Source organism: Myxine glutinosa, chromosome 3 (genome assembly GCF_964187855.1).
Source record: "Myxine glutinosa chromosome 3, kmMyxGlut1.1, whole genome shotgun sequence".
NCBI lineage: Eukaryota > Metazoa > Chordata > Myxini > Myxiniformes > Myxinidae > Myxine > Myxine glutinosa.
The window spans coordinates 140,981,807-141,270,164 of NC_136263.1; the positions used below are offsets into that span (position 1 = coordinate 140,981,807).

General features: G+C 44.9%; 2 protein-coding genes and 1 long non-coding RNA gene across 11 annotated transcripts in view; 1 reads left to right on the forward strand and 2 right to left on the reverse strand.

Annotated features, from left to right (window-relative positions):
• SMG9 (SMG9 nonsense mediated mRNA decay factor) overlaps positions 1-57,909 on the reverse strand; it is a 105,648-nt gene extending 47,739 nt beyond the window's left edge. The window contains exons 1-6 of one of the 2 annotated variants that reach the window (XM_068110009.2): positions 57,778-57,909; positions 57,419-57,553; positions 46,367-46,402; positions 36,658-36,720; positions 22,177-22,408; positions 3,854-3,951 (exon numbers count right to left, since the gene is read on the reverse strand). In XM_068110009.2, coding sequence (XP_067966110.1) covers positions 3,854-3,951; positions 22,177-22,408; positions 36,658-36,720; positions 46,367-46,402; positions 57,419-57,544 — 555 coding nt within the window. In that variant the 5' untranslated portion in view covers positions 57,545-57,553; positions 57,778-57,909. Of the gene's footprint in view, positions 1-3,853; positions 3,952-22,176; positions 22,409-36,657; positions 36,721-46,366; positions 46,403-57,418; positions 57,554-57,685 lie in introns of both variants that reach the window. The other variant, XM_068110010.2, reaches the window with a different exon arrangement.
• A 52,669-nt stretch (positions 57,910-110,578) lies between these two features.
• XRCC1 (X-ray repair cross complementing 1) lies at positions 110,579-225,452 on the reverse strand. Of its 8 annotated transcripts, none has more exons than XM_078774653.1 (16): positions 225,323-225,452; positions 221,449-221,502; positions 221,204-221,296; positions 202,898-203,002; positions 170,355-170,513; positions 160,348-160,431; positions 154,070-154,181; positions 153,693-153,942; positions 151,904-152,020; positions 150,841-150,907; positions 136,383-136,450; positions 133,040-133,161; positions 131,520-131,610; positions 118,810-118,869; positions 111,761-111,836; positions 110,579-111,165 (listed from the first exon to the last, which is right to left on the reverse strand). In XM_078774653.1, the coding sequence occupies exons 2-16, from the start codon at positions 221,497-221,499 to the stop codon at positions 111,052-111,054; spliced, it is 1,569 nt and encodes a 522-aa protein (XP_078630779.1). In that variant the 5' UTR covers positions 221,500-221,502; positions 225,323-225,452; the 3' UTR covers positions 110,579-111,051. The 8 variants fall into 8 exon arrangements, with proteins under 8 accessions (XP_078630779.1, XP_078630778.1, XP_078630777.1 ...); XM_078774652.1 differs by having other exon boundaries at positions 133,040-133,164; XM_078774651.1 differs by having other exon boundaries at positions 160,336-160,431.
• A 130-nt stretch (positions 225,453-225,582) lies between these two features.
• Positions 225,583-231,926, forward strand: LOC137412648 (uncharacterized). The gene is made up of 4 exons (XR_013622751.1): positions 225,583-225,743; positions 229,382-229,517; positions 229,626-229,729; positions 231,422-231,926. It is a non-coding gene; the product is annotated as an uncharacterized LOC137412648 (long non-coding RNA).
• The last annotated feature ends 56,432 nt before the right edge of the window (positions 231,927-288,358 follow it).

The following is a 288,358-nucleotide window of genomic DNA, read 5'->3' on the forward strand; positions in this document are numbered from 1 at the left end:
CAACAGACATATTTTTTGCCACACTGAATAATGTTTGGGTGGAAGGAGTACACACAAGAACGAGTGCACACAAAGTATACCAGCTTTTCGTTGAACATTCCCAACAACAGAACTCATTAAGAGTTATGAAATGGGAGTTAGAAGCACAAAGAGCAAACTATGTTGCCGAACAGCTATTAACGCTTCATCAAGTAGTCAGTCACGTAGGATGATCAAAAGTGATCAGGACAGAAACTAAAATGGCTATCAGTAAGAAAAGAAGAAAAAAACATAGAAGAAGAACGACTGTCACCTGCAATTATACATTCCATTACTTCGCTTAGAATGAAAAAGATGTTGATGAATCTACGGCTAAGTAGATCCGTATGGGTGCTTTGCTTATGAATAAAGTGGTTTTGCTGGCATTCACACACTGATGAAAAAGCTCAGAGGACCGATGAAATTAAAAGACAAAGGAAAGAAAAAATAACATCTGTCTCCTTGGTCGTAATCTCCTTGGAAGAATGCAGAAGGAGGTCATCTCAGCCCCCAGGGGCCAACGTTTCCATCTACATTTGCAGGTTGGTGTTTCGAGTGAAGTTTTCAAGTTTCAAGTCATACACCACTGATGAAGGGTTAACGCATGAAACACCAGATTCACCTTGCTTCCCACAGTGGGTAACATACCTCAATCAACACCCTGTTGATTTCATCCATTGGTCTACCCATCAGCCAACACAGATCGATACCAGCCTTCACCAGCAAGACTAGTTCTTTATTCCAAGGACTCTTTAAAGGATTGCTCCTAAACCCTGGACAGCTCCCTGTCGCAGCTCATTTGTTGTGATAATTAAATCCACCACCGAAAGTAAACGGAGGTTATGTTTTGTGCAGGATATTTCAAAAACTTATGGATGGATTCGAACGAAAGTTGGTGGACAGGTTGGGTGTGCGACAAGGACCAATTCATTCGATTTTGGTTCAGGTCCGGATCCAGATCCTGCCTGTTGGTGGGATACAAAACATAAACTATTCAGCCTGACAGAGATATGCGCTCTACCAAATGCAGTTCTCATTCATTCCTGATATGTGATCATAACCTGGTAATGACATCGGTTTTCTTCAGTTTCCAAAATCTGTTTATTTAATTATTGGCATCAAGTAGTTGACTGCTTCAGACCAACGTTGCCTGCTACTGATACTTCAAGTAGCAATGATAAACGTTATTTAAATCAGAGTGCCATATTTGATCGCCTCATTTACATTGTTCATGAGAGATATGGGTTGATCAGGTCTTGTCTGAGTGTTCTATATTTATCGATTTTCTTTCTCATATATGCATCCACAACTTTTCAGACTTGGGTATTTAATTTTTTGTAGATATGACCATGGATTACCTTGCACATGCTGTCATGCCATTGTGTGGACAGTTGTTCTGACATTGGTGTTTTTCATCTCGGGGGAATTTGATTGTTGCTCACTTTTTCGATTTGGTAGAACTTGCGCTTGTAGGTTTGACTTGGACCTGGCATTTTATTTTGTCTTGGGCATTTTTTATTTGTTCTTCATTCCAATTCAGCTACCTTCTTCTTTGACCTTCCAATCAGCCTTTTTCATACCTTTCTAGTCTGTATACTTTAAAAAAAAATCCATTTATTTTGACTTTCTCCCAGTTTGATGTGTATCTGTTGGCCTTTTTGTGATGTCGTTAACCTTCGTCTTTGAAATTGTTAGGGGGTGTTTTCTCTGCCATTTCTCTTTCAGGTGTTACATTTCCTAATTGCAGTCGTTTTGCAGTTTTATTATAAGGTGAGTTGGAGATGGTTTGCTTTGTGGCTGTTGTTGAGGAAAAGGGTGTTGCCTCAGCAGCGACTAATGTTATCTTTTAGAGACAATAGATACAACGAACTTAGACACAAGAGAAGGCCATTTGACACATCATGCCTGCACTTGATCAACACGGGAATTCAATTTCCTAATTTCATTGGGAGTGAGGTGAGAGGAAGAGGGAGAAGGAGGAAGATGTATTTAAACTTTTTAGGTCACCTGGAACGAGGTTCAAGGGAGCTTATGTATCCGTCTGTCCATCAGTTCGTAAACACTTGAATCTTCTTCTCCGAAACCGCTGATGGGATTGCGACCAAATTTGGCACAAATGATATTTGTTGTGTTGTGACTAAATGTTTGTTCACGGCATTAAAAAATATCGGGGTCTACGAGCGTTTACGGGGGGGTCAAAGTGGATCCAGGTTTGATCCCCCCAAAATAGGTATTTGATTTCTTCTCAGAAACAACACACACAATGTCGATGAAACTTGACCACAACCTTCACCACCCATGATGCACCAAAGTATGTTCACTGCATTAAAAAAAAAGAAAACTGCCCCTTTAGGGGTCCACAGGGTGGGTTGCCCCCCAAAATAGGTATTTGCTTTCTTCCCAGAAACTACACATGCAATTTCGATGAAACTTCACCACAACCGTAATCACCCATGATGTACCAATGATTGTTCAAGGCATTAGAAAAATGTGGTCTTAGGAGGTATATTGGGGTTGTGGGAGGGAGGGGGGTTGCCCCCCAAAATAAGTATTTTTTTTCTTTATTTGTTTAAAGCCTTATGATTATGTTAGTATGATTCTACATGCTGCCCTGTCTTCTAGCAACCATTGAAATTGGTTTAAAATACCTTTAGTCGGTGCAGTATACTGTTTATTCAACCAGGTGAGCGCCAGGGGTATTGCCCCATGTTTTTTATCCTCCATACATATTGAAAAATTATTGTAATTAACACCCTTTGACTTTACCTGCTGACATCCCTTTTTACAGGGGACAGCTTAAGGGTTAGGTGTTTGAGGGATTATTCAAGAGAAGATAAAACAAAAAGGACATCAGCAGGAGAAGGGAGGAAAAAGACAGACAAAAAGGAATGTAATATTTAAAACTTGTCATTTTTATGGGAGCACTTGTACCAGTAGTGAAAATATAAACTACAAACACGTATGATTACCTTTTGAAACAGTCAGTAATGCTGTTTAACAAAAAACTGAAAGAAATTTGAAGACATCCGCATATCAGTCGATGCTTATCATGTCGACGAATGCACCTGATGGAAGATCGACTGTAGTCGATATACCACACAAGGGTTAATAACATGACCCTTCATGCCGCTAACGTGCAGTTCTTCCAAGGAGTCTTTCATGGAGTTTTTCCAAAGCTGCTTCTCATTACAAAATTAATAACACTCATGATAATAGCATAATATTAATGATATTACAAAACAATACCCTCACTCCCCAAGAGATTTTGTGATTTGCGATATTGCCCCCTAACCCACCTTCTCCCCCCTCCCTCCCCATGCTCACCAAAGCAAATTTTATTATCGGGAATTTAGAATGGTGAGGCACAGTCTGATCTTTTCAATGACCTGATCAAACATAAGTGATAGTAATAATAATTGGCAATAATAATAAGGATAATAACATGACTCCCCCTGTCGCTACAATAGTGAGATCAGGTGTACTATTGTATTAGAAAAGTGAAATGTACAATGTCCAGTCAGTGCCACTTCTCTTCATCATGGAGGTCAAAACAACATATCTTGAACAGTTAAATAAACAATGCCTCAAAATTACAAATTACTATTTTTATTCTCTAAAAAGGCCGCACTGTAGTCATAAAATCAATTGTTGTTATTTAAAAATAATTAGATACAAAAATCGAGGTTCATGGAGGAGCAGACATTATTTAATTCGGAAAGTTCTGGATGGATTTTTTTAAAGTGCAAGATAAAATTAATTGCAGTAAACTGCTGCATTCTGGTAACAGAAATTTTTCCAGAAAACTTGGAAACACACGAATGCACACAAAACTTACTTCGATGGTACTGTCACACCAATTCATGTGATCGTCAATAAGCTTTGTGCTGAAACGCATCTTCTCTGGCGGAGCCAACCTGGCAGAACCACCAGCACCTGTGGGACGAGACCATGTTCTTGAAATCAGCACAGTGTTGTGGGCAGAAGAGAAAAAAATACACTCAAAACCCATTCACTCACTGAAAACAAATGTTGCCTTCAAAACTGAGACATTCGTCATTTTGCAAACTACTTGCCTGGATTAGCCATAGTGCTTTTAAATTCAAAATGTCTCGCACAATCTTTCTGGTCCCAATGCATTCACTTCACATCAAACTAAACAGCCAAAGTGCTTCTGACAGCGCCGATGTCTTTTGGCCATGCCTGCAGTGCTCCTTCATTCCATGCAATTTGTAATCGGCAAGTGGTATTTTAATGGAATTCTGTCATTACCTGAACCGAGTCCCGTCATGTCAGACATACTTAAAGAGGCAGATACTGCCACAATGTCTACTTGTCAACACAGTTTCTCGGATAAATATTCCTACATCTGAGCACGAGCATCATGTTGTTGTGACCCCAAGTAGAAATCCCATCTGCAATGTTAATTTGTCCATTGCCTTGTATTGTCTTTGTTCATTAAAAACAACATCGATGCCTTATATTGTCAAAGCTGTGCCACATACATGCATGCTTCTTTATTAACGTTAAGTCACTGAAGCCAACAACAATAACAGTGAATTTGCAGAACTATTATTATGATTAGATCCCGTTGGACTTAGTCCGAAACGGGTGCTTATTAGTTGTGGATTGGGTCTCATAGGTCCATCCGTCCGTATGTCTGCAACCACATCTCGGAAATGTATGGACCAATTTTGTTCATACTTGGCACAAAGACAATACTGATGGTACACATATGCACATCATTGTGTTACGATATCAAAGAAGGCCAATTGGTGGCCATTTCATTTGTAAAAAAACCCGATGTTGAAAGCGTTCTCAACCATTTCTCAGATATGCATTTACCAAAACTGTTCAAACTTGGCACACAGACAATGAATGATTTTTTTTACATATGCAAGTCATTTTCTTTTGAGATCACATCCAAGATGGCTGACTGGTGGCATATTGTGACTTAAACATGTCTCCAACCATTCCTTTAAAATGCATGGTCCCATTTTCTTCAAACTTGGTGCAAGCACAGTACATGATGGCACGCATGTGCACCTCACTTTTGTTTTGCTATCTGATCAAAGATGGCCGACGGATAGACTGGCACCCATTTTAGTTGTAAAAAAAAACAAAAACGATATTGACCACATTCTCAACCATTTTTGGACATGCATTTACCGATCTTATTCAAACTTGGAGAGCAGGTAATGAATGATGGGGTACGAATGCACGTCATTTTCTTTCGACATCAGATCCAAGATGGCCGACTGGCAGCCATTTTGTTATTGAAACGTGTCCCCAAATTTTCTCGGACATGCATGGACCGATTTTGTTCAAACTTCACACAAAGACAATACATGAGAGCATACATATGCAGAAGATTTTGTTTTGTAATCCAAACAAACATGGCTGACTGACAGCCTTTAACTCCGTACAGCAAAATTTCTAAAACTAGGACATTTCATGTCTTTTTCTTCTTCTTCTTCTTCGTAATATTATTATAATTACTAGCAGACTACTCACCCGATGGGTAAATCTTGTTACAAGCGTGCAACACATTATTCTGACACATCCTATTATTTGAGCAGTGTATAGACTGCATAGATAGATATAGAGTGTATAGATGCATACAGTGCATTCAGAGAGTATTCAGACCCCTTCACTTTTTTCACATTTTTTTATGTTGCTGCCTTATGCTGAAATCGTTCAAATTCATTTTTTTCCCTCATCAATCTACACTCAATACGCCATAATGACAAAGAGAAAACAGGATTTTAGAAAGTTTTGCAAATTTATTAAAAAGAAAAAACTGAAATATCACTTTGACATAAGTATTCATACCCTTTACTATGACACTTGAAATTTAGCTCAGGTGCCTCCCATTTCTCTTGATAATCTTTGAGATGTTTCTACACCTTGATTGGAGTCCACCTGTGGTAAATTCAATTGATTGGACATGATTTTGAAAGGCACACACCTGTCTATATAAGGTCTCACAGCTGACAATGCATTTCAGAGCAAAAACCAAGCCATGAGGTCGAAGGAACTGCCTGCAGAGCTCAGAGACAGGATTGTGTTGAGGCACAGATCTGGGGAAGCCTACAAAAAAATTTCTGCGGCATTGAAGGTTCCCAAGAGCACAGTGGCCTCCATAATTCTTAAATGAAAGAGGTTTGGAACAACCAGGACTCTTCCAAGAGCTGGCCGCCCGGCCAAACTGAGCAATTGGGGTTAGAAGGGCCTTGGTAAGAGAGGTGACCAAGAACCCGATGGTCACGCTGGCTGAGCTCCAGAGATCCTGTGTGGAGATGGGAGAAACTTCCAGAAGGACAACTATCACTGCAACACTCCACCGATCTGGGCTTTATGGCAGAGTGGCCAGACGGAAGCCTCTCCTCAGTGAAAGACAAATGAAAGCCCGGTTGGAGTTTCCAAAAAAGCACCTAAAGGACTCTCAGACTGTGAGAAACAAGATTCTGTGGTCTGATGAAGCCAAGAATGAACTGTTTGCCTTCTGGAAGTTTCTCCCATCTCCACACAGGATCTCTGGAGCTCAGCCAGCGTGACCATCGGGTTCTTGGTCACCTCTCTTACCAAGGCCCTTCTAACCCCAATTGCTCAGTTTGCCCGGGCGGCCAGCTCTTGGAAGAGTCCTGGTTGTTCCAAACTTCTTTCATTTAAGAATTATGGAGGCCACTGTGCTCTTGGGAACCTTCAATGCAGCAGAATTTTTTTTGTAGGCTTCCCCAGATCTGTGCTTCGACACAATCCTGTCTCTGAGCTCTGCAGGCAGTTCCTTCGACCTCATGGCTTGGTTTTTGCTCTGATATGCATTGTCAACTGTGAGACCTTATATAGACAGGTGTGGGCCTTTCCAACTCATGTCCAATCAATTGAATTTACCACAGGTGGACTCCAATCAAAGTGTAGAAACTTCTCAAAGATGATCAAGAGAAATGGGAGGGCACCTGAGCTAAATTTCAAGTGTCATCGCAAAGGGTATGAATACTTATGTCAAAGTGATATTTAAGTTTTTTCTTTTTCATAAATTTGCAATACTTCCTAAAATCCTGTTTTCTCTTTGTCATTATGGAGTATTGAGTGTAGATTGATAAGGAAAAAAATGAATTTAAACGATTTCAGCATAAGGCTGCAACATAACAAAATGTGAAAAAAGTGAAGGGGTCTGAATACTTTGTGAATGCACCGTATATACAGACTTGGCATTTAATATGGAATTTTTTTTTTTTCTTGACTTGGGTTTACTTTCTTAACTCAGTATATCAATCCAGTGAGTTTCTTTTACACTTTGGTGATGTATTTGTTAAAAGAACCATGTCACTGATTGTCTGTCGCAGCAAGAAGTCAACAACAGGATTATATCACAGGTGGCGTGGCAAAATGTACGGACAGGTGCATTTGATGATTGGCTTCACAGTCGGGTATACAAGGGTTGTTGCGTTCTGTATTAGTGGAAAACAACTGCTGCACGTCTCCAAAAGTTATTGCCGCTTCCTCTGGAGATGGTCCGTCAACTCGACAATGCTGTTTGTCATGGAGTCGTGGCTTTATGAAATTACGGCATGAAACAGCGTGCTATTGCTCAGCAGTATGGCATCACTCAAGGTCAGGTGTCAAAGATCCTGAAACGAAATGCTCAGAGGGGTGTCCCTACTCCAATACCGAGGCCAGGACGTCCCCGCAGAACCACAAGGAGGGATGATCGCCAGCTGCACTGGTTAGTCCGCAATGGCCGTACCAAGTCAGCTAATCGGCTTAGGGCTGAGTGTCAGCAACTGACAAATGTGCCTGTATCCAGAAGGCTGTTCAACCAACGACTGGTTCAAGCAGGCTATCGTGCCAGGCGTCCCCTGAGAAAGCCACGCCTGACCAGACAACACCGCCAGCGCCGATTGCAGTGGGCCAGAGAGCACTGTCAATGGCAGCCAGGACACTGGAATCACGTGATCTTCAGTGACGAGTCTAGATTTCTGGTATATCGTCAAGATGGCCGCGTCCGAATGCGCAGACAAGTGCATGAAGCCTACAACAAAGATTGTATAGTGCCAAGAGTCCAAGCTGGAGGTGGTGGGGTGACCGTTTGGGCTGCTTTTCATGCAGGGGGCAAAACTGACCTGGTTGTTCTGAATGGAATCCTGAACCAGTTCAAGTACAGGGCCATTCTGGAAGAAACATTGCTTCCATTTGCTCGTGCAGCCTTTCGAGGAAACTTTGTCTTCCAAGATGACAATGCACGGCCTCATCGTGCTCGCATGATCCAACACTTTCTTGCTGACCGTGGTCTAGAGCATATGGAGTGGCCTGCCATGTCCCCGAATATGAATCCGATAGAGAACTTGTGGGCAGAATTAACGCGTCAAATCGACCACTTGGACCAGCAGCCGACCTCTGTGCGTGAATTGCAGCAGGCTATTGTCACTGCATGGCAAGCGATTCCTGTCCAAACCTTGGCAAATCTCGTGAACAGCATGCCTCAATGTGTACATGCTCTCCTGAATGCTCGTGGGGGTTACACGAAGTACTGAACTGTAATTTTACTGTCCGTAATCCCAGTCGAAATTTAACTTTTGTTTTTGTTAAAAAAAAAATTGGTTAATGTGCAGAATAAAGAGATACTTCTGGAAAACATACAGAAGTTTAACACAGTACTGTCCATGAATTGAGTTCGATGACAGTTTACATCACTTTCAAGGATCAATTTATTTGTTTCGAAATGTCAAATGTGGTTTTTGTTTCTTTTAAAGGTCACATTAACAAAATCTAGAATAATTTCAACATAATTCCAATGAACTTTTGGTTCTAAGACATCTTGAAAAGTAAGTTCACCGCCACAAAAAAAAAATTCCATATTAAATGCCAAGTCTGTATATATATATATGTATGTATGTATGTATGTATGTATGTATGTATGTATGTATGTATGTATATATATATATCTATGTATATATTTATTTATATATATATATATATATATATATATATATATATATATATATATATATATATATATATATATATATACATATATATATATATATACATATATATATATATATATATATATATATATATATATATATATATATATATATATGTCACTATGCGACCTTCATATCATCAGTGGAGAACCGCCAGCAAGGTGTCCCATACAGCTGCTGCTGCACCTTGCTGGGAGCGATACGCACCGCCTGCCACGCGGTGACGTTATCTCTGGTATCCACTCATGGTGATGATATGAAGGTCGCATAGTGACTGATATAAAAACCGAAAGGGTCACAGAGTTACAAGTGTATGGAAAGCCTCACTGCGTTGCCCTGATGAAGCCCCAACAAGGGCGAAACCAGGTCGGTAACTGTGAGTTTTGCATGCACTTGTGACAGTATCTGTATTTATAATCCGTAATGACGCACTGCTAGATGGTTCCTCTGGAACTTTGCAGGCAAGGCGGACGTGCATGGCGATGACGTCATGTTGTCCGCTCATTAGGTTGGAGAACTAGATTACAGATACCATTATATATATATATATATATATACATATATATATTGTTACGGATTTATGTGAATTTATGTGAATTACTATTCAGGTCATCTATCTATAATTCCAGTAATCTCTGTTTGTACGTTTGTACGTTTGTCTGTGACCGCTGTTTCTCGACAACCACGGGTCCGATATACTTTTAACTTGCCAGGTATATTGCTGGGGACCCGAGGATGTGCCTTTTCAAGGTTTTAAATTAATCGGACAAGTACTTACCGAGCTATGTCCAAAAAACGCTTCAACCAATCAGAGAGCAGCGAGCTATCACGTGTGCCGAACGTGGCGATCAGACTCTACCTCGGACGGCACATTTGAGAGCGTATTCATTTATTTCACGTTGGAAAACTATGTTGCCGTTAAACTATGTTTTAAAACGAATTCAAACTGCGATTAAATTAAAACGATTCATCGTAACTGCGACGATTTGCGAACTTCCGGACAGTGAAGACTTCACTTCCGGCAGCCAATCACAGAACGCTTTGTTGCGTAGGCGTGGCCGATGTGAGAACGAGCGGAGCTGAGCGCGTTACGAGCTGACCGCCATTACGGTACGGTTCGTAATTCGATTTCTTCCGGAGAAAATAATAATTTCTCGATTTCATATGCGCATTATTTCTCCCAATTCAGTCAGAGCGAAGGGCGGAAGCGAAGAGCGTTGTTTTTTTTGTTTACGGGCGTACGGGCGGGGTAGAGCGTACGGGTAGCGTTTTTTTTTTTTTTTGGCAAGGAACGGGCACCCACGTACGGGCATGCCCTAGTTGCTTATTAATGTTTATTCTATTAAAGGTTGTTGTGGTTAAATGGTTAGAGGCGCTCTGGATAACAGGAGACCGGAAACGGGATGGTGAACCGGAAGAGAAGAAGAAGACAAGGTCCGGGAGAAGCGGCGATCTTCTTCTCATCGCCCAGCTCCGACGCGAGCGGTGTCGATATTGAGCAGCGTGGGGAACGCTGCGTTTGAAAGCCCGTCTGGCGAGAGGAGTTACCTGTGCGGGGTAATTACTGGTTACACGTCAAGTTGCCGTGGGTTCGTGCACGGAACCAAGCGTCCGGCACAGTTCGCCTCCACGTCTACAAGGACGCGTACGGGTCGCACCTTGGGCCTCGCGCGCTTTGCGAGCCGCGCTTTGCTTTGCAAGGAGGTGTGCGCTGCAGCAGCTGTTCCCGGTACGCGACGTGCACGTTTGGAGCACGTCAGCCAGGGGGTCGTTCAACCACCCGTGTGCGGAGAAGTCGACCTTCACCTTGGTCTGGAGGGGCCCAGAGACATTGTGAGGGACAGTGACCATTGAGGGGTCGTGAGTGGGGAAAGGGGGGAAATATATGAGATGGCCATCTTAGTAAAATTGGTGATTGATTGTTGATGGTTGTTGATTGATTGGGGAATATATTATTGAGTAATCCGGATCCTTGGTGTGAGGTTTCTTTTTGACTTGAATTATTGTGTCTTTCATCTTGATTGCGCTATGAAAGCGTATAAATCAGAGATCTTTCTGGCGGGGTCCTCCCACGGTCCGGGGGTCACCAAGACCAGGTAGTTACCGGGAGGACCACGTAACAATATATATATATATATATATATATATATATATATATATAATTAATCCATTGTGGTTGTGTAGCTCAGATAATTCCAATTGCACTGACCCAAAGGTGGACACCAGAGGCCTGAAGCCTATACATAATGTCACCTTCACATGGCCCATGATGCCTATCGGCCGGGTCCAACCTTTCGATATTTGACAATCCTTTTAACAGTATATTAGGTTGTTTTATGCTGAACAGAAAACTTTTAGACGGCATGGCAATTATGAATATAACACTTCTGAGAATGTCTTAGGCTTACCGCAGCATCAAAATGGCAGGTGTAAGATTTTTTTTTTTCAGGTTACAATTGTGGGTGGCATCAGGCCAGCTGTCCAACCAATGGGTATAAAGTGGACATAGAAACACTTGCTCCATTATATATAAATTAGTATAAAGCTGCACTCATTTGATGTAAAGGCAAAATCAAAACGTTACAAAACTAGCCATAATTAAAAGGAGCATGACTATAATATCATTTGAATTTGACAGAGACACTTCGTGGGCATTTGATTCGGAACAGGTATGATAAGAAGTATCCCCAAAAAATCTTTCACTATTACCAATCAATTTTACCAAGCTGTGAATTTCAAATTGAAGAATACCTTGCAAATGCAATTTTTGGCATTGCATCACATTTGGACGTATTTTAGCTCAACATGCAAATGCCCTTGCCATACAAAGCAGAAAATGATATAAATTTTTGTTTGTCATTTGTGTTATTTGGTTTCTTCTTCATTCTGCATCCAGCATGGTACCAAAGAAATCGTATCACTACTAGAAGGGATTGGGGTGAGGGAGAGAGGGAGGGTGGAGGTTGTAACCAGCTGAATAAATCAAGATTGCCCGTAGGGATATAATGGGGAGGTGTGAGTAACGGAGAAGAGCTCCAAACCATCAATCTTCTTTAGGACAACGACTCCAGACAGTAATGTGATATTCCACCAGGATAAATGGTCATAAATGGGTGAACATAGGGGAGGGAGCAGGGTGAGGGAATACAATATTTGCTTTCAATAATACCTAGAACAGTATAAATCTTACACAACGTGTCCATCCAAGACTGTTTTATTAACGACGGTGATGAAAATGGACCGGGCAGGATTCGGTCTATTTTTTTCTTTTTTTTAAGTGGGCAATTTTGTCTTGGATAGTGATTCGTAACATTATTGGTAAGGAAGTGGCTAATGTGTTTCTTTTTATCACCAGCACATTTGACATTGATATGGTGAATTTGACACTGACACTGATACAGAAATTAATCTTTAATTTCATTACTTGAACACACAATTTGTGAATTTTATAATCTTTTATTTTTACAACTTGTAAATAAGAGTTGTTTTCATCTAGTTTACGAAAGAATGGTTTATTATATTTTTTCCCAAACGCCTATGGTCAAGCTTGTGCTGTATCCACACTGCACTTAATCTATCAATTTACTGATCTTCCATGTACCAACTCCATTCACATCATCAATTCCATCCAACTTAGCATACATACCCCTTCATAGTAAATCTACATTTATATGCCATTAATCTCCAAGTTGGGAATATATAAAGGACACGGCACACCGATTCGGGAAGATGCTATTCAATATGCAAATGAATTATGGCATATTGCTTTGCAATTTTTTTTTCAGCTGTAAATTATCTGGCACCTCGTTATTGGACTAAATGGAGAATGCAAAAATATCACAACCACAAAAACTCTGACTATGAATGAAAAGTACAATAACTATGAGGAACACAATAATCATTTATTTTTAATTACATAGTGCATTCAGAAAGTATTCACACCCTTTGACTTTTTCACATTTTGTTGCATTACAGTCTGAATTTAAAATGGATTAAATTGAGATTGTTTTTGTCACTGATCTACACATAATAACCCCATAATGTCAAAGTGGAGATTTTTACAAAATAATTAAAAATGAAAGACAGAAATATCTAATAATTACTCCCGCCAGGGAGTAATGCATTCTATCATGTCCGGACGTGTGTGTGTTTGTGAACAAGATATCTGGAAAAGTTCTGAACGGATTTGTATGAAAGTTGGTGGGATGATTGCCCTTGGGTTAAGGAAGAATTGATTAGTTTTTGGTGAAGCTCAGGATATTATTCCGGATCCAGGAAAAAATTTTTACCATTGGAAGATAGGGCTCAGCAGCGGCCACCCACGGCGGAAGTATGCGCTCTACTGAGTGGCGTTCTAGTTTACATAAGTATTCAACCGAGTCAACACTTCGAAGAAGCATCTTTGGCAGCGATTACAGCTTTGAGTCTTCTTGGGTATGTCTGTGTCAGCTTTGCTCATCTGGATTTGGGAAGAGTCTCCCATTCTAGCTTGCAGATTTGCTCAAGCACTGTCAAGTTGACTGGGAGGCATCCATGAACAGCAATCTTCAAATATTTCCACAGACTCTCAATGGGATTCAAGTCTGCGTTTTAGCTGTACCACTCGAGGACTTTCACATTCTTGTTCTGAAGCCATTCCAGTGTTAATTTGGCTGTGTGCTTGGGGTCACTACTCACTATCCTGTTGGAATGTAAATCTTCGCCACACTCAGAAGCAGGTTCTCTTCATGGATTTGCCTGTATTTGGCTCCATTCATTGTGACCTTTATCATAACAAGTCTCCCAGTCCCTGCCATGAAAAAGCATCCCCATAGCATGATGCTACCACCACCATGCTTCACGGCAGGGATGGTGTTAGATGAGCGATGAACTGTGCTCAGTTTCCGCCAGACGTAGCGCTTTGATTTCAGGCCAAAGAGTTCAATTTTTGTCTCATTGAACCACAGAATATTGTGCCTCACGCTCTCAGTCTTTCACTTGTCTTTTTGCAATCTCCAGGCATGCTGTCATGTGCATTTTTCTCAGGATTGGCTTGCGTCAGACTCCACCCTATGCCGCTCCATCTCTCATCCCTCAGATTGGCAGGCAGCATCCTCTTCACTCTCTGCAGATCTGATTAAAATTACAAGCTGGTTAAACACGTGGAACATGTCTTTCAATCCTGACAAGTCTCACACTCTCACCTTGTCTCTATGAAAATACCATCTGGAAAACCCTCCCATCTACTTTCTGAACAATTCTCTTGAAGAAGTTTTGTCACTCAAGCTTTTGGGTCTCACTATCTTCCATGATCTTTCGTGGGAAAGCCACATTTCCAAGCTGGCCTTCAAAGCCAGTCACCGACTTTGCATCCTCCGTCGTGAGAAGTCCTTCATTGGCACGACTGAGCTACTCACCACTTACAAAGCTTTGATTTGCAGCTTGATAGAGTACTGCTCTCCCTCTGGGCTGGTGTTCCTGCCTCACACACCTATCTCGGCTTTCTGCTGCAGAAACCAAGGCTCTTAGGAAGATTGGCATTTCCCGCGATGAAGCTGATTCAGAGGGACTTTCATTCTCTCACCGCAGGCAGGTTGGCGATCTTCTACAGACTCCTTTCTGGCCGTGCACTCCCTGCTCTGTATGTGCTCTGTCCACCAAATATTCCTGCAGGGCGCACAAAATCTGCCAGCAACCCTCTTCTGGTGAAATGGCCAAAATCAAGAGATTCACTGCTTGCTTTCACTCTTTCATTCCTCTTTTTTCCTGCCATTGGAGCAAACTCCAACACTCTCTTCAATCCCACTCCTTCCTCGAGATCAGGGGTTCCCCAACTTTTTTGTGTTATGGCTCCCTTGGCTCCCAAAGCACATCCCCAGCTCCCCCCCTCCCTTTCGCAAGAGTCCAGCAGCGGGGACACGTGCAAGCAGGCTAGGGAGGTCTGGGAGCATGCCCCCCAGAAAAATTTGGATTTCTAGATGCTCTGTGGTGCATTCCGAGAGGTGTTTTTTCCTTTAATTGTCTATTTTGTTTGTATGAGAATTGGTAAATTATTACACAGAAAATGAGGAATTCCAAGTAGCCAACATGAACATTTAGTTCCATAGTTTTTTTTCTGTTCCTTACTGGATCCCAACTACATCGTTTTTGGAAGAAGCAAACAAAGCAACGTCGCTCGAATGATGCATGTTTGATGAGATTTTAATATTATCAGTAGCAACACTATGGACAGCATAAAATAGAACTGTCACACAAGAAAACAGTATGAAAAGGTTCCAAGTCAAGAATATGTGAAAACTAAAAACCTCTGTTGTGCTTGTATTTAACGCAGTGTGTTATAATCTCACAAAAAGAAACTCAATTCGACAACAACTCAGGTAATCAAAACTAGGGACGCGGTGTATGCACCGTAAAAGTGAATTAAAAACTCAGTGGGATGGCTGAAATTGCATTTTAGCTACCAATTGGGGTATCCGTGGTTGAGTCACAGTCAGGGCACAGCGGAGGTCATCTTCCACGTGGAGCCGATTACGCTGTTTCGATTTGATATTCAACAGCATGGAAAACCTCGCTTCGCAGAGATAGGTAGACGAGAATGGCAGAAGAACCCGGATAGCTATCTGGCTGATATTAGGGTAGCGACCCATTCCCACCCAAAACTCCGTCAAGCTCTTCTCTTTGAAAGTGTCTTTGGCAAATGAATCGTTTCAGAGATCCAGGAATTCATCTTGCATTGTTACCCCATGGTTCAAATTACCCCATGGCCCCCTGAGAAATACACCATTGCCCCCAGGTTGGGAACCACGGCTCTAGATCTTCAAAACAGCTGTTCTCCACCATCTCGTATGTTCACCACCATCCCCCATCCAAAACCTTGATCTTTCCTACCCCCGTTAATCCACCGCAAATCCACCTCTTCAAATTCCCTGGTTTCTTTCCTGAAAGTTCCTGTAGTGTCCATCTTGTTTATCCCATGTACCCCGCCCCAGCCTTCTCTCTTCCACGGATCTTCTGATGTCCCTGTTCCTTACTCTTGTTTGCTTCCCTCTCTCTCTCTCCTTCTTGTGTTCCACTCCCTCTATTATATGTTATTTGTGTTAGCTGTCATACGAGCCTAGACTAAGTATGCAAAAAAAATCAGTGGTAATCTTTTAAATCTGCACTCTGCATTATGCATGACCACGCCCACAGTATTTCAGAAAATCCAGAATGGAGAGTAAACAACACCTGCACTCTACATTGGGCATGACCACACCCGTTGGATTTCCAGTAAAAGCAACTGGCAAAGCCTCCGCAGATTTCCCGTAAGCTGCGTGATGTACAGCGCAAGCCTCTATATAAACGCGCTGTTTGTCAGAGGCAACAAGACAATGAGAGACACGTGGTTGAGGTAACGAGAGAGATACGGGGAGGAGACAGAGAGCAACCACAAGTATGATAAGCTCATGAAGATCCTTGAGGAGGTAACCTCAGTGCAGGAGGAAAGACGGGACGGAGCCAGGGAGAGCGGAGCTGAGCTGTGAGGCGAGGCTGGCACAACGGAGCTCTGAACAAGACGTAAATCCTGTCACCGTGTAGAGTGCATTGCAGAGAATGGGGGCCAAGCCGATTAACAGCTCCGTAATAAATACCCCCACAACCCCAAAGTAACTTCTTCCATCCACACCGTCCCCGAAGCGGCTGGAATATGGGAACACGATAGCTCTCGTTTGGCGAGGCCAGACGATGTGCAAACCTCAATCTGCTTCTATCTTCTTTCCGAGGATGTCTGGTGGGTAACCTGTATTGTGGTATGGTAGTTAAGGCATAGGATTAAGTCTGAATCTCATCCCATTTTCTTTTCTGCCTGCAAGTAACGCTGCACTCTCTTCATTGCTGCGATTCCTTGTACATTTTGGATCTGCATTTCACCATTGTTCCCTTTGCGTGCACCTACTTCCCCCCCCCCCCCCCCCGCCCCCCCCTGAACATTAAAGTCCTTGAGTTCACTCACCCCTTAGTTTTGCATAACTTCACCCCTTAGTCCTGTGGACAGGTGAGACCAAATTAGAGCTTTTTGATAAAGCACATCCATATAATATTCTCCGTAGGTGATTCTGTCTGTCTGTGATATATATGTCTGTCCGGAGGAGTGGCTACACCCGGTCTGGGGGCGTCTTCAAAAACAAATCACCACCATTTTGTTTACTCGCATAGCTTTGAGGCCTCTTTTGTTAGGCCCGCAGTGTCTTGCTCTCTCTCTCTCTCAGAGTTTTATTTCAACTATAATTGGATATCTCATTTCATTTTTCACAGTCGCTAACATGGTTTTACTCGGTTGCAAAAAACGGGAATAAAATTCAATGAAAGTTACCATTTATAGAACAAAATGCATTTTCAAAGGCCTGTAACATAAAGCTCATCGAGACTCCCTCCTTCATGGCTTTATCTCGACTGTAATTCACCATCTGATTTCATTTTTATCAATGGTTTTAGACTCGATTTCAGCAATAATTGAGAAAATTCACGCACACATGCTGAGACATTTTATAAATTTGTGGCACGATATGTCATACACCACAATAACACAGGCGGGAAAATGCCGAGATATATTTAAAATTCGCGGCGGACTATTCCATCGTCACAACGAAATGTTTAATTTAGACGTAGGCACAATAAAAAAGTCAACAATGTGGGGAGAGGGGCGGAGCTTCGTTTACGTATCGCCACAGACGGGAAATTGCCGATAGATATTTATTCGTTCTTATTTTATAAATTATCATCATCATTCATCATTATTATACGGAAGTAAAGGTAATCCTGTTTAAACTTCCATTCATTCCGTCGATGTATTTTTTTTTGTTTGACATGAATTTTCAAGGCTGAATAGTGTTCACATCCAGAATTAATAAAGAAACTCTATTTCACGTGTGCATGGACATGTAATTCACATATGTAAAACAAATAAATAAACACAGACTGGAAATTGTCGAGATATTTTTTCGTTCTTATTTTATAAGCGATGTGCACGTACACTTTAAAGAAGTTTATTTGAAATCGTTAATTTTAAAATGTCATTTTGTATGCTGTAACGAAAAGAGTAACTTTGGTTATTGCGGGACAGAAATGTGTAATGTAATGTTCTTATACACCACCCATAAGACTTTTTCCCCAGGGACTTTTCCATTTGAGCTGTATTCTTTATAGAGTCAGAATGTTTCATTCTTTAGACATAGTCACAATAAAAAGTTGCAATTAGGTACTCTGCACTTGGGGAGAGGGGCGGAGCATCGTTTACGTGTCGCCACTCGTGTTTGTAAATGCCATCTCCAAAATGAATAAAATAATGAGGGAACAGAACGAGACTGCCAATGAACGTTAACCCAGACTTGCACGGGATGCTGAGCAACAAAGAGATTGGAAGGTAATGTGTGCTAAGCAAACATATACAAGAGCAACTGCAATGAATCCGGATGGATATCGGATAATATTGTTGAAGATCATCATTATGGGACGAGTCTGATGACGTCACCATGCGTGTACTGTTCTGCGAAACATTTCACAAATGAATGAACAGGACAAGGGGGCCTATTTACTCTGTGTTGCTCTAAGAGAAAAGTTCAATTACCTCTAATATTTGCCGTACCTGCTCAATTGGAACAACTGCCGGGGTGAGGGGGGTGGGGGGAGGAGAGGAGACTGAGGGAGGGGGAGTGGAGACTGGGGGAGGGGGGAGAGGAGACAAAACTGTGGGTGGGGAGAGGAGACTGAGGGAGGGGGAGAGGAGTGAGGAGGAGTTGGAAAGGAATGAGAGGGGAGGAGTAAAACGACCCCAACTCTCCCCCGTGTGTGACCCACTCCCCTGTGTGTGTGTGTGACTCACTCCCCCGTGTGTGTGTGTGTGTGTGTGTGACCCACTCCCCCATGTATGTGTGTGTGTGTGTGACCCACTCCCCCGTGTATGTGTGTGTGTGTGACCAACTCCCCCGTGTATGTGTGTGTGTGACCCACTCCCCCGTGTATGTGTGTGTGACCCACTCCCCCGTGTGTGTGTGACCCACTCCCCCGTGTGTGTGTGACCCACTCCCCGTGTGTGTGTGACCCACTCCCCGTGTGTGTGTGTGACCCACTCCCCCGTGTGTGTGTGACCCACTCCCCCGTGTGTGTGTGTGTGACCCACTCCCCCGTGTGTGTGTGTGTGACCCACTCCCCCGTGTGTGTGTGTGTGACCCACTCCCCCGTGTGTATGTGACCCACTCCCCCGTGTGTATGAGACCCACTACCCCGTGTGTGTGACCCACTACCCCGTGTGTGTGACCCACTACCCCGTGTGTGTGACCCACTCCCCCGTGTGTGTGACCCACTCCCCCGTGTGTGTGACCCACTCCCCCATGTGTGTGACCCACTCCCCCGTGTGTGTGTGTGACCCACTCCCCCGTGTGTGTGTGTGACCCACTCCCCCGTGTGTGTGACCCACTCCCCCGTGTGTGTGTGTGACCCACTCCCCCGTGTGTGTGTGTGACCCACTCCCCCGTGTGTGTGTGTGACCCACTCCCCCGTGTGTGTGTGTGACCCACTCCCCCGTGTGTGTGTGTGACCCACTCCCCCGTGTGTGTGTGTGACCCACTCCCCCGTGTGTGTGTGTGACTCACTCCCCCGTGTGTGTGTGTGACCCACTCCCCCGTGTGTGTGTGTGACCCACTCCCCTGTGTGTGTGTGTGACCCACTCCCCCATGTGTGTGTGTGACCCACTACCCCGTGTGTGTGTGACCCACTACCCCGTGTGTGTGAACCACTACCCCGTGTGTGTGACCCACTACCCCGTGTGTGTGACCCACTACCGTGTGTGTGTGTGTGTGTGTGTGTGTGTGTGTGTGTGAGAGATCCACTCCAGATGGGGGTGGAGAGGGAGAGGATTTGAGCTCTTGAAGTCACATTTTACATGATATGTAGTTCCACATTTCAAACTGTATTTCCCATGTGCACGCACATGCATTCATGTTATCAAAAGTAAATATATTGTGTAGATTACATCATTTGTGGATCTGATAAATTGCCATTAACCATTTTGTAAAACTGAATGTGCAGGATAAAAATGAAGATGTTCAAATGTCACACACGTCCATGCACGTGGGATTCCCACGGGTGACCCCACTAGTCATCTCTATGTTTACAGAAAACAAAATAAAGCCTTCAAAGAAAGGAACACCTTCCCTACAGTCAAACATGGAGGAGATTCAGTGATGTTTTGGGGATGCTTTTCTGCCTCTGACACTGGGTGCCTTGAATGTGTGCATGGCATCATGAAATCGGGAGATTACCAAGGAATTTTGGAGCGCAATGTTCAACCAAGTGTCAGAAAGCTGGGTCTCCGTCGAAGGTCATGGGTCTTGCAGCAGGACAATAACCCCAACACACACTTCAAAAAGTACCCAGGAATGGTTCAAGCCAAAACGCTGGACTGTTCTAAAGTGGCCAGCAATTAGTCCAGATCTAAATCCCATTGAACACCTGTGGGGAGATCTGAAAACAGCCGTTGGGAGAAGACACCCTTCAAATCTGGGAGAACTGGAGCAGTTTGCACAAGAAGAGTGGGCCAAACTGCTAATAGAGAGGTGTAGGAAGCTCATTCATGGCTATACGAAGCGCTCGACTGCAGTTATTTTGTCCAAAGGCTATGCTACCAAATATTAAGTCGGGGGTGTCAATAATTTCGACAATTCCATTTCTTTTTATTTTCTGATTTAAAAGGATATTAAGTTCTGAATCAAAAACAAAGGTTCTGTAATATTAAGAGTGAAATAAAGAATTGTGGAGACCAAATACTTTTGTCAATTTCAACTTATTTTTAGAAAAAATTATGAGTTATTTGAAAAAAGTGCAAGGGCACCCATATTTTTGGCCACGACTGTATAACACCATATTAATAAGTAAAACAATACAATGTAAAAGTCATTAAGGAGAATTAAAAACCATAAAGAGTGTAGAAAAGTATTGTTATTATTAAGGCATATATAAAGCAAGAACAGCACAATAATATGCACATAAACAAGTACAAAGGCACTTAAATAAATCAAAATAGAAATCAATCAGACAGTCATGCAGAGGGGCATGATGTTCTCAAACCGAACATTCTCAAACCGAGAGTTTTGTATTCATAATCTACATCAATGATTTGGATAGTGGGGTTAAGAGTCAGCTTTCTAAATTTGTCCCACAACAACCAATGAAAAGAGATGTCAATATCCCAATGGAGGGATATGGGAATGTTGTCACAAAGCTGGAGGTACATAGCAGCGAGTGGTGTGATCGCTTTCAGGAAAGTTGAGGTACCTTTATAGATTAGCAGATGCAGTTTAACATAAATAAATGGTAAGGTGCTGGTAATGGTTAAGAATAACGAAAATGGAGATTACATGACACGAGGGGCAATCTTGTAGGAAGTTTGTCACAAAGAAGAAAGATCGGGGTTGATAATAGTTCTGTATCCATCTTGTATGTTCTCTACGTGACAGATGACAATAAAAAAAAAACACCTTTAGAGGCCATTTTTCCCCGCAAAGCGGGGGTTGGCCTTTTTCGGGCACCGTAGTTGTTGTTGTTTTTGTTGGTCCCCTTTTTGAAGCAAGGTTTTACGGCCGGATGCCCTTCCTGCTGCCAACCCTGTTTGTCGCCTTTTTACGACACACAGGGAATTACCAGTGAACTGGTACTCAATTAGCCGACCTCGGAAGGATGACAGGCTGAGTCAACCCCCCTGGCGTTAATTCAGCGATCGAATGATGACAATCCAGTAGCGATATTGTGAATGAACTAGCTGAAAGTACAGGTGTTAATGTTTCTTCACCAACAGCAAGAGCCACATTAGCACAAAGTGTTCTCAGGGGATGTCGAAATGTCAATAAACCTCTGTTGACTTTGCCTCGCCTAATTTGGCAAAATGTATTTTTCCACAAGTAAACTGCTGCCAAAAAAAGTAAAAATAAAAATATTCAGGTAACCCTGAAGCACATCTACAAAAACAAAAACACATTTTTTTGAAAACTTCCCAACAGCGCTTTCTGAAAATATTTAGCCAGTTTTTAATTGGGACCAGACTTTTATGGCAGGCAATACATTTCCACAACTAACAATGCAACTCACGTGGTATAAAGTGTGAAGCAAAATGCTGTTCATAGGATATAAACCAGTAATGATGTGTGAAAGCACTTACTCTCAGGAGCGGATGTGAGGTTTGGAAGACTGCGGTTCTGTATCTGGTAAATGGGCTGTGTGGGTCTTTGTCCTTCCTTTTCTGAACGGGCAGAGTATGGGGACAACTCCGCAGAATTTACAGCCTTGTTCTTCAAGAGCATCTCAGGAACACGAGGCTTAAGAAGCACCACTGGTTTTTCTCCGGCCAGGGGGACTGTGGGCCCAGGCATTGGGTTTGGAACATTTGTAGCCTGTAATGGAGCAGGATGCACACTGGACTGTTGTGTGACATAAGCACGGTTGCAAAATGTTTTACTTGTTTGATTCATGAAATCCAAGGATTGATGTGCCACAAAGTACTTTTACAATGGTATGGGCTTGTGGAAGAGCTGAAACACCTCAACCTCTTTTGCTGCAAATGAAAATCTAAACACCACAACTCAAGCCAAAGGAAAGATACGAGATCTGCTCGGCGAGTTCAGTTATAATCATACACTAGTTGCGAGTAACATCAACTGCATATCCAAGGATGGTTATCAAACAAGGAGGAACAAGAGCAGAGAGTAGAAGAAACATGAGAGAGGAGAGGGAGAGTGATAGAGAGCAGCAAGGAGGGGGTGGCTGGACAGCTAACAGATAATGAAACAGATGTTCACACACACAGGTAGTATGCTGGCAGAATAGTGAGGCTATCGGACTGGCATGCTCAAGTGAGCAGTAATAATGATTTTCATAACACATTTTTGAAAACCTAGCTTGTCTTGAGAGAATTGCTATGTCACGATCAGGATGTATGTAAAAACCCAGATCGAGAGGCTGATCCTTTGGTCAACCGAAATCTGCAGTTAAGCAAATTGCAAAGTGTTTACAAAACAAATTGACAGCATCTCGTAACAAAGAATGAAAAACGGATAATTGGAATCTTTTGGAATCTTTTGAATCACTTTGAATTGGAATCCAGAGCTGGAGATGCAACTGCCTTACAAGTCAATGCCTCGTACGTAAGTTGTCATGTGCATATAGTCATGTGCACTTTCAACATGACATCAACAGACTGCCATTTGGTAAGAGAACTGCTCCTTAACACTCTAAAGACTAAACAGGACCCCCACAAACCTTACAAACCGTATTTGGTACAAGCTTTAAATGGGAATGATCCCGAGCGACGGTTACAATTTTGGGAATTTTTCCGTGCAACGGCAGATCCTGAATTCATCTATCTATAATTCCAGCAATCTCTGTGTGTCTGTCTGTGTGTCTGTGACCGCTGTTTCTCGACAACCACGGGTCCGATATACTTTTAACTTGCCAGGTATATTGCTGGGGACCCGAGGATGTGCCTTTTCAAGGTTTCATATTAATCGGACAATTACTTACCGAGCTATGTACAAAAAACGATTCAACCAATCAGAGAGCAGCGAACGATCGCGTGTGCCGAACGTGGCGGGCACACTCTGCCTCGGATGGCACATTTGAGAGCGTATTCATTTATTTCACGTTTGCAAACTATGTTGGCGTTAAACTATGTTTTACAACTAATAAAAACGAATTTGCGATTCATTCGCTTTCCTGCGCGTTTGTGTACGCGATGGCGATTTCTTTACCAAACTCCGGAAGCCGTTCGCTTTGGACCGAACCATTGCATGTAAATAGAGGGGGGGGATTGTCACCACTCGCAAGCCGTTCGCTTTGGACCAAACCATTTCATGTAAATAGAGGGGGGGGATATAATTTTAGATATATATATAGTACGGGCATGCCCTAGTAAATCATAATTCGTGGAGTGATGAGATAAATTTCGAACCAAAGGGGAAAGTAAACAGGCATAATTATGCCCATTGGTCTGATTTCAATCCATGTTTTGTTATTGAGCACAAACTAAATGTTCCACGAGTTACATATAATTTTAGGTGGAATCCATGCAGATGTTGTAATTGAGCCGTACTTTTTTTGCAAGGACCCTGACAGCAGACACCTATTGAGCATGCGCTGTCTCGCCGCAACTGCCATTTTTTGGTGACTTGATTTGGCAGCAAGATAGGGTACCACCCCACTTTGGGCTACAAGTCTGGGAATTTCTAAAGGAAACATTTACAGAATGGATTGGTCGTAGTGGGACTACCCAGATATGGCTACCCAGATAAGCTGATCTGTCAACACGTGCTTTTTCTGTGTGGGGACTCATTAAAGAAAAAGTTAATGCAATAGACCAAACAAATGTAGTAGTTAGGCAGCTTAGCAATTTTTGGGGGAACGACTTTACAAAAGTACCACTTTTATTTTAGTGGTTCATTGGACCATATGCAATAGAATTAGGACCGGAGGCAAGACAGATACAGTGTTTGACTTTTGCGCAAATACGACTCGCACAGCATAATATCGAGCAATACATTTATGCAAATAAATCATCAACTATTGGAGTTAGACTAAAATCGTAAATACATAAATTGCTGGACAAATTACCTTGAACAACATGTTGTCTGTTCTAAAGCTACATTGTCATTACATCCTTGTAGTTGCGTACATGTTAGATATATGAGAGGTGTGCGAGTCACAAGTATAACACATTTGTATAAACAATCGGTATTATATTACTAATTATTATTACATGGAAGCGTAAGATTTATTATGCAGGCATGCATAAGTTTTACCAATAACACTGCATGTAATGAAATAAAAGTTACCCTCCTTGTTGAAAATATAAACATAATTGGTTTTTGTCCTTGGTTTTTGTCCAATAAAAAGGTGAAGAACACTGTATATTTCTTGCCTCCGGTCCTAAATCTATTGTATATGGTCGAATGGACCACCAAAAAAAAAATGGCGCTTTTGTCAAGCCGTTCCCCATTTTCGATAAATATGCTGCTAAAGCCCCTGTCACACCTTGACGATTTAGCCAGCGTATGCCGACGTATCAAAATTGAGTGCTGGTGTGAGTCATACGCTGGCATACGTCGACAAATTTTGTGCATGCACGAAATTTGTCGACGAGCTCGGCGTACTACGACGTATGCCAGCGTGCTTCAGCGTGCTCTTAACATAGCCAAATTTTTCATACGTCGGCATACGCTGGCTAAAACGTCAAGGTGTGACAGCGGCTTTAGCTGCCTGACTATAGAAGATTTGAAGTCATTCAGCTTGAATTTGATGTTTTTCGCAAGAAACCAGAACTTGTAGAGTTTCAGCTCTCATAATGTTATCAAAAGGTGTGAAAAATGTATTTTTTTTTAATACTCGGCTAAACCTCGTAATAGAGCTGACACACGCACACACACACACACACACACACACACACACACACACACACACACACACACACACACACACACACGGCTTGGGGGATGTGCCGTCACTACCCGGGATACTCTGGGTACCCTACTCAGTGGGGCATCTCCTCAAGAGGAGTTTCCTCCTCCCCATGGATGCCAACTGATGGGGATTGTCCATGCTCTATCCTTTTCAAGCAAGGAAGCAGAACATACCATTTTAAAAGTCTTTTGTATGACTTAAACCGGTCCAAACCAGATGGGTGTTTTTTAAGAGAGACCATCTCCTTACTGGATGTCTGTTGGCTCTCTAAGGGAGCTCATCCACCCTTTGCCAGGTGTTGTTTTTGATCCTGGCAGGGTGTCACAGTCACCCTTCCCACAGGCAAACCCAGTGAGGGGTATTGGCTTAGTCGTCGACAACCCGACCATGTGGCAGGTAGTACTGGATAGCACTGGATTAGCACAGCATTCATGATATAGAGAATGAAGGTGATCAGTTTGCGCACCTTCTGTGAAGTAGTGAAGTCCAGAGTGAAACAGTTTAGTAAAGATTAAATAAACACAAGTATACAATTTATGTTTGCACAAGGTAACTAGAATGGCACTCGGTAGAGCACATACTTCTGCCGGATCTCGATCCGGACCTGACCAAAAATCGAATCGGCTTGTTCTTACCAACTAACCACCACATCCACCTAGTTTTGTCACAAGTCGTCCACAACTTTTTAAAACATCATACTATATATTGTTTTGGCCCCATCTCTCAATGGTGAAGAATCACTTACAAAATTTAAAAATTCTCATTTCCAGATCCGGATCTTCACCAAAATTTTATCAATTCATCCTTGTCACACAAACAATTATTTTTTTTTTTTTTTTTTTGGATACAAGATCGAGGCTCATGAAAGAGCTAACATTAATTACAAAAAAGGGAGTGGCAGACAAGATGGTGAGAGAGAGGGAAGCACACAAGTACAACAGCAGAGAACAGGGACATCGGGAGATATGTGGGAGGGAAAGGGCTTGGGGGGGAGGCATGGGAAGGGGGAGGGGGGTGGGAGAGGTAGAAACACATGGACACTGCTAGGACTTCAAGGAAAGAAGTTGGTATTTAAAAAAAGTGGATCTGGGGTGAATTAACAGGGGTAGAAAATATCAAAATTTTGGATGGGGGAAGAAAGGAGATGGTGGTAAACAGCTGTTTTAAAGACCTGGAGGGAAGAGTGGGATTGAAAAGAGTGAGGGACTTTGTTCCAGAGGCAAGAGTAAAGAGGAATGAAAGAGTGAAGGTGAGCAGAGAGTCTTGATTTTGGCTATTTCACGAGAAGAGGGTTGCTGGCAGATCTTGTGCGACCTGTAGGAATATTTGGGGGACAGAGCACAGATAGAGCTGGGGGAGCTGGCCGGATAGGAGTCAATAGAAGACATAAAGACCACCCACCTTCCTGCGGTGAGCGAGTGAAAGGCCCTCACAATCAGCTTCATTGCGGAAGATTCCAATGATTCTGAAAGCTTTGGTTTCAACAGCTTGAAGCCGGGCTAGGTGTGACGCAGGAGCACCAGCCCAGAGGGGAGAGCAGTATTCCATTGAGCGGCAGATGAAAGCCTTGCATGTGGTGAAAAGCTCAGGTGTGCCAAGGAAGGACTTCGCGCGGCAGAGGATGCCGAGTGGGCAACTGGCTTTGGAGGCCAGCTTGGAAATGTGGTTTTCTCAGAAAAGATCATGTCAGATAGTGAGACCCAAAAGCTTGAGTGACAGAACTTCTCGGAGAGGATTGTTGAGAAAGTAGATGGGAGGGTTGGCCAGTCGGTCTTTTTCGAGAGACATAGGAAGAGTATGAGATTTGTCAGGATTGAAAGACATGTTCCACTTGTTTGACCAGTCTGTGATTTTGTCCAGGTCTGCAGAGAGTGAGGAGGCTGCAGACTGCCTATCTGAGGGATGAGGAATGGAGCGGCAGAAAGTGGAGTCATCAACAAAGAGACGGAGAGGATTTTCCAGAGTCGGAGAGATCATTGATGAAGACCAGAAAAAGCACAGGGCCCAGAACACTGCCTTGGGGAACACCAGCCTGAACAGGAAGGGGAGATGAGAGAAATCCATTCAGGACCACATGTTGACTATGACCAGAGAGGAGCAAGCCATGCGTGGAGATTTCCAAGGATACCATAGGAGGAGAGTTTGGTGAGCAGAGCGGGGTGCCAGACCATATCGAAGGCATGTGATACAGTCACGTGAAAAAGTAAGTACAGCCCATGTAAAGTTTTGACTTTTTGAACACATTTCAACATACAGCTATTTGATCTTCATCTATCTATAATTCCAGTAATCTCTGTTTGTACGTCTGTACGTTTGTACGTCTGTTTGTCTGTGACCGCTGTTTCTCGACAACCACGGGTCCGATATACTTTTAACTTGCCAGGTATATTGCTGGGGACCCGAGGATGTGCCTTTTCAAGGTTTCATATTAATCGGACAATTACTTACCGAGCTATGTCCAAAAAACGATTCAACCAATCAGAGAGCAGCGAACGATCGCGTGTGCCGAACGTGGAGGACACACTCTGCCTCGGATGGCACATTTGAGAGCGTATTCATTTATTTCACGTTTGCAAACTATGTTGGCGTTAAACTATGTTTTAAAACTAATAAAACCGAATTTGCGATTCATTCGCTTTCCTGCGCGTTTGTGCACGCGATGGCGATTTCTTTACCAAACTCCGGAAGCCGTTCGCTTTGGACCAAACCATTGCATGTAAATAGAGGGGGGGGGATTGTCACCGTACTCGCAAGCCGTTCGCTTTGGACCAAACCATTTCATGTAAATAGAGGGGGGGGATATAATTTTAGATATAGATATAGTACGGGCAATGCCCTAGTTTCAACAATATTGATAGATAAAGGTGATATAATATAACAAATATCATGAAACATTTACATTTTGTAGTCCATTGTATACAACACAAACAACAACATGCATTTTAAGGCCATTTTCCCTGCGAGAGTGAGAGTTAGCCTTGCGGTCAGCATGACAATCTTCTCCATCTTGCCCTATTTTCTGCATCTCTCCTTGTTAACCCCCTTGCCCGCATTTCTTCTTCCACCATCTTTAGCGCAAGTCTTTCTCGGTCTTCCCCGTCTCTACTTCCTTCTACATTCATTGACATCACTCTTCTCAACCAGTCACTTTCATCCTTCCTCAACACATGACCAAACCATCTCACCCTGTTCCTCTTCACATCATCAATCACAGGCTCTATTCCCATCATTTTTCGCAATTCATCATTTGTCTTCCTCTCTCTCAACGATACTCCGCACATCCATCGAACTATTCGCATTTCCACCCTTTCCAACCTTCGTTGCTGCTCTACGTTCATTCCCCATGTCTCTCTCCCATAAATCATAACACTTCTCACACATGCAGCATACACCTTTCCCTTCCGCTTCAACGACACTCCCCTCCTCATCAGCACGCCACTCAGTTCCCGAAACTTCTTCCATGCACATCTCACTCCAGCAACTGTTGCCGAGTCTGATCCACCTTCTCCATTCAGCATGTCTCCGAGGTAGCAAAATGTTTTCACACCTTCCAGCTTCACGCCGTCTCCAAGATCCAACTCAACATTTCTTCCATCTGCAGCTCGCTCTGTGCACACCTTACATTTGAATGTAGCTGCCACACTGGTTAATGACCCTCTCAGACCACTGCATTTTTGATGAACCCACTCAGCGCACATTGTACATTGAATGGAGTTCACTCTGACACCCTTCCTGCACACAGCACAGGGCCATTTCCCAGTTCTTTCCACCTCACCACATGCTTTACCACTTGCCATCACCTTTGTCTTTCCAATGTTCCCCTTCAGACCTTTTGTCTCCATACATTCCTTCCACTTGTTCATCTTTTCCTTCAGTCCATCCATACTTTCCGCAATCAACACCAGATCATCTGCATACAACAACTCCCACGGTAAACCCTCCTTTACGTTCTGAGCCAGCACCTCCATCACAGCTACAAATAGTAGTGGACTTAGTACCGACCCCTGATGCACTCCCACCTTCACCTCAAACTCACCACTGTTCCCGCCCTTCGTCCTTACAGCTGTGCGCGCTCTTTTGTACATTGCCATCACTACTCTGATCAACCATTCCTCCACTCCTAACTTCCTCATTGCCCATGTCAATACTTTGTGTGGAACCCTATCGAATGCTTTCTCCAGATCAACAAACCCAAGAAACAACTTCTTCCTCTTCTCCATGTACTTCTCCTGCGACTGCCTCACAATAAAAAGCACGTCTGTCGTTCCTCTTCCTGGCATAAATCCAAACTGCATTTCGTCGATCTTCACTTTCTTCCTTATCCTCCTCTCCAACCAATACCTTCATTCCATGCTCCAATAACTTTATCGCTCAGTACGAGCCACACTCTAGAGCAGGGGTCGGCAACCTTAGGCACGTGTGCCACCATTGGCACGCGGCAGCGTAATCATTGGCACACTGGCGAAAGCAGTGCCCTCTCCGCTGCATGCCAAATCACTTCTTGAACAGCCATTGGCTGTTGCGCGTGTTGCACTATAATAGTATTCCGGTGTGATTGTGCAGGGTGATGAGGTAGATGGATCAGAGCAGAGTCACCATTCCAATTCCAAATTCTTTCACTGGAATAATAATTATCAAAGATGCACAACATGAGATGCCGGCCTGGCGCATTCAAACACAATATTCGCGGCAACAGGATGTGCTGTAAGAACAGTGGTGTTGTTCACAGCAGATGGTCCGAGGCTGCATCTCCACTCATTATTATTATTCGGACTGGTTTCTGAGTTTTAATATTAATCTCATCATTATTCTGAATTGTATAATAATCGTAGATATAAAATAGGAGATGTAGGCTTGGTGCCTTCCGATACGCCGTTCATGGCAACCTGAGGTGCTGTAAGAGCAACTGTTGTTAACATCCGGTGGTCAGCGGTTGCATCTCCACTCTTTATCATTCAGGCTGCCTTCTGCGTTTTAATATTAATCTCGTCATTATTTTGAGTTTTTTTTATGGGGTGGGAGTAATGAAAATGGGGGTAGTAGTTTTACTCGTAACACGCGGCCTGCCTTATTTAGTTTGATTGACGGTACGGCCTCCCGCTCACATTTACCACAGGAATTGCAGTGAAGCGGTTCAGGTTCGGTAAAAAAAAACACCTTTAGAGGCCATTTTTCCCCGCAAGCGGGGGTTGGCCTTTTTCGGGGACCGTGGTTGTTGTTGTTTTTTGGTCCCCTTTTTGAAGCAATGTTTTACGGCCGGATGCCCTTCCTGCCGCCAACCCTGTTTGTCGCCTTTTTACGACACACAGGGAATTACCAGTGAACTGGTACTCAAGGTTCGGTAGATGTTCGGTAAATGTTTCTTTAAAATGTTGTTGCAATGCATATGGCCTATATGGATGGAATAAAATTCCATGTCTGTTGGAAATATTTTTTTGATGTGGTGTCATAATTAAACTTAATGTTGAACTTAATGTTGATATGGCACACGAATTAACAAGAACATTTCAAACTGGCACTTCATGTCAAAAAGGTTGCTGACCCCTGCTCTAGAGGGTCACCTTTCCCCTTGTATCGAGGGACGACGGTACTCAGTTCCCAATCCACTGGAATGCGGCCTTCTTTCACCGCCAGATTACAGATCTCTGTCATTCTCTTCACACCCCAACTTCCTGCTGCCTTCAACATATCTCCCACAACTCCCGTCGGCCCTCCCGCTTTTCTACTCTTCATTGCTTTTGTCGCTTCCTCAACTTCCTTCTCAGTCATCTTCTCTGCCGGTCCTAAAACTGGGTTACTCTCTATGTTGCCATCACATTCATTCTCTGTATTCAACAGCATTTCCATATATCTTTTCCATCTTCCTTTAATTCCATCTGGGTCCACAACGATTTGTCCCACTTCATCCTTCAAGCAACTCACCCCCATCACATCACACCTCTCTTTCGCTATCTGCTTTGCAATCCTGAATACTGCTCTCTGACCCTCTTCCGAATCCAAGCATTCTCCGAACATTTTCCTACATGCCTCCTGCGCCTTTGCTACCTCTTTCTTTGCAGCCTTCTTGGCTGCCTTATAACTTTCATGCTCTGCTGTTTCTGCTCCCGTACACTTCGCCTTCTGCCACACCTTGAACTTCTTCCTCTTCTCGTCAATCCTCTTTCCAACTTCATCATCCCACCACCATGTTTCCGAGTGCCTCGGTGGTCGTTTTGTCCATCCACAAACCTCACCAACGGCTCCCAACAGACTAGCTTTCATTGACATCCAACCACTTTCAAGCTCAACCACATCATCCTCTACCCTACTCAGCCTCTCTTTTAATGCCTCCCTTACTGTCACCTCTTTCAACCTCCACACCTTCATTCTTGGTTGGTACTTCACCCGCCGAGCTCTCCTCGCACCTTTCACCCTTATGTCGCAGACACCCAAGTGGTGCTGTGAAACAGACTCCTCCCCCGGGATCACCTTTGTGTCCCGGAGGTGCCCCCTATCTCGCCTACGCACCATCAGGTAGTCAACGGTTGTCGTCGACCCACCTGACGTGTATGTAACAAGCTTATTATCTTCTTTCTGGAACTGAGTATTACAAATCAACAAATCAGCTCCATCAGCAAACTCCAAAATCCTTTCACCTTCTCCATTTCTCACACCATATCCGCTTTCGCTCTTTCACGAGCCTCGACCTTGTATACAAAAAAAAAAAAAAAAAAAAAAAAAAAAAAAAAAAAAAAAAAAAAAAAAAAAAAAAAAACCCCCATGAACTCCCTCAAAACCATCCATACTCCTTCCCACATGCCCATTTAGGTCTCCTCCTACCACAACAACTTCCTCATATTTCACGTTTTCCATCAGCTTCTCTGTCGCACACCAGAACTTGTCCTTCTCTTCATCGCTCCGACCAACCTGCGGAGCATATCCCGAGATGACGTTCACCAAGAGCTTTCCAATCATCATTTTCACCATCATCAACCTATCACTCACTCTAGTCACACTCTCTACAAACTAGTCTCACACTGTCTACAAACTCCTCAGAAAACAGGACACTAACACCATTCACGCCCTCCAGGCGCCCTTGCCACACAAACTTGTATTTCTGTCCCTGCCTACCCTTCACCATTCTCACACCACTTCCCTTCCATCTCATGTCTTGCACACAACATATGTCCACTCTTCCTCTGACCAATACTTCCGCCACTTCTCCTGATCTCCCTGTCATTGTCCCTACATTCCATGTCCCAAACCTCAGAAACCGATCTCCACTTTGGGCTGTGCCCTGCCCATATGTAGTTGTAATTGGCATCGTTCTCTTTTTGAGGCAATGTTTTTATGGCCAGATGCCCTTCCTGACGCCAACCCTCTTAATCGTCTCTTACGACACGCAGGGATATGGTGTACCTATTCTAATCCAGGGTACACACTGGGAGATGTTTAAAACATGGAAATTTTTGGGGGGGGGGGGGGGGAGTAGAGGGGGATGGGAGGGGAATTCCGGCTGCGGGGGCGCCGTCAGCACCACACCACGTTTGCCCGGTCAGCACCACACCCTTGGAAAGGACTTCGATGCACGTCGGCCTGGTCGGCCCAGAGCCTGGCGCGAAGTCCAAGGACATCAGCATGTCATCCGAAAACAGCTCCGGTTGGTGCGAACCACTCGGTCAATGGCGCGAACCAGGTCCCGACGCGCCCTTGCTTGCTTGGCCCCGATGAAGGCCTCGCTGGGTGTTCTCCAAACAGGGGCAAAATCGCCCAAGCCACGCTGGATTTCGGCAGTGGAAGCCTTGCTCGCTCGGCCCCGATGAAGGCCTCGCTGGGTGTTCTCCAAACAGGGGCAGAATCGCCCAAGCCGCGCTGGATTTCGGCGGCGGAAAGCAGCCACGAAGCGACGATATTCGGTCGGGCTGTAATGCGAACACCACGGCGGCCCGGTCAGCACCACACCCTTGGAAAGGACTTCGATGCTGTGGAGAGATCGAAGCAAGCCTCCTTGCTCGAGCGGACCGGAAGCGAAAGTCCTCAATGCAGTATACTATTGGAGAGTCAAAATGTTTCTCTCCTGACCATGAAATGAAAGTGAGCACAGTCAGCACGGCTGCGGGGGCCCCGTCAGCACCACGCCACGTTTGCCCGGGCAGCACCACGGCGGACCTGTCAGCACCACACCCTTGGAAAGGACTTCGATGCTGTGGAGAGATCGAAGCAAGCCTCCTTGCTCGAGCGGACCGGAAGCGGAAGTCCATATATATAAGCACATATATATAATGTGCACATATATATATAAGGATATAATATATTGTGGGCTTTCACGAAAAAAAGAAATACTAGCAAATAATAATGGCGGGGTAGCAGAAAATGAGGTGGGGTTGAGAGGTTGGGGTATTAAATCAAGCCTCTCAAAATATCAGCACCACACACCACGTCGGCCCGGTGGGCCAAGAGCCTGGCGCGAAGTCCAAGGACATCAGCACATCATCCGAAAACAGCTCCGGTTGGTGCGAACCACTCGGTCAATGGCGCAAACCAGGTCCCGACACGCCCTTGCTCGCTTGGCCCCGATGAAGGCCTCGCTGGGTGTTCTCCAAACAGGGGCAAAATCGCCCAAGCCGCGCTGGATTTCGGCAGTGGAAGCCTTGCTCGCTCGGCCCCAATGCAGGCCTCGCTGGGTGTTCTCCAAACAGGGGCAGAATCACCCAAGCCGCGCTGGATTTCGGCGGCGGAAAGCAGCCACGAAGCGACGATATTCGGTCGGGCTGTAATGCGAACACCACGGCGGCCCGGTCAACACCACACCCTTGGAAAGGACTTCGATGCTGTGGAGAGATCGAAGCAAGCCTCCTTGCTCGAGCGGACCGGAAGCGGATCAGCCATTGTATAATTTAAACAAACATAAATGCAAATTTCGCATGTGGAAAAAGTAAGTACCACCCTACATTTATCACTTCTTCAAATACCTAAAATTAGAATCAGGTGCACCAGCTCAGGTGCAAATGATTAGAACATCGTTAGAGAGGATCTTGGAGGAACATGTCTTATTTAAACCTCAGACATTTAGTTTGGTTTGCTCTTTGTTGTTGAAGTATGTGGCGTCACCATGCCTAGATCAAAAGAGCTCTCTGAGGCCTTCAGAAAGATGGTTATAGATGCCTACGAGTTTGGGAAGGAATTAAAAATGATCTCCAAACAATTTGAAATCAATCATTCGACTGTCCAGAAGATCATCGACAAGTGGAGAAGATTCCAAACAACTGCCAACTTCTTCAGGCCAGGCCGCCCCAGCAAGTTCAGCCCGAGAGGAGACCGCAAGATGCTGAAATAAGTCTCTAAGAACCCCCAGAATGTCATCACGGGACCTACAGGTAGCTCTTGCCACTGTTGATGTCAAAGTGCACGAGTCTACCATTAGAAAGAGGCTGCACAAATTTGATCTACATGGGAGGTGTGCCAGGAGGAAACCTTTGCTGTCCAGAAAGAACATCAGGGCAAGACTAAAGTTTGCCAATGAACACCGAGGCAAAGATCAGCACTTCTGGAACAATGTGCTCTGGACAGATGAGTCAAAGGTAGAGCTATTTGGCCACAGTACCAGAAGACATTTTTGGCGAAAACCAAAGACAACATTTGACCACAAGAACTTGATACCAACTGTAAAGCATGGTGGTGGAAATATTATGGTTTGGGGCAGCTTTGCTGCATCAGGGCCTGGGCAGCTCACCATCATAGAATCCACTATCAATTCTTTATTGTACCAGAGGGTGCTTGAGGATAATGTGAGGCCATCTGTCGGAAAGTTGAAGCTCAACCGAAGGTGCACCTTGCAACATGACAATGACCCTAAACATACCAGTAAATCCACCAAGGAATGGCTGAAAAGAAAGAAATGGAGGGTTCTGGAATGTCCAAGTCAAAGCCCGGATCTAAATCCCATTGAGATGTTGTGGGGGGATTTGAAATGAGCTGTGCATGCAAGAAACCCCTCAAACATCACACAGCTGAAAGAATTCTGCACGGAGGAGTGGGCAAAAATTTCTCCCAGTCGATGTCAGAGACTGGTAGACAGTTATAAGAAACGCCTACGTGAGGTTGTTTCTGCCAAAGGGGGCAATACCACCTATTAGAGCCAAGGGTGTACTTACTTTTTCCACATGCGAAATTTGCATTTATGTTTATTTAAATTATACAATGGACTACAAATGTAAATGTTTCATGATATTTGTTATATAATATCACCTTTATCTATCAATATTGTTGAAATGAAGATCAAATAGCTGTATGTTGAAATATGTTGAAAAAGTCAAAACTTTACATGGGGTGTACTTACTTTTTCACATGACTGTATGTCAAGAGAGACAGCTCTGATTTCCTGTTTGGAATTGAGGACCTCCATCCATTGTTGAGACAGCAGAAGCAGCATGTCGAGAGTGGAGTGACCTGGTCTGAAACCAAATTGATGATCAGAGATCAAGCCATTGGAGAAGAGGAAGGATCTGATATCCGAAGCAATGATAGATTCCATGACTTTGCTGATTAATTTGCGTTGATTGGTTTGTTGTTGCAAGGATCTGTTTTTGCACAGTTTTTGTGTGAAGCGGTAATGTTGGCTGATTTCCAAACTGATGGCAGATGACATTGAGCAAAAGAGAGGTTGAAGAGAACAGAGAGAGGGTATGAAAGAGCGGAAGAATTTTGAAGAAAGAGGAATTTTGTCCGAATCCATCCACAACTTTTTGAGATATCCTGCTAAGACAGACAAACAAATAGGGGTGAAAACAAACACCTTTGGTGGTGGAGGTAAAAATAAAAAGTTCCTTAATCTGCTGGTTTTTATTTTATTTACTCCATACAAAACATAATTCTCAGTGAACTTGCTTTTGAAAGATCCTGTATGTAAACAATAATTCAGCATTCCAATTCAATTGCTGTATGTGACAAACAGAACCACCCACTGCATAATGCGGTGTCAGCTGTCAGCTGCTAACAGCGGCATGAGTCAGCATATATCGGCCTTAGAAGCAATTAATTGGCAAAAGTTTCAACCACAGCAATTTGGTCTGAGAAAGTGTGTGTGTGTATTGCATATGTGCAAATGAGGTAAGCAGAAATAAATTAGTTGGATGTCACTTTTTTCAGGGTGGTTGGTAGGCGGGAACCCGGGAAATAAAAACCCAAAGTGTGCGGACCCTTGTTCACGTACAGATGGTGGTTTGAGGATGATTGGTGTTTTGTGTATGTTTCCATCCTTCACCAAGCCATCATCCTGCAAAGACAAATAAAACATCAAGACATTTGTTGAAAATGCATCTAAAAAAAAACTATCATTTGTAAATTGTCACATATCAAAAATTAAATTTCTCTGCTGAAGATTTTTCTCCTACTGCTATGTCTAACTGCCTCAATTATTACTCATATATTCTTATTGTGGAATCAGCCATCAGGGAGCAGTTGATCCTCGTCGTCCGCAAACCAGCTGACCAGGCCCCAGTCGCTTTGGGTATGAATTTAGAACTTATGCAAAGTGCCGGCTATAACTCAGCTCCTCTTTGCGAAAGACACTGTGGCATGTTTAGCGTGAACCAGCAGCTGACGTTAGCAGGTGGCAGAACAACCGACTTAAGGTTCATCCAGGAATAGCACCGTGCCTCTGAAGCACCAATCCAACAGTTTAGAATCAAACACAGGTAAGACAACTCAAAGGTAAGTGAGGTAACATCTGCAACATCCTGTAAGATGAAATACTGAAGAGTACTAATATAATAATAAATGCATCATGAAATCCAAACCTATTTAAGGCTCGCTATTCGCAGAACCTTTTTGTACTGCCTTGATGGTAATAGATGAGGAAAATTCCAAACGAGGCAATGCGATCACTCCACACTCAAACTGGATGCAGGTAATTTAACTTTGATGAAAAATGTGTACGCTCATGATGTAGTACAGCCGGCATAAAATTACACAAAACGGCAGAATATAAGATTCCATTCGGTCAGGAATTGAGCAAGATCATCTCAATGGAGAAAGATCAGAGACAAATATTACTACCAAGTCAGCTCGCAATACTAACGAATACAAGATTAAAACTAGAGAGTTTATAGAAAACTTAGATTATACACTGTTCAATTATAATACTTCCATTTTAAAAAAATAATGATTTTAAAGATTGTTTTAAAAAATCTGGAGGTTTAGCGTGACTGAGAAGCAGTTCGATACAATACTCTTGTACACTGTAATAAGATAACGTGTAGTGGTGATGTTTAGATAACTCTGAAATAAAAACGATTTTTGACATCGATGTGAAAACTGCACAAATGGCGTTTTCACAACAAAAAAACAAAACAAAGGGCTGCGGCAATTAAGAAATCCGTTTTCATAATCAGCACAAAATTCTGATTCAGAATAATCATCAAATCTCTTGGCCTCAAATACATGATTAACAAGAAAGACCAGAGATTGCAGACCCTCGCCAAAACGTGTTTTTCGGGCGCTTGTGTGAAAACAAATATTGCGGTTGAACCACATGTCCGATGACGTCATCATTATTTTATTTTTTCCTCGACCCCTAGATGACGCTCAATACATTTCATATTGATCGGATGAGGTATTGTACTTGTCAAATTATGACGTCATAATGGAGGCACCTATGACATCATCATTAACAGATGTTATTCCACATGGAGATTGCTTTACAATGAGCCATGTCTCAATTTTTATTATGCAGTGCTTTCGGAGATAGAGGTGCAAAGTTTTTTGTTTTTCCCAAGATGGCGCCCACACCACGTGACCTATGACGTCATAATTATCACTACAAAATTCTACAGGAGGAGGTGCACCTCTGGTGAAAATTTCCTGTCAATTGGACCAACGGTTGCAGAGAAAATCATATTTATTTTGTACGGACAAACAGACGTACAAACAAGAAATATGTCGTGCACAACATGACAGTTGTGAAATCCCTAAAATATGTTGTTGGCCTATGTAGACCTCAAAAATACTTGGTGGTTGAATTCAGTGTCCAGAGATGCAAATCCTCTTAAAATTTCTAGTCAAGCAGATGAAAATTGAGAATTTTAGAAATCTGGCCTATGTTAACCTTTTCGCCGATGTTGACCTCAAAAATAGTTGGAGGTTCAATTCAGTAAACAGACATGCAAATCCCCTTCAAATTTCAAGTTAATTTGGATGAAAATTGAGGATTTAGAAAGTTGGTCTATGTTGGCCTCTTGGCCTATGTTGACCTCAAAAATAGTTGGTGGTTAGTTTCAGTAAGCTGATATGGAAATTGTTTTCAAAGCAAGTCAATCGAATGAAAATTGAGGACTTTAGGAATTTGAAAAAAGTAGTGGACCTTTGGCCTATGTTGACCTTGTGACTTTTGTTGACCTCAAAAATAGTTGTTGGTTGAATTCAGTTACTTGGTTCGTAAATCCCATTCAAATTTCAAGTCAATCGGATGAAAATTGAGGATTTTAGAGATTTGAAAAAAGTGGTTGACCTTTGGCCGATGTTGACCTTGTGACCTATGTTGACCTCAAAAATAGTTGCTGGCTGAATTCAGTTTACTGATTTGAAAATACCATTCAATTTTCAAGTCAATCAGATGAAAATAGAGGATAATAGAAATTCTAAACTGTTGTTGACCTTTGGCCTATGTTGAACTTTTGGCCGATGCTGATCTCAAAAATAGTTGGAGGTTCAATTCAGTGAACAGACATACAAATCCCCTTAAAATTTCAAGTTAATTGGATGAAAATTGAGGATTTAGAAAGTTGGTCTATGTTGGCCTTTTGGCCTATGCTGACCTCAAAAATAGTTGGTGGTTGGTTTCAGTTAGCTGATATGGAAATTGTTTTCAAATTGCAAGTCAATCGGATGAAAATTGAGGATTTTAGAAATTGGAAAAAAAGTGGTTGACCTTTGGCCTATGTTGACCTTTTGGCCTATCCTGATCTCAAAAATAGTTGGTGGTTGGTTTCAGTAAGCTGATATGGAAATTGTTTTCAAATTGCAAGTCAATCGGATGAAAATTGAGGATTTTAGAAATTGGAAAAAAAGTGGTTGACCTTTGGCCTATGTTGACCTTTTGGCCGAAGCTGATCTCAAAAATAGTTGGTGGTTGAATTCAGTTCGCCGATATGCAAATCCTCTTCATATTTCAAGTCAATCAGATGAAAATTGAGGATTTTAGAAATTTGGCCAATGTTGACCGATTGACCTTTTGAGCCCAAAACAATAGGATTCTTGCTTATGACCAACTCTACCATTTGGTGAAGTTTCGTGAAGATGGTTGAAAATTGTGACCTGCAGGCAACTAACATACACACAGACAGACAGACAAACAGACAGACAGACAGACAGACAGACAGACAGACAGACAGACAGATGAAAAATCACTCATAGAGCGACACTTGGCAAAACAGAACAAAGTAGAATGGCACTCAGTAGAGCATCCTTTTGACCTCAAAAATAATTTGTGGTGGAATTCAGTGACCTCATATGCAAATAGTCCTCAAAGTTTAAGTTAATCGGATGAAAATTGACAATTTTAAATATGGCCTATGTTGACCGTTTGGCCTATGTTGACCTCAAAAATAGTTGGTGGTTGGTTGCAGTAAGCTGATATGCAAATCCTATTCAGATTTCAAGTCAATCGAATGAAAATTGAGGACTTTAGGAATTTGAAAAAAGTAGTGGATCTTTGGCCTATGTTGACCTTGTGACTTTTGTTGACCTCAAAAATAGTTGTTGGTTGAATTCAGTTACCTGATTCGTAAATCCTATTCAAATTTCAAGTCAATCGGATGAAAATAGAGGATTTTAGAAATTTGAAAAAAGCGGTTGACCTTTGGCTGATGTTGACCTTGCGACCTATGTTGACCTCAAAAATAGTTGCTGGCTGAATTCAGTTTACCGATTTGAAAATACCATTCAATTTTCAAGTCAATCAGATGAAAATAGAGGATAATAGAAATTCTAAACTGTTGTTGACCTTTGGCCTATGTTGAACTTTTGGCCGATGCTGATCTCAAAAATAGTTGGAGGTTGAATTCAGTGAACAGACATAAGAACAGACAAAATCCCCTTAAAATTTCAAGTTAATTGGATGAAAATTGAGGATTTAGAAAGTTGGTCTATGTTGGCCTTTTGGCATATGCTGACCTCAAAAATAGTTGGTGGTTGGTTTCAGTTAGCTGATATGGAAATTGTTTTCAAATTGCAAGTCAATCGGATGAATATTGAGGATTTTAGAAATTGGAAAAAAGTGGTTGACCTTTGGCCTATGTTGACCTTTTGGCCTATCCTGATCTCAAAAATAGTTGGTGGTTGGTTTCAGTAAGCTTATATGGAAATTGTTTTCAAATTGGAAGTCAATCGGATGAAAATTGAGGATTTTAGAAATTGGAAAAAAAGTGGTTGACCTTTGGCCTATGTTGACCTTTTGGCCGAAGCTGATCTCAAAAATAGTTGGTGGTTGAATTCAGTTCGCCGATATGCAAATCCTCTTCATATTTCAAGTCAATCAGATGAAAATAGAGGATAATAGAAATTCTAAATTGTTGTTGACCGTTGGCCTATGTTGACCTCAAACATAGTTGTTAGTTGAATTCAGTTACCTGATTAGTAAATCCCATTCAATTTTCAAGTCAATCTGTTGAAAATTTAGATTTTCAGAAATTTGACATGGTTGTTGACCTTTTGGCCGAGATGCTGATCTCAAAAATAGTTGGTGGTTGAATTCAGTTGGCTGACATGATATGAAAATCCTATTACAATTTCAAATCAATTGGATGAAAATTGAGGATTTAAAATTCCATTCAATTTTCAAGTCATTCAGATGAAAATAGAGGATAATAGAAATTCTAAATTGTTGTTGACCTTTGGCCTATGTTGACCTCAAACAAAGTTGTTAGTTGAATTCAGTTACCTGATTAGTAAATCCCATTCAATTTTCAAGTCAATCTGTTGAAAATTTAGATTTTCAGAAATTTGACATGGTTGTTGACCTTTTGGCCGAGATGCTGATCTCAAAAATAGTTGGTGGTTGAATTCAGTTGGCTGACATGATATGAAAATCCTATTACAATTTCAAATCAATTGGATGAAAATTGAGGATTTAAATTTTTTGAAAGAAGTGGTTGACCTTTGACCTATGTTGACCTTATGACGTATGTTGGTATGAAAAATAGTTGTTGGTTGAATTCAGTTAACCAATATGAAAGTCCTATTCAAATTTCAAGTCGATCGGATTAAAATTTCGAATTTTTGGAATTTGTAAAACAGTGGTTGACCTTTGGCCTATGTTGACCTTTTGACCTTTTAACCTCAAAAATATATAGAATTTATTCAGACGACGAACTCTACCATGTAAAGAATGTTTTATGAAGATCGGTTTAAAATTGTGACCTGCAGGCAGGTTCTAGTGAGCGGACAGACAAACACACAAACACACACAACATACTTGGAAAGTATGCAAGTCAACATGCTTGTTGAGTGATCAACATACTGTACTTGCAAAAAAAAAAATTCCTGCAGGCGACTAAAATACAGACAGACAGACAAACGGACAGAATAACGCACAAGACCAACCAATATACTTGAAAAATCTTTGATTTTCACAAGTGATCCACCACACGGTAACCCAGGTTGTCCCGTGATTTTTAATCATTTTACATAATTAATTAATCTATTTTAGGGGGAGTGTAACCCGGGTTCGTGTGATAGGAAAATCCTTTGTGGGATCAAGCAACAAAAAAATAAGTCGTGCATAGCATGAGACTTGCGAAGTCCATAAAATAAGTTGTTGGCCTATGATGACCTCAAAAATAAATTGATGGTTGAATTCAGTGACCTGGTATGCAAATCCTCTTTAAATTTCAAGTCAATCAGATGAAAATTGAGGATTTTAGAAATTTGGCCAATGTTGACCTTTTGGCCTACACCACCGGTCAAAAGTTTTAGAACACCTCAATTTTTCCAGTTTTTATTGATATTTATGCAGTTTACTGTCCAGTGAATAACCTGAAATGGTACAAAGGTAAGCAGTGAACGGCTCAACAACAACAACAACAACAACAACAACAACATGCATTTTAAGGCCATTTTCCCTGCTGGAGCGGGGTTAGCCTTGTGATCCCCATGACAATCTTCTCCATTTTGCCCTATTTTCTGCATCTCTCCTTGTTAACCCCCTTGCCCGCATTTCTTCTTCCACCATCTTTAGCCAAGTCTTTCTCGGTCTTCCCCATCCTCTACTTCCTTCTACATTCATTTCCATCACTCTTCTCAACCAGTCACTTTCATCCTTCCTCAACACATGACCAAACCATCTCAACCTGTTCCTCTTCACAGCATCAATCACAGGCTCTATTCCCATCATCTTTCGCAATTCATCATTTGTCTTCCTCTCTCTCAACGATACTCCACACATCCACCGAACCATTCACATTTCCACACTTTCCAGCCTTCGTTGCTGCTCTACGTTCATTACCCATGTCTCGCTCCCATAAATCACAACACTTCTCACACATGCAGCATACACCTTTCCCTTCAGCTTCAATGACACTCCCCTCCTCATCAACACGCCACTCAGTTCCCGAAACTTCTTCCATGCACATCTCACTCCAGCAACCATTGCCGAGTCTGATCCACCTTCTCCATTCAGCATGTCTCCGAGGTAGCAAAATGTTTTCACACCTTCCAGCTTCACGCCGTCTCCAAGATCCAACTCAACATTTCCTCCATCTGCAGCTCCCTCTGGGCACACCTTACATTTGAATGTAGCTGTCACACTGGTTAATGACCCTCTCAGACCACTACATTTTTGATGAACCTACTCAGCGCACATTGTACATTGAATGGAGTTCACTCCGACACCCTTCCTGCACAGAACACTTGGCCACTTCCCAGTTCTTTCCACCACACCACATGGTTTACCACTTGCCATCACCTTCATCTTCGTCTTCGTCTTTCCGATATTCACCTTTAGACCTTTTGTCTCCAGACATTCCTTCCACTTGTTCATCTTTTCCTTCAGTCCATCCATACTTTCCGCAATCAACACCAGATCATCTGCATACAACAACTCCCACGGTAAACCCTCCTTTACGTTCTGAGCCAGCACCTCCATCACAGCTACAAATAGTAGTGGACTTAGTACCGACCCCTGATGCACTCCCACGTTCACCTCAAACTCACCACTGTTCCCGTCCTTCGTCCTTACAGCTGTGCGCGCTCTTTTGTACATAGTCATCACTACTCTGATCAACCATTCCTCCACTACTAACTTCCTCAATGCCCATGTCAATACTTCGCGTGGAACCCTATCGAATGCTTCCTCCAGATCAACAAACCCAAGAAACAACTTCTTCCTCTTCTCCATTTACTTCTCCTGCAACTGCCTCACAATAAAGAGCGCGTCTGTCGTTCCTCTTCCTGGCATAAATTCAAACTGCATTTCGTCGATCTTCACCTTCTTCCTTATCCTCCTCTCCAACACCCTTTCCAATACCTTCATTCCATGCTCCAATAACTTTATCGCTCGGTATGAGCCACACTCCAGAGGGTCACCTTTCCCCTTGTATAGAGGGACGAGGGTACTCAGTTCCCAATCCACTGGAATGCGGCCTTCTTTCACCACCAGATTACAGATCTCTGTCATTCTCTTCACACCCCAACTTCCTGCTGCCTTCAACATATCTCCCACAACTCCCGTCGGCCCTCCCGCTTTTCTCCTCTTTATTGCTTTTATCGCTTCCTCAACTTCCTGCTCAGTTATCTTCTCTGCCGGTCCTAAAACTGGGTTACTCTCTATGTTGCCATCCCATTCATTCTCTGTATTCAACAGCATTTCCATATATCTTTTCCATCTTCCTTTAATTCGATCTGGGTCCACAACGATTTGTCCCACTTCATCCTTCAAGCAACTCACCCCATCACATCACACCTCTCTTTCGCTATCTGCTTTGCAATCCTGAATCCTGCTCTCTGACCCTCTTCCAAATCCAAGCGTTCTCCGAACATTTTCCTCCATGCCTCCTGCGCCTTTGCTACCTCTTTCTTTGCAGCCTTCTTGGCTGCCTTATAACTTTAATGCTCTGCTTTTTCTGCTCCCGTACCCTTCGCCTTCTGCCACTCCTTGAACTTCTTCCTCTTCTCGTCAATCCTCTTTCCAAGTTCATCATCCCAACACCATGTTTCCGAGTGCCTCGGTGGTCCTTTTGTCCATCCACATACCTCACCAACGGCTCCCAACAGACTATCTTTCATTGACATCCAACCACTTTCAAGCTCAACCACATCATCCTCTACTCTACTCAGCCTCTCTTTTAATGCCTCCCTTAACAGTGAACAGCTCGAGGTTAAAAAAAAAGTTGTAAGTAAATTAAGCCTTGAAAGTTGATGCAAACAATTCCTGCAGGTGTCCCAACCTCTGCTGATTACTTGATTACAAACCCCCTGTCTGTATAAAAGCAGTATTGGAACAGACGGTTGTTACACCCTCCAAAGCATTATTTGAACAATATTGCACTGCAGGAAGTAGTATATTGGAAAGTGGAGGAAACTCTGACAGGAAGAGGCCTGGCAGACGCAAAGCCACAACAGAATCAGAAGACAAGTTTCTGAGAGTCAACAGCTTGCGTGATAGGCGGCTCAGAGGACAACAGCTTCAAGCACAGCTTGACACTGGTCGAAGTCAGCAAGTCTCAGTTTCAACTGTGAAGAGGAGACTTCGAGCTGCAGGTTTGACAGGTCGAGTGGCAGTAAGAAAGCCATTGTTAAGATGGCAAAATAGAAAAAGAGGCTTGGCTGGGTCATGAAGCACCGCCAGTGAACTACTGAAGACTGGAAGAAGGTCTTATGGACTGATGAATCAAAATTTGAAATCTTTGGTTCATCACGCAGGGTTTTTGTACGCCATCGAGTAGGCGAAAGGATTGTTCCTCAGTGTGTGACACCAACTGTCAAACATGGAGGAGGAAGCGTGATGGTCTGGGGTTCTTTTGCTGGATCCAGAGTCGGCGACTTGCACAGAGTGACTGTCACCCTGAACCAAAAGGGCTACCACAGCATTTTGCAGCGCCATGCAATACCCTCTGGTATACGCCTAGTTGGTCAGGGGTTCATCCTACAGCAAGATAATGACCCTAAACACACCTCCAGGCTATGTCAAAACTACCTTCGAGGAAAAGAACAAGACTTCTGCTTCAAATCATGGAATGGCCAGCACAGTCTCCAGACTTAAACCCCATCGAGCTGGTTTGGGATGAACTGGACAGAAGGGTGAAAGCAAAGCAACCTACAAGTGCAACACATTTGTGGGAACTTCTGCAACAGTGTTGGGAAGAACTTTCCGAACAATATTTGATTTCCATTGTAGAAAGAATGCCACGAGTGTGTTCGGCGGTTATATCTGCAAAAGTTGGCTACTTTGCCGAGTCAAAAAAATTAAATTAAATTTTGTTAAACAAAATGATTCTATGATTTCTTTTTTATCTCCAATTGTTTATTTGTTCTTTGCTTAATTTCAGAGTACATGGAGACATTAAACTGCGTAAATTTCAATAAAAACTGGAAAAATTGAGGTGTTCTAAAACTTTTGACCGGTAGTGTATGTTGACCTCAAAAATACGTGGTGGTTTAAATTCCAGATCTTTTGGATAAATGACATCATAAAGCCTATAAAATGCAAATCCACTATTAATTGCCATCAAATCAAAGAATCTACAGACATTTGCACACCTTCTCGCAGATATCAGTTTATCCCTGCTCATTTTCTGTACATGCACACACACAAACACGTATACACGAGGTGGTGGAAAAAAAACAAACAGATATAGATCGTTTAATGGAATGCAGAAAGGATGACCAGTGCTGAACCATAGTTACAAATGTACATTAGAGGATTTTACCTGGAGCATCTGTTCCTGAGGACTGGCATTCCACAACTGGATAAAAAAACATTTCAGCAAGCTATCACAAAATACTTCATCACGTGATCAAAATATTGCATTGCATCAATAAAAAAAAGACGTTTAAATCAATCAACCTTGGTGCACAACTGGAATAACAACACTCTGAGCATTAACAGAGCAATCCAAAATAAAATCACGATGGTTTAGTTTTAACAGTGGCATGATAAACTTGACTCACTTGGGAAGACTAGTATCATTCTTCATTGGCACACAGGATGAACAATGGATATAAAAAGTTTATCATTGTAGGGTAAGTTAGGCCTGGTGTTGGCTTAGCGGTTAGGGTGCCGGCTTGGGATCCGAGGACCCTGGGTTTGAATCCCGGTCGATCGCTGAATTAACACCAGGGGGGTTGACTCAGCCTGTCATCCTTCCGAGGTCGGCAAATTGAGTACCAGTTCACTGGTAATTCCCTGTGTGCCGCAAGAGGCGACTAACAGGGTTGGCGGCAGGAAGGGGATCCGCCCATAAAACATTGCTTCAAAAAGGGGACCAAGGTGCCCGAAAAAGGCCAACCCCTGCTCTGCAGAGAAAAAACGCTTCCAAAGGTGGTTCACTGTCGAGTAACTGACAGGGAAAGCAACGAGAAACTGAGGTGTCTGATATTAACCAAGCTTTTCTGATGTTTCAGGCGTTAACAGAGCATTAACCTTCCGGCTCCGCTCACCAACAGAATTTAAATACTGGTTTTTGTTTTGACTTTAAATATGTTCCACTAAACTGAGTGGGTTGACAGTCGCAGATATCGACGGGATCAGCCAAAAATATATCGTGAAAATAGTGTATTTTTGGGTGACACCATTGATAGGCCACACAATATTTATAATCCTTATTTAGTGTAGAAAAGAATATCTTAAATGAGAGTGTTACCTTTAATGATAAAATAATGAATCAATTCCAAATTTGAAAGCTCCCCCTAAGTATCTGCTTGTAAAAAAATGCATTTTTTAAAGGGAAGTTTTGATTTCAAATACATATCATCAAATTAATGGAAGCACATATATGGAAAATAAGAAGCGGTCTCTACCTCTTCAAGCGCCAAATTATCACACACAATCGCAGTTCAATTTTGGGTAGGAATCATGGCAGCGTTCAATTTTGGGTAGGAATAATGGCAGCGTGGTGCAAAATCACCGACTTCCTTCACAAGAAAAATGTGAGGATGATTCCGATATGTCTCACCCACGTCATGATGGGTCTTTCATTCCAAACATTTGCAAAATCTGGTGTGGAGTCCTGTCACCTCGGTGAGTGGATGTGGATGGTGCGAAGAGATTTCCGAATTCCGAACTATCCTTCGAATAACATTAACTCTCTTTACACTACCCGGGGTCTTGCCCTGCCAATTGGCATCTTTAAACTATGCGGTTCTAAAAACCAATTCCCATTGACCATACTGTGGTGCCTCTCAAATTTGGGGTCTCACTCCCCCAATTTTTCAATACTGTGCCCTCGCACAATTTTGGGGCTGGGTCGTGTGGCTCTACCAGCAGGTCTACCTACCTGCACAAGAGGTAATGAACGTAGAGCAGCAACGAAGGCTGGAAAGGGTGGAAATGCGAATGGTTCGGTGGATGTGTGGAGTATCGTTGAGAGAGAGGAAGACAAATGATGAATTGCTAAAGATGATGGGAATAGAGCCTGTGATGGATGCTGTGAAGAGAAACAGGTTGAGATGGTTTGGTCATGTGTTGAGGAAGGATGAAAGTGACTGGTTGATAAGAGTGATGGAAATGAATGTAGAAGGAAGTAGAGGACGGGGAAGACCAAGAAAGACTTGGCTAAAGATGGTCGAAGAAGAAATGCGGGCAAGGGGGTTAACAAGGGGAGATGCAGAAAATAGGGCAAAATGGAGCACATTGTCATGGGGACCGCAAGGCTAACCCCCGCTCTTGCAGGCAAAATGGCCTTAAAATGCCTGTTGTTGTTTTTGTATTCCGATATGGCTGATGTTACGGATTCGTCACTTCCGCTGTTGTGGTTTTCACCCACTTAACATGTTTCTGATATTATGTATTATTATTATTCTCAAAAGGTTTATTACTCAGGAACAGCTATCTAAAGTTAAAAAGGTTAACGTAAAATGATACAGGAAACCGAACCGGAAGAAAAAGGAGGTGAAGAGGAGGAAGCGGCGCGCGCAAAGTCAGAGCAGAGGCATGACGTCAGCGCTCCGTAACGAGCAAGGTCTACAGACAGTCGCGAGGGAATTTTGAGTTCCTTGAAAGGACATCCGGCGATAGGAAGTATCGCTGGAGGGGGAGAAATATGCGTGGTCAGATTTGGGCGCTGTGATTCCGACGAATCCTCGCCTCGTCGCATCGGCTCAAGCAGGAGCCATCGGCTATTTTGAACCCAACGCTTCGGATACCAACGAAGGTTTTGCCTCGCGTCATCTTCACACCAACATCCTACCATCTGTCGGGGATGTGTGTGTGCGACCGCTTCGTCTCCAATTACGTTGCGGGTTGCTGAGTGAGCGGTGAAGGTGCGCCTCTGGAGGGCGCTCTTGTACAGTTTGGCGTGGCGATCTCCAAGGCCAACTGTAAGCACTTCGGATATCGACTGGAGAGCGAGATTCGGGTTTCGACCGGATTTCGTTCTATCGACTGCTGGAGCGAATCACATTCGCCTTGGGAAAAGATATAGAGACATTCAGGAGTGTCCTTTCACTCGCTGGCAGCGCAGTGAGTTACCTGACTTTATATAAGATACAGTCATGTGAAAAGGTAAGTACACCCCATGTAAAGTTTTGACTTTTTCAACATATTTCAACATATAGCTATTTGATCTTCATTTCAACAATATTGATAGATAAAGGTGATATAATATAACAAATTTAACCAGATATAAATATCAAGGCAGATATAATATAACCAGATATAAATATCATGAACATTTACATTTTGTAGTCCATTGTATAATTTAAATAACCATAAATGCAAATTTCGCATGTGGAAAAAGTAAGTACACCCCTACATTTATCACTACTTCAAATACCTAAAATTAGAATCAGGTGCACCAGCTCAGGTGCAAATGATTAGAACATCGGTAGAGAGGATCTTGGAGGAACCTGTCTAATTTAAACCTCAGACATTTAGTTTGGTTTGCTCTTTGTTGTTGAAGTGTGTGGCGTCACCATGCCTAGATCAAAAGAGCTCTCTGAGGCCTTCAGAAAGAAGGTTGTAGATGCCTACGAGTCTGGGAAGGGATTTTAAAAGATCTCCAAACAATTTGAAATCAATCATTCGACTGTCCGGAAGATCATCTACAAGTGGAGAAGATTCCAAACAACTGCCAACTTGTTCAGGCCAGGCCGCCCCAGCAAGTTCAGCCCGATAGCAGACTGCAAGATGCTGAAAGAAGTCTCTAAGAACCCCAGAATGTCATCAGGGGCCCTACAGGTAGCCCTTGCCACTGTTGATGTCAAAGTGCACGAGTCTACCATTAGAAAGAGGCTGCACAAATTTGATCTACATGGGAGGTGTGCCAGGAGGAAACCTTTCCTGTCCAGAAAGAACATCACGGCAAGACTAAAGTTTGCCAATGAACAAGGCAAAGACCAGCACTTCTGGAACAAAGTGCTCTGAACAGATGAGTCAAAGGTAGAGCTATTTGGCCACAGTACCAGAAGACATGTTTGGCGAAAACCAAAGACAGCATTTGACCACAAGAACCTGATACCAACTGTAAAGCATGGTGGTGGAAATATTATGGTTTGGGGCAGCTTTGCTGCATCAGGGCCTGGGCAGCTCACCATCATAGAATCCACTATGAATTCCTGATTGTACCAGAGGGTGCTTGAAGATAATGTGAGGCCATCTGTCAGAAAGTTGAAGCTCAACCGAAGGTGTACCTTGCAACATGACAATGACCCTAAACATACCAGTAAATCCACCAAGGAATGGCTGAAAACAAAGAAATGGAGGGTTCTGGAATGGCCAAGTCAAAGCCCGGATCTAAATCCCATCGAGATGTTGTGGGGGGATTTGAAACGAGCTGTGCATGCAAGAAACCCCTTAAACATCGCACAGCTGAAAGAATTCTGCATGGAGGAGTGGGCAAAAATTTCTCCCAGTCGGTGTCAGAGACTCGTAGACAGTTATAAGAAGCCTACTTGAGGTTGTTTCTGCCAAAGGGGGCAATACCACCTATTAGAGCCAAGGGTGTACTTACTTTTTCCACATGCAAAATTTGCATTTAAGTTTATTTAAATTATACAATGGACTATAAAATGTAAATGTTTCATGATATTTGTTATATTATATCACCTTTATCTATCAATATTGTTGAAACTAGGGCATTGCCCGTACTATATCTATATCTAAAATTATATCCCCCCCCCTCTATTTACATGAAATGGTTTGGTCCAAAGCGAACGGCTTCCGGAGTTTGGTAAAGAAATCGCCATCGCGTGCACAAACGCGCAGGAAAGCGAATGAATCGCAAATTCGTTTTTATTAGTTTTAAAACATAGTTTAACGCCAACATAGTTTGCAAACGTGAAATAAATGAATACGCTCTCAAATGTGCCATCCGAGGCAGAGTGTGTCCGCCACGTTCGGCACACGCGATAGTTCGCTGCTCTCTGATTGGTTGAATCGTTTTTTGGACATAGCTCGGTAAGTAATTGTCCGATTAATATGAAACCTTGAAAAGGCACATCCTCGGGTCCCCAGCAATATACCTGGCAAGTTAAAAGTATATCGGACCCGTGGTTGTCGAGAAACAGCGGTCACAGACAAACGTACAAACGTACAAACGTACAGAGATTACTGGAATTATAGATAGATGAAGATCAAATAGCTGTATGTTGAAATATGTTGAAAAAGTCAAAACTTTACATTGGGTGTACTTACTTTTTCACGTGACTGTATGTATAGAGTGCACTGTTAATGGCCATCTGTTATACCGTTATTCCTGTGTGTGATTTCTAATACAATTTTGTTCATTTATAATCATTGGTGTGGTTTCACTATCGATTTTCAACACAGAGTAACATATTCTTTCTGCCGGGGCTCCTCTCGGGGTTCGGAGGTTACCGAGACCAGGAGATTGTAGAGGACTCCGTAACAGAAATTGGGGGCTCGTCCAATTGACTCCAATTGACAATTGGGTCTTCGTCCGGGATATAAAATTCCCTAAATTTAGTCAGGGATAGAATTCCCTAGCATTCCCAAATTTTCCAAATTTGGAATTTTTTCCAACATTCACGAATTTTTCCAAAAACCAAAAAAAAAAAAAAAATTTATTTTTTAAAAATTTATTGTGTGAAGGTTAACAGGTGCTAACGGATAGTCACCATGGAGTTTGACGCAGAGAAGTTTGCAGCGACCCCTAGTGAGGCACAGTTCCGAGCGTGACTAAAATTGGAACTCTTGATATTGGGCAAACATTTTAGCTTGGAGGTCCGAGCTAAAATGAAGAAAAGAGATGCAGACAGTGGTGATAGATTCTATGGTGGAACGAGGAACATGGAGAGAGGGAGCCTTGGATTGGTTACCAGAAGAACAAGAAAGTGTGGAGCTCCAAAAAACGGAGATGCAATTGAAGAGCCAGGAAAGGTTAGAAGAGACAAAGCAGAGGAAAGGAGAGTGGAAAGATAACTCCAGGAAAGGTTAAAAGTACAGGAAAGAGAACTCCAGGAAAGGTTAGAAGAGAAAAAAGCAGAGGAAAGGAGAGTTGAAAGAGAACTCCAAGAAAGGTTAGAAGACAAAAAAGCAGAGGAAAGGAGAGCTGCAAGAGAACTCGAAGCAGAGGAGAGAAAGGCCGGAAGGGAGTTAAAGGACCCTGAATTGGCGCGTCAGCAGGAAATTAAAGTCAAGGAGCTGGAGTTAATGAGAGAACGGGGAGAGGTACCATCCATGCTGACTGGTTCGACACCTAGTCAGAACACATGGGATGTTGGCAGACATGTTAGGATGGTTCCACTCTTCAATGAAAAGGAGGTAGCCAAGTTTTTTTTACACTTTGAGAAAGTGGTTCGAATGCTAAAATGGCCGGAGGAGTCCTGGACCATGTTAGTGCAAAGTGTTCTGGTGGGTAAAGCTCAAGATATTTATTCGGCTTCACCGATTGACCAATGTGCTGATTATGAGATAGTGAAGAAAACCATTCTCAAAGCCTATGAATTGGTCCCTGAAGCTTACCGGCAAAAAATCCGGAATGCCAGGAAGAGTGAGAGTGAGACCCATGTGGTTTGCCAGGATGCAAGAAACCATGTTTGATAGGTGGTGTGATTCAAAAAGAGTTGGGAAAGACTTCGAACTACTGCGACAATTGATCCTGGTGGAGGAATTCCAAGAGTGTGTCCACGAGGTACATCATGTGTCCTAGACCTAGCCAGGGGAGCTATGGTACATCAGGGGCGGAGAACAAAAATTCCTGGGGGCGGCCTCAAGATGAATATGAGGACCACTTTGATACCACGACTTCTCGGAATCCGAAGACAGCAGTTCCAAGGCAGACTTACCCTCCGGGGGGCTCGAGACAAACCACGAGGTTCTCCTCCAGGCCTACTTGCGCTTTTTGCCATAAACCTGGACATTTGATGTCCCACTGTTATGCTCTGGGAAAGGAAAATCAGGAGTGGAGTTCGACTAGTACCACTCCGAATGCAATGGCAAATGTGAGTAATCGCCCTCAAAAGGGTTACCAACCATTTATTTCAGAGGGGTTTGTGTCACTGGATGGAGCCTCGACTAACCGGAGACCTGTTAGGGTATTGAGGGACACCGGAGCACATCAATCTTTAATGCTTGAAGGCATCTTGCCATTGTCAGAAGAGACGGCAACTGGTGATAGTGTTCGTTTACAGGGGATTGGTGGCTGTGTTAGAGCTCCACTTCATGCCATCCATTTGGAGTCCGATGTGGTGTCAGGACCGGTCACCGTAGGTTTACAAGCCACTCTTCCTGTGGAGGGAGTATCTGTTGTTATCGGGAACGATTTGGCCGGTGGTCAAGTTTATGGTAACCCGATGGTTGTTAAAAAGCCCAGTAGGGAAAATAACACCACCCCAGTTAGGGATGGCGACAAATTTAGCAAGTTATTTGTGGGTGGACTGAACTTTAAAACAAAGGAAGATGTTCTGGAGTCTGCCTTCAGCAAATTTAGACTGCTTTTGGAAGTGCTGCTGATAAAAGACAGGGAGACACAAAAGTCAAGAGGGTTTGGCTTTGTCACGTTTGAAAACTCAAAGGATGCCAGAGATGCAGAAAAGGATCTGAATAGCAAGGAGCTGGAGGGTCGGACCATAACAGTAGGGAAGGCATTTCATTGGTGTCGTGGGGGCTACAGAAGAGGACAACGGAGTTGTAGTTTTGGTGGTGGCCGCATTCGATATTATTATGGAAGCTACAGGAGTTACGGCAGCTCCCGAAGGAAGGATTGTCAGAGTAGTGGCCGAGAAGGAGACCGCTATTCATGTGACTACAGTGACAAGCGGTCCCACCGTAATTATTATGAAAGTTCGGAAAAGTTGAAGCACTAAATGCTGCGGAGCCGCCGAGCCAAGATTCCTACATGGAATAACCGTGAACGCCACGTTCCTAAAGGCATCCATGTAGTGAACTTTCCTGCATGGACTAACCGTGAACTCCATGTTCCTAAAGGCGTCCATGTCGTGAATACTTCCAGGCCTCACCACCCAACCACCATGGAACCTGGCTGGCTTTCAGCTCGGCCTCCCGGGAAAAGTGTTGTAGTTTTGCTTGTCTTGGGATTTTGATGACTACCCCTTAGCCTTCATTCAAAAGAAACGAAAAGTTAAATCAGAGGGGGATGAGATGGAGTTTGGCTTTGCAGGAGTCCTACTGGGAAATTGAACATGTAAAGGGCAGGGACAATGTCGTTGCTGATGCTTTGTCCAGAGTGAATTAACTTTGGAAATCTCTGTGGGTTGTGCGAAATTTTGTTGCTTTTTTTTTTAGATGTGATAATTGTTGCTCACAGGAATTGGTGATTTGGGTTGTGAGTTTATTTTGTTTGTTCAAAGAGTTTGCATGCAAAGAAAGTTTTCGCTGTGTTCAAACATTCTTTCTTGAGGGGGGGAAGTGCTACGGATTCGTCACTTCCGCTGTTGTGGTTTTCACCCACTTGACATGTTTCTGATATTATGTATTATTATTATTCTCAAAAGGTTTATTACTCAGGAACAGCTATCTAAAGTTTAAAAGGTTAACGTAAAATGATACAGGAAACCGAACCGGAAGAAAAAGGAGGTGAAGAGGAGGAAGCGGCGCGAGCAAAGTCGGAGAAGACGCATGACGTCAGCGCTCCGTAACGAGCAAGGTCTACCGACAGTCACGAGGGAATTTTGAGTTCCTTGAAAGGACATCCGGCGATAGGAAGTATCGCTGGAGGGGGAGAAATTTGCGTAGTCAGATTTGGGCGCTGTGATTCCGACGAATCCTCGCCTCGTCGCATCGGCTCAACAGGAGCCGTCGGCCATTTTGAACCCCGCGCTTCGGATACCAACGAAGGTTTTGCCTCACGTCATCTTCACACCAACATCCTACCGTCTGTCGGGGATGTGTGTGTGCGACCGCTTCGTCTCCAATTACGTTGCGGGTTGCTGAGTGAGCAGTGAAGGTGCGCCTCTGGAGGGCGCCCTTGTACAGTTTGGCGGGGCGATCTCCAAGGCCAACTGTACGCGCTTCGGATATCGACTGGAGAGCGAGATTCGGGCTTCGACCGGATTTCGTTCTATCGACCGATGGAGCGAATCACATTCGCCTTGGGAAAAGATATAGAGACATTGAGGAGTGTTCTTTCACTCGCTGGCAGCGCAGTGAGTTACCTGACTTTATATAAGATATATATAGAGTGCACTCTTAATGGCCATCTGTTATACCGTTATTCCTGTGTGTGATTTCTCATACAATTTTGTTCATTTATAATCATTGGTGTGGTTTCACTATTGATTTTCAACACAGGGTAACATATTCTTTCTGCCGGGGCTCCTCTCGGGGTTCGGAGGTTACCGAGACCAGGAGATTGTATAGGACTCCGTAACACTGAGGAGGAATGCATGGACGACAGACAAACTCGATTAGATTTGGCAAATTCTAACAAGACTGGCCTGGCCGGTTTTACCTGAAACTTGTTGCAAGTCTACAAGAGCTCCACTTGGTTGTTGTTGCTGTTGTGCTCGTTCTTGTTGGGTGCTTTTTTTAATGTCAGATTGGACAGTCAAACATTTTTAATTGGTCGGACAGCTGCCGGACCCCAACAAGATTTGTTGCTGGACTCCACCCACCATGGCACCCAGACAAAATAATATAGCCGCCATCTTGGTTTTCTGGTGGGCCTTAGACATCAGGCCTGTAGGCCTCTGCTGCTCCATTGGCTTTGGCGTCAGATTTCCATTGGCTTTGTTTGGGTTGAGTATTTTTACCTCCACTACCGAAGGTGGATGGAGGTTATGTTTTCACCCTGTCTGTTTGTTTGTCTGTAAACAAGGTTGGGTATATGACATGGACAACATGGTTAGATTTTGGTGAAGATCTGGATCTGATAATTATTTAAATGACTCGTCACCATTGGGAGATAGGGCAAAATATGATATATAGCATGATATTTCTAAAAGTTGTGGATGGATTTAGATGAAACTTCGTGGATAGGTTGTGTGCAGCAAGAAAGAATTGATTCAATTGTGGTGAAGATTATTATCCGGATACGAATTTGTTTTTATTTTGAAAAGTGATTCTTCACCATTGGGATATAGAGGCAAAAACAATATATAGCATGATATTTTAAAAATTTGTGGATAATTTGTGAAAAAAACTTGGTGGATGGGTTGGGTAAGTGACAAGAACAAGACGCGCAGGGACAAAGCGGGTGCAGGCGCAGGGAGACAGCGGGTGCAGGCGCAGGGAGACAGCGGGCGCTGGCACAGGGAGACAGCGGGCGCTGGTGCAGGGAGGCTGCGGGCGCTGGCGCAGGGAGGCTGCGGGCGCTGGCGTGGGGAGAGAGGCTGCGGACACAGGGAGAGGGAGAGAGGCTGCGGACACAGGGAGAGGGAGAGAGGCTGCGGACACAGGGAGAGGGAGAGAGGCTGCGGACACAGGGAGAGGGAGAGAGGCTGCGGACACAGGGAGAGGGAGAGAGGCTGCGGACACAGGGAGAGGGAGAGAGGCTGCGGACACGGGGAGAGGGAGAGAGGCTGCAGACACGGGGAGAGGGAGAGAGTCTGCGGACACGGGGAGATGGAGAGAGTCTGCGGACACATGGAGAGGGAGAGAGGCTGCGGACACAGGGACAGGGAGAGAGGCTGCGGACACAGGGACAGGGAGAGAGGCTGTGGACACAGGGACAGGGAGAGAGGCTGCGGACACAGGGACAGGGAGAGAGAGAGAGGCTGCAGACACAGGGAGAGGGAGAGAGGCTGTGGACACAGGGAGAGGGAGAGAGGCTGCGGACACAGGGAGAGGGAGAGAGGTTGCGGACACAGGGAGAGGAAGAGAGGCTGCGGACACAGGGAGAGGGAGAGAGGCTGCGGACACAGGGAGAGGGAGAGAGGCTGCGGACACAGGGAGAGGGAGAGAGGCTGTGGACACAGGGAGAGGGAGAGAGGCTGCGGACACATGGAGAGGGAGAGAGGCTGCGGACACAGGGACAGGGAGAGAGGCTGCGGACACAGGGACAGGGAGAGAGGCTGCGGACACAGGGACAGGGAGAGAGGCTGCGGATACAGGGAGAGGGAGAGAGGCTGCGGACACAGGGAGAGGGGAGAGGCTGCGGACACAGGGAGAGGGGGAGAGGCTGCGGACACAGGGAGAGGGGGAGAGGCTGCGGACACAGGGAGAGGGGGAGAGGCTGCGGACACAGGGAGAGTGGGAGAGGATGCGGACACAGGGTGAGGAAGAAAGAGAGGCTGCGGGCACAGGGTGAGGGTGATGGAGAGAGGCTGCGGACACAAGGTGAGGGAGAGAGGCTGCGGACACAGGGAGAGAGGGAGCGGGCGCAGGCACACAATCAGAATGGTACCTTGCGCTCCCGCTCGCGACTCCCTCCTCCTCCTCCTCCACCACTCGCCGAACCCTCGTGCTCTCTGCGTCTTCTCCTCTTTCTCCCCGCGTACATGGTCGACTGGCTGTGTCCAGACTCCGACATATCTCGGACCTGCAACAACGTAATTACCCACCTTGAATTAATACATATATATATTGTTACACGCACAAACGTCATGTTATTTTTAAAACGAATTATTGGGTTTATCGTGCTATCCACTCAATTTAACCATGTAACACTAACCTGCCCTGTGAACTCCACTTAAATCTTAAATCAACCAAACACACTCTCTCCCCAAAACGATTTGCACAAGCTTCGCATTTTCCACAATGTACCTTGATGTTGTGTTATTTTGTTTCCCACAACCCACTGCAAGCCACACAATTCGTCTTCCCGCACAATCTCTTCCGAGTTCCCTAATGTCTCGTAGTCGTAGACTCGTACATCTACATTTTAAATCAAAAGGTAATAACAAATCAGATTTGTGTCCGCTATCAATGCGTTAGTTGTATTTTAATTAATGTATTGGCAAAACATATCAAGGGAACATTAGAAACTCTTCCCTCATAAGAGTAAGGAATCAACAGCGAACTATTCCGTCATGGTTCAACGAAGCTTCCAAAGTGGTATTAAGACGAGCGATCGCGATCCAAAATCTATGTATTTGCTTTTCATTTGCGAGCTTGATATATTTTTTACAATAACAAGAATGACCACACCGTATTCACAACCTGCGACACCTCTATATATATATATATATATATATATATATATATATATATATATATATATATATATATATATATATATATATATCTATCTATAATTCCAGTAATCTCTGTGTGTGTGTGTGTCTGTCTGTGTGTTTGTCTGTGACCGCTGTTTCCTCGACAACCACGGGTCCGATATACTTGAAACTTGCAGGTATATTGCTGGGGACCCGAGGATGTGCCTTTTCAAGGTTTTAAATTAATCGGACAAGTACTTACCGAGCTATGGCGATTTTGCCGTTCGCCGTTCGCTTTGGCGTTGCGAATGGACCAAACCATTCATGTAAATAGAGGGGGGGGGGTTCTGTGGTCGTTCGCTTTGGCTTGCGAATGGACCAAACCATTCATGTAAATAGAGGGGGGGGGTTCTGTGGTCGTTCGCTTTGGCTTTGCGAATGGACCAAACCATTCATGTAAATAGAGGGGGGGGTTCTGTGGTCGTTGCGAATGGACCAAACCATTCACATCGAATCATCGAATCACATCGAATGGACCAAACCGTTCGCTTTGGACCAAACCATTGCATGTAAATAGAGGGGGGGGTTCTGTGGTCGTTGCGAATGGACCAAACCATTCATGTAAATAGAGGGGGGGGGGGGTTCTGTGGTCGTTACTGCCACGTGGTTTCAAAGTTTTTTTTTGTTGTTGTTGTTTGCACGCATGTTTTTTTGCACCCACGTACGGGCACGCCCTAGGATGTTTACACACACACACCCCTACACAAATTTTTTTTTTTTTTTTTTTTTGGGCAAGGAACGGGCACCCACGTACGGGCACGTCCTAGCTTATATATAGTACGGGCATGCCCTAGTATCTATAATTCCACTAATCTCTGTGTGTATGTTTGTTTGTTTGTCTGTGACCGCTGTTTCTCGACAACCACGGGTCCGATATACTTGAAACTTGCCAGGTATATTGCTGGGGACCCGAGGATGTGCCTTTTCAAGGTTTCATATTAATCGGAGAAGTAGTTACCGAGCTATGGCGATTTCTTTACCAAACTCCGCAAGCCGTTCGCTTTGGACCAAACCATTTCATGTAAATAGAGGGGGGGGGGGGATTGTCACCGTACTCGCAAGCCGTTCGCTTTGGACCAAACCATTTCATGTAAATAGAGGGGGGGGATTGTCACCGTACTCGCAAGCCGTTCGCTTTGGACCAAACCATTTCATGTAAATAGAGGGGGCGGATTGTCACCGTACTCGCAAGCCGTTCGCTTTGGCTTTGCGAATGGACCAAACCATTTCATGTAAATAGAGGGGGGGGGATATAATTTTAGATATATATATAGTACGGGCATGCCCTAGTATATATAAAGCGCGGCGTTACGCGCGCTGCTTGTGAGCAAGGAGGAAGCGGACAAGCGGTAACATATAAACGTCTTTATTGTAAGACTACACTGTAACACTGAACTCCTCCGGGCTGGTCGCCCGGTGTATATCATGAGGCCACGCCTACCCCTCGGGCGTGGCCACCGCCCACTTGGTGCGTGGAATGATGTCACCACGCCAGTGGGCTTTTGTGTCCGCCACACGCGCCCCCCCAGAATTCCCGCGCACCTGGAGGGCCAGTTTGTGGGGCAGTCGAATGACCCGGCCGAAGCGCCCCCTGGCGATCGGCGGCGTCCGGGGTGCAGGGATACCAGGTGGGATGCCCCTGGCTGCCCCTGGGATGGGTGCAGGACCGGGGGGCGCCGTGGCGGCGGGGCTGGGCGGTGCCGGGGGTCTGCCCGCAGGAGGGCGGCCCCGACGTGGGGGTCGGGCCACTGGCGGTGGATGGTCCACATCGAGGTGGGCCGGCTTGAGGCGGTCTACCGAAACGCGGTCAGGAGTACCGCCGATGTCCAGGGTGAAGTGCTTCGCCCCGGTCTCCAGCACGCGGAAAGGCCCGTCGTACGGGGGCCGCAGTGGTGTCCGATGGGCATCGTGGCGGACGAAGACGTACTCCGCCGTGCGAAGCTCCGGGGCGACGTGCGTCGGTGGGTGCCCGTGGCATGCCGTTGGCACCGGGGCGAACCTCTGGGCGGTCTCTTGCAGAGCGGAGCGCTGCTGTGCCGCGGACCATGGTGCCGTGGAGTCGGGGAGGAACTCGCCCGGCACCCGCAGCGGTTGCCCGAAGACCAACTCCGCCGCGGATGCGCGCAGGTCCTCCTTGGGCGCCGTCCGGAGGCCCAGCAGGACCCAGGGGAGCCTGTCGACCCAGCCGCCGTCGCGGAGGGTGGCCCGGAGCGCGGCCTTCAATGAGCGGTGAAATCGCTCACACAGGCCGTTAGCCTGGGGGTGGTAGGCCGTGGTTCGGTGCAGCCGGACCCCGAGCCCCTGCGCAACCGCCCCCCAGAGCTCCGAGGTGAACTGGGGGCCGCGGTCGGATGAGATGTCTGAGGGGGCGCCGAACCGGGCGACCCAGGTGGCGATGAAAGCCTGCGCGACATCGGCCGCCGTTGTCGACGCCAAGGGCACGGCCTCCGGCCACCGGGTGGTGCGGTCCACCATGGTGAGGACGTGGGTGAAACCCCGCGAGGGGGGCAGAGGTCCCACCAGGTCCACGTGGACGTGGTCAAACCGGCGTTCCGGCACCGTGAACGGGGCCAACGGGGCCTGGGTGTGCCGGTGCACCTTGGCGCGCTGGCACGCGAGGCATGTCCTGGCCCAGCCGCGGACGGCCTTCCGGAGGCCATGCCAGACGAACTTGTCGGCGATCAGCCTTTGGGAGGCCCTCGCGCCCGGGTGGGACAGGCCGTGGATGGCGTCAAACACCTGGCGCTGCCAGCCCGCGGGCACAATGGGGCGAGGACGCCCGAGGGAGACGTCGCACAAGAGGGCCGCGCCCGCGCCGTCGAACGGCAACTCGGTGACGCGGAGGCCCGTGACGGCGGTCCGCAAGGCCTGGACGTCGGGGCCAGCGGCCTGGTCCGCTGCCATCCGGGCATAGTCGATGCCGAGGTGGACTGCGTGGGCGACGGCCCGGGAAAGGCAATCCGCAACCGGGTTGTCCTTCCCCGCGACGTGCTGGATGTCCGTCGTGTACTCGGACACGGCCGAGAGGTGACGCTGCTGCCGGGCCGACCACGGCTCGGTGACCTTGCCCATCGCGAAGATCAGCGGCTTGTGGTCGACGAAGGCAGTGAACGCCCGGCCCTCGAGCAGATGGCGGAAGTGCCTGACCGCCAAGTGAAGTCCGAGCAACTCGCGGTCGAAGGTACTGTAACGGCGTTCGGGCGGGCGAAGCTGCCGGCTAAAGAACGCCAGCGGTTGCCAAGCTCCACGCACCCATTGCTCGTGCACCGCGCCCACCGCGTAGTCCGAGGCATCGGTGGTGAGGGCGATCGGTGCATCGGGCGCCGGGTGCGCGAGCATGGTGGCGTTAGCCAAGGCGAGCTTCGCGCCCGTGAACGCCGTGTCCATCTGCTCGGTCCAGGTAACGTCGCCTTTGCCCGGCTTACCTCGGAGAGCTTCGTGCAGGGGGCGCAGGAGCTGGGCGATACGGGGCAGGAACCGATGGTAAAAGTTCACCATGCCCAGGAACTCCTGCAGCCCTCTGATCGTGCGGGGGCGCGGAAACCCCTTCACCGCCTCCACCTTGGCCGGCAGGGGGACGGCTCCGTGCCTGGTGACACGGTGCCCCAGAAAATCGATTGTGGCGGCGCCGAACCGGCACTTTGCGGGGTTCACAATCAGGCCATGCTGGCCCAGGCGTTCGAAGAGCGTGCGGAGGTGGCGTAGGTGCTCTTCGCGGGACGCGCTGGCGACGAGGATATCGTCCAGGTAGACGTAGACAAAATCCAAGTCGCGCAGGACGCTGTCCATCAGTCGCTGGAACGCCTGAGCCGCATTCTTCAGACCGAAGGGCATGCGCAGGAACTCGAAGAGTCCGAATGGCGTGATGACCGCCGTCTTCGGGACGTCCTCCGGCCTGACGGGGACCTGATGGTAGCCGCGTATGAGGTCCACCTTCGAGAAGAAGGACCTGCCCGCCAAACGGGCGGAAAAGTCCTGAATGTGGGGGACGGGGTAGCGGTCGGGAGTCGTGGCGTCATTGAGACGGTGATAGTCCCCGCACGGTCGCCATCCCCCGCCGGGCTTCGGCACGATGTGCAGCGGCGACGCCCAAGCGCTCTCTGAGCGCCGAACGATGCCGAGTCGCTCCAGGGTAGCGAACTCCGCTTTTGCCACCGCCAGCTTCATCGGCTCGAGGCGGCGTGCCCAGGCGTAGACCGGTGGCCCGACGGTGGGGATGTGATGGGCCACCCCGTGCTTGACGGCCCCCGCCGAGAAGGTGGGCCGCGTGAGGGCCGGGAAGCCGGCGAGGAGGCGGGTGAATGCGTCCGCTGCCGGAAGCGTACAGACCAACGTGGCCGGAACCGAATCGTTCGGCAAGCCGCTTGGCAAGCCGCTCGTTGAGCTGGGCAACGCATATGCGAGCGAGCTGAACGTCTCGGCCTGGACAAGCCGTCTGCGCTTGACGTCGACCAGGAGCCCATTAGCGCACAGGAAGTCCGCGCCAAGCAGTGCCATGGGCACGTCGGCGGTGACGAACGTCCATCGGAAAACCTGCCCTCCAAACCGCAGAGAGAGGCAGCGTTTTCCGTACGTACGGATGGGCGTCCCGTTCGCGGCAAGCAGCGCGGGGCCCCCACCCGCGGCGTGCTTGTCTGACGTGCCGGCGGGAATGACACTCACCTGTGCTCCCGTGTCGCACAGGTAACGGCGCCCGGAGAAGGTGTCCGTTATGAACAGCAGGCTGCTCGAACGGCCGGCGCTCATCGCCACAATTGAGCGCCGGCCCGGGCGTTTCCCGACCCGTTGAAGGAGCACGGCGGATGACACCGCCGAGCTTCGTGGCCGAACTTGGCGTGGAACCAGCACCAGGTGGTGGAGCTGGAGGAGCGCGGCTGGCTCCGCCAGGCCGGTGGAGTCGACGGGTTTCCCCGCGGTGGCGGTTTTCGCCGCGGCGGTGGGCGGGGCGTGGCGGCGTTCACGAGGTGCGTATCAGCATGCTGCTGAACCACAGCGTGCTGTAGAAGATGATGCTGTGGAACATCAGCGTGCTGTAGAAGATGATGCTGTGGAACATCAGCGTGCTGTAGAAGATGATGCTGTGGAACATCAGCGTGCTGTAGAAGATGATGCTGTGGAACATCAGCGTCGAAGGCCGTGACGGCCACGCCAACGCTCGCCCGCGTGTCCGAAGCGGCGAAGTACTTGTCCGCCTCGGCCGCCAATGCTCGGGGTTCCGTTAGCCCGGTCCCGGCCAACGCGAGGCGAACCTGCGCTGGAAGTTGGCGACGGAAAAGCGCCCGGAATAGCGAACCGGGGGCTTCGTCGCCCAACAGTGACAGCATATGGTCCATTCGGACCGACGGGCGCGTCTCACCGAGCTCGGGGAGATCCAGGAGGCGATCGGCCCGTGCGTCGTCCGTGAGGCCGAACGTGGCTAGGAGTAGCCGCTTGAGTGCCTCGTACTTGTGGCCGTCCGGTGGGTGGCGAAGGACGGACACAACTCGAGCGGCCGTGCCGGGCCCGAGGGAGGCGACGACATGGCAGTAGCGCAGGTCGTCGTTGGTGAGGCGCCGAAGCTGAAATTGGGCTTCGGCTTGAACGAACCAGACTTCGGCCTGGGCCTCCCAAAATTCGGGAAGTTTAATCGCCATTGCCTTGTCGTTGGCCATTGCAATGGCGTCGTGTTCGGAAGGATCGCTACGGCAGATCCAACGTCGAGGGTCACCAGTAAAGCGCGGCGTTACGCGCGCTGCTTGTGAGCAAGGAGGAAGCGGACAAGCGGTAACATATAAACGTCTTTATTGTAAGACTACACTGTAACACTGAACTCCTCCGGGCTGGTCGCCCGGTGTATATCATGAGGCCACGCCTACCCCTCGGGCGTGGCCACCGCCCACTTGGTGCGTGGAATGATGTCACCACGCCAGTGGGCTTTTGTGTCCGCCACATATATATATATATATATATACAGACTTGGCATTTAATATGGTGTGGCGGACACGAAAGCCCACTGGCGTGGTGACATCATTCCACGCACCAAGTGGGCGGCGGCCACGCCCGAGAGAGAGGCGTGGCCTCAAGATATACACGGGGCGCGCAGCCCGGAGCAGCTGAGACTGCTGAGTGCTGCAGTTTGAGTACTTTCAATAAAGACTCTTTTATGAACCGCGTTGTCCGCTTGCTCCTTGCATAAGCATTAGCGCGCGCAGCATCGCGCTTCATATGGTGACCTCGACGTTGGATCTGCCGTAGCGATCCTTCCGAACACGACGCCATTGCAATGGCAAACAACAACGCAATGTCGATTAAACTTCCCGAATTTTGGGAGGCCCAGGCCGAAGTCTGGTTCGTCCAAGCCGAAGCCCAATTTCAGCTTCGGCGCCTCACCGGCGACGACACGCGCTACTGCCACGTCGTCGCCTCCCTCGGGCCCGGCACGGCCGCTCGAGTTGTGTCCGTCCTTCGCCAACCACCGGACGGCCACAAGTACGAGGCACTCAAGCGGCTACTCCTAGCCACGTTCGGCCTCACGGACGACGCACGGGCCGACCGCCTCCTGGATCTCCCCGAGCTCGGCGACACGCTCCCGTCGGTCCGAATGGACCATATGCTGTCACTGTTGGGCAACGAAGCCCCCGGTGCTCTATTCCGGGCGCTTTTCCGTCGCCAACTTCCAGCGCAGGTTCGCCTCGCTTTGGCCGGGACCGTGCTAACGGAACCCCAAGCATTGGCAGCCGAAGCGGACAGGTACTTCGCGGCTTCGGATACGCGGGCGAGAGTCGGTGCGGCCGTCACGGACCTCGAGGCTGATGCTGCTGATGATGCTGATCCACAGCATCAGCTTACACAGCATACGCAGCATGCTGATACGCACCTCGTGACCGCCGCCACGCCCCGCCCACCGCCGCGGCGAAAACCGCCACCGTGGGGAAAACCGCCAACTCCACCGGCCTGGCGGAGCCAGCCGCACTCCTCCAGCTCCACCACCTGGTGCTGGTTCCACGCCAAGTTCGGCCACGAGGCTCGGCAGTGTCATCCGCCATGCTCCTTCAACAGGTCGGGAAACGCACGGGCCGGCGCTCAATCGTGGCGATGAGCGCCGGCCGTTCGAGCAGCCTGCTGTTCATAACGGACACCTTATCCGGGCGCCGTTACCTGTGCGGCACGGGAGTGTAGGTGAGTGTCGTTCCCGCCGGTACGTCAGACAAGCACGCCGCGGGCGGGGGCCCCGTGCTGCTTGCCGCAAACGGGACGCCCATCCGTACGTACGGAAAATGCTGCCTCTCTCTGCGGTTCGGAGGGCAGGTTTTCCGATGGACGTTCGTCACCGCCGACGTGCCCATGGCACTGCTTGGCGTGGACTTCCTGTGCGCTTATGGGCTCCTGGTCGACGTAAAGCGCAGACGTCTTGTCCAGGCCGAGACGTTCAGCTCGCTCGCTTGTGCGCTGCCCAGCTCGTCGAGCAGCTCAACGAGCGGCTCGGCAAGCGGCTTGCCGAACGGTTCGGTTCCGGCCACGTTGATCTGTACGCTTCCGGCAGCGGACGAATTCACCCGCCTCCTCGCTGGCTTCCCGGCCCTCACGCGGCCCACCTTCTCGGCGGGAGCCGTCAAGCACGGGGTGGCCCATCACATCCCCACCGTCGGGCCACCGGTCTACGCCCGGGCACGCCGCCTCGAGCCGACGAAGCTGGCGGTGGCAAAAGCGGCGTTCGCAACCCTGGAGCAACTCGGCATCATTCGGCGCTCGGACAGTGCTTGGGCATCGCCGCTGCACATCGTGCCGAAGCCCGGCGGGGGATGGCGACCATGCGGAGACTATCGCCGTCTCAATGACGCCACCACTCCCGACCGCTACCCCGTCCCCCACATTCAGGAATTTTCCACCCGTTTGGCGGGCATGTCCTTCTTCTCGAAGGTGGACCTCATACGCGGCTACCATCAGGTCCCCGTCAGGCCGGAGGACGTCCCGAAGACGGCGGTCATCACGCCATTCGGACTCTTCGAGTTCCTGCGGATGCCCTTCGGTCTGAAGAATGCAGCTCAGGCGTTCCAGCGACTGATGGACAGCGTCCTGCGTGACTTGGATTTTGTCTACGTCTACCTGGACGATATCCTCGTCGCCAGCGCGTCCCGCGAAGAGCACCTACGCCACCTCCGCACGCTCTTCGAACGCCTGGGCCAGCATGGCCTGATTGTGAACCCCGCAAAGTGCCGGTTCGGCGTCGCCGTAATCGATTTTCTGGGGCACCGTGTCACCAGGCATGGAGCCATCCCCCTGCCGGCCAAGGTGGAGGCGGTGAAGGGGTTTCCGCGCCCCCGCACGATCAGAGGGCTGCAGGAGTTCCTGGGCATGGTGAACTTTTACCATCGGTTCCTGCCCCTTATCGCCCAGCTCCTGCGCCCCCTGCACGAAGCTCTCCGAGGTAAGCCGGGCAAAGGCGACGTTACCTGGACCGAGCAGATGGACACGGCGTTCACGGGCGCGAAGCTCGCCTTGGCTAATGCCACCATGCTCGCGCACCCGGCGCCCGATGCACCGATCGCCCTCACCACCGACGCCTCGGACTACGCGGTGGGCGCGGTGCACGAGCAATTGGTGCGTGGAGCTTGGCAACCGCTGGCGTTCTTTAGCCGGCAGCTTCGCCCGCCCGAACGCCGTTACAGTACCTTCGACCGCGAGTTGCTCGGGCTTCACTTGGCGGTCAGGCACTTCCGCCATCTGCTCGAGGGCCGTGCATTCACGGCCTTTGTCGACCACAAGCCGCTGGTTTTCGCGATGGGCAAGGTCACCGAGCCGTGGTCAGCCCGGCAACAGCGTCACCTCGCGGCCGTGTCCGAGTACACGACGGACATCCGACACGTCGCGGGGAAGGACAACCCGGTGGCGGATTGCCTTTCCCGGGCCGTCGCCCACGCAGTCCACCTCGGCATCGACTATGCCCGGATAGCAGCGGACCAGGCCGCTGACCCCGACGTCCAGGCCTTGCGGACCGCTGTCGCGGGCCTCCGCGTCACCGAGGTGCCGTTCGACGGCGCGGGCGCGGCCCTCTTGTGCGACGTCTCCCTCGGGCGGCCTCGCCCCATCGTGCCCGCGGGCTGGCAGCGCCAGGTGTTTGACGCCATCCACGGCCTGTCCCACCCGGGCGCAAGGGCCTCCCAAAGGTTGATCGCCGACAAGTTCGTCTGGCATGGCCTCCGGAAGGCCGTCCGTGGCTGGGCCAGGACGTGCCTCGCGTGCCAGCGCACCAAGGTGCACCGGCACACCCAGGCCCCGTTGGCCCCGTTCACGGTGCCGGAACGCTGGTTTGACCACGTCCACGTGGACCTGGTGGGACCTCTGCCTCCCTCGCGGGGTTTCACCCACGTCCTCACCATGGTGGACCGCACCACCCGGTGGCCGGAGGCCGTGCCCTTGGCATCGACGACGGCGGCGGACGTCGCGCAGGCTTTCATCGCCACCTGGGTCACCCGGTTCGGCGCCCCCTCAGACATCTCGTCCAACCGCGGCCCCCAGTTCACCTCGGAGCTCTGGGGGGCGGTCGCACAGGGGCTCGGGGTCCGGCTGCACCGAACCACGGCCTACCACCCCCAGGCTAACGGCCTGTGTGAGCGATTTCACCACTCATTGAAGGCCGCGCTCCGGGCCACCCTCCGCGACGGCGGCTGGGTCGACAGGCTCCACTGCGTCCTGCTGGGCCTCCGGACGGCGCCCAAGGAGGACCTGCGCACATCCGCGGCGGAGTTGGTCTTCGGGCAACCGCTGCGGGTGCCGGGCGAGTTCCTCCCCGACTCCACGGCACCATGGTCACATAGGTGACATAGTCACAATTTCGGTCTTCGAGGCCGGCCGATAGGCACAGTGTGACCAGAAGGGACGAGGTTCTCCTGACCACGTGGCCCTCGACTTGGTGGGGTTTGTCCGCACAATGTGGGCGCTTCCAGGATGAACTTTAGCCGGGGAGCGTTTGGGCGCCCCGGTCTGATACTGCCGCCCACGCGCAGAACAACGTGTGAGTGCACGTGGGTCCCGGCGGTCCCACTGGCCTAGCGCTACCATGTTTAGACAGCGAACTCCGTCCCCGGGCACCGGCACCTACTCCCGGAAGTTTGAGAGAATAGTGGCGCCGGGCACGGTAGGACACCCGCGGAGCCCCAGCGGACCAGGGACGCGCGAGCCTACGCGTTAGCGTGCTACGGCGGAATCAACGGCTTCGGCCACGGCCGGGCCGATACTGGGCCCAGTCGCACCGGAAATGGACTGGTTCGACGCCCGCGCTGGAGAGGTCGCGGGCGACTGAGATGTATTAACAAATTAATTAATTAATTTGAGATGTCCGATTTCTAGTGTTTGGAAATTTGGAAGAGCTTGACCCTAGCCTTTCCCTTGCGAGGGCAAGGAGGAACTTAACGCTCGACACTTAAGCTTAGTTTGAAGTGCACCCTGACCAGCGCTCACGGTGGGACGGCAAGGCAACCAGAAGGGACGAGGTTCTCCTGACCACGTGGCCCTCGATCAGGGAAGCGAGGGGCATTCCATTAGTGGACGCGCCCCTCACGCCCGACTTTTGGGCGGCCCCGGCAGGCCGTTTGTTTTGACGTTCCGTGACAGGCCCCGCACCCCCACCTCCGGGCCGACCGGGCGACCGGAATGAATCCCGGTGTCCCGATCCGAACCTTCAGAGCGGGCCGGCTGGGGAGTGACTGGCACCCCGTACCTGCACTTTCCGTCCCTGCGGTCCCAAATACCGGAACCACCCGAATACCACTTTATTCGACAAAATGAGGTGCGGCCTACATCTAGGCAAGGCCGCGTGACGTCATCGCGCTTTCACCTTAAAATACTTATTTGATATAAGTTAATATTTTGATATAAGCCTTAGAAAACCAACCCTATAGAAGTCAATACCTCCAACGACACAGGCGCGCATTCGTGCCGCGTGACGTGGTGACGTCATCGCGCTTTCACCTTAAAAGACTTATTTGATATAAGTTAATATCTTGATATAAGCCTTAGAAAACCAACCCTATAGAAGTCAATACCTCCAACAACACAGGCGCGCATTCGTGCCGCGTGACGTGGTGACGTCATTGCGCTTTCACCTTAAAAGACTTATTTGATATAAGTTAATATTTTGATATAAGCCTTAGAAACAGCAGCGCTCCGCTCTGCAAGAGACCGCCCAGAGGTTCGCCCCAGTGCCAACGGCATGCCATGGGCACCCACCGACGCACGTCGCCCCGGAGCTTCGCACGGCGGAGTACGTCTTCGTCCGCCACGATGCCCACCGGACACCACTGCGGCCCCCGTACGACGGGCCTTTCCACGTGCTGGAGACCAGGGCGAAGCACTTCACCCTGGACATCGGTGGTACTCCTGCCTGCGTTTCTGTAGACCGCCTCAAGCCAGCCCACCTCCACGTGGACCATCCACCGCCAGTGGCCCGACCCTCGCGTCGGGGCCGCCCCTCTGCGGGCGGACCCCCGGCACCGCCCAGCCCCACCGCCACGCCGCCCCCCGGTCCTGCACCCATCCCAGGGGCAGCCAGAGGCATCCCACCTGGCATCCCTGCACCCCGGGCGCCGCCGATCGCCAGGGGGCGCTTCGGCCGGGTCATCCGTTTGCCCCGCAAACTGGCCCTCCAGGTGCGCGGGAATTCTGGGGGGGGGGGGGCGCGTGTGGCTGACACGAAAGCCCACTGGCGTGGTGACATCATTCCGCGCACCAAGTGGGCGGCGGCCACGCCCGAGAGAGACGCGTGGCCTCAAGATATACACGGGGCGCGCAGCCTGGAGCAGCTGAGTGCTGCAGTTTGAGTACTTTCAAAAAAGACTCTTTTATGAACCGCGTTGTCCGCTTGCTCCTTGCATAAGCATTAGCGTGCGCAGCAGCGCGCTTCAATGGAATATTTTTTTTGTGGGGTGAACTTACTTTTCAAGATGTATTAGAACCAAAAGTTCATTGGAATTATGTTGATATGTTGAAATTATTCTAGATTTTGTTAATGTGACCTTTAAAAGAAACAAAAACCACATTTGACATTTCGAAACAAATAAATTGATCCTTGAAAGTGATGTAAACTGATATCGAACTCAATTCATGGACAGTACTGTGTTAAACTTCTGTGCGTTTTCCAGAAGTATCTCTTTATTTTGCACATTAGACAAAAAATTTTTTTAACTAAAACAAAAGTTAAATTACGACTGGGATTACGGACAGTAAAATTACATTTAAGTACTTCGTGTAATCCCCACGAGCATTCAGGAGAGCACGTACACGTTGAGGCATGCTGTTCACGAGATTTGCCAAGGTTTGGACAGGAATCGCTTGCCATGCAGTGACAATAGCCTGCTGCAATTCACGCACAGAGGTCGGCTGCTGGTCCAAGTGGTCGATTTGACGCGTTAATTCTGCCCACAAGTTCTCTATCGGATTCATATCCGGGGACATGGCAGGCCACTCCATATGCTCGACACCACGGTCAGCAAGAAAGTGTTGGATCATGCGAGCACGATGAGGCCGTGCATTGTCATCTTGGAAGACAAAGTTTCCTCGAAAGGCTGCACGAGCAAATGGAAGCAATGTTTCTTCCAGAATGGCCCTGTACTTGAACTGCTTCAGGTTTTCATTCAGAACAACCAGGTCAGTTTTGCCCCCTGCATGAAAAGCAGCCCAAACGCTCACCCCACCACCTCCAGCTTGGACTCTTGGCACTATACAATCTTTGTTGTAGGCTTCATGCACTTGTCTGTGCACTCGGATGCGGCCATCTTGACGATAGACCAGAAATCTAGACTCGTCACTGAAGATGACGTGATTCCAGTGTCCTGGCTGCCATTGACGGTGCATGTGTTGACAGAATGGTGCTCTTCAATCAGGTACACATTCATTGGAATTACATGTGGTAGGAATTTAACAGAGATGATTTTTAACACAAACAATACAATACGTTAAACAGAATTTACGGATACAATACGGATACAATTACGGATACAATTTACGGAATACGGATACAATACGTTAAACAGAATTTAACAGAGATGAATTATGATGCATACACATTCCTTCAAGGTGAACAACACATCCGCAGATGGCGCAGACCCATCGGCCGATGGGTCTGCATTGTCATTTCTCGTGCATCCACAGATGGGTCAGACCCATCGGCCGATGGGACCGATCCACAGATGGGTTCCAACATATATATATTGTTGCGGATATGAGGACTGTATATATATTTTTTGATTGTGTGCTTTATTATTATTATTATTGTTATTCTGCGCCTCCTGCCTCCGGAGCTGTGTAAAGGTCAAAGGGGCATCCCATAATTAGTCCATAAAGCATCCACACCACAGCCAATCATAGAATACCCCTGTTCAATAGTTATATCTTATTCTGTGTTTTAGGGTAAGGCTGTGTCTCCCATTAATAGAAGTACTCCATTGCACCAAGTGAAAGAGATAGATTCCCTTCATTCCCATTCCCAAAACCTCCATTCCCCCTTTTCGTCGTTTGGCAATTACCTCCCCTCCAATAACCGCCATTGACCATGAGGCAGGGTCGGAGAAGAAAGGCATGTCTCCACCTCGTCATAGAGGGGAGGAGTGAGCCAGCCCCACTCGACCAACCATGAGCCAGGGGTTTGGCTAGAGAGGGCGGAGGAAGAGCGATCGGGGAGGTTCGCAAAGGTTGAGGGGCGGGGCCTATATAACCCACAGCGCGACGCTCCCCAAGCAGTCGAGCTTTGAAGAAGAAAGAGAGGCGCTGAGAGGAGGGAATGAGCAGGCGTGACCGCAGCTAAAATCCGCAGCGCGACGCTCCCAAAAGAGAAGCTGAGACAAGCTTTGAGAGATGAGCTTTTACCGGCAGACAAAAGGGAGCCCAAGCCGCTGAGAAGAGAGAGGGTCCAAGAAGCAGAGCTGAGTTGTGTGGTTTTGGTCGTCAGTGGTTGCGTTGTGGTGGTCAGTGGTTGCGTTGGTTGCGTTGAGTTGTCGGTGGTGAGGAGTGATTGGACCAAGAGAACATAGAGAACATCCAAGGAGAGGACATCCCAGAAAGCACAAAGCCTGTTGTAATCCTGGAAAAGCAGCGGCGGCCACAGCAGCAACAACACCCAACAGCCGCTTGGGGCCTGGATGGCGGTTTTGAGCAGGGCCGCGAAGGAATGGCGGCTGCTAAACGCGCCGATCGTGCTGCACAATACAGCTCCAAGCCATCCTCTCCTTCCAGCCAACTCCTGTCATCATTCCCCGTGTGAGTCTGTCTTTTGTTTGTTCTGTCCCGGGGTTAATTAAGACTGTAGGTAAGCTAGTATTTGCACTGTGTCACCTGCGTCTTATGTGTTGTAAATAAACGTGACTGCTTTCTTTTTGCTTATGTGTGTAAATAGTAAATAAATTTAGTAGTATTTCCAAACCTTTCTTTGCCTTCGTCTTCCTCTTTGCATTTGTCGTTTTAGTCTTTTCCAGATTGGGCAGCTGCGGTGCGATACGGCCAAAGTTTGGGGTGAATCGGGTGAGTTGGGGAAGAATCGGGGGAACTGTTAGGTCGCGGTAATACACCACCGCTCGGTCAATACAACATCTTGTCCGCGACCCGTAACAATTGGTGTCGAGGAGTGGGATACGAGGCCCGAAGCGCGCTTAACGCGCTCAAAATTACAAAGTGCTGGAAATTTGTGTTGTTGTAAAGGAAAACCCGAATTTTGGGAAATCGCGCCATGGCTGGTCAAGGCGATCAGATGCCGGTGGGTGAGCTCGAGGAGGGGTTAGGAGTAACCCAGGATCAAATGGAGGGGAGCAATGAGGAGGCGGTTGAGGGAGTATCAGACGCACAAAATGGCGCTCTCGCGCACGTGGTATCAGACGCACAAAGTGGCAGCTCGCACGAGCGCGGGGTAGCCGCGCCCGCTGCGCAAATAGCGGGAATTGATGTGCGGGACCTCATGGCGCAGATTAATGCAGCCATACTAATGGCAAATATGGGGCTAGAAGCAAAAATGGATGCTCAGGGTGAGCGAATGGGACAAATGGGGAACCGGATGGAGGCTCAGAGTGAGCAATTGGGGGTAATGAGGGACGAAGCGAGGGGTACCGGTGAGGGATTAGACAAGAAATTTGGGAAGTTAGACGATAAATTTGAGGGGTTAGACAACGGGATAAAAGAGGTGAAACATGGGTTAACGGGGATGGAAAATAGAATGGCTGCCCAGAAGAATCAGTTAGAGGGGGTGAAAAATGGGTTAATGGGGTTAGAAAATAGGATGGAGGACAAATTGCGGGAAATAGGGGAACAATCTGCCAGGGAAATCAAACGAATGGGGAACCAAATAGAGGAGGTGCAAATCGGGTTAGAAAGTAAACTGGATGCTCAGAGGGATGAATTGGGACAGATGAGGGTGGGATCTACAAAAGAGATGGAGGAGATGAAAGAGGGGATACGACGAGGTGTAGGTGAGGAGGTTTCGGGGCTACGCGAGGAGGTAAAGCGAGGTGAGAAGCGTATGGAGAAAGAGGTGAGAAATGGGACGGCAAAGTTACAAGGGGGAATAGAAGATCTGACGGAGGAGGTGGAACAGCTGACAGAGGGACAAACGGAGTTAGTGGAGCAGGTTCAAAAGAACACTGTGGTACTAGGAGGGTTAAAGGCGACACAAAAAGAAATTAAAAATGACTTAATAGCGACACAGAGGGAATGTCAGATGGTACATGAGGGGTTGACGAAGAAGTTGGAGGAGGTGACAGAAGTAATGGAGACGAAGGACCGAGAGGTGAGGACGCACATAGAAACGGTTAAGGTGGCGTTAGAGGAAGAGATAGAGGGGGCGCACCGGGAGATGAAGGAGGTAAAGGAAAAATTAGAGGAGGTGGAAGAGGGGGTGAGTGAAATTAAGAAGAGACGGAGGGAAACTAAGAGGGAGATAAAGGAGGAAGTCATGGAATATGTACAAGGGCTGTGTTCAAATCATGATGAGGTGCTCACTAACCAAATAAAAAGTTTGCTGGTGGCAGAGGAGGTGCGACGACGAGGTACGGAGGTGAGTGGCAATGTATATGATGTGAGGAAAGCTTCAGTCGGCTTGGGGGTTGCTATGGATCCGGGTGTTCGTGAGAGGCCGTTGGTGAAGTGTGTGACAGGTCAGGTGTGCGAAAAAAGAGGTGTGCGAGAATGTCCGACCATGGGGTGTGTGAGGAAAAAGTGCGCGCCGACCAGTGAGTGTGCTGTCGAGAGTGAGTCGGTCGTAGCGCATGTGCGAGGGAGCACATGGAAGCGCGGTGTGGTAAGTGTTACGGAGGAAGTAACGAAAGAGTGTGCGCAAGAGGATGCGCGAGAAAGGTGTGCAACGGACAGGTGCATGGGGAAAGAGTGCACTGTCAAGAGTGAAGGAGAATGCACGCCTGTGGTGAGTGTTACAGAGGATGTAACGGGAGAGTGTGCGCAAGAGTGTGCGCGAGAAAGGTGTGTAACGGACAGGGGCATGAGGAAAGAGTGCGCTGTCGAGAGTAAGGGTGAGTGCGCGACCGAGAGTGGAGGTGTAAGTAGTGAGAGTGACACGGAGCGTGAGTTGGTTGTTACAGGTGAGCGAGGATGTACACCTGGAATGGAAGGATGCACACCTGGAATGGTAGAGCGTGTGTGGGAATGCACACTTGAGTTGGTCGTGAGGCACGTGGTTGGGTGTGCGAGTGAAAGCACACCTGTGATTGTCACAGAGGAGGTGACCGAGGAAGGGGCGCGAAGAGGTGTGTTGGTGAGGTGTGCGAGCGACGAATGTGTGCCAAGGTGCTCGGTGGTCAGGTGTGTGACCAGGTCTGTGAGCGGAATGAGTGTACCGAGGTGTGTAAGGAAAGGTACGAGGAGCATGGGAACAGCTGGAGGTATGAGCAAGAAAGGGGTAGCGTATGCGTGTAAGCATGCAGGTGAGGCATCGACGGTAACCGGGTTAGTGGTTAGAGCGACTTTTAGCCGAATCGGGCCCTCGGTGCGCGCCGGGCAGCTTCGCGTGCCGCGAGAACCAGCGGGGATCCGAGCCACGGCGGGTTCGAAAGGACCGCCGTACGCGATCCACGCTGGGCCTCGCTTGGAACGGCCGCGTCCGTGCTCCACTAGGCGGAGCGGGCAGCTCGATAGGAAGGGTCGTCATGGCGACCACTTTTTGTTGAGACGTGCCGGCAGGTCGAGATCGGGACATTGGATGGCTCCACGCCAAGGTGGTGCGTGGGATCTCGGCCCGGGTAAGCCCCCGTCCCTGCCACGAATGCGGGACGTATCCAGCCGCTGGCACAAAAACAACCCGTATTCATTGCTCGGCTGTACGAAGCCGAGCTTTAGAAGGGAATTGGCGCACCGAGAGGATCTAATAAGTAGACGGGTGATGAGGATAGTGTTTTGGACCCAAAATTAGAAAAAGGCAAAATTTGATGATTGGTACGGTGATTAGCAGTCAATGGCAAATTTTTGATTTGTTGGATTTGGATGAGCGAAATTGATAGTAGGACCTCCCCGATGTGGTGGGATGGCAAATCCACCATCCCTCACAGACGGGGGGCAAAGGAGCACTAGCTTATGGGGTTGATGGCAGTGAAAACTAGCCCGGGTGGGTTAGGATATTGTGTGTAGGGATCTAGAAGAGATTGACATTAGGTAACGTTAAGGTTTAGTTCGTGACTGACACCTGTAGTGGGGACGCAGGTAGAGTAGAGTGGATGATAATGACGTGGGAGCGCAATAGTTTAAAGGGTCGACTGGGAAGCGCAAGTTTCAGAGGGGAGTAGTTAGATGAGATGATGCCGTGTGTTTGAGGATTGAACAGGTGTGATTGCACAGGTGTGCAACTGAACAGGTGTGTGGAGCAGTGTATGAGTGAGTGAAGGTGATTGTGTATTGTGCTGACCCAATGGTCCAGGAAGAGGAGGAGGGTGCAGGTGGCACCAGGTGTGAGTGCACAGGTGTGCAACAACAGGTATGGAGAATGGTAGTGTGGAATAAATGGAGCATTGGAATGGATGGTCGTGGAGTGAGTATGGTGGAAAACTGTGGAGTGGAGTGGATGGTGCGAAGGTGTGAATGGGGGAAGAGTGGACCCCCATCACGGATACCCGGGGCGGGTAGTGTAAGTGTTAGGTAGAGGGTATAGGTAAATTGTGGTTGGATATTGGCATCTGTGGTGCGGGTGGAAGAATGGTGATTGGATGGGTGCATTAGTGTTGTGGAAATGGCTGGGCGTGTAGCCTGTTAGTGTGTGTAGTTGGTTTGGGCACTCCACCACTGTGAGGATGTCGGCCAGGTGAGGCCGCAGGTGGGCTCTGGGAGCCGGTAGTAGTTGTTGTGGATGGGGCCCGAGGATCCGGAGGACGGACCCGGGTAGCCCAGTGCCAGAGGGCACCGAGTGGGGTGACAGAGCCAGGAGGGGTCTTCCCCAGTTAGTTAGGTTAGGGTGAGGAGCTAGGTAAGCTCGGGTGGCAACTACAGTGGTGGAGGTGTGCAGGTGGGTAGACCTGCTGGGAGAGCTACACGTCGCAGCCCAGAAATTGTGCGAGGGCACCGGGAGATGAATCGGGGGAGTGAGACCCCAAATTGAGAAGCACCACAGTTTGGTCAATGGGAATTTGGTTTTTAGAACCCATAGTGTAAGTTGGCCAATGGATTGGCAGGGAAAGACCCCGGGTAGTGTAAAGTGTGTTAAAATCATTTAGAGGATAGTTAGGATGAAGGATCTCCTCGCACCATCTGCATCCACTCACCTGAGATGAGGTAACTCCACACCATGCCATGTTTTATTATTTTTCATTAATGCAAATGTTTTGGATTGTGAGACGCATCATGACTTGGGTGTGACATTGTGCGTAATTCCATCTCTCCCTCCTTATGAGGATTGATGACGAATTGGGTGATGGCAAATTTTGGATAGTGGGGGAGTGAAGACGAATTTGGTATAAGGGAAATAAGGGGAAGACGTGACGGTAGCGACGGATTGGTAATGTGTAGATTTTTGTACATATGGGGTAAGGGCAAGGGTAGTGAAGGTGACAGGGGGGTGACGTACGGTAGGGACGAGCTTTCTCATTTCGCTCTCCGTACGCATTTTGCCTTGCATTGCCTTATTGACGTGTACCCTTGTGACCTTACCCCTCGCTCATTTCTCTTGTCCCCCTTTTGTCTCCCACATGACCTGTGCGCCATGGGGCGCCGAGGGGAGCGTGCGTGAGTCGGCCATTGTGCGCCCGGAACTCTCAGAACCAGCTGTCTGCATCGATGCACCACATTATGGACCACATGTCTGTGGCCGAGCACCACTTATGGACCCCATGGGTTGGGGCATGGCCCCTCTGCTGGAACCGGCCATGAGGGCCCGAAATCTTGCTGGCGGGCCTTGGCCACAGGGCACCGATGCCCCACAGGTGAACCACACGTAGTAGGCCCTGTGGGCCATAAATAAAGAAAATAAAATGGACACGTTGGGCACACTTTATTGCAAATAGGCCGCCAGTAAGAAAATGAAAGAAAGACAACAACTGGAAGACAATAATAATAACCAGCAGAGGGAGCCGAAGAGCAAGAGACACCTGCAGGGTTAGGGGTTGTTGTTTTTATTTTCATGAACCATGGTGACTGCACCGATTGGTGCTTGGGTGTGTATTGGTGCGTTTTTGGGTGCTTTCATGGTGCATTGATGCAGAGCAGACTGTCTCCCCCCCAGAAAGAACAATCACAGGTCCTGGGTTAGTTTTGTAAATAAAAATAGCGTCATTGTAAATAATGCTTCCCACCGTCAGTGTATAGTTTGAAGACAATTCCGCAATTCGGTTAACTGTGGGCGTAAGTCTGTTAGGCAGGGTGCAATGGAGCAGCGGGACACATTTATTTATGTTTTAAAACTGTCGCACTCAGGGTCAGGTTAAAAGTAGAGGGAACTACACCTACGTGTCACACTAAATAAAAGTTGTAGGCCCGGGCCGTTCCTAAGAGGAGGAGGGTGCAGTGTTGCGGATATGAGGACTGTATATATATATTTTGATTGTGTGCTTTATTATTATTATTATTGTTATTCTGCGCCTCCTGCCTCCGGAGCTGTGTAAAGGTCAAAGGGGCATCCCATAATTAGTCCATAAAGCATCCACACCACAGCCAATCATAGAATACCCCTGTTCAATAGTTATATCTTATTCTGTGTTTTAGGGTAAGGCTGTGTCTCCCATTAATAGAAGTACTCCATTGCACCAAGTGAAAGAGATAGATTCCCTTCATTCCCATTCCCAAAACCTCCATTCCCCCTTTTCGTCGTTTGGCATTTACCTCCCCTCCAATAACCGCCATTGACCATGAGGCAGGGTCGGAGAAGAAAGGCATGTATCCACCTCGTCATAGAGGGGAGGAGTGAGCCAGCCCCACTCGACCAACCATGAGCCAGGGGTTTGGCTAGAGAGGGCGGAGGAAGAGCGATCGGGGAGGTTCGCAAAGGTTGAGGGGCGGGGCCTATATAACCCACAGCGCGACGCTCCCCAAGCAGTCGAGCTTTGAAGAAGAAAGAGAGGCGCTGAGAGGAGGGAATGAGCAGGCGTGACCGCAGCTAAAATCCGCAGCGCGACGCTCCCAAAAGAGAAGGAGAGACAAGCTTTGAGAGATGAGCTTTTACCGGCAGACAAAAGGGAGCCCAAGCCGCTGAGAAGAGAGAGGGTCCAAGAAGCAGAGCTGAGTTGTGTGGTTTTGGTCGTCAGTGGTTGCGTTGTGGTGGTCAGTGGTTGCGTTGGTTGCGTTGAGTTGTCGGTGGTGAGGAGTGATTGGACCAAGAGAACATAGAGAACATCCAAGGAGAGGACATCCCAGAAAGCACAAAGCCTGTTGTAATCCTGGAAAAGCAGCGGCGGCCACAGCAGCAACAACACCCAACAGCCGCTTGGGGCCTGGACGGCGGTTTTGAGCAGGGCCGCGAAGGAACGGCGGCTGCTAAACGCGCCGATCGTGCTGCACAATACAGCTCCAAGCCATCCTCTCCTTCCAGCCAACTCCTGTCATCATTCCCCGTGTGAGTCTGTCTTTTGTTTGTTCTGTCCCGGGGTTAATTAAGACTGTAGGTAAGCTAGTATTTGCACTGTGTCACCTGCGTCTTATGTGTTGTAAATAAACGTGACTGCTTTCTTTTTGCTTATGTGTGTAAATAGTAAATAAATTTAGTAGTATTTCCAAACCTTTCTTTGCCTTCGTCTTCCTCTTTGCATTCGTCGTTTTAGTCTTTTCCAGAAGGGCAGCTGCGGTGCGATACGGCCAAAGTTTGGGGTGAATCGGGTGAGTTGGGGAAGAATCGGGGGAACTGTTAGGTCGCGGTAATACACCACCGCTCGGTCAATATAACATCTAACCGCGACAGTAACAATATATATATATATATATATATATATATATATATATATATATATATATATATATATATATATATAGAATATATATATATATAGAATATATATATATATATATATATAGAATATATATATATATAGAATATATATATATATAGAATATATATATATATATATATATATATATATATATATATTTATTTATTTATTTATTTATTTATATATATATATTTATATATATATATCTATATATACAGACTTGGCATTTAATATGGAATATTTTTTTTGTGGGGGTGAACTTACTTTTCAAGATGTCTTATAGTGGGGCGGCTTAGCCCAAATATTCAAAAGAATTGTGCATTTTGTGATACAAGCACCAAATTTGGCACAAATGTACATTAATATGTTGCGAACATTTTCAGATATTGGGCCACTTGAAATTCCGTAATTTCTTTTTTCAAATTTTTTCAAATTTCGTAATTTCAAATTTTTCGGGTGACACCGTCACAATTTCGGTCTTCGAGGCCGGCCGATAGGCAAAGTGTGACCGGAAGGGACGAGGTTCTCCTGACCACGTGGCCCTCGATCTGGGAAGCGAGAGGCGTTCCATTAGTGGACGCGCCCCTCACGCCCGACTTTTGGGCGGCCCCGGCAGGCCGTTTGTTTTGACGTTCCGTGACAGGCCCCGCACCCCCACCTCCGGGCCGACCGGAAGCTTGTGCTGAGTAAATCATACCTGAACAACTCAGTGAGGCAGAACACAGCAGTGCACACCAGGGTGACCCCTTCAGTGCATAAACCAATTAACCTGTCCACTGCAGGGCATATAGAAATGAAGTTATTTTCTGTATATAATAATAATATAAGTTCAGTTCTATATAACAATTTCTGTTATCACCACTACCACTACAACTACCACTACTACAAGCTTTGTCTGGAATTTTGTGGACTAACAGACAAACAGACATACAGACAAGCTGGGATCAAAACATTACCTCCTTCCACCATTGAGTGTAGAGGTAAACATCATGGAAATTATATCATGCCCTAGATTTAATTCATGCTTACCCGTGTATTTGCTTCACTGGTTCACAAGGTCTTTTGCATACATGTAATTCAGACTCTCGTCTTCATTGCTGACCACACAATGTTCGCAACATATTAATGTACATTTGTGCCAAATTTGGTGCTTGTATCACAAAATGCACAATTCTTTTGAATATTTGGGCTAAGCCGCCCCACTATATTGGCCGGCCTCGAAGACCGAAATTGTGACGGTGTCACCCGAAAAATTTGAAATTACGAAATTTGAAAAAAATTGAAAAAAAAAATTACGGAATTTCAAGTGGCCCAATATCTGAAAATGTTCGCAACATATTAATGTACATTTGTGCCAAATTTGGTGCTTGTATCACAAAATGCACAACAGGTTTGCTATGCTGCTACACTATTAGAACCAAAAGTTCATTTGAATTATGTTGAAATTATTCTAGATTTTGTTAATGTGGCCTTTAAAAGAAACAAAAACCACATTTGACATTTTGAAGCAAATAAATTGATCCTTGAAAGTGATGTCAACTGATATCGAACTCAATTCACGGACAGTACTGTGTTAAACTTCTGTGCGTTTTCCAGAAGTATATCTTTATTTTGCACATTAGCCAAAAAAATTTTTAACAAAAAGAAAAGTTAAATTACGACTGGGATTACGGACAGTAAAATTACAGTTCAGTACTTCGTGTAACCCCCACGAGCATTCAGGAGAGTACGTACACGTTGAGGCATGCTGTTCACGAGATTTGCCAAGCTTTGGACAGGAATCGCTTGCCATGCAGTTACAATAGTCTGCTGCAATTCACGCACAGAGGTCGGCTGCTGGTCCAAGTTGTCGATTTGACACGTTAATTCTGCCCACAAGTTCTCTATCGGATTCACATCCGGGGACATGGCAGGCCACTCCATATGCTCTACACCACGGTCAGCAAGAAAGTGTTGGATCATGCGAGCACGATGAGGCCGTGCATTTTCATCTTGGAAGACAAAGTTTCCTCGAAAGGCTGCACGAACAAATGGAAGCAATGTTTCTTCCAGAATGGCCCTGTACTTGAACTGGTTCAGGTTTCCATTCAGAACAACCAGGTCAGTTTTGCCCCCTGCATGAAAAGCAGCCTAAACGGTCACCCCACCACCTCCAGCTTGGACTCTTGGCACTATACAATCTTCGTTGTAGGCTTCATGCACTTGTCTGCGCACTCGGACGCGGCCATCTTGACGATAGACCAGAAATCTAGACTCGTCACTGAAGATCACGTAATTCCAGTGTCCTGGCTGCCATTGACGGTGCTCTCTGGCCCACTGCAATCGGCGCTGGCGGTGTTGTCTGGTCAGACGTGGCTTTCTCAGGGGACGCCTGGCAGGATAGCCTGCTTGAACCAGTCGTTGGTGGACTAGCCTTCTGGATACAGGCACATTTGTCAGTTGCTGCCACTCAGCCCTAAGCCGATTAGCTGACTTGGTACGGCCATTGCGGACTAATCGGTGCAGCTGGTGATCATCCCTCCTTGTGGTTCTGCGGGGACGTCCTGGCCTCGGTATTGGAGTAGGGACACCCCTCTCAGCATTTCGTTTCAGGATCTTTGACACCTGACCTTGAGTGATGCCATACTGCCAAGCAATAGCACGCTGTTTCATGCCGGAATTTCGAAAAGCCACCACTAAATGACAAACAGCATTGTCGAGTTGACAGACCATCTCCAGGGGAAGCGGCAATAACTTTTGTCGACGTGCAGCAGTTGTTTTCCACTAATACAGAATGCAACAACCCTTGTATACCCGACTGTGAAGCCAATCATCAAATGCACCTGTCCGTACATTTTGCCACGCCACCTCTGATATAATCCTGTTGTTGACTTCTTGCTGCAACAGACAATCAGTGACATCGTTCTTTTAACAAATAAATCACCAAAGTGTAAAAGAAACTCACCAGATTGATATACTGAGTTAAGAAAGTAAACCCGTCAAGAAAAAAAAATAATTCCATATTAAATGCCTCGTCTGTATATATATATATATATATATATATATATATATATACTGTATATGTATGTATATATATATACTGTATATATATATATATATATATATATATATATATATATATATATATATATATATATATATATATATATATATATTGTTACAGATCGCGGTTTAGATGTTATGATGACCGAGCGGTGGTGTATTACCGCGACCTAACAGGATCCCCGACTCACCCGATTCCACCCAAACGTTGGCCGGATCGCACCGCAGCTAGTCAATAGGGAAAAGACAAAGGCGACGAATGCAAAGAGGAAAACGAAGGCAAAGAAAGGTTTGGAAATACTACTGAATTTATTGACTATGTACACACAAGCAAAAAGAAAGCAGTCACGTTTATTTACAAGCACATAAGACGCAGGTGACACAGGGAAAATACTAGCTTATACAGACTTAATTAACCCAGGACAGAACAAACAGAAGACAGACTCACGCGGGGAATGACAGGAATGGCAGGAGGTGGATGGCTGGAGGTGAACGCTTGGTGGAGCCAACGCAGAGCTTGGTGGAGCTTTGGTGGAGGTGAACGCTTGGTGGAGCCAACGTGGAGCTTGGTGGAGCCTTGGTGGAGGTGAACGCTTGGTGGAGCCAATGCGGAGCTTGGGGGGTTGGTGTGACGGGTTCCCTCTCCTTCCCTCACAAGCTTCAGGACTCTTTCTCTCTCTTTCTTAGTCCCACCCAGTCCAACAACTTCCTCTCTTGCTTAGTCCAACTCAAGGCCTTCCTGTCTTCTGATCTCCTCCCTCCTCGACTCCTCACTGCAACCAACGCAACCACTGACCGCCACCACCGACTCCTCACCGCAACCAACTGACCACCGACTCCACTGACTGACTCTTCACGACTCTCTCTTGACGACCAACTCTTTGTGACCAACTCTTTGTGACCAACTCTTCACGGACCCTCTACTGGCAACCGACTCACTCTTCACTTCCTGCGTGCGCGCCTTTATAACGCCTCCGGCGATTAAGCCGCCGGCCTTCAGGACACGCCCATCGGGGTGCTCACCTCGGCCCTGGTTGGTCATGCGACCCTCTGGCTCCGCCCTTGATGACGACGGGCGGGCACGCCTTTCTTCCCCTCTATGACGAGGTGGAGACACGCCTTTCTTCTCCGACCCTGCCTCGTGGTCAATGGCGGTTATTGGAGGGGAGGTAATATGGGCAATCGAGGCTCGGCAATGACGAGAGGGGGATGTGAAGGAAATGGGGATTTTGGGGATGGGAATGAAAGGGGATCTATTCTCTTTCACTGGTGCAATGGAGTACTTCAATTAATGGGAGACACAGCCTTACCCTAAAACACAGAATAAGAGATAACTATCAACAGGGGTATTCTATAACTTGGCTGATGTGTATGCTTGTGGACTAATTATGGGATGCCCTTTCACCTTTACACAGCTCCGGAGGTAGGGGGGCACAGAATAAACAATAATAATAATAGTACAGCACACAATCAAAAAATATACAGTCCTCATCTCCGCAACACTGCACCCTCCTCCTCTTAGGCACGTTCCGGGCCTACAACTTTTACTTTTAGTGTGACACGTAGGTGTAGTTCCCTCTACTTTTAACCTGACCCTGAGTGCGACAGTTTTAAAACATAAATAAATGTGTCCCGCTGCTCCATTGCACCCTGCCTAACAGACTTACTCCCACAGTTAACCGAATTGCGGAATGGTCTTCAAACTATACACTGACGGTGGGAAGCATTATTTACAATGACGCTATTTTTATTTACAAAACTAACCCAGGACCTGTAATTGTTCTTTCTGGGGGGGGAGACAGTCTGCTCTGCATCGACGCACCATGAAAGCACCCAAAAACGCACCCAAGCACCAATCGGTGCACAGTCATCACTGTTCATGAATAAAAATAACCAAACAACCCCTAACCCTGCAGGTGATCTCTTGCTCTTCGGCTCCCTCTGCTGGTTATTATTATTTTCCTGGTGTTGTCATCTTCCCTTGCTGGCGGGCTATTTGCAATAAAAGAATGCACCTAACGTGTCCGTTTTTATTTTATTTATTTATGGCCCACAGGGCCGACTAGTGTGGTTTACCTGTGGGGCATCGGTGCCCTGTGGCCAAGGTCCGCCAGCAAGATTTCGGGCCCTCATGGCCGGTTCCAGCAGAGGGGCCATGCCCCAACCCATGGGGTCCATAAGTGGTGCTCGGCCACAGGCATGTGGTCCATAATGTGGTGCATCGATGCAGACAGCTGGTTCTGGGAATTTCGGGCGCACAATGGCCGACCCACGCACGCTCCCCTCGGCACCCAGTGGCGCACAGGTCATGTGGGAGACAAAAGGGGAAAGACAATTGAGCGAGGGGTAAGGTCACAAGGGTACACATCAATAAGGCAATGCAAGGCGAAATGCGTACGGAGGGCGAAGTGAGAAAGCTCGTCCCTACCGTACGTCACCCCCCTGTCACCTACCCTACCCTTGCACTTACCCCATATGTACAAAAATCTACACATTTACAAATTCGTCACTACTGTCACGTCTTCCCCATATTTCCCCTATACCAAATTCGTCTCCACAATCCCTCTACTTCAAAATTTGCCATCACCAAATTCATCATCAATCCTCATAAGGAGGCAGAGATGGAACATCAAAGCACAATGTCACACCCACGTCATGATGCGTCTCACAATCCAAACATTTGCACAGTAAAAATAATTAAACATGGCATGGTGCGGAGTACCTGTCACCTCAGGTGAGTGGATGCAGATGGTGCAAGGAGACTTCATCCTAACTACTTTCTAAATGACATTAACACACTTTACACCACCCAGGGTCTCTCCCTGCCAATCCATTGGCCAACTTACACTATGGGTTCTAAAAACCAATTCCCATTGACCAAACTGTGGTGCTTCTCAATTTGGGGTCTCACTCCCCCGATTCATCTCCCGGTGCTCTCGCACAATTTCTGGGCTGCGACGTGTAGCTCTCCCAGCAGGTCTACCCACCTGCACACCTCCACCACTGTAGTTGCCACCCGAGCTTACCTGCTCCTCACCCTAACCTATCTAACTGGGGAAGGCCCTCTCCTGGCTCTGTCACCCCTTGGTGCCCTCTGGCACTGGGCTACCTGGGTCCGTCCTCCGGATCCTCGGGCCCCATCCACAACTACCGGCTCCCAGAGCCCACCTGCGGCCTCACCTGGCCGACATCCTCACAGTGGTGGAGTGCCCAAACCAACTACACACACTAACAGGCTACACGCCCAGCCATTTTCACAACACTAATGCACCCATCCAAAGACCATTCTTTCACCCGCACCACAGATGCCAATATCCAACCACAATTTACCTGTACCCTCTACCTAACACTTACACTACCCGCCCCGGGTATCCGTGATGGGGGTCCACTCTTCCCCCATTCACACCGTCGCCCCATCCACTCCACTCCACAATTTCCACCATACTCACTCCACGACCATCCATTCCAATACTCCATTTATTCCACACAGCCACATACACCTGTTGTTGCACACCTGTGCAATCACCTGGTGCCACCTGCACCCTCCTCCTCTTCCTGGACCAGTTGGTCAACACAACACACATCACCATTACTCACTCATACACTGCTCCACACACCTGTTCAGTTGCACACCTGTGCAATCACACCTGTTCAATCCTCACACACACGGCATCATCTCATCTAACTACTCCCCTCTGAAACTTGCGCTTCCCAGTCGTCCCTTTAAACTATTGCGCTCCCTCGTCATTATAATCCACACTAATCTACCTGCGTCCCCACTACAGGTATCAGTCACAAACTAACCTTAACGTCACCTAATGTCATCTTCGCTACATCCCTACAATATAACCTAACCCACCCGGGCTAGTTTTCACTGCCATACACCCCATAAACTATAGCGCATTTGCCCCACGTCTGTGAGGGATGGTGGATTTGCCATCCCACCACATCGGGGGTCTCTCACTATAAATTTTGCACATCAAATTTCAACAAATCAAAAATTTGCCGATCATCTGCCAATCACCATACCATCATCAAATTTTGCTTTTTTCTAATTTTGGGTCCAAAACACTAACCTCATCACCCGTCTACTTATTACATCCTCTCGGTGCGCCAATTCACGTCTACAGCCCGGCTTCGTACAGCCGAGCAATGAATACGGGTTGTTTTGTGCCAGCGGCTGGATGCGTCCGGCACTCGGTGCAGGGACGGGGGCTTACCCGTGCCGAGATCCCACGCACCACCTCAGCGTGGAGCCATCCAATGTCCCGATCTCGACCTGCCGGCACGTCTCAATAGAAAGTGGTCGCCATGACGACCCTTCCTATCGGGCTGCCCGCTCCGCCTAGTGGAGCCCGGACGCGGCCGTTCCAAGCGAGGCACAGCGTGGATCGCGTACGGCGGTTCTTTCGAAACCGCCGTGGTTCGGATCCCCGCTGGTCCTCGCGGCACGCGAAGCTGCCCGACGCGCACCGAGGGCCCGATTCGGCTATAAGTCGTTCTAACCTCTAACCCGGTTACCGTCGATGCCTCACCTGCATGCTTATATGCATACGCTACCCCTTTCTTGCTCATACCTCCAGCCGTTCCCATGCTCCTCGTACCTTTCCTTACACACCTCGGTACACTCATTCCGCCCACAGACTTGGTCACACACCTGACCACCGAACACCTTGGCACACATTCGTCGCTCGCACACCTCACCAACACACCTCTTCGCGCCCCTTCCTCGGTCACCTCCTCTGTGACCATCACAGGTGTGCTCTCACCCGCACACCCAACCACGTGCCTCACGACCAACTCAAGTGTGCATTCCCACACACGCTCTACCATTCCAGGTGTGCATCCTTCCATTCCAGGTGTACATCCTCGCTCACCTGTCACAACTAACTCACGCTCCGTGCCACTCTCACTACTCTCACCTCCATTCTTGACCGCGCACTCACCCTTACTCTCGACAGCACACTCTTTCCTCATGCACCTGTCCGTTACACACCTTTCTCGCGCATCCTCTCGCGCACACTCTTTCGTTACCTCCTCCGTAACACTTACCACACCGCGCTTCCATGTACCCCCTCGCACACGCGCTTCGACCAACTCACTCTTGACGGCACACTCACTCCTCGGCGTGCACTTTTTCCTCACACACCCCATGGTCGGACATTCTCGCACACCTCTTTTTTCGCACACCAGACCTGTCGCACACTTCCCCAACGGCCTTTCACGAACACCCGGATCCAAACCAATCCCCAAGCCGACTGAAGCTTTCCTCACATCATATACATTGCCACTCACCTCCGTACCTCGTCTCCGCACCTCCTCTGCCACCTGCAAACTTTTTATTTGGTTAGTGAGAACCTCATCATGATTTGAACACAGACTTTGTACATATTCCATGACTTCCTCCTTTATCTCCCTCTTAGTTTCCCTCCGTCTCTTCTTAATTTCACTCACCCCCTCTTCCACCTCCTCTAATTTTTCCTTTACCTCCTTCATCTCCCTGTGCGCCCCCTCTATCTCTTCCTCTAACGCCACTTTAACCGTTTCTATGTGCGTCCTCACCTCTCGGTCCTTCGTCTCTATTACTTCTGTCACCTCTTCCAACTTCTTCGTCAACCCCTCATGTACCATCTGACATTCCTTCTGTGTCGCTATTAATTCATTTTTTATGTCCTTTTGTGTCGCTTTTAACCCCCCGATTATTGCAGTGTTCTTTTCCACTTGGTCCGCTAGTTCCCTTTGTCCGACTGTCAGCTGTTCTACTCCCTTCGTCAGATCCTCTATGCCCCCTTGTAACTTTGCCGTATTATTTCTCACCTCTTTCTCCATACGCTTCTCACCTCGCTTTACCTCCTCGCGTAGCCCCGAAACCTCCTCACCCACACCTCGTCGTATCTCCTCCTTCATCTCCTCCCTTTCTTTTGTAGATGCCACCCTCATCTGTCCCAATTCATCCCTCTGAGCATCCAATTTGGTTTCTACCCCGATTTTTACCTCCTCTATCTGCTCTCCCATCTGTTTAATTTCTCGGGCGGATTGCTCCCCTATCTCCCGCAATTTGTCCTCCATCCTATTTTCTAACCACATTAACCCATTCTTTACCTCCTCCAACTGATTCTCCTGGGCAGCCATTCTATTTTCCACCCCCGTTAACCCATTCTTTACCTCTTTTATCCCGTTGTCTAACCCCTCAAAATTATTGTCTAACTTCTCACCGGTACCCCTCGCTTCGTCCCTCATTGCCCCCATTTGGCCCTCTAATCGCTCACTATCAGCCCTCATTCCCACAATTTGGTTTCCCAACCGCTCACCCAATCGCTCAATTTGGCTCCCCATACTCATCTGTACAGCTGCCTGTAGCTGCGCAATGAGGGCCTGCATGTCAATCGGCTGCATGTTAAAGCCCGTTGATACAGCGGGCTCGGCTACCGCGCGCTCGTGCGAGGCGCCTTTTTGCGCGCCTGAAACCTCGTGCGCGAGAGCGCCATTTTGTGCACCTGATACCCCCTCAACCGCCTCCTCATTGCTCCCCTCCATTTGATCCTGGGTTACTCCTAACCCCTCCTCTAGCTCTCCCACCGGCATCCCGTCGCCTTGACCAGCCATGGCGCGATTTCAAAATTCGGGTTTTGCTTTAAAACAAAACAAATTTCGTCCGCTCCAAATTTTGACCAAATTTTTTTTTAGATGTTTGAAAAATTTGGTTCAGGCCCCGAATCCCACTCCTGACACCAATTGTTACAGATCGCGGTTTAGATGTTATGATGACCGAGCGGTGGTGTATTACCGCGACCTAACAGGATCCCCGACTCACCCGATTCCACCCAAACGTTGGCCGGATCGCACCGCAGCTAGTCAATAGGGAAAAGACAAAGGCGTCGAATGCAAAGAGGAAAACGAAGGCAAAGAAAGGTTTGGAAATACTACTGAATTTATTGACTATGTACACACAAGCAAAAAGAAAGCAGTCACGTTTATTTACAAGCACATAAGACGCAGGTGACACAGGGAAAATACTAGCTTATACAGACTTAATTAACCCAGGACAGAACAAACAGAAGACAGACTCACGCGGGGAATGACAGGAATGGCAGGAGGTGGATGGCTGGAGGTGAACGCTTGGTGGAGCCAACGCGGAGCTTGGTGGAGCTTTGGTGGAGGTGAACGCTTGGTGGAGCCAACGCGGAGCTTGGTGGAGCCTTGGTGGAGGTGAACGCTTGGTGGAGCCAACGCGGAGCTTGGGGGGTTGGTGTGACGGGTTCTCTCTCCTTCCCTCACAAGCTTCAGGACTCTTTCTCTCTCTTTCTTAGTCCCACCCAGTCCAACAACTTCCTCTCTTGCTTAGTCCAACTCAAGGCCTTCCTGTCTTCTGATCTCCTCCCTCCTCGACTCCTCACCGCAACCAACGCAACCACTGACCGCCACCACCGACTCCTCACCGCAACCAACTGACCACCGACTCCACTGACTGACTCTTCACGACTCTCTCTTGACGACCAACTCTTTGTGACCAACTCTTTGTGACCAACTCTTCACGGACCCTCTACTGGCAACCGACTCACTCTTCACTTCCTGCGTGCGCGCCTTTATAACGCCTCCGGCGATTAAGCCGCCGGCCTTCAGGACACGCCCATCGGGGTGCTCACCTCGGCCCTGGTTGGTCATGCGACCCTCTGGCTCCGCCCTTGATGACGACGGGCGGGCACGCCTTTCTTCCCCTCTATGACGAGGTGGAGACACGCCTTTCTTCTCCGACCCTGCCTCGTGGTCAATGGCGGTTATTGGAGGGGAGGTAATATGGGCAATCGAGGCTCGGCAATGATGAGAGGGGGATGTGAAGGAAATGGGGATTTTGGGGATGGGAATGAAAGGGGATCTATTCTCTTTCACTGGTGCAATGGAGTACTTCAATTAATGGGAGACACAGCCTTACCCTAAAACACAGAATAAGAGATAACTATCAACAGGGGTATTCTATTACTTGGCTGATGTGTATGCTTGTGGACTAATTATGGGATGCCCTTTCACCTTTACACAGCTCCGGAGGTAGAGGGCGCAGAATAAACAATAATAATAATAGTACAGCACACAATCAAAAAATATACAGTCCTCATCTCCGCAACACTATATATATATATATATATATATATGTTGGAACCCATCTGTGGATCGGTCCCATCGGCCGATGGGTCTGACCCATCTGTGGATGCACGAGAAATGACAATGCAGACCCATCGGCCGCCATTGCCACGCCACCTCTGATATAATCCTGTTGTTGACTTCTTGCTGCAACAGACAATCAGTGACATGGTTCTTTTAACAAAGAAATCACCGAAGCTTAAAAGAAACTCACGAGAATGATATACCAAGTTCAGAAATTAAACGCACGTCAAGAAAAAATATATATTCCATATTAAATGCCAAGTCTGTATATAAAGCAGTAAAGTATGTTTGTTTGTTTGTCCTCTTATAACTCGACTACTCATCGCAGAGCAAAACCAAAGGCATATTCTGAATCAGTACGTCTCAGAGCAACTATAGCACACCTTAAATTTTAAAAAACTTCGGGTTTTAAAATTAGCGTATTAGCGCAGAAGCGCTAGCAGAAGAGGGAGGGAATCGAAGGGAGGGAGCGCAGCGCTCCCTCTAGTGCTTCGCAGCGCCAGCGCTTCTGTTAGCGTAATTAGCGTATTTCGGAACGTTAATTTTTCAACTTCATCATTCGGAATCAGTACGTCCCAGAGAAACTTCGTAATGTTAATTTTTCAACTTCATCCGATTGACATGGGACCAACGGCATGTGACAGAGAGTGAAACATACATGCTACATTTATTTGACGACAATGAGTTCCGACTTCCGGGTTCGTGCCGCCAACCCTGTTAAGCGCAGGGAATTACCAGTGAACTGTACTCAATTTGCCGACCTCGGTAGGATGACAGGCTGAGTCAACCCCCTGGTGTTAAGGGGGAGGAGGAAGGGAGGGGGAAGAGGAGGGGAGGGGAACGGGGGGGGGGAAGGGGGGGGAGGGGGGGAGGGGGGAGGGGAAGGGGGGATCAGGGGGGAGGGGGAGGGGGAAGGGGGCAGGGGGAGAGGAAGGGGGGGGAAGGGGAGGGTGTGGGGTGCCCCGGGGGAAGAAGGGCCCCTCCCCCCTCCCCCTTCCCCTCCCCCCTCCCCTTCCCCTCCCCCTCCCCCCCCTCTTCCCCTCCCCCTCCCCCCCCTCCCCCCCTTCCCCTCCTCCCCTTCCCCCTCCCCCCCGTTCCCCTCCCCTCCTCTTCCCCCTCCCCTCCTCCTCCCCGCCCGGCAATGCCGGGTACTTCTGCTGGTATATATATATTACGAGTCTACGATAATTATATATGTGCTGTGGACTACATGTCTTCTACATTGATTGAGCACAGTATCTATAAATAAGAACAAATGTTATGGCCTAAAAAATCAATGTTAAATTATTCAAATACCAATGTAAAATTATTCAAATATCAATGTAAAATTATTCAAATATCAATGTAAAATTATTCAAATATCAATGTCAAATTATTCAAATATCAATGTAAAATTATTCAAATATCAATGTAAAATTATTTTAAAAATCAATGTAAAATTATTCAAAAATCAATGTAAAATTATTCAAATATCAATGTAAAATTATTCAAATATTAATGTAAAATTATTCAAAAAATAATGTAAAATTATTCAAATATCAATGTAAAGTTATTCAAAATCAATGTAAAATTATTCAAAAATTAATGTAAAATTATTCAAATATCAATGTAAAATTATTCAAAAATCAATGTAAAATTATTCAAAATCAATGTAAAATTATTCAAAAATTAATGTAAAATTATTCAAAAATCAATGTAAAATTATTCAAAAATCAATGGAAAATTATTCAAAAATCAATGGAAAATTATTCAAAAATCAATGTAAAATTATTCAAAAATCACTAAAATTATTCAAAAATCAATGTAAAATTATTCAAAAATCAATGTAAAATTATTCAAATATCAATGTAAAATTAATCAAATATTAATGTAAAATTATTCAAAAATTAATGTAAAATTATTCAAATATCAATGTAAAATTATTCAAAATCAATGTAAAATTATTCAAAAATTAATGTAAAATTATGCAAATATCAATGTAAAATTATTCAAAATCAATGTAAAATTATTCAAATATCAATGTAAAATTATTCAAAATCAATGTAAAATTATTCAAATATCAATGTACCTCTTTACATGTTGTGGCAATTTCACCAGTCCTTCAACTTTGCTAATGATGATGATGATGATGATGATGATGATGATGATGATGATGACGACGATGATGATGATGATGATGACGATGATGATGATGCGCTAGATTTCCTCGAACTGCTTTCTTGTGGTTGTCCGTGTCCACGTAAGATTGTAAATCAATCAATGCCACTTTTATTTGCCACAGAAATGCACGTACAAGCTCTACGTACCAAGCACTCTGTACATACCAAGCAGTCGGCTTCTCGACCACTTCGAAAACACGTGAATTTTGTCTTTAGTTCTACATCAAATTTACACTTTCGTTTTGGCATTGTAAAGAAGGAAATCCAAAGAAAATCAAAACATTTAGAGCTACATCAAAGTACACCGCCCCATACCAAACAAAAAAAAAGAACATATCCTCCAGCGCCTAAGGATACCGCCGTGCAGCACATGGAGACTGAATTGGGAGGGAGCGGTGTACAATAATTGATTGTGTCATTAAAATAAATAAATAATAATTGTAAAAGAATGTCTTAATCAAATGGCTAATGGAATACTTTACCACCAGTGTTTCATTCGAAGCTGTACTTTTTGAAAAATATTTAAATAATCGAATAATTAAATAATTAATTCTTCATTGATTAATCAATAATTAATCAATCTATTAATTGATTCATCAATAAATCAAAAATATCCTTTATAACCAAATCACTTGGTCACTGCCATGTCCAAATATCAGCTTCGTAGCTCAAAAGGTGCTTGAGATATTGCCCAGATGAGAAAGAAAATAAATAAGTAGTTAATAAATCGATAATAATTAAGTAATTAATCAATTAATTGATTGATCTAAAAAACAAAAATAGCGTTTTCGCAAAAGCACTTGCTCACTATTGTGCCCAAATTTCAGCTTCCTAGCTCAAAGGATGGCTGAGATATCGCCTGGAAAAACAAACAAACAAACAAGAAAGAAGAAACCAGAGTGAAAACTGAGTACTCCCTTTCAGCACGTGTCATCGCCGGCACCCTTCAGTGCCCGGTGATGATGTGATGCAGCGCCTGGAGGTGGAATAGTAAAGGAGCGGTGCAAAACAAATGTATGTGGTATAACGGTATACTCAGAAAAGACACTGACTGATCACTCTAGTAGAAATAGAGTAGACTGTGAAAGCTAGAACTTACTAAACAAAGGAATATAGTAACTTCAGAGGTGAGAAGTATGAAGGCAGAGTTGGAGAACTCCATAGCTGACGATGTAAAGGACAATGCTGAAAGTTTATGGAAATATGGAAAGAGCCAAACCAAGACAAAGATTGGTGTTCCGGATCGACAGACACAGACTTGCTCTTGGGCTAAGATGGATCAGAAGCCAAATGCCTCAATGCTGTTTTTGGCAGTGTCTACACAATGGAGGATTCGACTATATCTCAAGTATCTAAGAAAGAGGTAGGGCCAACTTAACTGAAATAATATTTGAAGACCATGAAATAGATGATATCCTCTCTAAGTTAGACATAAACAAGTCACCTGGTCCAGAAGGAATCCATTCAAGGATACAGAGAGAGACTTATACTGAAATATGCTATCCTCTTCAAATCATTTTTACCAAACTGATGAAAGAAGGAAGAGTACCTTAGGTGTGGAGACAAGCTACAGCGGTACCCATCTACAAGAAAGGAAATGGAAGTAATCCTGCCAATTACAGACCAGTCAGCCTGATTTATGTGATATGAAAGGTAATGGAGAAGCTCAAATGGAAGGTCTTGATTCAGCACTTGGAAGGAAATGACTTACTAAGCAAAGATCAGCACGGCTTCCAATGTGGAAAATCTTGCATGGTACAACACAATCATTGGAAGTGCTTGAGCAGTGGACCAGAGATCTAGATGATGGTCATTCTATTGACTGCATATACCTAGATGATCAAAAAGCATTTGATAGTGTGCCTCACCAACGTCTGCAATGTAAACTGAAAGTTTACGGCATTGAGGGTCAGCTACTGAAGTGGATAGAGGAATACTTGACAGGAGGATCTCAAAGAGTAACTGTTACTGGAAAGAGATCAGAGTCGAAACTCTAAACCAATAACCAGTGGGATTCCTCAAGTTAACGTGTTGTGACCAGTATCATTTATGTCCCTGTAACTATTGACTCAAACATGAAACTACTTGCTGACACAAAACTGTAAAGAATTTTAGACACACACACACACACACACACACACACACACACACACACACACACACACACACACACACACACACACACACACACACACACACAAGATCTGCAGAAGGATGTGAATGCTGTAATGAACTGGGCAAACAAATCGCAACTCCCAATTTCAACGAAGTGCAAAGTGGTCCATTGTAGAAGAAGAAAAAATCTGAGGTTCAGTTATTCAATGACCGGTAAAGACGGGCTTCAAGAAATCAAGGTTGAGAATAGTGAAAAGGATTTGGGAGTGCTGTTTGATACCACTCTGTCCTTCAGTGCTCATGCAGCTGATGTAACTGGAAGAGTGAATGCAAGCAGTGCAAAACCAATACAAGACAAAATGCTTTCTCAATGAGAACCATTAACAGCTGGAACAGACTACCAGACATGCCGTTCAGGCCAGTACAGTCAACCAGCTCAAATTAGTCCTGGAAAGACACTGGAAGGGCCACCCCCTGAAGTCTAGGCCATACCAAGGACCGAGGGATAAATAAGCAACCTTCAAGTCTCTCCATCCAAGTAAATCCAAGTAAGTAGCTTTACCAATGGAAAATCACTCCTGTCTCTATTCGTTTTGCGTTCATCATGATCTGTACACCAGGTGAAGAATCACTGAAAAATTCTCGGACATGGATGTAGATTCACATCTTCACCAAAGTCGAATCGAATCGTCCTTGTCAGACACCCAATCGATCCACCAAGTTTCGCCCAAATCCATCAACTTTTGAGATATCCTGCTATGTATCGTTTTTGGCCCTATCTCCCAATGGTGAAGAATCACTAGAAAAATTAAATACTTCTCATATCCGGATCCGGATTCAAATCTTCACCAAAATCGAATCAATTCTTCCTTGTTACAAATCCAACCGGTCCACCAAGTTTCATCCAAATCTGTCCACAACTTTTTGAGATATCCTGTTCGCAAACAAACAAACGGGTGAAAACATGACCTCTGTCCACTTTCAGGGGCAGAGGTAAAGACTGACCTGACCTAAATTGCTATTATAATGATAATGAGACTATTGCAATGCCCCAGTCTGTGTGTCGTTGGTTGTTATCTCCATTTGCAGGTTTCAGGAGGTGGAACAGAGTCCTGCGGGACTCAAACGATCGCCCTCCGCTTCGGTAAGGAACCACAGTTCGTTCTTGAACTCTAGTAGTGTAGCCACACACCCCTTTCTCCCAGATGCCTTTCAAAGTGTTTTTGACTTCCTTTGATGCTTTGCGAGCCATTTTACCTCTAATAATCCTTAGCTCACACGAATGATAGTTACGTTTATGGGGGGTAGATGAAAGGATACCGTAGGAAAGGTAGCACTGTGTAATTGTAGCATTGACCGTGGACACGTATGAGAAATCTCGATATACAGTAAGTAGGGAAACTGTAGCTTAAGGTTGTGTATGAGTTCTTCACATGGGGGCAGGGTGGGGGCAGGGGGGGTGAAGACTTGCTAATTAGTGTAGGGATTAAGGTTAGTTTTCCCCAGTGTGTGATTCCCCCTGTGATCAATCCCTAGCATTTTGTAGCTGCGCCGGCCCTTAAATTACAACCAGTGCCGGCCCTATGACCACTCACTCCAAGCCAAGACGGCCCCATGAACACTTACCGCTGACAAAAGCCAAGGAAGAGCCGGTCAGACTAAGCCCCTCCCAAAGAACCGAATTGGCAAAAGCCCGCCCATGAAAGGCAGAGAAACGAGCGGTACAAAAGGCTGTGAGGCCACGCCTGGAGGGACGTGATCCGACCGTGGGATGTGGGTGGGGCAAACTGGGAGGGGAATGACATGACTGGCTCTGAGGAGTGAAGAAGAGGAGTGCACAAGATTTTTACTGGAGCAGGATGCTGGCCATTTTTGAAGTAGTGGACATCTTGGCTTTGCGAGGGAGGAGAGCGCAGATGGATGGCTCGGTGGAGGAGTGGGGGGTTACTTTGCCCTGGAAAGGACCATGGGAGTGCGAAGCAGAGTTCGTGTGTGAGGAGAAGGGAGCACGGGTAGTGCTCGTCTCCTGCCTCGTTACCGAGCACTTTTTGGCGCACGGCGTTCGATGCATCGCCATCTTCCCGCCTGTTGTTTCGGGCATCGTCAATGCTGCCAGCCTCATCAAAAGTACTCGTTGGGACAAGCTAAGTGCAGGCACCCAAAAGCGACATTTTATTTTCATTCTACTTTTCCCCTGTGTGTTCGTATTCATGACTGTGTGGAGACATCTCACAGTAGGATTTTAGTTTACCTCAACATTTATTTCGTCCTCGATTTAGTTTCATTGAAATATTTGACTAATTTACTGTCGTGTTTCTTTGTTCGTGGGTTCGGGAATAAACCCATGTTTTATCATTCAGATACACGTCTCGCAGGCCCCCATCTCGCGCATGCAATAACCGCCATTTTCGGCCAGACGCCACGGGAATATATAACAACCTGTTTCGGCTATCCGTCACCAGTGAGCTTAATCGCCGGCGACGCGACAATATATTTTAGCATGTGCCCCGATGGTCGCTGTTGCTAGGGGTTTCTGGACACGCACACAAATAATTTTGTGGTGGATTGTGATATTTTGAAAGACCCGTATTAGGTGGGAATAATTGTGGCCATTAAAGTAGCACAATAGGATAACCCTGGTGTTGGGCTAGCGGCTAGGGTGCCAGCTTAGGATCCCAGGATCCTGGGTTCGAATCCCGGTCGATCGCTGAATTAACGCCAGGGGGGTTGACTCAGCCTGTCATACCTTCCGAGGTCGGCTAAATGAGTACCAGTTCACTGGTAATTCCCTGCTTGTCGTAAAAGGTGACAAAAAGGGTTGGCGGCAGGAAGGGCATCCGTCCGTAAAACATTGCTTCAAAAAGGGGACCAAAAAACAACAACAACCATGGTCCCCGAAAAAGGCCAACCCCCGCTTTGCAGGGAAAAATGGCCTCTAAATGTGGTTATTTTTAAAGTAGTACAATAGGAGCAGTTTTGGAGATATTAGTTATCTTTGCATCTCCAATGTGCATGTATTAATCACAAAATAACCTTCTGTACTCATATAACAGGCTGGTAGGATGGCATCATGGTATGCACAGTCACATTTAGCCTGGGTTAGAATGTCGACCTAGCTATAAATTGTCATCCCTGTGTTTCACAGCCAGGACGATTGATCCCTGTGTGAGCAATCCATCAAATGGACGTTAAACTGGGAGTCACATCTGCCGGAATTTGTTGGTGGACGTTGAAGATCCCGTGGTGTCATTCGCGAAGAGTAGGTGAGCTACAGCTGGCACCATGAACAAACTCCAAATTCCTGCCCTAACTACTGCTGGGAAGGCAAGAGGAAACCACTCGGTGTGATCCTTGCCCAGAAACTGCTGCGGCACCACCGACGCTCTGAAAGAGTATGATACATCAGAGGAACCTGTACAATGCAAAATACTGAAGATTTCAGGTCAGAGCGTTTTCCTTTTCTTCCAGGAGTAGGACTTGCGTAGGTATAAATTAGTCTTCAACATTGTTTCTCTTTACAAGACTTAACTTTATACACATTTTCCACCCCAATGGGATACAGATGGTAATGCTAGGCATTACCTAGCCATTACCCCCTATTAGCAAATGTTTTCTGTGGTATAATTTTTTGGAGCATGCTACAAATGGTTGTTCATTTGTCTTTTGACTTCAACGAGAACATTTTCAAAAAATGTGCAAAAACAGATGCTTGCAACTACAGACCAATCAGCCTGCTCCCAGTTATCAGTAAAGTCATGGCATCCATCATAGCTTCGGATATCAAATCCTTCCTCTTCTCCAATGGCTTGATATCCGATCATCAATTTGGATTCAGACCAGGTCATTCTACTCTGGACATGTTGCTTCTGCTGTCTCAACAATGGATGGAGGTCCTCAATGTCAAACAGGAAATCAGAGCTGTCTCCCTTGACATATCACGTGCCTTCGATACGGCCTGGCACCCAGCTCTGCTTACCAAATTCTCCTCCTATGGTATCCATGGAAATCTCCACGCTTGGCTTGCGGACTTCCTCTCTGGTCGTAGTCAACGTGTGGCCCTGAATGGATTTCTCTCATCGCCCCTTCCTGTTCTGGCTGGAGTTTCCCAAGGTAATGTTCTGGGCCCTGTGCTTCTTCTGGTCTTCGTCGATGATCTCTCCGACTCTCTGGAAAATCCTCTCTATCTCTTTGCTGATGACTCCACTCTCTGCCGCTCCCTTCCTCATCCCTCAGATTGGCAGTCTGCAGCCTCCTCACTCTCTGCAGACCTGGACAAAATCACAGACTGGTCAAACAAGTGGAACATGTCTTTCAATTCTGACAAATCTCACACTCTTACTATGTCTCTCCGAAAAGACCGACTGGACAACCCTCCCATCTAGTTTCTCAACAATCCTCTCCAAGAAGTTCTGTCGCTCAAGCTTTTGGGTCTCACTATCTGCCATGATCTTTCTTGGGAAAACCACATTTCAAATCTGGCCTCCAAAGCCAGGCGCCGACTGGGCATCCTCTGTCGTGTGAAGTCCTTCCTTGGCACACCTGAGCTCCTCACCACATACAAGGCTTTCATCCGCAGCTCAATGGAATACTATTCCCCCCTCTGGGCCGGTGCTCCTGCCTCACACCTAGCTCGACTTCACGCTGTTGAAACCAAAGCTTTCAGAATCATTGGAATCTCCTGCAATGAAGCTAAATCCGAGGGCCTTTCACTCACTCACCGCAGGCAGGTTGGTGGTCTTTCTGTCTTCGACCGACTCCTCTCCGACCTTACTACCCCAGCTCTCTGGGTGCACTGTCCCCCAAATATTCCTCCAGGTCGCACAAGATCTGCCAGCTTATGGTTAAACTGCCAAAATCTAGGCTCTCTGCTCACCTTCACTCTTTTATTCCCCTTTTTCCCCGCCTAGGGAAACAAACTCCCCCACTCCCTTCAATCCCACTCCTCCCTCCAGTTCTTTAAAACAGCTGTTCACCACCATCTCTTATCTTCCCCCATCCAAAACCTTGATCTTTTCTACCCCCACTAATTCACCCCAGATACACTTTTTCGAAATTCCAACTTCTTTCCTGGAGGTCCTTGCAGTGTCCCTATGTTTTATACTTCTCCCACCTTCCCCCAAGCCCTCTCGCTACCACAGTTCTCTCGATGTCCCTGCTCTCAAATGTTGTGTTTGTGTCCTTCACCCTCTCTCCCCATCTTGTCTACCGCTCCCCTTATTTTGTGTTTTATGCGTCGGTTTGACTTTTTGTGTGATTAATGTTAGCTTTCACGAGCCTCTTTGATCTTTTCTACCCCTGCTAATTTCACCCCAAATCCACTTTTTTAAGGTGCCGACTTCTTTCCTGGAAGTCCTTGGTGTCCTTGCGTTTTATACCTATCCTGCCTCCCGCCAGGCCCTCTCCCTCCCACACATCTCCCGATGTCCCTGCTCTCAAATGTTGTGTTTGTGTGCTTCCTCCCCTTCTCTCCCCATCTTGTCGACCGCTCCCCTTTTTATATACTTTGTTTGCTTGTTTGATTTGTTTGTTTGATAAATGTTAGCACTTGCACGAGCCTCGACTCTGTATACAAAAAAAAAAAAAAAAAAAAAGCCTCGATCTTGTATCCCAAAAAAACCCAAAAAACAAAAATTAAAAAAAACAAACAAACAAACAAAAAAACACAAGTTATTCAAATATTATAATGTTTCCAAAATGATGGACACGATATAGCCAACGATGATGAAATGGCAAAGGCACAAAGACTTGGCTCCATCATTTTCAAACATAATTCAACAAAACGTACTGTATTGATGCTGATAACCCACGAGAGGGCATGCGAGCTAATGACTCTAAAGAGCAAAGATAAACTATCGTGAAGTCGATGGTGTGCCACCACAAATGCCCATGCTTCCACCGAAAGCAAAAGGTCACCTCGATGGTTCTTGTTTGGACCCGTGCTCAAGACATTATCACCAATTTTTCTTCCCTCCTCCACTGCATGTGACAATCTAGACAAATAAAAGCAACAGCATAACTTAACCACACAAACTAACCTGAAACATAGGGGCAATACCCCTGGCGCTCACCTGGTAGAATAAACAGTATACTGCACTGACTGAAGGTATTTTAAACCAATTTCAATGATTGCTAGAAGACAGGGCAATATGTACAATCATACTAACATAATCATCAGGCTTTACACAAACAAACAAAAAATACCTATTTTGGGGGCAACCCCCCTTCTCCCTCCTCCCACCCCGTGTACCTCCTCAGACCCAAATCTATCTATAATTCCAGTAATCTCTGTGTGTATGTTTGTATGTTTGTATGTTTGTATGTATGTATGTATGTATGTATGTTTGTCTGTGACCGCTGTTTCGCGACAACTACCGGTCCGATATACTTGCAACTTGCCAGGTATATTGCTGGGGACCCGAGGATGTGCCTTTTCAAGGTTTCATATTAATCGGACAAGTAGTTAGCGAGCTATGGCGATTTCTTTACCAAACTCCGCAAGCCGTTCGCTTTGGACCAAACCATTGCATGTAAATAGAGGGGGGGGGGGGATTGTCACCGTACTCGCAAGCCGTTCGCTTTGGACCAAACCATTTCATGTAAATAGAGGGGGGGGATTGTCACCGTACTCGCAAGCCGTTCGCTTTGGACCAAACCATTTCATGTAAATAGAGGGGGGGGATTGTCACCGTACTCGCAAGCCGTTCGCTTTGGACCAAACCATTTCATGTAAATAGAGGGGGGGGATATAATTTTAGATATAGATATAGTACGGGCATGCCCTAGTATTTCCAATGCCTTGAACAAACATTGGTACATCACGGATGATGAAGGTTGTGGTGAAGTTTCATCGAAATTGTGTGTGTAGGTTCCAGAAAAAAAGCAAATACCTATTTTGGGGGGCAAGCATAGACCACCTTAGACCCAGATTTTTAAAATGCCAGGACCAAACTTTGGTACATCAGGGGTGATGAAGGTTGTGGTCAAGTTTCATCAGAATTGTATGTGTAGTTTCTGAGAAGAAAGCAAACCGATTTTGGGGGACAACCCCCCTGTGGACCCCCAAAGGGGCAGGTTTTTTTTAATGCCGTGAACAAACTTTGGTACATCACGGGCGATGAAGGTTGTGGTGAAGTTTTATCGAAATAGTGTGTGTAGTTTCAGAGAAGAAAGCAAATTCATATTTGGGGGCGGGGGGGGGGGGGGGAGGGGGGGGTCAAACCTGGATCCACTTTGACCCCAGTAAATCCCCTTAGACTCCGATTTTGTTAGATGCCGTGAACAAACTTTAGTCACAACACAGGAAATATCATATGTGCCTAATTTTGTCGCAATCCCATCAGCGGTTTCGGAGAAGAAGTTTCAAGTGTTTACGGACGGACTGACGGACAACGCGCCATCGCAAAAGCTCCCCTGAACTTCATTCCAGGTGAGCTAATAATTCATTTTTAAAAAGCCTCAGCAAGTCTCATTCCTCCGTCCCACCCCGCTGTGGAATCTGTTTAAAAATGGAAAGTCCACACATATGTAAGCAATTACTGATATCTAATGTTTGATTTAGTTGCATGCTGCTGGCAGGATGCCCCCGATCCTAGAGGTATGCACTCCCGAGCCTGTGTTTGAATCCAAACCCAGGTATAAACTGTCATCCCAATGTTTCACCTGTCAGGATGATTCATCAATGTGTGTGCCATCCCTCTGATGGACGCTACACTGGCTTCCCGTCTGCCTACATTAGGTGGTGGACGTTAAATATCCCACGGTGTCCTTTGCGAAGAATAGGTAACTCTTCGCTGACACTACGACCCAGTTCCAAATTCCTGCCCTAACTACTGCTGGGAAGGCAATGGCAAACCACCCAGAATAATCCTTGCCAAGAAACTGCTTCTGTAGCACCGACGCTCTGTAACAGAGTATGGTCCATCAGCATCAGAATACAGTTGCGCACTTTACATGTAGAATCATAAAAGCACATGTCGCACACCAATAAAACACCCAACGAGCTCGTAACATTCTCTGCACCCGCTCTCGCTGCTTACCTCATTGGATGCCTTAACCTGCAAAGGGGGTAACTGGGCATGGACAATGTGATGCTGTGACTTCATAATCTTGAACAACTGCGTCCAGAATTCCAAGCATTTTCATCAAACACAGAATTTTACTGCAGTTATCCTTTTGCTCAGCTTGCTCTCCATTCAATTGCTTGCATTTGCCTCTTTTTCATTTTGCCTTTTGTTGTCGCGGCTGCACTAGTTTTAGGAACTTTATTACGCGTGGTATTAAACTGCTGCAGTCAAGTGTTGTGTTAATTGTTTATCGAAGCTCTTTCATAATTGCCTCTGATCGCAGGTAGGATCGGACAGAAGCTCTGTTAACTATCCTCTGGGAGATTTGCAAGTAAGGTGTTGGAATGGTGACTATCCTCTGGGAGATTTGCAAGTAAGGTGTTGGAATGGTCAATAATGCCCTCGTGAGGCATGATAAGCCACCTGTCCTATCGGGTAGCATTTCCTTGTGGACACTAAATAACACACAAAACCTTCCAAAAAAAAAAAACATAGGGGCAATACCCCTGGCGCTCACCTGGTAGAATAAACAGTATACTGCACTGACTGACTAAAGGTCTTTTAAACCAATTTGAATGGTTTTGAGAAAGCAGGGCAGCATGTAGATCATACTAACATAATCATAAGACATTACTTTTCACTGACACATACACAAAGATTTATCTCTCTATATTATAAAATAAAGTTTTTGTTTGTTTGTCTGCGCAAGATAATCTCCTGAATGGTGAAAGATAGGAGGAAACCTCTAATACAAAAAATGTCGGGATGGCCCCGGGAAGGTTTTAGGCTAGGTGACGAGGCCGGTTGAGGCCGCTTCGGCCGGGCCGGGCCCATTTCGCAATTAAAAGCTGAGCTGAATTATGGAAGTCAATCTTCTACGGCCACGAGTAAAAGCTGAATTATGGTAGTAAATTCATTCAAAACGAACCAAAAATGTCGGGACAGGCCCCGGGAAGGTTATAGGCTAGGTGGCGAGGCCGGTTGAGGCCGCTTCGGCCAGGCCGGGCCCATTTCACCATTAAAAGCTGAGCTGAATTATCGTAGTCAATCTTCTATGGCCGCAGGTAAAAGCTGAATTATAGTAGTAAATTCATTCAAAAATAACCCGGGCGGTGCTTTCAGCTAGTTTTTCATAAATCTGTTCCTCACAGCAATAACTAGATTATATACTCCCAGCTAACTAGATTTAGATTTATTTAAGAACGATTATCTCTATTATCGTTTGAGTCTATACTCCTTCAGGAGAGGAAATGGGGGGAGTGGTAGGTGTGATGTCTTAGCTGGTAATGCATGTTTCCAAAGCCATTACCATACCTTAGACAGGTTGCTACTTTGTTTTGTAGACTATAGGGCTACCAAAGGATCATTCAAGGAAGGTTGAAATGTAGCGTTGGACCAACATTGTCAGCACATAATATCCGAGTTAGCTCACCTGGAACGAAGTTTAGGGGACCTTATGCGATGGTGCGTCGTTCGTAAACACTTGAAACGTCTTCTCCGAAACCGCTGATGGGATTGTGACCAAATTTGGCACAAAAGATATTTGTTGTGTTGCGATTAAAGCTTGTTCACGGCCTTAAAAAAAATTGGGGTCTAAGGGGGTTTACCGGGGTCAAATTGGATCAAGGTTTGACCCCCCCCCCCCCCTCCCCCCCCCCCCCAAAAGAGAAATTTGCTTTCTTCTCAGAAACTATACACACAATCTCGATGAAACTTCACCACAACCTTCATCACCTGTGATGTACCAATGTTTGTCCAGGGCATTAGAAAAATTGCGGTCTGAGGAGGCATATGTAGTTGGGGGATGGGGGGGGGGGGGGGGGATGGAGGGAGTTTGCCCCCCAAAATAGGTATTTTTTTCTTTATTTGTTTAAAATCCTATTATTATGTTAGTATGATTCGACATGCTGTGCTGTCTTCTAGCAAGCATTGAAATTGGTTTAAAATACCTTTAGTCAGTGCAGTATACTGTTTATTCTACCAGGTGAGCGCCAGGGGTGTTGCCCCCATTGTTTTAAAAAAGCGTGGGGGGGGGGGGGGGGGTAATAATGATTATTGAAAAGTAACTGCTCTTTCTAAAGCATGACATTAACATTTAAAGGAAGGGTGTCCTTGTTCAAGAACACCCAAAAACCTAACTGAACTAGAACGGCCACGTTTTCTCCACGCATGGCTTGCGGACTTCCTATCTGGTCGTAGTCAACGTGTGGCCCTGAATGGTTTTCTCTCATCTCCTCTTCCTGTTCAGGCTGGAGTTCCCCAAGGCAGTGTTCTGGGCTGTGATTTTTCTGGTCTTCATCAATGATCTCTATGACTCTCTTGAAAATCCTCTCTAACTCTTTGCTGATGACTCCACTCTCTGCCGCTCCATTCCTCATCCCTCAGATTGGCAGTCTGCAGCCTCCTCACTCTCTGCAGACCTGGACTTCACAGATTGGTCAAACAAGTGGAACATGTTTCAATCCTGACAAATCTCACACTCTTACTATGTCTCTCCAAAAAGACCGAATGGACAACCCTCCCATCCACTTTCTGAACAATCCTCTCCAAGAAGTTCTGTCACTCAAGCTTTTGGGTCTCACTATCTGCCATGATCTTTCTTGGGAAAACCACACTTCCAATCTGGCCTCCAAAGCCAGTCGCCAACTGGGCATCCTCCATCGTGCGAAGTCCTTCCTTGGTACACCTGAGCTCCTCACCACATACAAGGCGTTCATCCGCAGCTCAATGGAATACTGTTCCTCTGGGCCGGTGCTGCTGCCTCACATCTAGCTCATCTTCACGCTGTTGAAACCAAAGCTTTCAGTATCATTGAAATCTCCTGCGATGAAGCTAACTCCGAGGGCGTTTCACTCACTCACCGCAGGCAGGTTGGTGGTCTTTCTGTCTTCTACCGACTCCTCTCCAGCCTTGCTCCCCCAGCTCTCTGTGCTCTGTCCCCCAAATATTCCTACAGATCGCACAAGATCTGCCAGCAACGCTCTGATGGTTAAGCTGCCAAAATCAAGACTCTCTGCTCACCTTCGCTCTTTCATTCCTCTATTCTCCCGCCTCTGGAACAAACTCCCCCACTCCCTTCAATCCCACTCCTCCCTCCAGGTCTTTAAAACAACTGTTCACCACCATCTCTTATCTTCCCCCATCCAAAATCTTGATCTTTTCTACCCCTGCTAATTCACCCCAGACCCACTTTTTTGAAATTCCAACTTCTTTCCTGGAAGTCCTTGCAGTGTCCATGTGTTTTATACCTCTCCCACCTCCCCCCCCCCCCCCCCAAGCCCTCTCTCTCCCTCAGATCGCTCGATGTCCCTGCTCTCAAATGTTGTGTTTGTGTCCTTCCCCCTCTCTCCCCATCTTGTCCACTGCCCCCCTTATTATGTTTTATCTTTTATGTGTCGGTTTGACTTTTTTTTGTGATTAATGTTAGCTCTTTCAGGAGTCTCGATCTTGTATACAACGCCGCCCCCCCCCCCCCCCCCAAAAAAAACGCACTCAGTGGAGAGCAATACCCCTGCCAAGTGAACAGTTTAGGTTTTGTATCCCAGAGTAGACCAGAAAATCACAATACAGAATCACATTTAATCAAAATCATCCGTCCACCACTTTTTGAGATATCCTCCGATGTATCGTTTTTGGCCCTGGTTTTTGGTTTTGGGTGGAAATGCGAATGGTTCGGTGGATGTGCGGAGTATCGTTGAGAGAGAGAGGAAGACAAATGATGAATTGCGAAAGATGATGGGAATAGAGCCTGTGATTGATGCTGTGAAGAGGAACAGGTCGAGATGGTTTGGTCATGTGTTGAGGAAGGATGAAAGTGACTGGTTGAGAAGAGTGATGGAAATGAATGTAGAAGGCAGTAGAGGACGGGGAAGACCGAGAAAGACTTGGCTAAAGATGGTCGAAGAAGAAATGCGGGCAAGGGGGTTAACAAGGAGAGATGTATAAAATAGGACAAAACGGAAAAGATTGTCATGGGGACCGCAAGGCTCGGAAAATGGCCTTAAAATGCCTGTTGTCTCGTTTTTGGCCCCATCTCCCAATGGTGAAGAATCACTTAAAAATTCAACTTGCCGGATCCGAATTCGGATCTTCACCAAAATCTAATCATTTCTTCCTTGTCACATACGCTAAATCTCTGCCAAATTTCGTCCGAATCCGTCCACAACTTTTTGAGATATCTTGTTCACAAACGGACAGACAGATCGGGGTGAAAACAGAACCTCCATCCACCTTTGGTGGCGAAGGTAATTACAATTGCAAACCTCAAAAGAGTTATGCAGTACGTATACCTAAAGTAAAAACCCTGGTGACTTGCAAGTACACAACAAAAACGCACACACTCTTTTGGTGCAAGTAAATCCAGTTAAGAATAAGGAAAAATCTCCCAACAAAAGGTGAAAACTTCTAAAAACAAAAAAAAGCCTAATCATTGAAACTCCTCGGCTAAACCATGAGCAACGACCTGTACTGTGCTGACACGTATTGAAAATGGTCTGCGTAGCTGTTTGCTCATTGGCATTATTGGTTGAGCCAAGTTCTATATGGAACTATTTTAGATAATAAAAGCAAACATAACGTGAGTTTTTCAAGCAGTGTGAAAGGTTTTAGAAATTCACTTGTAGGCTATGTTGAGAGCACTGGTTTTTTCAAAAGGATTTAGTGCCCAACTCAGGTTTCTCTGGGAAAGTGGTGGTGGTAGAGGTCTTCTCATTAAATTGCAGTAGCCCCTGTGATAATGGCTTGCACAAAATTGTAATTGGTTGGATGTTCCATAGGACCTTGATTTACTCAGTGATGACCAAAAGTTTGCACGCCCCAGAACAACAAACAGGAAATTACATTATCGAGTTTGTAAAGAATATTAAAAAGAGGTCAAGAAAAGAAAAACAAGATCATACAGATAAAAAGTTTTGTTTTCAAATACCTCTTTGGCAGGCGTTTTTCCCAGTTTGCAATGCTACCGATTACAAGGCTCGTTATGCTGGGATTCAAATCTCAAACACTGTTGATTTGTCCATTGTTGGGTAATGATGTTAGAGTTGTGGCCAAAAAGATTGGCACCCTTGCACTTTTTTTAAAAATAACTCACAATTTTCTTCAAAAAAAGTTGAAATTGACAAAAGTAGTTGGTGTCTCCACAATTCTTTATTTCACTGTAAATATTACAGAACCGTTGTTTTTGATTCAGAATGTAGTATATCCTTTTAAATCAGAAAAAGCATTGACAAAATAATTGACACCCGAGAGTTGATATTTGGTAGCACATATTTGGACAAAATAACTGCAGTCAAGCGCTTCCTATAGCCATGAATGAGCTTCCTACACCTCTCTACTGGCAGTCTGTTCCACTCTTCTTGTGCAAACTGCTCCAGATCTGCCAGATTTGAAGGGTGCTTCTCCCAACTGCTGTTTTCAGATCTCCCCACAGGTGTTCAATGGGATTTAGCTCTGGACCCATTGCTGGCCACTTCGGAACAGTCCAGCATTTTGTCTTGAACATTCCTGGGTGCTTTTTGAAGTGTGTTTGGGGTCATTGTCCTGCTGCAAGACCCATGACCTTCGACGGAGACCCAGCTTCCTGATACTGGGTTGAACATTGCGCTCCAAAATGCCTTGGTAATCTCCTGATTTCATGATGCCATGCGCACATTCAAGGCATCCAGTGCCAGAGGCAGCACAGAAACCTCAAAACATCACTGAACCTATTTCCATGTTTGACTGTAGGGAAGCTGTTTTTATTTGAAGGCTTCATTTTGTTTTCTACAAACATAGGGATGATGTGATTTTCCAAAAAGCTCTAATTTGGTCTCACCTGTCCACAGGACATTCTCCCAGAAAGATTTTGGCTTGTTCAGGTGTGTTTTGGCAAACTCTAGTCGGGATTTCTTGTCTCTCTCTCAGCAGTGGGGATCTCCTGGGTCTCCCACCATAGAACCCCCTTTCATCGAGTTGGAGACGGATGGTGCGAGTTGAAACTATCATACCTTGTGTCTGAAGGTCAGTTTGAATCAGTTTGGCAGTTGATCGAGGTGCTTTCTCCACCATTCAAACAATCCTTCGCTGCAATCTTCGATCAAGTGTTCTCTTGCGGCCACATTCAGGGAGGTTGGCTACAGTGCCATGGGCCTTAAACTTCCTGATAACATTGCGTATGGTGGACACAGGAACATCAAGGTCTCTGGAGATGGACTTGTAGCCTTGAGATTGTCCATGCTTGGTTACAATCTTGTGGCTGACCTCCTGAGACAATTCTCTGGTCTTCTTTCTTTTCTCCATGCTCTTTGCAGTACACACAGTGACACAAAACAGCAGAATGACTCCTATTCTCTATTCAAACTGGTTGAATGAGTGATTTTTATATTTCAGGCACCTGTGCGTTCAATTCCAAAGTAAAGGAGAATCACCTGCTTTAAATCTAATTATTTATATCAACTTCTAAAAGGTGGCAATAATATTGTCCGGTCCATTTTAGGATTTCTGCGTGGAATAAGCTAAGATTTAGTAATTTTCAGCTTTTTTTGTTTTGTTCCACTGCAAACCAAAGAAATACATATGTGGATACCAAAATATTTTTAAATTTCAGCAATTTTCTCTTTCTCATGTTTCTCATTCTCTGCAATAAATGCTTCATTATTTGAAAGAAGTGCAAGTGTGCCAATATTTTTGGCCACGACTATCTTGCATGCAATGTGTCATTTAAAAGCTCCACCATTAACCTGAGGTCATCGGAAAGAAAAAGGCAGAAGTACTTGGAATTTAGTGTGATCACCCCACCCCAATCGTTCTCCCTTTCTCCAGTTTTAAGGGTTGCATGCACGTTGGGTACACAGCTTTCGTCAGAATTTCTCGACAGGGTTGAAGTCTGGCGATATATTTGTTCAATCGTGAACCCCGGAATTATTCCTCTTCAATAATGAATTTTGTTTTCCAAGAATAAAAAATGCATTGCTTGCCACTCCATCACAAGGTCAGGTAGCTGTCAGGATTGGGGCAGGAATTTGGCCAGGGTTTCAGCACAATAATGGCTCACTTCTGTGATAGACACAGTGGGATCTTTAAAGTCCACCAGCAAATGCTTAGCACATGAGACATCACGTTTAATATCCCTCTGAAAGACGACACACTAATTACTGGAATGTCTTGCCAGCGAAGCATGAAGATGAGTTAAAAGTCAGGTTCGGCATCGAACCTAGACTACATAGCTCTAAGGTAGACTACATAGCTAATGTCTCTGAACCATCCTGCCCGCTTCGACAGTTTTGTTGCACAGTGGCAAATCCACTTTTTATATAATCATTGGTCTTAATAGCTGCTACTCTTCCACAATAAAATATAACTGTAATACCTGGTCAGAGTATGAAAAATTATATTTTCCACTTCCTGTGAATACAATCTCTTACTCCAGAACCAGATCCGCCTCTTCAGAATCCATGTGGAGTTAAAACAAGGTTTATTGACGAGCAAACAAATAATCGGTCTCTTGGTAGATTTCATGAACATGACAATGTTCTCATACCGATTCACTTAAAACCACTGTCTTCAGTAAAAATAAATAAACTATTCATGTACAAAAGAACCAACAGATAATGGCAATTGAGAGTCAAAAACATCAAAAGTTTTTTTTCTCAATTTACTATTTCATAAATTATTAGCACTGTACTGTCATTCATCCAGAATCGTAAAAGCAAGTTCAGAATTTAACTGATTTACTCCCCCAAAACCCAACCATTAGCCAAACACTTTTAGCACACATTCATTTTATAGCAAAGAAGCAAAAAATCTCCAAAGCTTTCAAAAATTTGGAAAGCATACGTTACGCATCTTTGCAACGCATTTCTCCAAAATGTAAAATTCCATTCGCAGAATGAATTGAAAGTGTTCACGAGGAGTTTTCCATATGAGGATATTATTCCTGGGGTACCACAACAAAAGGCTGATGTGGTAGCGATCTGCCCTTCTTGTTGCAGGAGTATATCCACTGGGGTTTAACGAACGCTAAATGGGGGTTTTCTGTTAAAGCCTGCAATAGAAAAACACAATGGAAAAAAATAGTCCACCTAGTTAGAGGACAATTTCTGTGTAAAGACATGATTGGGGGGGGGGGGGGGGGGGGGGGGAATAAATAAATTACAGCAGTTATAACAACAACAATTCTCATTGGCTTACATTTTTGGCAAGAAGTGTGGGGTTCGTTTTTTTTTTTTGTATACTGAATCGAGGCTCGTGAAAGAGCTAACATTTATTTCACAAACAAATCAACCGGACAAACAAAATATATAAAAAGAGGGAGCGGAAGACAAGATGGGGAGAGAAGGGGAAGCACACAAACATAACATTTGAGAGCAGGGAGATGTGTGGGAGGGAGAGGGCTTGGGGGGAGGAGGCGTGGGCAGGGGGGGGGGGGAGGGGGGCGTACTCTGAAGTATATAGTTATCAAATTACCGAGTCGACTCTGCACACCTTTACATGAGGATGATACTAATGTATTAGAGTCTAATGGCACCGATTAACATCTGAGTTATTAGCACAAGAAACATACCACACAAGTTGTCATACTCTAGTTCCGTATTTTATAATCCATTACACATCACAAATACATGAGACAGGGTTATCACCTCATAGAAATTGTCATCCCAGGGCTGTGCAGAGATGACGAAGTTCACATTCTCATTCATATACTCCTCTGTCATGCTGAAAGGAAGAATGATGGAATAAGTCAGTACCGGACGGATTTAATCAATGTAATAAGATCAGCAACAGGGAAAAGATAAAATATCACAATTATTAACGAGAGTAGCATGATAATTTATTTTGCAGGGACATGGTTGCCTGGAAGACTTGTTTTGTGATTGCAGGCAAAATTGGTTCCAACTAAAAACTACTGTCTGGTACAGTGGCAGAATAAGGCAATGCATCATGAAGCACATTATTCACAGGGGGATGTTAAACAGCAATAGGAAGTTAATATACAAAGCAAGATTTGTACTTTGCATAAAGTACTTAAAATACCAAACATGTTTTTGCTCTTAAATCACATAGATTCATTTCAATGACTAATAACTGCACCTACTGTTATTATGTCCGGGATATAAAACATGCGGCAGACTATTAGTATAGGCTGATGAGAATATTATATCAAACTTCCAACCATATTTGTTTCAGGCTAAGAAAAATGCAGAAATGCAATGTTAGTTTATGCGAATAATGGAGAGAGAACAACTCAGGCGAAGTGAAAATTTAAAATAGCGTATTACGAATGCTCAAAAACCTCTCCGAACGCATGTTACATGTATGCTGTGCCAACATGTCAATCCAGATATATTGCTTTGGTAATGAGGAGGCATACGAAAAACATAAAAAGTTTGATGGATGACCAACTAATAATAATCCAAGGCACACCAAAGTATTATTATATGTACAGTAAACCCTTAAATATTGTGGGGGTTACGTTCCTGAAAACTGCCACAATATCCAAAGCCACGAAAGTTAAAACCAACGACTTTTGAGAAAAAAGGGGGTAAGGTTCCTGGGCTTTGAGGAAATGTAAAGGAAGGTGGGTGGCAGCCAAACATAAACATATCACAATTGAAATAAACATGTAACATAAATATAAAAGGCCTCACGTTGAAGTTGCAGCTCCAATACAAGCCTTAGATCTTATTTAAAAAATAATAAGGAAATCTTCTGCTGCATTGAAGCAGGTAAAACCTGGCCCCTCTATTCTGTAATGTGTTTAAATCCCCCATCATTCCTGCCCTATTCATCCTTTCCTTTTGTAATACTAGGGCATGCCCGTACTATATATATATCTAAAATTATATCCCCCCCCTCTATTTACATGAAATGGTTTGGTCCAAAGCGAACGGCTTGCGAGTACGGTGACAACCCCCCCCTCTATTTACATGAAATGGTTTGGTCCAAAGCGAACGGCTTGCGAGTACGGTGTTTTTTATCGGACCCGTGGAATTATAGATAGTAGTTTTAATTAGTTTTAAAACATAGTTTAACGGCAACATAGTTTGCCAACGTGAAATAAATGAATACGCTCTCAAATGTGCCGTCCGAGGCAGAGTGTGTTCGCCACGTTCGGCACACGCGATAGCTCGCTGCTCTCTGATTGGTTGAATCGTTTTTTGGACATAGCTCGGTAAGTAATTGTCCGATTAATATGAAACCTTGAAAAGGCACATCCTCGGGTCCCCAGCAATATACCTGGCAAGTTTAAAGTATATCGGACCCGTGGTTGTCGAGAAACAGCGGTCACAGACAAACAAACACACATACAGAGATTACTGGAATTATAGATAGATATTGGTTTGTTTCTTTTACAAATCGTTTTGCAGCTTGGCAAGCAAACCAGCAAACCCTCCCCCCCCCCCCCCTCTCAACTCCCAAAATATACAAAGTATCTTTTGACATTTTTGTCATAGGTGACTGTGTGGCAAGAGTAACAATTATTGTATGAATATATTTCTGTGTGAGGAATTGTACATTTGTAGTGTGGGTTGGTGTAATTGTGTATTATATTTAGTTGTGAGATTGAGCCAAAACTGTCAAAACATGTCATAATGGCAATCCGTAATAGGACTAGTATTGTATTGTGGTGTTTGTTTGATGGATGCCTGTTTGATTCCTACTTGTTTAATTGTTTTTGTGGTATTCCATCCCAACATGTTTTTGTTTTTTTCATTATTATGCCTCCGCAGATGAAGTCGCTGGAGGAATTATGTTTTTGGGTTGTCCATCCGGCTGTCTGTCCTCCGTGATTGGTTTGTGTTACCGCGATAACTTAAGAATGGCTGAAGGGATGCAAGTCAAATTTGGTGCATATATGTATAACGAGCAAAAGTACCCGGCGTTGCCGGGTAACAATGAGTCGCTTACTGACGGGAATATGAATGAGGGGGGGGGGGGGAGGAGAGGAGGGAGGGAGAGGAGGGAGAGAGAGGGAAGGGGGATGGGGAGGGAGGGGAGGGGGGAAGGAAGGGGGAGGGAGGAAAGGGGAAGGGATGAGGAGGGGTGGAGGGAAAGGGGGAAGGGAAGGGAAGGGAAAGGAAGAGGGGGAGAAGGGGGAAAAGGGGGTGGGGATGGGAGAAAAGGGGAGGGAAAGGGAGGGAGGGAAATGGCGAGAAGGGAAGGGAGGCAGAAGGAAAGGAAGTGGAGTGGGAGGGGGAGAGAGAGGAGGAAGGGTAGAGGGGAGAGAAAGAAATGAGGGAGGAGAGAAGAAGGAAGGGTGGAGGGGGAAAGGGGAGGAGAGGAGAGAGGAGGGCAAGGAGGGGTGGGCGAGCAGGGAGGGGGAGGAGAGAGAGAGAAGGGAAGGAGGGTGGAGCGAGGAAGCAGGGGTGGGTGGGGGGGGGGGGATGGGAGGGGGCGAGAGAGTGACTATAATCGCACAAAAATGTTAATCAATGAAAAAATGGGTATCTGTAAACAAAAAGGCAGCTCTGTCTACTGTAACGCCATGGCTTGCAAACACAGCCTGAATAGTGTTCACCATTTGGTGGTTCACCTCGTTAAGCATATTCAAAAAGGGTGTTATAACATGGTGAGGAGAAGGGAAGGGAGGGGGAAGGAAAGGAAGTGGAGTGGGAGGAGGAGATAGAGGGAGGGAGGGTGGAGGGGAGAGAGAGAAATGAGGGAGGAGAGAAGAAGGAAGGGTGGAGGGGGAAAGGGGGAGAAAGGACGGAGGTGTGCGAGGAGGGGTGGGGGAGCAAGGAGGGGAGAAGCAGGGAGGAGATAGAGAAGGGAAGGAGTGTGGAGAGAGGAAGCAGGAGGTTTGGGAGGGGGGAGGGGAAAAGTAAGTATATCGCACAAAAATGTTAGTCAATGAAAAAATTGGTACATGTAAACAAAAAGGCAGCTCTGTCTACTGTAACGCCATGGCTTGCAAATGCAACTTGAAGTGTTCACCATTGGTGGTTCACCTCGTTAAGCATATTCAAAAAGGGCCCTCGCCAAGCGGCTTAAGCTCTCCAGCAAGCACTTCAACTAAATGGGTGTTAAGGAACGGCTGGCTTGCCAAGTGATAGCAAGCTGATTGTTTCTGCTTGAAATGGCCGAAGAATTTAAAAAACAGATCGCTTTCAAGCAGCAAATCAGCGAAATGTGGAAACCACTGAGCAGAATTTTTTTTTTATAAGGGTGTTATATCTTATAACACACCCAAACTTCCCGGACTTGTGACTAATTAATTAGCAAGGAGGAGACTGATCAGAGAAGCCAACAATAGACCAATGGCAACTTTGAAAGAACTACAGGCCTTTATGGCAAAGACTGGTCACTGTGTGCATGTGATAATATCACAAGCACTCCACAAGTCTGGCAAGAAGGAAGCCATTCTCAAAAAAGCCTGAAATGAGTCCAGTTTGAGGTATGCAAAAAAACCACTCCAAAGATCCTCAAGCCATGTGGCAAAACGTTTTGTGGTCTGACGAAACCAAGTTGGAACTTTTTGGCCTAAATGCAAAATGTTACATTTGGCGCAAACCCAACACAGCACAGCACATCAACCAAAGAACACCATCCCTACTGTGAAGCATGGTGGAGGCAGCATCATGTTATGGGGATGTTTCTCATCAGTAAGGACTGGGGCACTTGTCAGGATAGAAGGGAAAATGGATGGAGCAAAATACAGAAAAATCCTTGGAGGAAAACCTGCTGCCCTCTGCAAGAAAGCTGAAATTGGGACCAAAGTTCACCTTTCAGCATAACAATAACCAGAAGCACACAGCCAAAGCTACACTGGAGTGGCTAAGGAACAAAAAGATAAATGTCCTTGAGTGGCCCAGTCAGAGACGCGACCTAAATTCAATTTAAAAAAAATGTGGCATGACTTGAAGATTGCTGTCCATCAACGCTCCCCAACACAACTTGACTGAGCTTGAACAGTTTTGTACAGAAAAAATGGGGGTAATAGCTCAATCAAGGTGTGCAAAGTTGGTAGAGACTCACAGTTGCCAACTCACTTTACCAACAGACTCACAGTTGTAATTGCTGTCAAAGGTGCTTCCACCAAGTATTAACTCAGGGGGATGGACAATTATTCAACCAAGATATTCTAGTTTTGTATTTTAAATTTCTGAAATTTGAAGAGTTTGTTTTTCACTTGGAAGTCGTTGGTTACGATGTGTAAATAAAGGTGGAAAAAGTCTGATTTAATGCGATATAATTAAAGGCTACAAGGCAACAAAAGGTGAAAATTTTGAAAGGGGGTGTAGACTTTCTATCAGCACTGTAAGTAGATATACCATGATATACATGTACAGATTAGATATTGAGGTGAAATGTTATTGAGGTATTAGATCAAGGTAAGAGTAAGCAAAGACTTAATGTGGGCCAGAGGCATAAAATAATCGGTCGACATTGTGACGTCAAATCATGTCTAATTACATCCAACACCATAGGTGGATGGAGAGTATGTATTCACCCCTGTCTATCAAAATGTTGTGGACGAATTCGGACAAAATTTGGTGGAGAGGTTGGGTGTGTGGCAAGGACGAAATGATTCAGATTATATTTGGGTGAAGATCCAGATCTGGATTTGAGAATTTTTAATTGATTCTTTACCATTGAGAGACAGGGTCAAAACTATAAATAGCACAATAGCTCAAAATGTTTTGGACATATTCGGATGAAACTTGGGCGACAGGTTGGAGGTGTGACAAGGAAGAATTGATTCAATTATGGTGAAGATTAGAATACGAGATTTTTTAATATTGCAAGTGATTCTTCACCATTGGAGTGATAGGGTTAAAACCGACATATAGCATGATATCTAAAAACGTTATGGACTAATTTGGCCGAAACTTGGTGGACAGGTTGGGTGTGTGACAAGGACGAATTCGATGTTGATAATGATCTGAATACGGATCCACATACAATAATTTTTAATTTTAAAAGCGATTCTTCACCATCGAGTGAAGGGGTGATTACATTTAGGTTCAGGTCCGGATCCAGATCCGGCCTATCAGTGGGATACAAAATGTAAACTGTTCAGCCTGGCGGAAGTGTGCGCTCTATCTTGTGCCGTGACAATTTTCAATGTTTTTATCTGACTGGTTTGTAGCTTTATTTTTGTTGAGTGGGAGGGTAAGAGGTACGGGTTTGGAGGGTTGTGAGAGTAGTTTCATGTGGTAAATTGTGGTTCACTTGTAAAGTGGAAATAATGTGTTGAAGTACTTCGGTTTGTGCATGTATTATTTCCGAATTAAAATGTGCATTAAATATCAGTAATACATATGAAACTGCAGGTCTATGTGGATGCATCTAATATGCTGATGCATCACCATTACATTGAACTAAACATGCTGGGGCGAGTTTCAGTGAGTAAGTGATTCCATCTCGACATTAAATATACTAGCAACGGTACCCGCCCTATGGGCAGGGCTTCAATTGGGAAGCTGAAATGAAAAGGCAAAATATCAGAAATTGAAGGCAGAAATTTTTTATTTTAAACGATTCGTATAAACATCAGTCAAATCATATCACACGTAAATCATCAAAATTAAAACAGTATCTTTAGAATTTCAATAAAAGCCACATCACTGTTCAGATCGGTAAATATTATTCCATCGTGTTTCAAATCGTGATATCAACTGTACGCTTTTCTTTAGGGAAAAGAGTTGAATGATTTTGTACCTCTTCTTCAGCTTAGAACTTCAGGATAGACGACATTGCTGATAAAAGTTCCTTTTCTCGAATTGCACGAATATGTGAATTGTGATTGTGTTTCATTGTGATGTTTGTGCGGCGACGGGCGGTGTGTACAAAGGGCAGGGACTTAATCAACGCGAGCTGATGACTTGCACTTACTGGGAATTCCTCGTTCGTGGGACACTGTCTCAAGCCCCAGTCCCCATCATGGATGGGGCTCAGCGGTTTACCCGAGCCTGACAGCGAAGGGAAAGGTACACGCTAGCCTGTCCAGTGTAGCGCGCGTGCGGCCCCGGACATCGAAGGGCATTAAACGTTCATTAAACATTAAACGTTCATTAAAGGATTACGAAACGAAAACATTACGAAATTACGGATTGCACGAATATGTGAATTATGATTGTGTTTCATTGTGATGTTTGTGAGGCGACGGGCGGTGTGTACAAAGGGCAGGGACTTAATCAACGCGAGCTGATGACTTGCGCTTACTGGGAATTCCTCGTTCGTGGGACACTGTCTCAAGCCCCAGTCCCCATCACGGATGGGGCTCAGCGGTTTACCCGAGCATGACGGCGAAGGGCAAGGTACACGCTGGCCCGTCCAGTGTAGCACGCGTGCGGCCCCGGGCATTGAACGTTCATTAAAGGATTACGAAACGAAAAACATTACGAAATTACGTTCACACCATCACGTCAAACACTACCGTGAACACATACATCGTCACAATGAGAACATCATCACAATTAACGTTATGTGAATGCAAATGTTATGCGGGAGTCCAAACCTGAGAATGCTGGAGACCAAAGCTGAAATTGGGAAAACTAAATAGCCTATTTTACTCCCAGGGGTCCCAGGATTACCCACCCAAAATATCTTTGCGATCGGTTCAGCAGTTTTTATGGTACCTTCGAACAGACAGACGGACATTTGGTGAATTATAGTAAGATAAAATATGTATAGGAAGTACGTTAAAAAAGGTATTATGTAGAACCCTGCAGAGAGGCGTAACCACCGTCTGTCTTGCAGTCTGAGCACATGTCTCTCATTCTGTAACATCCTCACCTGCTCGAGCCTGAAAGAAGAGGAACAAGCAGCCTAGCTCAACAACCACATGTATTGGCTTAACAGTTGTTTATTCTCGGCCCTTTTCCTTCATAAATTACACATACAATGGCATGGGGATACAGGAAAATAACCACCCTCTGCAAGGTATTGATTGGTCCGGACATTGTACTCAGGAACAAAGACAGCATTGATGATTGAAATATAAGTACCCAGCGATTTTGGCCTAAATAATGCAGAATTCAAGAAAATGCCCAAATACCAGGACCTCAAAAATGAGGTCAAGAGATCTTGGAAGCTGAAGAGCATCAAAATTGTACCAGCGTTAATTGGAGCACCAGGAATGATGAAGAAGCTCACTTCTATTTTGGAAACCATCCCTGGGAATATTACCGCAAATGAACTACAAATTGAGGCAATCCGGGGTTCGGTGACGATCCTGAAAAGAGCCCTTAGAATAAAACTGAAAAAGTTGATCAACTTGGTCCATGAACGATACCTTGCAATCCATGGCAGACTTTATGGCAGGGATAATGACGGCATAGTTACCCAATCTGCGCACATGTAAATAGTATGTAACAGCTATCCAACGGCTTGTGGTGCCCTATGGCAGTTGTTTTTTTTGTTATTGAATCCTTTAAAAAAAGATTTTGGTTGTTGTGATGCGAGTGCAATACCCCAGCGAATATGAGGGCAATCGCTTCAGCCATTATTGTGCTGGCCTGGCTGAAGAACGAAGAAGTACAATTCGGCGGTTTAGCAATCTCCCTATTTGGTACATTAGTGATGTATTCTGGCGTCGTTATCATCAGTGTTGGTAGCTATGAAAACGCTCCAGAATAAAATGTATGGCTTTTAACAGTTTACTACTTGACTGTATAGCAGATTTTCCGCAAATACTTTGTTTCACATTTGATGGGGTGGGTATTTTTTTCCCCATGCCATTCCTTCAAAGGAGTACTATCACACTCCATCATACACAAACATATTACGACAATACATCGTGTTGTAACGGTGTAATGGTTGAGCCCTACCGTATTCTAATGTGGTGACACCAGAGTGAATAGTGAATACTTCCAATAATAGGTGGAAGTTTTTATTGAATCCTCAACATGCCAAATGGCGGCTTGGAGAGACGTTAAGATTCTAATTTGTTTGCACACGCCGAAAAAAGTGTCATGCATGCCCACTGATAATTTATTCATACATGGATAAGCAGTCGATTCCCACAACCACGATAGTAAAATAACAACATTTAAATCAAAATGTATAAACGAAACCTGGGCAGAAGCACCAAAAACAACAATAGTTACAGAAATAAAGTACAAGATGTCCCATGAAGATGGAGTCGTACACGATGTCCCATTCAGAAAATAAAGCACACATAAACTAAAGAGATCTCGATGTAATCTAACTTACCCTAACGTTATATCGATACATCCTCTCTCAAGAGGCAATGGGGGAGGGAGAAATAATGGGTTGGTTTAGGCTTGGTCGATTCGAGCCACATGAGGCGCCCTCACCTATAATCCATTGGATGAAAAGGCAACAGAACGCACAGCGCACACAACACACGATGTGCTGTGAAGTGGGTCTCTGGCCAGTCTGGGCGAGCTTTGTGTTTGCATCACGAGACTCATGGAACAGGTACTTCCCACTGGAGGGGGAGTGAACAACCCTGACAAGGCACCTGTTGGGAGTTCTAGTCATAGCTTTTATGGAGAGGTTGAAAGAAACAACACACACTCCTCACTCTCCAGATTCCCTGCTTCAACTGAACTTGCTCCTCCAAATACCAGTTCAAAACCGTCCCTCATGTGATGGTATCAGGCATACTATTGGTTGACTGGCTCAAGTACACCATTGATTGGCCCAATTCAAAAGAAAATTGGTAGCTTTTGGCATCATTGGTTGCGAGGCCAACAAGGATAAAGAGAGAACAGAATCAGCGAAATATATAAATGAGAAAAAAGCACATTTAACAGTGAAAAATACAAAAGGGATGAAGGGCGAAAAGGCCCTACAGGGCCTCTTGGCAGACGTGTATGCTAAACACGCAAATTATGAAACAGCACAACTATAACTAAACAATATAATATTATTAAGCTTCTGCGAAGCGACACCCCTGGCAAAGGCACAAAGCATATAGGTTCCCGAGTTAGTTCATTATTACATTTTTCAGACAAGGCCCTCCCTTTTGTGTAGTGGGTAAAAAAGGGAATATGCGTTGTGTGGGACGAGGTAGCTTTTCTCCTATTATCCGATTATCTTTCAACCACTCCTCAATTCAATTTGGCCGATGCGAAAACCAAACCGTCACTCTGCCGCGAAATAGCACGATCCACCATCCAGCAGAGGGATTAGCTGCAGTTCCGTCGCTGCCAGCAATAACCCTGCTTGCTTCAAAAACACACTGGACTTTAGTTCTGCTTCACAATCACACCGTTCAAGCTCGCCTTTCCAACACCCGCTCGCCATTCAAATCAGCCATTGCCAGGCGGTGCCGCGTTAACGCGAGGACAAACAAGCACAATCACAACCACCTTCTTACGCTTCAATGTCAGCAACCAGCCCAGGACACCAATAGCACTATCCTCACAGCTCGAGCTGGCTCAGCCATTGACCAAGCCTCCTTTCGCTTTACCACACAAAACTTCAACCTGCACTGACCATACCGCTGTTCCTTCCTGCCAGCAATGACCACTCTGTTTGCATCGACCGCTCCGCTTGTCCAGCATGCCATCACCGCCTGGGTTGTGTGGCAAATAGGGCTTGCCGCATCCAGCCCCATGTTAATTCAGGAGCACATGCATGTGACTTGTCCCAGAGGCAACAGAGACCATTTTCCAAATTGCAGTCTCAGATGTAATTGACATCACGCTGAGGCAGGTCCAGACCAATGGGCATGCCACGCTCATCACAAAGAGGCAGAGCATGATCTTTGCGCCTGGCAACCATGCCCACAAAGGCTACCAAGCTCGAGGGCTCGCCGCAACGTCTCTCCAAGCCGTTTTTTCCCCGTCTATTGTGCAAATTGCCTGTTTAATTTTAAGGAACTTCTCTCAAAAGCTTTTAAATTATTGTTACTTCTGTAATCTGGTAAAATAATGTAATCAACGGCAACATATTCTGGCAAGAAAATTTGGTAACCTGCCACGACAGATTGTATCAATACTTGCCTAACAAGTTTATCTCGATCAATGTTATTATCATATGGTCTCTGTTCCTGACCATATGTCAGATTTTATTTTACATGTGTGAATGAAAAAAAACAAAAGAAATGTATTGATCATTTTATTTAACTCAAGGTGGTAAAATGTGCAAAATCAGGAAACTTTGAAGTCAATCTTTACCTTCTAAAATTTCTTTTTTAAACCTTCAAAATAGGTCAAAAGGCAGGAGCTTCAAGAGGGCTTCTCCTTACGGGGCCCCCTACCAGGGCACTGCCCCTGGACCGTGCTGGTGGACTAAGCGGTTCGGAGACCCCACCTTATTAGGAGATACCTACTATTCAAACAAAATTACCTCATATTCAAAAAATGAAGAGCACTGTATGTACATAAATATTGGAATGAAAATGGACTCTTGGGTGTAGAGTTAGTTACCTCTTAGTTGTATCCTTTACCTGAAGTAAGAACATTTTCCCCACTTATTTAGTTAATTAATAACCTTTTTTGTTTCCTCTCACCGACATCGCAACAACGGTCCACAAGTTACCTTGTTTAAGTTACCTTAAACGAAGCATTGATTGGTCCAGACAATGTACTCAGGAACAAAAAGGAAAAGACAGCATTGATGATTGAGATAGTACCCAGCGATTTTGGCCTAAATAATGCAGAATTCAAGAAAATTCCCAAATACCAGGACCTCAAAAATGAGGTCAAGAGATCTTGGAAGCTGAAGAGCATCAAAATTGTACCAGCGTTAATTGGAGCAACAGGAATGATGAAGGAGAGGCTCACTTCGATTTTGAAAACCATCCCAGGAATATTACCACAAATGAACTACAAATGGAGGCAATCCAGGGTTCGGTGACAATCCTGAAAAGAGCCCTTGGAACAAAACTGAAAAAGTTGATCAGCTTGGTCCATGAACCGTGATGGATACTTTCGGTCCTAGGAGGACTTTGTTCCACCTCCTGAAACCCGCAAATGAAGATAACCGACACACACACACACACACACACACACACACACACACACACACACACACACACACACACACACACACACACACACACACACACACACACACACACACACACACACACACACACACACACACACACACACACACACACACACACACACACACACACACACACACACACACACACACACACACACACACACACACACACACACACACACACACACACACACCTGTGAGGACTCTGTTACACCTTCTGAAACCCAGATATGGAGTGCCAAACAATGGCACACACCCCCTACCTTTTATTTTCAAAATAAAAATATTGGTGTCTTTCACTATTGCAAGTTGTTCATTTGCATTTTTTTGGATAACCCTCATAATTATCAAACTGATGTATTAGAGGATTCTCATGCTGGCATTCAGCATGACATCAACTTTTAAAATTTCATTATATTGTTACAGATACGACTTTGATGGTATGGTGGGCCGAGCGGGATGGCCGCCGTATCCGTACAAGTTACCCCGATTGCACCCGGGGTTGACTAATCGCGCTATGCTGGCTCAATAAGAAAAAGAAGACACCCGGCTGGATTACAATAACACAATACGACACCAATGTTTCGATTCTCAAGTATATTCGTACGGAAAAGGTTAGATTACAGGGGCTAGAGGTATATTACAGGAAGACAGGCACTTAGACACACTCTTATATTAACCCCGGACAGACGACAGACACACGGGACAAAATGCTGACTCACACGGGGGTTGATGAAAAGGAAAGGCAGGTCGCGATGGCTCAAGGTGCACTCTTGGCTCAAGGCAGAATCGACTCGGTCCGGTCCAGAGATGCGGGGAGGTATCGTCGCGCTGGGGGTGGCGGTGGCTTCTCTCTCCAGTCTCCAAGCTGAGGCGCATCTCACGTCACATCCGGCGCGGGGCCGCGTATATCCGGCGGGGAGAGACACGCCCTCGGCTCGTTAGCTCCGCCTCGTGGAATCGGCACGTTGCTTCTCATTGGGTGCGTGGGGGGGGTTACTGGCTCCGCCCCTGACGAGGAGCTGACAGCCAGCCCCTTCGGGGTAACCCCGTGGAGCGCATGGTCTGGAGCTAATCGAGCCGGTGTGAGGACGCATCCTCCCCCGCTCCGCCGCCATCTCCTCTGTTGTTGTTGTAATTGTTGTTGTAGTTGTTGTTATTGTTGTTGTTTGGGGAAGAAGATGGGAGGAGGTATGGGAAAGGTCCTAAACTCACTACTGGTGCCATATAATCACATTCTGGTGCAACGAAGAGTCATAATTAATGGAAACGAGGCCTTAACTGACATAGATTAAGAATAACTAGGAAGATGTCCGAAAGTTGGCTACGTGTGGTGCGGTGGACCTGGGCACGACATTCAATGGGGGAATAAGGGGAAGGTCGGCTCTACTGATTGTTATTTACATGCAATGGGACTAGGGAATGGGGGATCGGGGAAAGTTGGGGAGTATTGGAGAAAATAGGGGAATATTTACAAGCGGATATGGAGGCCAAATTCCATATTCGCAACATTGCACCCTTCTCTACCCTCGGGGCGTCCCGACCCGATAAATTTTTACCTACTTTAGTGTGGCACGCAATGTAGTTCCCTCTACTATTAACTCTACCCTGAGTGCGACAGTTTTACAGATATTCACAAATGAGTAAATATGTCCCCCTGCGACGTTGCACCCTTCTCCTCACAGAAACACACCCACAGGATAACCGAATCCGGAAAGAATTCTCAAACTAAACATACAGCCGGTAGGGAGCATTATTTACAAGATTACGCTGATATCTACACTACGATCCAGGACCTGTTTTTGGAGGAACACATGCAGATGTTATGCATAGAGAGAGAGCGCGCTTGCCAACATCGATACACCAACCCACGAGTGCTCTGTGGCCGACGGCCTTTAATAACGTGCAGAGCACCCTTCCCGAGCATCAAAAGCACCACCCCACCACCAATCGGTGCAGTCACCATTGTTCATTGGAATAAAAATAAATTCGACAACCCCTAACCCTGCAGGTGTCTCTTGCTCTTCTTGTGGTGCACTTGGTGTTAATTAAAAGTGGTTCACCTGTATGGCATAGGTGCCACGCTGACCCATAGGTCCATCCCCGGGTGGTGCTTGGCCGCAAACGAACTGCGGTCCATTGTGGGTGGCCACAAACATTGCGGTCCATATGGTGTACCGATCCAGGCAGCGAACAGCGAAAGTGCAGGCCCACAACTGCGTCGCCAGCACCTCTCTCTCCTCTCTCTCTACCCCAAAGCCAGATCCTCGGAGGTGGGAGACAACAGAAGAAACAAGTGAGTAAGGTGGTAAGGGCGCAAAAGTGCACGCAATATAAGGTAATGCACACTGGGGGCACATGGGAACCAGGTGAGACAGGTACGTTCCTATCGTACGCCCCCCCCCCACCAGGTAACCTACATGGCCCCTCCCTTACCCCTTACTGCATCCACAAAACACAACACTACCCATAAACATCTACTTTACAAATCGACAAACATCCCTACTGTCTTCCCCGTTCCTCCCATAAACCAAATTCGTCTTCTCTCCCTCCTAACCAATCAAATTTGCCATTTTCAACTCTCATCAAAATTTGCCATCTCCAACTCAACATCATAATTTGCCATTACCAATTCATCATCAGTCCCTCCTAGGGAGGGAGAGATGGAATCACCCCAATGTCTCATCCACGTCGTGATGCGTCTCACAAATCCACACAGCGATTCATCTCCTGCAACAAAACAAAGAAAACACAGGTGTGGAGTCATCATCATCACCACAGGTAAGTGGCTGCGTATGGTGCGACAGGTTCATCAATCCTAACTATCTCCTAAATGACTTTAACAACTTTACACTACCCGGGGTCTTTCTCCGGCCAAACCATTGGCCCTCTTACACTATGGGTTCTAAAAACCAATTCCCATTGGCCAAACTGTGGTGCTCTTCAATTTGGGGTCTCACTCCCCCGATTCATCTCCCGGTGCCCTCGCACAATTTCTGGGCTGCGGCGTGTACCTCTCCCAGTGGGTCTACCCACCTGCACACCTCCACCACTGCAGTTGCCTCCGAGCTTACCTGCTCCTTGCCCTAACCTAACTACCTGGGGAAGGCCCTCTGGCACTCTCCCCACTCGGTGCCCTCTCTGGCACTGGGCTACCCGGGTCCATCCTCCGGATCCTCGGGCCCCATCCACAACTCTACCGGCTCCCAGAGCCCACCTGCGGCCTCACCTGGCCGACATCCTCACAGTGGTGGAGTGCCCAACCAACTACACACACCAACAGGCTACACGCCCAGCCATTTCCACAACACTAATGCACCCATCCACAACACCATTCTGCAACCGCACCACAAATGCCAATATCCAACCACAATTTACCTGTACCCTCTACCTAACACTTACACTACCCGCCCCGGGTACTCGTGAAAGGGGTCCACTCTTCCCCCATCCACACCTTCGCACCACGCACACCACTCCATACCACTTACTCCAACTCTCTCCACACACCTGTACTTGCACCCTGTGCTCTCACACCTGGTGCCACCTGCACCCTTCTCTCCCCAAGCGCATTCGCGCTGATCCACACACTCACTACTCATACACGGCTCCACACACCTGTCCAGTTGCACACCTGTGCAATCACACCTGTTCAATCCTCACACACACGGCATCATCTCAGCTAACTACTCCCTTCTGAAACTTGCGCTTCCCAGTCGTCCCTTTAACTATTGCGCTCCCACGTCATTATCATCCACACTAATCTACCTGCGTCCCCACTACAGGTATCAGTCACTAACTAACCTTAACGTTACCTAAGGTCATCTTTTCTAGATCCCTACACACAATATCCTAACCCACCCGGGCTAGTTTTCACTGCCATACACCCCATAAGCTATTGCTCCTTTGCCCCCACATGGGAAGGATGGTAGATTTGCCATCCCACCACATCGGGGGTCTCTCACTACCAATTTTGCACATCAAATTTCAACAAATTAAAAATTTGCCAATCATTGCCCATCATCTGCCAATCACGACTGCCAATCCCTTGCCAATCAGCAAATTTTGTTTTCCTCTAATTTTTGGGGCCAAAACACTATCCTCATCACCCAGTCTCCTCACTAATACCTCTCGGTGCGCCAATCCCTGTCCAAAGCCCGGCTTCGTAAAGCCAAGCAATGGATGCTGGTTGTTTTGTGCCAGCGGCTGGATGCGTCCGGCACTCGGTGCAGGGACGGGGGCTTACCCGGGCCGAGATCCCACGCATCACCTCGGCGTGGAGCCATCCAATGTCCCGATCTCGACCTGCCGGAATGCCTCAACAAAAGGTGGTCGCCATGACGACCCTTTCTATCGGGCTGCCAGCTCCGCCTAGTGGAGCCTGGACGCGGCCGTTCAAAGCGAGGCCCGGCACGCACCGAGGGCCTGCTTCGGCTAAAAGTCGCTCTAACCTCTAACCCGTGTAACGTCGATGCTTCACCTGGACGCTTACACCCCGCAGCCCGTTCCTTGCTCACACATCCAGCTGTGCCCATGCTCCTCGTACCGTTCCTTACACACCCAGGCACACCCATTCCACTCACAGCCTTGGTCACACACCTGACCACCGAACACTTTGGCACACATTCGTTGGTAGCACACCTCACCAAAACACCTCTTCGCGCCCCCTCCTCTGTCACCTCCTCTGTGACAATCACAGGTGTGCTCTCATTCGCACACCCAACCACGTGCCTTACTACCAATTCCAGCGTGCATTCCCACTCACGCTCTACCATTCCAGGTGTGCATCCTTCCATCCCAGGTGTACATCCTCGCTCACCTGTCACAACCAACTCACGCTCCTTGTCACTCTCACTACTCTCACTACTCTCACTACTCTCACCTCCACTCGTGACAACGCACTCACCCTTACTCTTGACAGCACACTCTTTCTCCATGCACCTGTCCGTCACACACCTTTCTCGCGCACACTCTCCCGTTACACCCTCTGTAACACTCACCACAGGTGGACACTCTTCCTTACTTCTGACAGCGCACTCTTTCCTCATGCACCTGTCCGTCACACACCTTTCTCGCGCACACTCTTGCGCACACTCTCCCATCACACCCTCTGTAACACTCACCACCCCGCGCTTCCACGTGCTCCCTCGCACACGCGCTACGACCGACTCACTCTCGCCAACACCCTCACTGCTTGGCACGCACTTTTTCCTCACACACCCCAGAGTCGGATTTTCTCGCACACCTCCTTTTTCGCACACCAGACCTGTCGCACACTTCACCCACGGCCTCTCACGAACACCCGGGTCCATCTCGACCCCCAAGCTCCTTAAATCCCCTGGCGCATCATACGCACGACCATATTGGTCACCACTTACACCGGGTCCTCTTCCTCTTCGCTTCTCCTCCATCACCTGCGAATCCCTCATCCGGTTAATGAGCACATCACGATCCAAACACAGACTTTGGACCAATTCTTTTATCTCCTCTTTTATCTCCTTGTTATCCCCTCTCCGTCGCTTCTTAATTTCGCTCACCCCTTCTTCCACTTCTTCTAATTTGTGCCTCACCTCTTTTATTCCCCGGTACGTCTCCTCAAGCTCGTCCTCCAAGGCTACCTTGACCGTTTCCATGTGCGTCCTCACCTGCCGGTCCTTCGTCTCCATTACCTCTACCACCTCGTCCAACCTCGTTGTCAGTCCCTCACGTACCATCTGACATTGCCTCTGTGTCGCTATCAAGTCGTTTTTAATTTCTTTTTGTGTCGCCTTTAAACCTCCTAATACCGCAGTGTTCCTTTGAACCTGCTCCACTAACTCCGTCTGTCCCACCGTCAGCTGCTCCACCTCCTGCGTCAGGTCCTCTATGCCCCCTTGTAACTTTACAGTCCCCTTTCTCACCTCCTTTTCCATGTGCTCCTCACAGTGCCTCACCTCCTCGCGCACTCCTCCGACCTCCTCACTCACTCCTCTCCTGATCTCCTCTCCCATCACTTGCATCTCCTGCCCAGATGCCACCCTCATCTGCTCCATTTCCTCCCTGTGAGCATCCAGTTTGGTTTCTACCCCCATTCTGACCCCCTCTATCTGCTGCTCCATTTGTTTAACTTCCCTTTCCGCTTGGTCCCTCATGTCCCTCAATTTGCCTTCCATACTGTTTTCTAACCCCTCTAACCCATTTTTCACTCCCTCTATCTGATTCTCCTGGGCAGCCATTCTATTTTCTACCCCCATTAACCCATTTTTCACTTCTTTTATCCCGTTGTCTAACCCCTCAAAATTATTGTCTAACTTCCCAAATTTCTTGTCTAACTCCCCGATTTGATTCCCTAGTCGTTCCCCCATTCTGTTTTCCATTTTCTCCATTTCCCTGGCTCTTTTTTCGTTGTCGCTCTTCGACTCTGCCATGTATTCGCTAAACCGTGCCATGAACTGCTGCATGTCAAACGGCTGCATGTTAAAGCCCGCTGATACAGCCGGCTCGGCTACCGCGCGCTCGTGCGAGGCGCCTTTTTGCGCGCCCGCTACTTCGTGCGTGACGGCGCTATTTTGCGAACCTGCCGCCCTCACTGCTTCGCTCTCCTCTTGTCCCTCAATTTGGTCCTGGACCGACCCTGCTTCACTCTCCCCTACCGGACCCCAGCCGTCTTGATCCGCCATAGCGCGACTTTCAAAATTCGAGTTTCGTAAAACAAATTCGAAATTTCGCCGTTATACTTTCGTCGAGCGCAGTACCCGCGCTCCGGATCGATTTTGTCGAGCGCCGTACGCGCTCCGGATCGATTTTGTCGAGCGCAGTACGCGCTCCGGATCGATTTTCCCTCCCAAAATTTGGGCCTAACTAATTTAGTCCCGGGTCCGAATCTCACTCCTCGACACCAATTGTTACAGACACGACTTTGATGGTATGGTGGGCCGAGCGGGATGGCCGCCGTATCCGTACAAGTTACCCCGATTGCACCCGGGGTTGACTAATCGCGCTATGCTGGCTCAATAAGAAAAAGAAGACACCCGGCTGGATTACAATAACACAATACGACACCAATGTTTCGATTCTCAAGTATATTCGTACGGAAAAGGTTAGATTACAGGGGCTAGAGGTATATTACAGGAAGACAGGCACTTAGACACACTCTTATATTAACCCCGGACAGACGACAGACACACGGGACAAAATGCTGACTCACACGGGGGTTGATGAAAAGGAAAGGCAGGTCGCGATGGCTCAAGGTGCACTCTTGGCTCAAGGCAGAATCGACTCGGTCCGGTCCAGAGATGCGGGGAGGTATCGTCGCGCTGGGGGTGGCGGTGGCTTCTCTCTCCAGTCTCCAAGCTGAGGCGCATCTCACGTCACATCCGGCGCGGGGCCGCGTATATCCGGCGGGGAGAGACACGCCCTCGGCTCGTTAGCTCCGCCTCGTGGAATCGGCACGTTGCTTCTCATTGGGTGCGTGGGGGGGGGGTTACTGGCTCCGCCCCTGACGAGGAGCTGACAGCCAGCCCCTTCGGGGTAACCCCGTGGAGCGCATGGTCTGGAGCTAATCGAGCCGGTGTGAGGACGCATCCTCCCCCGCTCCGCCGCCATCTCCTCTGTTGTTGTTGTAATTGTTGTTGTAGTTGTTGTTATTGTTGTTGTTTGGGGAAGAAGATGGGAGGAGGTATGGGAAAGGTCCTAAACTCACTACTGGTGCCATATAATCACATTCTGGTGCAACGAAGAGTCATAATTAATGGAAACGAGGCCTTAACTGACATAGATTAAGAATAACTAGGAAGATGTCCGAAAGTTGGCTACGTGTGGTGCGGTGGACCTGGGCACGACATTCAATGGGGGAATAAGGGGAAGGTCGGCTCTACTGATTGTTATTTACATGCAATGGGACTAGGGAATGGGGGATCGGGGAAAGTTGGGGAGTATTGGAGAAAATAGGGGAATATTTACAAGCGGATATGGAGGCCAAATTCCATATTCGCAACAATATTTTACATTGACACCATATCTGCTGACACAAATCCAAACAAATAATTTTCTTGAGTAACATGATGTTACACATCTCCCAATGATACAATATAAAATTTTGAGTTAAAAAATAAATAAATAAATAAATAAAAATCTTGTTTTGACCAGAAAATGATACTGCTCTCACACCTTCTTGCCATGTGGTGATCATAACTACCAAGTTTGGTGAATTTCTGCACAACCGTTTAGGAGGAGATACAGAGACAGACAGACGGATGGACAGAATCAAAATATCATACAACTATAACTCTTAAAACCAAACACTTCAAATATGAATCCAAACCTTAACCATTCTTAAACATGTTTTTTTTTTTAAACATGGTGATAATAAGAATAACGAAAGGATCAATGCCATCAAGAAAATTCTAAGGTGCTATGGCACCAAAATAGGTATATCAAAGTTTATAGAGGTAGAGAAAAAGGTGAGTCGATTGTTGAAATGCAAAGGATACAAACCCATTGAATGCAGTTATATATCTGTACAACATCCGCCCCTCATTGCCTGGAAATGTCCCATACAAAAGGAAGCGTTTTCCTGTGAAGAAATCTGAAATGCAAACATTTTAGGGATTAAAGGTGCAAAAATTTGACACACTTAGCACTTTTTTCAAATAACTCACAATTTTCTCCAAAAATAAGTTGAAATTGACAAAAGTATTTGGTCTCCACAATTATTTATTGCACTGGTAATATTACAGAACCTTTGTTTTTGATTCAGAACTTAATATATCCTTTTAAATCAGAAAATAAAAAGAAATGGCATTGATAAAATGATTGACACCCAAGACTTAAAATTTGGTAGCACAGCCTTTGGACAAAATAACTGCAGTCAAGCACTTCCTATAGCCACGAATGAGCTTCCTTCTTTACTGGCATGAGCCTCCTTCTTCCTTCTTTTAAGGAAGCTTCCTGAGCTTCCTGAGCTGAGAAGGAAGCTTCCTGAACGAATGAGCTTCCTTCTTTACTGGCAGTTTGGACCACTCTTCTTGTGCAAACTGCTCCAGTTCTCCACTCTTCTTGTGCAAACTGCTCCAGTTCTCCCAGATTTGAAGGGAGTCTTCTCCCAACTGCTGTTTTCAGATCTCCCCACAGGTGTTCAATGGGATTTAGATCTGGACTAATTGCTGGCCACTTCAGCACAGTCCAGCGTTTTGTCTTAAACCATTCCTGGGTGCTTTTTGAAGTGTGTTTGGGGTCATTGACCTGCTGCAAGACCCATGACCTTCGACGGAGACCCAGCTTCCTGACAAGGGTTGATCAATGTGCTCCAAAATGCCTTGTTAATCTCCTGATTTGATGATGCCATGCACACATTGAAGGCACCCAGTGCCAAAGGCAGCACAGCAACCCCAAACATCACTGAACCTCCTCCATGTTTGACTGTAGGGAAGCTGTTCCTTTCTTTGAAGGCTTCATTTTGTTTTCTGTAAACATAGAGATGATGTGCTTTCCATGCTTGGCTACAATCTTGTGTCTGACCTCTTCAGACAATTCTCTGGTTTTCTTTCTTTTCTCCATGCTCATTGCGGTACACACAGTGACACAAAACAGCAGAATGACTCCTTTTCTCTATTCAAACTGGTTGAATGAGTGATTTTTATATTGCAGGCACCTGCAACTCACCACAGGCGAGTTCAATTCCAAAGTAAAGGAGAATCACCTGCTTGAAATCAAATTATTTCCAACAACTTCTAAAAGGTGGCAATTATATTTTCCAGGCCATTTTAGGATTTCTGTGTTGAATAAGCTAAGATTTAGAAATATTTTCAGCTTTTTTGTTTTGTTCCACTGCAAACCAAAGAAATACATATGTGGATACCAAAATATTTTTTAATTCCAACAATTTTCTGGAAGAAATGGTGCATTCTTTGAAAAAAGTACAAGGGTGCCAATATTTTTGGCCACGACAGTAAATATTGAACAAGCCAATCTAAAATAATGTTGAAAGCAAATGTTTGACAAAAGGACTTTTTTACCTGGAAGTTCTGGTATTGACAATTCAGAATCATCAATACCATCCATTTCCATTGCTTCATTATCAGTATTTTCATCTGTGGTTCCTTCATAAGGATCTTTTTGAGGATCAACGTCTTGTTTTCTGCTGATTCCAAAATGAACAACAAAGATGGCAAAAAACCAATAATTTGACCTTTACCAGCAACAGTGATATTGACTAAACTTGTTCCTTTCATCGTAGCAATACCACCTTAGTGTCTCACAACCGATTTTTACAACAAATAAAATAACTGTCAATCATTAATATTGATATTGATTAGCATATACAGTGCTTTCAGACAAGTATTCACACTCCTAGACTTTCACATTTTGTTGTGTTACAGCCTGAATTTAAAATGGATTAAATTGAGAATTTTTTGTCACTGATCTACGCATAATGCTCCATAATGTCAAAGTGGAATTATTTTTGTATTGAATTTTTTTTTTACAAATCAAATAAAAATGAAAAGTTTAAATGTCCTGAGCCAATAGGTATTCAACCCCTTTGCTATGACACTTATCTGTTCCTCCTCTCCACCCCCACCTGTGGCACCAACTTTCTTTGCAGTCTCACTCTTCCCTCCAGGCCTCTATCCATACCCATAATGTTTTCCACCCTCATTAACCGTCCGTAAGTGCACCTCTTTCTGGATTTTACGTTACCGGTTCTCCCCACCTCCCCACTATTCACTTTTTTTGTTTCATTTTTGCTTATTTCCCAGTTTTCCATTCCACTTTTGTGATTGAGAGTTTGCACGTGTATCCAGCTTATTCCGAAACAAGTGTGTGTCCACCCTCAGGAGAGCCAGGAAACAATATCTCTCTGTTCTCAAGACCTAACTTTCTTATCTGTCTCCCTCTTCCAAATCCTGGTGGCATCTGGTCAAATCTGTTTCTGGTGTTTGTTCCCCCTCCATCCCCTCCCTTACCTCAAACGGCTACACAGCTGACTCCGCACATGAAAAAGCTGAATGCCTCAACTCTGTGTTTGCCTCTAAATCTTGTGTCCCAAACCCATCCCTCTCTGTACCCACCGTACCCAGTCGTACCCAGCTGCTCCTGGACTCCGTGTCCTTTCCTCCTGACAAGGTGGAAAAGTTTCTGTCAACCCTCGACTCTGATTCTGCAACTGGACCTGACGGCATCAGCCCACGGGTCCTAAAATCCTGTTCTTCTGCTCTTTCACTCCCTCTCTCTGTTCTCTTCACCCTCTCTTTTGCTCAAGGTCAACTGCCATCTGCTTGGAAATCAGCCAACATCACCGCTTTGCACAAAAAGGTGCAAAAACAGATCCTAGCAACTACAGACCAATCAGCCTTCTCCAAATTATCACCAAAGTCATGGAATCCATCATTGCTTTGGATATGAAATCTTTCCTCTTCTCCAATGGCTTGATCTCTGATCATCAATTTGGTTTCAGACCAGGTCACTCTACTCTGGACATGCTGCTTCTGCTGCCTCAACAATGGATGGAGGTCCTCAATGCCAAACAGGAAATGAGAGCTGTCTCCCTCGACATATCACGTGCCTTCGATACGGTGTGGCACCCCGCTCTGCTCACCAAACTCTCCTCCTTTGGTATCCATGGAAATCTCCACGCATGGCTGGCGGACTTCCTCTCTAGTCGTAGTCAACGTGTGGCCCTGAATGGGTTTCTCTCGTGTCCTCTTCCTGTTCAGGCTGGAGTTCCCCAAGGCAGTGTTCTGGGCCCTGTGCTTTTTCTGGTCTTAATCAATGATCTCTCTGACTCTCTCTTGAAAATCCTCTCTATTTCTTTGCTGATGACTCCACTCTCTGCCGCTCCATTCCTCATCCCTCAGATCGGCAGTCGGCAGCCTCCTCACTCTCTGCAGACCTGGACAAAATCGCAGACTGGGCAAACAAGTGGAACATGTCCTTCAATCCTGACAAATCTCACACTCTTACGATGTCTCTCCGAAAAGACCGACTGGACAACCCCCCCATCTACTTTCTGAATAATCCTCTCCAAGAAGTTCTGTCACTCAAGCTTTTGGGTCTCACTATCTGCCATGATCTTTCCTGGGAAAACCACATTTCCAAGCTGGCCTCCAAAGCCAGTCGCCGACTGGGCATCCTCCGTCGTGCGAAGTCCTTCCTTGGCACACCTGAGCTTCTCACCACATACAAGGCTTTCATCCGCAGCTCAATGGAGTACTGCTCTCCCCTCTGGGCTGGTGCTCCTGCCTCACACCTAGCTCGTCTTCACGCTGTTGAAACCAAAGCATTCAGAATCATTGGAATCTCCCGCGATGACGCTATCTCCGAGGGCCTTTCACTTACTCACCGCAGGCAGGTTGGTGGTCTTTCCGTCTTCTACCGACTCCTCTCCGGTCTTGCTCCCCCAGCTCTCTCTGGGCTCTGTCCCCCAAATATTCCTACAGGTCGCACAAGATCTGCCTGCAACCCTCTTATGGTTAAACTGCCAAAATCAAGACTCTCTGCTCACCTTCACTCCTTCATTCCTCTTTTCTCCCGCCTCTGGAACAAACTCCCTCACTCTCTTCAATCCCACTCCTCCCTCCAGGTCTTTAAAACGGCTGTTCACCACCATCTCTTATCTTCCCCAATCCAAAACCTTGATCTTTTCTACCCCTGCTAATTTCACCCCAAATCCACTTTTTGAGGTGCCGACTTCTTTCCTGGAAGTCCTTGGTGTCCTTGCGTTTTATACCTATCCTGCCCCCCCCCCTCCCCCCGGCCCTCTCCCTCCCACACATCTACCGATGTCCCTGCTCTCAAATGTTGTGTTTGTGTGCTTCCTACCCTTCTCTCCCCATCTTGTCGACCGCTCCCCTTTTTATATACTTTGTTTGCTTGTTTGTTTGATTTGTTTGTTTGATAAATGTTAGCTTTCACCAGCCTCGACTCTGTATACACAAAAAAAAAAAAAAAATTCCAGTGTCCTTTCCCCCTCCAACTTTTTGTATACAGAGTCAAGGCTCGTTGAAGAGTCCTTGCTCTCCTTCTTCCCTACGTTCCTTTTTCATCCAAGTATTCCTTTATTTTGTCCCTCTACCTTGCTATTGGTCTGTGACCACGCCCCTCTCCCCCCACCCGCCCATCCCTGATTAGCATGTTGGTGCTGGAAATGGTTTAACAAATTGCTGCTGTGGATAATCGAATATCTGCACTTCAAAGAAAATGTGACTGTTGGTATAAAGTTGTTGCTTGACGAACTATAATCCAACCAAATTTCTGAGAAGCAAGTTCAATTGGTTAGATCTGTATGTGTGGAAGGTGGGAGAGAAGGTTGGTGGGGATGGGGTGGTTCAATGCAAAATTTATAGGAAAATAGGAAACAACCTGTGAGTTTTTCCATTTGAATCGCTGCTCTGTTCATTGTTCACATCATCCTGCTCTTCGTCGACTGCCTTTTTGTGACGAATGGGAGGGGGGGAAAAGCAGTTTCAGCAAACTTGAAAACCAGTATATTTTCGTTCATGAAAAACAAACAAAATAGATTGTTACGTGTGTGAGGTACAGTGTAGTTAGTAAAGCGTAACACCTTAGCATAGTCGATTTGCTCGCAGAGGATAGATTATTTTCATCTGTATCAAAGATTTTGTTTAGTTGAAGCTGTCTTGTTTTTGTAGGCGGTTGGAAGGCGGTGTTGTTTGCAGTAGAGGTCGTCTCGGTCAAGGAAGTCACGAGATCGGTCCTTCCTGTCTGAACTGGTGAGGGAACCCCTGAGAGGTTCATTAATATTGTTATGTTTGTAGGGAGTAGTGATAAGTTAGAACCAGGTAGATTTGCACAAATTAGCATGCTACGTATTCGTGATGAAGAAGAAGAACCACCATGTAATAAGTACTTGTTTAGTCGTGTAAGGTGCATCTTCATTCCCATCACGAGGGGTGGGGTCATGTTAATTAGTTTTGGGAATATGTTAATTAATCCCCTGTGTGTCGTGGCCTCTGTAGTTTGTTCCTTTGGACAATGCGCTAGACACATAACCAAGCCACGCAATGGACACCCTAATTAAATACACTAATATAATAAATAGCACCGCAAAGCGGGCGTAACCCCTCAGCCCATGCATGGTGGAAACCAATGCCAAGATGGCTGCTGTGGCGGCCATATTGAAAATCGCAGCGTGCCCATTTTCGAAAGGAACCTTCCTCTAACCAACCCCAACACACACTGCGAAAATGGAATTAATCGGACTTGTAGATTAACCGGCAGAGTTAATTAGTTAATCAGAGTTAACCGGCAGGCTTGAAATTGACGGAAACCAATTTCAAGATGGCTGCCGTGGCGGCCATATTGAAAATCACAGCGCGCTCATTTTCGAAAGGAACCTTCCTCTACTCAACCCCAACACACACTGCAAAAATGGATTTCATCGGACAAGCCGTTCTCCTTGAAACTGACCGAAACCAAAAGTTGACGGACGCCCGGATGGCTCCGTGGCGGCCATATTGAAAATCGCAGCGCACCCATTTTCGAAAGGAACCTTCCTCTACTCAACCCCAACACACACTGCAAAAATGGATTTCATCGGACAAACCATTCTCCTTGAAATTGACGGAAACCAAAAGTTGACGGACGCCCGGACGCCAATACCCCTTAGCCCAATTTGGGCTGAGGGGTGAAAACCACCGGCAGCCAGGCATCAAGCACTACCGCTAACAACCCCAACTTGGTAAGGACACAGGACAGGCAGACCGAGAGCCATGTCCCGAAGAGCCGTGATTGGTTGGGGTTTTGATTGACGGGAAGCACGGGTAAGATGCGACTCGCTGATTGGCAAAGCACCCCAGATGACGGCAAAGCCTGGGTGATAAAAGAACGCTCTGACGGACATTCTCTCTCTTGCTTCCTTCTCGTTCTGGACGACATTTTTGTCTCGCTTCCTCTGGCTTCCTCCTCGTTCTGGACGACATTTTGATCTCGCTCCCTCTTGCTCCCTTCTCATTCTGGACGACATTTTGGTCTCGCTCTCTCTTGCGCTTCTCGTTCTGGACACCAATAACAAAGAGACGTTGTTGCCGCTCTTGCCCCTTCTGATTTGGACACCGTCACGAGCGGCCGTGTTGGAACATCTTGCTGGTGGTTGCGAGGAGGAAAAGCTGCTGTTTTCCAAGTGCGAGCGAGCGTTGCCTGCTCACTGCAGCGTGACGAGGCCAGGAGTGAACGGACGTGCGGTGAGGCCAAGCAGCGCACGAGCGAGCGCATTTCACGCCAACACCAGAGCCGCGTCTGGACTGCATGCTCGGGTGGGGGGCCTGGACGATCCTGATGAGATTTCGGAGACAATCAGAGTTAAGTGCACACAGACGCATATTTATTTTCGGTTATCTTTCCGCAGTGATAGAGCGATTGCGTCAGCTACCCTACAGTGATAGAGTGATTGCGGCGGCCATCCAACAGTGACAGCGATTGCGGCGGCCATCCTACAGTGATAGAGCAATTGCGGCGGCCACCCTACTGTGACAGCTTGCGGTTTCCTGCGCTAGGACGTGGAGGCCTGAGATGAACCGGGACGATTCCTGATGAGGTTCAAGAGCAGCTCAGAGGAAGAGTTTTTCGGAGCTGTTTTCGGATGACGTGCTGATGTCCTTGGACTTCGCGCCAGGTTCTGGGCCGACCGGGCCGACGTGTGTGATATTCAGCAGCATAGATTCAACGAAAAGCGCGACCGAATATCGTCGCTTCGTGGCTGCTTTCCGCCGCCGAAATCCAGCGCGGCTTGGGCGATTCTGCCCCTGTTTGGAGAACACCCAACGAGGCCTTCATCGGGGCCGAGCGAGCAAGGCTTCCGCTGCCGAAATCAAGCGCGGCTTGGGCGATTTTGCCCCTGTTTGGAGAACACCCAGCGAGGCCTTCATCGGGGCCAAGCGAGCAAGGGCATGTCAGGACCTGGTTTGCGCCATTGACCGAGTGGTTCGCACCAACCGGAGCTGTTTTCGGATGACGTGCTGATGTCCTTGGACTTCGCGCCAGGCTCTGGGCCGACCAGGCCGACGTGCATCGAAGTCCTTTCCAAGGGTGTGGTGCTGACCGGGCCGCCGTGGTTCTGACCGGGCAAACGTGGCGTGTTGCTGACGGGGCCCCCACAGCCGTGATGCCCCCCCCCCCGCCCCCGAATTTCCATGTTTTAAATGTTTCCCAGTGTAAGTACCCTGGATTAGAATAGGTACACCATGTGCCTGCGTGTCGTCAGAGACGACTAAGAGGGTTGGCGTCAGGAAGGGCATCCGGCCATAAAAACATTGCCTCAAAAAGAGAACCATGACAATTACAACTACATATGGGCAGGGTACAGCCTGAAGTGGAGATCGGTTTCTGAGGTTTGGGACAATAACAGGGAGATCAGGAGAAGTGGTGGAAGTATTGGTCAGAAGAAGAGTGGACATATGTTGTGTGCAAGAGACGAGATGGAAGGGAAGTGGTGTGAGAATGGTGAAGGGTAGGCAGGCACAGAAATACAAGTTTGTGTGGCAAGGGTGCCTGGAGGGCATGAATGGTGTTGGTGTCCTGTTTTCTGAGGAGTTTGTAGACAGTATGGTGAGTGTGACGAGAGTGAGTGATAGGTTGATGATGGTGAAAATGATGATTGGAAAGCTCTTGGTGAACGTCATCTCGGGATATGCTCCGCAGGTTGGTCGGAGCGATGAAGAGAAGGACAAGTTCTGGTGTGCGATAGAGAAGCTGATGGAAAACGTGAAAGATGAGGAAGTTGTTGTGGTAGGAGGAGACCTAAATGGACATGTGGGAAGGAGTATGGATGGTTTTGAGGGAGTTCATGGGGGTTACGGATATGGTGTGAGAAATGGAGAAGGTGAAAGGATTTTGGAGTTTGCTAATGGAGCTGATTTGTTGATTTGTAATACTCAGTTCCAGAAAGAGGATAATAAGCTTGTTACATACACGTCAGGTGGGTCGACGACAACCGTTGACTACCTGATGGTGCGTAGGCGAGATAGGGGGCACCTCCGGGACACAAAGGTGATCCCGGGGGAGGAGGCTGTTTCACAGCACCACTTGGTTGTCTGCGACATAAGGGTGAAAGGTGTGAGGAGAGCTCGGCGGGTGAAGTACCAACCGAGAATGAAGGTGTGGAGGTTGAAAGAGGTGACAGTAAGGGAGGCATTAAAAGAGAGGCTGAGTAGGGTAGAGGATGATGTGGTTGAGCTTGAAAGTGGTTGGATGTCAATGAAAGCTAGTCTGTTGGGAGCCGTTGGTGAGGTATGTGGATGGACAAAAAGACCACCGAGGCACTCGGAAACATGGTGGTGGGATGATGAAGTTGGATAGACGATTGAAGAGAAGAGGAAGAAGTTCAAGGAGTGGCAGAAGGCGAAGGGTACGGGAGCAGAAACAGCAGAGCATGAAAGTTATAAGGCAGCCAAGAAGGCTGCAAAGAAAGAGGTAGCAAAGGCGCAGGAGGCATGGAGGAAAATGTTCGGAGAACGCTTGGATTCGTAAGAGGGTCAGAGAGCAGCATTCAGGATTGCAAAGCAGATAGAGAAAGAGAGGTGTGATGTGATGGGGGTGAGTTGCTTGAAGGATGAAGTGGGACAAATCGTTGTGGACCCAGATGGAATTAAAGGAAGATGGAAAAGATATATGGAAATGCTGTTGAATACAGAGAATGAATGGGATGGCAACATAGAGAGTAACCCAGTTTTAGGACCGGCAGAGAAGATAACTGAGAAGGAAGTTGAGGAAGCGATAAAAGCAATGAAGAGTAGAAAAGCGGGAGGGCCGACGGGAGTTGTGGGCGATATGTTGAAGGCAGTAGGAAGTTGGGGTGTGAAGAGAATGACAGAGATCTGTAATCTGGCGGTGAAAGAAGGCCGCATTCCAGTGAATTGGGAACTGAGTACCCTCGTCCCTCTATACAAGGGGAAAGGTGACCCTCTAGAGTGTGGCTCGTACCGAGCGATAAAGTTATTGGAGCATGGAATGAAGGTATTGGAAAGGGTGTTGGAGAGGAGGATAAGGAAGAAAGTGAAGATCGACAAAATGCAGTTTGGATTTATGCCAGGAAGAGGAACGACAGACGCACTTTTTATTGTGAGGCAGTTGCAGGAGAAGTACATGGAGAAGAGGAAGAAGTTGTTTCTTGGGTTTGTTGATCTGGAGAAAGCATTTGATAGGGTTCCATGCAAAGTATTGACATGGGCAATGAGGAAGTTAGGAGTGGAGGAATGGTTGATCAGAGTAGTGATGGCAATGTACAAAAGAGCGCGCACAGCTGTAAGGACGAAGGGCGGGAACAGTGGTGAGTTTGAGGTGAAGGTGGGAGTGCATCATGGGTGGGTCCTAAGTCCACTACTATTTGTCGCTGTGATTGAGGTGCTGGCTCAGGACGTAAAGGAGGGTTTACCATGGGAGTTGTTGCATGCAGATGATCTGGTGTTGATTGCGGAAAGTATGGATGGACTGAAGGAAAAGATGAACAAGTGGAAGGAATGTATGGAGACAAAAGGTCTGAAGGTGAATATCGGAAAGACGAAGGTGATGGCAACTGGTAAAGCATGTGGTGAGGTGGAAAGAACTGGGAAGTAGCCCTGTGCTGTGTGCAGGAAGGGTGTCGGAGTGAACTTCATTCAATGTACAATGTGCGCTGAGTGGGTTCATCAAAAATGTAGTGGTCTGAGAGGGTCATTAACCAGTGTGGCAGCTACATTCAAATGTAAGGTGTGCACAGAGGGAGCTGCAGATGGAGGAAATGTTGAGTTGGATCTTGGAGACGGCGTGAAGCTGGAAGGTGTGAAAACATTTTTCTACCTCGGAGACATGCTGAATGGAGAAGGTGGATCAGACTCGGCAACGGTTGCTAGAGTGAGATGTGCATGGAAGAGGTTTCGGGAACTGAGTGGCGTGCTGATGAGGAGGGGAGTGTAGTTGAAGCTGAAGGGAAAGGTGTATGCTGCATGTGTGAGAAGTGTTATGATTTATGGGAGCGAGTCATGGGTAACTAGAACGGGCACTCGGTAGAGCGCATACCTTCGCCGCAGCTACTGTTCTGTACTTGGCATGGGAGTGTAGGGAACAGAACAACAAAAATACGATTTTGACCTTTTCGTGACCTTGACCTTGACCTTTGACCCGATTGCTCCCAAAATCTAATCAAATGTGTCCCGTATAATAACCAATCATCCCACCAAATTTCATGCGAATCGGTTGAATACTTTTTGAGTTATGCGAATAACATACACACACACACACAGACATACAAATAAATACACAGCGATCAAAACATAACCTTCCGCTTTTGCGAAGGTAATGAACGTAGAGCAACAACTAAGGTTGGAAAGGGTGGAAATGCGAATGGTTCGATGGATGTGCGGAGTATCGTTGAGAGAGAGGAAGACAAATGATGAATTGCGAAAAATGATGGGAATAGAGCCTGTGATTGATGTTGTGAAGAGGAACAGGTTGAGATGGTTTGGTCATGTGTTGAGGAAGGATGAAAGTGACTGGTTGAGAAGAGTGATGGAAATGAATGTAGAAGGAAGTAGAGGACGGGGAAGACCGAGAAAGACTTGGTCAAAGATGATGGAAGAAGAAATGCGGGCAAGGGGGTTAACAAGGAGAGATGCAGAAAATAGGGCAAGATGGAGAAGATTGTCATGGGGACCGCAAGGCTAACCCCCGCTCTCGCAGGGAAAATGGCCTTAAAATGCATGTTGTTGTGTGTTGTTGTATCTTTCCCTTTCGTCTGTCTTTGGGTCTGTTCGTGGGGATGTCCCAATTTCGGAATAATAGTTTTATTTTGCCATGTTTTATTTTGTACCGGCAATTTCTTTAATAAAACCGGTATTTTTGTACAGTTTCATTCCGTTTTTGTTTGAGTTAATTTATTGCAGGGTCGAGGACTGCCAGTGGGATTTGAAACGGTAAGCTTCAGCTTCTCCCCCCGCATGTAGTAACTCAGCCATTGGACTGAACGCTTTGGAGTTAAAGCTCGTTTGGCCATCCGTGTTACCCTGAGGTGTTCACCAAGGGTATTCACACGACAATATGAAGTCATCACCAGCATACTTTACATTGCACCACCACCCATTAATTTCCCCCCTCCCTACAAAGTAGAAGGCCGGAGGTGACAACATCAGTGCTGCTGTGAATATCATCACTGGAGCAGTTCCATCGCTTTGTTGCATTGCCCTCACTGATGCGAGTTCCATTGCTATGGCTGCTCGGTGGATATTTCCGCATCCTGTGGAACGGCGGGCAACCTGTCCAGGATCAATTCCAGCCTTCAGTCGTGAATGACTCATGCTCTGTCTGGAGTATGGGCTTGACTATCATTTAGCAGATTTTATATAATCTTAAATTTTCCTGCATATCAAACAATACATTTTAAATGTGTGAAATGAAAGAATAATTAATAAAAATTTGGAGCAATCAAAAAAATTAAAATTAAGATGATTTGTTAAAGGTTGCTTTTTTGTTTTAGCTTTTTGAAAACATCTGACTCCACAATTCCATATTAAAATATATGCATAGCTGAAATAAAATTTTAGCAGCTCATCATAATGACACGTTTTCAACACTGAGCTGGTGGTTTGCATAATTTATTGAGTTCAGCTATGCTGCTCATACAGTGTGACCTCCCACCATAGATCAGAGCTGGAAATATAATTTAATCATGGTACTGCTAAAACATTTCCTACTCTATTCAAAAAATATGATGGGATCTTTAACATCCACCACCTAATACTATCAGAGGGCACATCCAGCTTAATATTCCCTCCAAGGGATGGTTTATTACCTCCACCATTGAAAGTGGATGGAAATTATGTATTCACCCTGTTTGTCTGCCTGTCCGTGAGCATAATATCTCAAGGGTTAGGGATGGATTCAGACGAAACTTTGTGGACAGGCTGGGTGTGTGACAAGGACAAATCGATTATATTTTGGTGAAGATACGGATATGATAAATTGTTAATTTTCAAAGTGATTCGTCATCATTGAGAGATGGGGCCAAACATGATGTATAGAAGGATATTTCAAAAACTTGTGGATGGATTTTGATGCAAAACAAAACTTGGTGGATGAGTTGTGTAGGTGACAAGAACAAGCCGATTATATTTTGTTTAAGTTCCAGATCCAGATCCGGGTTATCAGTGGGTTACAAAACGTAAACTGTTCAACCTGGCAGAGGTATGTGCTATCCTGAATGCTGTCCTGTTCATTGCTGTAATGGCTGGCCTGGAAAGTACCGGAATGACAGCTTAATACAATTTCTGGATAACTATTCTAACAATTAAAATTCATTTCTAGCAATTAAAACTTGCAGCAACATCGCTTATCTTATCTCCATCTTATCTTATCTCTTATCTTCCCCCATCCAAAACCTTGATCTTTTCTACCCCCGTTAAAACACCCCAAATCCACCTCTTTAAATCCCCAACTTCTTTCCTGAAATTCCTAGAAGTGTTCATTTGCTTTATACTGTGTACCCCTCCCTCCTCCCCCAGCCCTCCCCCTTCCACAGAACTACCGACATCCCTGTTCTCTTCTGTCGTGGCGGCCATATTGAAAATCGCAGCGCGCCCATTTTCGAAAGGAACCTTCCTCGACTCAACCCCAACACAAACTGCAAAACACTGCTTGTGTGCTTACCTCTCTCCCCCTCTTGTCTCCTGATCCCTTCACTGCATGCTTTATGTGTCTGTGCATGTTGTCATGTTCAATGTGTTAGCTCTTACACGAGCCTAGATTCTGCATCCAACCCCCACCCCACCACCAAAAAAAACACAGCAAAATATGCTCCATTTTATCAAAAAATTTGAAGAAAAAAAAAGGAAGAAACAAGAAGACGTCATGCGGAGCACGATACTTGCAAAATCCGCACCCCCCACTCCCCAAGGAAAAAAAAATTCCATTGATACAGCAAATTGTCCATTTCATGAAGATTAAAATTGACAATGTTGATCAAAGCTCAGGTCAATAGGAAGAAACGTGACGATTTTTCAGATGAAAAATGATGATTTTGGAAGTTTGACCTCGAGTTGACCTTTGACCTCAAAAAGAGTATGTTTCCCAATTTAGTGACTCGATATGCAAACGCTGTTCAATTTTCAAGTCAATCGGTTGAGAATTGACGGCTTTTTCGATGAAAATTGATGATTTTAAAAATTTGACCTTGACTTGACCTTTGACCTCAAAAATAGTATGTTTCCCAATTTAGTGACGATATGCAAATGCTGTTCAATTTTCAAGTCAATCGGTTGAAAATCGACGGCTTTTCAGATGAAAATTAATGATTTTGAAAATTTGACCTTGAGTTGACCTTTGACCTTTTGACCTCAAAAATTGTTCATTTCCAAATTTCGTGACTCAATATACAAATGCTATTCAATTTTCAAGTCAATCGGATTTAAAATGGCGATTTTAGAAATTTGACCTCCAGATGACCTTTGACCCCAAAAACAATAGGCTTCTCCATTGGGACGACCTATACAACTTGGTGAAGTTTTGTGACAATCGGTTTTGAATTGTGACCTCTAGGCCGGTGACAAACAGACAGACAGAAGCACAAATGCAACCGACCAATATACTTGAAAAATCTTCGATTTTGCAAGTAACAAACAGACAAACAGATGAAAAATCGGTCAGAGACCGAGGACTTGCCGGAATGTACTTTTTTATCGGCCATTTTGGACAAATATGGTAGCCGAACCACGTGACTGATGACGTCATCATTATTTGTTTTCTAAACTAATTTATTCCTTGATGATGCTCAAGAAATTTCATCTTGATCGGATGAAGTTTTGTACTTGTCGAATTATGACGTCATAATGGAGGCACCTATGACATAATCATTAACATATTTTATTCCCCATGGAGAGTTCTTTACAATGACCCATGTCTCAATTTTTTTCTATTCAGCACTTTCAGAGATATAGAGGTGCAAAGTTTTTCCGTTTTTCCAAGATGGCTGCTGAACCACGTGACCGATGACGTCATCATTATTTTTTTTCTCCACCAGTTTATGCCGACATGGCGCTCAAGAAAGTGCATCTTGATCGGATGAAGTTTTGTACTTGTCGAATGACGTCATAATGGAGGCACCAATGACATCATCATGAACATATTTTATTCCCCAATGGAGAGTTCTTTACAATGAGCCATGTGTCAATTTTTTCTATTCAGCACTTTCGGAGACATAGAGGAGCAAATTTTTTCGGTTTTTCCAAGATGGAGGCCAAACCACATCACCGATGACGTCATCATTATTTTTTTTTCTCATTATTTTTTCATTATTTATTTTTTTACATTATTTTTTTTCTCCACCAGTTTATGCCGTCATGTCGCTCAAGAAATTGCATCTTGAATGGATGAAGTTTTGTACTTGTCGAATTTTTTTATTGAATTATGACGTCATAATGGAGGCCTTGGGCCGAGAGAGTTAAAAATTGGGCACAGTCTATTCCAGGGCAAGACAAATATGTGTGTAAAGTTTGGCGATTCTAGGTGCAACGGTGTAGACGTTGTACTGCGAACAAACAGACAGACAAACAGATGAAAAATCGGTCAGAGACCGAGGACTTGCCGGAATTTTCTTTTTTATCGGCCATTTAGGACAAATATGGCGGCCGAACCACGTGACCGATGACGACATCATTAACATATTTTATTCCCCATGGAGAATTCTTTACAATGAGCCATGTCTCAATTTTTTCTATTCAGCACTTTTGGAGATATGGAGGTGCAAGGTTTTTCGGTTTTTCCAAGATGGGGCCGAACCACGTGACCGATGACGTCATCATTAACATATTTTATTCCCCATGGAGAGTTCTATACAATGAGCTATGTCCCAATTTTTTCTATTCAGTACTTTCGGAGATATGAAGGTGCAAAGTTTTGCCGTTTTTCCAAGATGGCAGCCGAACCACGTGACCTATGACGTCATCATTAGCATATTTTATTCCCCATGGGGAGTTCTTCACAATGAGCCATGTCTCAATTTTTTCTATTCAGTACTTTTGGAGATATAGAGGTGCAAAGTTTTTCCAAGATGGCGGCCGAACCACGTGACATATGACGTCATCATTAACATCTTTTATTCCCCATGGAGAGTTCGTTACAATGAGCCATGTCTCAATTTTTTCTATTCAGCACTTTCGGAGATATGGAGGTGCAATCTTTTCGGTTTTTCCAAGATGGCGGCCGAACCACGTGACCGATGACGTCATCATTTGGGCACAGTATATTAGAGGGCAAGACAAATACGTGTGCAAAGTTTGGCGATTCTACATGCAACTGTGTAGACGTAGTGCTGCAAACAGACAAACAGATGAAAAATCGGTCAGAGACTGAGGACTTGCCGGAATTTACTTTTTTATCTGCCATTTAGGACAAATATGGCGGCTGAACCACCTGACCGATGACATCATCATTAACATATTTTATTCCGCATGGAGAGTTCTTTCCAATGAGCCATGTCTCAATTTTTTCTATTCAGCACTTTCGGAGATATGGAGGTGCAAAGTTTTTCGGATTTTCCAAGATGGCGGCAGAACCACGTGACTGATGACGTCATCATTAACATATTTTATTCCCCCTGGAGAGTTCTTTCCAATGAGCCATGTCTCAATTTTTTCTATTCAGCACTTCCGGAGATATGGAGGTGCAAATTTTTTCCGTTTTTCCAAGATGGCGGCCGCACCACGTGACCGATGACGTCATCATTAACATGTTTTATTCCCCATGGAGAGTTCTTTACAATGAGCCATGTCTCATTTTTTTCTGTTCAGCACTTTTGGAGATATAGTGGAGCAAAGTTTTGCCGTTTTTCCAAGATGGCGGCCGACCACGTGACATATGACGTCATCATTAACATATTTTATTCCCCATGGAGAGTTCTTCACAATGAGCCATGTCTCAATTTTTTCAATTCAGCACTTTCGGAGATGTTGAGGTGCAAAGTTTTCGGTTTTTCCAAGATGGGGGCCGAACCACGTGACCGATGACGTCATCATTAACATATTTTATTCCACATGGAGAGTTCTTGACAATGAGCCATGTCTCAATTTTTTCTATTCAGCACTTTCAGAGATATGGAGGTGCAAAGTTTTTCGTTTTTTCCAAGATGGCGGCCGAACCACGTGACTGATGACGTCATCATTAACATATTTTATTCCCCATGGAGAATTCTTCACAATGAGCCATGTTTCAATTTTTTCTATTCAGCACTTTTGGAGATATGGAGGTGCAAATTTTTTCGGTTTTTCCAAGATGGCGGCCGAACCACGTGACCTATGACATCAACATTAACATATTTTATTCCCCAAGGAGAGTTCTTTACAATGAGCCATGTGTCAATTTTTTCTGTTCAGCACTTTCGGAGATATGGAGGTGCAATTTTTTCGGTTTTTCCAAGATGGCGGCCGAACCACTTGACCGATGACGTCATCATTAACATATTTTATTCCCCATGGAGAGTTCTTTACAATGAGCCATGTCTCAATTTTTTCCATTCTGCACTTTTGGAGATATAGTGGTGCAAAGTTTTTGCCGTTTTTCCAAGATGGCGGCCAAACCACGTGACCGATGGCATCATCATTAACATATTTTATTCCCCATGGAGAGTTCTTTACAATGAGCCATGTCTCAATTTTTTCTATTCAGCACATTCAGAGATATGGAGGTGCAAAGTTTTGCCGTTTTTCCAAGATGGCGGCCGACCACGTGACATATGACATCATCATTAACATATTTTATTCCCCATGGAGAGTTCTTTACAATGAGCCATGTCTCAATTTTTTCTGTTCAGCACTTTTGGAGATTTCGTGGTGCAGTTTTGCCGTTTTTCCAAGATGACGGCCGACCACGTGACTGATGACGTCATCATTAACATATTTTATTCCCCATGGAGTTCTTTACAATGAGCCATGTCTCAATTTTTTCTGTTCAGCACTTTTGGAGATATAGTGGCACAACATTTTGCCGTTTTTCCAAGATGGCGACCGAACCACGTGACTGATGACGTCATCATTTACATATTTTATTCCCCATGGAGAGTTCTTTACAATGAGCCATGTCTCAATTTTTTCTGTTCAGTACTTTCGGAGATATAGAGGTGCAAAGTTTTTCGGTTTTTCCAAGATGGCGGCCGAACCACGTCACCGATGACGTCATCAATTGGGCACAGTCTATTCCAGGGCAAGACCAATATGTGTGTAAAGTTTGGCGATTCTACGTGCAACGGTGTAGACGCAGTGCTGGAAACAGACAGACAGACAAACAGACAGACAGACAGATGAAAAATCGGTCAGAGACCGAGGACTTGCCGGAATTTACTTTTTTATCGGCCATTTAGGACAAATATGGCGGCTGAACCACGTGACCGATGACGTCATCATTAACATATTTTATTCCCCATGGAGAGTTCTTTACAATGAGCCATGTCTCAATTTTTTCTATTCAGGACGTTTGGAGATGTGGAGGTGCAAAGTTTTTCGGTTTTTCCAAGATGGCGGCCGAACCACGTGACCGATGACGTCATCATTAACATATTTCATTCCCCATGGAGAGTTCTTTAGAATGAGCCATGTCTCAATTTTTTCTATTCAGCACTTTCGGAGATATGGAGGTGCAATGTTTTTCGGTTTTTCCAAGATGGCGGCCGAACCACGTGACTGATGACTTCATCATTAACATATTTTATCCGCCATGGAGAGTTCTTTACAATGAGCCATGTCTCAATTTTTTCTGTTCAGCACTTTTGGAGATATAGTGGTGCAAAGTTTTTCGGTTTTCCCAAGATGGCGGCCGAACCACGTGACTGATGACGTCATCATTAACATATTTTATTCCCCATGGAGAGTTCTTTACAATGAGCCATGTCTCAATTTTTTCTGTTCAGGACTTTCGGAGATATGGAGGTGCAAAAATTTTCGTTTTTTCCAAGATGGCGGCCGAACCACGTGACCGATGACGTCATCATTAACATATTTTATTCCCCATGGAGAGTTCTTTACAATGAGCCATGTCTCAATTTTTTCTGTTCAGCACTTTGAGATATCGAGGTGCAAAATTTTTCGGTTTTTCCAAGATGGCGGCCGAACCACGTGACCGATGACGTCATCATTTGGGCACAGTATATTAGAGGGCAAGACAAATACGTGTGCAAAGTTTGGTGATTCTACGTGCAACGGTGTAGACGTAGTGCTGCAAACAGACAAACAGACAAACAGAGAAACGAATAGATCAACATACTTGCCGGAATCTTTTCCGGCAAGTAACAAACAAACGAACAGATCAACATACTTGCCGGAATCTTTTCCGGCAAGTAACAAACCAACCAACCAACATACTTGCCGGAATCTTTTCCGGCAAGTAACAAACAGACAGACAGAACCACAAACGCAACCGACCAATATACTTGAAAAATCTTAGATTTTGCAAGTAATAAGAAAGAAAACAAAGTGAAAACTGAGTACTCCCTTTCGGCATGCGTCATCGCAAGACGTCATGCAGCAGCTGGAGATTTAATAGGAAAGGAGTGGTGTGCAATATATAAGCCAGAAAATGAACCAGGGTTCATGTGCATCTCTAGATGGTGGGTTAAAGTTACTATATAGTGGCATGGATACTAGTCAGGTGGGTGAAAATGGCTGCCAGATATGGTGGTGTCTATAAAGTGTTTCATCAAATCACCAACAATGCAATCAGATGTTCACTCAATTAGCTCACATACAATGGACGTCATTTTTACGAGGAAAAAAACCCTCTCTGATTGTACATCAGGCTGTCAAAGCAGAGACACTTCAACTCAGCGAATATTGGCTATTCTGCTTACCGGTGCCTTTTGTACTTCACTACACTCTTCATCTTCACTGCTTGATCCCACACTAACAAAAATGTACCTTGGAAGGAGAATGGTTTGAGAAAATAAAATTACAAATAGTTAGTGATGTTTTGGAGTAGTCGGTATCAATTTCTGTGGAAAAAAAAATTAACTTCAGTCATTTCACTACATGCTGTTTAAAATATGAATGTGTGACAATGTTAAGGGTGTAGTACTGGTCAAAAGGTTTTTTTTTTGTTTTTTTTTTTAGCTGAACAGTTTCCTTATAGTCTTATAAACAAGAATCATGCTATTAGAGGTCATAGAAGTACCCCTAATTATTGAAAAATTCAAATTTTCTAACATCATACACGCCCCTCAATAACCGGAAGTAGCATTATTTGTTACAACTTTAATTTGCATCATTCTTTTGGGCTGAAATTTGGACAGGATATTCAGAATATCACTTCCATTAAAATGATGAAGGCTTTTGTTTATAGGAGTAGCCATTGTGGATTTATTGAAGGACAACTAAGTTTTATCTGGTAATTGGCATAATTAGCTAATTAGTGAACATTTGACATAATTTCACAAAATCCTCTCATCAGGTAGTAGAGTAACACATGTATAATACATGTACCAAGTTTTGTGTGAAAAGAATGATAGGTGACATAGAAGATAGAAGTAGAAATGTGTTCTTTGTTTTTCCTTGTTTTTTATTGACGGTCTAATTTATGCAAATTATATGCATGTAATATGACAAAGAAGCGTTGAAACTGGTCTGAGTTAAAGCCAAGATTATATCTTTCAAGAAAAACTGAAAATTAGATATTAACTTGACTTTGTTTTTGTGTAAAGGCCTCTCAAAGGTACCTATGTAGTTTTCTCAATTTTTCACCAGTACTACACCCTTAAAGTGAAAGACAGCAAAGTTACGTGAGGCGTGAGACCATGCACTGCTCCTCAAACTATGCATGACAAAGCCTCATCATGCTTGTATAACTTGTAAGGCATATATGACACCTATGTCCAAGCAACAGAAGAAACCAATTCTGTACAAAGTAAAAAGCAATACCTCTTTGTCGGGAGCTTCTGCTTTTTCTTGTGACAGGCTGTAACCCAATCTTTACGGACAATGCAGCCACCCTGAGACTTCACATGTTGATACTTGGGTGTATTAGCAAATGCACATCTGTAAAGAAAGGCCACAATTCAGTGTTGGATGGAAAATCTCTGCAACCAAAGAACATATGAACGTGCAACACAACATTGCCATGTAAAAACTTGAATGGCACTCTGACGTCGTGACGTCAACCGATATGCCTTCGCCCACATTATTACATCATGACACATATTTGTACCAAGTTTGATTTAAATCTCTTCAGCTGTTCTCAAGCATCACATTTTTTGCCTAACATGACCTCTGACTTTTGATGCCAAAATCTAATCAGTTCATCTTTTCATCATAATACTGTATATATGTATACCAAGTTTGGTCAAAATCCCATCATTGGTTCACAAGTTAGCACAGCAATATAATTTTTTCCTGATGGGACTTCTGACCTTTGACCTCTTGATCCCATAATCTTAGTTCATCTTTGTGTCATTATGCATACCTGTACCAAGTTTGACTTAGTTCCCTTCAGCCATTCTTAAGTTATCGCGGTAACGAAAACCTATTACAGACTCTGAGATTTGACATCTTGATACCAAAATCCACTCAGTTCATCTTTGCATCATAATACTTACTTGTACCAACTTTGGTAAAAAAAAATCTCATCACTGGATTACAAGTTATCGCAGTAACGGGACTATTACCTAACATTACCTCTGACCTTTTGACCCCAAAGTCTAATCAGTTATTCTTTACATCATTATACATACCGGTATCAAGTTTGACTGAGATCCATTCAGCCGTTCCCAAGTTGTAAACCTATTACAGACTATTACAGACCTTTGACCTCTTGAACGCAAAATCAAATGAATTAATCGTTGTTCCATAATACATACTTGTACCAACTTTGGTGAATATCCAATTACGTGTTCACAAATGACCACGGTAACAGGATTTTTAAAAATCTAACATGACCTCTGACCTTTGACCTTGTGACCCCTAAATCGAGTCAGTCATATTTACCTCATTATACATACCTGCACAAAGTTTGACTTAGATCCCTTCAGCCGTTCTCTGTTATCACGGTAACGAAAACCTATCACGGATGGACACAGACAGACAGCCGGATGGAAAACCCCAAAACACAACGCCTCTGGCGACTTCGTAGGTGGAGGCATAAAAAAGAAAAAAAAGAAAAATACCCCAACTAAAAATACAAAGGTGATAATGTTGACATCATTCATTGGGATGGTGCTGTATCAAACACAATGCATTCCTTTCAGGAGCTTAAAAGGAAAATTGGGTGCTGGAGGAAGTTTTTTTTAACACAATGTGTATATATACATACATACATATATATATAAATTTAAAAAATGGGATATGTACATACCTAGACCAAATACAATGGAATCTTTCAGAAAAAATAATCTTAGATAAATTAGGAATGACAAGATAATTGCAACAAAGAAGCAATCACATTTTATTAAATTAAATATTTTAATAAATGGAATATGCCAATTTCTTGCTATTATTACATCATCAAAATTTGTCCAAAACACAGTTTGATCAGCAATCCACTGCAGTCATTTTTCACGTAAATTATGAGAAAGGCTGTGATGCAAAGGCTTAATCACCTGGAGATTATGTGAATTAAAACTGCTGTCCATTGCATTGAATAGGAAGACAATAATTTTCATATGCAAAGCGTTTGCAATGTCAGCACATGAGTGGACTTGGAACAAAAACGTACATTAGGTGAGTGCAGTTTGGACCCCAGTCAGACATATATTTTGCTCCCATGGAAACGGCTTTCTCTCGTATTTCTGCACGAAATGGGTTCTGGAAACCACTGAGAACAAACACAACTCCTCTGAGGATATCTCCAATCTCCTGTGGTTGGGAGGTTGGTTTCGGAGTAGCAGAAGTAGAGGCAGTGGATGGTGAAGACCCCAATTCCTTCTTCACAGCCTTTGCCGATTGTGGCGATTTATTTTCTCCAGCTGAGCAGACAAATCAAGCATTGTACTTTACACACATCCTCATAAAGACTGCACTTAAATTCCTCTTTCAATCAGACATTGTACTTTACACACATCCCCATAGAATACTCATAAAGCCTGCACTTACATTTTTCTTTCAGTAATGGACTGGAAGTTTTCTCAAAATTCAAGGTAGATTGCTTCTTTTTTGAAGGAGAAGAAACACCAGAATGGTCTGATTTCCTTTTCACCGAGGCCACCTATTCGCATTTCAGTCAAAAATAAAAAATAACAAGTACAGATACATTCAAAGTACACCACCCCAATGCCAAATAATTAAATATCCTCCTGCGCGGCATTGCCGGGGCACCTCTGGCGCCCGGCAATACCGCCGTGCAGCTCATGGAGACTGCGTTGGGAGGGAGAGGTGAGAGGAGGGAGGGAGAGATATTTGATTGATTAATTGCATAATTAAAATCAATAAAAGATTGTCATAAAATATTTTCTTAATCAATTGCCTTATAGCATAACTAAACCACTAGTGCTTCTTCCGAAGATGTAACTTTTAGAAATTTAATTAAATAAGTCATTAATAAAAAATAATAATAATTAATTGATTAATCAATAAATAATTAATCGATGAAATGATGAATCAATAAATCAAAAATACCCTTTACAGACAAATCACTTGGTCATTGTCATGTCCAAATATCAGCTTCCCAGCTCAAAAGGTGCCTGAGATATTGGCCAGATGAGAAAGAAAATAAATATATGATTAATAATGAAAATAAATAAATAATAATTGTAAAAAATTAAATAATTAATCAATTGCCTAATAGAACACGTAAACCACCACCATTTCATCCGAATCTGTAACTTAAAAAAAACAAAACATTTTTAGTCATTAATCAAATAATTAATCGATTAATCAATAACTCAAAAGTAGCCTTGACAGCCAAATCACTTGGTCAATGGCATGTCCAAATATCAGCTTCCTCGCTCAAAAGGTGCCCGAGACATTGCCCAGAAGTGAAAGGAAATATATAAGCACTTAATTAATCGCTAATAATTAAATAACTAATCAATTAATTGATTAATCAATAAATCAAAATTACCGTTTTTGACAAAGTACTTGCTCACTATTGTGCCGAAATTTCAGCTTCCTAGCTCAAAGGATGACTGAGATATCGCCCGGACAAACAAACAAGAAAGCAAGAAAACAAACAACCAGAGTGAAAACTGAGTACTCCCTTTCAGCGTGCGTCATTGCCGAGCCCCCTTCGGTGCCCGGCAATGGCGTTATGCAGGGCCTGGAGATGGCATAGGAAAGGAGCGGTGTACAAAAATAAAAATCGCAAGCTTAGGGAAATGGCAGATGAAGGAGAGAAAAAATAAAAACGACTTGTGAGTTAGTTTGTGTGGTTATGTCGTGATGCAACCTCTGTAGAATTCTGCACATCAGTCAAAAAATAAATAAATAAAAAGAAACTCCTCCCCCACCCATAGCACCAACCACCCTTCACCCTCCCTCCTCTCCGAGTACGTAATAAACACATGGAGCAAGTGTTGAGGACACCAAGTATAAGAATATGCCATCACTTTACAAAACACAATGTATCAGATAACATGCCAAAATAACAACAAAATGTGAAAAAGTCAAGGGGTATGAATACTTTCTGAAGTCACTGTATGTACTGATTTTGTTACTGCTAGGTTGAATTTCGATCAATCGTGGTTTCTGAGCCGATTTGTGATGGTTATCTCCCACCACAAGCTTTTTGTTGTTTCTTATGTACCATTAATAATAATGATACTGAAGCATAAAACGATGGACAAAATAAGGGATTATTGGTCACAATTTCGACCTTACACACATCATTGTAAATCAGCTGGGCTGCTGTGGCGGAAGTGGTGGTGGTAACTGAGACACGCAGCGTGTACAGTACAGCACTGTACCTACTTCTGCATCAACAGTACATTCAGTGTAATTTTCTGTGGAATTGTAATCAATTCCATTGTTTTGACTATTATTGCCATTAGTGATTTTAACCACAGCTCCCAATATTAACCATGCCTCCCAAGAGGAAAACTGTTCCTAGGGTGAACAACGTGCAAAAAGGTCGAGGAGAGTGATGCCGGACTCAGAAAGTGAAGGCTTTGGATAAACTTGGTCGAAGCGAGAGTGCTTTATTTATTCGCTGGTGTTAGGAGCTGCAGAACGATTTATAAAAGAAACACATCGACAGTCTTAGCAAAAGGAGGAAAGGAAGGTGGGGGCATTGGGGCTGGCAGGATGAGTTGGAGTTACGCACACTTGCCTCCAAGCCGTCTAGCCTGGATTTGAATCCCGACCACGTTCCTGTGTTTCGTTTCACAGACAGGGAAGGGAGTGTGCCTGCCTCAAATGGACGTTAAACTGGACATACCATCTGCCAGCATTATTTGGCAGATATTTGAGTCCCCATGGTGTCCTTTGCAAAGAGTATGCGAACTGTCTCCGGTACCCTGAACAAATTCCAAATTCCTACCCAAATACAGCTGGGAAGGCAATGGCAAACCACCCAATATAGCCCTTGCTCATGAAGATGCGTCGGTGGGACAGACGCTCTGTGAAGGCTATGGTCCATCAGAGAGATATAGTCGGGGTGCCACGGAGAAAATGTGTTTAAAAAGAGATTGAGGTAGTCGTGAAAGAACATACTTTTTCTTGTGTGCTTGTTGGTAGATTGAACCATGGCACACATGCTTAGGGAGGCCTGCTTGGTCAACTCTCTTGCAAAAGTGGTCATCAAGCTGGATTTATAACTTTGTAACTTTGCCACATGATGGAATTTAGACCAAAAATTAGGGGTAGAGGATATATAATTGATTGTTTCACTGTGTTCCCATTGCTGTATCCCAACATTTTTGGTATCATTATGTTGGGTTTAGTTAGGGTGGGTTACAAGTTGGTAGGAAAGATTTTTGATGTGGTCACCGAGTGCACATGTAGGGGTCAAAATGTCATGCTCGGAAGGGGTCGGTGAAAATCTGGCAGTCTTGGGTTTAAATAACCTTGCTGCAACCAAACCAATGAACATAAATGAATCAAAATGACACAAATTTAAGAGTACTGTGTGACAAAGTTTTTAATAATCAAAGGATGTTAGATGGATCCATGGGTTTTAGGATTATTCCCGAGTGTCTGAGCAGAATCGCAAAATTGACAAAAATTGAGTTTTCTTCATAATAATAGTTCTGCACAACCTACAGTGAAATATCAGAACCCATCACAGAGTCTGCATATAAATACATCTTTGCATTATATGGGAAAAAGGACTTCTCTGGATCTATGGATGAGCTGCACTGTCATCTTTTCCAAACAAAAAAAATCTGACCTACGAACATTGCCACCGACCAGTGATGTGTTTCAGTTGCATATAATGAGGCCATGTATTAAATTTTGATTTGAAAACGTGCAACGCGGGCAAATCCAACGTTGCCTGATCCCATGGATTTTGACAGAAATGCAAAGAAGGGATACTTGTTGGCTACATTAATGACCAAACCATCCAAACCAGGTGTCATGTCTACGAAATGCAAATGCCGTAAAAATAGATGTAGATCGCATTGCCCTTGGAGGAAAGCCAAAGTGCCATGTAATATGCCTTCTAACTGCTGCGGAGATCCACCATTGTGTACACTTGCTGAGGAGAAGAATGGTGACATTTTATCAACATGGACATAGACATCTTGTACTCTGATTCATAAACCGTCTTTCATAATAGTAACTATAGCCGAATATTGGTATGATATAAAGTATATGAAAATACCAATTATTAGATTCTCTTGACTTTGTAATATCCTTTTGTGGTGGCAAATTCAAATGATGATGAGGGGGTGTTGTTTGGAATTTTGTGTGGGGGAAATTGCTGGATGAGTGAGTTTTCATGTACATGTACAATGTACATGCATGTAAGGTGTCGCTACAATGATAACAAATGGAATAGTGATTATGCACACAGTCACAAGATCTTTTAATGAGTAAACTTGGTTATTCTGAAAATCCTTTATAATCACACTGTAATAATCCTCGATATTGTATGAACATGATATGTCCAATATGACAGTATCAACAAAGCGTCGATTGATGATGTACATGAAGGATTCATTTATGCAACAAAAGCATGTGAATCAAGTGCAACTTCTTTCTCAGTTACATGTATATGTTAGAGCCCGAGTTCCATTGAAAATCTTTCATGATTTTTCAATAAGCCTGGCATTGGCGGAAGTTAGTAAATGAACACAAAGGGTTAATTTGAAATATCCAGAAGGGGTTAAAATAATATGCAAGAGAGAAATAGGTTGAAATTGATAAGTTAATAAATTTCATTTACTCCTGTTTTGATCATGTTCAATACCTTTACAAAGTATTCACACCCCTTGACTTTTTTCACATTTTGTTTTGTTGCAGCCTTAAATTAAAATTGATTAAATAGAGTTTTTTGTAATGAAATAATACCCCATAATGTCAGAGTGGGAAAGTTTTTAATAAATATTTTTACAAAGTAATCAAAAATGAAATACAGAAATATCTAATTTTTGCAAGCTTTCAATCCCTTGAAGTCAATACTTTGTAGAAGTGCCTTTGGCAGTGATTACAGCTTCGAGTCTTCTTGGGTCTGTCTGTGTCAGCTTTGCACATCTGGATGTTGGGAGTTTCTCCCATTCTTCCTTGCAGATTTGCTCAACCTCTGTCAAGTTGGATGGAGAGCGTCAGTGAACAGCAATTTTCCAGGCTTTCCATAGATTTTCAATGGGATTTATGTCTGGCCTATGACTCGGCCACTCAAGGACTTTCATGTTCTTGGTATGAAGCAATTCCCGTGTTGCTTTGGGTGTATGTTTGAGGTCATTGTCCTGTTGGAATGTAAATCTTTGCCACAGTCTAAGGTCTTTTTCACTCTGAAGCAAGTTCTTCCTCAGGGATTTGCCTGTATTTGGCTTCATTCATTGTTCCCTCTATCCTTACATGTCTCCCAGTTCCTGTCACTGAAAAGCATGCCCATAGCATGATGCTGCCACCACAGTGGATCACGGTAGGAATGGTGTTAGATAGGCGATGAGTTGTGCTCAGTTTCCGCCAGACGTAGCACTTTGCATTCAGGCCAAAGAGTTCAATTTTTTTTTGTCTCATCAGGTGGCTTAGCGGTTAGGGTGCCGCCTTGGGATCCTAGGATCCTGGGTTCGAATCCCGGTTGATTGCTGAATTAACGCCAGGGGGTTGACTCAGCCTGTCATCCTTCCGAGGTCATCAAATTGAGTACCAGCTTGCTGGGATGAATGATCCCGGTGTGTACCCCGGCTTAGAATAGGTACACCGTATCCCTGCGCATCGTAAGAGTGTGACCAAGGGTTGGTGTCAGGAAGGGCATCCGGCCATAAAAACATTGCCTCAAACAGTGAACCATGATTGTCATGGGGCCCGCAAGGCTAACCCCCGCTTTAGCGGGGAAAATGGCCTTAAACGATCATTCCTTTTTCATTCAGATGACAGACTATTTTAACTCATGCTCTCAGTCTTTCACATGCCTTTTTGTAAACTCCAAGTGTGCTGTGATGTGCTTTTTTCTCAGGAGTGGCTTCCATCTGGCTACTCTCCCATAAAGCCTATATTTCTGAAGGACTACAGAGACTGTTGTCCTTCCGGCTCAGCCAAGGAACTCTGGAGTTCTGTCAGTGGTCATTGGGTTCTCGGTCACCAACCTGACCAAGGTCCTTCTTGCCTGGTTGCTCAGTTTGGTCAGATGGCCAGCTCGAAGAGGAGTCTAGGTAGTTCCATATTCCTTCGATTTCCTAATGATGGAGCTCACTGTGCTCTTGGCAACTTTCAACACTCTAGAAATTGTTGTATACCTTTCCCCTGATAAATGCCTCCTTAAGATTCTATCTCAGAGTTCTACAGACAGTTCCTTGGACGTCATGATAGTTTCTGCTCTGACATGCACTATCAACTGTGTTCTTACACAGTTCTGACAGAACTGCTCTGACATGCATTGTCAAAATGTGTTTCTTTCTAAATCATGTCCAATCAATTGAATTGGACACTGGTGCACTCCAATCAAGTTGTAGAGACATCTCAAGGATGATCAAAGGAAATTGGATGCACCGGAGACCAATTTGTAGTGTCATAGCAAAGGGGTTGAATACTTATTGACTTGAGACATTTCAGCTTTATGCAAGGTATATAAGGTATATAAATTGGAAACCTAATTCTGATGGATAACCATAGATTCATAAACAGTCTTATAAAATAAGGAAGATTGTACATTACTATGAATGGACATCAAAAAGATTGCAGCTCATACTGGAATTATTGAATGAAAATGACAACAGGTTATGGATATAAAGCACACAATACAGAGGTGAACCTACTGGAGATCGTACATTTGATGAACCCAAACTTGGCATCTTCATCTCATTGTCAAAGGAAGAGTAAAACTTGATGTATGACAAACCAAACTTCAAACTCTGCAACATACAGAAATTCCTATCGTCAACAGAACATCTTCACAAGCATTAAAAGTGGTTCACACATTCTAACCTGAAATGAGCATTAATTGATGATAACGAATTATTTAATAGCAAAGAGAAAATCCCCCAAAAAATAAACATTTAAGGCTCAACCTTCAAGCCAATCATGGCTCTTCGATATTGAAGGTGTCAATTGAAGAAATGCATTAGAACAACAAGCTAAAAAAATTAATAATTAGAGATACCCACGTGTTTTTTGGTGTTTCTTGTTTGTTTACCATTTTATTCTATATATATAATACATAAAGCTCTTTCTAACCACTAACTCACAGACTGGCTGACTGGCTGATTGACTGATATTCATGTTCGGTACCTCCGGGGTGTCGTAGAAAACTGAAATTTGGCCTGCCAACCAACACCAAAGCCGGAACACCGGACAAAATCGCAGAACCATCGGAAAGCATCTAAAAATTAATATTTACGTAAAAACTGTAAACGCGTCCTCAAAAAAAACAAAACACAATCGATATCTAGCATTTGAAAATTGTAATTTCTATAACTGTAAAATAAACACGACAATAATGTCCGTAAAGGAAAAAAAGAAAAAGCGTCTGTAGATTAAACAAAAACATGGCAGAAGAGATCCTGTTTCACTGCAACCACACAAGGCTATTGCGAAGAATGGTTGAACCACGCTGCACACTGATGCCCAAACAAATATCATGTTGGCAGCACACCAACAGCAGTTTTAAAGGGCCACAGACACAGAAAATCATGTTTGGTTTAATTAATAGATATTGCTTCACTCAACACTTAATCGTCCTTTTTTATGAATAAATATCACTCGATTGGCCCCCGCCACCCAAAAAACGGCGATTTGATTGCTCATGTGACTGGCTACGTCATCGAGGGAATTTTTGTTGCTGCTGGTAGTGGAGTCCCGCCCCTAAAATCGTGATGTTCATTCATGATGTCACCTGTGTGATGTAATCGAGGGAAAGGTTTCTCAGCACGCAATGATAACTGCCTGACCAAGAATCTTCTGATAGTCAAAATCATTATTAAAAACTACCAGCAGCAACAAAAATTCCCTCGATGACGTAGCCAGTCACATGAGCAATCAAATCGCCGTTTTTTGGGTGGCGGGGGCCAATCGAGTGATATTTATTCAAAAAAAAGGACGATTAAGTGTTAAGTGAAGCAGTATCTATTAATTAAACCAAACATGATTTTCTGTGTCTGTGGCCCTTTAAGTAATGTGTGGGTGTTTAGAAAATTGAATAGTGTTGAATTAAAAGGTAAATCACATCAGGTGAGAGCCCACAGCCAAGAGATCAAATTCCAGTTCAAGATGCCATTTTCAAGATGTCAGGTGTAAAAGAATCACCATGTCCTCGTCATCTTTTGACAATATTCCAATTCAGAATATGTTTCCATTACATAATTTAATACCAAAAAAACAAGTGTTTGTGACAACTGCCAGCACAATCAAAAAGGTCTTTGCCTGTGAAAACATATGCATGACTGCATATTATTGTTTGGAAAATGCATACCCATTCATTCGAGATAATGCTGGTCCGAATAACTGCTGCCGCCGCATGGTAGGCATGCCACGCTCACTCTTCTGTCCAATTTGATTAATTTGGTTACTGTATCCAACTGTCAAATATGGCTAATGCTCACCTACTGTCTGTTTTGGATATAGTGCTGAGGACATTGTACTTTGAATATTTGGGTCTCTTCAAAAAGGAGATTCCTGAACATTTAAGACAAGTCATCTGTGAGGATGCTCAGAGAACCGTATATTCAATCTCATAATTTTTACGTTCACGAATTGATTATTTCTAGATTTATCTCAAAGATGGAGGCCAAGAACAGTGGAAGAAGGCTCATTTATCAAAAAGTGAATAAATGCTCATGGGGTCTGTATAAATTGCATATGCCATCCACAGATTTAAAACTAGACAGTGGAACTGTTGCACTGACAGCTAATTTTTTCTACGCATTTTGAAGCAACAACACCCTTAAGCCCTTCATTCCATAATTTTCCAAGCTGATAGTTGGAAAATTTATGAGCACTGTTGATAAGACAGGCGAGAAGTTTGAGAGGCAGTGGCGGTATAGCATCATATTGTCACATGTGGGTGTGGGTGTGATATAATAGCTGAATATGGAATGCAAAAGCAAGGCTTGGAATGTTGGCAAGTTGTTGGCTTGGCAAGGCAACCAAGTTGAAATGCTATTATCTCCTATGTTAGATATTATCAACTGGCAAAGTATTTTGCAATCTTGCAAGGAGAACATGGGCTTAAAGTGGAAATAACATTGAAAGTAAAGCTGAACTTCCCATCATCTTTGCATTTAAAAAAATGCAAGTTCAAGCTTTGTGGTTGCAAAATTTGAATGCAAGTTCAAGCTTTGTGGTTGCAAAATTTGATTCGATAAATATATTCGAAAATGCATTGGGGTTGCCCTGCCAACCGAGCCAGAAAATCTGCTTAACCTTCTCCAAAATAAGAATAATATTTATGTGTCATCAGCCATCCATAATCCTTCTGTTTGCATGCGTCTTCAAAACGTTTTATGATTTGCAATCACATTAAATTCCGGGTGTTGTTGAAGTGGTATCATTCACACCATCCTTTAAATTTAAACTTTAATATAACACTAGAAATGGCTATCACTTCATTAAATGATGATCGATTTGTGAGGAACAGAATTATGAAAATATGGCGTGGTCCGTGTGGATGTAGGTATGTATATCGTTTATTGTTAAATCTCTTTTAGCTGGGTATCAAAACATGGATTGATGTTGCCCTCCAAGGACCCAAAATATCTGCCTTCTATTTATTTGCATCCTTTTACGAGGATTTTTATAAATGGAGCATTGTCTGTTCTTATCTTTATTCCCATGACTCGATTAATCATGATGTATGAAGCTCAATTTGTTTTTGTTTATTTATACAGGGTGTTTCAAAAATATTGATACAAATTTGACTTCCTGCCATTTCTTTGTTTTTTGACCGATACCGTATTCCTTTTCAGGGTTTGGTGGTGTTATCGTGGTATTTGTTCACTGGAATTTCTAGCTCCGTAGCTCAACTATGCCATTGACAGTGGAGCAGAGGACAAAAGTGGTGGCTCTGTGGTACGAGACTAAATCATATGCAGACACCCACCGGAGGTTCTGCCGGGAATACGACCTCAGAACATGTGATGGACCCACAAATTGTGCCATTCAACATATTGTGAAACATTTTGAGCACAAGGGTACAGTGCACAACCAGAGCAAGGGCAACAATGGCAGGCCAGCATCAGTAACCAAGAGCCAAGCCAACATCGATGCCATGCGGGATTCTGCAGTGGACAGTCCCGAGAAGTCCCACCGCCAGCGCACCGAGGAGCCAGGCATCAAACCAACATCAGTCTGGTGTATCCTCACTGAGGAACTGAAGCTTTTCCCAAACATCATCTCTATTAGGCATAAACCGAGTTAAGATGACATGAGAAGGAGACTTGATATGTGCAATTGGCTCAGTGACAGGATGGAGCGGAACCCAAACTGGATCAACCTGATGTGGTTCAGTGATGAAGCCCATTTCCACTTGAACGGTGCAATCAACAACCACAACAACATTTTCTGGGAGGCAGAACTACCTGAGACCCACAGGAAAGTTTGATAGAACTTTGGAGTCAGGATCAATGCCTGTCTGAACCGCGGAGGAGCAAACATCGAGAACGTCAATTACAAGGATTTTGGTAAATGCCAATTTCAGACCTTAGGCTCTCACTAACTCTAGCAGTAACTTCCTGCAATACCATGTCATAAGCTTTCAATAAAGGTTTGGTTCACATTCCTGAGGTTTCTGTTTCATTGTACATAAATGTATAAAGTTCATGGTACACGGATTCTTGTGGTGAGGTTGTTGCCCAGAAACAACTTGCCTTCGTCTCCTGGAAAGCAAATCCAATGGAAGGAAATCTCATTTCCTTTCACAAAGCCCGAAACAAGTGTGAACAAACACATAAACAAGTTTGTCCACCCTCAGGAGAGCCAGGAAACAATATCTCTCCGTTCTCAAGACCGAACTCTCTTATTTGTCTCCCTCTTCCAAATCCTGGTGGCGTCTGGTCAAATCTGTTTCTGGTGTTTGTTCCCCCTCCATCCCCTCCCTTACCTCAAACGGCTACACAGCTGACTCCACACGTGAAAAAGCTGAATGCCTCAACTCTGTGTTTGCCTCTAAATCTTGTGTCCCAAACCCATCCCTCTCTGTACCCACCATACCCAGTCGTACCCAGCTGCTCCTGGACTCCGTGTCCTTTCCTCCTGACAAGGTGGAAAAGTTTCTGTCAACCCTCGACTCTGATTCTGCAAATGGACCTGACGGCATCAGCCCACAGGTCCTAAAATCCTGTTCTTCCGCTCTTTCACTCCCTCTCTCTGTTCTCTTCACCCTCTCTTTTGCTCAAGGTCAACTGCCATCTGCTTGGAAATCAGCCAACATCACCGCTTTGCACAAAAAAGGTGCAAAAACAGATCCTAGCAACTACAGACCAATCAGCCGTCTCCCAATTATCAGCAAAGTCAAGGAATCCATCATTGCTTCGGATATGAAATCTTTCCTCTTCTCCAATGGCTTGATCTCTGATCATCAATTTGGTTTCAGACCAGGTCACTCTACTCTGGACCTGCTGCTTCTGCTGTCTCAACAATGGATGGAGGTCCTCAATACCAAACAGGAAATTAGAGCTGTCTCCCTCGACATATCACGTGCCTTCGATACGGTCTGGCACCCCGCTCTGCTCACCAAACTCTCCTCCTTTGGTATCCATGGAAATCTCCACGCATGGCTGGCGGACTTCCTCTCTAGTCGTAGTCAACGTGTGGCCCTGAATGGGTTTCTCTCATCTCCTCTTCCTGTTCAGGCTGGAGTTCCCCAAGGCAGTGTTCTGGGCCCTGTGCTTTTTCTGGTCTTCATCAATGATCTCTCTGACTCTCTTGAAAATCCTCTCTATCTCTTTGCTGATGACTCCACTCTCTGCCGCTCCATTCCTCATCCCTCAGATAGGCAGTCTGCAGCCTCCTCACTCTCTGCAGACCTGGAAAAAATCACAGACTGGGCAAACAAGTGGAACATGTCTTTCAATCCTGACAAATCTCACACTCTTACGATGTCTCTCCGAAAGACCGACAGGACAACCCTCCCATCTACTTTCTGAATAATCCTCTCCAAGAAGTTCTGTCACTCAAGCTTTTGGGTCTCACTATCTGCCATGATCTTTCCTGGGAAAACCACATTTCCAAGCTGGCCTCCAAAGCCAGTCGCCGACTGGGCATCCTCCGTCGTGCGAAGTCCTTCCTTGGCACACCTGAGCTCCTCACCACATACAAGGCTTTCATCCGCAGCTCAATGGAGTACTGCTCTCCCCTCTGGGCTGGTGCTCCTGCCTCACACCTAGCTCGTCTTCACGCTGTTGAAACCAAAGCGTTCAGAATCATTGGAATCTCCCGCGATGACGCTATCTCCGAGGGCCTTTCACTTAATCACCGCAGGCAGGTTGGTGGTCTTTCCGTCTTCTACCGACTCCTCTCCGGCCTTGCTCCCCCAGCTCTCTCTGGGCTCTGTCCCCCAAATATTCCTGCAGGTCGCACAAGATCTGCCTGCAACCCTCTTATGGTTAAACTGCCAAAATCAAGACTCTCTGCTCACCTTCACTCCTTCATTCCTCTTTTCTCCTGCCTCTGGAACAAACTCCCTCACTCTCTTCAATCCCACTCCTCCCTCCAGGTCTTTAAAACGGCTGTTCACCACCATCTCTTATCTTCCCCAATCCAAAACCTTGATCTTTTCTACCCCTGCTAATTTCACCCCAAATCCACTTTTTTGAGGTGACTTTTGACTTCTTTCCTGGAAGTCCTTGGTGTCCTTGCGTTTTTATACCTATCCTGCCTCCCCCCAGGCCCTCTCCCTCCAAAAACATCTCCCGATGTCCCTGCTCTCAAATGTTGTGTTTGTGTGCTTCCTCCCCTTCTCTCCCCATCTTGTCGACCGCTCCCCTTTCTATATACTTTGTTTGCTTGTTTGTTTGATTTGTTTGTTTGATAAATGTTAGCTCTTTCACGAGCCTCGACTCTGTATACAAAAAAAAAAGAAAAAAAAGTTGTATCGCTCTTTTTGAAACACCCTGTATATGCTTCAAAAAAGAGAATTAAAAAAACGACAACCAAATCCAACCAAATTTTGCATGTTGCTTAATGGTAACCCAAGTATGGTTTCTGTCAGGGTAGCATACCTCAAGGAGAGGGCTCAGGCTGGAGGAGGTGGGGGGAGGGAGGTAAGAAGACCCAAATTCTCTCTATGTGAATGTGTATCGTAGAGCGCTGACCGATGGTATACACTATACAGTATTAAAAATCATCTTCCATAAAGAAAGTTTAAATAACTTAGCCCTTTGAACCCCAGCCGCGATTCAAACCCCCATATACCTAAACCGGCAACTACGTGCTTTATTTATTATACAGTGCATTCAGAAAGTATTCAGACCCCTTCACTTTTTTCACATTTTGTTATGTTGCAGCCTTATGCTGAAATCGTTTCAATTCATTTTTTCCCTCATCAATCTATGCTCAATACCCAATAATGACAAAAAGAAAACAGGATTTTAGAAAGTTTTGCAAATTTCTTAAAAAGAAAAAACTGCAATATCACATTGACATAAGTATTCAGACCCTTTGCTCTGACACTTGAAATTTAGCTCAGGTGCCTTCCATTTCTCTTGATCATCTTTCAGATGTTTCTACACCTTGATGGGAGTCCAACTGTGGTAAATTCAAATGATTGGACATGATATGGAAAGACACACACCTGTCTATATAAGGTCTCACAGCTGACAATGCATACCAGAGCAAAAACCAAGCAATGAGGTCGTAGGAACTGCCTGCAGAGCTCAGAGACAGGATTGTGTCGAGGCACAGATCTGGGGAAGCCTACAAAAAAAAATTCTGCTGCATTGAAGGTTCCCAAGAGCACAGTGGCCTCCATCTATCTATAATTCCATTAATCTCTGTGTGTATGTGTGTATGTGTGTTTGTATGTGTGTTTGTATGTGTGTTTGTATGTGTGTATGTTTGTCTGTGACCGCTGTTTCTCGACAACTACCGGTCCGATATACTTGAAACTTGCCAGGTATATTGCTGGGGACCCGAGGATGTGCCTTTTCAAGGTTTGAAATTAATCGGACAAGTAGTTACCGAGCTATGGCGATTTCTTTACCAAACACCGCAAGCCGTTCGCTTTGGACCAAACCATTTCATGTAAATAGAGGGGGGGGTTCTGTGGTCGTTGCGAATGGACCAAACCATTCATGTAAATAGAGGGGGGGGGGGGGGGTTCTGTGGTCGTTACTGCCACGTGGTTTCAAAGTTTTTTTTTGTTGTTGTTGTTTGCACGCATGTTTTTTTGCACCCACGTACGGGCACGCCCTAGGATGTTTACACACACACACCCCTACACAAATTTTTTTTTTTTTTTTTTTTTGGCAAGGAACGGGCACCCACGTACGGGCACGTCCTAGCTTATATATAGTACGGGCATGCCCTAGTAATTCATAAATGGAAGAAGTTTGCACCAACCAGGACTCTTCCTAGAGCTGACCGCCTGGCCAAACTGAGCAATTGGGGGAGAAGCGCCTTGGTAATAAAGGTGACCAAGAACCCGATGGTCACTCTGGCTGAGCTCCAGAGATCCTGTGTGGAGATGGGAGAAACTTCCAGAAGGACAACCATCACTGCAAAACTCCACCGATCTGGGCTTTATGGCAGAGTGGCCAGACGGAAGCCTCTCCTCAGTGAAAGACACATGGAAGCCCACTTGGAGTTTGCAAAAAAGCACCTCAAGGACTCTCAGACTGTGAGAAACAAGATTCTGTGGTCTGATGAAACCAAGATTGAAATGTTTGGCCTCAATTCTAAGCGTCATGTCTGGAGGAAACCAGGCACCGCACATCACCTGCCCAATACCATCCCAACGGTGAAGCATGGTGGTGGCAGCATCATGCTGTGGGGGTGTCTTTCAGCAGTAGGGACTGGGGGACTTGTCAGGGTTGAGGGAACAATGAACGGAGCAAAGTACAGAGATATATTTTATGAAAACCTGAAACGGAGCGCTCAGGACCTCAGACTGGGCCGAAGGTTCACCTTCCAACAGGACAATGACCCTAAGCACACAGCCAAGACAACACAGGAGTGGCTTAGGCACAACTCTGTGAAGGTCCTTGAGTGGCCCAGCCAGAGCCCTGACCTGAACACAATCGAACATCTCTGGAGAGACCTGAAAATGGCTGTCCACCAACGGTCCCCATCCAACCTGACAGAGCTTGAGAGGATCCTTAGAGAAGTATGGCAGAAAATCCCCAAATCCAGGTGTGCAAAGCTTGTCACATCATACCCAAGAAGAGTAGAGGCTGTAATCGCTGCCAAAGGTGCTTCAACTAAGTACTGAGTTAAGGGTCTGAATACCTACGTCAATGTGATATTTCAGTTTTTTCTTTTTAATAAATTTGCAAAACTTTCTAAAATCCTGTTTTCTCTTTGTCATTATGGGGTATTGAGTTTAGATTGATGAGGGGAAAAATGAATTTAAACGATTTGAGCATAAGGCTGCAACATAACAAAATGTGAAAAAGGTGAAGGGGTCTGAATACTTTCTGAATGCACTGTACTTGTCAGAGGGCATTGGAGTGTGCAAGGAAAACACTAATTTTCTCGTGCTGACTTTTTCAGATTACCTTATGTGTCCGAGAACACCGGCCAAGATTCAGACATCCTTAGCATCTGCAGGTAAAAGTTTAACTGCAGCAGGATTTGCAAGAGCTGTCTGTCTGTGCAGGTGGGTCTGTCTGTCAGTGAAGCGTTCAGCAGGCAGCACGATGGGCAAAGCAAATAAAACCAAGAAAGTAATAGTTCTATTTATGGGTTAGGGTTAGGGTGTAACGAGTTATAAGGCCTCAACCACCATTTCTGATCGTGTAGTCTGAGGACATTTTGTACCCTGTATATGATAAAGCCTTGATTTTTTTTTTGGAATTTAAATACGTCTGAAACAAGGCTGAGAGCCACTAAATGTGAAGGGCTACTTTGGAAATGAAGAGGAAAAACTGTCTGAAAAAAAAATCTTCACCAAGTCCTTAAACAAGGAAACCTCTTCACATCACCACTGTGAAGGAGGGGGTAACTAGGCCAGGTGGAAAAATAAAAGTGACAGAGTTCAGTTATCATTTGTACGGTTCGCCAGGGGGACGAGCTTTGATCATTTTAGACTGGAGGGGTGAGGACATCTTAGACATGTGTTCCTGATGATGAACTGAGAAAAGCTGGGTACGGCACTTTTGCCTCCCACCAACAGTGAGAATATTGTAAAAAATATTATTTACTACAGAAGTTAGAAAGCAAACCACAGAAATTTTCTCAAATGCAAGTTCTTGGAATATTCATCAACATTGTAAAATTTAAAATACAAAATGGGAAAATGTAAACTGTTTAAATACTGCAACATGTATTGTAGTGGCCTCTAAATGTGGTTATTATTATATATAACATGTATTGTAGTGTTAACAGCCCCACACAACGACCGTTAATAAAAAGTCGGGCAAGAAGTTGCAAAATGCTGAAGTAGTTGCTTCACGGATGGCTAGCTTAACACCAATTTGGAGACGATTGCATGCTTGAGCAGAGATGAGCGATCGTATTCCGAATGTGGTCTAACCCCGTGCCAAAAATACCCAGTCAGCCACAAAAACAAAACAATCATGTCACACAACAAAGTGAAACATCTCAGAATCTACTGTATCCCAAAATGTGTAATTAAAATATATGACGATTGTAATTAAAATCTAATCAAAACAACATAGCACAATACCTTATTGTAGGGCTGCGTGCACACAATTTTGACTTTTTCCCACTTGCCATCAGCTGATTCTTTTGAAAGTTTGTCAGAATCAAAAGTACGCAAAGAGTTCAAATTATTCAATCTTCTGCTTTCATCAGGAGTCATAAAAAAGGACATCACCAAAATAACCTGCAAGAGTTGAAGTGATAACACAATGTCAAAATAACATCTTAGTATAATTCACCAAATGTCCGTCCGTCTGTCTGTCCGTCCGTCCATTCAAAGGTACCGTAAAAACTGCAGAACCGATCGCAACGATATTTTGGGTGGATAATTCTGGGATCTCCAGGAGTAAAATAGGCTATTTAGTTTTCCCAATTTCAGTTTTAGTCTCCAGCATTCTCAGGCTTGGACTCCTGCATAACATTCGCATTCGCATAACGTTCATTGTGACGATGTTTTCATTGTGACGATGATGTTTTCCCGGGTGCCGCACAAACGGCTGCACCGATCGAACTCGGTGACCTCGGACAAAGACCTTTTATAAGGACACGGGTTGAGAATTCCAAACCCCTCCCCGCCATCTCGGCCGTCTCTCCAACTTACAATCCCACGAGATATGCGGAAAGGACGACCCAAAACAAATATAAACATCATTAAACATCATTCGTATATAAACATCATTAAAAGTAAATAATGACCTCGGCCAAAGTTCAAACGACATTTAATCTCTACATGTGAGAATTCCACATAGCTATTTGGGGGGTGAATACGCTAACAGATCGTGGTCTCCATCGATCTTGACAAGGCCGTAACAGCTATCGGCTCAAAATCCTTTTAACTGTTGATTTGGTAGTTTTTACAATGAAGTAAACGTTAACAATGTTGTTAAAAGTTTATTTTGTGATTAATTGGAGTTATTTTGTTTGGAATTAAAAAAGAGATATCGAGTTCAAGTGAATGACGACATGCCATGATGGTTTCTACTTTTCTGAACGTGAATTTCGCGGATCGCCATATGCAGATTTGCCACGGTCCCACGATCGATGTTTCTACACGTGAACGTACCCGTTTGTTTGCCAACGGGTACGTTTTTCATGGAAGTCCTTCACAAACTTGATGTTCATGTCTGACGTGCGACTGAAGGTGCTACAGGAATGTGGGATTTATTGGTTTCATGCTTTAGCATTCGCCACATCTGCATTGCCTGTTTGCTTCTGGCCTCGCACCCGTGCGTAGCACGTGTATCTCCCTCGTAAAAGAAATATGTAAATATGCATAAATACACAAATATGAGCAAACAAAAGTAAAAATGTGTGCAAAATATATGTCACACGACTTCATCAACCTTTTAACACACTGCTCATAAGTTAACAACAATAACAAGGAACCACAAGGAAATTGGACATGGGGGAGGTCATTCGGCCCATCATGCCTACCCCACACCAACACCAGGTTAAACAAGAGCAAAAATTGCTTTGCAATACATGTCCCCTACCAAGTTCCAGTTCAATATGAGCAAATATACCCCTCAATTTCGGCGGTATATGATGCCGTGTTCGGTGCCAAAGATAATAATGGAAAAAGAACCTGATGTACATACTGTTACGGTCCGCGGATTAGGATGTTATTTTACCGAGCGGTGGTGTTGCCGCGGCCGAACAGTGCTTCCCTGATTAAAACCCGATTTGCCCCAAACTTTATGGACTAATTATCGAGACGCCCTTTCTACCTTTATACAACTCTGGAGGCAGGAGGGGCCATATCCAACAATGTTCATCACCATCTCCAATATAATACAACACAATCAAAAAAATGCAATCCTCATATCCGCAACAATACAGTGCATTCAGAAAGTATTCAGACCTCTTCACTTTTTTCACATTTTGTTATGTTGCAGCCTTATGCTGAAATCGTTTAAATTCATTTTTTCCCTCATCAATCTACACTCAATTCCCCATAATGACAAAGAGAAAACAGGATTTTAGAAAGTTTTGCAAATTTATTAAAAAGAAAAAACAGAAATATCACATTTTTTTTTTGTATACTGAATCGAGGCTCGTGAAAGAGCTAACATTTACTTCACAAACAAATCAACCAGACAAACAAAATATATAAAAAGAGGGAGCGGAAAACAAGATGGGGAGAGAAGGGGAAGCACACAAACACAACATTTGAGAGCAGGGAGATGTGTGGGAGGGAGAGGGCTTGGGGGGAGGAGGCGTGGGAAGGGGGGGTGGGGGGGGGAGGGAGAAGTATAAAACACAAGGACACCAAGGACTTCCAGGACAGAAGTTGGTATTTCAAAAAAGTGGAATTGGGGTGAAATTAGCGGGGGTAGAAAAGATCAAGGTTTTGGATGGGGGAAGATAAGAGATGGTGGTGAACAGCTGTTTTAAAGACCTGGAGGGTGGAGTGGGATTGAAGAGAGTGAGGGAGTTTGTTCCAGAAGCGGGAGAAAAGAGGAATGAAGGAGTGAAGGTGAGCAGAGAGTCTTGATTTTGGCAGTTTTACCATAAGAGGGTTGCAGGCAGATCTTGTGCGACCTGTAGGAATATTTGCGGGACAGAGCCCAGAGAGAGCTGGGGGGGCAAGGCCAGAGAGGAGTCGGTAGAAGAGGGAAAGACCACCAACCTGCCTGCGGTGAGTGAGTGAGAGGCCCTTGGAGTTAGCTTCATCGCGGGAGATTCCAGTGATTCTGAATGCTTTGGTTTCAACAGCGTGAAGACGAGCTAGGTGTGAGGCAGGAGCACCAGCCCAGAGGGGAGAGCAGTATTCCATTAAGCTGCGGATGAAAGCCTTGTATGTGGTGAGGAGCTCAGGTGTGCCAAGGAAGGACTTCGCACGACGGAGGATGCCCAGTGTATTTGAAATGTGGTTTTCCCAGGAAAGATCATGGCAGATAGTGAGACCCAAAAGCTTGAGTCACAGAACTTCTTGGAGAGGATTATTCAGAAAGTGGATGGGAGGGTTGTCCAGTCGGTCTTTTCGGAGAGACATCGTAAGAGTGTGAGATTTGTCAGCATTGAAAGACATGTTCCACTTGTTTGCCCAGTCTGTGATTTTGTCCAGGTCTGCAGAGAGTGAGGAGGCTGCAGACTGCCGATCTGAGGGATGAAGAATGGAGCGACAGAGAGTAGAGTCATCAGCAAAGAGATACAGAGGATTTTCAAGAGAGTCAGAGATAATGGGCGGCTGGGCGGCCAGCTCTCGGAAGAGTCCTGGTTGTTCCAATCTTCTTCCATTTAAGAATTATGGAGGCCATTGTGCTCTTGGGAACCTTCAATGCAGCAGAAATTTTTTTTGTAGGCTTCCACAAATCTGTGCCTCAACACAATCCTGTCTCTGAGCTCTGCAGGCAATTCCTTCGACCTCATGGCTTGGTTTTTGCTCTGATATGCATTGTCAGCTGTGAGACCTTATATAGACAGGTGTGTGCCTTTCCAAATAATGTCCAATCAATTGAATTTACCACAGGTGGACTCTAGTCAGGGCCCTTAGGGATATTTTGGTTCAAATTCTTCCAAAAGCATCAAATTTGGCGCAGATGTTGCCCATGCCATACTCTTTCGATTTTTGATGGGCGCCAAGGGCGGTATGATCCGGGGACCATACCGGTCCATCCCGCCATGTCACCTGACCTATGACGTCATAATTAGGATATGCATCCAATCACATGGCGTACTATAAGTGGTCAAAGTTCAAAATGAATCGATCGAAAAATGAAGGCAGGGATCCATTTTTAAGGTTTTCATAAAATCCAATATGGCCGCCAGGTCACATGACCGATGACGTCATATTTATGACATGTATACAATCATGTATACATTAACCTGGATCATGATCGCACAAAAATTAAACACAAGGATATGGCATACAGTTCATAAAACATCAAAATCCGTACCTTTGTAATTAGACTGATGAACTGCATATGCCTGAAAATTAGGAAATAGACATGTAAATATTTCCTCTAATTGTCAAAAATAAGGTCAGAGTTCGATTACCCAACCCAGAAACATAAAATGGTGAACCTCACGTAAATCTTGACAAAAACTCAAAAACCGACATGTTTGACTCAAAAATGACCTTTAAGATGACCTTGACCTCGAATCATCAAAATAACATCATAATAGGATTCCTCGACCTCGAAAACCCCTGAAAAGTGGTATCATACATGATTCCAACCCTTTTGGTTATTTAACTGATTTTCCTCTAATCCGGGTGGCGGCCATTTAGTATTTCGCCAATATGGGGTCCCCGGGGGAGGGGGGGGGCGCCCGACTTGGCGCCCGTCAAAAATCGAAAGAGTATGGCATGGGCAACATCTGGGCCAAATTTGGTGCTTTTGGAAGAATTTGAACCAAACGGCCCCAAAATATCCCTAAGGGCCCTGACTACTCCAATCAAGGTGTAGAAACATCTCAAAGATGATCAAGAGAAATGATCTGAGGGATCTGAGGGCTAAATTTCAAGTGTCATAGCAAAGGGTCTGAATACTTATGTAAATGTGATATTTCTTTTTTTTTCTTTTTAATACATTTGCAAAACTTTCTAAAATCCTGTTTTCTCTTTGTCATTATGGGGTATTGAGTGTAGATTGATGAGGGAAAAAATGAATTTAAACGATTTCAGCATAAGGCTGCAACATAACAAAATGTGAAAAAAGTGAAGGGGTCTGAATACTTTCTGAATGCACTGTATATGAAGCAAACACATGCATATGGCTTATGTGCATATATAATACATGTGGTTATATGCATGGGATGATTGCAATTGCAATGGGCCATGGACTAACACCCATGCCTGAGGCCTGCCGATCTGTGCTGTTTCAAGGAATGGATTAATTTAAATAAGTTCATGATTTAAATTGGGGTGAAGTCAGGCCAGCTGTCCAGGCAATGGGTGTAAAGCAGTGGGGTGAAGTCAGGGCAGCTGAAAACTGAGCCATGTATAATATGTGATATTTTCTAAGTTCAAAAGGGCCCCGTGAAAAATTGGGGAAACGTCCCGAAAATCAAACTTGTTCTGAAAAGTCATAATAATGCCATGTACCAAGTTTCAGTTGAATATGTTAAAGGGCAAGGAGAAAAAGTCGAGAAACTCCCAGGCAGGATGGACAGATGGGCAGACAGAGAGCAAACCCATAGTCCCCTCCGGGTAGAGAGCAAACCCACAAATAAATATCAAATCGACTTAATATAATTGGGGGCGATGGAGAGAGGAGGGGGTATGAGAACAGTGTGGCAGGCTCAGGGACAAGGGTGTTAAAAATAAAAATAAAAAGTGGGGGAAAATGTGTTTTTGAGAAGGCGGTTTTAGGGTGAAGAATATACGAGTACAACACCGACCACACACTATCCCTTAACAATACCCTCTCACAGACATTTCAATCAGCACAGATTACACAATCACCAATCCATTCAAACTACCTACAAGTCCTGCCAACATTCTTACACCCTCTATCTCAAATGCTTTGAGGTACCTGCAGTGCCGACAGAAAGAAGCCTTCACATTTTGTTGCCTTATAGCTGGTGTTGTTGGGTGTTGGGCTAGCGGCTAGTGGTGTTGGGCTAGCGGTGTTGGTGTTGGGCTATTGGGTGTTGGGCTATTGGGTGGTGTTGGGCTAGCGGTGTTGGTGTTGGTGTTGGGCTAGCGGCTAGGGTGCCGGCTTAGGTGTTGGGCTAGCGGCTAGGGTGCCGGCTTAGGATCCTAGGATCCTGGGTTCGAATCCCGGTCGATCGCTGAATTAACGCCAGGGGGGTTGACTCAGCCTGTCATCTTTCCGAGGTCGGCTAATTGAGTACCAGTTCACTGGTAATTCCCTGTTTGTCGTTAAAGGCGGCAAAAAGGGTTGGCGTCAGGAAGGGCATCCGGCCGTAAAACATTGCTTCAAAAAGGGGACCAAAACAGAACAACAACCACGGTTCCCGAAAAAGGCCAACCCCCGCTTGCGGGGAAAAATGGCCTCTAAAGGTGGTTATTTTATATATAGCCTGGAATTAAAATGCATTAAATCAGACTTTTTCCACCTTTATTTCCACATCGTAACCAACAACTTCCAAGTAAAAAACAAATTCTACAAATTTCAGAAAATTAATTAAAATACAAAACTAGACTATCTTGGTTGGATAAGTGTCCACCCCCCTGAGTTCATATTTGTTGGAAGCACCTTTGACAACAATTACAGCTGTGAGCATTATTTGTCCATTCTTTTGTACAAAACTGTTCAAGCTCAGTCAAGTTGTGTGGGGAGCATTGATGGACAGCAATCTTTAAGTCATGCCACAGATTTTCAATTGGATTTAGGTCGGGGCTCTGCCTAGGCGACTCAAGGACATTTATATTTTTGTTCCTTAGCCACTCTCGTGTAGCTTTGGCTGTGTGCTTCGGGTCGTTGTTATGCTGAAAAGTGAACTTCCATCGCAATTTCATCTTTCTTGCAGAGGGCAGCAGGTTTCCTCTAGGATTTTTCTGTATTTTGCTCCATCCATTTTCCCTTCTATCCTGACAAGTTCCCCAGTCCCTACTGATAAAAAAAACATCCCCATAACATGATGCTGCCACCACCATGCTTCACAGTAGGGATGGTGTTCTTTGGGCGACGTGCTGTGCTGGGTTTGCACCAATTGTAACATTTTGCATTTTGGCCAAAAAGTTCCATCCTGGTTTCGTGAGAACTCAAAACTTTTTGCCACATGGCTTCAGAATCTCCAGAGTGGTTTTTTTGCATACCTCAAACAGGACTCGAGGTGAGATTTTTTGAGTTGTGGAGTCCTTGGATATCCCAATATCCCAAGGACTCCACAAGTCCACAACTTGTGGAGTCCTTGGGATATTGTTGTCACATGCACAGTCTTTGCCATAAAGGCCTGTAGTTCTTTCAAAATTGCCATCGGCCACTTGGTGGCCTCTCGGATCAGTCCACTCTCCTCCTTGCTTGGTAATCCAGTTTTGAGGGACGACCTGATCTAGGCAGAGCTTTGGTGGTACCATATGCCTTCCACATCTTAATGATTGTCTTTAACTGTGTTCCAAGGGATATTCAAGGCCATTAAAATATTTTTATACCCATCCCCTGATCTGTGCCTTTCCACAACTTTATCCCAGAGATCTTTTGAAAGATCCTTGATGCTCATGGTTGAGTCTTTGCTGTGAAATGCACGACCCAGCAGAGGAAAGCTACAGGAACAGCTGCTTTTATTCTGAAATAATCAGAATTACTGCAATTTAACAGGTGGAGGCCAATTAACTTGGTGTGTGATTCTGAAGTTGAATGGTTACTCGTGAGCTAATTTACATTTGGTATTTTAAAGGGGATGGATACTTATCCAACCAAGATATTCTCATTTTGTATTTTTAATTAATTTTCTGAAATTTGTAGAATTTGTTTTTTCACTTGGAAGTTGTGGGTTACGATGTGTAAATAAATGTGGAACAAGTACAGATATATTCAAAGTACACCGCCCCCATGCCAAATAATTAAATATCCCACAGCGCGGCATTGCCGGGGCGCCTCTGGCGCCCGGCAATACCGCAGTGCAGCTCATAGAGATTGCATTGGGAGGGAGAGGTATACAATAATTGATCGATTAATTGCATAATTAAAATCAATAAAAGATCATCATAAAATATTTTCTTAATCAATTGGCTAACAGCATAACAAAACTACTTGTGCTTCATCCGAAGATGTATCTTTTAGAAATTTAATTAAATAAGTCATTAATAAAAAAGAAAAAAAATTAATTGATTAATCAATAAATAACTAATCGATTAAATGATTAATCAATAAATAAAAAATATCCTTTATAGTCACATTACTAGGTCACTGTCATGTCCAAATATTAGCTTCCTAGCTCAAAAAATGCCTGAGATATTGCCCAGATGAGAAATAAAATAAAGAAATAATTAATAATGAAAATAAATAAATAATAATCATAAAAAAATCAAATAGTTATCAATTGGCTCATGGAACATGTAAACCACCACCATTTCATCAGAATCTGTAACCTGGGGAAAAATTTTTTTTAGTCATTAATCGAATAATTAAATAATTAATCTATTAATCGATTCATCAATAAATCAAAAATATCTTTTGCAGCGAAATCACTGTCATTGGCATGTCCAAATATAATCTTCCCAACTCAAAAGGTGCCTGAGATCATGGCAAGAAGAGAAAGGAAATAAATAAGTACTTAATTAATCGCTAATAATTAAATAACTCATCAATTAATTGATTAATAAAAAACAAAAATATCGTTTTTGACAAAGTACTTGCTCACTATTGTGCCGAAATTTCAGCTTCCTAGCTCAAAGGAGGGCTGAGATATCGCCCAGACAACCAAGAAAACAAACAAGTAAAGATACATTCAAAGTACACTGCCCCCATGCTAAATAATTAAATATCCTACAGCGCAGCATTGCCGGGGCGCCTTTGGCGCCCGGCAATACTGCAGTGCAGCTCATAGAGACTGCGATGGGAGGGGGGAGGTGTACAATAATTGATTGATTAATTGCATAATTAAAATCAATAAAAGATAATCATAAAATATTTTCTTAATCAATTGGCTAATAGCATAACTAAACCACTAGTGCTTCATCTGAAGATGTATCTTTTAGAAATGTAATTTTAAAAGGTCATTAATAAAAAATTAAATAATTAATTTATTAATTATTGAATAATTAATCGATTAAATGATTAATCAATGAATCAAAAATATACTTTATAGCCACATCGCTTGGTCACTGTGAATGAATGAATGAATGAATGAATGATCGTTTTAAGGCCATTTTTCCCCGCTAGAGTGGGGGTTAGCCTTGTGGGCCCCATGACAATCATGGTTCCCTGTTTGAGGCAATGTTTTCATGGCCGGATGCCCTTCCTGACGCCAACCCTCGGTCACGCTCTTACGATGCGCAGGGATACGGTGTACCTATTCTAAATCGGGGTACACACCGTGATCATTCATCCCAGCAAGCTGGTACTCAATTTGCCGACCTCGGAAGGATGACAGGCTGAGTCAACCCCCCTGGCGTTAATTCACCGATCGACCGGGATTCAAACCCAGGATCCTAGGATCCCAAGCCGGCACCCTAACCGCTAAGCCAACACCAGGCTGGTCAACACCAGGTCACTGTCATGTCCAAATATTAGCTTCCCAGCTCAAAAGGCACCTGAGATATTGCCCAGATGAGAAATAAAATAAATAATTAATTAATAATGAAAATAAATAAATAATAATAATAAAAAATAAGATAATCAATCAATTGGCTAATAGATTACATAAACCACCACCATTTCATCCGAATCTGTAACTTAAATTTTAAAAATTAATTAAGTCATTCATCGAATAATTAAATAAGTAAATAATTAATTAATTAATCTATAAATAAAAAAAAGCCCTTGCAGCCAAATCACTTGGTCATTGGCATGCCCAAATATCAGCTTCCTAACTCAAAAGGTGCCTGAGATAATGGCCAGAAGAGAAGGGAAATGTATAAGTACTTAATTAATCGCTAATAATTAAATAACTCATCAATTAATTGATTAATCAAAAAACAAAAAATACGGTTTTTGACTAAGTACTTGCCAAAATATTGTGCCGAAATTTCAGCTTCCTATCTCAAAGGATGGCTGAGATATCGCCCAGACAAACAAGAAAACAAGAAAGAAAACAAGAAAACAAACAACCAGAGTGAAAACTGAGTACTCCCTTTGAGCGTGCGTCACTGCCGAGCCCCCTTAAGGTGCCTGGCAATGACGTTATGCAGGGCCTGGAGATGGCATAGGAAAGGAGCGGTGTCCAAAAAGTGTGATTTTATGCATTTTAATTCCAGGCTGTAAGGCAACAAAAGGTGAAAAATTTGAAAGGGGGTGTCGACTTTCTATAGGCACCGTATCTACTGTTTCTAGAATAAATACCTTTCCAGGGAGAACATTCCATGAATTAACTACTCTCTGAGTGCCTCACTACCGTCTTAACTATCCAGCTATGGCCCATCGTCCTATCACCATCTATTGTGCTCAAGCACTTTTTTGCACTTATTTTCTCGATAGCCTTCATTACCTTAAACATGTCAATCATATTCCCTCGTAACCCGCCTCCCTTATAATGTACTAGCAAATGTACCCAGTGTTGCTGGGCAACACCAGGTCCATAACTCCCACCTCTTCCCCTCCCTCATTCCACCCACCCCTTCCTCCTCCCACCCCACCCTCTCCCGCCAGACACCCACCCCTCCCCTTTCCTCTTCCCACCTCACCCCTCTGAACTCGCATCCCAACACTTCCTCTCAATCCTCCAACCCCACCCCCACCTGCATCCAGACGCCTACCTCTTTCCCTGCCTCCTCCCACCCCGACCCCTCCCTCTGGACTCCAACCGCTTTCCCGTGACAGCTGGTAACTTGTGTGTTTACAAATTATGAATTGGTAGAAAATGACCGTTTAAAACCCATAAGGTGTATTGTCGTAAAAAAATAAATTGTGATCCTATAAAGTTTTGTCATGATTAACCTTGGCAGATGAGAAGTGTCACAAACAGACAAACGTCTCATTCGCTTTTAAATACATACCTCGTTAGAAAACATCACTCCAAGCTCCTAATGACATGAAATAACATCCTCAATGAAAGCAGATCACACAAAAGGTGAAACAATGTGATCTTGTGTAAAAACAAAATCATAGATTTATAAATCCAGCAAATACGGCCTATTCCACCCAGCCTGAAAAAAAGGACTATCGCTGTCGACTGTATCGTACTGTATCGTAGTATCATACTCAAAACCACTTTTCGCACTTGTGTTGGTGCAGGAAACCACTTTTGCACTTGTATTAGTGTGGAAAAAACACGCACATGGCTTGCAAACGAACAAACAGACCTACGCAAGGTGAAAGTGGCCTAACCAACAATAAGCCTTTTCCTTTTTGTTTTTATTTTTTTCCTGATGCGCACCCAATTATTATCTTCAAAATGGGTTTTAAGTTTATCCAAACACCCAGTCAATGTACTCCCTTTGAGTTCCCTAAATATGCATGCAAAGTTTTGGGCCACTAGCTTTCATGGTTTTGGAATTGTGGAGAAAACACAAACACAAACAAACACACACACACATTGATAAAGCAGTCTCCTTCAGCCTCTCCTCATAATCTAGCTAGGCCCAGAATCATTCTATTAGCACTACTCTGAACTTTATGTCACATACAGGTGCTGTACAAAATAATGGAAACACCTGGGTAAATGAGGGACACAAGCAACAGCTTCACACAGGTGTGGCCAATGTGTTAATTCGGCAGATAACATCCCAGCATGCTTAGGGTCATGTAGAAAAATGCTGCACAGGCCTGGTTGCCTAATTATGGCTAGCATGGCTGCAAGAGGAGACCCCCAAATGCCCCTATCTACAGAGCACATGTGGTCACCCAATGGTTTGTTTGATGAGCATGACAGTCCAACAGTCCCTCCCACACTTCTCCCTGCTCTCAAATGTTGTGGTTGTGTGCTTCCCCTTCTCTCCCCATCTTGTCTTCCGCTCCCTCTTTTTGTATATTTTGTTTGTCTGGTTGATTTGTTTGTGAAATAAATGTTAGCTCTTTCACGAGCCTCGATTCAGTATACAAAAGTACTATTATCCATATGTCATGGCCTTCTCAGTTACCGGATCTAAACCCAATTGAGCATTTATGGGATATTCTGAAACGGTGCCTGAGACAGGGTTTTCCATCTCAATCAAACAAGTGTAAGTTGATTGACCTTATTATGGAAGAATGGTGCCACATCCCTCCTGCAGAATTCCATACACTGATGGACTCTATGCCACAGTACATACAGGCTGTACTGCAGCACGTGGTGCCCAACAACCTATTAAGTGACGTTATGTTGAGGTTTCCATTAATTTTGTCCACTACCTTCCTCAGATGTGGTGTCCAAAACTGCACACAATATTCCAGATGAGGTCTCATGAAATTCATAGTATTAAAACTACCTCCTTTGACATATAATTTATCCCCCCCCCCCCCCCCCCCCCCATGAATACTACCTCAAACCCTGTTTGCATTACCTATATAGCAGCCTGGCAATGTACTGTCTGCCTATCCCCATATATCCTTCTCCTGTACTGTGACACACTCTACGATTGCCCCTTGCATCATGTAATCCCAATTTTCATTATTCCTACCCAACCCCAGCACATTATATTTCTTTATGTTAAACTGCATCTGGCAATTTTTCATACAATATATGCAAGATTCAATAATTTCCTGAAACCGATAATCACCCTCTTATCTGCCTTATGTCCAAGCTTAGTGTCATCTGCAAATTTGGAAACCCTACTCTTCACCCCTATTGATGTAAATTATGAATAACTAGTAAAAAGCCCGTCAAAAATGACAGGTTGGAGCAGTCTATTCGACGGTGCAGCCTCGTGAGAGTGTCAGTCTGAAGCCTCGGCCTAGTGTCAGATGCGCTTATATATTCTTTATTTATGAGATCATATGGATGTAAATTAACACTTGCTTTACTCTGCACATGTTGCACATCACATGCAGCGAATTTCACCTCCCTGCACCTTGTATTTATTGTTATTTAAAAAACCGCTTCTGTGCATACCGCCTGAGGCTCTGTTTGCAAGCCACCATCTACAATTCCAATAGAGGAGACATCATTAGTTTTATGGAAAATGTTTTTCGAGTTTGTTTAATCCTTAAAATAGACCATAGTGAATGCACATTCGTGTTAAAAGATTGGCCTATAAAATCTACCCTTATGAAGGGGGACAGACATCTGTACAAAAACACAAACTGACTGTTTTATATGGTAGATAAATAATGGTCCCATAACTGATCCCTGAGGTACCCCACTACTTACAGTACATCCTCCCAGCCAGACATCATCCCACTCAAAGCCATTCTTTGCTGCCCATCAATACAAGTCAATTTCCAATCCAGTTATTTACCTGAGCATCCACTCCACAAGCCCTCATTTTGGCGAACAACCTCCTATGCGGACCCTTATAAAATGCCTTCTGAAAGTCTAGGTAATCTACATCCACTGCTGTTCCCTCATCCACCAAATCAGAAACTGCTTCATAGAACTTCAATATATTTGTCAAACATGATCTCCCTTTGGTAAATCCATTCTGGCTGCCTTAAATTATTTTGTATTCATTTAAATGGTTGGTGTTGCCTGAGCCTGGTGTTGGCTTAGCGGTTAGGGTGCCGGCTTGGGATCCTAGGATCCTGGGTTCGAATCCCAGTCTAATCGCTGAATTAATGCCAGGGGGGTTGACTCAGCCTGTCATCGTTTCGAGGTCGGCAAATTGAGTACCAGTTCACTGGTAATTCCCTGTGTGTCGCAAGAGGCGACTAACAGGGTTGGCGGCAGGAAGGGCATCCGGCCATAAAACATTGCTTCAAAAAGGGGGCCACGGTGCCCCAAAAAGGCCAACCCCTGCTCTGCGGGGAAAAAATGGCCTCTAAAGGTGGTTCTATTCATTTAAATGGTTCCTCATCTGGTCCCCAATTAAATATAGATTCCACAATTTAAGTAAGGAGTTCCTTTACTCTTTAACTGCACCACCTCAGTGGTGGTGCAGTTGAAGCCCACTGATATAATTAATACTGTTTGCAGCATACTCAATTCCATCAAACCTAAAAAAAAAATTAAATAAAAAAATCAGAAAATAAACGTGCATGTAGTTAGGTGAACATATGGCATTCAGAATATGCAAATTAACCACAGACATAACTCATCCACTGGCTGGTGGTTTTACTACATATACTGAACTCAATAAGCTAAATATGCAAGATTAGGCATAAGATTGCTTCAAAAAAATTTTGGAACATTTAAGCAAGGTTCATGGAGCCGTTTAAAAAAAAAAAGGAAAAAAAAAGGAAAATTTTTCATTTCAAATTTTCAAATTCCAATTCTCTCCCTAACACCCCCCCCAAAAAAAAAAATCCACCAGATTTACGTGACTGTCAGAAAAATGATTCAAGTATTCAGGCAATTCAGAAATATGCAAGAACATGAGAATATATTTTATGCCTGGTAAATTGAAAATTGACATCTGATAATATTTACTTTTAAATAGTAAACGTTCTGATAAGCTCAAGTTGTGCCTACAGGATGTGATCGAGAAAAGTGTATACTGTCGTTACATTATCCACGGTAATGGTTGTGCAGCACGCGTGTCAAGATTAATGCGGTTGCAAACAGCATGGCAAGACACAGATGTGTCACCGCATTGGAATGCAGATCGGCCTTGGCTTGGCTGAATGACAGTCAATCCCAACAGATCCAGAGGTATTACACAGTGTATATATAAAAACTGCCGGAGCATTTCACAGGCACAAATTGTGTGCAAGCGAAACCTCAATAAGAAAAATGTCACAAACTACACCGAAAAATGACTGGTACATAGTTGAACGATGACTCGGTTGAAGACCACTCTGTGGTCTAAATGTCGGGCCAGAGTCTTGCCTGCTGGGCAGCTATCCTTGGTGATGGTGAAAGTGCAGTCACTCTTGAATTAAACCAACCACACATCGTAGAGATTTATTACTACAAAATAAAATGCCAAAATATGGTCAGAAATGCTTCTGGCACCATCTCTGCCAAAACCATTACACTGCGGCGATCGCATAAGTGCATAGCTTGTGAACATGATGTGGAGTATGAATGCTTAGCGCCAAATTCCAACGCCAAGCACATTCAGAGAAGACTTCAAAAAGTTTGTTCCTTTTCAAAAAGTTTCAGAACTAAAAACTCGACTTGTTTTCCAACCTCTTATACAGGGTGTTCCACAAAGACATGGACAACTTTGGTTGTCAATATATTTAGTACTACAAATGATATAACGATACCCTTTGTTTTATATTGTCCTGTGGACGACTATTAAGACAGAGCGTCCACGGATGGCAATCGAGCTTAATGAGGCGTTATCCAATTCAATGGCGGATTATACGCGAGCAGGGAGGTTTGGGGGAAAATGCCGCTTACTTTCACAGCCCCGCGCGGTCTTCACCCTGTGGAAAGTAACTCGCGAACGAAAACGGAATTTATGGTATAAAAATAAATGATTTATTATTCGGAACCTGAGAACAATGGACGCGATGGAAGAACTAAACCCCTCCAATGGAGCGCTCCCACACTTCACTTCAAATACAAGACAATGGAATGATGAATAAAATAAAACGTTGTGTGCGCGTTTGTGCTTATCTGTCTGGATGGTCCGGTCGGTCAGGATCCATCAGACGCGGCTCTGGTGTTGGCACGAACCGCTCGGTCCGTCTGCTGGCGTTCCACCGGCCCTCCGTGCGACTCGAATTTGTCGCGTGCAGCTCGCTCCTCCGGCCGTGCCCGACTCGTCCACCGGAGTCGCCCCCTCATCCAGAACCAAGATGAGAGGTCCGCCGGCACAGGAACGTGCAAAGGGCAACAGGAGAAGAAAGGAACGGTCTCCAACTCAGGAAGGCAGGAAGAGGCAGGCAAAGGTGAAGAGGCAGAGGCGAAGGGGGCAGAGGGAAGAGACAAAATGTCCGTCTTCGCTCACTTTTATCAGACCTCGTCTGACGTCAGCTCTCTATCTCCGCCAACCAGTGCATCGTTTGCTCGTGGTGTTTTGCGCCTTCTCATGTCACCGGCGCTTCTCCTCCAACCAGTGCGTAGCTCCTTCGTAGTGGTTTTGCGCATTCCGCACTGATTGGCCGTGGTGTCATCGGTCGGTGGCCAATCAGTGTGGCACGTCCTTCACCTTCCTTACCCCCAATCACGGGAAAGCTTTCTGTCCCTTCCCCGAACAATCACACGTCCTTCCCTACTCTGCCAATCGGTGGCCTGCTCTTTGCTCGCCACTCCCCCCCTGTCAATCAAGAGTCCTTCTGGGCGTGTCTCTCAGCCTGCCTGTTCGATGTTTGCTGCCCTGCCGGTGTTGTCAGCCGAAGTGCGTGGTCACTTGCTGTTTGTTCTTCCGTCAGTCATTGTGAGGGGCTATTTTAATTAGTGTCTATGCGCTAATGGGCCTAGCTAATGTATATGATGTGTTGCCATAAGGGACACCGCAATGATCACAGAGGTTTCACACACGTGGGAATTAGCATAATCCCTATAACTATTTAACATGCCCCATTCCTCGTAATGGGGACGAAGATACACCTCAATCCGAACAAACTGCTTACACAGAAATTACAGGTGAGGTTCACCATCACAACAGTCGAAGCACCTACCTATGCATATCGACCTGGATCTATACATGCCCTACCCAGCCGACATAACAATATGATACAGAAACTCAGTTTTCATTATTTTCAGGTCTGGTCGTTTAATGTAAAATAAAATAGCGACTCGACAGGAGAAATCTCACTTTGTCGAATGGTTAATCGAGACGAGATCCGAAAAGCAAGTTCAGCATAATTTCTGTCCAAGGTATGGAAGGAATCCGCCATCACGGACTAGTATCAGAGAGTGGTGCAAGAGCTTTAAGGAGACTGGAAGTTGTCAGAAACAGAAAAGTACCGGACGACCAAGCACAAGTGCAGCAGACGTTTAACAAGTGCGTGAATCATTTCAACAAAGTCCCAGAAAATCAATCTGACGCGCATCCAGAGAACTGGGACGACCAACCACCACTGTACACAGAATTTTGCATAAAAAACTGAAGATTTATGCCTATAAGGGGAAGATTCTGCAGGAACTCAAACCAAAATGACAGACCCAAATGCAAGGTGTTTGCCTGTGCAGGCCAGTCAAGTTCTTCCACACCAACAACAACAACAACATGCATTTTAAGGCCATTTTCCCTGCTAGAGCGGGGGTTAGCCTTGTGGTCCCCATGACAATCTTCTCCATCTTGCCCTATTTTCTGCATCTCTCCTTGTTAACCCCCTTGCCTGCATTTCTTCTTCCACCATCTTTGGCCAAGTCTTTCTCGGTCTTCCCCGTCCTCTACTTCCTTCTACATTCATTTCCATCACTCTTCTCAACCAGTCACTTTCATCCTTCCTCAACACATGACCAAACCATCTCAACCTGTTCCTCTTTACAACATCAATCACAGGCTCTATTCCCATCATTTTTCGCGATTCATCATTTGTCTTCCTCTCTCTCAACGATACTCCACACATCCATCGAACCATTCGCATTTCCACCCTTTCCAACCTTCGTTGCTGCTCTACGTTCATTACCCATGTCTCACTCCCAAAAATCATAACACTTCTCACACATGCAGCATACACCTTTGCCTCCAGCTTCAACGACACTCTGCATCTCTCCACGGTAAACAACTCCCACGGTAAACCCTCCTTTACGTTCTGAGCCAGCACCTCCATCACAGCTACAAATAGTAGTGGACTTAGTACCGACCCCTGATGCACTCCCACCTTCACCTCAAACTCACCACTGTTCCCGTCCTTCGTCTTTACAGCTGTGCGCACTCTTTTGTACATTGCCATCACTACTCTGATCAACCATTCCTCCACTCCTAACATCCTCATTGCCCATGTCAATACTTTGCGTGGAACCCTATCGAATGCTTTCTCAAGATCAACACGCCACTCATCCTCAACACGATCAACACGCCACAAGATCCTCATCAGCACGCCACTCAGTTCCCGAAGCTTCTTCCATGCACATCTCACTCCAGCAACCGTTGCCGAGTCTGATCCACCTTCTCCTCATCATCTCCTCCTCATCAGCACGCCACTCAGTTCCCAAAACTTCTTCCATGCACATCTCACTCCAGCAACCGTTGCCGAGTCTGATCCACCTTCTCCATTCAGCATGTCTCCGAGGTAGCAAAATGTTTTCACACCTTCCAGCTTCACGCCTCATCAGCACGCCACTCAGTTCCCGAAACTTCTTCCATGCACATCTCACTCCAGCAACCGTTGCCGAGTCTGATCCACCTTCTCCATTCAGCATGTCTCCGAGGTAGCAAAATGTTTTCACACCTTCCAGCTTCACGCCGCCTCCAAGATCCAACTCAACATTTCCTCCATCTGCAGCTCCCTCTGTGCACACCTTACATTTGAATGTAGCTGCCACACTGGTTAATGACCCTCTCAGACCACTACATTTTTGATGAACCCACTCAGCGCACATTGTACATTGAATGGAGTTCACTCCGACACCCTTCCTGCACACAGCACAGGACCACTTCCCAGTTCTTTCCACCTCACCACATGCTTTACCACTTGCCATCACCTTCGTCTTTCCGATATTCACCTTCAGACCTTTTGTCTCCATACATTCCTTCCACTTGTTCATCTTTTCCTTCAGTCCATCCATACTTTCCGCAATCAACACCAGATCATCTGCATACAACAACTCCCACGGTAAACCCTCCTTTACGTTCTGAGCCAGCACCTCCATCACAGCTACAAATAGTAGTGGACTTAGTTCCGACCCCTGATGCACTCCCACCTTCACCTCAAACTCACCACTGTTCCCGTCCTTCGTCCTTACAGCTGTGCGCGCTCTTTTGTACATTGCCATCACTACTCTGATCAACCATTCCTCCACTCCTAACATCCTCATTGTCCATGTCAATACTTTGCGTGGAACCCTATCGAATGCTTTCTCAAGATCAACAAACCCAAGAAACAACTTCTTCCACTTCTCCATGCACTTCTCCTGCAACTGCCTCACAATAAAAAGCGCGTCTGTCGTTCCTCTTCCTGGCATAAATCCAAACTGTATTTCGTCGATCTTCACTTTCTTCCTTATCCTCCTCTCCATCACCCTTTCCAATACCTTCATTCCATGCTCCAATAACTTTATCGCTCGGTACGAGTCCCACTCTAGAGGGTCACCTTTCCCCTTGTATAGAGGGACGAGGGTATTCAGTTCCCAATCCACTGGAATGCGGCCTTCTTTCACCGCCAGATTACAGATCTCTGTCATTCTCTTCACACCCCAACTTCCTGCTGCCTTCAACATATCTCCCACAACTCCCGTCGGCCCTCCCGCTTTTCTACTCTTCATTGCTTTTATCGCTTCCTCATCTTCCTTCTCAGTTATCTTCTCTGCCGGTTCTAAAACTGGGTTACTCTCTATGTTGCCATCCCATTCATTCTCTGTATTCAACAGCATTTCCATATATCTTTTCCATCTTCCTTCAATTCCATCTGGGTCCACAACGATTTATCCCACTTCATCCTTCAAGCAACTCACCCCCATCACATCACACCTCTTTCGCTATCTGCTTTGCAATCCTGAATACTGCTCTCTGACGCTCTTCCGAACCCAAGCGTTCTCCGAACATTTTCCTACATGCCTCCTGCGCCTTTGCTACCTCTTTCTTTGCAGCCTTCTTGGCTGCCTTATAACTTTCATGCTCTGCTGTTTCTGCTCCCGTACCCTTCGCCTTCTGCCACTCCTTGAACTTCTTCCTCTTCTAGTCAATCCTCTTTCCAACTTTATCATCCCACCACCATGTTTCCGAGTGCCTCGGTGGTCCTTTTGTCCATCCACATACCTCACCAACGGCTCCCAACAGACTAGCTTTCATTGACATCCAACCACTTTCAAGCTCAACCACATCATCCTCTACCCTACTCAGCCTCTCTTTTAATGCCTCCCTTACTGTCACCTCTTTCAACCTCCACACCTTCATTCTCGGTTGGTACTTCACCCACCGAGTTCTCCTCGCACCTTTCACCGTGATGTCGCAGACAACCAAGTGGTGCTGTGAAACAGCCTCCTCCCCCGGGATCACCTTTGTGTCCCGGAGGTGCCCCCTATCTCGCCTACGCACCATCAGGTAGTCAACGGTTGTCGTCGACCCACCTGACGTGTATGTAACAAGCTTATTATCCTCTTTCTGGAACGGAGTATTACAAATCAACAAATCAGCTCCATCAGCAAACTCCAAAATCCTTTCACCTTCTCCATTTCTCACACCATATCCGTAACCCCCATGAACTCCCTCAAAACCATCCATACTCCTTCCCACATGTCCATTTAGGTCTCCTCCTACCACAACAACTTCGTCATCTTTCACGTTTTCCATCAGCTTCTCTATCGCACACCAGAACTTGTCCTTCTCTTCATCGCTCCGACCAACCTGCGGAGCATATCCCGAGATGACGTTCACCAAGAGCTTTACAATCATCATTTTCACCATCATCAACCTATCACTCACTCTCGTCACACTCACCACACTGTCTACAAACTCCTCAGAAAACAGGACACCAACACCATTCACGCCCTCCAGGCACCCTTGCCACACAAACTTGTATTTCTGTCCCTGCCTACCCTTCACCATTCTCACACCACTTCCCTTCCATCTCGTCTCTTGCATACAACATATGCCCACTCTTCTTCTGACCAATACTACCACCACTTCTCCTGATCTCCCTGTCATTGTCCCTACATTCCATGTCCCAAACCTTAGAAACCGATTTCCACTTCGGGCTGTACCCTGCCCATATGTAGTTGTAATTCTCCATCCTCGCGATCTCGCGAGATCACGGCGAGGTCACGTCTTTTCGAAGCTGCTCCATGCGCTCACGCTTTCGAAGCTAAGTGATATTTCTCAATTGTGTTTTTGTCGAGACTGTATCTATCTTTCGGTGTATCTATAGCGTATCTTTTGGAAAATTTTCGGTGCGAATTTTTCGTACATGTATACACAATCGTCGGTTAATGGTATCGAGTATTCTGCGGCCCAGTACTCGTAGGCTTAGACTACCATACCGTCTCCGACCTTGTGGTTTGTTTTTCTCTCAGCGATTCGTCGAATGCGCTGAAATTATTTTCGTTCTCTGTTTCGTACCAGTCGTTCACCCCGTACCTCCTTGTTTAATATCTGTACTCACAAAAAAAAAAAAAAAAACCCCCCCAAAAAAACATTTCCTTCCCAGGTCTTATTCGTTTATTTGTTGTTCTTTTTGTTCGTTCATTCTTTGTTCGCGATCACGCGGTTAGAAATGTATAATCTCTCCCCTGAACAACTATTTTCTCTCATATATTATAACACCCTTTTCTTCTTTTCCTACAAAAGGATGCTTTCGTCTTGCTCACCAAATCTATTCATTCCAAAAAATATATATAATACCATCTCTTACAGTTCCTCCTTTCTACATTCCCTAAACTATCCAGAACTCCATCCCTTCTCCAGTGTCCTCAAACGTATTTTTGACTCGAAGGTCTCAAACTCATTTTGCAAAAAATGTTCGTTTCCCATGAATCGTACACTTTTCAAAATCCAATCTCACCCCTCCCCTCCAAATCCTCCCCATCACCCATCCCTTTCAAATCTCCCCCCTTGCCCCTTCCCTCCCCTCCCTCCTAAACTCCCCCAACACCCCTCCCCTCCGAGACTCTCCCTCGCTCCTCCCCTCCTAGACTCCCCTCTCACCCCTCCTCCTCAAAGCATCCTCCCTGCTTCTTCCTCCTAACCCTTCCTCCTAACCCTCCCCCCCCCCCTGTTCTGGACCCGATGCTCCCCCTTCCTCTTCATTAACGGTATGGACCTCAAACATCCGGGGCCTTCGCTCAAACTTGACTGACCTCTCCATACAGGTTGCTTCTGACAAACCAGATGTGATCTGCTTAACAGAAACTTTCCTCCTTCATGATGTCTCTGATGCCTTGGTATCTCTCCCAGGTTACTCCCTCCTCCGGTATGATAGACCTGAGCCTAGTCCTGGAGGTGGGGTTGCTATCTTTATAAAAAACTCTCTTCCTCACTCGCCCTCCACTGCCCTCTCTCCACCTCACCCCCAGGAATACCTTTGGCTACGGCTTCCCCTTCGCTCCCACCTTTTGTTCATATGTGTGTTGTACCGTCCACTAATCAGCGATGACTCCATCTACATCTCACTGTCTGATAATATGGACCAACTTCTATCTACCCATCCCAACTCTCTCTTCCTCATATGTGGTGATTTCAATTGTCACCATGCCAGTTGGCTGGGTGTGGGTACCTCTCTCACCAGCCATGGCTCTTCAGCAAAGGACTTCTGCGACTCACTGGGACTGACACAATCTGTTAATTTCCCGACCCGGATCTCAGTCAACGGAGCATCTTCTCTTCTGGATTTGGTTATGACAAACTTCCCTGAAAATGTCTGCTGCTCTTCTTCTGCTCCAATCGGCTCATCTGATCATGTGCTTGTCAAAGTGGACATCTCTCTGACCATTCTCAGAGAGCCTCCTCAGCGTCGACGAGTCTGGCATTTCACTCAGGCCAACTGGCACGGTCTTCAAGCAGCCATCAATCATCTGGACTGGTCTCCCATCTCTTCCGCCTCTGACATCAACTCATCCTGGGAATTCTTTCAAAGTAAATTGCTCTCTCTCATGCACAGATTTATACCATCTCGTCTTCAGTTGTCATACCCTTCCTCCCGTCCATGGTACACGGAATCTTGTGGTGAGGCTGTTGCCCTGAAACAACTTGCTTTTGTCTCCTGGAAAGCAAATCCAACGGAAGGAAATCTCATTTCCTTTCACAAAGCCCGAAACAAGTGTGTGTCCACCCTCAGGAGAGCCAGGAAACAATATCTCACCATTCTCAAGACCGAACTCTCTTATCTGTCTCCCTCTTCCAAATCCTGGTGGCGTCTGGTCAAATCTGTTTCTGGTGTTTGTTCCCCCTCCATCCCCTCCCTCACCTCAAACGGCTTAACGGCTGACTCCGCACGTGAAAAAGCTGAATGCCTCAACTCTGTGTTTGCCTCTAAATCTTGTGTCCCAAACCCATCCCTCTCTGTACCCACCATACCCAGTCGTACCCAGCTGCTCCTGGACTCTGTGTCCTTTCCTCCTGACAAGGTGGAAAAGTTTCTGTCAACCCTCGACTCTGATTCTGCAACTGGTCCTGACGGCATCAGCCCACGGGTCCTAAAATCATGTTCTTCTGCTCTTTCACTCCCTCTTTCTGTTCTCTTCACCCTCTCTTTTGCTCAAGGTCATCTGCCATCTGCTTGGAAATCAGCCAACATCACCGGTTTGCACAAAAAAGGTGCAAAAACAGATCCCAGCAACTACAGACCAATCAGCCTTCTCCCAATTATCAGCAAAGTCATGGAATCCATCATTGCTTCATATATTAAATCTTTCCTCTTCTCCAATGGCTTGATCTCTGATCATCAATTTGGTTTCAGACCTGGTCACTCTACGCTGGACATGCTGCTTCTGCTTTCTCAACAATGGATGGAGGTCCTCAACACCAAACAGGAAATTAGAGCTGTCTCCCTTGACATTTCACGTGCCTTCGATACGGTCTGGCACCCTGCTCTGCTCTCCAAACTCTCCTCCTTTGGTATCCATGGAAATCTCCACGCATGGCTGGCGGACTTCCTCTCTGGTCATAGTCAACGTGTGGCCCTGAATGGGTTTCTCTCATCTCCTCTTCCTGTTCAGGCTGGAGTTCCCCAAGGTAGTGTTCTGGGCCCTGTGCTTTTTCTGGTCTTCATCAATGATCTCTCTGACTCTCTTGAAAATCCTCTCTATCTCTTTGCTGACGACTCTACTCTCTGTCGCTCCATTCCTCATCCCTCAGATCGGCAGTCTGCAGCCTCCTCACTCTCTGCAGACCTGGACAAAATCACAGACTGGTCAGACAAGTGGAACATGTCTTTCAATCCTGACAAATCTCACACTCTTACAATGTCTCTCCGAAAGGACCGACTGGACAACCCTCCCATCTACTTTCTCAACAATCATCTCCAAGAAGTTCTGTCGCACAAGCTTTTGGGTCTCACTATCTGCCATGATTTCTTGGGAAAACCACATTTCCAAGCTGGCCTCCAAAGCCAGTCGCTGACTGGGCATCCTCCGTCGTGCGAAGTCCTTCCTTGGCACACCTGAGCTCCTCACCACATACAAGGCTTTCATCTGCAGCTCAATGGAATACTGTTCCCCCCTCTGGGCTGGTGCTCCTGCCTCACACCTTGCTCGGCTTCACGCTGTTGAGGCCAAAGCTTTCAGAATCATTGGAATCTCCTGCGATGTAGTCAACGCCGAGGGCCTTTCACTCACTCACCGCAGGCAGGTTGGTGGTCTTTCTGTCTTCGACCGACTCCTCTCCGACCTTACTACCCCAGCTCTCTGGGTGCACTGTCCCCCAAATATTCCTCCAGGTCGCACAAGATCTGCCAGCTTATGGTTAAACTGCCAAAATCTAGGCTCTCTGCTCACCTTCACTCTTTGATTCCCCTTTTTCCCCGCCTAGGGAAACAAACTCCCCCACTCCCTTCAATCCCACTCCTCCCTCCAGGTCTTTAAAACAGCTGTTCACCACCATCTCTTATCTTCCCCCATCGAAAACCTTGATCTTTTCTACACCCGGTAATTCACCCCAGAGTCCTTGCAGTGTTCATATGTTTTAATCCTCTCCCACCTCCCCCCAAGTCCTCCCGATGTCCCTGCTCTCAAATGTTGTGTTTGTGTCCTTCCCCCTCTTCCCCCTCTCTTTTGTGTCCTTCCCCCTCTCTCCCCATCTTGTCTGCCGCTCCCCTTGTTTTTTGTGTTTTGTGTGTCGGTTTGTCTTTTTGTGTGATTAATGTTAGCTCTTTCACGAGCCTCGATGTTGTATACAAAAAAAAAAAAAAAAAAAAAATTGTCATGGTTGTCTTTTTGCGGCAATGTTTTTATGGCCGGATGCCCTTCCTGACGCCAACCCTCTTAGTCGTCTCTTACGACACGCAGGGATACGGTGTACCTATTCTAATCCAGGGTATACACTGGGAAACGTTTAAAACATGGAAATTCTGGGGGGTGGGGGGGGGGGGGGGGGGAATCATGGCTGCGGGGGCCCCGTCAGCACCACGCCACGTTTGCCCGGTCAGCACCACGGCGGCCCGGTCAGCACCACACCCTTGGAAAGGGCTTCGATGCACGTCGGCCCGGTCGGCCCAGAGCCTAGAGCGAAGTCCGAGGACATCAGCACGTCATCCAAAAACAGCTCCGGTTGGTGCGAACCACTCGGTCAATGGCGCGAACCAGGTCCCGACACGCCCTTGCTTGCTTGGCCCCGATGAAGGCCTCGCTGGATGTTCTCCAAACAGGGGCAAAATCGTCCAAGCCGCGCTGGATTTCGGCAGCGGAAGCCTTGCTCGCTCGGCCCCGATGAAGGCCTCGCTGGGTGTTCTCCAAACAGGGGCAGAATCGCCCAAGCCGCGCTGGATTTCGGTGGCGGAAAGCAGCCACGAAGCGACGAGTTCTTCCACACCGATATCAACAAACCATTTCTGCATGGACCTCGCTTTGTGCACGGGGGCATTGTCATGCTGAAACAGGAAAGGGCCTTCCCCACTCTGTTGCCACAAAGTTGGAAGAACACAATCGTCTAGAATATCATTGCATGCTGTAGAGTGAAGATTTCCTTCGCATAGAGGATGACGAAGATTACCTGAAAAAGGTCATGTCCACAGACAAAACTTGCTTTCATGAATCAGGGAAGATCAACTGGCACAATGTGAGGATCTGGGGGCTCTGAAAACCCCCACGTGGTCATTGAACACGTGACAGTCAAAAGGTGAATATGTGGCATGGCCTTCTCCATGACCGCTTGGTGGGTCCGTTGTTGTTTGCGGAGGATACAGTGACCTCAACAATTTACATGATCATGTTGGAAGGATTCACCTTCCCACAGATTGAAGACCTGCAACCCTAAATAATTTTTCAACAGGATGGCGCTCCCCCTCATTGGACCTTAGTCATTTGAGCCGTCTTGAATGAAAAATTTCCAGGTCGCTGGATTGGCCAAGACGGACAAACTGCCTGTCCCTCACAATCACCAGAAATAACCCCGCTTGATTTTTTTCCTGTTGGTGTTTGTCAAAGATGTTGTCTACAACACCAAGGCAGCAAACCTGCAGGATCTTCGTTCTCGGATCACAGGTGCATGTGCACTGGTGGACACAAACACGCTTAGCCGAACATGACAAGGACTCGTGTACTGCATTGATGTCCTGTGCACGGCAAACGGAGCTCACATTGAAGTGTATTGATGGTGTGCACAAAAGTTTACGAGTTTCTGTATCATATAAACCAAAGAGTAGAATTGTATCATTTGTGGTTCTAAATACAGTCACGTGAAAAAGTAAGTACACCCCATGTAAAGATTTGACTTTTTCAACATATTTCAACATACAGCTATTAGATCTTCATTTCAACAATATTGACAGATAAAGGTGATATAATACAACAAATATCATGAAACATTTACATTTTGTAGTCCATTGTATAATTTAAATAAACATAAATGCAAATTTCGCATGTGGAAAAAGTAAGTACACCCCTACATTTATCACTACTTCAAATACCTAAAATTAGAATCAGGTGCATCAGCTCAGGTGCAAATGATTAGAACATCGTTAGAGAGGATCTTGGAGGAACCTGTCTTATTTAAACCACATAAATTTAGTTTGGTTTGCTCTTTGTTGTTGAAATGTGCTGCGTCACCATGCCTCGATCAAAAGAGCTCTCTGAGGCCTACAGAAAGAAGGTTATAGATGCCTACGAGTCTGGGAAGAGATTTAAAAAGATCTCCAAACAATTTGAAATCAATCATTCGACTGTCCGGAAGATCATCTTCAAGTGGAGAAGATTCCAAACAACTGCCAACTTGTTCAGGCCAGGCCGCCCCAGCAAGTTCAGCCCGAGAGCAGACCCCAAGATGCTGAAAGAAGTCTGTAAGAACCCCAGAATGTCATCACGGGACCTACAAGTAGCTCTTGCCACTGTTCATGTCAAAGTGCACGAATCTACCATTAGAAAAAGGCTGCACAAATTTGATCTACATGGGAGGTGTGCCAGGAGGGAACCTTTGCTGTCCAGAAAGAACATCAGGGCAAGACTAAAGTTTGCCAATGAACACCTTGGCAAAGACCAGCACTTCTGGAACAATGTGCTCTGGACAGATGAGTCAAAGGTAGAGCTATTTGGCCACAGTACCAGAAGACATGTTTGGCGAAAACCAAAGACAACATTAGACCACAAGAACCGAAAGGTGGTTACACCCTGGTGTTGGGCTAGCGGCTAGGGTGCCAGCTTAGGATCCTGGGTTCGAATCCCGGTCGATCGCTGAATTAACGCCAGGGGGGTTGACTCAGCCTGTCATCCTTCCGAGGTCGGCTAATTGAGTACCAGTTCACTGGTAATTCCCTGTTTGTCGTTAAAGGCGGCAAAAAGGGTTGGCATCAGGAAGGGCATCTGGCCATAAAACATTGCTTCAAAAAGGGGACCAAAAAAACAACAACAACCACGGTTCCCGAAAAAGGCCAACCCCCGCTTTGCGGGGAAAAATGGCCTCTAAAGGTGGTTATTTTTTTTATAACCTGATACCAACTGTAAAGCATGGTGGTGGAAATATTATGGTTTGGGGCAGCTTTGCTGCATCAGGGCCTGGGCAGCTCACCATCATAGAATCCACTATGAATTCTTCATTGTACCAGAGGGTGCTTGAGGATAATGTGAAGCCATCTGTCGGAAAGTTGAAGCTCAACCGAAGGTGGACCTTGCAACATCACAATGACCCTAAACATACCAGTAAATCCACCAAGGAATGGCTGAAAAGAAAGAAATGGAGGGTTCTGGAATGGCCAAGTCAAAGCCCGGATCTAAATCCCATCGAGATGTTGTGGGGGGATTGGAAACAAGCTGAGCATGCAAGAAACCCCTCAAACATCACACAGCTGAAAGAATTCTGCATGGAGGAGTGGGCAAAAATTTCTCCCAGTCGATGTCAGAGACTGGTAGAAAGTTATAAGAAACGCCGACTTGAGGTTGTTACTGCCAAAGGAGGCAATACCACCTATCAGAGCCAAGGGTGTACTTACTTTTTCCACATGCGAAATTTGCATTTATGTTTATTTAAATTATACAATGGACTACAAAATGTAAATGTTTCATGATATTTGTTATATTATATCACCTTTATCTGTCAATATTGTTGAAATGAAGATGAAATAGCTGTATGTTGAAATAAGTTGAAAAAGTCAAAACTTTACATGGGGTGTACTTACTTTTTCACGTGACTGTATATTAATGATCAAAGTTGTCCGGGTCTTTTTGGAACACCCTGAATGTTGCATCTAACATCTGTAAGTTATCTTAAAAGACAAAATTAGAGGTCCTTTACTCTATTAAACTTTTGGATAGAAGACTGCTATGGAGATGGGTTGATGATGGTGGAAATAGCATCTCACAACAGGGTAGTACACAGAGAATGGTTTTCAATGCATATGTGATGGGCAGTAAATTAGGAAGGCAGAGATTTTGCAGCCAGTTGAAATTTCTTTGCATTTCCTCTTTTAGAAAACAAAACATACAAAAAAAAACCCATAGGTTGTCAATCAATTGACTCGGGTAAGTTACGGTGATGACAAAATAGCCTCAACATTCATAAGATCATGTTGAGTGTGACAGAGGTGACGTTTGTGCTTCATGTCAGTATTCACAAAACCATAATAACTTTAGGTAGCACTTATAGAAGACTGACAAAGCAATTGATTGAATATGAGGGTGTGCTGTGGGAATTCAAACTACAGAACTAAATAAAACTAGATTGAAGCAGTTGGCATGCCATCACCAATTCCCACACTATCTACACAAGGAAGTTCTTTTTCAAAAAGTTTCAGAGCTAAAAACTTGACTTGTATTCCAACCCCATATACACTACATGACCAAAAGTATGTGGACACAGGAACATCACACATCTCATTCCAAAATCATGGGCATTAATGTGGAGTTGGTTCCCCCTTTGCTGCTATAACAGCCTCCACTCTTCCGGGAAGGCTTCCCACGAGAGGTTGGAACATTGCTGCAGGGATTTGCTTCCATTCAGCCACAAGAGCATTAGTGAGGCCGGGCACTGATGTTGGGCGATTAGGCCTGGCTCGCAGTCGGCGGTCCAATTCATCCCAAAGGTGTTTGATGGGGTTGAGGTCAGGGCTCTGTGCAGGCCAGTCAAGTTCTTCCACACCGATCTCGACAAAACATTTCTGCATGGACCTCGCTTTGTGCACGGGGGCATTGTCATGCTGAAACAGGAAAGGACCTTCCCCAAATTGTTGCCATAAAGTTGGAAGCACACAATCGTCTCGGATGTCATTGTATGCTGTAGCATTAAGATTTCCCTTCACTGGAACTAAGGGGCCTAGCCCGAACCATGAAAAACAGCCCTAGAGCATTATTCCAACTCCACCAAACTTTACAGTTAGCACTATGCATTCGGGCAGGTTGCGTTCTTCTGGCATCCGTCAAACCCAGATTCATCTGTTGGACTGCCACATGGTGAAGCGTGATTCATCACTACAGAGAACGTGTTTCCACTGCTCCAGAGTCCAATGGTGGCGAGCTTTACACCACTCCAGCCGACGCTTGGCATTGCGCATGGTGATCTTAGGCTTGTGTGCGGCTGCTCGGCCATGGAAACCCATTTCATGAGCTCCCAACGAACAGTTGGTGTGCTGATGTTGCTTCCAGAGGCAGTTTAGAACTCGGTAGTGAGTGTTACAACTGAGGACAGACAATATTTACGCGCTACGCGCTTCAGCACTCGGTGGTCCCGCTCTGTGAGCTTGTGTGGCCTACTACTTCGGGGCTGAGCTGTTGTTGCTCCTAAACATTTCCACTTCACAATAACAGCACTTAGTTGACCAGGGCAGCTCTAGCAGGGCAGAAATTTGACGAACTGACTTGTTGGAAAGGTGGCATCCTACAACGGTGCTACGTTGAAAGTCACTGAGCTCTTCAGTATGGCCCATTGTACTGCCAATGTTTGTCTATGGAGATTGCATGGTTGTGTGCTTGATTATATATATGCACCTGTCAGCAATGGGTGTGGCTGAAACAGCCGAATCCACTCACTCGATGAGGTGTCTGCATACTTTTGATCATGTGTGTATGTTACATTTAGCATCTGCTAGTTATCTTTAAAAAACAAAAGTAGAGTTCCTTTACTCTGTTAAATGGAGCAAAGTTTAAAGAGTTCCAAAAAAAAAAAATAATCTCTTTTTATGACCCTTGTGACCCTCAGTCCACACCGCTGGGGCAGGAACTGGGGCTCAAATCCAAAAAATTATTACACATTTCATGGGTCCCCCAATGTTGATTGCATATACAAGATTTCATTTAGTATGTTTAAAAATGTGCTCATAATTGCATTCTTTGGTATTTGACCTTTTGACCCCACCCCAGGGCCCTATGGGCAAGGCCAAATTGATACTGCTCTTGCACCTTTTTGCCATGTGGTGATCATATCTAACAAGTTTGGTAAATTTCTGCACAACCGTTTAGGAGATACATGGGTGAAGCTTCAGAAATTTTCCAAAAAAAAGGAAAGTACCGAGCAAAATGACTTCTTAAGAGGGGGTCCTGTGGGCATGCACCCCCTGCAAATTTTTGAAAAATTGATGTCAAAATATGCATTTTGGGGATGATTGTCAAGTTTTAACAAAAAAAAAAAAAAAAAAAATTTGAGGAAAAATTTCTTTATTCACCTGAACATCCATTGCTGGGAAGATTTTCAGTGAGTTAGTACAGCACAGAATTTTATCATAAGATAAATTAATAATGAATACCACATACCTTTCCAGGACTTTCAATACAAGTGTTTAAAGGGGAGGGGGAGGAGTGTCACGGGTCATGTACTGGAGGGGTTTACCGGAATCACCCTGGCTCCAGTGTAAACCAGAGCATTTACTACCACCCTCCCTGTTTTCTGCGCATTTCCTAATTTGGCAGATACTGGACTCGTTAACACCATAATGTCTGCCCAAAAGACCTCGCCTGGCACCCCCTGTTGTGCTCTCATGGCCATTTTGATTAGATTACATTTCCAGTATAAAGTGGGTTTTTGTTATATCGAATCACGGGTGTACTTCATGTATTTATCTGCCCGTTTTCATGTCTGTCCTTTTGTCCAGGGATTCTCCGTTTTCGTCGTCCTCTACCTTCTTGTAATACACTGTTATTCTGTAAGAACACGTTTGATGTGGTGACCAGCCATTGCAGACTTATCAGTCTGTTTATTTGTCTTTGTCCTCACAGAATAAATATGATTTTCTCTGCAACTGTCGGTCCGATTGACAGGAAAGTTTCACCATAGGTGCACCTCCTCCTGTATAACTTTTTTTAATGATAATTATGATGTCATGGGTCATGTCATATGGGCACAATCCTGGAAAACCTGAAAAACTTTGCACCTCTATATCTCCGAAAGTGCTGAATATAAAGAAAGCGGAGAAACGCATTTTCAGTCCCTATGTAAAAGCTCCATACAGAGAAACGATCCCTTTGATAAAGAGAGGCGCCTCCCTTTGATATAGAATCGAGGTCGTGTAAGAGCTAACATATTAAACACAAAAACATGCACGGACACATAAAACATACAATAAAGGGAGCGGGAGACAAGAGGGGGAGAGAAAGGAAATCATACAAGCTCAACAACAGTAGAGAACAGTGACATCGGTAGATCTGTGGAAGGGAGAGGGATGGCGTGGGGGGGGGGGGGGGGGGGGGGAGGGAGGGGTACATGGTATAAAGCAAATTAACACTACTGTGAATTTCAGGAATGAAGTTGGTGATTGAAATAGGTGGATTTACTTACTTACTTACTGCGTCGAGCTAGCTCGGCATTGCACCTCGGGATTTGGGGTGTTTTAACAGGGGCAGAAAAGATCAAGGTTTTGGATGGGGAAGATAAGAGATGGTGGTGAACAGCTGTTTTAAGTTTGTTCCAGAGGTGGGGAAAAAAAGAGGAATTAAAGAATGAAGGCAAGCAGAGAGTCTTGATTTTGGTAGTTTCACCAAAGAGGAATTCTGGCAGATCTTGTGCATCCTGAAGGAATATTCGGGGGGAATTCTGTGCAGAAGAATCGCGTCTTTATTTCATGCAATATAAAGATGGCACTTCAGTATTTCCCATTAAGTTCAAAAGGTGGGACCGGTGATGGGAAAATCCAACAATGAACGCTATTTCAGTATTTACCGACGTAGGCTGACAGATGTTCTCCTGCCTGGCGGATGTCTGATCACAGTACTGCGCTTGCAAACTTTTGTAACCAGCTAAATTCTACAAAAATAACTCATAAAAAACTACCATGGGAGTAATTCACATAATCGTGGTTATGATGCATTAGCATTGCACACCATCCGGATGATATGGGTCAGAAATGAACCAGCATATCGGAGCAGCACCTCAACTGCATACAATTGCTATACGTTTTTGGGTCATTACAAATATATGTATCTCCGTAAACATACGGAAGAGTTTCAACCATGGAGATAGCTTGACGGACAGACAGACAAAGACAGACTACTTCCCACCCACTTCCCTCCCTCCCCCCCCAACCCCCCCCACCCCCCTCCGTTTGTTTGTCTTTTAAACATGGGGATAGTGATGACAATGTGAGCTTCATAACTATTTCATGCATATTCACTGAACAATTCACATGCTGATGAAAATAATTTCCAAAAGTGCAAAGATTTCAATTCCATGTATTGAGACAGAAAAGATTATTTATCGGAACATAAAAAAGTACATTGGAAAGCCTTAAGGAAACCATAAACAGATGAAAATGTAAAACACAAGACCATTACAATCGCAGTGTACAAAATCCATACCTGATAATCTTGCTCTGGTGTGGCAGATTTACCAACAAGGACTTCCACAAAAGCAGATCCTTCATTGCAAATTTCAATGCAAGAAATTTGTTGTGGCTTTGAAAACTGTAACACAAAGACTACAAATAAACCCATCTGGAGACTTGTTCTTCAAATCTGTTTCTTAAATTGAGCTGAAAAAAAAAAAAAGGGCGCTTATAATTTCAAGGCAGAAAAAAGGTAGCACAGCATACCTATTACTAAAAGGAGAAGTGTCCGGCCATGTGTCTGTCATGCTTTATTCTAACGAGCCTGCTGCCATGGGATAATAAAAATGGTACCGTTGGAAAACCAAGACTCAATTTACTTGGTAGGAAAACGAATACTCAATTTCCTTGGAAAAACATTTTGTGTCCATTTAACGATACAAGTATTTGTTTTAAAAGCTATCCTTTCCTGGAGGGAAGAGGAAGAAGCAGGACTTAGAGCTTTAATGGAGCAATTACAACAGTATGACAGCAGGAACCCACGGAATAAAGCATGACAGACAAGAAAGGAGTAAACAAACTATCATATAGTCATACTTCTCGAACAAATAGAAAAAAAAAATGGAATATGTAGCACACGGAAGGAGCAAACAAACCACCACAACTACTAACTACTATAAAATATCCTTTTTTGTTTCACGTGTTTCACTTCATCCTCAGCAAAACACATATGTAGACATGCAATATGTTTGTGAAGTACAACATGCTGCCTTTTGATTAAGCCAGGCAGCAAAGCCACAGGTATGCATGGCTATTAATTATTTACAGTGCACTGTAAATTACGTGCACTGTAAATGGCAATTACGAGGCACTCGTAATTACGTAAAATTACGAGGCACTCGGAAACATGGTGGTGGGATGATGAAGTTGGAAAGAGGATTGACGAGAAGAGGAAGAAGTTCAAGGAGTGGCAGAAGGCGAAGGGTACGGGAGCAGAAACAGCAGAGCATGAAAGTTATAAAGCAGCCAAGAAGGCTGCAAAGAAAGAGGTAGCAAAGGCGCAGGAGGCGTGAAGGGAAATGTTTGGAGAACGCTTGGATTCGAAGAGGGTCAGAAAGCAGTATTCAGGATTGCAAAGCAGATAGCGAAAGAGAGGTGTGATGTGATGGGGGTGAGTTGCTTGAAGGATGAAGTGGGACAAATCGTTGTCGACCCAGATGGAATTAAAGGAAGATGGAAAAGATATATGGAAATGCTGTTGAATACAGAGAATGAATGGGATGGCAACATAGAGAGTAACCCAGTTTTCGGACCGGCAGAGAAGATAACTGAGAAGGAAGTTGAGGAAGCGATAAAAGCAATGAAGGGTAGAAAAGCGGGAGGGCCGACGGGAATTGTGGGAGATATGTTGAAGGCAGCGGGAAATTGGGGTGTGAAGAGAATGACAGAGATCTTTAATGTGGTAAAATAAGGCCGCATTCCAGTGGATTGGGAAATGAGTACCCTCGTCCCTCTATACAAGGGGAAAGGTGACCCTCTGGACTGTGGTTCGTATCGAGCGATAAAGCTATTGGAGCATGGAATGAAGGTATTGGAAAGGGTGTTGGAGAGGAGGATAAGGAAGAAAGTGAAGATCGACGAAATGCAGTTTGGATTTATGCCAGGAAGAGGAACGACAGACACGCTTTTCATTGTGAGGCAGTTGCAGGAGAAGTACATGGAGAAGAGGAAGAAGTTGTTTCTTGGGTTTGTTGATCTGGAGAAAGCATTCGATAGGGTTCCACGCAAAGTATTGACATGGGCATTGAGGAAGTTAGGAGTGGAGGAATGGTTGATCAGAGTAGTGATGGCAATGTACAAAAGAGCGCGCACAGCTGTAAGGACGAAGGACGGGAACAGTGGTGAGTTTGAGGTGAAGGTGGGAGTGCATCAGGGGTCGGTACTAAGTCCACTACTATTTGTAGCTGTGATGGAGGTGCTGGCTCAGAACGTAAAGGAGGGTTTATCGTGGGAGTTGTTGTATGCAGATGATCTGGTGTTGATTGCGAAAAGTATGGATGGACTGAAGGAAAAGATGAACAAGTGGAAGGAATGTATGGAGACAAAAGGTCTGAAGGTGAATATCGGAAAGACGAAGGTGATGGCAAGTGGTAAAGCATGTGGTGAGGTGGAAAGAACTGGGAAGTGGCACGTGCTATGTGCAGGAAGGGTGTCGGAGTAAACTCCATTCAATGTACAATGTGCGCTGAGTGGGTTCATCAAAAATGTAGTGGTCTGAGAGGGTCATTTACCAGTGTGGCAGCTACATTCAAATGTAAGGTGTGCACAGAGGGAGCTGCAGATGGAGGAAATGTTGAGTTGGATCTTGGAGACGGCGTGAAGCTGGAAGGTGTGAAAACATTTTGCTACCTCAGAGACATGCTGAATGGAGAAGGTGGATCAGACTCGGCAACGGTTGCTAGGGTGAGATGTGCATGGAAGAAGTTTCGGGAAATGAGTGGCGTGCTGATAAGGAGGGGAGTGTCGCTGAAGCTGAAGGGAAAGGTGTATGCTGCATGTGTGAGAAGTGTTATGATTTATGGGAGCGAGACATGGGTAATGAATGTAGAGCAGCAACAAAGGCTGGAAAGGGTGGAAATGCGAATGGTTCGATGGATGTGCGGAGTATCATTGAGAGAGAGGAAGACAAATGATGAATTGCGAAAGATGATGGGAATATTGCCTGTGATTGATGCTGTGAAGAGGAACAGGTTGAGATGGTTTGCTCATGTGTTGAGGAAGGATGAAAGTGACTGGTTGAGAAGAGTGATGGAAATTAATGTAGAAGGAAGTAGAGGACGGGGAAGACCGAGAAAGACTTGGCTAAAGATGGTGGAAGAAGAAATGCGGGCAAGGGGGTTAACAAGGAGAGATGCAGAAAATAGGGCAAAATGGAGAAGATTGTCATGGGGACCGCAAGCTAACCCCCGCTCTAGCAGGGAAAATGGCCTTAAAATGCATGTTGTTGTTGTTGTTGTTGTATTCAGACCCCTTCACTTTTTTCACATTTTGTTATGTTGCAGCCTTATGCTGAAATTGTTTAAATTCATTTTTTCCCTCATCAATCTACACTCAATCCTTTGTTTTCACTGACGTCACAGTTACCCATCTCGCATTGCGCAGCGGCCATTTTGATACCCAAGCTAATCTGTCCGTGTGCGCTGATATTGATTTGTTGCGTTGGTTTATGGTGAATGCGGATCGCAAAAAGTCTGTTTTATAAAGTAATTTTGTTTGTTTTGTCACGTTCATGTGGAGTGTGGTGCCATCTAGTTTATATTACGTATTGTTGCCCAACAAACACAGAACATTCGGTTTAAGTTTGCCGTGGACCAGTGAACTGGTGAACACCTGGGCAGTGGGTCAACCTGCAACCAACTACCTGTAGAACAGACTTGGAGTGTACGTAAGGATACGGTAGATCCAGGCTTGAGTATGGCTAGCAGTGCGAGTGCCAACTTTGGCTACCAAGAGACGCTCCCCCTGGACGTTCTTGTTCGTTACAAAGAGAAGATTTCTGTCATTGGGTGTGACCCTTATGGTCTATCAAATGATCAATTTGAGAAGAATGTGAGCAAGTGGCCGCAGGTGACCCACATCGACGTGATCAACTACCTGTTGTTCAGCAAATCGGCCTATACCAAAGATGAGTTGAAGAAGTATAAATCCCTCGAGGCATACAGGTTGTACCAAGATGGATGGGTGCGACAAATCCTACACAAAGAACTGAATGACGTCCACTTGATTCGATCCAAGGTATTAATATATTAAACAAACATGTATTTTTTAAAGCTGCTTGTGTTAATGTTATGGACCTGATTGATTAAGTGCCCTCCATTTGTTCAAATGTATGTATTGTATTCAATATCATTAATGATTATAGTAATTGTATGGTTATACAATGAAACATGTTCTTACTTACTGTTAACAAAATGCTCGGAGCAGACAGGTGTGCGATCCCACTGTGATTCTGTTTGGATGTCACTGCGATTGATGGCAGCCTTCCACAAACGCCGCCTCTCTTCACTTAAATTTCTTGTTTCCTCACCCTGATTCAGTAGAAGTTTGGGCGTTTTGTAAAACTTGACTCCTGGCCTAACGCCTGGCCTGTTTGAACAACGAAATACGCCACAAATTGGCATGACTGGTCGTGAACAAAAACTATTTAATGTGAATCCGCTGACGACGTTGTTCGAGAGGGTATCAAAATGGCCGAGGTGTCCCAGGGTGCCCTGCGCGCGTGCTCCGATGACGTCACAAGAAAACAAGCAATACCCCATAATGACAAAGAGAAAACAGGATTTTAGAAAGTTTTTCAAATTTATTAAAAAGAAAAAACTGAAATATCACATTGACATAAGTATTTAGACCCTTTGCTATGACACTTGAAATTTAGCTCAGGTGCCTCCCATTTCTCGAGATCATCTTTGAGGTGTTTCTGCACCTTGATTGGAGTCCACCTGTGGTAAAGTCAATTGACTGGACATGATTTGGAAAGGCACACACCTGTCTATATAAGGTCTCACAGCTGACAATGCATATCAGAGCAAAAACCAAGCCATGAGGTCGAAGGAACTGCCTGCAGAGCTCAGAGACAGGACGATGTCTTTCACTGAGGAGAGGCTTCCGTCTGGCCACTCTGCCATAAAGCCCAGATCGGAGGAGTGTTGCAGTGATGGTTGTCCTTCTGGAAGGTTCTCCCATCTCCACACAGGATCTCTGGAGCTCAGCCAGAGTGACCATCGGGTTCTTGGTCACCTCTCTTACCAAGGCCCTTCTCCCTGGATTGCTCAGTTTGGCCGGGCGGCCAGCTCTCGGAAGAGTCCTGGTTGTTCCAAACTTCTGCCATTTAAGAATTATGGAGGCCACTGTGCTCTTGGGAACCTTCAATGCAGCAGAATTTTTTTTGTAGGCTTCCCCAGATCTGTGCATCGACACAATCCTGTCTCTGAGCTCTCCAGGCAGTTCCTTCGACCTCATTGCTTGTTTTTTGCTCTGATATGCATTGTCAACTGTGAGACCTTATATAGACAGGTGTGTGCCTTTCCAAATCATGTCCAATCAATTGAATTTACCACAGGTGGACTCCAATCAAGGTGTAGAAACATCTCAAAGATGATCAAGAGAAATGGGAGGCACCTGAGTTAAATTTCAAGTGTCATAGCAAAGGGTCTGAATACTTATGTAAATGTGATATTTCAGTTTTTTATTTTTAATACATTTGCAAAACTTTCTAAAATCCTGTTTTCTCTTTGTCATTATGGGGTATTGAGTGTAGATTGATGAGGGAAAAAATGAATTTGAACGATTTCAGCATAAGGCTGCAACATTACAAAATGTGAAAAAAGTGAAGGGGTCTGAATACTTTCTGAATGCACTGTATATTTAAATGGACCAGCCAGTGTAAAAAAAAAAAAAAAAAAATCATTTAAAAAAATACCACACCCATCATTCATAAATCAATTCGCAATCAAAGGAAGCGGTTTAGTTTGGCAAATTTAATATGAAATAGGCAAAGCCAAGAAAAAACCAAAACCCATCAGAATTACCTTTTATAACCGTTTAGAACATCAGAATTACCCTTTAGAACCCATCAGAATTACCCTTTAGAAACCACGAGAATTACCGTACCCGTTGGAATTAAACACAGCACTGGGTTACAAAAGTTATTCTCGCATTTATGATGGATGGAGGGACATAGCCAAGTTTCACCGCTTAAAAACAACTTGTAAATTTTTTTATTATTATTTAAACCATTTCATCACAGAGAACAAATGTTGGTCATTTGGAAAAACTCCTGATTAGCATAGATGCCAGGCAAACAAGGATCATGGGTCACAGGTGGTACCGTCAGTTTGAAGAAGAATATACATGTTGGGTGTCTGCCAAGCAACGGTGTAAATTGTAGGACATCCAGAATATTATTGGCAGAACTGTCAACTGCAGAATTGATAATTTTAAAAAGGGGTGAGGGATCGGTCCATGCAAAATTGACAAATGGGCCAAACCGTCACAATATCAAAAAAATACTACCTGTCAGATATGTTAACTAGACATCTTTCATGAAATCCCAACATTTTAGCCACCAGATCCTCATATTTTGGAAATTGTGAATCCAGTTGTGGCAGTAGCTCAACACCAATAATAATAATAATAAATATCCAGGCATTGTGCAGTGCCCGTCGCTTCAAAACAATGATAATAATAATAATAATAATAATGCATTTATTTTATATAGCGCTTTTCAGGAAGCCCAAAGACGCTTTGACAGAGTGCAAAACATAATGCATAGCAAAACATAAAAACAATTGCAAAAGACAAGAATCAATAGGGAAATATTTAAAGCAAAAAGGAGGGAGAAGGAGAAGAGATAGTCAGGGGTTAAATGCTGTGGGTTAAATGTTGAATGCAGTGTTGAACAGGTGGGTCTTGAGTGTTGTTTTGAATGTGGTGAGTGAGGAGGAGTCTCTGATGGTGTGAGGTAGTGAGTTCCAGAGGGTGGGAGCAGCGATGGAGAAGGCCCTGTCCCCCCAGGATCTGAATTTGGTCCGGATGGGGGGGTCAGGAGGTTGGTACCAGCAGAGCGGAGGTTACGGTTGGGAGTGTGTCTGGAGAGGAGGTCAGCCAGGTAGGATGAGGCCAGGTTATGGAGGGCTTTGTAGGTCAAGAGGAGGATTTTGTACTGGATTCTCTGGGAGATGGGGAGCCAGTGAAGCTTGTAAAGGACAGGGGTGATGTGGTCACGGGTCTGGGAATTGGGTGAGTAGACGGGCAGCGGAGTTCTGAATGTATTGGAGTTTATTGGTGATTGTTGAGGGTGAACCATAGAGGCTATTGCAGTAGTCCAGACGGGAGGTGATGAAGGCGTGGATGAGGGTTTCTGCAGCCGTGGAGGAGAGGGATGGACGGAGACGGGCGATGTTTTTCAGGTGAAAGGAGGCTGTCTTTGTGATCTGTTTAGTGTATTTGTCGAAGGAGAGGGTTTGGTCAAAGATGATGCCAAGATTCCGGATGTGAGGGGAGGTCGATACTGGGATACCGTCGATGTTGAGGGCAAAGTTATGGGTGGATTTGGTGAGCGTTTTTGGGCCAATGATGATTATTTCAGATTTATCACAGTTAAGTTTGAGGAAGTTGATTTGAAGCCAGGATTTTATTTCAGTGATGCAGTTTGTCAGGATAGAGTGGGTGGCGGTGGAGATGGACTTGGTGGAGGTGAAAAGCTGGATGTCATCAGCGAAGCAGTGGAATTGGAGACCATGACGGCGGATTAAGTGACCGAGGGGGGACAGGTAAAGGATGAAGAGGAGGGGGCCAAGAACTGAACCTTGGGGGACACCTTGGGGGAGGGGAGCAGTGGGGGATTTGCAGTTATTGATGGAGATGAACTGGCGTCTGTCAGAGAGGTATGATTTAATCCAAGAGAGGGCAGTGCCGGTAACGTTAAAGGTGGTTTCAAGTCGGGTGAGGAGGATGGTGTGATCGATGGTGTCAAAGGCGGCGCTGAGGTCGAGGAGGATGAGAATGTTGAGGTTGCCAGCGTCAGAGGAGAGGAGAAGGTCGTTGGTGATTTTGAGGAGAGCAGTTTCAGGACTGTGGTTTGAGCGGAATCCGGATTGGAATGTTTCATACAGGTTATTGGCAGAGAGGTGATGTTTGAGTTGAGTGGCTACAGCGCATTCCAAAACTTTTGACAGAAAGGGTAGGTTGGAGATGGGTCTGAAGTTGTTTAGGGTGTCAGGGTTTAGTCCAGATTTTTTCAGAATGGGAGTAACAGCAGCAATTTTGAGGGATGGTGGGACGATGCCTGTAGACAGGGAGGAGTTTATTGTTGCAATGATAAGTGGAGAGAGAGCAGGAAGGGAGGCCTTGACAAAGCTGGAGGGGATGGGGTCAAGAGTGCAGGTGGCAGTTTTCATTCCTATGAGGAGTTCAGAGAGGTCAGTAGGGGAGACCAGGGAGAATTGAGACAGGGGATGGCAGGATAAGGGGGGGCAGGTGGTTTGAGGGGGAGCGGGTGCGGCAGTGGTCAAGCTGTTGTAGATGTTTTCAATTTTGCTTTGGAAGAATGAAAGGCAGGAGATGCAGTTGTCTACTGTGAATGACTGGGTGATGGTGTTCAGGGGGCTGAGGAGTTTGTTTATTGTAGAGAAGAGTGCTTTTGGGTTTCCGGAGCCAGAGTGGATAATTTGAGAGTAGTAGGCGGAGCGGGCGCGGGAGAGGACATCTTTGTAGTGTTGTAGGTGGTCCTTGTAGGCTTGGGAGTGAACTGTGAGACCTGTTTTATTGCGGAGTCTTTCAAGTTGGCGAGCATGAGTTTTCATCAGGCGGAGTTCAGGGGTAAACCAGGGAGCAGAATGGGTGAAAGAAACTGTTTTGGTTTTTATAGGCGCAAGTTGGTCAAGGCAGGAGGAGAGAGTGTGGTTGTAGTAGTCAGTGAGGTCAGAAGTGGTGTGGAGGTCAACGAAGGGAGAAGTGGACATTTTTTCAGAGAGGGTCGATGAGAATGAGGTAGGTGAAAGAGCGTTTAGCTTACGGAAGTCGATAGTGCGATAATGCCTTGGTGCTGGGGTGGGGATGTTGATGGTCATAGTGATGGCTAAGTGGTCAGAGAGGGTGAGGTCAGAGCCAGAGAGATGGTGCAAAATTAATCCAGTAGAGCAGACAAGGTCAAGAATGTGACCACGGTTATGGGTAGGAAAGTTGACATGTTGAGTGAGGTTAAAGCAGGTGAGTAAATCAGTGAAGTCAGTGGTTATCGTGGAGTCAGTGGAGTCCATGTGGATATTGAAATCACCGAGGGGGAGGATTGAGGGGGAGAGGGAACATAGCTGGGTCAGAAAGTAGGAGAAGTCAGACAGGAATGATGGGTGTGGTTTGGGAGGGCGGTAGACGACAGCCATGACTAACTGTGTGTGATCAGAGAGTTTAAAAGCTAGGTGTTCAAAGGATGGAGCAGATGCGATGGAGATGAGGCTGGTCCTGATGTCTTGTCGGTGGATAACGGCAATTCCACCACCTCGGCCCTCCGAGCGTGGTTTATTGATGCAAGAATATCCATTTGGTGTGGTGAGGTTGAGTGCGAAGTAGTCCAGAGGTTGTTGCCAGGTTTCAGTGAGACAGAGAAAGTCCAGTTTATTATCCAGAATGTAGTCGTTCAGGATGAGGCATTTGTTGTTGAGGGACCGGGTATTGAACAGGGTGAGCTTGATGTTGTTTTGTACGGCGGGGATGAACCCAGGTGATTTGGCCAGGGTTCGCAGACAGGAGGTGCGATTGCGTGTGTTGCTGTGACCAGGTGCGCTGGGACGATGAGTGGGAGTGCGCTGAGCCGACCAGAGGACGGGGATGGAGTGACCTGATTGTAAATAAACAAACTTACGACCGGAGCCATGGTGAATGTACCTGGGTCGTCGGAGGAGTCCATTTGATTTGATTGCAGAGATGCATGATGGGGTGGAGCGGGTATTAAGCAGAAGAAGCCTTGCGGCGGAGTACTGCAGAGCCATGCCAGGCAGGAGCGAAGAGACGAGCACGAGGCCAAGGTTGAGGAGGTGAAACAATGGTCACAACCCATGGGAGCGGGCCCGAGGAAACAGCGAAGGAGCCAGGCAGGTGAAGCCAGGAGCAGAGCCGGGACCGAGCAGAGGGCAGACAGGAGCGAAGAGACAAGCACGAGGCCAAGGTTGAGGAGGCAAAGCGGCAAATGCAGCGGCAAACGCCTGCCGCCGCTAATCAAGATCACGGCGGCAAACCGTCACCACCGCCGCTGCAAACAATGGCCACAACCCACGGGAAACAGCGAAGGAGCCGGGCAGGCGGAGCTAGGAGCAGAGCCGGGACCATGCAGAGGGCAGACTCAATAGCCAAAAATCCGCCACGACCACCAGCAAAGCACGCTACGAACAATGGCCCAGTCGGAGAAGCGGCGAGCAAGCGACGCCAGCGCCCTCTCCGGACCGAATATCTCCGAATGATATCTTCACAAACATTGCTGTGATGATTGACAACTTAATATACAGATACGTCAACAACAACAACAACATGCATTTTAAAGGCCATTTTCCCTGCTAGAGCGGGGGGTAGCCTTGTGGTCCCCATGACAATCTTCTCCATTTTGCCCTATTTTCTACATCTCTCCTTGTTAACCCCCTTGCCCGAATTTCTTCTTCCACCATCTTTAGCCAAGTCTTTCTCGGTCTTCCCCGTCTTCTACTTCCTTCTACATTCATTTCCATCACTCTCCTCAACCAGTCACTTTCATCCTTCCTCAACACATGACCAAACCATCTCAACCTGTTCCTCTTCACAGCATCAATCACAGGCTCTATTCCCATCATCTTTCGCAATTCATCATTTGTCTTCCTCTCTCTCAACGATACTCCGCACATGCGTCGAACCATTTGCATTTCCACCCTTTCCAACCTTCGTTGCTGCTCTACGTTCATTACCCATGTCTCGCTCCCATAAATCATAACACTTCTCACACATGCAGCATACACCTTTCCCTTCAGCTTCAACGACACTCTCCTCATCATCAGCACGCCACTCAATTCCCGAAACTTCTTCCATGCACATCTCACTCGAGCAACCGTTGCCGAGTCTGATCCACCTTCTCCATTCAGCATGTCTCCGAGGTAGCAAAATGTTTTCACACCTTCCAGCTTCATGCCGTCTCCAAGATCCAACTCAACATTTCCTCCATCTGCAGCTCCCTCTGTGCACACCTCACATTTGAATGTAGCTGCCACACTGGTTAATGACCCTCTCAGACCACTACATTTTTGATGAACCCACTCAGCGCACATTGTACATTGAATGGAGTTCACTCCGACAACCTTTCTACACACAGCACAGGGCCACTTCCCAGTTATTTCCACCTCACCACATGCTTTACCACTTGCCATCACCTTTGTCTTTCCGATATTCACCTTCAGACCTTTTGTCTCCATACATTCCTTCCACGTGTTCATCTTTTCCTTCAGTCCATCCATACTTTCCGCAATCAACACCAGATCATCTGCATACAACAACTCCCACGGTAAACCCTCCTTTATGTTCTGAGCCAGCACCTCCATCACAGCTACAAATAGTAGTGGACTTAGTACCGACCCCTGATGCACTCCCACCTTCACCTCAAACTCAGCACTGTTCCGTCCTTCGTCCTTACAGCTGTGCGCGCTCTTTTGTACATTGCCATCACTACTCTGATCAACCATTCCTCCACTCCTAACTTCCTCAATGCCCATGTCAATACTTTGCGTGGAACCCTATCGAATGCTTTCTCCAGATCAACAAACCCAAGAAACAACTTCTTCCTCTTCTCCATGTACTTCTCCTGCAACTGCCTCACAATGAAAAGCACGTCTGTCGTTCCTCTTCCTGGCATGAATCCAAACTGCATTTCGTCGATCTTCACTTTCTTCCTTATCCTCCTCTCCAACACCCTTTCCAATACCTTCATTCCATGCTCCAATAACTTTATCGCTCGGTACGAGCCACACTCCAGAGGGTCACCTTTCCCCTTGTATAGAGGGACGAGGGTACTCAGTTCCCAATCCACTGGAATGCGGCCTTCTTTCACCACCAGATTACAGATCTCTGTCATTCTCTTCACACCCCCAACTTCCTGCTGCCTTCAACATATCTCCCACAACTCCCGTCGGCCCTCCCGCTTTTCTACCCTTCATTGCTTTTATCGCTTCTTCAACTTCCTTCTCAGTTATCTTCTCTGCCGGTCCTAAAACTGGGTTACTCTCTATGTTGCCATTCCATTCATTCTCTGTATTCGACAGCATTTCCATATATCTTTTCCATCTTCCTTTAATTCCATCTGGGTCGACAACGATTTGTCCCACTTCATCCTTCAAGCCACTCACCCCCATCACATCACACCTCTCTTTCGCTATCTGCTTTGCAATCCTGAATACTGCTTTCTGACCCTCTTCCGAATCCAAGCGTTCTCCGAACATTTTCCTACATGCCTCCTGCGCCTTTGCTACCTCTTTCTTTGCAGCCTTCCTGGCTGCCTTATAACTTTCATGCTCTGCTGTTTCTGCTCCCGTACCCTTCGCCTTCTGCCACTCCTTGAACTTCTTCCTATTCTCGTCAATCCTCTTTCCAACTTCATCATCCCACCACCATGTTTCCGAGTGCCTCGGTGGTCATTTTGTCCATCCACATACCTCACCAACGGCTCCCAACAGACTAGCTTTCATTGACATCCAACCACTTTCAAGCTCAACCACATCATCCTCGACCCTACTCAGCTCTCTTTTAATGCCTCCCTTACTGTCACCTCTTTCAACCTCCACACCTTCATTCTCGGTTGGTACTTCACCCGCCGAGCTCTCCTCGCACCTTTCACCCTTACGTCGCAGACAACCAAGTGGTGCTGTGAAACAGCCTCCTCCCCCGGGATCACCTTTGTGTCCCGGAGGAGCCCCCTATCTCGCCTACGCACCATCAGGTAGTCAACGGTTGTCGTCGACCCACCTGACGTGTATGTAACAAACTTATTATCCTCTTTCTGGAACTGAGTAATATTACAAATCAACAAATCAGCTCCATCAGCAAACTCCAAAATCCTTTCACCTTCTCCATTTCTCACACCATATCCGTAACCCCCATGAACTCCGTCAAAACCATCCATACTCCTTCCCACATGTCCATTTAGGTCTCCTCCTACCACAACAACGTCCTCATCTTTCACGTTTTCCATCAGCTTCTCTATCGCACACCAGAACTTGTCCTTTTCCTCATCGCTTCGACCAACCTGCGGAGCATATCCCGAGATGACGTTCACCAAGAGCTTTCCAATCATCATTTTCACCATCATCAACCTATCACTCACTCTAGTCACACTCACCACACTGTCTACAAACTCCTCAGAAAACAGGACACCAACACCATTCATGCCCTCCAGGCACCCTTGCCACACAAACTTGTATTTCTGTCCCTGCCTACCCTTCACCATTCTCACACCACTTCCCTTCCATCTCGTCTCTTGCACACAACATATGTCCACTCTTCTTCTGACCAATACTTCCACCACTTCTCCTGATCTCCCTGTCATTGTCCCTACATTCCATGTCCCAAACCTCAGAAACCGATCTCCACTTCGGGCTGTACCCTGCCCATCTGTAGTTGTAATTGTCATGGTTCTCTTTTTGAGGCAATGTTTTTTTTATGGCCGGATGCCCTTCCTGACGCCAACCCTCTTAGTCGCCTCTTACGACACGCAGGGATACGGCGTACCTATTCTTATCCAGGGTACACACCGGGAAACGTTTAACACATGGAAATTCTGGGGGGTGGGGGGGGGGGGGGGGCGGCGTCAGCATCACGGCTGCGGTTTAAACATATTTAAATAATATTTAAACAAAACCATGAAAAACAATCTGGGAAAAGTCTCTAAGTGAGAACGTGGATTTGAGAAAGCAGGAGCAGAGGTGAAAGAAAAACGAGATATAGGGGGCAGGGCACAAGTCGAGACGAGGAGGCCGCACGAGACACCAGGCCGCACGAGGTGCGAACAAAGTAACGACTAATTACACACAAATTTGCAACAACTACAAAACCAAAACCAAATAGAAACACACAATAACACATACACAACAAAATACCCAGCGGAAATTTGACAAAGAAACGAACGGGAAAACACTCAAACTTTGATGCCGTGGAGAGATCGAAGCAAGCCCCGTCGCTCGAGGGACCGGAAATTATATACACTTATACAGATATGCAGATACGTCACAAACCTATAAAATATCAACGATGTTTGGCCTGGATTTTCAATGCCAGTCTTGCAAAATGATCCAAGATGCCTCAATTGCAACACATGAGAACCTGGAGCAGAACCTATAGTAGAACTTGTAGGAGAATGATATAAGACCAGGTAGTATGAAAAGGGGTACTAGAACTGGTAGCATCTCCTAAACTTGTTGAAATATTAACTTTTTCCCATTAAAATTATACCAGTTAACCAATTTATCATATTATATTAACAATTACCCATTGATCAGATTATATTTGTGTTCATGACATAAATGGGTAAACACCTCAACCATCCCTTCTCCCCCTCCCCGAGTATAGGAATATTTCCTTAGGCCGAAATGCAATGTGGGACACCAATTACACACCTCTTTTGGATATGTTATAGAGATAGCCTTAACCTATAGTTACTGTAAATTTGGTGAGCTAGTTAGTCTGTGGGGTGATGCAATAAGCATATGATGCCTCAAGAACGTCAGGTTTCCACCCTTTCACTTTGGTGTTAAACAGCAGTACCGACTGTTTAAAAAAAGTAATCATGCGTGTTTGTGGTTTATAATATTTTATTTTCGGAAGAAGTGCACCGCAAAACACCACGATAAGATATTTATACAACTTAACACAGAGAAACCCCTTGGGGAGGGGGATATTATCATCATCAATATCGTTTTGTTATAACATTAATATTATACTATCATTATTGTTGGTATTACTTTTCTTATTAGAAGCAACCTTGGAAAAATGCCACGATAAAATCAATGCATAATTACTAACGTGGATTTCACCCAAAGCAAAAAAACCACAAGTTTTAAAAACGACATGTTTCAACCCCAAAGATTCAACAAGGTTTCAAAACCCCAAGATTGCAGCCAAGGCAAATGAAATCACTACAACTTCCGTCGTGTGACCCTTAATCCTGTCAAGTTTGGTATACATGTCAACACGGTGCTTGTTCACAGAGGAAACGCCCCTTGGGGAAGGAGGATATTATCTAAATAATAATAGCGTAAGGACTCGACTTTGTTATCCCTTTTACGCCGCACCCAGTGACCCGATGCCCACGGCACTAATGGATTTACGATCTACGAACCGCGCTCTTTGTTTATCACGTACAGGCATACTGGAAAAATCTGAATTAGCCGACGTGGGGCCCAAAAGCATCCGATTAACTGCCGATACGATGCCATCTTACGACGCCATCGTATTGGCGTCTGCTGGGCGAAGGCGAAGCAAGCCGTCCGCTGATTGTACAGTCGAAGGTGACAGCAAGCCGTCCACTGAGTGGACAATCCCAGAGTAGTGCTATGCCGATTCCTATTATGAATCCATTCATTTTTCAAAAGTATATCGTAGCGTTGTCATTTAAGTAGATTGCAATAAATACGTTGTTCATATACGCACTCTTCATTCTCATATTTCTTCCTAACTCTTACTCGGACAAGCAAATCCCCTATGTCATCCATAATGGTACACTCTATCCAGACACCACATCCTCCCTTCCGTGGATGTTCCACGGGTTTCGGCTAGTCTATATAATAATAGCGTAAGGACTCGACTTTGTTATCCCTTTTAGGCCGCACCCAGTGACCCGATGCCCACGGCACTAATGGATTTACGATCTACGAACCGCGCTCTTTGTTTATCACGTACAGCCATACTCGAAAAATCTGAATTAGCCGACGTTGGGGCCAAAAGCATCCGATTAACTGCCGATACGACGCCATCTTATTGGCGTCTGCTGGGTGAAGGCGAACCAAGCCGTCCGCTGATTGGACAGTCGAAGGCGACAGCAAGCCGTCCACTGAGTGGACAATCCTGAACATGCATTTGTGCCGGTGTCGTCGATCGCGGTGTACGCTAACCTCATCAGGTGGGTTTACCATAATTTCTACGTATACGCACTCTTCATTCTCATCTTTCTTCCTAACTCTTACTCGGACAAGCAAATCCCCTATGCCATCCATAATGGTACACTCTATCCATACACCACATCCTCCCTTCCGTGGATGTTCCACGGGTTTCGGCTAGTTAGTATTAATATCGTTTTCTAATAACATTAATATTATGCTTTTATTATTATAATTGTTATTACCTCCGCCACCAAAGGTGGATGGACGTTATGTTTTCACCCCTGTCTGTCTGTCTGCCCGTTTGTGAACAAAATATCTGAAAAGGTTGTGGACGGATTTGGACAAAACTTGGTGGACCGGTTGGGTGTCTGGCAAGGATGATTCATTTCGATTTTGGTGAAGATCTGAATATTGATTAGGATATCATAATTATTTAATTTACCAAGTAATTTTCACCATTGGGAGATAGGTCCAAAAACGATACAAGGCAGGATATCTCAAAAAGTTATGGATGGAACTTGTTGGACAGGTTATGTGTGTGACAAGGAAGAATAGATTCAATTTTGGTGAAGATCCAGATCCGGATCCAGCTAGTAGAATTTTTAGTGATTCTTCACCATTGAGGGATATCGCCAACCAGGCGGATGTAAAGTCACGTGAAAAAGCAAGTACACCCCATGTAAAGTTTTGAATTTTTCAACATATTTCAACATACAGCTATTTGATCTTCATTTCAACAATATTGATAGATAAAGGTGATATAATATAACAAATATCATGAAACATTTACATTTTGTAGTCCATTGTATAATTTAAATAAACATAATTGCAAATTTCGCATGTGGAAAAAGTAAGTACACCCTTGGCTCTAATAGGTGGTATTGCCCCCTTTGGCAGAAACAACCTCAAGTAGGCATTTCTTATAACTGTCTACCAGTCTCTGACATTGACTGGGAGAAATTTTTGCCCACTCTTCCATGCAGAATTCTTTCAGCTGTGTGATGTTTGAGGGGTTTCTTGCATGCACAGCTTGTTTCAAATCCCCCCACAACATCTCGATGGGATTTAGATCCGGGCTTTGACTTGGCCATTCCAGAACCCTCCATTTCTTTCTTTTCAGCTATTCCTTGGTGGATTTACTGGTATGTTTAGGGTCATTGTCATGTTGCAAGGTCCACTGAGTGCTGTTGCAAGGTCGGGTGAGCTTCAACTTTCCGACAGATGGCCTCAGATTATCCTCAAGCACCCTCTGGTACAATGAAGAATTCATAGTGGATTCTATGATGGTGAGCTGCCCAGGCCCTGATGCAGCAAAGCTGCCCCAAACCATAATATTTCCACCACCATGCTTTACAGTTGGTATCAGGTTATTGTGGTCAAATGCCAAGTTTAGTTTTCGCCAAACATGTCTTCTGGTACTATGGCCAAATAGCTCTAACTTTGACTCATCTGTCCAGAGTACATTGTTCCAGAAGTGCTGGTCTTTGCCTCAGTGTTCATTGGCAAACCTTAGTCTTGCCCTGATGTTCTTTCTGGACAGCAAAGGTTTCCTCCTGGCACACCTCCCTTGTAGATCAAATTTGTGCGGCCTCTTTCTAATGGTAGACTCGTGCACTTTGACATAAACAGTGGCCAGAGCTACCTGTAGGTCCCGTGATGACATTATGGGGTTCTTTGAGACTTCTTTCAGCATCTTGCGGTCTGCTCTCGGGCTGAACTTGCTGGGGCGGCCTGGCCTGAACAAGTTGGCAGTTGTTTGGAATCTTCTCCACTTGTAGATGATCTTCCGGACAGTCGAATGATTGATTTCAAATTGTTTGGAGATCTTTTTAAATCCCTTCCCAGACTCGTAGGCATCTATAACCTTCTTTCTGAAGGCCTCAGAGAGCTCTTCTGATCTCGGCATGGTGACACCGCACACTTCAACAACAAAGAGCAAACCAAACAAAATGTCTGACATTTAAATAAGACAGGTTCCTCCAAGATCCTCTCTAACGATGTTCTAATCATTTGCACCTGAGCTGGTGGACCCGATTCTAATTTTAGGTATTTGAAGTCGTGATAAATGTAGGGGTGTACTTACTTTTTCCACATGCGAAATTTGCAATTATGTTTATTTAAATTATACAATGGACTACAAAATGTAAATGTTTCATGATATTTGTTATATTATATCACCTTTATCTATCAATATTGTTGAAATGAAGATCAAATAGCTGTATGTTGAAATATGTTGAAAAAGTCAAAACTTTACATGGGGTGTACTTACTATTTCACGAGACTGTATGCTCTCTACTGAGTGCTGTTCGAGTTACTTTTGTTATTAAAAGCGGCTTTGGAAAAACGCCACGATAAAGCTATCCTAACACAGATATACACCTTCACACGCAACTCCTTTGGCAGGGAAACCCCCTTGTGATGGGGAGGACGGGGGCCTGGGGGGGGAGGTTGGAAGTTAAATCGCGACAATTTCCATCATGTGACTTTTAGTCTCCCTGTCAAGTTTGGATAAGTAACGACCTAACGTATCGCAGTCAAAAATGGTCAGACAGACAGACACCAAATAGCGTATTTTAGTATGATACATGGATGGTCAAGTGGGGACCATTAGTCCCCCATGGCAGATTGAATATTCCACATCAGGTCATCAATATATATATTTTAATATCTAGTCATACCTGCAATATTACAGAAGCTTGTTTGCCACAAGGACTGCCACATTTCCATTTTTTGTCGATATCCCTTGCAAGCAAATTTTCAGCCTTACAGACCTGCATGGGAAAATGTGTGCAACTTGGAAATAGTTTTGCAGACAACAAAAAGGTACATCGGGCCCTCATGCAGTTCAAAATAGCAAAGGAATTCAAAATACCCAATAAATCGCCTCTCTTTGAAGGCATCTGAAAAACAGACGAGTACTCACATGGTCTTCACTGGTACACAATGCCACTTCACTTGCCAGGATCTCCTGCATGTCCTACAATGAGAGTAGATGACTCAATAAATATAATTTTGGGGTGATAAATACACAATGGATGCCCAAAATGATCATGATGGGTGATTGGCAAATTGTTCCTTCTCACACCTCATAAAGGCATATCACCAGACAGATTATAAGCAGAGATCTCAATTTTATTTATTTTTAGACAAATTTGATAGTAATCTACCAATCCGCATGTGCAGCTAAGGGGTATAATGACCCCCTTGGCGGTTTACCCCTTTTGCACTTCATTCTCTTGAGACATGGGGAACACCAGGTTAAAATTGTTTTTAGAAGAAAAGAAAAAACGCAGGAATTATTTTTTGGGGAATTGGCCAAAGTGCCGGCGATAACTCGCCTACTCTTTGCAAAGGGAATCATGGTACATTTATCGTCCACCATCTCATGCCAGAAGACGGGATGCCAAGTTTAACGTCCATCCGAGGGTCGGCACACACATATTGGTGAATCACCCTGCACATGAAACATCAGGATGACAGTTTAGAGCGTGGTCTAAATTGAAATCCAGGCTAAATAAAACAGCTTAGAGACAAGTGTGCATAGTCCAAAATTGGAATTCTTGCCTCTTGGCTCCAATGAACCTCCCTACTGAGAGAGTGGTATTAAATAAATAAATAGACATACCAGAACGGCACTCAGTAGAGAGCATGCCTCAGCTTGGTTGGCAATATCACTCGATGGTAAAGAATCACTTAAAAAATTCTACTAGCTGGATCCGGATCTTCACCAAAATCTAAACATTTCGTTCTCGTCACATACGCTACATCTCTGTCAAATTTTGTCCGAATCCGTCCACAACTTTTTGAGTTATTTTGTTCACAAACGGACAAACAGGCAGACAAACGGACAGACAGACAGACATGGGTGAAAGCATAATCTCCATCCACCTTTTTTTTCTTTTTTCTTTGTATACAAGATCGAGGCTCGTGAAAGAGCTAACATAATCACACAAAAAGACAAACCGACCACCACTTTGGTGGTGGAGGTAATCACAGCCGCCACAGTGATATGCAATGTGCACGTCCTAATAGACTCGGGATGCTTCAATTCAAATGCTATATCCAGGGAATCAAATTGTTTTCTTTGAACTTTCTCAGCAGAAGAAAACCTGACAATGCGAGTAGGGTGCCAGAGAGTGCCAAATACATGCACAATTCGTCTGGAGATTCCTCATGTCTAGTTTCGGGAACTGAGTGGCGTGCTGATGATGAGGAGAGTGTCGTTGAAGCTGAAGGGAAAGGTGTATGCTGCATGTGTGAGAAGTGTTATGATTTATGGGAGCGAGACATGGGTAATGAACGTAGAGCAGCAACGAAGGCTGGAAAGGGTGGAAATGCGAATGGTTCGGTGGATGTGCGGAGTATCGTTGAGAGAGAGGAAGACAAATGATGAATTGCGAAAAATGATGGGAATAGAGCCTGTGATGGATGCTGTGAAGAGAAACAGGTTGAGATGGTTTGGTCATATGTTGAGGAAGGATGAAAGTGACTGGTTGAGAAGAGTGATGGAAATGAATGTAGAAGGCAGTAGAGGACGGGGAAGACCGAGAAAGACTTGGCTAAAGGTGGTGGAAGAAGAAATGCGGGCAAGGGGGTTAACAAGGGGAGATGCAGAAAATATGGCGAAATGGAGAAGATTGTCATGGGGACCGCAAGGCTAACCCCCGCTCTAGCATGGAAAATGGCCTTAAAATGCCTGTTGTTGTTGTTGTTGTTGTTGTTGTTGTTGTTGTATTCCTCATGTCTGGGATTCAGGATGTTTAACTATTGTTGATAGATGAGGAGGAAAATGAGCGAGAAAGAATCAAAACTGATGATCAGAGATTCCAGAAAAAGTAACTGATGAAAGATACAATTATGGATTTACAACTGAGAAGATTTTTCAAGTATATTGCTCGGTTGCGTTTGTGGCTGTCTGTCTGTCTGTTTGTTTGTCTGTCTGTTTGTCACCGGCCTACAGGTCACATTTCTAAACCAATCGTCACAAAACTTCACCAAGTTGTATAGGTCGTCCCAATTGAGAAGCCTATTGTTTTTGGAGTCAAAAGGTCAACATAGGCCAAAGGTCACCAACTTTGCCAAATTTTTAAAATCCTCAATTTTCATCCGATTGACTTGAAATTTGAAGAGAACTTGCATATCTGGTCACTGAATTCAACCAAGTATTTTTGAGGTCAACATAGGCCAAAAGGTCAACATAGGCCAAATTTCTAAAATCCTCAATTTTCATCCAATTGACTTGAAATTTGAAGATGACTTGCATATCTGGTCACTGAATTCAACCACAAATTATATTTTCGGTGAACATAGGCCAAAAGGTCAACATAGGCTGAATTTCTAAAATCACCAATTTTCATTTGATCGATTTGAAATTCTAAGAGGATTTATATATATGGTCACTGAATTCAACTACCAACTATTTTTGAGGTCAACATAGGCCAAGTTTTTGAAATCCTCAATTTTCATTCGATTGACTTGAAAATTGAACAGCATTTGCACATTGAGTCACTAAATAGGGAAACAAACTATTTTTGAGGTCAAAAGGTCAACTCAAGGTCAACCTTACAAAATCATCATTTTTCATCTGAAAAATCATCACTTTTCTTCCTGTTGACTCGAGCTTTGATCAAGATTGTCAATTTTAATCTTGATGAAATGGACAATTTGCTGTATCAATGGAATTTTTTTTTTCTTGGGGGTGGGGGGCGGATTTTGCAAGTATCGTGCTCCGCATGACGTCTTCTTGTTTGTTTGTTTGTCTGCATGCGCTAATGTGCTGAACGGTGAAAGATAGGAGGAAACCTCCGAAACAAAAAATGTCGGGATGAGCCCCGGGGAGGTTATAGACTAGGTGGCGAGGCAGGTCAAGGCCACCTCAGCCGGGCTGGGCCCATTTCGCAGTAAATCTTCTTCTTCTTTCATAATTCTCTTGAAGTACAACTTATGCACTTAATAGGAATATCTGACTGATTGCAACACATGCTTTCAAAATTCTCTCTCGCGGGGCCCGACAGAAGAAAGAACAAGGAATCGTTGAGCACTAACTGATGCTGGGCTCGCGTCAGACCTATGTACAGAAGATTAAATTCATTCAAAAAGAACCCAGGCAACGCCGGGTGCATTCAGCTAGTGTTTTATAAATGAGTGAATCTGTTATATCTCTTCCTTTGGATGACGATATTGGCCACGTTACAAGCAGTTGGAAGGTAGCCCAAGGTGAAGGAGAAGAAGCTTGAGCTCACAACTGAAGCAGAGGGAACGCTGGTCAGAACTTTCTCCCTCTCCTCAGGAGGTCACGTGTACAGGAAGCGGACTATGCTCAGTAGAGAGATGGATGAGCACAGAGACGAAACATTCCGCCTTTTATCGTACATATCCCGTTTGTGGCGACGGAATGGGACGAGCAGAACATACACCATATGTCGACACAAGGGCATTACCTTGACATGGACGATAGTAACAGGTTGAACTGATGCATTGCAATTTACCGCCGTTTTTAGTGCATGAGTACGTGAGATTGCCAGGGTTAATAATGGTATATATCATGTATGAAAAACGTGATGGTGCGTTATCATTTAAGCTTCACAATACGCGTTAGTAACCGCACAACAGCTGTATTGTCCGGTACAAGTCAGGATTAATTATCATGCAACTATCATTAACTACGATCACTGCATTAATAACTACGATTACTGCAGACAAAGACACTCCCATCCACAATTCCTTGTTTTCATTCCTTTGATATGCATGTCTCACACTCACAGCTTTCAAACTCAAAGCAAGCGAAAGATACTCACTCAGGCCGTGTACGTACAAAATATCTCCAAACAATGACCAATTTGACCCTACAGTAAGTATAGTCTGTGCTCCGTAACACTTCTGCTGTTCCAATCCACCGCTTAGGCCTCGTTGAGGAACCGCGCCGACGAATCGGAAGCCGCCACGTCACCAGGACGAGAACCAACCAATCGGCGTAAGTTACGTCATCAAGCGGCAAGCGCAATTTCACGTCTCGTGAGACGTTTACCACAGGGTTGTAGAAGTACATACACCGAGTATTAAATTATACGTTAAAAAATTGTTTTTCCGGCACTTTAATTTTAAAATCAGGTTAAATTCCAAAGTATCGTTGTGTTTTAACGAGATAACCGAAGGATCCACAAGACGTTTCATTCTCCGCTGTCAACTTGTCGCGTATGAACCATGGCCAATGCTCAGGTAATTGAAAAGCTTTATTGCTTGTTCTTGGGAAACTGAAAGAAGTATGACAATGATTACAGGGGATGAAGACAGCTTTAAGACGAAGAGGGATGGAATTTCAGGAAAAGAAAGGATTTTCGGAATGGCAGCATTTCTAATGCCACGTAGTGACGTACGAGGTTAATGTTAAAATCACAAAAGGTCGAAAATTAATTGGTTTCTATATATCGTCGTCGTTCCTGTGGAAAAAAAACATGTTATATCAGATTAAAATCAAAACCGTACGTTAATCCAAAAAAATAAAATAAGCAAAACCAAAGAATAACCAAAAAAAATTAATAAAACCAAAACCATACGTAAAAGGATTACGTTAGTCGAGGCCTCTTCCTCTGCGTTTGAATCGCATCATTGGCTGATATGGAATACCCTCTGCTGGTTTGGGCAGGAATTTGTTCAGGGTGCTGGCGATATGCTCGCCTACTCTTTAAGGGAGGACACCTTGGGATATTTTATGTCCACCAACGAATGCTGGGAGGTGGGGCGTTCCAGTTTTCACCTACATCCAGGGGATGGCGCACTTTGAGTAACCCTGCCTGTAAAGCACTGGGATAGCGGGGTATGGTCTTGAATGATTGGGAATCGAACCCAGGCTATATAGGTTTGGAAGCAAGTGTGGTTACCTCTAGGTCATCCTGCCATCCCGAAGACTTACTGACTTGGTACAATGGTGTGTGTGTGTGTGTGTGTGTGTGTGTGTGTGTGTGTGTGTGTGTGTGTGTGTGTGTGTGTGTGTGTGTGTGTGTGTGTGTGTGTGTGTGTGTGTGTGTGTGTGTGTGTGTGTGTGTGTGTGAGAGAGATGTTGGTGAGTGGTGAAGGGTATAAAGGTGGGTGTTTGAGTGTTCCACCATGTTTGTTTGGTGCTGTGGATTCTGGATGTGGAGGTGTTGTTTTTGTAGTCTGCGTTCGCACTGGCTGGGGGTGGGGGTATGTACGCATCCAGGTGTAGTTGCTGCATGTGGATGTGTATGTGCCCCTGCTGGCCCACCTTAGCTGACCGTATCGAGGTTGAAGGGCCGAAACGGGATGATGCTGAGGACCTCGACTGAGGACCCGGTCAGTGTGGCACACTTGTGACCAGGTGTGTTTTGAACTTATATATAAGAGTTCAAAAAGAGTTTTGAACTCCAGACAAAAAGAGTTTTGAACTCTTTTTGAATGAATCTACGACTATAATTCAGGTTTTACTCGCGGCCGTAGAAGATTGACTTCGATAATTCAGCTCAGCTTTTAATTGCGAAATGGGCCCAGCCTGGCCGAGGCGGCCTCGACCGGCCTCGGCACCTAGCCTATAACCTTCCCGGGGCCCGTCCCGACATTTTTGGTTCTTTTTGAATGAATTTACTACTATAATTCAGCTTTTACTCGCGGCTGTAGAAGATTGACTGCGATAATACAGCTCAGCTTTTAATTGCGAAATGGGCCCAGCCCGGCCGAGGTGGCCTCGACCGGCCTCGCCACCAGGCCTATAACTTTCCCGGGGCCGTCCCGACATTTTTGGTTCTTTTTGAATGAATTTACTACTATAATTCAGCTTTTACTCGCGGCCGTAGAAGATTGACTATGATAATTCAGCTCAGCTTTTAATTGCGAAATTGGCCCAGCCCGGCCGAAGCAGCCTCAAACGGCCTCACCACCAAGCTTATAACATTCCCGGGGCCCGTCCCGACATTTTTGGTTCTTTTTGAATGAATTTACTACTATAATTCAGCTTTTACACGCGGCCGTAGAAGATTTACTACTATAATTCAGCGCAGCTTTTAATTGCGAAATGGGCCCAGCCCGGCCGAAGCGGCCTCAAACGGCCTCACCACCTAGCCTATAACCTTCCCAGGGCCCGTCCCGACAGTTTTTGTTTTGGAGGTTTCCTCCTATCTTTCACCATTCAGGAGATTAGTGTGTGCAGACAAACAAACAAACAAAAACGTTCTTTTATATATATAGAAGATATATATGTGTGTGTGTGTGTTTTTCGATTCAATGGATTTACATGGCTGTTTATCAGCTGCCTAAATCTGTACCTCACTATAGACGCTTATTCTCCGGTATTCGAGTAATTGTGGACCAAGCTCTTCACCCCTGCTTTAAGGTAACTGATGTTATGGATTCGTCACTTCCGTTGTGGTGGCTTTCATCCACTTGAGACATTTCTCGTTCCATGTATTATTATTATTGTTGTTTGAGGGAAATAGCAATTATTATTGTCAAAAGGTAAAAGGAATGTTTTAAAAATGAAGCCGGATCGGGAACCGGAAGACGAAGAAGAAGGAGAGAAAAAAGGGCGGAGCGAATGAGTCGGACAAGAAAGCCGAGTTGCTCCGGGTTCTGAAGCGAACGTTGGCGAGCCAGAGTCACTAGCGAACTTTCGGGTTTCCGGGAGAGGAATTCCTACGACGGAGTTGTCATCACTGTGACCGGTCAACCTGCATGTCAGGTTTTGCGATCGATTCAGGAGAGAATCATCGCCGTGGCATGCGCCACGAGACCGGGTCGTCGGCCATTTTGACTCGCGCAGGATTTGTGCTTCGCTCGCGGTTTCGTTTCTTTTCGACAATTCTCACCGCATTCAGACGTTGATCTGGGGCGTGTGTGTGTGCCGCGGATTTTGGAAGGCTAATTCGTCCATACCCGAGGGTGTGGTCTCTCGGTCGCCGTTGGATTTCCCAGTCGCCTTGAGGGCACCTTTGTACAGCTTCGGCTGTGTGACTGCCCTGGCCATCCGCATGGGATTCTGGTCGTTTGGACATCGTTCTAGTGATCGCTGGAGCGAATCAACTTCGTCTTGGAGCCGGGAATAAGAGACATTGGGGAAGGTTCTTGTTACACTCACTTGGAGCACAGTGAGTTATATATTGCAAAACTGATGGTACCATCATAGGACATATTGATTGTACTTTTGAATATTATTGTTGTTGTACCGTTATTCTTGTGTGATCTCAATACAATATTTGTTTGTGAGTAACAATTGGGGTGGCTTCTCCATTGATCTTTGACACACAGAATAACACATTTTTCTGCCGTGACTCCTCTCGGGGCTCGGAGGTACACCGTGACCAGGGGGTCGGGGAGGAGCACGTAACACTGAACGAAATTCGATGCCATTATAATCATGTCTCACAAATGACGGCATGTCTCACCAGGGCAGGACATGGCTATAAAAGGACAGGACAGTTTTTAAATGGAGCAGGGAGTGTTCCAAAGACGACTGGGGTAGAGCACCGCTAAATCATCCGAGCTCATGGTCTAATAGGTATAGTACAAATCTCAGCTATATAATGAATACAACTTGTCATAGATATTGTGATTCCTTTTATTATAGGTGGGTATGAGATAACTGGCTCACTGGTTGATGTGATTAAGATGTAAAATTTCACACAAGACCAATTTCTTCATGTTAAGCTTGAGGATTTTACACCAGTAGGTGAATTAAAACTCGCCTCCACCATCCTGAAAATGGTGAACTCTTCCTGAAAATAATTTTCACCTTTTTCAATTTCTTTTTTGTTTTGCTTTCTGTTCGAGGTCTGGTGGAGTAGCTCGAGCATGTCTTTTGTTTAAACGATTGATGAAACTACTGTGATGTTTTTATCTTCATGCAGTCTGAAACACACGTTTTGGTGAGCAACAGTGAACTGAAAGGAATGGTCTCTGAGATTATGCAGCTCAAAAGTCAAGTTCCAAAAGTTATTGCCGAAGTATTTGACAAAGCCTCAAAGGTGGAAAGCTTGGAGAAAGGTGTGGTTGTACAGTACAGGACTTGTCAAATGAATGTTTTTAAATGATTGCAGGTTTTGATTTCCTACTTCACTTCATAAGTAATTTTGTGTTTTTTTGGTTATCCAGCTTTAGAATCAAAGTGCATGGAGATGGAGAAACTTCAAGTGGAATGCCAGCACTTAACAGCAAAAGTAGAAGTGTGGATGGTCGAGTGTGAGAAAGAGAAAGAGGTCAGTTGGTGCATTTTAGAGAGCGATACAAGTGATATGAGATATTGAACAATCAAACTGGCATCACAAACTATCAATTTATGCTATGTGTAGAATGTGTATAAAGTATAACGAGCTAGTGAAACACTAAGTGACTGATGAAGTGACTTAGCATTTTTCGATGGATATTTCTTAATAAACTAGAGCAATGCGACTGTGTCGCCAATATGCCTGCGCATAGTCCCACAATGGGTAGATGCCCTCGTTGACTGTCCTAAAAACAAACAAGTTTGATTTAAATCCCTTCAGCTGTTTTCAAGTATCACATTTTCACCAGCCATGATAGGTTTTACATCGATCGGTGAAGCAGTTTCAGAGAAAGGATTTTTTAAAATATCAGCTTTCAAGCTCATATGGCTGCCACACCACATGACATATAACTTTAAAAATGTACACTCTAAAGATGAATTGGTAGGGGATCACATTTGTGAAGTTTCGTGTTGATCAGATATGGTTCGTTTTTCTATCCAATATGGCTGCCAAACCACGTGACCAATGATGTTTATTGGTGTTAGTTGCCATTATCATTTTCAAACAATATGCAACAATGGTGTTAGTTGATATTTATAAAATTTTGCATCGATAGTGTAAGCGGTTTCAGAGATATAATCTATATAATAATACCGTAAGGACTCCACTTTGTTATCCCTTTTACGCCGCACCCAGTGACCCGATGCCCACGGCACAAATGGATTTACGATCTACGAACCGCGCTCTTTGTTTATCACGTACAGCCAGACTCGAAAAATCTGAATTAGTCGACTTTGGGGCCCAAAAGCATCCGATTAACGGCCGATACGACGCCATATTTCGACGCCTTCGTATTGGCGTCTGCTGGGCGAAGGCGATGCGAGCCGTCCGCTGATTGGACAGTCGAGTGGTGTCATTAAATAATGGGCCGTGCTTACTGCTTACTGATATTGATCTGAAACTTGCAAATGGGCATGTATTGCAAAGCAATTTTCCTTCTTATATTGTCCAAGTCTAAAATACACACCCACACACACATAAATCAGCTGATCGTCAAATCTGCATTCCCTACAACCAGTGATTGCAGGTTTAAAAAATGATTTTTTGACGTATTGACTCAACGATGTAAATAGGAAAGCATTCATTTAATTATTTCCTTCTTATTCTGTAAAAGCGGCCTCCACGGTATAGTGTGCGATTGCCCAAAGCAGGTTCTTATTTTGACAATCGTTAGTCGTACAATAAATACTTACGGAATATTAAATGAAAAAAAATGTTTCTTTCTTGAATATTTTAAAGCATTTTGTTTTTCATTCCACATGGTGTGTTTCTTCCCTCCCTCTGTGGACAACCAAGTGCCGGCTTCCGGTGGTAGTATAATCCTCTGTAGCAGTGTAGGGTTTTATGAGCCAATGATTATGGTGCGGCGCATGTCGAGTCACAGCAGGATTTTATGAAACGCCATTTGAAGTTGTGAAAAAGGTCAGAGTACCTGCTAACATGTCAAGCTACAGCAGGGCGGCGCAGGTCAGTTATAGTTAATCAACGGATCAATGAGAATGTCCTTTACTGTACGTACTGTACTTTACCACATCGGTTAGAAACGCTGCCGCAGGAGATCTCCGATGGTCTTTACTTTAGCTTCTGTTTTGGATTCGGTTCCCGCCTCCTAATACCTCGCAGGTGTGACGTCGCATCAGAGGACGTTAAGCCAGCTGTCTCATCTGATTGGACAGTCGAAGGCGACAGCAAGCCGTCCACTGAGTGGACAATCCAGAGCATGCATTTGTGCCGGTGTCGGCGATCGTTGTTCATATATGCACTCTTCATTCTCATCTTTCTTCCTAACTCTTACTCGGACAAGCAAATCCCCTATGCCATCCATAATGGTACACTCTATCCATACACCACATCCTCCATTCCGTGGATGTTCCACGGGTTTCGGCTAGTTATTTAATATTTTCCTTCAATCCAATATGGCTGCCACACCATGTGACCAATGATGTTTTCTTGATCATGTTTTAAATGCCATGCCAAACAATGACACACGTAAAGTTTTGAGTCAATCGATTTGGTGGTTTGGGAGAAGACGATTTTTTCAGGTTTTAGGTTAAATCCAATATGGCTGCCAAACCATGTGACCTATGATGTCATAAATTTAATATTTCAATAAAAATGGATCATAGAGCATGTGCATGCAATTTCAGATTTTTTGGATAAGGAATTTGATTAAATCATTTTTGGCTGGTATACCACATCACCTATGATGTCATCCTTATCATGTTTTGTTCCTCATTGGGAGTACTTGACAATGTGCCAAGTTTCAAATTTTGTCCATTCAGCGGTTTCCAAGAAATATTTTTTTCATTATTTGTTTAATCCAAGATGGCTGCCATACCACGTGACCTATGATGACACAATTATCATAAAAACATTCTGCATGGGTGCCACTCCTAACCTGAAAGTTTAGTCTCAATCGGACATGTGGTTGCTGAGAAAAACGAGGTTTAGCCCTTATGGAGGGACAGACGGACAGACGTATGGAAGGACGGATGGACAACCCGAAAACATAATGCCTCCGGCCACCTTCGGGGACGGAGGCATTACAATTTCCTTCATGTTCAGGCATTGCCTTATCCTGCCATTTTTAAATCATTCATTCACAAATAACCATGTCGTCGACAAGTTATTCCACACAAAGCCCTCCATAACGAGATCATTGCAGTGTGTTTAAACCTTAAAGTGATCTGTTTGCTTAGTGTTACGTGCTCCTCCCCAAACCCCGGTCACGTTGTACCTCCGAGCCCCGAGAGGAGTCACAGCAGAAAGATGTGTTATTCTGTGTGTCAAAGATCAATGTTGAAACCACACCAATTGTTACCAACAAACAAGTATTGTATTAAGGTCACACAAGAATAACAGTACAATAACAATATTAATTGTACAACCAATATATCATTCCTATGATGATACCATCAGTTTCGTACAATATAACTCACTGTGCTCCAAGTGAGCGAAAATAACATTCCCAATGTCTCTGTCCCAGCTTCAAACCAAAGTCGATCCACGCTCCAGTGATCGTCAGAACGATGTTGTATCGAGACCAGAATCCCGCTCGGTTGACAGTCACACTGCCAAAGATGGGCAAAAGTGTCCTCAAGAGGCGGCTGCGAAATCACACCTTTGGGTATGGACGTTCAGCGGCTCCCAATCGGCGAACCGCCAATTCACACTCAAAATCCATGTTACACACACACACCAGGTTAACATCTGGATGCGGTGAAATGGTTGAAGCGAGGTGAAAAACCTGGAGCGATGCTATATCAGGTGCGAGGCAAAATGGCCAACGGTCCGTTCTCAAGATGTAACAGCACTCCAATGATTCTCTTCGGAATCGACCGCAAAACCTGTCACGCAGGTTTAACTGTCACAGCGATAACAACTCTGTCGCAGGAATCCCTTTCCCAGGAAACCCAAAGTTCACTTGTGACCCCCGTTCGCCAGCGTTTGCTCCAGACCTCCAAACAGATCGGCTCCTTCTCCGACCTCACTTGCTCCGCCTCCTTTCCTCCTCTTCTTCCTCTTCTTCTTCGTCCGGTACCTGATCCGGTTTCCGGTTTCTTTTTAAAACATTAATTTTTTTTACCTTTTGAAAACAGTAATCTCCATTTCACTTAAATGATAACAATAATAGTACATGCAACCAAAAATGTTTACAGTGGATGAGAACCACAACAATGGAAGTGACGAATCCGTAACACTTCCCCCCCTCAAGAAAGAAAGTTGGAACATAGTGAAAACTTTCTTTGCATGCAAAAACTCTTTTAACAAACAAAAGTAAAACTCACTCCCAAATGATCAATTCACGTGAGCAACAATAATTAATATTCCCCAAAATAAAGCAACAAAACTTCCAAACAACCTACAGGAATTTCCAAAATTAGTTCACTCTGGATAAAGCATCAGCAACGACATTGTCCCTGCCCTTTACATGCTCAATTTCCAAGTTGAACTCCTGCAAAGCCAAACTCCATCTCATCAACCTCTGATTTTTATTTTTCATTTTTTGAATGAAGGTTAAGGGGTTGTGATCAGTGAAGACTTTCATAGGAAAGGTAGTAGTTCCTAGATACACCTCATAATGCTGAAGCGCTAGCAGGAGAGCAAGGGTCTCTTTTTTCACGGTGGCATAATTTGCCTGGTGTTTGTTAAACTTTTTGGAATAGTAGCACACCGGGTGATCCACTCCATCCTCATCTTCCTGTAATAGAACTGCCCCAGCCCCCACATCACTTGCATCAATGGCCAACTTGAATTGTTCTTGAAAATCCGGGGCTGCTAGGACAGGAGAGCTCATTAATATCGCTTTGACGTGGGCAAAGGCAGCTTGACATTTGTCATTCCAAACAAACTTGGTCTCTTTCCTCAACAAATTCGTTAAAGGGGCTACCACATCAGAAAAATTCCTGCAGAACCGCCGGTACCAACCAGCCATACCCAAGAATCTCAAAAGCTCCTTCTTCCCTTTTGGAACTTGGAAGCGATCAATGGCTTCTATCTTGGCTGTCACCGGTTGCACCTGACCCTGACCTACTACATGGCCTAGGAACACAACCTGTGCTTTTACAAACTCGCTCTTAGATAAGTTGATGGCAACCCTGCCTCGGTCAGTTTCTTGAAAAATGCATGAATTTGTTTAATATGATCTTCCATGGTCATGGTGTGGATGATGACATCATCCAGATAAGCCTCCACCCCTTTCCCGCTTCCGGTCCGGTATGAAGAGGACGCAGGCGTCACATGCTCGCCGCTTCTTCAACCGGGCCACTGTCAGTTGCTTGCTTTTTTGGTGGTCGTGCGGATTTTTTTGGCCATTGAGTCTGCCCTCTGCATAGCCCCGGCTCTGCTCCCTGCTTCGCTTGCCCGGCTCCTTCGCCTGCTCGCTGTTTCCTCGGGCACGCTCTCGTAGGTTGTGACCATCGCAGCGGTTTGGTGGCGGTTTCCCGCCATGATCTAGATTTGTAGCGGCGGCGGTCGATTGCCGCTGCATTTGCCGCTTTGCTGTGATCAACCTTGGCCTCGTGATCGTCTCTTTGCTCCTGCCTGCCCTCTGCTTGGTCCCGGCTCTGCTCCTGGCTTCACCTACCTGGCTCCTTCGTTTCCTCCTGGCCCGCTCCCGTGGGTTGGGACCATTGTTTCACCTCCTCAACCTTGGCCTCGTCTCGTCTCTCCGCTCCTGCCTGGCATGGCTCTGCGGTACTCCGCCGCAAGGCTCCTTCTGCTCAATACCCGCTCCACCCCATCATGCATCTCTGCCATCAAATCAAATGGACTCCTCCGACGACCCAGGTACATTCACCGTGGCTCCGGTCGTAAGTTTGTATATTTGCAATCAGGTCACTCCATCCCCGTCCTCTGGTCGGCTCAGCGCACTCCCACTCATCGTCCCAGCGCACCTGGTCACAGCAACGCACATGATCGCACCTCCTGCCTACGAACCCTGGCTAAATCACCTGAATTCATCCCTGCTGTTCAAAACAACATCAAGCTCACCCTGTTCAACACCCGGTCCCTCAACAACAAATGCCTCATCCTGAACAAATACATCCTGGATAACAAACTGGACTTTCTCTGTCTCACCGAAACCTGGCAACAACCTCTGGACTACTACACACTCAACCTCACCACACCCAATGGATATTCCTACGTCAATAAACCACGCTCGGGGGGCCGAGGTGGTGGAATTGCCGTTATCCACCGTCAAGACATCAGGACCAGCTTCATCCCCATCGCCTCATCCTCATCATTTGAACACCTGGCTTTTAAACTCTCTGGTCGCACGCAGTCAGTCATGGCTGTCGTCTACCGCCCTCCCAAACCACACCCATCATTCCTGTCTGACTTCTCCTACTTTCTGACCCAGCTATGTTCCCTCTCCCCCTCAATCCTCCTCCTTGGTGATTTCAATATCCACATGGACTCCACTGACTCCACAATAACCACTGACTTCACTGATTTACTCACCTGCTTTAACCTCACTCAACATGTCGACTTTCCTACCCATATCCGTGGTCACATTTTGGACCTTGTCTGCTCCACTGGATTAAATTTGCACCATCTCTCTGGCTCCGACCTCACCCTCTCTGACCACTTAGCTATCACTATGACCATCAACATCCCCACCCCAACACCAAGACATTATCGCACTATCACCTTCCGTCAGCTAAACGCGCTTTCACCTACCTCATTCTCATCCACCCTCTCTGGAAAAAATGTCCACTTCTCCCTTCGTTGACCTCCACACCCCTTCCGACCTCACTGACTACTACAACCACACTCTCTCCTCCTGCCTTGACCAGCTTGCGCCTGTAAAAACCAAAACAGTTTCTTTCACCCATTCTGCTCCCTGGTTTACCCCCGAACTCCGCCTGATGAAAACTCGTGCTCGCCAACTTGAAAGACTCCGCAATAAAACAGGTCTCACAGTTCACTCCCAAGCCTACAAGGACCACCTACAACACTACAAAGATGCCCTCTCCCGCGCCCGCTCTGCCTACTACTCTCAAATTATCCACTCTGGCTCCGGAAACCCAAAAGCACTCTTCTCGACAATAAACAAACTCCTCCGCCCCCTGAACACCACCACCCAGTCATTCACAGTAGACAACTGCATCTCCTTCCTCTCTTTCTTCCAACGCAAAATTGACAACATCTACAACAGCTTCACCACCGCCGCACCCGCTCCCCCTCCAACCACCTGCCCCCCCTTGTCCTGCCATCCCCTGTCTCGGTTCTCCCCAGTCTCCCCTACTGACCTCTCTGAACTCCTCATAGGAATGAAAACTGCCACCTGCACTCTTGACCCCATCCCCTCCAGCTTTGCCAAGGCCTCCCTCCCTGCTCTCTCTCCACTTATCATTGCAACAATAAACTCCTCCCTGTCTACAGGCATCGTCCCACCTTCCCTCAAAATTGCTGCTGTTACCCCCATTCTAAAAAAACCTGGTCTAAACCCTGACACCCTAAACAACTTCAGACCCATCTCCAACCTATCCTTTCTGTCAAAAGTTTTGGAACGCGCTGTAGCCACTCAACTCAAACATCACCTCTCTGCCAATAACCTGTATGAAACATTCCAATCCGGATTCCGCTCCAACCACAGTACTGAAACTGCTCTCCTCAAAATCACCAACGACCTTCTCCTCTCCTCTGACGCTGGCAACCTCAACATTCTCGTCCTCCTCGACCTCAGCGCTGCCTTTGACACCATCGATCACACCATCCTCCTCACCCGACTTGAATCCACCTTTAACGTTACCAGCACTGCCCTCTCTTGGATTAAATCATACCTCTCTGACAGACGCCAGTTCATCTCCATCAATAACTGCAAATCCCCCACTGCTCCCCTCCCCCAAGGTGTCCCCCAAGGTTCAGTTCTTGGCCCCCTCCTCTTCATCCTTTACCTGTCCCCCCTCGGTCACTTGATCCGCCGTCATGGTCTCCAATTCCACTGCTTCGCCGATGACATCCAGCTTTTCATCTCCACCAAGTCTGTCTCCACCGACACCCAGTCTATCCTGACAAACTGCATCACTGAAATAAAATCCTGGCTTCAAATCAACTTCCTCAAGCTTAACTGTGATAAATCTGAAATAATCATCATTGGCCCAAAAACGCTCACAAAATCCACCCATAACTTTGCCCTCAACATCGACGGTATCCTAGTATCGACCTCCCCTCACATCCGGAATCTTGGCGTCATCTTTGACCAAACCCTCTCCTTCGACAAATACACTAAACAGATCACAAAGTCAGCCTTCTTTCACCTGAAAAACATTGCCCGTCTCCGCTCATCCCTCTCCTCCACGGCTGCAGAAACCCTCATCCATGCCTTCATCACCTCCCGTCTGGACTACTCCAATAGCCTCCTCTATGGTTCCCCCTCAAAAATCACCAATAAACTCCAATACATTCAGAACTCCGCTGCCCGTCTGCTCACCCATTCCCGGACCCGTGACCACATCACCCACGGCCTTTACAAGCTTCACTGGCTCCCCATCCCCCAGAGAATCCAGTACACAATCCTCCTCTTGACATATACAGCCCTCCATAACCTGGCCCCATCCTACCTGGCTGACCTCCTCTCCAGACACATTCCCACCCGCAACCGCCGCTCTGCTGGTACCAACCTCTTGACCCCCTCCATCCGGACCAAATTCAGATCCTGGGGGGACAAGGCCTTCTCCATCGCTGCTCCCACCCTCTGGAACTCACTACCTCACACCATCAGAGACTCCTCCTCACTCACCACATTCAAAACATCACTAAAGACCCACCTGTTCAACACTGCATTCAACATTCAACCCACAGCATTCAACCCCTGACTATCTCTTCTCCTTCTCCCTCCTTTTGCTTTAAATATTTCCCTATTGATTCTTGTATTTTTGCAATTGTGGTTTTCATGTATTGTTATGCATTATGTTTTCCACTCTGTCAAAGCGCCTTTGGGCTACTTGAAAAGCGCTATACAAAATAAATGAATTATTATTATTATTATTATTATAAGCTTATTTATCAGCTGTTGAAATGTAGCAGGCCCGTTTTTTAATCCCAAGGGAAGAACCTTGTACTGATACAACCTATTTGGTGTGACTAAAGCCGAGATTTCCTTGGCTCTATCAGTAAGAGGAATCTGCCAATACCCTTTCAGCAAGTCAAATTTAGTTACAAATTTAGCTGGGCCTATTCTATCAATACATTCATCAATCCTCGGGATGGGATATGAGTCGGTCTTGGTCACTGCATTAACCCGTCTTAAATCCGTACAACAGCGAAAACTGCCATCGGGTTTTGGAACCAACACACATGGTGAGCTCCATTCACTGCTGCTTGGTTCGATGATGTCATTCTCCAACATATACTGAACCTCCTTCCGAAGATACTCCATCTTCACAGGGTTCATCCGATAGGGGTGTTGCTTCACAGGAGGGGCTTCCCCCACCTCAATATCATGATATACCAAGTCAGTACGACCAGGTACATTTGTGAACAAATGTGCAAACTCAAAAATTAGGCTGGACAGTTGTCCTTGTTGTTCCCTCGTCAAATGACCTAATTTCTCATCTAAATGACTCAACACTTCCGTGTTCGTCAATCTGGGACAAGCCTGGTCATCAAAGTTATCAAACTTCACACCGGCCTCAACCTCTGGATTCTTTTGCACCCCGACTACAGGTGAGACAGGAACCATTTTCTCCACAGGCTTCCTCTCATTATATTTCTTGAGTCGGTTGACATGACACAGCTGCCGCTTTTTCCGTCGGTCGGGAGTTGTCACCATGTAATGTGTTTCATTAACCCTCCTTTCGATTGCATAGGGACCAAAATATCTAGCCTGTAGTGGCTGACCTGGAACAGGAAGCAACACGAACACTCGGTCCTCAGGACTGAAATTTCTTATCTGAGATTTCTTGTCATGTCTCACTTTCATTTTATCCTGTGTCACTTTCAAGTTTCTTCCTGCAACTTCACAAGCCTTTGCCAATCTGTGCCTAACCGTTGACACATACTCTACCACTGTTGACTGTGACTCCCCCTGTAGCCACTGTTCTTTCACCAATTTCAATGGTCCTCGCACTGAGTGTCCAAACACAAGTTCAAAAGGACTGAACCCCAATGACTCCGAAACAGATTCCCTCGTAGCAAACAACAATAAGGGTATTCCTTCATCCCAATCCTTGTCACATTCAAAACAATACGTTCTGATCATATTCTTCAATGTCTGGTGGAACCTTTCCAAGGCCCCTTGGCTCTCGGGATGGTAAGTACTTGATCTTACTTGCTCCACTCCCAACAGGTGTACCACTTGCTGAAAAAGTGTTGACATGAAATTGGAACCCTGATCAGACTGGATGACCTTAGGTCGGCCAACCAAAGTGAATAATTTAATCAAGGCCTCCGCAATAACTGCCGCAGTAATTTTTCTAAGAGGCACTGCCTCTGGGAACCTTGTGGAAGCGCACATGATGGTCAGCAAATACTGATGTCCAGCCTTAGTTTTAGGTAAAGGTCCTACACAGTCAATAATGACATGGCTGAATGGCTCTTCAAAAGCTGGAATTGGTTTTAAAGGTGCGGATGGGACTTTCTGATTAGGTTTTCCCACCAGCTGGCAAGAGTGGCAAGATTTACAGAACTCTGCCACATCACGTCGCAATCCTGGCCAGAAAAAATGTACCAATATTCTGTCACATGTCTTGTTCACTCCAAGGTGTCCGGCCAAAGGTGTCTCATGCGCCAAACTCAATATCTCCTTCCGGTACGGCGGTGGCACCACAATTTGGGAATGAACTTTCCACTCATCGTTTGCTGGCACCTCCAGTGGTCTCCATTTTCTTATTAGTATTTCCCCTTTCATGAAGTAACCAACAGGTATCTTCATAGCTTCTTCCTCTGTAACAGCTTTATCAATCAAACTCCGGATCTCCGAATCTCCGTGTTGTTCTTCAACATGTCTCTTTCAGACCAGCACCGTTTGTTCAGCCTCGTTCCCAGATGTCTCCGACGGACACTCCATTTCCTCTTTTGGTCCAGATGCCACCTTTTCCTTAGGTTCCTTGATGTCACTCCCTCCAATATCGCTAAGGAACCCAAAACCACATCACCTTCCTTCTACTTCTCTTCAGAGCGCTTCCTAACCATAGCACGAGTCACTGCACAGGATGGAAAGATACCCGGAATCTCCTGCTCTAACTGTGCGGTGTTATTTTCCATACTGGGCTTTTCAACCAACATCGGATTACCAGAAACTCGACCACCGGCCAAATCATTCCCGATAATAAAAGAGATTCCTTCTACAGGAAGAGTGGCTTGTAATCCTGCGGTGGCCGGTCCTGACACCAAATCAGACTTCAAATGGATGACATGAAGTGGAGCTTTAACATAGCCACCAACCCCCTGTAAAAGAACACTTACATCAGTTGCCGTCTTCTCTGACAATAGCAAAATGCCTTCAAGCATCAAAGATTGATGTGCTCCTGTGTCCCTCAATACCCTAACAGGTCTCTGGTTCGTTAAGTCTCCATCCAGTGACACAAACCCCTCTGAAATAAAAGGTTTGTAACCCTCTTGAACAAGGTCATTCTGTGATGCCGTAACTTTGGCATGGGAACCTTCACAAGGCACTGTCCTCCAATGACGATTTCTCGCATTGGCCAATGCATTCGGAATTGCACTAGTTTGACTCCGCTCCTGATTTTACATTTTCAGGGCATAACATTGGGACATAAAATGCCCAGGTTTCTTGCAAAAAGCGCAAGTCGGCCCGGAGGAAAAACTCGTGGTCTGCCTCGGGCCCCCCGGAAGACAGGTATGTCTTGGAACTGCAGTCTTCTGATCCCTAAAAGTCACGGTATTAGATTTGTCCCCATAGTCCTCTCTAGGTCGCCTCCATGAAAATATGTTCTCCGATCCTGATTTACCATAACTCCCCTGGCTAACTCTAGGCGGGAAGTTAGGTTTGTGGAACCCCATCCTATGTGTCAAGGCATAGTCATCTGCCACAGTTGCTGCCTCATACAACTCTGGTACTTTCTTCTCATCCAGATGTATACTGAAACGCAAAAGAAACTTACCACATTTGAAACCTTTAAATATCAACAATAACACTGCGTGTAGTAAATGTGTGAACCTATTTGCGGACAATAGTGTCCTCACTGTCAGACAAAACGGTCATGGATGGTCACTTGAACCTTCAATGGTCACTTCATAGCACAGCTGTTGAACAGCCGTTTTGACTGTCAGTGATTAGCCAAGGGGTACGGGATGATTTTAATGAGCTGCACGTGATGTCTTGATATTGGCTTTAAAAAGGCCAGTGCAAAAGGGCATTTTGACCGAAACATTTGACCATTTTGACCAACTTCAAAAAGACCGAAAACGCAAAAGAAACTTACCACCTTTGAAACCTTTAAATATCAACAATAACACTGCGTGTAGTAAATGTGTGAACTTATTTTTTGACAATAGTGTCCTCACTGTCAGACAAAACGGTCACGGATGGTCACTTGAACCTTCAATGGTCACTTCATAGCACAGCTGTTGAACAGCCGTTTTGACTGTCAGTGATTAGCCAAGGGGTATGGGATGATTTTAATGAGCTGCACGTGATGTCTTGATATTGGCTTTAAAAAGGCCAGTGCAAAATGGGCATTTTGACCAAAAAATTTGACCATTTTGACCATTTTGACCAACTTCAAAAGGACCGAAAACGCAAAAGAAACTTACCACTTGTTTGAAATGTAATAAAATTGTAACAGTTCAAAATAAAACAAACCAACAATTGCTAATTGAAACATTGGCATTTTATTGATGACACGTCAAGTTTTTGACCAAGATACACCATCTCATCAGTTTGTTCTACAGTACAGAACAGCACAGGGTGCAATGTCAGTCCCCTTTCAATTGCGTGTGTAGCCACCATTGTTTTGGATACAGGCAGTGCATCATCGGCGTATACTGCCTACCAGTTTTTGGATGGATTGCTGCTGGATTCTGTCCCACTCAGTCCTCAATGTCTGAAGCAGCTCTGCCCGTGTCCTGGCCCTGCCAACTACGCGTCTCCCAAGCTCATCCCACTGGTGCTCTATGGGATTCAGGTCAGGGGAGAGCGCAGGCCACTGCATGGTGTTGATGTTCTCGCCTTGGAGAAATGCAGTGGTAAAGCGAGCAGCATGGGGATGAGCGTTGTCATGCTGAAAGGTTCTCAGTTCTGGGTGGTCTAGCAGGAATGGCAGCAGATGATGTCGCAGGATGTTATCCACATACCGCTGGGCGTTAAGATTCCCATCCACAACCACCAGTGGCGTCCTGTACCAGCCTGATATGGCGGCCCACACCATCACACTTGGGCCACCCCACCTGTTGGCTTGACGCACTCAACAATCGGCATATCGCTCGCCAGTTCTTCTCTAGACACGCTCACGCCCATCAGGACTGTCCACACAGAACCTTGACTCATCGCTGAAAGCGACCTCGTTCCACTGCGCCAAGGTCCACCGCTGATGCTGCTGGCACCATCTCTGTCGGTTGCGGCGATGGGCAGCCGTCATCACGGGGCCTCTGTATGGTATTCTGGCAGTCAGGCCATAGTCATGCAGTCGTCTTCGTGCAGTATCATTGGAGATCCGTGGGTTTGCACGCCCCGGAGTTTCTGCCGCAGTGCGGGATGCTGGACGGAATCGATCCCGCAGGTGACCCCGGACCATCTGCCTGTCCTGCCTTGCAGTGGTGACTCTTGGCCTCCCTGATCGAGGTCTGTCATCTGCAGAGTTGTGGAGGGTGTCTCTGTCCACCAGGGCCGATATCGTCTGGTGTGAACAGCCAAGGCGACGTGCCACCTCACGGTCGCTCAGTCCGCCTTGCAGCATGCCCAGGGCACGCTGCCGTTGATCCCTTGACAATCGTGGCATGTTGATTGAAATGCCCATTTTGCACTGGCCTTTTTAAAGCCAATATCAAGACATCGCGTGCAGCTCATTAAAATCATCCCGTACCCCTTGGCTAATCACTGACAGTCAAAACGGCTGTTCAACAGCTGTGCTATGAAGTGACAATTGAAGGTTCAAGTGACCATCCGTGACCGTTTTGTCTGACAGTAAGGACACTATTGTCCACAAATAAGTTCACACATTTACTAGACGCAGTGTTATTGTTGATATTTAAAGGTTTCAAAGGTGGTAAGTTTCTTTTGCATTTTCGGTCTTTTTGAAGTTGGTCAAAATGGTCAAATTGTTCGGTCAAAATGCCCATTTTGCACTGGCCTTTTTAAAGCCAATGTCAAGACATCACGTGCAGCTCATTAAAATTATCCCGTACCCCTTGGCTAATCACTGACAGTCAAAACGGCTGTTCAACAGCTGTGCTATGAAGTGACCATTGAAGGTTCAAGTGACCATCCGTGACCGTTTTGTCTGACAGTGAGGACACTATTGTCCACAAATAAGTTCACACATTTACTACACGCAGTGTTATTGTTGATATTTAAAGGTTTCAAAGGTGGTAAGTTTCTTTTGCGTTTCAGTATACTTTAATGTCCACGTGGACACACTGTTTGAATTCTTCCACCAAGATCAATTGGCATAACAGGTTGAAGTCTTTCCCAATCTCCTTCGAGTCACACCACCTATCAAACATGGTTTCCTTCATTCTGGCAAACTCCACATGGGTCTCACTCTCCCTCTTCCTGGCATTCCTGAATTTTTGCGGGTAAGCTTCAGGGACCAATTCATAGGGTTTGAGAATGGCGGGTAAGCTTCAGGGACCAATTCATAGGCTTTGAGAATGGCTTTCTTCACTATCTCATAATCTGCACATTGGTCAATCGGTAAAGCCGAATAGATATCTTGAGCTTTACCCACCAGAACACTTTGCACTAACATAGTCCAGGACCTCACAGGCCATTTTAGCATTTGAGCCACCTTCTCAAAATGTAAAAAAAACTTAGCTACCTCCTTTTCATTGAAGGGTGGAACCAGCCTCACGTGCCTACCAACATCCCAAGAGTTCTCACTAGTTGTCGAACTAGCCGGCATGGATACTACTTCTCTCCGTTCTCCCATTAATTCCAGCTCCTTGAGTTTAAGTTCCTTCTGATACTCCATGACACGTTCCTTTAACTCCCTTTCGGCTCTCCTTTCCTCTGCTCGTTCCTCTGCTCTTCTTTCCTCGGCTTTCCATTCCAACTCTTTTAACCTTTCCTGGCTCTGCAGTTGCATCTCCATTTTCCGGAGCTCCACATTTCCTTTTTCCTCGGGTAACCAATCCAAGGATACCTCTTCCCATGTTCCTTGTCCCACTAGACTAGAGACTCCACCACCAATGTCTGCATCTCTGCTTTCTTCATACTAACTCGGACCTCCAAGTTAAAATATTTGGCCAATATCATGAGTTCTGATCTTTTTAACGCCTGGAACTGTGCCTCATTAGGGGACGCCGCAAACATTTCTGCGTCAAACACCATGGTGACTATCAGTTAGCACCTGTTAACCTTCACACCAAAAAAATCCAATTTCTTTGAAAAATTTTGGAATGTTAGAAAATACCAAATTTGGGAATTTTGGGAATGTTATGGAATTCTATCCCGGATGGGCCCCCAATTTCGGTTACGTGCTCCTCCCCAAACCCCGGTCACGTTGTACCTCCAAGCCCCGAGAGGAGTCACGGCAGAAAGATGTGTTATTCTGTGTGTCAAAGATCAATGGTGAAACCACACCAATTGTTACCAACAAACAAGTATTGTATTAAGGTCACACAAGAATAACAGTACAATAACAATATTAATCAATTGTACAACCAATATATTGTTGCGGTTTTGAGAACCCACACTTGTATATAAATATCACATCATTAAAGGTTAAAGGTAGCACCCCATAGATAGGCCACAAGCAACACGTAGGTCACCATGGGACTTCAGTTATTCCTTAATATGTGTTAGATAAGGCTATTCCCAATAGTTGAATCTGCGTTGTGTCAATCAAATAAGAATAGACCCCCTTGCGTTCATTCCATCCATTTTGCCAGCCTCCCTCCAATCGACGCCATTATGCGCCCTCCTGTCTGTGCCCCATGGCCTTCCCAATTTGTTACGCGCCTTTGTTAGCAGCGTTCGCTGCCCTTGAGCGTGAGCTAGCTAAACGCCGCCATAAGCCACGAGGTGAAGTCCGGGAAAAGGGGGCGGAGCGCCAGGAAGAAGGTGTGGCCACGTCACCCAGCCGTCAGGGCGGGGCCGGTAAGCAATAACCAGCCAACCAGGGCTGGAGGGACATCGCCTGATAGGCGTGGCTTCTGGGCTGGTGGGGCGATCGCTGGCTGGATTATAAAAGCGAGCGCACAAAGCCCTTTTACAGGACTTATACGGCAGCGCTCGTTAAGCAGGACTCTTGTAGGGAGCTTGTGCTGAGAGGACTCTCGCTAAGCACTCGAGTGAAAGATTGATTAAAAGAGGACTTGTTGGGAGGCGCTTGGTAAAGGACTTATTGGGAGCGCACATTTGAGAGGACGTACTCGCTGGCGCTGATTAAAGAAGGACGGCCAAGGATTGTCATGATTACGAAGAACGCGAGAGTATATGCGCTTGATCAAAGAGAGCTCGCTGGCATTGGGAGTTCAAAGAAGGACATTGGAGAGGGGGCGTTTGGCGTGGGTCGTGCGCCTATTACGTACGCTAGTACAAACCTTCCCCCCCCCCCCGTCATTATAACTGTCCGTTCGCGTCACGCTACACGCAGAGCTGCCTGCCGGGTTTCGTCCGCTGGACCGGAGCCTGGACCGGAGCCGGCCTGGAGCCTGGACGCGCTGGTGACCATCAACCTACCATCTCAGCAATCCCCGTGTGAGTGTCTGTGTGTGTGTGAGACGGGCCCGTTTGTCCAGGGAATAAGTTAAGCCTGTAATTAAGACTGCCCTGTGTGCTTTTCCTTCCTCTTTCTTTCCTATACATATATTTCGTTTCCTCTTCTCCTTCTTGTACATTTGTAATAAATTGCTTCTTCCTATTTTCTTGGTTTCCTCTCCATCCGATCGCATCAGTCTTTTCTCCAATTAGGTAAGCGTGGCATGATCGCAACCGCTATAATCGGGTCTAGTCATTTGTTAACAGCTCGGATCGCGGATTGCTATCCGCTCGGCATTTTCCATCTATATCCGTGATTTGAGCGGGAGTTATTCCCTCGTTTCCGGTCGGCGTTAGTAATTAAGTAGTAGCGAACCCCTAGGCCTAACAAACCCTACCTAACGCCGTGCCAGGAAGGACGCTATAACTTCCAGGACTCGCGTCGGCCAGACAAGAGGACAAGGGGATTAAACCCCCCCCCCCCCCTTGACAAGGGGAGAGCCGACGTTCGATATCCGCAACAATTGGTAGTCAGGAGTTGGGATTCGGAACCTGGGACTAAATTTTTTAGACCAAATTTTGGACACAAATTTTGCATATTGGCCGCAACAATTGGTGTTGGGGAGTGGGATTTGGACCCAAAGTGCGCCTAGCACACTCCAAATTACGAGCGGCCGAAATTTTATTAACAACCAAATTTGAATCGTGCCATGGATAGCCAAGGCGATCGGATGCCGGTGGGGGTAGATGAGGAAGGGTTAGAATCAACCCAGGACCCCCGGGAAGAAGTGGGACAATGGGGAGAGATGGAGGAGGAAATTAATGAGGATGCAGCAGTAGGGGTTGCAGGCGAGCAAGATGGCGGCGCCTCGCACGTGGCGGCGAGAATCGAGCCCGCAGCGCCAATAGATATGGGCTTATTTTATGACCCACATGATGGCCTTTATGGTCAAAACGGAGGATAGTCTTAAAAAAATGAGTGGGCAACTGGACACCCAAGGGGAGGAAATAAAAGAGTTGGGGGACAACTCCACTCGGGAAATAAAAGGGTTAGGAAACAGAATGGGGGAGCAATTGGGAAGTCAAATTGCGGGGTTAGAAAGCAAATTTGGGGGATTAGACAGCAAATTTGGGGGATTAGACAGCAAATTGGGGGGGTTAGAAAGTAAATTGGGGGGATTAGAAAATAAATTAGGGGGCCAATTGGAGGACATGGGTGGCCAAGCCAGAGAAATGAATGAGGGGTTTTAAACGGGGTTGGAAAACAGGATGGCCACCCGAGAAAATCAAATGGAAGGAATGAAGGACGGGTTAACGGGTTTTGGAAACAGTGTGGGTGGCCAGATAAAGCAGATGGGGAAAGACATAGACTGCAGGTCAAGCGGGAAAGGCACAAGGGTATGCGACGGGGTAGCGCGGCTTGAGGAGCGCAGGTTAAGCGAGGCTGAGCAAGGCGCAGTCACGTGGACTGGTTTAGAAATCGCGACACGGGGAATAGAGAAGCCGACGACCGCTGAATTAGAGAATTTTATTTTATTAGCACCAGCGGTCGTCGAGCTTAACAAGGAAAAATAAATTAAAGAAAAATAAATAGTTGCAATCGGGGTTCAGAAGACGGCAGACTTAGAAGAGCACTCGCGGGAGGAAAAGATTGAGTATGCACAAAGTCTGTATTCGCATCATGATGCCGTACTTCTTAACCAAAATGAAGGTTTGCAGCTGCATGTGGAGAAGAGGATCCCGAAGGTAAGCCGGGCTGTATATGGCGCGAAAAGGTTTGGCGCGAAAGGATTTTTCGCGCGCTTGGGATCCCGGCGTCACCCGGGCGCTTGTGGACGGTCCGTGGTGCGCTGTATGAAAGAGAATGGCGCGAGTGTGCGAACGGCGCCGGAGCGCGAGTGTATTACCGAGAGCGAGGGAGAATGCACAATGGAGTGTATGTGTGAGAGTGAGTGTGATACAGAGAGTGAGATGGATGGAGAGTGTGTGAGAGGATGCACACCGGAGATGGATGAGGAGCGTGTGCGAGAATGCACACCTGGGATGGATGAGGAGCGTGTGCGGGGATGCACATTAGAGCACGTGATTGGGTGTGCGACAAGAGAGTGCACACCCGTGGTGGTTACGGAATACGTAACGGGGGAGAGTGCACGGGAGGAGTGCGTGGAAGAAAGGTGTGTAACAGAGGAGTGTGTGATAATGGAGTGTGCGAGTGGAATGAATGCGCAACAATGTGCGTGAGAGTGTGCAAGAAAGGAGTATGCATGAGCGAGTGCAATGACGGAGTGTATGGGATGTACGAGAGGCGTTGGAGCGCCGGGATGTGTGAGTAAGAAAAGGAACACGTGGTGTGAGCATGCGATTCGAGCATCGACGCTGACCGGGGCAGCGCTTAGGCCGACGTATAGCCGACGTGAGCTCTCGGGGCGTGGTGTTCTTTGTGTGCTGCGGGGGCCGGTGGGGATCGTTGCCGGGGCGCTCTTGGAAGGAGCGCCGTGCACGATTCGGGCCGGGCTCTGCCCTGTATGGTCGGTGCCGCGCCGTAGCGGCGACCGGCACGATTCCGGGGGAGCAAGGCCAGGTCGGACCTTCGCCCCCTGGCGGGCGCGGTGTTCCGACCGGGGGAGGTTGGGTCATCGGGCCGGAGACCAAAAGGCTCTGCGCCGAGATGGACCCTGCAACCTCGGCCCGAGTATGCCTCCTCCCCAGAATCGTAAATGCCGGACGGACCCAACCTGCAGGAGACTGACCATCCGCACGCATTGCCGGCTTTTCGAAGCCGAGCGGTGAAGGTGTATTTCCACCCCGAGAGGCTCAAGTATAGTGGACAAATAGAAATAGTGATGTAGAGGGATGGTAGCTCTACCATCCCTCACTCATTTGGGCACATGAGCAGTAGTTTTATGGGGTTTGGCGATGAGAACTAGCCCGGGAGGGTTAGGATAATGGTTAGGGACCTAGAAATGACTTTAGGTGACTTGAGATTTAAGTAGTGACATTGTACAAGTAGTGGGGACGTAGAGAGATTAGATGGATGATAATGACGAGGGAGTGCTTGGTATAAGGGATGATGGGGAGCACTAGTATTAGAAGGGAGTAGATAGCTAGATGGTGCTGTGTGTATGAGCTTGAGGTTTAGGCGGAAATGAGGAATTGAGAGGCATTGCTCGTGAAGGATGTGTGTGTGTAATTGTGGGAACCACCGTGTGCATGGGCTTGAAATGAGGAATTGAGAGGCAATGCTCGAGAAGGATGTGTGTGTGTAATTGTGGGAACCACCGTGTGCATGGGCTTGAAATGAGGAATTGAGAGGCAATACTCGAGAAGGATGTGTGTGTGTAATTGTGGGAACCACCGTGTGCAATGTGCATGGGCTTGAAATGAGGAATTGAGAGGCAATGCTCGAGAAGGATGTGTGTGTGTAGTTGTGGGAACCACCGTGTGCATGGGCTTGAAATGAGGAATTGAGAGGTGATGTGTGTGTGTGTGTGTGTGTGTGTGTGTGTGTGTGTGTGTGTGTGTGTGTGTGTGTGTGTGTGTGAAAGTGTATGAGCAGAGTATTGAGGAGGTGTGTCATTGTGTTGAGTGATTGACTTGCATGGTGTGCAAGTGGAGAATGGTTGTGTGGAATAAATGGTGTGGAGTGAGTAGTGTGGAATACGTGGCGTGGAGTGCATGTTGCGAAGGAGTGAATGGGGGAAGGAAGGACCCCTTCACGAATACCCGGGGAGGGTCGTTTAAAGTTAGGTAGAGGGAGTAGGTAAATTTGTTGGATATTGACATCTGTGGTGCGTGTAGTAGCAATGAAGTGCTTAGAGGGGTGCATTAGTGTGTGGAATGGCTGGGTGTGTGAGCCTGTTAGTGCGTATGGTTATTGAGCACTCCGCCACTGGTAGTCTGTCGGCCAGGTGAGGCCGCAGGTAGGCTCTGGGAGCCAGGTAGAGTCAGTGTTCAGTAGTGTTCAGCGGGGCCCGAGGATCCCAGGAGAGGACCCGGGTAGCCCCATGCCAGAGAGGGCATTGAGGGGGTAAGTGCGAGGGAGGGCCTTCCCCAGGTAGATTAGGGTGAGGAGCTAGGCAAGCTCGGGTGGCGACGTTCAGTGGCGGAGGTGCGCAGGTAAGTAGGACCTGCTGCTAGAGCCACACGACCCACCCCCAAAATTGTGCGAGGGCACAGATGGAAAAATGGGGGGAGTGAGACCCCATATTGGTAGAGCACCACAGTATGGGCAATGGGAATTGGTTTTTAGAACCGCATCGTGTAAAGTGGCCAATGGATTGGCAGGGGAAAACCCCCGGGTAGAGTAAAGAGTTAATGTCATTTCGAAGATAGTTAGGAGAAAATCTCTTCGCACCATCCGCATCCACTCACCGAGGTGATGGGACTCCACACCAGGTTTTGGCAAAGATTTGGAATGAAAGACGCATCTTGACGGAATTTGACATTGTGTGTTATTCCATCCCTTCCTTCTTAGGGGGGATTGGCGACGAATTTGGATTAGGGGAGATATGGGGGATGTGACAGTAGAGACGGATTTGTAAATTGTGTAGATACGGGGAAGGGCAAGGGTAGTGTAGATTGACATGGGGGGTGACGTACGAGTAGGGACGAGCTTTCTCAGCTCGCTCTCCAGCACCCCTCATGTCGCATTGCCTTGTGTTGATGTGTACCCTTGCACCCTTTCCCCCTGCTACCCTCTGCTTTGTCATCCTTCCCCACTCATGGACCATGGTCTTTTGTGCGAGGGGAGTGTGCAGGTGCCCTGAGCGGTGCAGCCGCACTTTTGCTGCCTGAATGCCTGCCTGCACCAGTACACCATATGGACCACACGTTCTGTGGCCTGGCACCTTTGGACCACACGTTCTGTGGCCTGGCACCTCTGCTGGGACAGACCATTGCTGCCAGCAGTATCTGGCTTGCGGACCACTGTTCTTTAAGTGGCATCAATGCCCAGCAGTTGGACCACCTGAGTTGGTCCTGCTGGCCATAAATAAAAAAGCGGACGTGGTTTGTGCCCTTTTTATTAATCAGAACATCAAGCAAGAAGACAGCCAAGATACATCGGCCCAGCAGAGAAGCACCAGAAGACATCATTTATTATTTTAAAATGTTTGCTTTTGTGCATTTTCATGCTGGTGCTTTTCATGCATTTTTTTATGGTGCATTTTGGTACATATGGGTGTATGGTGTATCGGTGCAGTGCATTGCGATTGGCATTTTCCTCTTTTCAAAACATCTTCTCTTTTTCCCACAAAAGACAGGTCCTGGGTTGCAGTGTAAATAATTAATTAGTGTCTTGTAAATAATGCTCCCCACCGGCTTTATGTGTAGTTTGAAAACCATTCCGTAATTCGGTTAATTGTGGGCGTGAGTCAGTTAGGTAGGACACAACGCAGCAGGGGGGACATATCTAGTGTTAAAACTGTCGCACTCAGGGTAGTAGGTTAAAAGTAGAGGGTAACCACACCTAAGTGTCACATGTAGATGAAAAAGATAGTCCTGATGTTTTGGCTCGGGCAGAGCCTGGCAAAAGGAGGGGTGCAGTGTTGCGGTTTTGAGAACCCACACTTGTAAATAAATATCACATCATTAAAGGTTAAAGGTAGCACCCCATAGATAGGCCACAAGCAACACGTAGGTCACCATGGGACTTCAGTTATTCCTTAATATGTGTTAGATAAGGCTATTCCCAATAGTTGAATCTGCATTGTGTCAATCAAATAAGAATAAGCCCCCTTGCGTTCATTCCATCCATGTTGCCAGCCTCCCTCCAATCGACGCCATTAAGCGCCCTCCTGTCTGTGCCCCATGGCCTTCCCAATTTGTTATGCGCCTTTGTTAGCAGCGTTCGCTGCCCTTGAGCGTGAGCTCGCTAAACGCCGCCATAAGCCACGAGGTGAAGCCCGGAAAAAGGGGGCGGAGCGCCAGGAAGAAGGTGTGGCCAGGTCACCCAGCCATCAGGGCGGGGCCGGTAAGCAATAACCAGCCAACCAGGGCTGGAGGGACATCGCCTGATAGGCGTGGCTTTTGGGCTGGTGGGGCGATCGCTGGCTGGATTATAAAAGCGAGCGCACAAATCCCTTTTATAGGACTTATACGGCAGCGCTCGTTAAGCAGGACTCTCGTAGGGAGCATGTGCTGAGAGGACTCTCGCTAAGCACTCGAGTGAAAGATTGATTAAAAGAGGACTTGTTGGGAGGCGCTTGGTAAAGGACTTATTGGGAGCGCACATTTGAGAGGACGCACTCGCTAGCGCTGATTAAAGAAGGACGGCCAAGGACTGTCGTGATTACGAAGAATGCGAGAGTATATGCGCTTGATCGATCAAAGAGGGCTCGCTGGCATTGGGAGTTCAAAGAAGGACATTGGAGAGGGGACGTTTGGCGCGGGTCGTGCGCCTGTTACGTACGCGCTAGTACCAACCACCCCCCCCCCCCCCGTCATTATAACTGTCCGTTCGCGTCACGCTACACGCAGAGCTGCCTGCCGGGTTTCGTCCGCTGGACCGGAGCCGGCCTGGAGCCTGGATGCGCTGGTGACCATCAACCTACCATCTCAGCAATCCCCGTGTGAGTGTCTGTGTGTGTGAGACGGGCCCGTTTGTCCAGGGAATAAGTTAAGCCTGTAATTAAGACTGCCCTGTGTGCTTTTCCTTGCTCTTTCTTTCCTGTACATTTCTTTCGTTTCCTCTTCTCCTTCTTGTACATTTGTAATAAATTGCTTTGTTCTTCCTATTTTCTTGGTTTCCTCTCCATCCTATCGCATCAGTCTTTTCTGCAATTGGGTACGCGTGGCACGATCGCAACCGCTATAATCGGGTCTAGTCATTTGTTAACAGCTCGGATCGCGGATTGCTATCCGCTCTGCATTTTCCATCCATATCCATGATTCGAGCGGGAGTTATTCCCTTGTTTCCAGTCGGCGTTAGTAATTAAGTAGTACCGAACCCCTAGGCCTAACAAACCCTACCTAACGCCATGCCGGGAAGGACGCTATAACTTCCAGGCCTCGCGTCGGCCAGACAAGAGGACAAGGGGATTAACCCCCCCTTGATAAGGGTAGAGCCGACGTTCGAGATCCGCAACAATATCATTCCAATGATGGTACCATCAGTTTCGTACAATATAACTCACTGTGCTCCAAATGAGCGAAAATAACATTCCCAATGTCTCTGTCCCAGCTTCAAACCAAAGTCGATCCACGCTCCAGTGATCGTCAGAACGATGTTGTATCGAGACCAGAATCCCGCTCGGTTGACAGTCACACTGCCAAAGATGGGCAAAAGTGTCCTCAAGAGGCGGCTGAGAAATCACACCTTCGGGTATGGACGTTCAACGGCTCCCAATCGGCGAACCGCAAATTCACACTCAAAATCCACGTTACACACACACACCAGGTTAACGTCTGGATGCGGTGAAATGGTTGAAGCGAGGTGAAAAACCTGGAGCGATGCTATATCAGACGCGAGGCAAAATGGCCAACGGTCCATTCTCGAGACGTAACGGCACTCCAATGATTCTCTTCGGAATCGACCGCAAAACCTGTCACGCAGGTTTAACTGTCACAGCGATAACAACTCTGTCGCAGGAATCCCTTTCCCAGGAAACCCAAAGTTCACTTGTGACCCCCATTCGCCAGCGTTTGCTCCAGACCTCCAAACAGCTCGGCTCCTTCTCCGACCTCACTTGCTCCGCCTCCTTTCCTCCTTTTCTTCCTCTTCTTCTTCGTCCGGTGCCGGTTTCTTTTTAAAACATTAATTTTTTTTACCTTTTGAAAACTAATCTCCAATTCACTTAAACGATAACAATAATAGTACATGCAACCAAAAATGTTTACAGTGGATGAGAACCACAACAATGGAAGTGACGAATCCGTAACACTTAGCCACCAAGTGCTTTTCATAAATTCTGCTATGGAGACCCAGAGACTTCACACCTCTCATCAATAATTTGATAAGAGCCATAAGTGTGATTCTCTGATGACAGCATATATCATCTTTTTTCAGCACAAATTCTGGTTTAGAGGTGTTCCACTATAATCCCACAGCAGATAACGCTGTGCCCTGGCTTCTCATCCAAGCACATTGCCCAGTTTCTGATTCGGACATTTCTCTTTTAGCAAACCTAATTACTGTCACGACAATTTCACCATCAGGAGATAAACTACTATCCCGTCCCCGCGGATTTTGCAATTACTTCTGTGTGTCTTTCTGCCTGTGGTTCTGTCCGGGTTTCTGTATATGGTCTAACCCTACTTTCCATGTCCGATTCTTCTTCCGATGTTTTTCTTTCTTCTGTTGCTCTTGTTCTTGATCTTGTCTCTTGTTGATGTTGATGTTCTTGTGATCTTCTGATGTTTTTTTCCGATTTCCGATGTCCCTGTTCTACTGTTGTACTTGTGTGCTTCCCTCTCTTTCTCCCCATCTTGTTTCCCGCTCCCTTTATTATATGTTTTATGTGTCGGTTTTTTTTTTGTGTGATTAATGTTAGCTCTTACATGAGCCTCGATCTTAAATACAAAAAAACCCCCAAAAAAACGTTTTTTGCCATTTGAGCTTTTCTCATCAAATTTTCAACAAAGCTTTATTACAAGAATATGGAGACAAATTAATAATGACAAGACAACTTTATTACAAGACAAATTAATAATGTTGTTAAAAGGTGAAAGGTCAGCGTCATATAGATTCGTCAATTTTCATCCAAATCACCTGATATTTTAAGAATTTGCATATTGGGTCACTGAATTGTTTCACCAATCAAAAGGGAGAAGCCCATTTGTTTTTTTGTTTTTCGATCAAAAGGTCAGCGTCACATAAAATCATCATTTTTGATTCAATTGATCTGAAATTTTAATTTACCATTTGAACTTTGTCGTGAAATTTTTAACAAAACTTTATTATGAAAAATATGGAGAAGACAAATAAAAAATTTTGTTGAAAGGTCAAAGGCCAGCATCACATAAAATTGTCAATTTCTATCCAATTGATCTGAAAATTAAAGAATTTGCATATTGGGTCTCTGAATTGGTTCATCAATCAAAAGGTAGGAGACGATCGGTTTTTTTTTAGATCAAAAGGTCAACGTTGAATAAAATCATCAATTTTCATCTGATTGACTTGAAATTTGAGTAGGGCTTGCATATTTGGTCACTGAAACGTATTGTTTTTGAGGTCAAAAGATCATGGTCACCTAAAATTTTCAAATTTTTGTGTTTTTTGTTTTTTTTGCTGTTTTCATCATGTTTAGCATACGGAAGAAGAAGACGACATCTGAATACCAAACGGATGCGGACCGGCTTTGCATTTTCAGATGCTTTATTTAACTTACATTCAGTTCCTTTACATGCATCCCTTCCCAACCATCCTTCCTTCTCTCGCCATTCCTCTCATATCCTCCTAATTCCTTTATTTTTTGCATTATCCTCACCTCTTTGCCTCCATTTCTCAATTTACATTTTCGTACTTTCTAATCCTGAAAACATTCTTCCACGTACATAATATATCGTTGACTCCTTACCAGAAGGTGGGCACTCAAGCATATGAGAAAGTGATGCTACAGATGACTTAAGTGATTGTACATAACCACTCTTGGTATATCATGAGTTAACAGAATGGTTTTGATGACTTCCTTACAAAATATTCATTATTGCTGCAGCACACAAAGCGCACCACGCACCGAGAGCTCGCGTCGGCTATCCGTCGCCCTAAACGCTGCCCCGGTCTGCGTCGATGCCCTGGCCGCGTTCTCAACACACGCGACCCATTCCATTCTCGCACATCGAGGCACTCCAGCGCCTCCCATACACCCCATGCATTCGGTTGTCGCACGCTCTCGTGCATTCTCTTTCCTTGCACACTCAGGTGCACACCACTCAGGCGCACTCACACCACTCACACACTCCATTATTACACATATTCACGCACATCCTGGCGCACTCGTACTCCTCGCACACTCCGTTACACACTCGGCCATCGCACACCCTCGCGCACACCCTTTTGTTACATCCTCAGTAACAACCACGGGTGTACACTCTCTCGGTACACACCCAATCAGCGCACACTTACCCACGGGTGTGCACTCTCTTGTTGCACACCCAATCGCGCTCTGGTGTGCACTCCTGCACACTCTCTACCACACGCTCCGGCGTCCATTCTCGCACACTCTCTTCTGCCATCGCACACTCTGTTTCACTCGGTTTCACATTCTTCCCACATACACTCCGTTATACACTCACGCTTCGGTGCCGTTCGCACATGTGCGCCATTCACCCTCACATCGCACAACGGACCTTCCACGAGCGCCCGGGTTACGTCGCGATCCCAAGCGCGCCAAAAATCTTTTCGTGCCAAACATTTTCGTGCCATACACGCTCCTACTCACCTTTGGGATTCTCTTCACCGCCAGCACCTGCAAACCTTCATTGGGATAAGCAAGTACGGCATCACAATGCGAACACGGACTTTGCACATATTCCATCTTTTCCTCCCACGATACATTTACTTTTTCTCCTGTCTCTTCAACCCCAATTTCAACTATACACATTTCATTTTCCTTTTCCTCGACGACTGCCGGTGCACACAAAATTTTATTTTCCAACTCGGCGGCCGTCGACTTTTCGACACCCCGAGTCGCGTTCTCTATCCCCTCGGTCAACTTGACTGCGCTCTGCTCTACCCCGCTCGCCACGCGTTTCTCGCACCGCGTTACCTCGTCGCGTACCCATGCGACCTCTTCGCTCAACATGTGATCAATGTCCTCCCCCATTTTTTATATTAACTCCCCTCGGGTGTCCACTCTTTCATCGAGTTTCTTTATGTCATTCTTCAGTTCGCCCATATCACACCTTGCTTCGTCCCTCATCTCTTTTATTTCTTTGGTGGATTTGTCTCCCATTTTTTTTAGTTCTGACATGAATTGCGCCATGAAGGCTTGCATGTCCATAACCCCCACTTGCGCAGCAGGCCTGGCCCTCGTCGCCATGTGCGAGGCGCCGCCATTTTCTTCCCCTACTGCCGGCCCCTCATCAATGTCCTCCTCCATTTCTCCCAATTCTTCCCGGGGGTCCTGACATTGATTCTACCTCCTCTACCTCATCATTTACCCCCACCGGCATTCGACCGTCTTGGCTAGCCATGGCACGAATTAAAATTTTTGATTCTAATAATTAAAAAACTAAATTTCGGTTGCTCGTAATTTTGGCCAAATTTGTCCAAACAAATTTGGTTGAGTTCCAAATCCCACTCCCGACACCAATTGTTGCGGATCCGCCGCCGGCCTTCTCCCCTTACCAAGGGGGGATTAGTCCCCTTGTCTTTGACTGATCAGCGCGACCCGGGACCTATGACGTCCCTTCCAGACAGTGCGAAATAGGGTATTAGGACCGAATTCGCTATTACCTAAATACTTGCGCTGCCCTGAAGCGAGGAGATAAGCCCTGCACGAACCACGTGTGTGGATACGCTGAGCGGTTGCGTACACGCGATCCACGCCGTTATCACTTACTAGACCCCGATCCAAGCGGTTATTATTCGTACCACGCTTAGTCAATGGAGAAATCACAAAGGCGATCGAATTGGGAAGCAAAGGAATAACAGGTTTAATTATTATTATTTACAATGTACAATGGTTCAAGAGCAGAGACACAGAGCAATCCTTAAAACAGTCTTATACTTAATCCCAAGGACACGGGCCCGTCTCACACACACACTCACACGGGGCTTGCTGATGAGCAGGCTGATGTTCACCAGCGCGTCCAGGGATGGCTTCCATGCAGCTCTCTCTCCGGTCCCCGGCACGTCCCTTGGAGTAGGTGAAGGCAGGAGCTCTCCGCGTGTCATCTGGACGGAGCGAGTTATCACGGGGCGAATTGGTAGGGAGCAGACTTTGACGCGGCTGGCGGTTATCCACTTGTGGCTATGGCCGCGCTTACTCGCGTTGGTGAAAAGCGCTATTCGCGTTCCCGGCGCGTCAGGCTGTGCCTGCGTACGTGTACCGCCAACGCTTCTCCTTCTTCCCCTGGGCGCGCACGTTGTACTGCGAGGTTATAGTTCACAATCGCGTCTCCACTGAACAAGTCCTTCTGATCCTCTTTTCTTTTTTCTTTCTTTTTTTTTGGTTGTATACAAGATCGAGGCTCGTGAAAGAGCGAACATTAATCACACAGAAAGACAAACCGACACATAAAACATATAACATCGGGAGTGGTAGACAAGATGGCGAGAGAGGGGGAAGGACACAAACACAACATTTGAGAGCAGGGACCGAGAGACATGGAGACATCGAGAGATCTGAGAGAGGGCGAGGGCTTTGGGGGGGGGGGCATGGGAAGGGGGCAGTGGGAGAGGTATAAAACATATGGACACTGCCAGGACTTCCAGGAAAGAAGTTGGAATTTCAAACAAGGTGGATCTGGGGTGAATTAGCGGGGGTAGAAAAGATCAAGGTTTTGGATGGGGGAAGATAAGAGATGGTGGTGAACAGCTGTTTTAAAGACCTGGAGGGAGGGGTGGGATTGAAGGGAGTGAGGGAGTTTTTTCCAGAGGCGGGAGAAAAGAGGAATGAAAGAGTGAAGGTGAGCAGAGAGCCGAGATTTCGGCAGTTTAACCATCAGAGGGTTGCTGGCAGATCTTGTGCGACCTGTAGGAATATTTGGGGGACAGAGCACAGAGAGAGCTGGGGGTGCAAGGCCGGAGAGGAGTCGGTAGAAGACAGAAAGACCACCTACCTGCCTGCGGTGAGTGAGTGAAAGGCCCTCAGAGATAGCTTCATCGCGGGAGATTCCAATAATTCTGAAAGCTTTGGTTTCAACAGCGTGAAGCCGAGCTAGGTGTGAGGCAGGAGCACCGGCCCATAGGGGAGAACAGTATTCCATTGAGCTGCGGATGAAAGCCTTGTATGTGGTGAGGAGCTCAGGTGTGCCGAGGAAGGACTTCGCACGACGGAGGATGCCCAGTCGGCGACTGGCTTTGGAGGCCAGCTTGGAAATGTGGTTTTCCCAAGAAAGATCATGGCAGATAGTGAGACCCAAAAGCTTGAGCGACAGAACTTCTTGGAGAGGATTGTTGTGAAAGTAGATGGGAGGGTTGTCCAGTCGATCTTTTCGGAGAGACATAGTAAGAGTGTGAGATTTGTCAGGATTGAAAGACATGTTCCACTTGTTTGACCAGTCTGTGATTTTGTCTACGTCTTCAGAGAGTGAGGAGGCTGCAGACTGCCGATCTGAGGGAAGAGAAATGGAGCGCCAGAGAGTGGAGTCATCAGCAAAGAGATAGAGAGGATTTTCAAGAGAGTCAGAGAGATCATTGATGAAGACCAGAAAAAGCACAGGGCCCAGAACACTGCCTTGGGGAACTCCAGCCTGAACAGGAAGAGGAGATGAGAGAAACCCATTCAGGGCCACACGTTGACGACGACTAGAGAGGAAGTCCGCCAGCCATGCGTGGAGATTTCCATGGATACCAAAGGAGGAGAGTTTGGTGAGCAGAGCGGGGTGCCAGACCGTGTCGAAGGCACGTGATATGTCGAGGGAGACAGCTCTAATTTCCTGTTTGGCATTGAGGACCTCCATCCATTGTTGAGACAGCAGAAGCAGCATGTCCAGAGTAGAGTGACCTGGTCTGAAACCAAATTGATGATCAGAGATCAAGCCATTGGAGAAGAGGAAAGATTTCATATCCGAAGCAATGATGGATTCCATGACTTTGCTGATAATTGGGAACAGGCTGATTGGTCTGTAGTTGCTAGGATCTGTTTTTGCACCTTTTTTGTGCAAAGCGGTGATGTTGGCTGATTTCCAAGCAGATGGCAGTTGACCTTGAGCAAAAGAGAGGGTGAAGAGAACAGAGAGAGGGTGAGATAGAGCGGCAGATCAGGATTTTAGGACCCGTGGGCTGATGCCGTCGGGTCCAGTTGCAGAATCAGAGTCGAGGGTTGACAGAAACTTTTCCACCTTGTCAGGAGGAAAGGACACGGAGTCCAGGAGCAGCAGGGTACGACTGGGTATGTTGGGTACAGAGAGGGATGGGTTTGGGACACAGGATTTAGAGGCAAACACAGAGTTGAGGCATTCAGCTTTTTCACGTGCGGAGTCAGCTGTGTAGCCGTTTGAGGTAAGGGAGGGGATGGAGGGGGAACAAACACCAGAAACGGATTTGACCAGACGCCACCAGGATTTGGAAGAGGGAGACAGATAAGAGAGTTCGGTCTTGAGAACGGAGAGATATTGTTTCCTGGCTCTCCTGAGGTTGGACACACACTTGTTTCGGGCTTTGTGAAAGGAAATGAGATTTCCTTCCGTTGGATTTGCTTTCCAGGAGACGAAGGCAAGTTGTTTCTGGGCAACAGCCTCACCACAAGATTCCGTGTACCATGGACGGGAGGAAGGGTATGACAACTGAAGACGAGATGGGATAAATCTGTGCATGAGAGAGAGCAATTTACTTTGGAAGAATTCCCAGGATGAGTTGATGTCAGAGGTGGTAGAGATGGGAGACCAGTCCAGATGATTGATGGCTGCTTGACGACCGTGCCAGTTGGCCTGAGTGAAATGCCAGACTCGTCGACGCTGAGCAGGCTCCCTGAGGATGGTCAGAGAGATGTCCACTTTAACAAGGACATGATCAGATGATCCGATTGGAGCAGAAGAAGAGCAGCAGACATTTTCAGGGAAGTTAGTCATAACCACGTCCAGAAGAGAAGATGTTCCGTTGACTGAGATCCGGGTCGGGAAATTGACAGATTGTGTCAGTCCTAGTGAGTCGCAGAAGTCCTTTGCTGAGGAGCCATGGCTGGTGAGAGAGGTACCCACACCCAGCCAACTGGCATGATGACAGTTGAAATCACCACATATGAGGAAGAGAGAGTTGGGATGAGTAGATAGAAGTTGGTCCATATTATCAGACAGCGAGATGTAGATGGAGTCATCACTGTTTGGTGGACGGTACAACACACATATGAACAAGAGGTGGGAGCGAAGGGGAAGCCGTAGCCCGAGGTATTCCTGGGGGTGAGGTGGAGAGAGTGCAGTGCAGGGCGAGTGAGAAAGAGAGTTTTTGATAAAGATAGCAACCCCGCCTCCAGGACGAGGCTCAGGTCTATCATACCGGAGGAGGGAGTAGCCCGGGAGAGATACTAAGGAATCAGAGACATCATAAAGGAGGAAAGTTTCTGTTAAGCAGATCACGTCTGGTTTGACAGAAGCAACCTGTATGGAGAGATCAGTTAAGTTTGAACGAAGGCCCCGGATGTCTGAGGTCCATACCGTTAATGAAGAGGAAGGGGGAGCATCAGATACAGAACAGGGGGGAGGAGGGGTAGGGTAAGATGTGGAAGAGGTGGAAGAGGTAGGGAGAGCTGTTGAAGGTGTGTCAGAGATTTCAGAATAGCTCGGAGAAAGGGAAGGATGGGGCGGACAAAAGGTTTGATGGTGATTGGGTGAGGCACAATGAGGTGTTATTTGAGGAGGGGGAAGAGCGAGGCAGAAGGTTGGGGGAGATGGAGGTGAGAGTTGGAAGGGGGAAGAAGCGGGGAGGACGCTTTGAGGAGGGGGAGTGAGAGGGGGGAAATTGAGAAGCAATGAGGGTGGGGAGATTTGAAGGGGAGGGGTGAGGGGGGAGTTTGGGAGGGAAGGGACAAGGGGAGGGATTTGAAAGGGATGGGATATGGGGGATATTTGGAGGGGAGGGGTGAGGGAGGAGTCTAGGAGGGGAGGGGCGAGGGGGCGTCTTGGCGGGGAGGGGTGAGGGGGTAGTTTAGGAGGGAGGGGGCAAGGGGGGAGATTTGAAAGGGATGGGTGATGGGGAAGATTTGGAGGGGAGGGGTGATGGGGAAGATTTGGAGGGGACGGGTTATGGGGAAGATTTGGAGGGGAGGGGTGAGATTGGATTTTAGAAAGTGTACGATTTATGGGAAACGAACATTTATTGCAAAATGAGTTTCTTGTGACCTTCGAGTTAAAAATACGTTTAAGGACGCTGGATGGAGGATGGAGTGCAGGAGAGTTTAGGGAATGTAGAAAAAAGGCACTATAGGAGATGGATATTTTTTTTGGGATGAATTGATAATTTGGTGAGCAAGTCGAAAGCAGCCTTTTAAAGAAGAAGAAGAAAAAGGTGTTATAAAATATGACGGAATACATAACTTGAGGGGAAAGTGTAAACATTGAAGGTTAATAACAGTGAAAACTATCTGGGGAAATGGGGGAGAAACACGTGGTCGAAGAACGAACGAACGAATAAGAATGAATAAACGAATGAGAACAGAGAAGGAAATGTTTTTTTTTTTTTTTTTTTTGAGTTGAGATTTACACAAGGAAGTAGGCTATGGGTGAAAAGACTGGGAATACAGAGAACGAAAGTTATTGGATCACAAACGACAGACCGCTGAGAGAAAAACAAAGCCTCAAGGTTGTACAGTGTACAATGTACAAGGCCTCAAGACACGACACGAATTAACACGATTTTCAATACAGGTATGAAAGATTTGCACCAAAAAATCTTCGTCGGGACACAATATACGTACAACACCAAAAATAAATACAGTTTTAACGAAAATACAAATGGGAACAATCACTTAACTACGATTTCAAATCGTTCGCGACGCGGCAAAGGCCTTGCTCGCGACACGGCAAACAGACGATCAATTTATGAAAGATAAACACCGAGAAACAACCAAAGTTGCACACAATAAGTTCACACACCGAAAGACAAATACAGTTTCGACAAAATACAATTGTGAACAGACTTAACTTCGAAAAACGTGGAGACCGTGTGGAGCTTCGAAAATCCCTCCCACCGTCTCCGAGATCTCGCGAGACCCCTGCATCAAAGTCCTGCTGATAAGTCCTTCACAACGAGCCCTTTCACAACGAGCAAACCCCCCTCAAGTCCTCCCGCGCTAGTGATGCAAGTCAAGTCCTGTTCAAGGGCTTTGTGCAGTGACTTATATAGGCCCGCCCCGCGAACCTTCTCAAACTCACCAGACGCGCCTCACCACGCCCTCTCACGCCATGCCGCTAGAGCCCTGATTGGCTGGTGGCTCTTACCGTCTCCTGCTGCCGCTCCCCGACCTCAACGCCGGCCCCACCCTTTTTAGGCCTACCTCGTGTTACTCGACTAGTGGGCAGCCAATGCTTAACAATGTGGATCAAGGCTAGGGTGGCTGGGAAATCGGTGGCAAGTAAAGCCTATTTTCTGTCTTTAGACAACGCAGGTACTAAGAGGGGAAATGGCCTATTCTTACACATACTAAGACATAACTATACTACAAATGGGCCTGGTGTTGCTCGTGTGACTAACTATGGGGGGCAACCCTTTAACCTTTAATGACTTCAATGTGCCAATCTCAAAACCGTCACAATATACAGCCACGTGAAAAAGTAAGTACACCCGATGTAAAGTTTTGACTTTTTCAACATATTTCAACATACAGCTATTTGATCTTCATTTCAACAATATTGGTAGATAAAGGTGATATAATATAACAAATATCATGAAACATTTACATTTTGTAATCCATTGTATAATTTAAATAAACATAAATGCAAATTTCGCATGTGGAAAAAGTAAGTACACCCCTACATTTATCACTACTTCAAATACCTAAAATTAGAATCAGGTGCACCAGCTCAGGTGCAAATGATTAGAACATCGTTGGAGAGGATGTTGGAGGAACCTGTCTTATTTAAACCTCAGACATTTAGTTTGGTTTGCGCTTTGTTGAAGTGTGCGGCATCACCATGCCTCGATCAAAAGAGCTCTCTGAGGCCTTCAGAAAGAAGGTTATAGATGCCTTCGAGTCTGGGATGGAATTTAAAAAGATCTCCAAACAATTTGAAATCAATCATTCGACTGTCCGGAAGATCATCTACAAGTGGAGAAGATTCCAAACAACTGCCAACTTGTTCAGGCCAGGCTGCCCCAGCAAGTTCAGCCCGAGAGCAGACCGCAAGATGCTGAAATAAGTCTCTAAGAACCCCAGAATGTCATCACGGGACCTACAGGTAGCTCTTGCCACTGTTGATGTCAAAGTGCACGAGTCTCCCATTAGAAAGAGGCTGCACAAATTTGATCTACATGGGAGGTGTGCCAGGAGGAAACCTTTGCTGTCCAGAAAGAACAGGGCAAGACTAAAGTTTGCCAATGAACACCTCGGCAAATACCAGCACTTCTGGAACAATGCGCTCTGGACAGATGAGTCAAAGGTAGAGCTATTTGGCCACAGTACCAGAAGACATGTTTGGCGAAAATCAAAGACAGCATTTAACCACAAGAACCTGATACCAACTGCAGAGCATGGTGGTGGAAATATTATGGTTTGGGGCAGCTTTGCTGCATCAGGGCCTGGGCAGCTCACCATCAAAGAATCCACGATGAATTCTTCATTGTACCAGAGGGTGCTAGAGGATAATGTGAGGCCATCTGTCGGATAGTTGAAGCTCAACTGAAGGTGGACCTTGCAACGTGACAATGACCCTAAACCTACCAGTAAATCCACCAAGGAATGGCTGAAAAGAAAGAAATGGAGGGTTCTGGAATGGCCAAGTCAAAGCCCGGATCTAAATCCCATCGAGATGTTGTGGGGGGATTTGAAACGAGCTGTGCATGCAAGAAACCCCTCAAACATCGCACAGCTGAAAGAATTCTGCATGGAGGTGGGCAAAAATTTCTCCCAGTCGATGTCAGAGACTGGTAGACAGTTATAAGAAACGCCTGCTTGCGGTTGTTTCTGCCAAAGGGGGCAATACCACCTATTAGAGCCAAGGGTGTGCTTACTTTTTCCACATGCGAAATTTGCATTTATGTTTATTTCAATGATATAATGGACTACAAAATGTAAATGTGTCCTGATATTTGTTGTATTATATCACCTTTATCTATCAATATTGTTGAAATGAAGATCAAATAGCTGTATGTTGAAATACAGACTTGGCATTTAATATGGAATATTTTTTTTGTGCGGGTGAACTTACTTTTCAAGATGACTTAGAACCAAAAGTTCATTGGAATTATGTTGAAATTATTCTAGATTTTGTTAATGTGACCTTTAAAAGAAACAAAAAGCACATTTGACATTTCGAAGCAAATAAATTGATCCTTGAAAGTGATGTAAACTGATATCGAACTCAATTCATGGACAGTACTGTGTTAAACTTCTGTATGTTTTCCAGAAGTATCTCTTTATTTTGCACATTAGCCAAAAATGTTTTTAACAAAAAGTTAAATTACGACTGGGATTACGGACAGTAAAATTACAGTTCAGTACTTCGTGTAACCCCCACGAGCATTCAGGAGAGCACGTACACGTTGAGGCATGCTGTTCACGAGATTTGCCAAGGTTTGGACAGGAATCGCTTGCCATGCAGTTACAATAGCCTGCTGCAATTCACGCACAGAGGCAGGCTGCTGGTCCAAGTTGTCGATTTGACGCGTTAATTCTGCCCACAAGTTCTCTATCGGATTCATATCCGGGGACATGGCAGGCCACTCCATATGCTCTACACCACGGTCAGCAAGAAATTGTTGGATCATGCGAGCACGATGAGGCCGTGCATTGTCATCTTGGAAGACAAAGTTTCCTCGAAAGGCTGCACAAACAAATGGAAGCAATGTTTCTTCCAGAATGGCCCTGTGCTTGAACTGGTTCAGGTTTCCATTCAGAACAACCAGGTCAGTTTTGCCCCCTGCATGAAAAGCAGCCCAAACGGTCACCCCACCACCTCCAGCTTGGACTCTTGGCACTATACAATCTTCGTTGTAGGCTTCATGCACTTGTCTGCGCATTCGGATGCGGCCATCTTGATGATAGACCAGAATTCTAGACTCGTCACTGAAGATCACGTGATTCCAGTGTCCTGGCTGCCATTGACGGTGCTCTCTGGGCCACTGCAATCGGCGCTGGCGGTGTTGTCTGGTCAGACATGGCTTTCTCAGGGGACGCATTGCACGATAGCCTGCTTGAACCAGTCGTTGGTTGACTAGCCTTCTGGATACAGGCTCATTTTTCGGTTGCTGCCAGTCAGCCCTAAGCCGATTAGCTGACTTGGTACGGCCATTGCGGACTAACCGGTGCAGCTGGCGATCATCCCTCCATGTGGTTCTGCGGGGACGTCCTGGCCTTGGTATTGAAGTAGGGACCCCTCTGAGCATTTCGTTTCAGGATATTTGACACCTGACCTTGAGTGATGCCATACTGCCAAGGAATAGCACGCTGTTTCATGCCGGAATTTCGTAAAGCCACCACTAAATGACAAACAGCATTGTCGAGTTGACGGACCATCTCCAGGGGAAGCGGCAATAACTTTTGTAGACGTGCAGCAGTTGTTTTCCACTAATACAGAACGCAACAACCCTTATATACCCGATTGTGAAGCCAATCATCAAATGTAGCTGTCCGTACATTTTGTCACGCCACCTCTGATATTATCCTGTTATTGACTTCTTGCTGCGACAGACAATCAGTGACATGGTTCTTTTAACAAAGACATCACCGAAGCGTAAAAGAAACTCACCAGATTGATATACCGAGTTCAGAAAGTAAACCCGTCAAGAAAAAAAAAAATTCCATCTTAAATGCCAAGTCTGTATGTTGAAAAAGTCGAAACTTAACATGGGGTGTACTTACTTTTTCACGGACTATGTATATATATATATATTGTTACGGTCCGCGGTTAAGGATGGTATGTTTGCCGAGCGGAGGCTCTGCGGCCGAACAGTTGTTCCCCGACTAAACCCGATTCACCCAAACGTTGGCCGTATCGCGCCACAGATATTCAATGTGGAAAAGACTAAGACGACGAATGCAAAGAGGAAGAAGAAGAAGACGTACAGAAGAGTAACGGGGTTTATTATTTACACACACATAAGCAAAAAGAGCAGTCACGATTATTTACAGGGGACATGAAAACGTAGGTGACACAGTGAAAATTACTAGCTTATACAGACTTAGTTTACTACCCAGGACAGCACGAACAGAACAAACTCACGTACGCAAATTGATGGAAGGGTAGGAATCGTTTGGAGGGATGAGCAGGTGGAATCACAGGGCACAGCGAGCAGGTCCACTGCGGGCGGGAAGCGAGGAGCCGGCAGCTCCGTAGTAGTGTAATAATGTTGCTTCTGGGACACCTCCGTTTAACATGGGAAATCCCTATCTAATGTCATTTACCCCCTTGTCTTTTTCAAAAATCATAAACACCTCTATTTCTCCCACCCTCATCTTTATGAACCTTTTGTCTGTAGTACCTATCCTTAATGTTGTTCATTAGACCACTCAAACACTACAAATATTTGTTTTCTCTTATAGACCTATCATCCTTCTTCTACATATCATCTGGCAGATTAATCTTTGACCCATTCACTTCCATATTAATTCTTTCCCTCCCTCATTGCCCCTAAACACCTCTATTTCTCTCACCCTGTTCTTTACGAACCTTCTAACCTTTTGACATGTTATCCTTATTCATTAGACCACTTAAACAATGGTCCTTCTGTGTGAACCTGTGATCCTTCTGACCTTATGGACCTTTTAACCTTTTACTCTTAATATCATCTGGTGAATCATCTTTGACCCACTCAAACAACGACCCTACAAATATTTGTTTATGTGTGGGAAATAATTTAATTCTCCTACAACTCTCCTCACCGTCTAATACATTAACAAAAAATATGTTTGAGTTTGGTTCTTTATTAAGATATTTTAACTGAGCTAAGATAAAATGGTAAACCTCCCTCAATGTTCTTGTTTGAGCGCCTCCAGTGCCACACACTTTTTGGTAGGCTCTGCCCACCTTTTGTTAAGCTCCGTCCACTTTTTGGTAAACCCCGCCCACTTTTGGTAAGCCACGCCCACCTTTTACTAAGCCCCGCCCACTTTTTGTTAGGCCACGCCCACTTTTTGCTATGTCCCGCCCACTTTTGCTACGCTCCGCCCACTTTTGCTAAGTCCCACCCACTTTATAAACTCTTCAGCATTGTATCATTTCCAGGTAATACATTACATCATTTTCAGGGAATTTCCATCACATCATTTCCAGTTAAGACACGCCCAGGGAATTTCCACAGGAAATGACACACACCCAGCCCTTCTTATAAAAGGCACCGACCACACAGGCTTTTTCAAACACGCTTTCTGCTTCACTTGAGAATGGACTCCTATGCCGAAATGGAATGGGATAACTTTGCTATTCCTTGGAGTCCTACTACCTGTGTAGAACTCAACCTTCAGATTGATGAACTGGACTCGAACCTCTTATCAATGGAGGTAAGTTTGTTTATTTATTTATTTATTTATTTAATTTTTTTTTTTTTTTTTTTTTTTTAGATGAGACTCATGTAAGAGTTAACAAAGTTTATTTTAATATTCATAGAGCTTGATTTATACAAATAAAAATATTGTATTAAATTAATACATTGTTATTTTCTTTCACAGGAAATTGTATCTGAGATACGAAATGAAAATTCTGCTTTTAACACAACTTGGGATGAAGTTATTTTTTTGTTTGAAGACATTTTGAACAACCAAGACCCCCAGAACGAGTTCTACCTTGATGACCCAGCCAAAGAGTTATACCTTGGAGATCCACAAAATCCTGAAAAAGAGTTTTACCATGATGATACTTGTTGTGAGTTATCAAAACAAAACCCACTGAACAAGTTCTACCTTGATGAGCCAGAATACAAGTCATACATTGGAGACCCACAAATTTCTGAAAATTGGGAAAGGGGAGTTCTCCCTGATGGTCCGCAGTTATACTATGTGAGACACATCATAGAAACCCTAAAAAATTGTGAAATGGGAATTCTCCCTGATGGTCCGCAGTTATACTATGTGAGACACATCATAGAAACCCTAAAAAATTGGGCAAGGAGAGTTCTCCCTGATGGTCCGCAGTTATACTATGTGAGACACATCATAGAAACCCTAAAAAATTGGGAAACGGGAATTCTCCCTGATGGTCCGCAGTTATACTATGTGAGACACATCATAGAAACCCTAAAAAATTGGGCAAGGAGAGTTCTCCCTGATGGTCCGCAGTTATACTATGTGAGACACATCATAGAAACCCTAAAAAATTGGGAAAGGGAAGTTTTCCCTGATGGTCCGCAGTTATACTATGTGAGACTTATCACGGAAACCCCAAATATTTCTGAAAATTGTGGTTCTACCTTGGGGACTTGGAAAGATGGTTATATTTTTGGAGACTCGGAATGGGGGTTTTGTTTTGATGACTCGGAATGTGATACCTATCTTGGAGGCTCAACAGGAATGTGGTTATACCTTGGGAACTTGGAAAGTTGGTTTTATTTTGGAGACTCTACCTGTGGGGTCCATCTTGGAGACTCTTTGGATTCTAAAGCAATGAACAATGTTCTTTGTTTAATGACGCTTGATTTAAGCAATATCAAGAAAGTTCGAGGAAGAAAATGCTGGAAAATTCTTTCTTCCCATTTCTACTTCTTCAAACTTGAAAGCCTTGAAAGACAGAATTGGAAGAAGAGGAAAAAAATAAAATGAAATACATATTTTTTTAAAAGAAGAAAAAAAAGATTATGTTAGGGTTTGGGTGGGATTTTGAATGTGAGGGTTAGGGATGGGGTTGGGTTAGGGATGGGGTTGGGTTAGGGTTGGGATTTTGAATGTGAGGGTTGGGGTTGGATTAGGGATGGGATTGGGTTAGGGTTGGGATTTTGAATGTGAGGGTTAGGGATGGGTTGGGGTTGGGTTAGGGATGGGGTTGGGTTAGGGTTGGGATTTTGAATGTGAGGGTTAGGGATGGGGTTGGGTTAGGGATGGGGTTGGGTTAGGGATGGGGTTGGGTTAGGGATGGGGTTGGGTTAGGGATTGGGTTGGGTTAGGGATGGGGTTGGGTTAGGAATGGGTTGGGTTAGGGATGGGGTTGGGTTAGGGATGGGTTTGGGTTAGGGATGGGTTTGGGTTAGGGATGGGTTTGGGTTAGGGATGGGGTTGGGTTAGGGTTTGTATATTATTATGACTCACTCACACATACACAAAAGTTAAGCCCCAACTGGAAAGTTGAGGGATTCTGTGTTTGGGGTTCACAGATTTAAAAACGTATCCCCATTATACACACACAAAAGTTAAGCCCCAACTGAAAAGTTGTGGGATTCTGTGTTTGGGGTTCACAGATTTAAAAACGTATCCCCATTATACACACTCAAAAGTTAAGCCCCAACTGAAAAGTTGTGGGATTCTGTGTTTGGGGTTCACAGATTTAAAAACGTATCCCCATTATACACACACAAAAGTCAAGCCCCAACTGAAAAGTTGTGGGATTCTGTGTTTGGGGTTCACAGATTTAAAAACGTATCCCCATTATACACACACAAAAGTTAAGCCCCAACTAAAAAGTTGTGGGATTCTGTGTTTGGGGTTCACAGATTTAAAAACGTATCCCCATTATACACACACAAAAGTTAAGCCCCAACTAAAAAGTTGTGGGATTCTGTGTTTGGGGTTCACAGATTTAAAAACGTATCCCCATTACATTTTATTTATTTATTTCTTATTTTCAAGGGTATTATCTGCTTACTTGTGTTTTTTGTAATTCTTGTGAGTAAAATGAACCCAAGATTTCTTCTCCATTTAAATCATATAATTTGTAGGTCCAAGGGACTGTATCCATTACATCAACGATTTTAAATAATTCATTAGTCCATCTCTTTGTATAACCTTTCTCAAAATGGCTTTTCCATTTGTATATTCTTACAATATCACCAACTTTAAACTTGGGCTTTCTCAAATTAATCTCCTTTTCATATTCTAATTTTGTAAATGTTTCTGATGGTTTTGATTTTGTTGATGAATGAACTGTATTATTGTAATTATCTACAATATCCTGAATTAAATACACCCATTTTTGAGAACTGAGTTGTGTGAATTTTTTATATAATTTCTCTTTTAAAGTATGATTAAAACGCTCAATAACAACTGCCTTTCCTTCATTAAAGGTGCTGTATAATTTAATACCCTTCCCCTTAAGAAATTTCATGAATATTTTGTTATAGAACTCTGTTCCCTCATCAGTCCATAACTTCTTTGGTTTCCTTTTATCCCGATCAAATATTCGCTTAAAGGCTAACATTAAAGTATCACCCCTTTTATTTTTTAAAGGGACAACCCAGGCAAATCTACTCCTCAAATCAATAACGGTTAAAGCATACCTGTATCCCCTGTCATTATTCAATTCAATTAAATCAGCGGACCATATGTGGTCGGTGTATTTAGAATAAACCTTCCTTCTTTTAAACTTTGTGATTATAGGTTTGTGTAATTCTTCAGCCAAAAGCTCCTCAGTCTTGATGACATCATTAGAGCCTAATAGTTTTTTGAGGAATAACCAAGACCAAGTTTCAATTTAGCATTTATCAAATTTCTCACAATAAACCTATCAACTTTCTCTCTCAACGTTGGATTTTGTATCAAAGACAAATTATACAACATTTCGCTGTCGGCTTTATGTTTTTCAGTCAACGTAGTGGTATTTCCATAAGCAATATCATGCTTCATACACACTTCGTCAACCCTATTTGTAGGTTTAGACCAAGGTTTAGGATTGTCAGCCTTATCTAATCTTTTATCCAAGTTTGTTCCTGGACCACAGAAAGAATACCCTGGAAGGTGTAATTCCCCTGGAATTCCAGTTGTTGTAAATTTACTTCCTGACAGAAACTTTTGTATGTCTCCTCCACTTTTAGGAGATATGAATTGGCACTTTTTAGAGCCACACACTTGACATATTCCTTTTTGATAAACTCTATTATTTTTAGCTTTAACATAAGAGATATTTTTAGATTTAGTTTTCTTTTTACATTTGAGACAATAACTCATATTTATTTATCAGAAAAATTCCGACAGAGTATCAAAACCTTTTTGGTTTTCAACATATACATTTCAATCTTTATTTTTAAAACATAAAGAATCCTAAGGAATGCCTTCACTCTCTCCTCCATTTATTTACAAATAAAAACTAACTAAAGTCAATGACACCAACATCATCAATCACATAATCTTTTCCTTCTTCTTCTTCTTCTTCTTCACCACTTTCTCGTTTAAATCTCCTCCCTGAAATTGAAGACATTGACGTTGTTATTTTTGAAACCATTATCTTCATAAGAGTTGTTAATTCTTTAATTTCCTCTTCTGTGCGTTGAGATTGATTTATTTGCTGTAATACACTCAATCTTTTACGAATCTCACTGATTTCCATCTTTTTATATTTTTCCTCCCTCTCTCTTTGCTCCCTTTCCTCCCTCTCCTCCTTCTCCTTTTTCTCCCTCTCCTCCTCCTTTTTCTCCCTCTCCTCCTCCTTTTTCTCCCTCTCCTCCTTCTCCTCCCTCTCCCTTTCCTCCTTCTCCTTTTTCTCTCTTTCCTCCTTCTCTTCTTCAACTCCTTCCTCATCCCTTGCTACCCTTGAGTTTGAACCCCAAAGAATATTATACATATACTCATCTGGATTTTGAGATATTCTTGTATCTATAATTATTTTTCTGATAATAGGATACCAATAAGATTTGTTGACGATTTCTAAAAGAGTTTTATATTTCATAACTTTGAGAAGTTCATTTTTATTTAATATTTTAAACAAGTCTCTATTTGTGGGTTTAACAATATCAGTATAAGGCCAGTTTTTTATGACAAAATTCCCATGTATATGCTCCAAATCATAAGGTATGTAATACCGAGCACCCTTTTCTTGTAGGTATCCTTGAATACAAAAATTATAATTCTCTTGTAGTCTTCTTCCTGCCATTTATGTATCAGAAATATATGTGAGATTAATATTATGACAGGTAATACCACCCCATCTTCCCACTACCAAATCGGTTTGTATTCCTCGGCTTTCTATCCTTATCTCATTACCTTCCTTCTTTGTCATGCGAACCATCGCTATACTATCATATATTTTTATTTTCTTAAAATCACGTATTTGTTGTTTACTAATTGTACTTCCACATAAATCCTTATCTTCACCAAGTGGATAATATTCTTCTTTACGAGACTGATTTAAATCATGTAGGTCTTCTATGTTTATTGAAAAAGACCAATTATACCCTAAATCAGGCATATCATACCCCCATTTATTAATTCGCATATTAACTAAATGTCCTTCTTTATAAAATTTAATTGTAAGCAGGTAGTTAAATTCAATGAGGAAAGGTGTATGGTCAGTATAACCAGGTGTTGTGGTTGTAAATTTTACTTGTTTCACAAAACGTGCTGTTTTCTTTAAAGATATATATTGTGATAAATCACTGAATCTAATCAAGTCATTCGCATCTGTAGGGTTTGGATAATTGATTAATTTATAAGTATTCTTCATATTAATATTTTTACTTACACTATATTTTTGTCGTTCAGCCTGTGCCTTTGTATAATAATTTGATAAATCAATATCCTGAGAGGATTTTCCAAAGATAGAACCATCTTTTCCAACATAGGTCATTTATATTAGATAAAAAATGATATCATAAAAATTTTCATTATTGTTGAGTTGAAATAATACATATAAACATAATTGGCCACAACATTTAGAATTAATTTCTTGAACTTGGAATGTTTGATAAACACCATTCTGTAAGAATTGTATTACTTCAACAGGTGGTGGCATACCATAACTATCAAAATAATATTTATCCTGACTATTATGAATACAAACCCAATGAGAACCATTCTGTGTGTCTAAATTCATAATAATATTCTTTGTATTCTTATTTATATGTATTAATTCATCTCTCATACAAATAACCACATTATCAATTTTTAGTGTTTTACAATACTTAGCTAGTTCTATATTTGACGTTGTATTCTTTCCAAATTGTTTAAACCATTTATCCATTTATTTATGAGAAAGATACAATCCATTACCCCGTTTAGTTAGTTTAACACCCGCTTGAGCGATAGAGGAAAGCATATCTCCAACCAACAATCTAGCTTTATCAGGTAGACTTTCAAGTTTTTGAGCAAAATCTACAATTACACCACTTCCACTAATTTGTTTCTCCAACTCCTTGTTATGTCTTTCCAATTCTTTTTGAGCTTTTAGTTGTGCCTTCCTTTCGTTAGCAGTTTTTACCGCTGCTGAAATACCACCAGTCAATGCTCCCGCCGCACTTAAACCAGCAAATAAAGGAATTAGAAACGGGAGAAATCCTCCTCTTGACTCATCTATTGAATATTTCTTTAACATAGGTTTCGTCATTTTAATTTTAAGTGATCCAACATCATTTAGTGTTTTTACTTGTGTGTGTGTGAGTAAAACATCAATTCTTACAGCTCCTTTTCTTTGAATTGTATTAACATTAATAATACAAGGCTTTTGATTTTGAATACAAGATGTTAATTTATTAAGATTGATTTGATTAACATATACCCCAACCATTTATTTATGAGAAAAAACCTATGTGATATTAATCATAACACCATTATCTGTATTAATCTGTAATTCTGTTTCCTCCAAAAGCAAACAATATGCATTAACCTCTTCACTCTCCCCTCTTTCAATGTATAGAGAAGTATCCACTCGATTAGACTTTATAGTTTCCTTTTGAGAACTCAGGTCAATTGCGTAGATTGTATAAAGTTTTTGAAACGCAACCATATCCAAAATAGGATCATTATTACCATTACTTTCACACACCTTTTGGTAGGACTTGTAGGCTTCCGCATAATCATTTTTTTCCCAATCAATTTCCAATCTATCTCGCGGATAAAATGTGCCATCAAGAGAAACCCGAAGTTGTTTCACCTTAGCATTATCACTCAGCGCATTATTCTTATTAGTACCGTCCTCTCCATCTGGTTTTTTAAAAATGAGCCAGAGGTATCGTGGCTTTCCTTGAAGAACACCCAAATTCCAAGTGTAGGTAGTGTGTTCCAGTTTAACATGTTGACATCTTCTTTTAAGGTATGATACATTTAGCGGTTTCTTTGAGTTAAGTCTTCTATTTAACATCTCTTCCGTTTTAAGATTAGGAGTATATTCACTGATATACCAACACAAATCATTAATAACAAATTTATTGTTGTCTCCAAAAGCATTTTCATCCCCAAAAAGCAACCTATTTACATTATCATTCCTTTGTAGTTGAAATCTAATTTTAAGACCATACAAAACTTTATCATAATCGCAAAATCCAAATATACCTTTAAGAGGTACTGCTACGGTAAAACTATTCACTGCTTTTGTTTCATCATTATACATTGACTTCCTTTGACTATAACCAGGGTCTGCGTTTGTACCCGTTGACATATCAGGAATAAAACCTTCAACAGCTCCCTTACCCATTCTATCACTAAACGAATATAGTGTAAATTTCATCATTTCAGATGTAGCAGAGACATAATCAACCGCTTCAACCTCTTGTGTTCCAATATACAGGCGGACACTGTCAAACATTTTCCAGAAGAAATCATTTACGAGTGTAGCATTAGTATTATTCGCAGCCTTAGTGAATTTAAATTTACACAGCAAGAAACTATCAGCTATATTCAAGTAAGTTTGTTGATTATTTATTTCAAAACTTTTTGTTCCGTTTGAATTCCAGTCTGTTCCTGTTATAGCATTTACCTTAAAATAGTCTTCCTTTTTAGTGGAGTTTGAAATGATAATCGTATCATCCAAATCATAGATACTATCAATCGCTTCCATACTTGTATTTATATAGCATTAAAATTGTTGAAACCCTGACCCAAGTATTTTAATGATTTTTTGTCGTTCTTGTGAAGATAGTTGAGTTTTACCTTTTTTTATTTCTTTGATTGCTTGTAATTTATGAGACTCCTTTTGAGCATCTTTTATACTCTTTATAGCACCCGCAACGGAGCCCACGGCAGAAGCAGTTGAACCAATTAGGTCTTTATGTTTAAGGATGGTTGAACCAATACCCATTAGAGTATCAATTATCCCATCTCCTTTATTTCGAAATTGATGACCTACACCTCGTTGTCTCTTAGGTTTATAGTATCCTCTACCCACATACCTTGTATAGTCTGGTGAAAGGAACATGCCCTCCCCTGTAATTATTTTATATTTTCCCAACTCGTGTTTTCTCACAATAACCATTATTTATTTATTGAAAAACTTCACGTAGGTGAATTCTGATGGATATAATTTCATCATTAAAGGATATCATACGATTATCTTGGTCGGTTATCCTAAAATTTACTCTGTATATGGTTTTTCCTGACACAGGTAAATAGACAAGATTTTTTGGTTCCATATTAAATTTATAACCAATCGGGGTTGAGTATGCACTGAATGAAAATATTGTATTTGTTCTTATTCCATCGTTATAAGCACCATCAATCAAATCACAATGAATTAATACTGAATTTATACCGGAGGATATTTGGATAACATTATCACTGTAAAACGTCCCGTTATTTTCAATCTTTTTTGAAGAGAAACCCAATAGCTCTCTAAACGAATTTTCAATCGTGAAATCAACTTTATAATTATTTTTAAGTTTAATAGTTGATTTTGAAGTGTGTTTTTGAATATCTATTACAATATTTTTTGGTTCATCACCTTTTTCTTTCATAAGGCGAGAGACTTCTGAAGATATTTGAGAAATCTCGTAAGCTCCAGGTGAAACGGTTATAGTTTTATATCCACTTCCTGGATTATAACTAAACTTGTTGTATTAAACATTCTCTGTGATACTCTGTGATATTAAACAAGGTATTATAAGTTTCCATTGACAATAAAGATGCCTCATATGAGGTAAGGGGGTCAAGTTGTAGTGGGTAAGGGAATGAAGCTGTGTAATCGCTCGTTGTGAAATTAAAACTAAGAATTGTGCTTCTCATCTTATTTAATATCTAATAAAATATCTTTGTATTGACATTTATTAATTATTTTCATATTCATCAACTGATCTAAAATGGCTGAGGATTCATTAAAACAATTGTTGTTTCCAGCCTTCTTACTACCTAACAACAATAAAAGCCTATTAACTAATTGTGATGGGTCATTTGGAAGAAAACTAACACCCGAACCAAGCTTACTTAAAGCATCAATAATATGTTTCTCCTTCTCATTCTTCTTACTTTTACCAGCAACAGAAACTCCATAATCAAGTGCATTTAGCAACTCAATATATACCCTATCTTCCTCTCTTTCCATATCAAGTGGTTCCTCAAAATATTTTGAACCGCTGAATCCGGGGTTTGTTAGAAGAAACATTAATCTTGGAGTTAATTTAACATTTGGTTGAGTAGAACTCAAGAACATCAATTCATCATTAAATATCAATACCTTTTCTTCCACAAGATGAAACACTGCTGGTTCTTCTGTTGGAATGAGACCTGCTCTGGTTTTTGAACCCGCCGAATATTCATTGTTTTGAAGAGCTTCCACAACATAATTAGGGGGTTGATTTACCTCCTCAAGTTTCCGAAATAATCCCTCGTCATCATATTCTAATTCACCAAGTTCTTGTTTTGTTATCTGACTAAAATCTTTGAGCATTTGAAGTTTTTTCGGAGTAAATTCTACCGTGGGAACTGTAGGTGAGTGTTGAGTTTTCAAAAGTGGTTTAAAGAATTTCTCTTGTTTTCTTTCAAAGGCTTCTTCACCAGTTAGTTTCTGTCTCCGTTTCTTCTTTATCTCTTCCTGTTGTTTAACAACTTTTGAAACTAATTGTTGATGTTCCTTAAACTTTCTTTCTCTTTCTTCAGTATTCATTTTCTGTATTTATTTATTGAAAAATATCATTTAGTATCTCATCTTGTTTCACAACAATATATTTATATTTTCCAATCGTGTGTTTCATATAATTTTCAAATTCTTTTTTACTACATAACGTAGAGCAATTATCTCTCCAAAAATTATTTACATCTATTGAATTTAACTTAAATAAAATAAAAGTATTGGCATTGTTTCTTATTGAGCGTCGAGGGAGTTGAAAATATGATTGACTAAGATATATACAATTACAAGAAGAATGTCTCCCTCTTGTATAGTAGCTATCCATTACTGTTTGGTTTCTCTCATTAACACAATCATCAAAGATGACGAGGTTCTTTTTTGATTTATCTAAATCTTGAGGTGAAGGTATATCATCCGTATTATCACTGAGAATACAAGTTATGGGTTTCGATTTTGATTTCTGTGTATCACAAAATAATTGTATTATATCTTCAATATTATAATCATTCAGTTTGTTTTGAAGTTTAAATAAACCGATAATGTCTTCCTTTTTAAGACCTGCATTAAAACCCTGTGAGAGTAGTTGATACTCGGGTTGAAAACTTGACTTTGTAAAAATTATTAAATTATCATAATCTAAAAAATTAGGACCAAGGAGCATCTTTAAAAGTAAACAGGTTTTCCCACATCCGCTTGAACCAACTATTAGACATCTCAATGAATTTGGAATGTTTTTATGGTTATTAAATTTTATCTTATTTTCCCAAACGGGTAAAAAATCATTCATTTATATATTTGGAAAACAAGTCATCCAACTTTTTTTGAGCTATTTTAGAAACTCTATATTTTATCCTGAGTTCTGGTTTAATTTCAAAATAATTCATTATTTTATTTATGTAGTATCTTGTATTAACATTTCCATTAAAATTATTTTGAATAATAAATATCATTAAACCCTTATACATTTCCTCAATACAAAGAGTCTCTTTCCTTGTAAGAAATGGTGTATTATCACCATAATGCTTAACATTCATCTCTCTTATTAATCTTGTAAAGTAATTCATTTTTGGTTCTAATTTAAAAGAGTTATATGTTTTTTTATATTTCTTATTATCATTAATTAGAATATAATCACAGAATAAACATTGTTTATATGAATCCTCATCATTAAGCCCCACTCTATCACAAGCCGGACAATTCTCTAATTTATCATATGGAGAGTCTGGAAATTCTAAATATCCTTCAGAACTTATCATATTTATGTGGTAAATTTTTACTTAAACTAAACGCAAGTTTATTCATTAATAAATACAATGTTTCAAAGCACAAAAGACAAATTTCAATCAATCTCTACTTCGGTGGAAGATATAGAAAAATATGTCAAAGATGTTAAATTGAACAAAGATAAATATGGAAATTTTTGGGTAAAACCAGTTATGGAAAATAACATGAGCCCCTCTATTTCATTTAAAGGAAGAGCTCTAACTATACCTGGAAAGACATCCATTAAAGTAAATCTAACAAAAGTTTCTCCTCTACTCCTGGCAATTTATTCAAAGCTTGAAAAAGTGATTGACCACGATACTTTGAAAAAGAATGATAAGACCATTAATAATTCTAGAGGAGACATTTGTATTTTCTTTAATAATCCAAAGGGTGTAGATCTAAGTAAAATGAATGATGTTAATATTTCTGGTGAAATGTCATTTCGTTCTATGATAGTTAGAGATTATTTAAAGATAACTTTTGATATAAAAATTGTAGAGATTGAATCTGTTAATGAAAGAAAGTATATAGATATTGATGGGAATATTTTTCTTGCTAATTAAATATGAGTCAATACAGCAGTGAAGATTTTACTATTTCATTGAACTCGGACGATAGTGATGATAGTATTTCATTGAACTTGGATGATGGTGATGATAGTATTTCATTGAACACAGATGATAGTTATGATACTAATAGTTTGTGCTCAAATGATAGTTATGAGAGTAGCTTTATTGATGACTCTGAGTATGATTCTGAGTATTCATGTGATAGTTATGACTTAGATGATTCTGAGTGAAAAAGTGTTTTAGTTTAAGCACAGTGATATATATAAAACGGAGCTGTAAAGCTCAAAAGTGTTTTATTTTAAGCACAGTGATATATATAAAACACCACGTTTTCTCACGCTATAAATATGGTTTATTGTGATACTTGCGAGAAGGAAGTAAAATATTATAAACAACATATTCTCACCGCAAAACATACATACAACATTTTAAACAAACTTTCCCCTCTTCCACCTGAAACAAAACACTGTTCTACATGTAATAAAAATATCCTCAAGAAAGGCTTCAAAATACATCTTAAAACAAATCTACATTTATCAAATTTTATCACAACTAAAAACTCTGATGGAGCATTCAAAGGACATATTAAAATAAGAGTCTTTAACTTCAAACCTCCTGAACCAGAGTCTATAGTTGATGCTGTAGAAATAGTTAAACCTGCTGTTCAAACGTTGATTGAAAAAACACTAAAGGAAATGAAACCACTTAAATTTTATATGGGAGTAAAATTAGAAATGACAAAGGATGAAGGAGTTATAGATGCACCATACATGAGAACTGAGCCACACTTTATATCTTCATATCAAGATTTTAAAACATCAGGAGTCTATGATGAACTTATTAAACAAGAGCAAGATGTGGATAATTCAATCGTAGGAAGTGGATTCAATATAGGAAAAATTATTTACATAGACATTCATATTCTTAAATCAGATCCTCTAAAAGCTTCTTCTTACATTGATTTACCCAGTGTTATCAAAAATAGAAAAGCAGTTATCAATATCAAAAATAAAGACAATAAATGTTTTCTCTGGTCTATTTTAGCACACTTACATCCTCCACATTTTCATGATGAAAGAGTATCTCATTATAAAAAATATGAGAATACATTAAATACGAAAGATCTAAAGTTTCCGATGACTTTAAATGATATTCCTAAATTTGAAAAGATGAATAATTTATCAGTTAATGTTTATGGTCTAACAGAAACAAACAACATTCAGGTTTTAAAGCTTTCTGACAATTGTAAACAAACTCATATTAATCTTCTATATTTTAATTCAGACGAAAATTCACATTATACATACATCAAAGATATTGCTAAATTAATAAAACCACAAGTCTGTAAGAGAACAAATAAAATATATATTTGTTTGCGTTGTCTTAACTTCTTCAATTCACAAGAAAGATTAGATAAACATTCAAATTATTGTGGCGAACATAAATCAACGGTAATCAATATGCCTAAAGAAGGCTCAAAGATCACATTCAAAGATGAAAATAAAAAGATCAAACATCCATTTGTTATATATGCTGATTTTGAAAGTATTTTAGAAAAAATTGATACTGCTTCTCAAGATCCAAAAGAATCATACACAAATAAATATCAAAAACATACTCCTTGTGGTTTTTGTTATTATATCAAATCATCCGTTGGTGATAAATATAACAAGTTAGAGATGTATAGAGGCTCAAATACCCCAGAGGAGTTTGTGAAACGACTAGAAAAAGACTGTGTTCGATTAACCAAGATAATGAGAGAAACCAATAAACCAATGTCCTTAACAAGTAAAGAAAAAAGGGAATTTATAAAAAACAATGTCTGTCATATTTGTGAGGAGAAAATTGGTAAAGGTCTAAAGGTTAGAGACCATTGTCATCTCACTGGTAAATATAGAGGTCCGGCTCATCAAAGTTGTAATATTAATTATCAACTCCCCTCTTTCATTCCTGTCTTTCTTCATAACAACGCTCATTATGATACACATCTATTTATCAAGGAACTCTCAAAGACTTCTGGAAGTATCTCAGCAATTCCAAACACGGATCAGAAATACATTTCATTCACAAAAACAATTCACACATCTCCTATTACTCATATCAGATTTCTTGATACATTTAAATTCATGGCAAGTCCATTGGTTAACTTGGTTCAAAATCTAAAAGAGTTTCCATGTCTTTCAGAGTATTTTTTAGATAAAGATTTTCTAACACAAAAGGGAATTTACCCCTATGACTATATGGACTCATTTGAGAGATTCAATGAAACACAACTTCCTTCAAAAGAAAATTTCTATAACAAATTAAATAATAGTCATATATCTGATAAAGATTATGTACACGCACAAAATGTTTGGGAAAAATATAACATCAAGAATCTTGGCGAGTATCACGATTTGTATCTCAAAACTGATGTGCTTTTATTGGCCGATGTATTTGAAGCCTTTAGATCTGTTTGTCGCACTGGATATGGATTGGATCCTGCTCACTACTACACAGCACCTGGATTGGCCTGGAGTGCGATGTTGAAAATGACAAAACAAGATTTGGATTTGATAACCGATGTTGATATGCTTTTGATGATTGAAAAGGCAAAAAGAGGTGGAATTTCACAAGTCTGCTCGAGTAGATACGCAAAAGCAAATAACAAATATCTTCCAAATTATGATCCAACGAAAGAGAGTTCTTACTTGATGTACTATGACGCGAACAACCTGTATGGCTGGGCAATGTCTCAGGCTCTTCCTTATGGAAAACTTAGATGGGTAAAGGAAAAAGACTACAAAAACGTTTTACAAGATGTATGTATCTCTACACAAAAAGAATTGGATGAAGAAAAAGTTGGTTATTATTTTGAAATTGATTTAAAATATCCAGAGGAACTCCATAACCTACACAAAGATCTCCCATTTGCTTGTGAGAAAGAAAGTCCAAAGAAAGAATGGTTGAGTGATTATCAACGATCGTTTGATATAGGTGAATCAACAGAAAAATTACTTACTACATTATATAACAAGAAAAATTATGTTCTACACCAAAGAAATTTGCGACAATATTTATCAAAAGGTCTAAGAGTAGAGAAGATCCATAGGGTTCTAAAGTTCAATCAAAGTCATTGGTTAAAGGGGTACATTGATTTTAATACACAAAGAAGAACAGAGTCAAAAACAGATTTTGAGAAAGACTTTTATAAATTGATGAATAATGCGGTCTTTGGTAAGACTATGGAGAATGTGAGGAAAAGACAAAATATCAGACTATCAACATCTTGGGAACAAGCATCAAAATTAATTAATAGACCGAGTTTTACTCGAGCTGAGGTCTTTACTGAGAACTTTTGTGCGATCCATTTGATTAAAGAGAGTATTGAAATGAACAAACCTATTTATATTGGAACAACAATTCTTGATTTATCAAAGTCATTAATGTATGATTACTTTTATAATAACTTGAGGAAGAAATATCAAAATGATGTTAATCTACTTTATATGGATACAGATAGTTTTATTTTGAAAATTAATACCAACGATGTTTATTCAGACATGAAAAGAGACATTAATATCTATGACACGAGTAATTACAGTCCAGAGAGTGAGTTGTTCTCTTCTAAAAATAAAAAGGTGATTGGAAAGTTCAAGGATGAATTAGGAGGAAATGTTATGAGTGAATTTGTGGGATTGAGGTCAAAGGCTTATGCTTATAAATACATTGTGAATAACGTTGAAAAGACTGATAAGAAGTTAAAAGGTGTAAAGAAAAATGTTATTAAAGAAACAATAAACTTTAAGGATTATTATAACTGTTTAACAACAAAGAAAGAAGAGTTTAGAAAGATTAATGGAATAAGAAGTTATAAACATCAATTATATTCAGAAGAGATAAATAAGAAAGCATTGGGGGCTTTTGATGATAAGAGGTTTATTTTAGAAAATGGAATTGATAGTCTCCCTTATGGTTATATAAGTATATAAGTGATAAGATATATATATAAGTGATAAGATATATATAAGTGATAAGATATACATAAGTGATAAGATATATATAAGTGATAAGATATATATAAGTGATAAGTTAAAAAGGGGGGGGGGGGGGGGGTTGGGGATTTTAACGGGCTACCGCCGCCTTTTTTACTATTATATAAATGATAGAACCAAGTATCAACCAGACTAAAGAGTGGAGGTGTAATCAACCTTGGTATATAAATGGAAAACATAATGAATGTGAAAAATATCAAATAGGTATAATTGAAAAGGCAACTGGTAAAAAAGTTCACAAAACAAATAAGAGAATTAATTTAAATACCGGTGAATTGGGTAAAAAAGATGGAAATATTTTTGAGTGGACGGAAAACTTTGATGGTTGTCAGGAAAATATATTGTTACAGACACGACTTTGATGTTAAGGTGGGCCGAGCGGAATGGCCGTCGTGTCCGCACAAATTACCCGATTGTACTCGAACGTCGACGAAGCCGCGCTACGCTGGCTCAATAGGAAAGAGAAGACACCCGGCTGGGTTATAATGACACAATACGACACCAGGGGTTCAGTTCTCAAGACCTCCGGAGGAGGTTATATTAAGGCGGAAGGTTAGATTACAACTACAAGAGGTACATCATAGGAAGACAGGCACTTAGACACAACCTTATATTATTCCCGACAGACCACAGAGAAACAGGACAAAAACTGACTCACACGGGGATTGATGGCTAGGAAAGCGGGTATTCGATGGCCAGCACAAGGTGCACCTTGTGCTCAGGGACAGGATGGCGCGGCCCAAAAGATGCAGGAGGTCTCTCAGCGCTCGAGGTGGCGTCTTGTCGTCTCAAGCTGGGGGCGCATCTTACGTCACGTCCGGCAAGCGGCTGCGTATATCCGGCGGGGAGTGACACGCCCTCGGCTCGTTAGCTCCGCCCAGATGGAATCGGTCCGCCCTTCTTATTGGGTGCGGGGGGGGTTTACCAGGCTCCGCCCTTGACGAGGAGCTGACAGCCAGCCCCTTCGTGGTAACCCCGTGGGGCGCATGGATAATGGCGGCTAACCGAGCCGGAGGGAGGACGCACACTCCCCGCGCGCGCCGTTGTTGTAGTTGTTGTTGTAGCTGTAGTTGTTGTTGTTGTTGTTGTAGCTGTAGTTGTTGTTGTTGTTGCTGTAGTTGTTGTTGTTGTTGTTGTAGCTGTAGTTGTTGTTGTTGTTGTTGTAGCTGTAGTTGTTGTTGTTGTTGTTGTTTGGGGAAGAAGATGGGAGGAGGTATGGGAAGGTCCTAAACTCACTACTGGTGCCATATAATCACATTCTGGTGCAACGAAGAGTCATAATTAATGGAAACGAGGCCTTAACTGACATAGATTAAGAATAACTAGGAAGATGTCCGAAAGTTGTCTACGTGTGGTGCGGTGGACCTGGGCACGACATTTAATGGGGGAATAAGGGGAAGGTCGGCTCTACTGATTGTTATTTACATGCAATGGGACTAGGGAATGGGGGACTGGGGAAAGTTGGGGAGTATTGGAGAAAATAGGGGAATATTTACAAGCGGATATGGAGGCCAAATTCCATATTCGCAACATTGCACCCTTCTCTACCCTCGGGGCGTCCCGACCCGATAAATTTTTACCTACTTTAGTGTGGCACGCAATGTAGTTCCCTCTACTATTAACTCTACCCTGAGTGCGACAGTTTTACAGATATTCACAAATGAGTAAATATGTCCCCCTGCGACGTTGCACCCTTCTCCTCACAGAAACACACCCACAGGATAACCGAATCCGGAAAGAATTCTCAAACTAAACATACAGCCGGTAGGGAGCATTATTTACAAGACTACGCTGCTATTTACACTACGATCCAGGACCTGTTTTTGGAGGGACACATGCAGATGTTATGCATAGAGAGAGAGCGCGCTTGCCAACATCGATACACCAACCCACGAGTGCTCTGTGGCCGACGGCCTTTAATAACGTGCAGAGCACCCTTTCCGAGCATCAACAGCACCACCCCACCACCAATCGGTGCAGTCACCATTGTTCATTGGAATAAAAATAAATTCGACAACCCCTAACCCTGCAGGTGTCTCTTGCTCTTCTTGTGGTGCACTTGGTGTTAATTAACAGTGGTTCACCTTTATGGCATAGGTGCCACGTTGACCCATAGGTCCTTCCACGGGTGGTGCTTGGCCGCAAAAGAGCTGCGGTCCATTGTGGGTGGCCACAAACATTGCGGTCCATATGGTGTATCGATCCAGGCAGCCAACAGCGAAAGTGCAGGCCCACAACTGCGTAGCCAGCACCTCTCTCTCCTCTCTCTCTACCCCAAAGCCAGATCCTCGGAGGTGGGAGACAAAAGAAGAAACAAGTGAGTAAGGTGGTAAGGGCGCAAAAGTGCACGCAATATAAGGTAATGCACACTGGGGGCACATGGGAACCAGGTGAGACAGGTACGTTCCTATCGTACGCCCCCCCCCCCCCCCACCAGGTAACCTACATGGCCCCTCCCTTACCCCTTACTGTATCCACAAAACACAACACTACCCATAAACATCTACTTTACAAATCAACAAACATCCCTACTGTCTTCCCCGTTCCTCCCATATACCAAATTCGTCTTCTCTCCCTCCTAACCAATCAAATTTGCCATTTTCAACTCTCATCAAAATTTGCCATCTCCAACTCAACATCATAATTTGCCATTACCAATTCATCATCAGTCCCTCCTAGGGAGGGAGAGATGGAATCACCCCAATGTCTCATCCACGTCGTGATGCGTCTCACAAATCCACACAGCGATTCATCTCCTGCAACAAAACAAAGAAAACACAGGTGTGGAGTCATCATCATCACCACAGGTAAGTGGCTGCGTATGGTGCGACAGGTTCATCAATCCTAACTATCTCCTAAATGACTTTAACAACTTTACACTACCCGGGGTCTCTCTCCGGCCAAACCATTGGCCCTCTTACACTATGGGTTCTAAAAACCAATTCCCATTGGCCAAACTGTGGTGCTCTTCAATTTGGGGTCTCACTCCCCCGATTCATCTCCCGGTGCCCTCGCACAATTTCTGGGCTGCGGCGTGTACCTCTCCCAGTGGGTCTACCCACCTGCACACCTCCACCACTGCAGTTGCCTCCGAGCTTACCTGCTCCTTGCCCTAACCTAACTACCTGGGGAAGGCCCTCTGGCACTCTCCCCACTCGGTGCCCTCTCTGGCACTGGGCTACCCGGGTCCATCCTCCGGATCCTCGGGCCCCATCCACAACTCTACCGGCTCCCAGAGCCCACCTGCGGCCTCACCTGGCCGACATCCTCACAGTGGTGGAGTGCCCAACCAACTACACACACTAACAGGCTACACGCCCAGCCATTTCCACAACACTAATGCACCCATCCACAACACCATTCTGCAACCGCACCACAAATGCCAATATCCAACCACAATTTACCTGCACCCTCTACCTAACACTTACACTACCCGCCCCGGGTACTCGTGAAAGGGGTCCACTCTTCCCCCATCCACACCTTCGCACCATGCACACCACTCCGTACCACTCACTCCAACTCTCTCCACACACCTGTACTTGCACACCTGTGCTCTCACACCTGGTGCCACCAGCACCCTTCTCTCCCCAAGCGCATTCGCGCTGATCCACACACTCACTACTCATACACGGCTCCACACACCTGTCCAGTTGCACACCTGTGCAATCACACCTGTTCAATTCTCACACACACAGCATCATCTCAGCTAACTACTCCCTTCTGAAACTTGCGCTTCCCAGTCGTCCCTTTAAACTATTGCGCTCCCACGTCATTATCATCCACACTAATCTACCTGCGTCCCCACTACAGGTATCAGTCACTAACTAAACTTAATGTTACCTAATGTCAATCTCTTCTAGATCCCTACTAATAACCTAACCCACCCGGGCTAGTTTCCACTGCCATCAACCCCATAAGCTATTGCTCCTTTGCCCCACACATGGGAAGGGTGGCAGGGATGCCATCCCACCACATCGGGGGTCTCTCACTACCAATTTTGCACATCAAATTTCAACAAATTAAAAATTTGCCAATCACTGCCCATCATCTGCCAATCACTACTGCCAATCCCTTGCCAATCATCAAATTTTGTTTTTCTCTAATTTTGGGTCCAAAACACTAACCTCATCACCCAGTCGACTCACTAATACCTCTCGGTGCGCCACTCCCTGTCCAAAGCCCGGCTTCGTGAAGCCAAGCAATGGATGCTGGTTGTTTTGTGCCAGCGGCTGGATGCGTCCAGCACTCGGTGCAGGGAAGGAGGTTTACCCGGGCCGAGATCCCACGCACCATCTCGGCACGGAACCATCCAATGTCCCGATCTCGACCTGCCGGCACGTCTCAACAAAACGTGGTCGCCATAACGACCCTTCCTATCGGGCTGCCAGCTCCGCCTAGTGGAGCCTGGACGCGGCCGTTCAAAGCGAGGCCCGGCACGCACCGAGGGCCTGCTTCGGCTAAAAGTCGCTCTAACCTCTAACCCGTGTAACGTCGATGCTTCACCTGGACGCTTACACCCCGCAGCCCGTTCCTTGCTCACACATCCAGCTGTGCCCATGCTCCTCGTACCCTTCCTTACACACCCAGGTACACCCATTCCACTCACAGCCTTGGTCACACACCTGACCACCGAACACTTTGGCACACATTCGTTGGTCGCACACCTCACCAATACACCTCTTCGCGCCCCCTCCTC

Excerpts from the sequence above, each read along its gene's own strand:
- XRCC1 (XM_078774650.1), bottom strand. The coding sequence starts at position 221,499 with ATGCAGGAGATCCTGGCAAGTGAAGTGGCATTGTGTACCAGTGAAGAC. Across the intron at positions 203,003-221,203 it reads AAGCTTCTGTAATATTGCAG|TTTTCAAAGCCACAACAAAT; the intron begins GTATGACTAGAT and ends TTTGTGTTACAG. Across the intron at positions 154,182-160,335 it reads CATCAAATGTACGATCTCCA|GTGGCCTCGGTGAAAAGGAA; the intron begins GTAGGTTCACCT and ends AAATGCGAATAG.